General features: G+C 37.3%; 2 protein-coding genes, 1 long non-coding RNA gene and 1 other non-coding gene across 4 annotated transcripts; 3 read left to right on the forward strand and 1 right to left on the reverse strand.

Annotated features, from left to right (window-relative positions):
- The first annotated feature begins 123835 nt into the window (after positions 1–123835).
- Positions 123836–130702, forward strand: DPPA4 (developmental pluripotency associated 4). The gene is made up of 6 exons (XM_006215923.3): positions 123836–124136; positions 125227–125387; positions 125475–125525; positions 125752–126055; positions 127559–127754; positions 130567–130702. The coding sequence occupies exons 1-6, from the start codon at positions 123836–123838 to the stop codon at positions 130595–130597; spliced, it is 1044 nt and encodes a 347-aa protein (XP_006215985.1). The 3' UTR covers positions 130598–130702.
- Positions 130703–130866: 164 nt separating this feature from the next.
- DPPA2 (developmental pluripotency associated 2) lies at positions 130867–152659 on the forward strand. The gene is made up of 7 exons (XM_072968017.1): positions 130867–130953; positions 145660–145810; positions 147265–147410; positions 147507–147560; positions 148140–148398; positions 149953–150148; positions 152329–152659. Exons 2-7 carry the CDS (start codon positions 145747–145749, stop codon positions 152435–152437), a joined length of 828 nt encoding a protein of 275 aa, XP_072824118.1. The 5' UTR covers positions 130867–130953; positions 145660–145746; the 3' UTR covers positions 152438–152659.
- A 2330-nt stretch (positions 152660–154989) lies between these two features.
- LOC116277654 (uncharacterized) lies at positions 154990–243161 on the forward strand. Its single transcript, XR_004187123.2, has 3 exons — positions 154990–155079; positions 185500–185572; positions 242964–243161. It is a non-coding gene; the product is annotated as an uncharacterized lncRNA (long non-coding RNA).
- LOC116277699 (U6 spliceosomal RNA) lies at positions 206507–206610 on the reverse strand. The gene has a single exon (XR_004187178.1). It is a non-coding gene; the product is annotated as a U6 spliceosomal RNA (small nuclear RNA).
- Positions 243162–243793: the final 632 nt, after the last annotated feature.

Here is a 243793-nt window from a genome sequence, read left to right on the forward strand (position 1 = left end):
AGTACCTACATTAAAAACAAACAAACAAACAAACAAACAAATAAATACAAACCTAATTACTTCTCCCAAAAGATTTCAAAATTAAAATTTCAATAAATAAATTAAAAGGACTTCAAACCCAGAGTTCTTTACCCAACAAAAATATCCTTTGGGAATGAAGGAAAAAAAATATTCTCAGATGAAGAAAAATCAAGAGAATTTGTCATCAACAGAACTAGTCTAAAAGATTAGCTAAATGAATATCTCTGAGCAGAAAAGAATTGATAAAACAAGAAATCTTGGAACATCAGAAAGAAAGAAAGAACAGCAGAAAAAGGAAAATTATGGGTAAATATGACAGTTTTTTCTCATCCTCTTCAATTTTCTCAATTATGTTTGATAGTTGAAGCAAAAATTACAAAATTGATGTATTATAAGCATGTCTAAATGTACTAGAAAATAGGTAAGGCAATTATATTATACATAGTTAAGAGTAAAGGGTCAAAAAGAGAGGTAAGATTTCTATAGTTTACTTGAATACCAATAGACATCAGCAGACAGTGATAAATTATGTATATGTAACGTAATATATTGAGCAACCACTAAAAAAGTGCTATAAAGGAAATATAAGAAAAAATATATAGATAAATCAAAATGAACTTCTAAAATGTGTACAAATAACCTACATAAGGCGAGGAAAATAAAAATGGAGAAATGAGAAACAGAAAGAATAGAAATTAAAACAAAATGTCAGGCATAAGCCTTAATGTATTAATAATTACATTAAATGTAAATGATCTAAATGTACAAATCAAAAGACAGAGACTGGCATACCCAGCTACATGCTGTCTACAAGAAACTTCAAACAGAACAATATAAGTAGGTAAAAATTAAAAAAAAAGATATGCCATGCACACATGAATCAAAAGAAAGTAGGAATAGCTATATAAACATCATATAAAGTAGATTTCACAGAAAAGAAAATTACCAAGGACAGAGAAAGATCCTACATAATAATAAAAGGATAAATCCACAAAGAAGACAGAAATTCTAATTGTGTTTGCATCAGACAATGATCCTGAAAATACATGAATAAAAACTGATAGAACTGAAAGGAGAAATAGACAAATCCACAATTATGCTTGGAGATGCCAAACTCACTTCTTAGCAACTGACAGTATTTCTGGACAGAAAATTGGCAAGGGTGAAAAAGAACTCAACAAATTCATCAACCAACTTGTTGTAATCAAACACGCATAGAACAATCTACCCAACAACAGCAGAACACACAATTTTTTTTTCAAGTGACAACAGAACATATACCAAGATAAACCATATGCTGGGCCATAAAACAAACCTCAAAGAGTTTTAAAGAATTGAAATCATAGAGAATGTGTTTACCAGCAATAATGAAATCCAACCTAAAATTAATAACTAAAATATAGTAGGAAAATTACCAAACAATTGAAAACTAAACAACATGCTTCTCAGTAGCCCAAGAGTCAAAAGAGAAGTCTCAAAGAAAATTTAAAAATACATTGAATTGAATGAAAATGAAAATATAACATATTAAAATTTGTGTGAAACAACAAAAGCAATGCTGAGAAGGGAGAAATGTAGAACGTTAAATGATTACATTAGAAAAGAGGAAAGCTCTCAAGTCAGTAATATAATTTTCTACCTCAAGAAATTAAAAAAGAGGAGGAAAATAAACCCAAATCTAGCAGAAGGAATAAAATAATTAAGATAAAAGCAGAGATAAATAAAATTGAAAATAGAACAACAATTGAGGAAATCAGTGAACTGGTTCTTGGAAATGATCTTCAAAAATGACAATCTCTAGCAAAAGTGTCAAAGAAAAAAAAGAGAAAAGACACAATTAGCAATATCAGAAAGGAAACGTAGGAAATTACTACAGATATTGCAGACACCAAAAGAATAATACTATGAACAGCTATCCACATGTAAATTTGACAATTTTGATGAAATAGACCAATTCCTCAAAAACATAAGCTACCACAGTTCATGCAAAGTGAAGTCAATAACTTGAATATCCCCATAGCTGTTAAAGAAATTGAATTATTAATTTTAAAGTCTCAAAAAGGACACATCCAGTTCCAGATGGTTTCACTGCAGAATTCTACCAAATGTTGAAAGAAAAATTAATACTAATTCTACACATTTTTAAAAAAATAATAAGAAGGCAACATGCCCAAATTATTTTGTGGAGCCACTATTATCCTGATTCCAAAGACAATACAAAAAATGAAAACTACAGACCAATATTCCTCATTAAACAACCACACACACACACACACACACACACAACTTTAACAAAATGTTAGCAAATAGACTTTAGCAATATATTTTAAAAAATTATAAACCATGACCATATGGTATGTTTGTTCTAAGGAGGCAGAGCTAATTCAATATTAGAAAATCAATCAATGTAATCTACCATATTAACAGGGCAAAAAGAAAAATTACACAATCACATTAATTGCTGCAGAAAAAGTATTTGGCAATACTCATTACTCATTTAAACTAAAAACTCTCAGAAAACTAGACATAAATGGGAACTTTCTCAACTTAATTAAAATCATTTACAAAAAGCCTTCAGCTAACATCATATTTAATAGTGAAAGACTGAAAGCTTTCCCCTAAGATCGCAAGCCAAGGATGTCTCTTCTCATCAATTCTGTTCAGCATAGTTCTGAAGTTTCAGCTAGTGCATTAAAACAAGTAAAGAGAAGAAATGGCATGTAGATCAGAAAGAAAGAAGTAAGACTGTCCCGATTTGCCGATGACATGATCGTACATATAGGAAACTCAAAGAAATTCATTAAACAGCTAAGTGAGTTCAGCAAGGTCACAGAATATAAGATCAACATACAACAATCAGTTGTATTTTTATATACCAGCAATGAACACATGGATACCAACATTTAAAACACTGTATCTTTAATCATTAGAAAAAAGAAAAGAAATGCTTAGATGTACTTTTAACTGAACATATGCAGAATCTGTATGCTGATAATCACAAAATGCTCATGAAAGAAGACCTAAATAAATAGGGAGACATATTGTGTCATGGTTTCATGGACAAGAAGACAACATAGCAGAGATGCCCAAATTAATTGAGGTATATCACAATCACTATCAAAATCCCAGCAAAATCTTTTTGAATACATAGACAAGACTATTCTAAAATGTGTGGAATAGCAATGGACCTTGGGTATCTGAAATGATTTTAAAATATAATAGAATGGGAAGAATTGTTCTATTTAACTTCAGACTTAATTATATGGCCAAAATAATCAAGACTGTGTGGTACTGACGAATGGATAGACATGTAGATCAATGGAATGTCACAGAGAACTCAGAAATAGACCCACACAAGAACAGCCAATTGATTTTCTACAGAAATGCAAAAGAAATTCAGTGAAAGACATATAATATTTTTCATAAATGGTTCTGGAGCAATTGGAAACCCATAGGCAAAAGAATGAACTTTAATCTAAACCTTATACATTATACAAAAATCTGAATGACCATAGCTTTAAACATAAAACATAAAGCTATAAAAATATAGAAGATAACATAGGAGAAAATCTTTAGGACCTAAGGCTTAGTAAAGAGTCCTCATACATGACACTTAGAGTATGCACAAAAGGAAAATCTTCATAAACTGGGCTTCATCACAGTTCAAGAAAAAAAAGTTTTCTGTGTGAGAGATGCTGATAAGAGAAAAGGCAAGCTACAGAATAAGAGAAAATATTTGCAAACCATATATCTGACAAAAGACTTAAATCTAGAATATATAAAGAACCCTCAAAACTCATCAGTTAAAAAAAATCCAATTAAAAAATGGGCAAATGACATGAAGAGACATTCCACCAAAGAGAATCTACAAATGGCAAATATAATACTACTTTAATTAAACTCCTTTTTACAGGATAAGGGCAGACAAGTGAAATATAGGGTACTTACCACCAGTACCCAACTCACAAACTTTGGCCGTACTATTAAAATAGCAAGAATATAATTTACATGTACTTACATTCCTCAGTATACTTCTAACCCCTGCACACAGTCTAAAACTTGCAATCAGTTTTAATTAATCAACACATCAAACTCAGGAAAGTGAATTAAACATCTTAATGCCTACTACGAGTAAGACATACATAGTTCTACGTGCTTTCTCATTTATTATTCATTTAAACTTCCTAACAACCTTGTGAGACAGGTATCATTATCCTCCTACAAATGAGGAAATCAGAATTCTGGAAGTCTATGACAACTTGATAAGTGTATAAAGTTAGTTAAATTATGAATTCTGAATGTTTTATGCTGTACAAATAATTTATTTCATTTCTATTTGTAACAAGAGATGATGGTACAATCTAATTTTAAAACATACTGCTAGAGATTTCTACTTTGAGCCAAGATGAAGTAACAAGGGCTAGATGTATCCTCTCACCTGAAATAACTTAAAAAATTGTACACAGAATGTGAAACATTATGCACTTGAGATACTGGGTGTCAGTCAATGAAGAGGCCATGACACAAGAAGAGCAAACTCATTTAGAGCCAAGTAGTCTCCCTGAGGTGGAGGGATGGGGCTGGGAGGATAAGAGATCAAGGTAACCAGAGTTTGCAAGGGAAAGTGCTGGAGAAAAGAGCTGAACAAATTTTAACTGAAAATCTGCACGGTTAAGTACTAACTAGCACATGCTTGTGAAGAAACTACTCAAGCCTGCAGAAAGAGCACCCCGGGGGTTGGAGAAGGAATCAGCAAACCACAGCCAGTGGGCCAACCATCTCTTTTGGTAAATAGAATTTCACTGGAACACAGCCACACCTATCATTCACATGTTGTATATGACTACTTCATGCTACAATCGTGGCAGTGAGTAGATGCCACAGAACCTGTATGTCTCACAAACCTAAAGTATTTACTATATAGTCCTTAGAGAAAAAGTCTGCTGACCTCTGAATTAGAATGACTGATCCTATGTACCAGGACTGGGACTACTGTTAGGCAACCATGGTGCCCATCCAGGACACAAAATTTTAGGAGGTACTTGCTCTACCAGACTCTGCACTCAGATGAGCCTCAGAGAGAGTACCATCTTCAACCTTCCACCCTGATATCTTGCTCACCTCACCCTAGCTCCAGCTTTGCTGGGAGCTCATACAGGGCCAGGGAGGTACCAGTTCACACCAGCTATAGATCAAAAGCTCGTAATTCACAGGGCATTGAGTAGAGTAATCAGAGCAATTTGGCTGTAGTACTGGGAAAAAATTAGCCACAGACTAGAAACTTCTCTGGTTCCACCTAATAGGACTTAAAGGAAAGTCCAAAATGCATCGAACTGTTTGCAGGTAGCTTAACCAAATCCCAGAACAAAGCCCAAGAGTATTTAAAAGAGTATTAATGTATCAAGCCACCAACCAGGTAACATTTTAAATACCTGGTATCCTATAAAAAAAATTACCAGGCATGCAAAGAAGCATAAAAAACAGGACCCATGGTGAAGAGAGGAGTCAACTGAAACTGTCCCTGAAATGACACAGAAGAGAGAATTAGCAGACAAAGAATGTTAACTGTTATTTTAGTTATATTTTGTACATTTAAGAATCTAGAGGAAAGACTGAATATGTGAAGTGGAGGCATAGAAACCAAAAAAAAAAAAAAGGCACAAATTAAACTTCTAGAGGTGAAAAGGACAATGTCTGAGAGGAAAATTTCATTGGCTATGATTGTGGAAGATGAGACACTGCAGAAGAAAATGATCAGTGAGCTTGAATACACAGCAGTCAAAACTATCCATTATAACACTTTAAGAAAAAATGTACTAAAAATACATAGAGAATTGACAAGCTGTGGGGCAATTTCAAGCAATCTAAAATATATGTAATTAGAGTCCCAAGAGAAGTGAGGAGAAAGGAGGAACTAGAAACCCACAGATCCAAAAGCTCAAACTCAAAGCACAAGAAAAATGAGGAAAACGGTACGAACATACATCAAAATCAAATTCCTCTAAACTATTGATAAAAGAAAAATATTTAAAACAGCAAAAGAAAAAAGACATGTTATGTACAGAGGCACATACTTGGCATTGTACTTGGATGACAGCTTATTTCATATTGGAAACAATATAAACAAGACAGGGAAGCAACATCTTAAAAGCATGGAAAGAAAAAACAAAACATGTCAACTTACAATTCTTTATCCATGAAACTACTTCTTAAAAACAAAAGCAAAATAAAGATTATTTCAGGCACACAAAACCAAAAAGAACTTAGACATACATTACAAGAAATGTTAAAGGAAGTTTTTTAAGCAGAAGGAACAAGAAATCAGACAGAAATATGGGTCTAAATAAGGCATGAAACACATGGGAAGTGGTAACTACACTGGCAAATATAAGGATAATTTTATTATTCAAATCTCTTCAAAAGAAAATTAAAGCTGAAATGGCTATATTTTTTCAGACAAAATTGACTTTGTTATAAAGAATATTAACAGAGACGAAAATGGGATATTTCATAGTAATATAGGGGTCAATTCATCAAGTAGACATACGATACGAAACCCTAATATATTCATACAGCTAATGAGAGCTTCAAAATATATGAAATAAACACTGATAGAGCTGCAAAAAAATGAAATAGACAAATCCATAATTATAGTTAAATAACTTAAAAACCCCTCACTGCACAAGGAAGAGAATCATTGGGAATACAGGCTTCCCTCGGAAATACTGTGGGTTGGGTTGCAGAGCACCACAATAAAGGGAACATCGCAATAAAACTAGTCGCACGGATTTCTCGATTTCCTAGTGCATATAAAAGTTATGTTCATATACGCTGTAGGCTATTAGGTGTGCAATAGCATTATGTCTGAAAATTAGTGTACATATCTTCATTAAAACACTTTATTGCTAAAAAATGTGAACCATCATCTGACAAAGCAGTTTTCCAAAAATCTTCAGTTAGTGAAAGATGCAGTATCTGTGAAGCACAATAAATTGAAGTGCAATAAAACGAGGTCGGCCTGTGTACGAGACTTGAGCATTATCAATCTAGTCGACTAAGACACTTATAGAACATTCCACTCAACAACTGCAGAATACACATTCTTTTCAAGTTCCCTCAGGACACAACAACATTAACCATATTCTGGGTCATGAAACAAATCTCAATACATTTAAAATCAATCAAGTGTCACCACCATAGAATTGAATTTGAAACCAACAACATTAAGATATCTTTTTTAAAAATCCCCAAATATGTAAAAACAAAATAACACACTTATAAATAATTCATAAATCAAAGAAGAAATCAGAAGGGGAAATGGAAGGTATTTTAAACTGAATTAAAATAAAAACACAACATATCAAAGTTTTGGGGATGCAGTGAAAACTATAGTTACAAGAAAGATTATAGCGCTACTTGCTTTAACAGAAAAAAAAAAAAAGTCCCAAATCAACAACCACAACTTTTACCTTAGAAACTAGAAAAAGATGCACAAATGAAATCCAAATAAGCAGAAGGAAGGACAGAGCGGTAAAATACAAATCAGAAAACTATGTAATAAATCCATGAAAACAAACACTGGTTCTTTAATCAGATTGATAATATTGATAAATTTCTATCCAGAATGATCTGGGGAAAAAAAGAAAGTAAACACAAATTAACAATATCTGGCATAAGTAAGGTGACACTGTTACAGATTCTACTGACATTAAAACAAAATAATAAAAGGGTATTATGAAAACTTTATGCCAATAAAGTTGACAACATTGATAAAATGATCAAAAATTTTTGGAAGACAACAATTACCAAAACTCATTCAAGAAGAATTAGTTTTTCATGGCTTTATAGCATTTTTAGCATTGTAGCTAAAAATCTTCCTGCAAAGAAAACTAGTCCCACCTGGCTTCACTGGTGAATACTATAAAACACTTGGGCAAGGAATACTTCAACTTTTATTCACTAAAGCCAGAATTACTCTGATACCAAAACCAGAGGAATTAAAAAAGAGAATACAGACCTATGGACCTATATATTCCTTGTGAACATGAAGGCAAAAACTTAAAAATTAAGAATTTAGCAAATTGAATCCAACAATATAAAAAGGATAATGCATCATGACAAAGACAAGTCTATTTCAGGAATGCAAAATTGTCTTAACATTAAAAAATTATTCAGTGTAATTTATATATTTAAAAGACTAAGCAAAAGCTTTATGGTCATCTCAAAACAGAAACACTTGATAAAAATCTAACATCCAAGTCTTATAAAAACTTTCAGCAAATTAGGAATAAAAGAGGGCATTCTCAACCTTAAAAGGACATCTACGAAAAGCTTACTGGTAGGTAAAAGAGTGAATGGTATTTTTATAAGTTCAGAAAAATAAAGCAAAATAACTGCTCTACTTCTATTCAGTTTCAGTACCAGAGAGTAGGTTCTCATTGCAGAAAGAAATCAGAGTTGAGACACAGAAGTTAAGAAAGCGAAGCAAAGATTTATTAAGCGGTAGTATGCTCTCAAGGGGAGAGTGGGCAGACTCAGGTGAATAGTTGCTCTGGGCTTCTTTGGTAAGCTGGTTACATGGGGTGTAAAAAACAAATAGGCGAAATATTCATTGGAGAGGGAGGCTCTTGGGATCATATTCCCTGATTTTCATACCAATCCATCTTCTTGAGGGGAGTAGGAATTTTTGTCCTTATTTAGCCTTGATAAGAAGTGTCATGGCAGCACTGCATGATGGATACTTCTTGCCTGCAAGACTAATTTTGTTGTAATCAAGGCATAATGAGCAAAAGGCTACTTTTGAATGTTGGAGATTTCCACCTTTTCCCACCTTTCTTTGTCAGCCTATAGGATCCTTGTCACCCTAAAATGTGTGATTTCCTGCCATTTAGCCCGTACCCCCTTTCTCTGCTTATATCTATCTCTGCTAATAACTGTACTGTGACATTAATGTTGGGTAATGTCAGCAAGCCGGCAGAATTGGAAGTCCCCAGGCCTCACCCCTGATAGAAACACCAATTCAGCAACCATTCATGGATAAAAGTGCCTCTGTAGAAGCTCTGGGATCCAGATAAGAAGTTATGACAACTCTTTGGAGCCCAGAACTAAAAACAGCCACTTTAAGAAGGCAGGTCCGTGCCCCAACAGTAGATCCATCATCCATAGACTTGGTTGCAGAACCAAAAGCAGCCCTATCCCTTTGTGGCTTCACCCTACTGATCCCAATTGCATTTTTTTACATAAATTGAAAAAAAATTATAAAATTTATTTGGAATCACAAAAGATCCCAAACAGCCAAAGCAATTCAGAGCTAGAAGAACAAAGCTGGAAGTATAATGATCCTGATTTCAAAACATATTCCAAAGCTACAGTAATTAAAACAGTATGATACTGGCATACAAACAGTCATAAACCAATGCACCAGAATAGTGATCCTGGAAATAAATCTATTTGGATACAGTCAACTGATCTTTGACTAGGGTGCCAAAAATACACAATGAAGAAAAGAGAGTTTCTTTTTTTTTTTTAAGAGTGCTTGATTTCTTTTATTTCAGAAGCAATAATACATCCCTAAAGGAGAATTTTTTTTTTAGAGAGAGTTTCTTTAATAAATGGTATATGGCAAATGAGATATCCATATTCAAAAGAATGAAATTAGATCATTATTGCACACCATTTACCAAATCAACAAAACTGATTAAATACCTAAATGTAAAACCTGAAACAATAAAACTCTTAGAAGAAAACATAAGGAAAAAGCCTAAAGACATTGGACTGGACAATAATTTCTTGGATATGACACCAAAAGTATAGGCAACAGAAGCAAAAATAAACAAATGGGACTACATCAAACTAAAAAGCTTCTGTAGAGCAAAAGAAATAATCAACAATGTGAAAAGACAACCTACAGAATGGGAGAAAATATTTGCAGACTATATAGCTGATAAGGAGTTGATATTAAAAGTATATACAGAAAAAGAAAAATAATAAAATATATAAAGAACTCAAACAATTTAGTAGGAGAATAAAAAACACAAAGAAAACAATTAAAAATTGAGTAAAGCACCTGAACAAATATTTCTTCAAAGAATACATAGAATTTCCAACAGGTGTATGAAAATGTGCTCAACATCACTAATTATCAGGGAAATGCAAATCAAAATCACAATGAGAAGTCACCTTGCACCTGTTAGGATGGCTGTTAACAAAAAAACAAAAGGCAACAACTGCTGATCAGGATTTGGAGAAAAGGGAACACTTGAACACCACTGGAAGGAATGTAAATTGGTATAACCACTATGGCAAACAGTATGGAGGTTCCTTGAAAAATGAAAAATAGAACTACCATATGATTCAATAATCGCATTTCTGGGTATGTATCCAAAAGAATTGAAATCTGGATCTCAAAGAGATATTTCATTCCTATGTTCACTGCAGCATTATTCACAGTTATCAAGATATGAAAACAACCTAAATGTCCACCGATGGATGAACAGATAAAGGATGTACAATGGAATATTATTCAGCCTTAAAAAAGGCAATCCTGCCATTTGCAACAACATGGATGAACCTGGAGGACATTATGCTAAGTGAGGTAAGTCAGACACAGAAAGACAACTACTGAATTATTTCAGTTACATGTAGAAGCAGTTAGTAGTCTAGTGGTTGCCAGAGACTTGAGGGTGGGGGAAATGGGAAGGTGTTAGTCAAAGGGCATCAAGCTTTAGTTGCACAAAATAAATGTTTTGGAGTACAATTGTATAACATAGGTCCTATAATTAACAACACTGTAATGTACACTTTAAAATGTGCTAAGATGGTAGATATTATGTTAAGTGCTCTTATTCCAAAAGGGAAAAAACAACAAGTAGCTGGGAAGAAACATAGAGGTGATGGATTCATTTATGGCATTGATAGTAATGACAGGTAATATACTAAGCTCCAAACACATCAAGTTGTATACATTAAACATCTACAGCTTTTTCTATGTCAATCATATCTCAGTAAAGTGACTTTAAAATATTTTACAGGTTTTACGCAGTGCTGTAAATCAAGAAAAGTAAACGAGTAAATAACAGCCATATTAAAAAATAAGAAGTAAACCTGTCTGTGTACACAAACTACATACTGCCTTTGTAGAAAATCTGATGGAATCCACAAAAAAGCTACCAGAACTAATTAGTTATATAAGATGAATATACAAAAATCAGCTGTTTTGTATACACTAGTAAAAATCTGACTTTGAAATTTTAATGCAATTTAAAATAGCATCAAAAATATAAAATACTTAGGAACGTCTGACAAAATAGGTGTAAAATATGGACAATAAAACTTAAAATTATTGCTGAGGGAAATTAAAGACCTAAATGAACTGAGTGATACATCATATTCATGTATCAAAAGACTAAATATTGTTAAATGTTAATTACCCTCTAATTAATGTATAAATATAATGCAATCCAATCAAAATCACAGAAGCCTATATTTGTAAAAACTGACAAGCTGAATCATAAAAACATTTAGAAATACAAAAGACCTAGAAAAGCCAAAAGAACTTTGAAAAAGCAGAACAAAGTTGGAAAACTTACTTACAGGACATATTATAAAGCTACATTAATCAAGACAGTATGTTAATGGTATTAAAATAAACAAATTAATCTAATTTAATAGAATTTAGTCCAGAAAAGTCTCCCTTATATATAGTCAATTAATTTTGAAAAGAGTTGCAAAGAAAATTCAGCAGAGAAATCACAGTGTTTTCTAAAAACAATGCTGGATCAATTACATAGGCAAATACATATATATAAAATATACATACATATGCCAAAAATAAATTTTAATCATACCATATATAGCAATTAACTCAAAATTAATAATAGACCTAAATGTAAAATCTAGAATTATAAAAATTCTATTAGAAAACATAGGAGAAAATCTGTGTAACCTTGGATTAGGCAACAGTTTGCTAGGTACAATACCAAAAGCACAATCCATGAAAGAAAATATTGATAAAGTGGACTTCATAAAAATTAAGAACTTCTGCTCCATGGAAGGCACTAAGAAAATGAAAAGGTTAAGGGGAGGGTTTAGCTCAGTGGTAGAGCCTGTGCTTAGCATGCACAAGGTCCTGAGTTCAATCCCCAGCACCTCCATTAAAAATAAATACGTAAATAAGCCTAATTACCTCCTCCTTCCCCCCCAAAAAAGAAAAAGACAAAAATGGCAAGTCATGGACTAGGAAAAATATTTTCAAGTAATATATCTACTAAAGAACCCTCAAAACTCAATAAAAAATAATCCGCTTTAAAATGGGCAAAAGATTTGAACAGCACAAAAATATATATATGGATGTCATAAAAGCATATCACAGGGAAATGCACTTTAAATTATAATGAAATTCTACTATCTCCCTATTAGAATGTCTGAAATTAAAGCCTGACATTACCAAGTGTTTGTGAGCATGTGGAAGCAACTGGAAGTCCCATATACAGCTGGTGGAAATGGAAAATGATACACTCATTATGGCAGACAATATGGTAGTTTCCTCATAAAGTGAAACATATTTCTACAATATGAGACAAATATTTCACTCTTAGGTATTTATCCAAGAGAAATGGAAGCATATTTCCATAAAAGATCTGTACATAAACGTTCCTATTAGCTTTATTTGTAACAGCCACAACTAGAAACAACCCAAATATCTATCTATTAACAGGTGAATGGATAAACCAATTGTTGTACACACATATGACAGAATACTACTCAACAAAGGAGAAGAGTCAACTATTGGTACATTTCAATATGGATAAATTTCAAAACAATTATTCTGAATGAAGAAAGTCAGACCTTCTTATCAAAAACAAAATTAGTATATATGTATGTATGAAGAAAAGGAAATCTAATCTAGTGACAGAAAGCAGATCAGAACAGAGAGGGGCAGAAGGAAGAGATTAAAATGGACAGAAGTAAACTATTGGGGTGATGATCTGTTCACTACCTTTATTGTAGATGTGGTTTTACTAAGTATATTCAGGAGTCGACACCTATATAAATGCTAAATATGTGGTTTATTTTAGGTCAACTAAAACTTAATAAAGCTATTTAAAAGTATATAAATTTATATAAAATAGAGAAACAAGAACATACTGTATAGTACAGGGAACTATATTCAATATCTTGTAATAACATATAATAGAAATAATCTGAAAAAGTATATATATATTTTTAAGTACATAATTTTAGTACAAAATATAAATAGCATATAAGCTATAAAGTACAATAATAAAACAAACATCTCTGAACCTTATCCATGTTCCTCTTCTTGAGCCCAGACCTTCTCTTTCCCTCCCCAAAGAGGTAACTGCCATTATGTTTTTGATAAAAATAAACAATTTTTTCATTATGTTCCTAAGAAAATAATATGGGAATGTTTCAAGTCTAAATTAATGAAAATAGTTACATCTTTAAAAATATTTTTCAATGTACATGATCCACAAATGGTATAAAAAAAAAGAACTCATGTATCAACACCATTATTAAGTTACTTACTTAATATGAGAATTTTAACCATATTGTTAGATTATATTTGATCACTTACCAATAATTTCATTGGCAGCTATCTTGTCTACTGACTAGATTTGAAGTCCTTGAGTACAGTTATTCTTTGAGTTCTGCAGTGTACATATACCCCTACCCTCACCCAGCACTTATTATCTCATTTAATACAAACTAATTATGGTTTTTACCATGAGGACTTCTGAAATCTTGGAGATAAGTAATGCATTCTATGAATTAAATATTACAAACTCCAGAGAGAGTCACACATGCGAGTAAACCAAGAGCACACTTATAAAGTATCTGTTAAAGAGCAGACATTCAAAATTGCAAACAAGTTGCTTTGCTTCTAATCTTAGAAAGAGAGTATGGGAAATCATTATTATTTAGTAAGTGGATGCATGCACAACTTTTTTGTGTCTATAAAGAAAAGGGGAATGGTTAGTTTAATGGTTAATTTTTGCTTGTCAACATGACTGAGCAATGAGATGCCCAGACATTTGATCAAACATAATTGTTGGTGTTTCCCTGAGGATATTTTGAGATAAGATTAATACTTAAATTGGTAAATTGAGTAAAGCAGATTGCCCTTCTTAATTGGGCCTCATCCAATCAGTTAAAAGTTTGAATAGAACAAAATGGCTGACCATCCCCTAAGTAAGAGAAAATTCTCCTACCTGCCTGCTTTCAAATGAAGACATTGGCTTGTTCCTGCCTGTGGATTTGAACTGAAACACTGGCTCCTCCTAGGTCTTGAGCCTGCCAGGCTTCAGGTTGGAACTACACCAGAGGTTTTCCTAGTTCTCAGCCTTTTAGACTTGTATTGGAACAAAATCACTGGCGCTCCTGGGTCCTGAGCTTGCCAACTCATGCTGCAGATCTTGGGACTTTTCAGCCTCCGTAATTGCAGGAGCCAATTCTTTATAATAATTCTCTTTATATGTACAAATATAAATATATACCTTCCATTGGGTCTGTTTCTCTGGAGAACTCTGACTCATACAGTTAGCATGGAGCACAGAAATCGGTAGAACAAAGAGGCAAAAGGTGGCAAGTAGTCCCAGTACTACTGGGAGTGAAGAGGGAGCTCTTTCCTGATCCACAGACTCCACCTTCCTGAAAGCTATTCCAAGCATGACCTCGTTATGGAGACTTTTCAGCTATCACAGCTCAACACAATTTTACCTCAAACCATCTATGGATCTGTGTTCCAATTCCATACCCACCAAACAACCTCTGGTTTTAATTTAGCTTTCCATTTAAAACTTCTCAGCTGGGAAAATCCCCTCCTAAAGCTAAGTATATCAGACTGTGTGACAGACTGTATGGGCACCTGTTCTTTTTGTCTAGCTGGTATTCATTCAGGCTTCTTTTGCTGAGAGCATTTTTATTTCCCTTAAACCATGTTGTGAAAAGATGATTCAACTTCCAAACTTCCAGATACAGAAGTAGGAACATGACTGAAGCCTAGATAAATCCAAGTTTCTGTGATTGGTTTAGTGATGGGAAGTGACCAAAACAAGACCAATGAGAATCAGCCCTGGGACTTTTGCTAGAACCATTTGTAAATATTTGGAAAGAGACATTCTGCTAGAGTTGCTAGACTGCTAGAACATAGGCCTGGAGTTCTAAAGACAACTTTGCCATATTTACTTGCCTAAGAATAAAGTAAATGCAGAGGAAAACAATGGCAAGAGCTAGCTTAGTATCCATGCTACTTAATCTAAATATCTGAATCCAGTTGTCCCTGAAGACATCACTGTTCTTTCAATTATGGAAGCCAGCAATTTTTGTATTGTTTTATTCTATTTTGCATAAACAGGCTTGTGTTGTTTGGGCTTTTGCAACTTTCCGTAGAAAAAAGAACTGACTCACACAAATGTCAAATTAAAAAAGAAAAATTCTCTGCCTTATGCATTGTCTCTGTAAACCTGGTTAGTAAGCCCACTCTTGGTGTGCTGACAGACCGTATTTTTGAGTGTACAGAACAGGAAAAATTTACCAATTCAAATGCTGGTTCATGAATTTGTAGAGCGTAGGAGCTAAGAGTATACACTTTGCCATAATAAAGACTTGTGCTGCATTGCATCTTGCCCATTTACTCAGTGAGAGTTCTTGGGCAGGCAAGTTGTTTAACCTCTCTCAGTCTCAGTGTTCACATTTGTTAAGTGGAGCTAATAATATTTCATTTAATTAATATTCATAATACATACTGAGAGAATTCAATAAAAGTACACGTAACAGCAAGAGCCAACAGTTACTGATCACACTTCACGTATAAATCATTGCTTTAAGTCATATATGCATATGTATTTATATGTAATATGCATAACAAACAGGAACTCATGGATGAAAACTATGAATATGCCTGAGAAACTGAGACATCTTGGCAATAAGCTAAGAAGGTCTGTCTTATAGAGAATCCACTTCAATCTCAGAGTGTGGTAATTCAATAAATACTGTGTTTATTGGTTATTTGAATTTTTTTGGCTTTTGGTCAGAGTCAACAAGCTACAGGAGAGTATCTTTGTCCATGGTTTTTAGTTTTGGACCCTTCTATTCTTGTATTAAAAAAAAAGAAAAGAAAAATTCAATTCCTTCTATATGATTAGAGTTTGTCTAGAAATAGAAAAACTGAAAAGGAAAACAAAATACCAAAAAAACTATTTCATCCTATCATCTGGCTAATTTAAAGTTATAATTCACCTGATTTTCACCGGTCTGAGAAACTACATAATATTTTAAGCCTCCGAAACTCAGTAGCTAGTCATGAACAAAAAAGAGAGTCACAATCCTTTGGTGGCCTCCTTGAACTCATGGACTGTAATCACTTTTCCAGCTCTAGCCTTTTTTTGTGCAGTTGAGTTTGTAACAAAGGAGACAGCTTTCAGAAAGCAATGGTTCAATCACTAAACAGAATGTGGATCTAATGAGAATAGGGCTCTAGTTTCAACCAACTGGCTTCATGAAATGAAAAAATCCAATTCCATCAGCACTCCTATCTCAAACCAGCATTCTGTCAAATACTTGTCCTTCATTGCAGCAGCAACCTGGTAAGAGAAGGTGGGGGGTCTCAAAGTAACCCATCACAACTGTGAGAAGAAGCAGTCACAGCCCAGGATCTACAATTTACTTCATACCTGCTTTGCATCAATTTCCCCATTTAGGGACATGGACCATACTGAACACCTACTTGAAGCTGTAGGGATTTACATTCTGATGTGGAACATAAAACACTTGGGAAACAACTGCAGAACATTTTGGCAGATGAAAATGAAAAATTGGTCTTAATAGTCAGTTCATCTAAGAGTTTGCTGTGTAGCCATCTGTGTCTAAGAACTGGTCACTTAACTTGCAAGATGACACTGCGTTAAGGACTAAATAGATGAGGAAGTTGAAGCTCAAAGCACTTAAGAGATTTGACTGACATTCACACAGTTTAAAGATAGAAGGCAGGATCTGAGCCCGTTTTATGGAAGGTCAAAATCACTGCTCTTAACCACAGTGCTGTACTGCTTTCCTAATAGAGCAGTACAAACAATGCAGAGAAAGCCAAGCACCTAAGTCTTCTCCTGCAAATGAGACCTACTGAATGGAGCGGCAAAGTCAAGAAGCAGCCTTTCCTGCTTGAGGGATTATCTGTGTCTTCTGCATGTGACTGCTTCTGACCAGAGAATTACACAGTGGACTTCCATAAGATTGATCGGAACAGAGTGATCATTACTTTCCAGAACTGCCCATTGCTCCGTGGCAGGTATTTATGTTTTTTCTCAAGCAGGAGAATGCCCAGAATCACTGCCATGAATCTAAATGTGCAGGCCTTTTAGCAGAATTCTTAGGGGGCAACTTTACAAGTGCCTGAAATAATGACCAAAGCAATTTCTAAAATGCATTCAAATAACAGTTGTGAGCACAGTCAGATTGTTCCACCTAAGAAGCAAAAGAAAGGTAATTACCTGTAAAACGCATAGAATGTATATTGTTTACTCATCATTAACTCTGAACACCTTTATGCTAATGGATAGACTAAGACAAGCTTCCAGCTATAGGGTGAGGAAAACAGCCAGAGTAAGTCAGAGGAACACAAAGACCTTCCCAGCTGAGTGAACGACATCCCAATAACCTTGAAGAGTCCCTGTGACCAGCCACAGCCTTCAGTCACCAGTGGAAGCAGTAAATAATGGCAGAAAACCCAACAGGCCCCAGAGATCGCTTTACAGACAGGAGCTTGTTCTCATACAATCTCTACCAAGGTGACAGCAAACCACACGTTGGGCAAAGAAATAGAGAAACAAGAAAGAATATAAATGACAAGATCTGACAGAAAAGTCAAAGCCTCAATACTCAAATCCCAAGAATCTTTTTTCTTTTCAAATTTTTTTAATTGAAGCGTGGTTGATTTACAATGTTGCGTTGGTTTCTGGTGTACAGCCTAGTAGGAAGCCCACTCTTAGGGAACGTAAAAAAGTTAACTAATGTTTATTGAGTTCCTGCATTGTGCCAGGCAATTTATATACGTTATATAGAAAGATGCATGTTATCAATAAATCTTTTAGTGCTTTTCTTCTTTCATTATCTATCCCTCCCTCCTAGAAGCAGACATTATCCAAGGAGTCATTGCAAAAATATAACCAGAATAAGATGCGAGTACAAGCAACTCCTGATTCTGACGTTTTTCTTTTTTATGTGATAGCTTTGGTCGATTGTGAAAAGAATTTTGAGACTTAGAGTCTGTGATTTTTATCAGGCACTTTTACTTATGCTGACTTCAGTAATAAAGAACTAGGTTGCCAATAACAAAAATAATTTCATTTAAAAAATTTATGTCAGGTGGACATATAAATATGGATATAGGTAAATATAGATATATAGATTTAGACCCTCTTCTTTCTCTCTAAACGACCTGGCAAACATAATAGTGAGGCATAGGTTTCGTCTCGCAAAGTTACTAGTAGAAAGGTAAAACATAAAATTAAAATACATTTCTCTAGGAGAGAGATACAACCAGAAGACTTTCAAGTGTTCAGTGGAAATTCCAGTGAGAATGAACTTAATTCCCAATTTTTGAGCCGTAGCTAAGATGCGTCACATGTAGACTCAAAAACACCTCTTGCCAAATCAGCAAACTATCTTTGATTCTAGTAGCTGTATCTTTGGCTAATATGAGAGGCAATATACCGTACTGTTTATGAGCAGAAATTCTTGAATCAGTTGCCTGGGATTCAAGCCTTGGCTCTACCATTCAGGAGCTGAGTGATTTAGCACAAGTTACTTAACCTTTCCAACCTCGGCATCCTCATCTATAAAATGGGTGTAACAGAAACATCTGTTTCATGAGTTGTTGTAAGAATAAAATTAACCAAGAAAGAACCTTAGAACAGTGCCTGGTATATTCTATGCATTCAGTAGATGGCAGCTAATATGATTACCAAATTTCAAGGTATTGCAATTGTGGCAGGATAATTTGAAATATTAATCTGTGGTTTATTGCCTTTGTTCTCACTGATGCAGAAGATTCAAAAGACTTGGAGTGATTTTGTATGTTTTTCTCTTTCCTCCTTCAAGAAAACAATCAAGATTCTGAGTTCTAGCATTTAAGAATATCTCTTGCCCCAGGAGAGAATTAACTTCTGTTTTCTAAAACCTTTCATGAAGCAATTGGGCTGAATTTCATCTGAGGGGAGGAAGAAAGTTGAAGCAGAAGAGTGTGGCCTGGAAGATACAAGAGGGTGAGAGTCCCTCAGACTAGAGCTGGGTGTGGTTGGATTTTTGGCAAGTAGAGGAGACTCATGTCCCTGCTGCACACAGGGGCCCAGATGGGAGACAGAGGATATCTGAGGTCGGCCTCTAAAGGTCTAGACCTGCAGGGCAGCATTAAGGTCCTCTGTGGGCTAGCAGGAGGATCACTCCAATGGAGATCTCTGAGCAGGCCAGCACAGTCCTGCCAGGAAACGGACAGAAGACCAACCTGTGTAAAAGTATCATGCAACAGAATAACCAGTGATAATGATAAAGACACAGTGGGCTACAGACCAGGTCACCTGCTCATCTCCACGTGACCCAATTCAAGTCTTACAGATCCATAAGAAAGAGGAGCTCCCCAATCAAGATTTATATTGTATTTCTTACTACCCTGGTAATTGAAGACTAGATCCATAATTAATTTATTTTTAAAAAATGAAGTTCTTTAACTTAAGCAATGTAGAACAGAGAAGTTTGAGTTTTGGAGTTATGCTGACCTCACTTTAAACACTAGCTGGGTGTGTGTAACTATAAGTGAGTGATTCAAGATCACTAAACTTTAGTTGTCATATTTGTAAAACCATAATTAATAGCTTGAAGCATAGGTGTAAAAATTAATAATTCATGAATTGATGGGTGCATCATATGGCATACAGTGGGTAATCCATAAATGGAGCTGTTATTATTATTATTATATAAATGTGGTCCACTAGGCAGAAAAATAGCTGGCAAAAAGGTGACCCTGTGATCAAAAGGTCCCTGTCGAAGGTGCAGTGGTACACACACAACTCAGATCCCCTTCAGGACCAAGGCATTCCTGAGCTAGGCTACCTGAAACGTGGATCACATGCCACACGCAATAGCAGGATCTGGGAAAGCACATGTAGACCTGTAACTACAGGTGCTGGAACAAAGAAGGATGGAACATAAAGCTGGACATGGGAGAGTCTACCAATATGGGAACACTATCCTGTGATACAGGATTTAATACTCTGTAAGGACCTCAGGAGACAGTGCTAGCTACTCAGATGCCTTGGAAGCATAAACTGATGGCCTGCATTAGGTGAATTAGAAATGCCAGAAATTCTTCATTCATTGGTAGATTGGCTCCATACATGGATGCAAGCTGAAAATTGCCAGCTCCTGCATCTCACTCAGAGATAACCTTGAAATCAACAGAAAATGAACTTCCTCCCAACAGGCAGAGCTTCAGATGGTGCACCCAGCCATCTGCTTTGTGTGGGAAGTGGCCCAAATTTATGATACATATGGTTTCATGAGCAATGGCAAAGGTCTTGAGTGGCTGGAAGGGGCATGGAAGGAAAAAGACTGGGAGATCTGGGACAGAGAAGTCTGAGAAAGAGGCATGTGGTGAGACATAGAGGGATGGACACAATGTGTGTGGAAACCTTTGTGTTGCACATGACTGCTTGGAAGCCACTGTGTCATCTGGCACCCAGGTGATCCACTGGAGCCTGCCTTAGTACTGCCCTGTTCAGATACAAAGAACAGTCCAGCTCTCACATTTGCTCACAGATATTGTTGCTCAGAACACTTTCCTATCAATCTCCTGTGTACAGATCTTTCAGTCTGTCTCCCAAGGAACCCAATCCAAGAAAGTGCCAAAATAAATGTTTATAACCTAAAAGGAAAGACTAAAATTTTATATGACAGATAATTAATGCTTTCATTATAAAATGTATACTTTAAATCCTTGAATATGAACATTTTAAAGGAGACTGAGACAAGCGACTAAAACTGTCACCACCACAACCCACCCTACACCTGCCAACTACACAAGGACACAGACACACTCACAGACGTACTCACACATATAAATCACTCATTCTTTGGAATAAAAAAGAACAAAACAATGGAATTTCTTATAAAATCAAATTTTAGATTGGAGAAAATCAGAATAAAATCTAGAATGTGCATAACATACATATCAGGCAATAAATAATTAATTAAATACATTATGTGTAGCTATATGATGGAATACTATGTGGCAAATGAAAACTATCTCATTTAGGAATATTTCATATCATTTTATTACAAAGTTTGACAAATTACAAAGTGAACAAAATATATTATAAAACAAATATGGTACCACTTCATACCCATCAGAATGGCTATTAGCAAAAAACAAGAAAACAACAAGTGTTGGCAAGGATTGGAAGCACTGGAAACCCGTGCATTGCTGATGGGAAGATAAAACAGTGCAGCTGCAGTAGAAAGCAGTATGGTGTTTCCTAAAAACATTAAACAGTGATTTACAATATGAACAAGCAATTCCACTTACGAATGCACATACAAAGTAACGGAAAGCAGGATTATTCACAAAAGCCAAATGGTGGATACATCAAAAATTTCCACTTACGGATGAATAAACTGTATTATATACATACAATGGAATATTGTCATAAAAAAGGAATGAAATTCAGATACATGCTAGAACACGGATGAACCTTGAAGACATAATGCCAAATGAAATAAGCCATAAGCAAAAGAATAAAGATTTTGTGATTCCACTTATATGAGGTATGTAGAATAGTCAAATCCGTAGAGACAGAGAGAACAATGGTTATGAGACGTTGGTAGGAAGGTAGGAGTGGGAATTTATTATTTAATGGGTGCAGCATTAAACTATGGAGTGATGAAAAAGTTCTGGAGATGGACAGTGGTGATGGTAACACAACAAAGAGAATGAACTTAATGTAACTGAAATGTACACTTAAAAACAGTTAAAAGGGTCAGTTTTGTGTTATATATATTTTACCAGAATAGAAAAATTACCAAAAAGAAAACAAAACCAAGTAAAGTACACAATGGTACAATTTCTGTTTAAAAAAAAAACATACATAGGTTCTGGAGTGAGCATCTGAGAACACTCCCCCCGACCCCCTTTCCTTCTTCCCTTCCTTCAGCACACACAGCCTACTCATTGTCAGCCTAAATACTGCAAACACAAAGATTTCTAAGGCAGAAAAGACTCCATTAAAGTGTACACACGCCCATAATCCAATGCGAGAAAGGAGATACTGAAGAAAAAATACTACTGACTATGATTTTCCTGAGTGGGGTTGATATAATCAGATGAGGCCTTTAAAAGAACCTGGAAGCCTCAGAGAGCTCTTCTGCTGGATAGCAATGTCATGAGTTGCCTTTGGAGGGGCCTAGTACAGGAAAGTGGCCTCTAAGAACTGAGAGCAACCCCAGCCAACAGCTAGCAAGAAAAGTGGGGCCTCAATCATATTGAATCCATAAGGGACTGAATTCTGTTCATAGCCTAAATGAGTTGGGAAGAGCACCCCAAGCTGCAAATGAGACCTCAGCACTGGCCAACACCTTGATGGCAGCCTCATGAGACCTTGAGCAGAGTGTGTCATGCAGAAATTTCTGATCCACAAAAACCAGGAGGCAACTCAACGGTGTTTTAAGTTTGTGATTATTTGTTATGTAGCAATGGAAAAGGAACACAGGTCATTTTTTTTAAGTCCTTTGGGCTTTCATTTTCATGACAGGCAACGTAAGGTACAAAAGTGCACATAGTATATATTCATAATGATACTCACTGTGTTACAAAGAGTTTTCTCTGAGTATTTATAGCTTCAACAATGGAAAATACGGTAAGTTTTGAGATTTGAAATGTGTTCTTTCTGACATGCCTGCAAATATGGCCCCGCAGATGAGCTTTAGGCACAGTATTTGGCAAAGTGATCCGAGTCTTCATTTCACTTGCTGAGCTAAAAAGTAAAATGTTAGTTGTTTACGTTATAGTTTTGTCTGCCACAAAGAGCAATCTGTATTTCTATTAAATCCATTAAACCCTTTAAAAGTTATACTTTCTTAGCTCTGAATCAGTAGGTGCCTCCTGAATCATTAATACTCAAAAGAGATGGAGGAAACGCAGGAAATGTTTCCAAAAAAAGTTCTTCCTGCTGAATTAATGTACAAGAATTTTAGAATCTTTACCAAAAAATAATCAATTTTGGAAGAACCAGGACCCAGAAAAAGTATTTTGTCTCCTCCCTTAGTCCTCTCCTTCCTGGCCATGTGACCTTGGGGAAAGCTAGTCTGTATAAAAGATTGAATAAATACTAATAGAATTAATGAAAGCATTCCATGCAAATGATATATGGTAAGTGCTTTATAAGTTCTAAAGTGCTAAAATTAAAAATAAGATAACAGACTTGTTAAGAAGAGTTTTCCTTTTTTCTCCCCAAAATAGTAGGTTCCAGATACTAGCATGCTCAGAATGAGAACCTTTTAGGAATGATAAAGCATTGGGTGTAAATGATCTTTGAGTGCATTGTAAAGTGTGCTTTATTGGAATGTTGATATTGGAAAATAAATTACACTAATCAGCCTCTTGAATAAAATGTAACCTCATAAATTATAGTGTGTGTATACTTTGTAAAATTTATGTATAGGGACACATTTAAATTGTTTAGTTAATTAGAGGAATTATTAAGTTAATTGTTATTGGCCTAAGAGTCTTGAGTTATTGGTGTAATTAAGATTATTTGTATAAGAATAAATCTTGGTATGGGGGAATATCTTTTCCTCTTCTTCTTCTTTTTCTTTTTTTATATTTTAACTTCCTTTGACCAGAGCTTAATAGGATCCAAAATCATTTATATCCTGGCAGGTAGGGGTCAGCGAGTTTGAGATGATTTCAGGCACAGTGGTGACTCAAACTTCTCACTGCTCTTTGGTTATGAAAATGTAAAAAGAAGATTTCTCCATCTTCTGGGTAATATTCCTGAGGATGACTTCTTACTATATTTGTATTGTTCTAGAAAGTCTTTTTGTAGCATTTATTCAAAATGACTACTGTGCCCCATCATACATAATATTTTGTTATTGTTTGAATATATCTTAGGTAGGTACTTCAGGGGTACCTCTAGAAATTGCACTAGTCTCACCACTTCATGCTACACTTCAGAACTCCAGAATGAGACTTTCCCTGGACTCTCCTTGGATTCTACTTTTGTTTTCTGAGTGTTCTGGATGAAAGTCATTCCTCCACTACCAGGAATCCCACCTAGCCTATGATAGTTGTGAGTCCCTCCTCAGCAGTTTTGCTGAATAACAGAAAATACTCTATATCCCAAGAGACTACTAGTTAAGGCAGAAAGAAAAATTTTACTGCAATATCCACCTTGCTCTATTTTTAACAAAAGTCCATACAACTAGAAAATCCTTTAAACTAGAACTATTGAACAGGTCAGAACAACTCAGTGCCTCCAGCTCACCAAACATAGATACTAAAGTAAGAAGTAAATCCAGCCAATACAGCCTCTTTCCACAAAACAGCGACAGGAAAACATACAACAAAGAGCCATGAACTTCTAGAATTATGTAGGTTTTGTCCATTGAATCCTTGTAGTATTCTGAAAGTCTTGGTGAAGCCAGATTGCTGTCATGATTTGTAAGATGATGCAGAAATCAAATGGGTCAAATTCAGGGCTATTTACTACTACTTAAATTAGCTACATAGAGCACGCTGCACCCTTCTAAGTGGGGTTTGCACTGGAGAAACTAAAAGAAGGTCAGGATTTGAAGACAGATCTGCCTTTCATTAAAATTGAGTTACTGGTTCATTTGTGTATCCTTGGGCAAATCATTTCAGCAGTTAAAAAAAGATAATGCTCAAGGCTAAAAGATTAAATCCCCTAATTAAAAAATGAGCAAGGTAAAGGATAATACTATTACAACAAACATTGTCATTTATTGTTATTGCTTTTGGGTCTCGCTTTCTCTAAGCTCCTGTTACTGTTACTATTCATCATTTCTAATCGTGTACATTAGGCAAGGTGCAAAGAGCACATAGCCAGTGCTATGTTTCACTCAGAAATGGTTCCTTACTGTCTTAGTGCATCAGTGATACTCTCTTGACTCTGGGTCAGGAAGACCCAGTGGAATAATGTTTTAGAAACTAAAATAGGAAATCAGGGACCAGCTTAAATAGCACTCTTTCCAGAAACTCTGATAAAGCTAGGAGAGGACCCATCACTGTAGGTGTCAGATGCTGGTGCAAAGGATGGTGTGAATTAGTGCATCAGGCAAGGCCACAGCCTAATGAAATCTTTCACTCACCCACTGACAGATTGAGGCAGAGATCAGCTAGTTTATTCATTCATTCATTCACCTGCTATATGTATCACACTCTAATAAGCGTTGAGAAAGATGCAACAGAAATTAACCCTTAGAGAGTATACAGATGGTGCCCAACAAACATTCCTTCACCTCCAGAAGCTTACAAGATTTTAGAAAGAAAGAGATAAGTAGAAGTAAAAAGTAGGATATCGAGGCAGTGCTGCATGATAGAAAGACCATAGGCGTCTACCAAGACCGTAATGTATTATCTTATTTTTTATTATTCATTATTTAAAGTTTTAGGAATTAAAAGAGTGGGTTATTCATGTAAGACTATACAGATCAGTGGCACAAAACGGAGACCAATATCATAATTAATCATGTAAATGTAGACAAAAACAACAAAAAGATACCACTTTCACCAACCAGATTAAGTATTTGGCAACACCACCTGCTGGCAACTGTGGAGGGAAAAGGAAACTCACACAGAAAGTAGGACAAGTTAGAAAAGCCACTCTAGTAGAGCAATTTGGCAGTATTTAGATAAACCCACAAACACTCAAGCCCTCTGACCCAACAGTTCAACCTCTAAGTTTTTTTTCTACAGAAACTTTCACACAGTTTCTCACACAGAAACTCTGCCCAAAGAGACACATAAAAATATGCACAATGCATCATTTTTGTAAAAGCAAAGTATTGGAGGAAATGTAATGCGACTGATCAGAGAATGGAGTTATGACAAAGAGAGCTATAGATTCAGAATTTTAAATAAAACTTGGTCATTTCCTAAGAATGGCATTGCAGGAAGGAAGGAGGGAAATACTTAACATCCAGAGGTAGGCAAACACCATACGTCGATTCCTCAATATATCAAAATGACAGACTTTCTTTAGTACATGGCAAACTTCCTAAAAAAAAAGCCCTCCAAGGATTTTCTTGGGTTTTCAGAAGACTTCTGACATACAGGTAGATTTCATGATGCTTAGCAGAGAGGAGAGAGACCTCATCATCACATGTCAGCAATGTTCAAAAGGCTATTAAAAAGATATGCTTATAAGACATGTTTGAAAGGGAATTAGAGTGTCTTTCCAATAAAACACAAGTACTCTTCATTTTGTTAAAAATTCTGTAACTACTACTGGGTAATGTGTATTTAATGAAGAAGATTATTTTGCAACTGTGAACAAATAAAATGTGGTGTATTTATTCAATGTATTCATGTGAATGAAATTGATGTACAAGTACCAGCATGGGGACAGGTCTAAGTAAAGTGGTTACAGAATGATGTGTAACATGATATTTACATGCACTAAAAAACAGGAAGTCTAAGGTTTCATGCTACATACACATGTAAGAAAACTATGAACTAAAAGGATATATATTAAATTCTAGATAGAGCTTGCCTCTGAGGAGAGAAAGAAGAGGTTGAAAATGAAGAGGGCGAATTTAAATTTATCAATAATGGTTTACTTTTCACAAAAACCCTGAATAGTCAAAACCATCTGGAGAGGAAGAATGGAGCTGGAATACTGACGTTTCCTGACTTCAGATTATACCACAAAGCTACAATAATCAAAACAGTATAATACTGGCACAAAAACAGACATGTAGCTCAACAGAAAATAATAGAGAGCCTAGAAATAAACCCACAACGTTTTGGTCAATTAATCTATGACAAAGGAGGCGAGAATATACAAGTGGAGAAAAGACAGCCTCTACAACCAGTGATACTAGGAAAACTAGACAACTGCATGTAAAAAAAAAAAAAAAAAAGAGAGAGAGAGAGATTAAAACATTCTCTAATACCAGATACAAAATAAACTCAAAATGGATTAAAGACCAGAAACCATAAAACATAGGCAGAACATTCTTTGACATAAATCATAGCAATATTTAATATTTTCTGAATCTATCTTCTAAAGTAAACAAAATAAAAGCAAAAATAAACAAATGGGACCTAATTAAAATTTAAAACTTTTGCATAGCAAAGGAAGCCATAGACAAAACAAAATGGCATCCTACTGAATGGGAGAAAATATTTGCAAATGATATGACCAATAGTGGGTTAATATCCAACATACCTAAACAGCTCAAACAACTCAACATCAAAACAAACAAACAAAGAAACAAACAAAACTTGAATAAAAAATGGGCAGAAGAACTGAAGAAACGTTTTCCCAAAAAAGATATACAGGCATGTGAAAAGATGCTCAACATCACTAATCAGCAGGGAAATGCAAATCAAAACCACAATGAGTTATCACCTCACACCTGTCAGAATGACTGTCATTAAAAAGACCACAAATAACAAATATTGGCAAGGATGTGGAGAAAAGGGAACCCTCATACACTGTTGGTGGGAATATAAATTGGTGCAGCCACTGTGGAAAACAGTATGGAGTTTTCTGAAAAAACTAAAAAAGAGCTACTTTATGACCCAACAATCCCAGTCCTGGGAATATATCCAAAAACCCCCAAAAACACTAATTCAAAGAAACACATGCACCCCAATGTTCACAGTAGCACTATTTACAATAGCCAAGACATAGAAGCAATCTAAATGTCCATCAGTGGATGAATGGAAAAAGACAATGTGGTATATACATGTGTGTGTGTGTGTGTGTGTGTGTGTGTATATATACACACACACACACATACACATATACACAATGAAATACTATTCAGTCATAAAAATGAAGTGATGCCATTTGCAGCAACATGGATGGAACTAGATGTTATCATACTAAGTGAAGTAAGTCAGAAAGAGAAAGACAAATACTGTATTCTATTATTTACATGTGGAATCTAAAAAAATAACAAACTAGTGAATATAACAAAACAGCAGACTCACTGATACAGCAAACAAACTAGTAGTTACTAGTGAGGAGAGAGAAGGTGAAGGGGTGAAGTCAGGGTAGGGGAATTAAGGGGTATGAACTATTATGTATAAAATAAGCTACAAGGATATATTGTACAACATGAGGAATATAGTCAATAATTTATAATAACTACAAATGGATTATAGCCTTTAAAAATTCTGAATCACTATACTGTACACCTGTAACATATAATATTTGTACATCAACTGTATGTTAATAACAAATCTTTTTAAAGACTTAACATATTTAAAAAGTCTGACAAAATAAAAAAAGATTTTACATTTTATAATTATACTGATGTGTGTACACAGAATTACTGAATTGTTTATTTTATCTTTCAACTTTGTCTTTTGGCTTTATGTACTGGAGGCTCCGTTGGATACATGTACATTTATAATTGTTACATCTTCCTGATGTAGTAACTTTTTTAGCATTATAAAATGTCCCTCTTTGTCTCCAATATTTCTTACATTAAATTTTATTTTATCCAATATAAATACAATCATTCTATTTTTCTTATGCTTAATATTTACATTGTATAGATATGTATTTTTGTTATTAGTTTTTTTGTGGGTTTTTTGGTGGGGGGAGGTAATTAAGTTTACTTATTTATTCTTAGAGGAAGTACTGGAGATTGAACCCAGGACCTCGTGCATGCTAAGCATGCACTCTACCACTTGAGCTATATCTTCACCACCTAGATATGTATTTTTTTCATTGTTTTATTTTCAATATTTATATATCTTTTAATCAAAAATATCTCTCTTGCAGAAAGCATATAATCGAACTTTTCTTTGTCATCAGGTTTGATAATCTTTGCTTTCTGATAGAGTTTAGTCTACTTACTTTGGGCTCAATTATTGATATGGTTAAATTTATATCTATATTTTTGCATTTGTTTTCTGTATGATATGTGTCTGGATTTTTTCTCAGCTTCTCCTTTACTGACTAACATTAGGCAATATTATTGTGTTAATCGAAGTCCTCAAGAAGCAGGATTAAGTGAGTGAGGATTTTATTAGGGGAAATGTCTGTTAAAGAAAGTGGGGAAGGTTGGAAAAGCCAGACCATGAAGCAAGTTTTATCCTAAATGAAGGAGAAAGGAAGATTGGTTGTGTTGTAGCATTCTAAGTGCTACGGGAGTCGTCAAGCCAAGGTGCATCATGAAAGGAGTCCTGTATTTCCCAGTAACAGTCCTGTCTTGGTATTTTTGTACAGTTAGTCATTGGTTGGGAATAGCACATGGAAAAAGTGAGCTTGGAGTAACTGCGGAGATGGATTTCAGTGTGTAGAAACCAGAGCTCATGGTCAGTTATGCTCCCTTTTATTGGAGACCTGCAAGGTGCATTTTCATGGCTGCCACATCATCATCAACATTCATCTACATGGTTGCCAGTGTCTTTGCCCATTATTTCTTCTTGCATATAGGATTTTTTTCTGGGTTCACTTTTTTTCCAAAAGTTCACTTTTTAAAAGTCCCTTTCATGAGTCTCTGTGCTGGTAAATTCTCTTAGTTTTTGTTTGTTTAAAAAAAAAACTTCACCCTCATTCTTGAAAGTTAAATCTAATAAGGACAAAAAAGCAAGCTGAGAATTATTTTACCTCAGGATTTTTAGTTAGACAATGTTATTGTGCACTAGCTTCCATTGATTTAAAAAGAATCTGGTGTTAGTTTAATTATCATTCTTCAGCAGATAATCTTGCTTTTTCCCTCCACTGTGTTTGAGATGTACTTTGTCTGTGGTGTGCTGAAAAATGAATGCAACATTGTGGATGTGGATTTATTTTCATTAATCTTTCTTGGTATACTTTGAACTATCTGTATTTTGTGAATTAACTTCTTTGATTATTTCTAGAAAACTGTCAGCTATTGTCTCTTACATCTTCTCTCCTCTCTTTTCCTCAATTATGATAGACCTACTCATTGTATCTTTCGTATCTTTTAGTTTCTCTTTTATATTCTCTGTCTCTTTGTCTCTCTGTTTTATTGTGTGATTTCTTCAGGTGTATCCTTCATTCACTAATTTTTAATTCCTATGTGTGTGTTAGTTGCTATTTAATTCATCTTTTTAGCTGATAAGACCACTAGAAATTGTTATTTCTAAAGCCATTTGGCTTATTTTCAAGTCTGATTTAATTTTTTTACCTAACAAATAGTTTTATCGTAATGTGAAAACTACTCAGATTACCTAGACCTCCATACAAACAGGCAAAAATGCCAGATTTCAAAGGCTAAATAAGCTTAAATAATATTGAATTTAATTATACTTTCTAGTATGTTTCAGGAATATTCATTAGCACATTAATATTTATTCAAATCACTAAATAAATAATTATTTTATAATCTGCTCTTCAGATTTTTATTGTCCTCATTGTTTAATTGTTCCTTAATTCTTTATTTCTCGATTTTACTTGCCAAAAATGTCAGGATTTTGATATACATTAATAGAAAAAGTGCTGTCCATATTATCCAAGTATTGTGTATTTTAAAAATAAATCATATCTAAAATATTCAGCTGGAATTAATTCAAGTGTATCTCCAAGAAAGGCAAGCATTTTCAACACAGTTTTGAGGTAGTATCCTAAGAGATATGTTGAATTTGTGATTCAAAATAACATCTATTCAATGTAGGGGAAAAAAGACACTATTTTTCCTTTCAAGTACAATATTTATAAATGTTTATCTGTTCAGATTGCAGCCTTAGCATTGTGATGTATGTATCCAAACCCATCACAAAAACTGCTTTATAAAATTAAGTTATAAATTCAAATACATTAAATTTTGATAGATATAACTTCAACCTATAAATATTAAGCTACATGTCAATACATGTTTAAAGAATGTTGAGAAATAAATTTATTTAGGACTTCAAAATAATCACACAATGTATCATACTATATTTAAGAAGCTTAGATTATAGGATTAGAGTGTTACGTACAGCTTTATAAAATTTTTTACTTTTTAAAATAATGATTTAAGTATATACATAGATTCTCTAATAGTGTTCAAATGTAAGTGGGTTTCATTTTATGTAAACCTAATCTTCAGTAATATGGACATTTTAATAAATGACCACCAACTATTAGATTGATATCTTGATGTCTCAGATTTACATGTTTTTCTGTGCTATTTAAGTACTATATTAGCGTTAGATTCATATTATGTATTTAAGTGAAACAAATTTCAAGTTTGATGTTTTTGGATATACACTTGCATTTAAAGGTTCTATACATGATGGCTTCTGCTTCTGTATGAGAACTTGATGCTAAGAGTCGCTACAGTCATCTAAAGATCACGAGAGGAAGGCCATGAGGATCTCAGAGACCTGTGTTCGAGTCCTAATACTGTTGAGCCTGAACCATTCTGGAACAGCTTAACTCCAGACTTCTTGAAATGTGAGTTAATGTCTGCCTTTGTGACTTAGTTCACTTTTAATTGGATATTCTGTTATTTGCAGTCAAAAGCCTTCCTAAATGATACATAGCCATACAAGTTTTTCTTGGAATGTAAGAATTAGTCTGCTCAGTAACAAATAGGTTAAAAGAGAAAATACTGAAAATAACTGGTTGATAAAACTCAGTACACATTCTTAAAGAAAATTCTTGGCCAACTATAGAAAGAAGCTTCTTTAAAGTTAGCTTCTAGAAAACCATTCTTAATGAAAGATCAAAATCATTCTTGTTTCAGTCAAAAGAAAAGAGAAATATCCACTGTCACTAGTACTCGCTTCATTACTCTGGAGACCAGAGCCGCTGCAGTTATACCCATACACACAGAGACGCACCTAAGAAATGAAGTATAAATCGTAGAAATAAATAAACCAGACTCTCATTATTTGCAGGTGATTTCACAAAACCAAATACTTAGCAAATTATGGAATAACGGCTAAGACACTGCATAACCACAGGTCTTGCTAACTTCAATACTACACGCCTAGACACATGCTTTTTTTTTCAGTCCACAAATATTTAGTGACTGTCTACTATGTGTCAGTTACTGCGCTAGATCTTAGAGATTCAAGTCAAGCAACACAGCACATTCCCTGACACTTATGGAATTGTATCTACTATGAGAGAAACATTAATCAATATTTACAATAACACAGATCACAGAGTGTGCTAAGTCCTCTTAATGAAAGGTACAGTGATCTACAGGAAAACCTAGCTTAACTGCAGGGACTGACGAAAAATCATCAATGTGAGAGACACAAAGAATGATAAAAAGTTAATTAAATGAGGCAGAGGAAGGAGGAGGAATACATTTTGAGTTCCCCCTCAGGTCCCCCTCAAAATGTATAAATACAAAAAAAGATTAAGAGAAAAAAGGAAGGAAAGAAGTAAGGCAGGAAGGCTGGAAGGTGGGCCGGGATGAAGAAAGGAGGGAGGAGGAAAAAGAGAGAATGATATATAAGTGTGGCAGAATGTTAAGATTTGGGACATCTAAATAAACATTATATGAGACATCTTTATTTTTGAAACTTTTTGTAAATCTAAAATTATTCCAAAATAAAAACCTTACAAGAGAGATTACTTTGTTTACAATATGCGAAATGTTTTAGAGGGGGTTATATAGTAGGCAAGCAAGTAAGTTTAAATAACAAATTAATCTAATTCTCATGCAAATCAAGCACATTATCACCTGATTTAGTTGACCTTTAACTTCCCACCACATGATGTGTTGTAGTCATCTGTTTGCAGTTGACATTTTATTATTCAGATATTCTTAAGAATTTTTAGCAGTTTTATCCCCATCTCACATCTAAAAGGGATAAAGGTTTTCTGTGCTCTTTTCTCAATTTTCACTGGAGCATTTTCCTAAAATCTCTATTTCTGAAAATTTATTCCACTTTGTCATTTAAATTTTCCTCGACTTCTCCCTACGAAATCATGTTCTTTTATTTCACATTCATGATCTAGCCTGATTGCCATACTTAGAGACTCAGGAAAGTCTTGTCTACCTATCCACTGCTTTGGGAAGCTCTGAAATTAACCAACTTCATATCCTGTTAGCTTGCCCAGCATAGTCCCATCTGCAGGCTTAATGAGCAATCTCTCCATTCCATCACTGGGGATGATGCTAATAAATTACATGGTAGAGTATGAAGAATCAATCTCTCTCTCCCTCTCTCCCTGTTTCTCTCTCTCTCTCTCTCTCTCTCTCACACACACACACACACACACACAAATACACACAAATCGAGCTACGTACAGGCTAATTCTAAACTCTAGAAAGATTAAATGAGAACAGAGTCTTAATAACAGCCTCTCTGCTTCCTGAATGCCTTTGTGTTATTTGTGGTTATTCCACAGAACAAACAACAACAATTTCATGAATATATACATTTACAAGAATATATATTTATATGTATGGACTTAGCTCTCCTGGAGCTATGGGAGAGTCTCACTCACACATGATCAACAAAACATCGCCATGTGCAGTCTATTTGCTGCTAGACAGTATCATGTCAAAACCCAGGCCAGTTGTCTAAGTGTCAGAGGCAAAGAGAACTCAGCTGGCCTTTTTGGATCTCAGTGGAGGTTGCAGAGATGCTGGAGGGGCCTGAGCTTTCAGCTCACTTTCCTTATAACCTAGGAAACTTAAGACTGGAGAGCTTTTTCTTAGAAAGAAAAATTGAAGTTGACTCCCAGCTCCACCTTTGTTTTTTCTCCAATTTTAAAAGTGCTATCAAAAGCATATTTTACTGAAAGGAACCAAAAAAGAGGCTGTGAAGTCTGAAAGTCCAGGGTTCTGATTTCCTCCCCAGTCCCTGAGAATTCTTAATACATTGACAGGATACACTTGGCCTTAGGATGTTAGGAAAACCAAAGCAGAGAGGATCAGACAAAGGCCAAATGTATTTTCAGAAAGAAATCAGATAATAGTAGCATCTGCCATTTCAATCACAAAACCAGATCATGTTTTATTAGATGACAGTACAGCAGCAGTTATAAGTTATCAGTGAAACAAATGCTACAGAATTTGCAGCTGAGGGACGGAGGTGGAAAATGGCTCAGCAGAGTAAGTATAATTACCACGAGCATTACATTTAGGTCACTCCATGAACTACACAGATGTAGAGAGATAGAATGTGTGACATTTCATTGTGCCCTTCAACCCTACCATTTTCTGATTCTATGGAACGAGTAGCTTCTCAGAAACAAATGTGACTCGATGTATTAAAATTTGACCTCTAGCTACCATCCATCTCCTTTGTGTCAAGTCCACATTTAAGGGTAATACTCGAGAAAAGTTACTATAAGAGAGGCCAGGTGTCCACTGATATGTAAGTAATGACATCCATACCTCATCTTATTGTGCTTTGCTTTATTTTGCTTTGCAGATATTGAGTTTTTCACAAATTAAAGATTTGCAGCAACTATGCATCAATCAAGCAAGTCTATAGACACCATTTTTCCTACAATGTTTGCTCACTTTGTATCTCTATGTCATACTTAAGTAATTCTCATAATATTTCAAATACAGTACTTGTCATTATTATTATATTTGTTATGGTGACCTGTGATCAGTGATCTGTGATCAGTGATCTTTGATGTTACTACTGGAATTGTTTGGGGGGCACCACAAATGGTGCCCATATAAGATGGCAAACTTACTCAATAAACGTAGGTGTGTTCTCACTGCTCCACTGACCAGCTAGCTGTTCCTCCAGCTCTCTCCCTCTCCTTGGGGCTCCCTATTTCCTGAACCGCAATATTGAAATTAGGTTAATTAATAACCCTACAATGGTCTCTAAGTGTTCAAGTGAAAGGAAGAGTCGCATGTCTCTCACTTTAAATCAAAAGCTGGAAGTGATTAAGCTTAGTGAGGAAGTGATGTCAAAAGCTGAGGACAAAAGTTAGGCCTCTTGAACTAAACAGCCAAGTGGTGATTGCAAAGGAAAATTCCCTGAAGGAAATTAAAAGTGCTGCTTCAGTGAACACTCAAATTATAAGAAAAAGAATCTTATTGCTGGTATGGAGAAAGTTTCAGTGGCCTCAATAGAAGATCAAACTAGTCACAACATTTTCTTAATCCAAAGCCTAATCAGAACAAAGCCCTAACTCTCTTCAATTCTGTGAAGACTAAGAAAGGTGAGGAAGCTGCCGAAGAAAAGTTTGAAACTAGCAGAGGTTGTTTCATGAAGTTTAGGGAAAGAAGTTGTCTCCACAACATTAAAGTGACAGTGAAGCAGCAAGTGCTAATGTAGAAGCTGCAGCAAGTTGTCAGAAGATCTAGCTAAGATCATTCATGAAGGTGGCAACACTAAACAACAAATGTTCAGTGTAGATGAAACAATCTTATATTGGAAGAAAACGTCATCTAGGGCTTTCATAACTACAGAGGAAAAGTCAATGTCAGGCTTCAAACCTTCAAAGTACAAACCAACTCTCTTGTTAGGAGCTAATGCAGCTGGTGACTTTCAGTTGAAGCCAATGCATATTTACCATTCTGGAATTCCTAGGGCCTTTAAGAATTATGCTAAATCTACTTTGTTTGTGCTCTATAAATGAACTGACAAAGCCTGGATGAGAGCACATCAGTTCACAATATGGTTTACTGAATATTTTAGCTGATTTTGAGACTTACTGCTCAGAAAAAAAAGAATTCCTTTCAAAATATTACTGCTCATTGACAATGAACCTCATCACACAAAACCTCTCTTGAAGATGTACAGTAATATTCATATTATTTTCATGCCTGCTAACACAGCATCATTCTGCAGCCCATGGATCAAGGAGTCATTCCAACTTTCAAGTCTTAGTATTTAAGAAATACATTTTGTAAGGCTGTAGCTGCCATAGACAGTGACTCCTCTGCTGGATCTTGGCAAAGTCAATTGAAAATCTCTTGGAAAGGACTGACCATTTTAGATGCCAATAAGAACATTTATTATTCATGGGAGGAGATCAAAATATCAATATTAATAGGAGTTTGGAAAAAGTTGATACCAACCCTCATAGGTGACTTTGAGGGGTTCAAGACTTCTGTGGAGGAAGGAACTACAGAAGTGATGGAAATAGGAAGAGACCTAGAATTAGAAGTGGAGCCTGAGGAAGTGGCTGAATTGCTGCCGTTTCATAATAAAATTTGAGCAGATGAGTTGTTTCCTGTGGAGCAAAGAAAGTGGTTTCTTGAGATGGATTCTACTCCTGGTGAAGACGTTGTTGAAATTTATTGAAACAACAACAAAGGATTTAGACTATGACATAAACTTAGGTGACAGAGCAGTGGCAGGGTTTGAGAGGATTGACTCCAATTTTGAAAGAAGGTCTGCTGTGGGTAAAATGCTATCAAACAGCATTGCAACCTACAGAGAAATCGTTCTTGAAAGGAAGAGTCAATCAATGCGGCAAACTTCATTGTTGTCTTATTTGAATAAATTGTCACAGCTCCCCTCAACCTTCAGCACCACCACTCTGCTCAGTCAGCAGCATTCAACATCAAAGTAAACCCCTCCACCAGCAAAAAGATTATGGCTCACTGAAGGCACACATGATGGTTAGCATTTTTTAATTAAGGTGTATACATTTTTTAGATATAATGCTATTGCCCATTTAATAGACTACTGTATAGTGTAAACATAACTTTTATATGCACTAGGAAACCAGAGAATTTGTGTGACTCACTTTATTGCCATAATTGCCTTACTGTGGTGGTCTGGAGCTGAACCTGCAATATCTCAGAGGCTATACGGCTACGTATGTGACTTTACTGCTAATAGACTATTTATTTGTGGATAAAAAATTGTCAATACCTAACAGCTGTTGGGCACTCAGTAAGTAAATAAACAAGTAAATAAATGATTAAAAAAGAAAGCTTGTCTCAACCAAGAAGAGAGCATCTGAGTATTTCAGATCTACCTTGGCTAACTGGATATTTCAGCCAAGGGCATAACAAGACAGCAGGGAGAACTCCCGAAACAGGAAAACTGATAAAATCTTGTTTTCTGATTAAGATCCCAAAAAAGTAAAAATTATTCCATAAATCATCTTACTTTTGGACCTTCCTATTACCAGTGGTAAGGTAAGGGTGTTTTCTCCAAGCTGCTGAGCATTCCCACCCCTATTATCCCATGGACACCTCCTGGCCGTATGTAGAAGAATCACGTTCCAAGTTGTTGTCCTTATCCCTCCTAACATTGCATTAGCTACTGGCCCCTGGTTTTCTAGTCCTCTCTGACTGCATTAAGGGAAAATCTGAGCTTTAGGTATTGGACAGCCTGGATTTCAAAATGGCTATAATCTCTTCTTTGAATTCAGCACAGGCACTGATAGGCACAGTGAACATGGGAAAGTTGCACACAATCCCTGTCCTTAACTCATGTTCCCAGCTGTCAGTGCCTGGACACATCTGTATAGGAAACCCCATGGCTAGTACATGAGAAACAGGGGTTTCCTAGTCATACCTTCATTAAATCATTACCAGCCAATTTTTAAATTGCAGAACATTGATCTCTGTTCTTAAGAAAATTGCCTTCATCAAACAAGTTCTCTGTCTCTCTGTTTAGATCCTTTTTCATGTTGTTTTCATTTTCCCCTCCATTTGTTGCTTAAGTTTTTCCCACTTCCAGTCCTGGTTTAGTCAGATGTAGTGCCTCTAAGACAAGCTTCAGGCTCAAGCCACAGGCTGCTCTTCATTAGTGTTTATCTTGTTGCCCAAGGTTCTCCTCCCAGCCTCCCCCAGGCTCACCTTTCCACTTCCTGCTGACTTTCCACTGACTGGACCAGGTGTTCCACCTCAGAGGCAGGTATGGATTTGGGAGGCTTGATACCTTTATATGTGCACATTGAGAATACCATCAAATTCTTAAAGTCAGTTAGGGAAATTCTGCTGAGGACCATGCTAAGTGCTTTCCAACTATCTCTCATTTGGTTCCCCAAAAGGGGTAATGAATTAGGTGAAGATTATTATCTTGTTTTAAGATTAGGAAAAGTACAGTTCAAGAGACAGGAAGGGGGCAGGGCACAGCCATTCAAGGAATGCCACAGCAATTAACATCAAAATGGTGAAAGATTCAACCCCCAGTAGGCCCTTAGGCTCAAGATGGTGAGAGATTTAACTTCTAGTAGAACTTGAGCTTCATTATATGCTTACTGTAACATATTAACATGGTGAATAACATGCCCACAGGTGCCATGACAGTCCCAAGGCTAGGCACAAAAGGCCAAAGAGTGGGAAATGGCCAACTTCCTGGGAATCCCAGCCCTTTCCCTAGGCTAGTTAGACTGGCCATCCCCCTGTGAAGCTACCAAAGCCCATAAAAATGCACAACACTGCCCCTCACGACCTCTCTCGCTCAGTTCAACAGGTGCCTCGCCGCCATCTCTCTCTCTGTCTGTCTGTCTGCCCCCTGTTCAGAGATGGCCTGCATTCTGTCTGTCTATGAAATGTGTACCTACTTTTAATCAGAGCACCCAACCCCCACACCTCGTGGCCTTTCTCTTACCTTTCAATGTATCTCTCTGAATAAATCTACCTTTACTCAACTGTGGCTCGCTCTTGAATTCTTTCCTGCTTGAAGCCAAGGACCCATACTTGGCAGAGCATGTCCCAGGGGCTCAGCCAAAGCCTGGGACATGGCCCTCCTCATGCCCCACATCCGTTTTTCCTGCACCACTCAGAGAAGTTAAGTTTCTTCGCTCAAATCACATGGCTACGTAAGAGACAAATCTAGTTCCCAGATGCCAACCTGCATGCTTTTCTTACCTCATAAGTGGTCAGTTTGTTCTGTAGGATTGAGGCCATTTCCTTTCAAAAGTTGGACTACAAATTAAAAATAGTTTTCTGGAAGATTTTTCTGATTAACCAACAATCACCTACTGAATCTCATTTTCAGAGCAGTTCACTCCACACTATGCCTGCATTCATGAATTTGATCCTTCTCACTAAACTATAAATCCTTTCAGAACAAAGCTCTTATTTAAAATATTGCAACTTCTGTGGCCTTCAGAGTCCAGCTCAGGATAGCCATTGATTCAATAGATATCAAGAACTGACAGTACTTCAATTAAAAAAAAAAGAATGCCTTGTTCTCACTCTGGCTCTTCCATCATTAGATACAGCAATCATGTTTTCATGTTGATTTTCACTATAATTTCAAACGAAGTGTTCTCATTTTTAATTGCTCTGTAATTGGCAGTGGATTCCTAATTCTTTAATTTTCTCTGCCCTATTTTCTCTGACAAATAATTAATGATGTGTAAAATAGGCAGATGTACTTTTAGAGCTAGCTTTTAGAAGCAAGCCCTTGGCAAATCCATTCAGTAAACTAAAGATCACTTTTGAAACAAATCCTTCAACTTCTTTTTAGTGGGAAAATTTTCTTATATTGGTTTTCATAAACCAGGGCACTCCTGTGGTCTAGATAAACTTCAGTTCCCAGAAAGGATCACTTATCTTGTGAGCACAGAACCCAGCAGCGAATGAAAGAAAATACAAATCTGAATTTCTACAAAGCCTAAGAAAAACACTCAGAAAATTAAATTCTGTTTACCTGGTGTTTCCACTCACATGGGTTATGGTGCTAGGCAAGTATCATCACAAAATTATATCTACTTGATACGGTTGGTTTAGAACAAAGCAAGGTAAATAAGGAGGGAAATGCTATGACATACTGACAACAGCAAAGGCTATGTCATATGTGCCAGAAAAGTATGAGAGAAACATTATTATGATGGGAGGTAATAGTCAGAAAACGACTTTGCTTCATTTAAAGCTGTCAGAGGGGATGAAATGGGAAGAGATTTGGAGTTTGATCTCCTTTTTCCCTTCCTAAATGAAAAGCCAAAGCTGTTATAGAAAAAGCCTAATTTACTGAAGTGTGTTTTACTCTTATGCAACTTCCAGAAAATGGGAAAGGCATGCGTCACCCCCATTTCCTGCAGTGTACATTATTGAACTGTTTCTCTCTCTTTTGCTGTGCTGTAGCAAAAAGTCTTTAGATATAGACATTTGCATCTTGATTATGTCTGGTAGGCAGCTTTCTACTGATAGTTCAATTGGTTGCATTTTTTTTTCCAACTTCCAATATTATTAAACTTTGCGGCTGTGAGCCTGCTTCAAAAGAGAGTAGGTGTCAGTACATCTTTTGGATTTACGGTGTGTAAATTTAGTGGGGTGGGGAGGGGCTGAAGGAGAGATACTATGTGAAAATATTTAGTAAAGTTTCCTGCACTAATAACCGCTCAATAAATGGTGGCTCCTACTACCAGGAATTTGACTACTTTAGGGAGATAAACATCTCATTCCGGGAGGCTGAAAACAGGCCTGATGAAATCTGCCATGTTAGGGTTGAAGAGAAAGGGACAATTTTTCCAGCAGAAATCTACTCAAGTCCGTTAGAAAGAACAATCTGATTCAGTCTTTGAATTTAACCTCTAATTCTCAATGAATGGCAAAAATTGGGAGTAATATTTTCTGGGTAATAAAAAAAACTGGTTTTTACGTACAAATGATAAGAGTGGTGACTGAAATCTATAAAGAATCTAGATACTAATTATATATTTGCTACATACCATATCCTTGGGAGGCACTTAGCACTATTGAGTCACTACATGATAGTCTTTTAAGGAAAACACAATAGCTACTCAACCTCATGAAAGACATGATTGATTTTTCACTAATACCCAGAAAAAAACAGTTTCTATTTTGAAACTATTGGGTAAGTCTACTTAAATGTTAAAATAATAGGCTTGCTTGCTGTTCCATTCTTGACTAGTTGCTGTTATTAACAAATAGTATTATCCAAAAAATTTTGGAGGTAGATTTGTTATAAATTTAAAGTGTTCTTAAATCAGGGAAAATCCAAAGTCTTCAAAGGAGAAAATTAAGGACTATGTTGAAAATTGATCACAAATTTATTTATGTTTTTGTTCATAATTTTGAATCTGATGAAAAGCTAATATCAAAAGTTACTCATTTCCCTTAAAATTTTACTAAATGCATGCTATGTGGTAGGTTCGGTCAAAAAAATATGAAAAGACCCAGTCCCAAATCTTAAAAGCTTTATAATCTGATAGCATATTTAGCAGTAAATTTACATTTCACATAGTTACGTGATATTTTACAAATTTGCTTTTAAAAATTCGGGTAGTCAGTTTGTAAATATTTCTGGTTTTCCTGAATAGTAAAGTGCTGAAATATAAAACGTAGGTCCCTCTTATTGTATAACACTTGCCTACAATGTTCAGTGCATAACTCTTGATTTTAAAGTGACTCTCCAGAATTCCGTCTTAGACCCTGCATTAAATTCGAAACTGAAGAAAGACCAAACAATGAGATTCAGATGTGGAAGAGAAGCAAGAGGCAGGGGGCAGGTGGGCTTAAGAAGGAGCAGAGTTCAGATAACAATGACCAAGAGAATGTGTTCATGTCAGCTACCATCTCCCCACAAACGAAAGTCTAGCTCAACTTGTGAGATTTTTCCATCCACGAAGTACAGCATTGAAATATAGTTTATAAGGAAACCTGGTTGCTGGGTAATTTGCTCTTATATATGGCTTCCTAGAGGGATGCATTAAATACCAACATAAATATTGACCAATTTACAAACTGCTGCTAATTTAGTATAGATTCCAATGTCACTCGGTATATCCGAGAATTGGAGTATATTAATTGGTAAACTGCAGTGGGATTCATGTGAAAATATTTATATTCTCTCAATAAACACTACATTAGAATTAGCCCATCATCTCATAAAATTCCTCCCAGCTCTAATCAAGGCATATTAGATATGCATGAATTAACACTGGCATGATAAATGCCAAATAAATTAATAACTATCGACCACTAATACATGAAGAGAGCAGAAAAATTGAAAAAGATTAAAATGCAGTTTAGGAAGAGGCAGTTCCCACCTTGTTTTTTCAGCCATAGAGAGCTGGGTTGCTATTTTTCCTCATATTTTTGAGATTCACAAAAATTTATATCTCTCAAATGTTCAACAGCTCACTTTCAGTTATCTACCTTTACTTTCTTCTCTACTTGATTTTCCTTTATTCTTTTTTGAAATTTAAGCTTGAGACATACTGAAGTCTGAATATAAACCCTTCAAAACTGTTTTTTAATTGTATTTCTAGAACCATAAATAACTCCCCTTGCAGTGATTATTTATCAGTGTTAAAGTGTATTTGTCACTAGTGGTATTAAAAACAAAAACAAAAAAAATACATAAAAAGGCTGTCTTGATATTAGAAACAGTCCTGAGGGTGAGTGGAAGACATAAAGTGAACATCTGAATATCAAATAAGGTTTCATGACAGATAGTATATCTACATATATAATTTAGGCCTTGGAAAGCAATAAATATTGCACTTAAGATTCCCAACATAGGCTTTAAAGTCAATTTTGCTTTTGGCTGGATGCAGTCTCCAAACATCCTAAAAAAGGTTGATCCAAAGAATGACTTATATTTGTTTTCACATACTGAACTAAAAACTCTCACATGTTTTAAATTTTTACTAACTGCAAGAATATGACTGTGTTTAAGCACCCACACTGAGTATGACTTTATACTAGGAATTAGTTTAAATCTCAAGATCCATGAAAGAGATGTGTTTAAGCTCCAGTCTCTTCAGTTCTCTAATTGCATTCCTAACATAGTTGTTCCCATGCTTTTCAGTTGCAATTGCTGCTATGAGACCTATACTTATTGATTGATCTTGATAATTAAGGAGCAATAAACTACCTATAGGACACCTACAGAGTTGGCCTGGTTCACAGAGTTTTTTAAGTTGGTTATGCAGCAGGCAGCACAAAAGAAGACACCAGGTTCACAAATAGGTGCACCAAAAACAGGGCCACCGTCAGGGACTTAAAGAAATTAATTATCCCCACCCAGAGTACTATGCACAAATCTAGTCTCTCTTAGCACTATTAATAAAATATTAATTAATTTAAATACCTACTATGCTATTTCATTATAAATCAAATACTCTTTTTTTTCTTCTCAGATGTAGTACTTATGAACATGGTATAGAACTTTGAAAGAGCCAGCTGCCCATGGCTAACTACAAATTTTGGAATATAAAAGCACATTCTATCAAAAGTTTGTCCTTGGTGGGGAGGGTATAGCTCAAGTGGTAGAGCACATGCTTAGCATACACAAGGTCCTGGGTTCAATCCCCGGTAGCCCCTCTAAAAAAATAAATAAATAAACAAATAAGTAAACCTAATTACCTCCTCCTGCCAAAAAGTAAATTTTAAAAAAATTTTTAAAAAGAAGTTTGTCCTTGGAACAGACTCAATAGGATGTTCAATCTGTAAACTTCTGCTTGTTGTATAAATTACCAAAAAGGCGACACATAGTTAATGCTACATGCTGGCAGAAATTCTAAAAATTATTTTCAAAATATAAGTACGTAACTGGACAGAATTGCCTATAATTCTTCTAAAAAGTCATTAGCTTCCTGCCACTTTCAGTGTCACATTAATAAACTAATAGTTTCCATGTGATCACAGACGTTTGCAAGTTCATAGGCTGGAGGAAACTCATGCCAACCACAGAGAAGCTTGAAATGTAACTTCCTTTGAGAACAAACAAAAGATAGCCTTCTGTAGGAGTTCTACGTGATCACAGCATACTTCTCAGAACAGACACTCACTCACCCACTCACACACACACACAAACACACACACACACCTTTGTGAATGACTCTGATGGCAAAACATCCCTTCCTCCACCATAAGTGCTACTCATGGCTAAGCTGCAAATCCCATAGCCCCCTTCCCACATGAGACTTCATGCAGTACAGGCCTGAATGAAGCTGCACGATCATTTGGTTTAAGCAAGCTGGACATTTAGGTCACACTGCATGAGTTTAAGACGCTGCTACTTACTGGCTGCACAACCTTGGATATGTCATTTCATCTTCCTGAGCCTCAGTCTCCTCTCTCTACAAAAATATAATTTTAAATTCATAAGTATGAGAATTCCATAAGCTTAAACATGCAAAATTCTTGACACCGGGTAAATGATAAATAGTAATCATTACCTTTACTCTCCCTCTGTATGTATGTGCACATATATATGTATGTATGTTGCTAAAATATGTATGTTTATTTAAATATGAATCTATATATCTATTACCTTTATACATTGATATACAAAGACATATGCATATATGTGTATGTATATGTGTAGTGTATCAGTAATCAGCAAATTTTTCTGAAAAGAGCCAGATAGTAACTAGTTTAGTATCTGAGGGCTATGTAGTCTCTATTGCATCACCTCAACTCGGCTACTGCATGCAAAAACAACCACTGACAAAACATTAAGCACAGGAGCCTGTTTGTGTTTCAATGAAACTTTATTTACAAAAATAGGTGGAGATCAGGCTTGACTGGTAGTTTGCAAACCCAGCACAGATAACATGTATAGTGTGAATGCTACATATACTGTGCATGTATATGTGAGCATATATATAGCTTAAATATGCTTTTTTTCTAAAGTTTGATTTAGCATTTTTATGGACTTGTTAGATATTTGTATGTTTGTGTGAAAGGGTCTTGTGAATATTCGCCCAAATAAACCTTGGAGAAATGTATCTGAGTATTTTATTTATAATGGAGATTTCTTTCACAAAGCACAAGTTCTCCTACCACTGCTACATAATTTACCAAAGGCAAATACTTTTATAGTCCTCTGAAAATGCAAAAGTTCCCCACGTTGGTAATGATAATAAACTGTGAGTAATAATCATAGCCATAACTTTTTAGCACATACTATGTGTTAGGTGCTGAATTAAGACTTTGATGTATATTACCTAGATGCTAACACCTACTGTGCGACTAGCTACTGTCCCAATTTTACAACCAGAAATGATGATTTGCCTAACAGCTATTCAAACTAAGTAAGAATTGATGCAAGGAGCAGTTCTGTTTTCTGTTTACGCACAGGGTTTTAGAGCTCTAAATGATTTTCTGGATCCATATTTACTCTTTTCTCCCCTACTCCATTATTCCATGTTGCATATGAGGAAACTGCAGCCAAGAGCGGTAAAGGGATTAGTCCAAGATTCCTCAGCTAGTGAAAGGAAAAACTGGGACTTAAGTTCATGGCAAGTGTTAACATGGAATTGCAACAGATTGAGCTCTTAGTTGAATGTAATAAATAAAGATTCTTCATTCCATATCAAAACTACAAGGTCCAGTGCCTAGCTTAATTCACTATCCAAAGTTAGAGAAAGTTTATACTCTATAGCACAGGGAACTATATTCAATATCTTGTACTAACTTATGGTGAAAAAGAATATGAAAACGAATATATGTATGTTCATGTATGACTGAAGCATTGTGCTGTATACCAGAAATTGACACAAGACTGTAAACTGACTATACTTCAATAAAACATATATATATATATATATATATATATACACAAAAATAAAGTTATAGAAAGGTTAAAACCATACAAACAATATACAAAACATATAAGGAAAGAAATCAGTCTTTGTCAGATTTTAAGACCTCTTTGGAAGTCACAGTACCCATTTAAAGGAATAATCCCTTAAAAATCTTCTTTTAAATTCTCATTGTATTCCCTCCTCTTCCTTCAGTAACTGACCTCTCATGATTAGGGCCTTGTATGGAATTAATTCAGCCCCTTGGCCTGACCACAGACACTGGTCCCTCTCCTCTGGCCTGAGCACCTCTTTGAAGGCATCACTGTCCTCCCAGCACTGCTGCCCCCTGGGAGCAGCATGACCCCAGGCCTACTTACACCCCAGTCTCTGCTCTTTATGGAAGCAGCCCATGGCTGAAGAGTATTTCCCAACAATTAACATTCAGTCCCTTAATATTCTATCTTCAGAAAATACCGACAGAGAAAGAAAAAAAAAATCACTGTGTTGAGGAAATTGGAATATTGAATTTGTTGCCTCTTTCTCTATCTAGTGATTGAGAGTTATTCATTTCCTTGACACTCATTGTACTATTGTTAATTCAAGTATATCAAAAATAGTTTAATTAAAATTGTGAGAACCCATAGGATAAAATAAAGGGAACAATGGTAAGAAATAAATACTTCCATTATGAATTGAATTTCAGTATGTTTACCTATTAATTGTGCACTGCATGAATAAATATTCCAAAATATCACATAGTCTTTGAACTTTAAATTAATATTTTGAATTATATTTATGTTTTTATATGCTTTATGTGTCACATTTATTAAAGAATAAATTCAACTTTCCCTGTATTTATTTCTTGAAATAGCTTTATTTTTGTCAGGAGTTCAATTATTATTGCAACACAGTTACTGTTTTTGGTTTTATAAACTGAGCTTTTCAATCTGTACTACAACTCCAGTTTGGCCTTGCACCGTAATAAAATTTTTCCCTCCATATGAAATGATTTGTTTTTATTATATACCAGTAGCATCCAGCCCTCTACTTCCTTGAAGACAACTTCTAATATCCTAAACATATCACCCTTACTAAAATAATCAGGAGACCAAAACTAAGTAAATATATTTGTTATTCTTTCTCTATATTATTGAATCCTTAACATAAGCCTGAAAAAATCTTTGGTAAACATGCTTTTCTTGCAGTAATTGACAATTTTAGAGGAACAGAACTGTCCCCGGCCACAACCACCACCATCTCTTTTTATTAATAGAGGACTGTTGGTTTTGCTTTTGTTTCTTTTATTTGCTTATGTTATGTATTTGCTTTGTTTTGATTGCCTTATACACATTTTGAATATCGTTAGTCTTGGTTATATATTAGATTCTAACTTTCTCAAATTTTAATCAGAATGCTATTTGGGAGGTTATTTTAACTGTAAACAAATTCTTACTCCTTGTTTTGTTTTCCACCAAAGTGAAAGAGGTTGTAGCACTTAATATTTAATTAAAAAACACCATGAATTACATTGTACACCTTTAAACTGGTATCTCACATTTTGCTTGAACACTGCAGTTCTCAACTCACAAAAAAAGTCCTAGAAAGATGTTTTACCAGTTATCCAAATATTTCTTCTATATCTCATTTTTTTCAAAAACTATTTCTTGAATAATTATATGCAAGGTACCATGTTAAGCATTGGTTATTCTGTGAATAAAATAAATGTGGAATCCTCCTCTCAGAGTTTACAAACCAATGAGAAAGACAAAGAATAGTCAAGATAACTAATAGATAAGTATAAAGTTTCAAATTGTAAAAACTTCCATGCGGGAAACCGCAGTAACCGAAGTGGGACTTAGACAAATGAGAGTATTGGAAGATGGTGCCGATGAGATATCACTTGAATGGAAACTGAAAGGATGAAAGGAGTTAGTCCTGAAAACAGGAAGTAACAGAGCTTCAGAAAAAGACAGCATCTGTACAAATGATGTCCCCAGTGTGAAATACAGCTGGGCATCTCTGAAACACTAAAGATGTCTGGGATGATGGGGACGCAGTAGTCAAGGGATGGAGATAAGATTGAAGGGGTAAGCAGGGGTTTTGTAGTTTACTATAAAGGATTTAGATTGTTTTTTTCCCCTAAGTACAAAGTTAACCTTTGGAAAAAGTTTTAAGTTGGGAAGTGACAGAGCCCAATTCATATATCCAGATATACAGATGCAGACACATACACATACATAAATGTGTTAAATTTCTAATCACTAAAATTAACTGTTCTTTGGAGATGGACAATGATGGAAGTAGAGCAGCCTGTTGGGAGACTACTCTAGAAGTTCTGGTGAGAGGTCATGGTCACTTGGAGAAGGATGCTGGCAGTGGAGATGGGAAAAGTAGATCAAATTCAATAGATATTTTGGAGGCAAAAATTACAGGAATTTCTGAGAGACTGGATATGGAAGATGATGGAATGAAAAAAAAAAACCCAACAGATACTGCATCCTTCATACTTTTGGAACAGAAGAGACTGAGTGACTCTGAGGCTGAGATAGAAATTTAAAAGGACGTAGAGTTTGGAGTTGCAGGAGGAAAAGCAGCTGTTCTGTGGTAAAAGAAACGTTCTCCTGATGTCTGCATTAAATACAAGGTGAAAATCAGTAACAAGAGCCCTTGTAGTTTGAATTTACACCTTAGCAATGAAGTTCCCAGTTCCTTCAGCCAGTTCCTAGTTCTTTAATGATTTGAAGAACCTTTTCTCACTCTGATACATACACGCACATTGGCCATGCCTACTTGTAAGAAAGGCTATGAAAAATGGTCTCTTGACTGGACCCTTTGCCTCACTGAACAAAATTAGACTCTGGTTACTAAGGAAGAAGGGATGAATGGATTTAATTAGCTAACCAAAGTCTGTCCCATCAGTTGTTGCCGGTACAGCTTCACTGTTTTCCAAACCCATAAACTTTGAAGAATTAACTCTTTAAAAATCAGAAAATGAGACTGATATCATAGTCCCTGAAGGACATAAAAGAGACTACTTAAAAATCAGAATCTCCTCTTTCCAAAGTATTCTAATCCTTTATCCAAAATTCCCAATATAAATTATCTCCAGATTCACTATTGAATTTATTTTCTTTCTTTTCTACATAGTATAGCTCTCCAGATTCTCCATTCATTCAGCCAATATTTATTGAATGCCAGTCACTAGTCAGTAGCACAGTTTACATTCCAGTGGGAAAGACAGCAAATAAATAATTTGTCAAACCATAGAAAACTACCGTATCAGTAGATTTTAAAATTGTTGAATGGTGTCTATTTCATTTGTTTATTTTCATATAGCAGAAGGTGATAAGTGTAATGGAAAGAAATAAAGCAGAAGAGGGAGCTATTTAGAGACGGGGGTAGGGGAGAAGGCTTTCTGTAGAGTAGTCAGGTAGGACTTAACTGAAAAGAGAACAAAGGAAGTAAAGGAGACATCAACCAGATATTCTGGCTACTGTGTTGAAATAGACTGTAGGGAGTAAAGGAAACATGTTAGCTGGCTCACCAATTATGGTGAGAAATGACAGTAACTTGGTCCAAGATGGTGATAGTCAATGTAGCACAAAGTTTCTAGACTATTAGAAAAGTAAATAGTGTAGGATTTCCCAATGTAAAAGATAGGAAATGTGAGAAAAGAAGAAAAATCAAGGATGACCCCAACCTACTTGGCTTGAGCAACTGGAAGAATGAAGCTGTCACTAAGGTATGAAGAGCTGGAGGTGAAGAATAGGGAGGAAAGTTAAGGGTTAAGTTACAGCCATGTTAAGTTTGAGATGTCTATTGGATATCCAAGTGGTAAAATCAAATGTAATGTTAGATATACAAGTATGGAATTTGAAACACAAGAACTCTTTCCAGGAGTTTATCTATAAATCTGGGTGGGGGACTGGGGTCAAAAAGGATGTGTGTTATGTGTGTGTGTTTTAAAACAAATGACAGCATTTTTATGCTGATGGGAATGATGTAGTGGAGAGGGAGGTTTTCCATGAAAATGGTCCTTTTACCCTGTGAATTACTACTAACAAAATCTTGTAGCCTGTTTCCACATTGGTGAAATAAGAGGATCTGGAGATGATGTCTAAGATTCTAAGGTTTTCCTTTGATTCAAATAAAGTATTCTCCATTGCCCAAGTGGCCTATATTGGATCATTTAATTTGGAAATAGAGTCTCCTAGACCCTGGTGGATGGTACAGTATGTGAAGAGAACATATTGCCCCATCTTTTAATACATTTTAGTACCATTTAATAATTTTAATACCATTTCAGCTTTCCCTTCATTATCTTTATTTAATTCCCTGTTTCTTCCTTGGAATCAACCTCAAGGGACAATCAGTGTTATGTCCTGTGAAAGCAAATGGAAGTTACTTACAGTTTAGACATCCTTGATTATAGAGAGATTCTTGTTGCAGTTCCATGTGTGGTGAAGAGAGATGACCAGTTTCCTCAATGCTATCTCAGCATTTTTTGTATGCAGAGTTGTAACTTCTTCTGGGTAAGCATCCCTGATTTTCTTGATATCTACACCACTCTATTCTAAAGCCGAGAGCAACATATTACTACCATCAATGAACAAGAGCTTGATAACTATAATAATATAAATAATGGGAATACATTGATTAGAACATGTGAATATATAAAAACATGTAAGATTTTAATGCTAGAGAAGAGGAGACAGAGAGAGAACACTGGTTATCACTGATAGTAACTAGAACACCAGACACTTACTCTAAGGTGGAATTTAAGGGAAAAAAATTGAGAAATTATCCAGCTTTTCCTTTGTGAGCTATACTTTGGATAACCATAGAGTTTATAACTAAAGAATGAAACTTCTTCACTACAGAATTTTTACAAATTAAAATGTGGAAATGATAGAATTAGAAAAACATTTGCAAACATTAATAAAATAATTGATAAAAATAAATGAAATTTGATGGAGAATTTATATATGAAGAAAACAGACTATTACCATGTGAATTTCAAAGATGAATCACTAGAACACTGGAATTTGACACAACACTGTAAAATGATTATGAATCAATAAAAAATGTAAAAAAAAAAAAGATGAATCACTAAATTGGGGCAATCAGAAAATATATGCTTCCTGACATGAAATGTATGTATGAAGTATCCACTACCACTTATAAAGTTTCCTTTCCAAAAATATTGAGACGAAATCTAATCAAACCTTTAATGTTAACTTCCAGTTTACAGTAATACCAGGGATAGCATAATAATTTGTGTCAGACAAGACAAACTCAAAATGTGGGACATATACAGGACAACAGATCCAGTTTCTTCAATAAGTTCAATGGCAAAAGAAAAAAATGTTCTATAAGTTTCCAGTGTACAGCATTATAGTTCAATTTTGTGTTCACTACAGAGTGATCACCATCACAAGTCTAGTTACCATCCATCACCATACCCCCTTCACCCATTTTGCTCATCTCCAACTCCCCTCCTGGAAACCACTAATCTGTTCTCTAAACCCATGGGTTTGCTTTTGTTTTATATTATTTGATCATTGGTTTTGTGGGGGGCGTTTGTTTTGTTAATTTTTTGTTTTTTTTTTTATGTTCCACATATGAGTGAAATCATACAGTATTTATCTTTGACTTATTTTACTTAGCATAATGCCCTTAAGGTCCATCCATTTATCACAAATGGCTGGATATCATTCTTTTTTTATGACTGACTAGTATCCCATTGTATATAAATACCACATCTTTATCCATTCACTCATCAATGGACACTTAGGCTGTTTCCATAGCTTGGCTATTGTAAATGAACATAGAGTTGCATATATCTTTTCAAATTAGTTTTATTGTGTTCTTTGAATAAATATCCAGAGGTGGAATAGCTGGGTCATACAGTAGTTTTATTCTTAATTTTTTGAGGAATGCATACTGCTTTCCATAGTGGCTATACCAATTTACAATAATGGCAAAATAAATTTTAAAAAAATTAAAGACCAAAGAGCCAAATGCAGTAGGTAGACCTAATTTAAATATTCATGTGAGTAAATCAACTAGTTAAAAACTATTTGAGACAATCTGTGAAATCTGAATATGGGTTGGTTATTAGATGGTACCAAGGAAATATTATTAAACTTGTTCAATGTTATAACTATATTGTGCTTAAATTTTCAAAAATCTATATATTTAGAAATACATTCTGAATTATGTAAGAAAAATTACACAATGTCTGGCATTTTCTTTAAAACAATTTGATTAAAAAAAAGAGGAAGAGAAGAAAGGGGACTAGAAGGAAGTGTGGCAAGTTATTGATAATTGTAGACTCTAGGTGATGAAAATATAGAATTTCACTTAGTATTCTCTCTACTTTTGTTGTATGTTTAAAAGCTTTTGTAAGAAAAGACATTCTGTGCTCAGTCTATTCTTTCAATCCTATTTTCCTTTCTCCCAGAAAACTCTTCTAGTCGTTTGTTCCTTTTCATAAACCCTAATGCCAGGCACACAGGACAATTCTCTATTCTCTGCTCTTTGATATATTGTGCTTTCACATAATATTTCTCCTGCCAATACTTCCTACAGCTACCCCCAAAATTCCTAGAGGAATTCCCTTCAAAGGCCAGCTCAACCACTGGCCTTATTGTTTCCCAAACCTGCCAAATGGCTCCCATCTTAGGCTTTTGCACTTCCAGTCCCCTCTGCCTAGTATAATTTTCCTCTAGATATCCACCCCTACAAGAATTATAGCACACGTGTACTGGGGCCATGCACAAATTTATTCATAGTAGCATAGTTTGTAATAGCCAAAACTCTGAAAAATGCAAATTGCATCCACAGAAAAATGAGTAAATCAATAGTAGCACATTCAGACAATAAAATTATCAGTGAAATCAAATGAACTTCCACTATACACAGTAGCACAGACCGGTGGATCTCAGCTGGGGGTAGTTTGGCATGTCTGGAGGCATCTGTAATTGTCATGACTGGAGACCACGGGTAGAGACCAGGGATGATGCTTAACATCCTACCACAAACAAGGCAGCCCCTCATACAAATAATTATCCAGCCCTAAATGTTAATAGTGCCAAGGTTGAGGAACTCTGATGTAAATGAATGACAAAGACATACTAAGCAAAAAAAGGCAGGTCACAGAAAAAGGATATTTCCTAATATCTTTTACATCATATACTGTCATTTACATGAAGCTTTAATAAATAAGCAGAATTTAAAATATTGTGATAGTGATGTGGTCATATTATGAAGAAAAAGCAGGAGAATAATAAACTCCTTAATAATAATAAAATAAATAATAAAAAGAATGAGATTAGGGAGGAATATATAGGAGCATCAAAGATTGGCAACACTCTAGTTCTTCAGCTGGATGATAAGCACATGGGTGCATCTTTTATTATTCTTTGTTAAGAGTTTATTATAGACTATATTATTCTTTTGTATGTCTGGTTATTATATAGATTTTTAGAAGAGGATGCTATTAAGAGCAGGGCTCTAGAATAAACAAGATATAATTAAAGGCAAGAAACATTTCCAAGAGCTACTTCTGCAGGCTGTATCCATTTTTAGATACGTATTTATCCTGCAAAAGTAGAATGACATTTTATATGTTTCTATATAATGTTTTTTTTCTTAAAAACATTTCCTACTTATGCAAGATGAATTACATAAAAATTGTTTACCGTCTTGATAGATTCCCAGAAGGTCTCTGGTAGGTAACATTTCCTATAATCTTGTCTTACAGAAAAATAATAAACTGAGTGTAGCTCTAACAATCAACGCAGAGAAAATACACAGGATGAAAGAACATGTCAAGTGTGTTATACAATCAGCAAAATTTTGTAGAGAGCTGCCACCAGCTGCCTCCACAACTAATTTGCAAGGAAATAAGTGAATGAAGGAAGGAGAAAAAACCATAAAGAAGATGAAAAGAGGGATCCAGTGACTAAAAGAGATGAAACAGATCAACTAAAGCATGTCAACTTTATTTATTCAAATTATTTTTAAAAAGAAAAATACCATATGATATCACTTACATGTGGAATCTAAAAAAAATACACAAATGAACTTCTTTACAGAACAGTAACAGACTCACAGACATAGAGAACAAACATATGGTTACTAGGGGGAAAAGAGAGTCAGAAGGGATAAATTGGGAGTTCAAGTTATATATAAAATAGATAAACAAGTTTATACTGTATAGCACAGGGAACTATATTCAATATCTTATAGTAACCTATAATAAAAAGAATATGAGAAGTAATTTATATATTTATATGTATGACTAAAGCTTTATGCTATATACCAGAAATTGACACAACATTGTAAACTGACCATACATTAAAAAAAAAATGCTTAAAACTCAAAAAAAAAAAAGAGAGAGAGTCAATGGGGAAATTTTAAATGTTTTCTAGATAAATGATTAAGGAATTATTATCAATTGTTTATTAGTAATAATATTTTTATGAATAATTATCTTTATGAATGAAATTTTATCTGGGATTTGCTTTTAAATTACCTAGAATAAAACACAATTGTGTTCAACGCACTGTGCTGCAATTTATACAAATTGAAAAGATACATATATTAAAAGATGTTCCTAAAAATGTTAATTATATATGTGAATAACTCAAGTGTTACTTCAGTGAAAGCATGTGTTCACTGACAGCTGGTGTGTGGAATATACCGTGTGGTGGTCACATATATAAAAAATGTTTCTAAGGGTACTAATAAACAAATTTTTTAAATTATATATTTATCTAAAAGTACCTTTGCACTATCTTCCTACCCTCAACCAAAGAGAATGAAAGTGTTAGCTAATTTGACCTACAGGAAGAGACTAAAAGAATTAGTATCAACTTTGCCCAAATAAAAGTGAATGTTAATTTGATAGAGTATCTGGAATGTTTGTATAATAAACAAACTTTGTCTTCTTTCTCACTCCCCAAATAATTGAAAAGAAAACTTTTCTTCCTTGTTGAAATTGCTACAATATAATATAGTACAGAATAGAACAGGGTACCGTAGGGTAGGGTAGGGTAGGGTGGAATGGAATGGAATAGAATAGAATTGGGTAGGGTAGAGTAGAGTAGAATAAAATAGAAAAGAAAACAGAGCATGTAGTATGATAGACTATAACTTCTGTGTAGGATAAAAGTCCCGTCACTCAAGACTCAAGGCTTTCACAGCAACCTGTGTATAACATAATGTAAATGTTCAGAGTCTGCTTGACATAACATAGAGCTGATACCTGGGGAATCAGGAAAGGGAACAGGATGAAGTAGATGACGGTTAGCTCCTAAAATTTAGTCTTACGTTTCAGTTTTATTATTTATCTGTTTATATACTTCTGAAGGGAGTTGTTTAAGGGAATGCATGTTTTGTTACAGTGAATAAAAATAATATTTTTTAAAATAATTCTCTTTTTAAGCAATGTTTTATAGACAAGGCAAAGAATCCTACTTAGAGATTTACCCACGTTTAGCCACTCTCATCACTATCTACCAGCGGAAGGCCAGACTACCTAAATCTCGTGTGCACCCTGATAATGGTGATTGATAATGAATGAGAGCCTTTCACCCTGAGGCATCATTAACTTTATGATAAACTCTGGTGGCCCAAGCCATGCTGAGCCCTTCCAGAGCGATTAGATCACCTTTGTGAGCCTGGTAATAAAGAACGGTGCTCTGGGCTTTGAAAGCATTCTGTGATTGTAAGCCTTTTAAAGAAACACATAGAATTCTATATCCTAAGGGGTATATGATGAATGAATATTCGTTTTTTGAAACTAGTTACCATCCGCCCTTCTTCTGGTACAAAACAGCTCAATTTTCATTTGGCAAACTACCCTTGTTCACAATTAAATCCTTGAGGTTTGAGTAATGACGAACTTGATCCCCTCCCAGCTCAGGCAGCCCAAGTCTGACAGTTAGAGTCAGACTGACTGTGGACTAACTGTGGAAGGAGCATGAAATGTAAACCTTGACCAAGAGTCACCCCCAGGACTCTTGAGAACAGGGCACCGGTAGAATTTTAGCTTATGTTTGCTGGTGACAGTTTTTCCTCACTTTGTATGATGATCTTGCCTGACAAAGAGACACATACAAAGTGATATAAAGCCTAGGGAGAGAGTCCTGAACCTAATGTGCCCTTTCTTTTTTTAAGTTAGAGTTGATGTGGTTGGCATCATAAGGGCTCCCAAAGATGCCCACACCCTAATCCCTCTGGATATGTTGCCTTACACAGTAAAAGTGACTTTTCAGATGTGATTAAGTTAAGCGTCTTGACAGTGGGAGATTATCCTGGATTACACGTGTGGGCCCAATGTAATCACAAGGGTTTTTTTAAGAGGGAAGCAGGAGGGCCAGGATCAGAGAGAGGAGATACGACAACAGAAGCACAGGTAGGAGTGATGCAGGGCCACAAGCCAAGGAATGTGGCAGCCTTTAGAAGCCAGAAAAGACAACACAACCAATTCTCCCCTAGAGCATCCAAAAGGAACATAAACCTCCTGATGCCTTGATTTTAGCTCAAGATTCATTTTTGGACGTCTGACCTTCAGAACCGTAAGAAAATAAATGTGTGTTGCTTTAAGCCATTAAGTTTGTGATACTTTGCTACAGACACAAAGGGAAAGAAGAAAGCTGGCTTTCTGATACATGACTGAAAGCCTCCTAATCCTACGAACAATTCAACACCAGTTACGCAGTAAGGAGGTCAACCTCCTGGATAGACCCCTACACTCTAAAAAACAGCTTCCAGAGTAAAGTTGCTGAAAATGTGACTCCAGTTTCAAATTAGATTTTTAAATGGAATCAATATTGACTTTTGATGTTGTAGTTTTTAATATATATGACTACTGCAGAACAATTGTTCACCCGAACAAAACAAAGGCGTTCCTACTGGAACAAATATGGACTTCCCGTAGGTTTTGTTAAATATCTACATTGACAATCAAATCTTAATGGAAGGATAATTCTATAACTATTTTCAGCCTCTCCAATTTGGACAAGGCTGCCCTACCTGAAGCACATAATCTGTTGAAGGGAAAAAGCAAACATAAAAAGGACAATGGAGGAATAACAGATCAACTAACTTTCTCACACCACCTAGAAACAAAGAATCCGAAAGGAAAAAAACTCCAGAAATATTATTTAATTTGTTTGTTTACTAATGCCCACTGGATACTAGCCCAGATGCTGGGGACATGGGTTGGGGAAGGGTTGGGATTAGGTTGGACAGGTTACCCCTCCCTGTAGGAGCAGAGACCTGATCATTCTTATTCACTATGGCTTCTCCAGCACTGAGACAGAACAGATGCTCAATAAACCTGTGCTAAATGAAGAAGAAATACAGGAAAGTCAAGGGCTATCAATTCTTACAGAGAAAAGACAGCCAAAGAGTTGATAAAACACATGACCATAATCACATCAATGATACACGTAATGTTTACTTTGGGGTAAAAGGAGAGAATTCTGTTGTCCCACACCTGGAACAGAAGTATTTAGTAGCCATTCATCTACAGTGCATGTTAACCGAGCAGCTGCTCTTACTCTATTGGGAATATTGCTGATATGTAGTGTCTAGAACTGCACTGTCCAATACAGTAGCCATTAGTCACAGATGACTATTCAGATTTAAATTAATTAACAGTTAATTTAATTTAAAATCCTGTTATTCATTTGCATTAGTCACATTTCAAGTGCTCAAAAGCCATAGGAGTCTAGTGGCTACCGTCTCATAGAAAATTCTGTCGTACTATTGTATAGCTCTCTTCCATACCATGCTACATTAAAACATAGAAGTTACCAGAATTTTATAAATGAGAGAAATAAGACACAGTGAGTACACACACACACACACACACACATATACACACAGAGTTAAATCCTTCCATATCAACCCAGCGTCTAGTGGAGCCAAATCAACTTTGTTCCCAAAGTTCGTCCTGAATACAGTTGAGCCTTGAACTTGGAAAATTTTTTAAAGATTTGAGACAATTTGATAAAACTCACAAACTGCATAGCCTGAAAATATCAAAAAAAAAAAATAGGAAAAACGTACGTCACTAATGCATAAAATACATGAATATACTAATCTATTTTATCATTTGCCACCAGAATATATACACAATCTATTATTAACAAGTTAAAATTTATCAAAACTTACGCACACAAACACTTACAGATAATTCATTGATTAGTGAATGTGCTAGGCTACCATGAAGCCATTGTGTCAATTACTAAGTTACCATAAAATCCTATTGCTGCTTCTTCATTATCAATACATGAATCAGTACACTTGTAAGTAAATATGAATTTCATTTTTATATTATTTTTTCATTTTGATGTCTAGTGTTAGTAATATGTAGAACAACTACAGGGTTTTGTATCATTTAAGACAACATTGATGTAAGTACTAATAGATGATTCATCTTGAAAACGGAGGACATAAACTTATGGTATCAATAAATACAGTACAATAATGTAAATGTATTTTCTCTTCCTTATGATTTTCTTAATAACATTTTCTTTTCTCTAGCTTACTTTACTGTAAGAATACTGTATAAAATATATGTAACATACAAAATATGTGTTAACAGTTTATGTTACCAGTAACACTTCTACTCAACAACTAGCCATTAGTAGTTGTTATGGGGGAGTCAAAAGCTACATGCAGATTTTCAACTGCATGAGGGGTCAGCGCCCCTAACACTCACGATGTTCAAGGGCATAAATGCATTTTATTTATTAAGTTAGTAAAGATAATTTTGTACACAAAGATCTAACAGCCACCTGGAAATGCCAGCACCATGTAATATTATCTCTTATTTTTATCCAGACTTTCAAAACCCAATACCACCTTATCAAGCAGTATATGCCAAATCTTGACATTTGGGGGTTTGGATATCCGTTTCATGGGCACTGGCTAAAAACCCTGTAGCAAGTTAACAATTCACATTTAGAAATGGCTATGTGCTGGAGTTTAGTAACAGATTTGTCAAGCCACAATTACCAAGCCAAAGCTGCATTTTATTTCTACCATAGAAGCATTTTTAACCAAACTGGCAAGTCTCTGGTATGAAGTTATTCTTTCGATTCTGCACTTCATGAGGTTTCTTAATAGGCAGGGAATGATTCACCAACTAGATGAAATCTGGATTTTCCTTAATCAAAAAGCAAGCTGACTGAGGTTACTTACTTGGGAATCCCTTGGTAAATTATAAGAAGTGAGACATAAACAATGCAAACATCATTGCATAATGACTAATTACAAAAGTGAATGACTTCATGACAAAATTAGAGGTTAATTTGAAAACTCACTTGGAAATGAAAAAAAAAACAAAGCTTAAAGTAGAAGAAATATAATACACCAACTTGAATACATGTCTTTGAGTGTGTATATATATATATATTATATATATATATATATATATATGACTTAATAGCTTTTTTAATTGAAGTATAGTTGATTTACAATGTTGTGTTAGTTCCTGGTGTACAGCACAGTGATTTAGTTATACATACATATATATATATATTCTTTTTCATAATCTTTTCCATTATGGTTTATTACAAGATATTGAATATAGTTTCCTGTGCTATACAGTGGGACCTGTTGTTCAACTATTTTATATACAGTATTTTGTATCTGCTAATGCCAAACTCCTAATTTATGCCTCCCCTTCTCCCTTTCCCCTTTGGTAACAATAAGTTTGTTTTCTATGTCTATGATTCTGTTTCTGTCTCATAAATAAGTTAATTTGTGGCATATTTTAGATTCCATAAATAAGTGATATCATATGGTATCTTTCTCTTTCTGACTTACTTCACTTAGTATGATAATCTCTAGGTCCATCCATGTTGCTGTAAATGGCATTATTTCATCATTTTTAATGGCTGAATAGTACTCGTGTGTGTGTGTGTGTGTGTGTGTGTGTGTGTGTGTGTGTGTGTGTGTGTGTGTCTTCTTTATCCATTCATCTGTTGTTATATATTTAGGTTGCTTCTGTGTCTTGGCTATCATAAATAGTGCTTAATAGCTGTATTTGTTAAATACAAAAGAAAAAGAGAGTCAGGCTATGAGTAAATTTGGAAATACTCGCACATCCTCTTTGCCTTAGTTAACTCATTCTTACAATGGGTAGAAGTGCACTTCCTCTTCTTAATAAGGATTATATAAGACCATGGAAATAAACATGGAAATGAATATGTCCTCTGAAGAAAATAGCACTAAATTATTTACAAACTGCCCAAGTTAAAGAGTAGAATTATACAAAAGGTCAGTAGCTCTTTTGGGAACACAAACGTTAGAGGACTTCCACAGATATTAGCAAGTCCTGGACTGTTTAAACATTGTCCTGAAAACCTAAAACCCTCACTTTGTAGAGAGAACCCCAAGTGACTACTCTTAAGAAGGCACACGAGACTATATTTTCACATGGGCAACGTAATGCATCACAAGATAAAGGTTTTTCATGCCTTACTAATTTTGATGATAGTAGTCACATTTGATTACCCTGCTTAAATATCCATTGTCAAAAGCAGCTTAGGTAGAGAGAAACGTTCTCTCTTCCTGCCAAACTGTCACTTAGATTTATTTAGAATCTCATTCATGTTTAAAGTTCTCTCCTCAGGGTATAAATTAAAGGCCTTCCCTGAAATGCTTTAAATATTTGAAGGAGGTTCCAATATATAGTTATTGGAGGCAAAAAGCAATTTTAGTAATTTATTTTCTAAAATCTGACTTTGCATGTCTATCAAGAGGTGGAAGCAGGAACCTTCCCCCAAAGAGTTGTTGTTAAAATACAGAATATGAAACTTTCCTGGTACTGGACCCTCCTAGATAGCAGAGCAAAGAACTAGAACTCCCACCCTCCAATATCTGAGGTGACCTTAAATAGTTATCACTGGCATATAATGAAACAGTTTAGTGTTTCATGCTCAACTGCTGCAACAACTTAAAAAAAATAATAATTATCACTCATTGAGCAGTTAGTTTACGCCAGGCACTGGATTGAGTGCATTACAAATGGCTGTATTAGATAGTTATGATTCCAATGTTAAGATAAAAATATTAAGACTCAAAGAGTTTAAAACATATGACATGGTCAAATCATTAAGAATCAGCAGAGATGGGACTTATATAATACAGTCAAATCCTGACTCTAAAGTTTGGTTGTTTCTATATTGCTTCTTAAATTGTCCATATGATATGTTTACACAATTTTCTTATTTGGGAGGAAAACATATTTTTGTTCCCTAGCTTCTTCACTTTTAAAAAGTACTGGTTCTGTCTTCTTTGATTGATTCACATGTGGGATAAAACTAAAGCAGATATGTAAAAAACCTTCTTTGAAAATGTACTTCTTCCAAGTCCTTTGAATGTCTTCTGCCCATCTCAGTTCCCCTGCAGGAACTTGTAAGATTACTCACCTTCGGGAGGGAACCAGTTGGATGTTAGGAAAGAGTAGGAGGGAAGATTTTCATTACACGCCCTTTTACTCTTTTGAACCATGTAACTACGTTAATCAAAAAAATAAATAGAAGTTAATTAAAAATAATTTCGTCAAATGATTCAGGTGGTAATAGACTATAGTTTGAGACATCAGTATAAATTCATGTTTAGCTTAATATATGTACAGATGGTTACAAACAGAAATATTTATAGATATGTGTAAACTAGTAAACACACATATATTTTTTCACTCTGTCAACTTAGAAAACTTAAAAAGATACCCCTGTAGCAACAAACATACCTAGTACTCAGATCTTCATTTCTAAGATGATTTTCCAATAAAAAGAAATAGCTCCTTGGAGAAATGGATGATTCTAATACTGGGGCAAGAATTAGAGAAGACAAGCCTGGAGCATTTTGTAGTGTCAGAAAGTGAGGAAGTGCACAAAAAACCCAAAAAGCCACATAGACAGGGGTATGTCAAATGAGCACAGGAACCACGGAAAGAGCTCCCAATGGCCAAAGTCAAAACAATTTGAGCAAGAAGATAAGGTACTATTGGATTATAAACCAAAGAACAAAATAAATATCCATGAGTTCACACTAACATAAATAAATGATTGAATAAATTAATAAATGAGGACAAATCTTTCATGCAGAAAAATTCCAAATAATTTATGCAAATATTCTGCCCTCAAAGAGGGGAAATATACCTCCCCTTTTCTTAGATGAGGACTGCAAATAGTGGCTCCTTTTCAAAGAGTACAGTATGAAAAATGGGGGGAAAGAATAATACAGTAGAAAAACCTGACAAATGCCACTTCAGCCAGGTGATCAAGGTCAACATCAAGTCATAAATCATGGTGATAGTATGTACCCAATACTATCAAAATTCCTATAGCATTTTTTACATAAATAGAAAATTCTAAAATTCATATGAAATCACAAAGAACCCTGTATAGACAAAACAATCCTGCAAAAGAACAAAGCTGAAGGCATCACATTTCCTGATTTCAAACTATATTAAAAAGCTATAGCAATCAAACCACTATGGTACTGAAGTAAAAACAGACACACAGACCAACAGAACAGAATTAAGAGGAACCCCCCAAAAAAGCATGGATATGCAGTCAACTAATATTTGACAAGGGAGCCAAGACCACTCAATGGAGAAAGTCTCCTCAATAAATAGTGCTGGGAAAACTGGATAATCAGACACAAAAACTAAAATTGGATCCCTATCTTACACCACTCACAAAAAAATTAACTCAAAATGATTAAAAACATAAACATAAGACCTGAAACCATAAAACTCCTAGAAGAAAATACAAGGAAAAATTCCTTGACATTGGTCCTGGCAAAGATTTTTTCGATATGACACAAAGAGCAAAAGCAACAAGTTGGACGACATCAAACTAAAAAGCATCTGCACAGCAAAAGAAACAATCAGAAAAATGAAAAGACAACCTATGGGATGGGAGAGCATAGTTGCAAACCATCTATGTGATAAGAGGTCAATATCTAAAATACACAAGGAATTCATGTAACTCAATAGCAAAAACCAAACAATCTGATTTAAAACTGGGCAGGGTACCCAAAGAGACATTTTGCCAGAGAAGACATAGAGACAGTCAACAGGCACAAGAAAAGGAGCTCAGCATCACTCGTCATCAGGGAAATGCAAATCTTAACCACAGTTAGATGTCACTTCACATCTGTTAGAATGGCTACCAGCAACAGGACAAGAGATAACAAGTGTTGGCGAGGATGTGGAGAAAAGGGAAACTTGTGCACTCCTCCAACTGTACACTTTAAATATATGCAACTTACTATGTATCAAGTACACCTCAATAAAGCTGTAATGAAGTAATAATTAAAGATAAAAATACATTATAACTAATTCAATAAAATAAGAATCCATAAGTTCATACTGATATAAGTAGCTAAATACAAAGAGAAAGCTCTATCTTACAGTAGAATGCAAACTAATACCCGCAGAAGGACTGATAGAAAATAAATTCAGAAAGCACCATCATAATAAATGATTCAGGCAGGAGATAGCAATGGATGTGAAAAAAAATCACAGGGTAAAATTTTAACAAGAGAAATGATATGTATGCACATAGTATCAAAGTAAATCTCCCCCCCAAATCTACTGATTACATATTAATGAATTTTACAGTGGAGAAACAGCATAGATACCATTTTGGCCAAGTGATGAAAGTTAACATCCTTGGTAATGAGAAAAATTGAAATTGTGTGCCTCCCATTATGAGGCACTGAGAAAAAAAAGCATCATTTCTGTGTTATTCATTCCAAAAAGTATATCCTGAATCTAGTCACGAAGAAACATCAGAGAAACCCAAAGTGAAGGAAATTCTATAAAATAACTGACCTATACTCTTCAAAAATGTCAAAGTCATAGAAAACAAAGAAACACTAAGGAATAATAGATTGAAAAAAAGTAAACAGACATGACAACTAAATACAATGCATGATTCTAGACTGGATCTCAAACCAGAAAGGAAAGGAGAGAAAGGCAGTAAGTTTGTTACTATTATTCCTTTCTATAATCAACAGAAAATTGGAGAAATCTGAGTAGAGTTTGACAACTAGATAAAAGTGTAGCAATGTTAATATCCTGAATTCCACGAAGGCATTGAAGTTATGCGGGAGAGTGTCCTCGTTTCTAATAAATACAAACTGATGTATTTAGGGGTAATTTGGCACCATATCTGTGACTTAATCTCAAATGTTTCAGAAAGAAAATAATGTTATATGGAAGAAAATGAGAAGACAAATGTAAAGTGTTGATAAGTAGGAAACCTGGGTGAAGAGTGTAGAGCCCTTTGTATTATTATCTGTATTCTTCTTGCAAGTCTTTCTCAAGTTTGAAATTATTTCAACATAAAATGTTAAAAACTGAACAACATGAGTGACTTGGGGTACATGGTATATAAGAGTTCTTCTTATTGTTCTTGCGTCTTTTCTGTAGGCTTGAAATTATTTTTCCCCTAGAAAAATGCAGATAATAGAAATGTTGGGAAGATGAAAGAGAAATGCTTCTCTGGTGTGTGGTCTAACCCAGTTAGTTATCCATACTCAACACATATGTTTTGGATGCCTATCCTGTGCCAAGCACTGTCCTAGTTTCTGGGGGTGTAGACTTGAATGGAATGGGCATGACCTGGAGCCTATAAGAGTTAGGGAGTCCAAGGCAGCCAGTCACCCCTGTACTAAGTTCCTTAATGAAACCAAAGGGAAAGGAGAATCAGCAGTAGCAGTCATTCCACTTCTATCTCTGGATAGCAGCACTGTTATTGTTTGAAGCCTTTAAATACATACAGTTCTTTTCTGAAAATTACTTGTGTGGCATTTCGTCTAAAAGAGATTCATCATCATCCAATTCCACATCTCTTAAAATCCAGTGTCTAATCGTGTCACTCATAGAAGAAACTGCAACATTATCAACCAAACTTGTTCCCCGTGTGGACTAAATGTGTCCCCCTAAAACCCATAGGTTGAAACTCTAGCCCCCAGTGTGATGGTTTTGGAAGTGGGGCCTTTGGAAGGTAGGGTAACTAGGGTTAATTAGATCATGAGGGTAGAGCCCTCATGATGAGATTAGTGGCTTTATAAAATGAGGACGAGAGAGGAAAGGTCATATGAGGGAGGACAGGATGGGACATGGCAGCCATGTGTAAACCAAGACCAACAGCCAGACACTGGCACCCCCCCTGCTCTCTGACTTCCAGCATCCAGAACTGTGAGAAAATAAGTTTCTGTTGTTTAGGTCACACAGATGGTATTTTACTATGGCATCTCAAGCTGATTAAGACATTCAGTTTTCCTCCTTTCCTTTCCAGTCCAGGATCCAACCCAGGATCAAGTTTATTTAACTGTCATGTCTTTTGGAATAATCTCTTTTGCTCACCTTTATGAACAAACAAATGAACTAGAAGGAAAGTGGGTACAAGGGAAGCTTTACCAAAAAAAAAGATTTTTTCTTTCAACTACAAAAAGATAATAGTAACTAATAATAACAATAATGGCTCTTTTTAAAAGCACTTACTAGGTACCATTGTGTAACGTGCTTTAGAAGGTGTATCTAATTAAATTCTCCCAATAAAACGTACAGTGGTTTCTGCTATTACTTCCATTCCCTCATTTGTTAACAGCTTAAAGAAGTGAAGTTACCTTCTCAAAGTCACAGCAGTGTTTAAGTGGTAGAACTAAGGAGAATTCTCTAGAACAGTGCCTTTTAAATGCACATACAAGTCACTGAGGGAGCTTGTTAAAATGCAGATACTGATTCTGTACGTCTGGAGGACGACGACTCTGCATTCCTAATAAGCTCCCAGGTGGTGCTGATGCTGTTGATGCTGTGTCCTACCAAACACACTCTGAATAACAAGGCTCTAGAAGTGCATGACAGATAAGTGTGCCTGGCATATAAGTGCTCACTAGACATTTATTGAATTATTTAACAAAGGGAGAGATGAAATAAAGAGAGAAAGAAAAAGGTTTTAAAAATCTGTTGTTGACCTCATTCTTAATCAGCAAGTCTTGATTGTTACAGCTTTTCACCACAAGGTCGTTATAAAATCAAACATTTCATGGGAGATCCGGAAGATTTTCAGGCACAAGGCACTGCACGGTTAGAACACACTGCCAGAGAACTAAGAGCAGACCATCACCATGCAGGCAACACCTGACGTGTAGCTGTAACATGATTTCAGCAAGACTCTATTCCCTTCTCTTCCTTCTTTCCATTGACCTGGCTGGTGAGAATGCTAGGAGTTAAATGCCTACCTTCTAAATGGCATATGAGGCTACAAGGGCTGCAGAAATCCTGCCAGGAAGACGAGGTTCACTGGGAACAAAGCTGAAGGCCAATGCTAGCAAGCATTCCTACTTAGGGTACGTGGGTTAAAAAAAGTTTCACATCAAAGCAAGTCACTGCTATAGCAACTGCACATTATTGTCTTAGAGTATAAATTAAGTGTAAGTACAGGTTTATGTGTAACAAACTTCCAAAAGGAGATCAGTTTTGAGACTCTTAAATACTTCTGTTAATAGTTATAACTTTTAATTTAAAAAAACTGCTTGAGGTATAATTGACATACCATGAACTGTGCATCGTATATGTAAAGTATACAATTTAATAAGTTTTGACAAACGTATACACCCATCAGATCATCATCACAATCAAGATAATGAACAAACCCATCACTTATCCATGAAGAATTTCCCCGTGACCCTTGGTGACCCCAGCATACTCCCATTCCTAGGCAACCGATAGTGATAAAGTGCTTTCTTTCACTGTAGATGAATTTGGGTTTTCTGTGTACTTTTTTATCTGGTTCCCTTCATTGAGCATGATTATTCTGAGGTTCACTCACGCTGTTGCATGACTCTGTAGTTCACTACTTTTATAGCTAAGTAGTTTCCATGGTATGGCTATTCCACAGTTTGGTTCCCTATTCACCTGTTGATAGGCATGTGGATTCTTTTTCCCATTTTTTGGCTGTTAAAAATAAATCTGTCATGACATTGTTACTTTCATCTTTAAAAATTCACTTCAGGTCTTTTAAAAAAATCTATCTCTATTTTACTTTTTGAGCATCTGAAATACAACTGTTTTAATGTCTAACATATTGGTTCTTTGATTCAATTGATTTTTCTCAAGTCCTGGATAGTTTTGAATTTCTACAAATATTCTTGAACTTTGTTTGGGGAGGTATTTAAGTTACTGAGAAATGACTGGATCTTTTTCGGTCTTGCTTTTGAAGTCATTATTAGGAATGATCAGATCATATTTAGTCTAGGGTTAAGTGCTCCCTGCTACTGACACAAGTTCTTTCTGTAATATTGTCCCCAGTGTCCCATGAGTTATGAGCTTTTCCAATCTGGCTGGTTGGACCAGCAGTCTTTCTAGCCCTGCATATTACATTCTATTCCTGCCAATCCTTTCAGGTGGTTCTTTCCCCAGCTTTGGGGCATTTCCTCAGACACATGTGCTGATCATAGCCTCCAGAATACTTCAGGAAAACCATCTCCAGATCTCAAGAGTTCTCTCTGGGTGCAGCTCCTTCACTTCTGTCACTCTGTCCTGCTAACTCTAGCTGTCTCGGTCTCCCCAGACCCTTGCTTCTGCCTCCTCAACACAGTGAGTCTGCCAGGCTCTGTCTGGGTCCCCTCCCTGTGCCACAGCCTGGAATCTCTCTCAGGTCAGTACACTGGGTCGATCACAGGACTCATCTCATTTGTTTCCTATTTTTCCAGGATATTGTTCTTCAATGCTTGACATCCAGTGTCTTAAAAACTGGTTTCATATATTTGTCTGCTTTTCTGTTTTGTGGGTAAACCTGGTCTTTCATACTCCATTCTAACAGAAGTAGAAGTCTTTATCTGTATCTTAAACCTGTGCTGCGGCTTAGGTTTCCAAATTCAGAGACAAGCGCCAGACCAACTCCCCCATTTCCTGCAAGGTCAGAGAAGAATTCTTCAAGGATCCTTTCTGTAAGCTTTCAGTGGTTAGTAATTCTAAACTCTTCCCTCTGTTTCCCCATCCTTCAAAGTGTGTTATGGGATGAACTCTGTCCCCATGAAATTTGTATGTTGAAGTTCTAATCCCCACAACCTCAGAATGTGACTTATTTAAAGATAGGGTCTTTAAAGGGGTGATTAAGTTAAAATGAGGCCACTAGGGTGGGCCCTAACCCAACATGACTGGTGTCCTCATAAGAAAAGAAACGTGGATACAGACATGTACAGAGGGAAAATCATAGGAAGAGAGGGGAAAGGCAACCATCTACAAGCCAAGGGGAGATACTTGCTGACAGCTCGACCTCAGACTTCTGGTGTCCAGAAATGTGAAGAAGTAATTATCTGCTGATTAAGCCACCCCATCTGTGGTATTTTGTCACAGAAGCCCTAGCAACACTAACACAGAGTGGCGTAGCTCTTTGCCAGTTTCTACACTTGTGTTATCCTTGTGCGGTTTTTTTCCCACCCTTTTACATACCTGTTTACCTAGTTAACAACTTTTTCCTGAGCTAACAATTATATGTGTTAAATTCTCTCTGGTCCACTAACTGGTGTGGTGTCTGTGCCCTGACTGGACCCTGACTGATGCACGTGTACAGGAGCCATCAGCAGCCTGCACTGCCATCACCCACCTGCCCAGCAAAAAGAAATCAGAAAGAGTTCATTCAAGCCTGTGTTAATTTCTAGGCTCTAAGGTACTGAAATAAATGGTTAGTTCAAAAGTTTGGGGGAAAAAGGGGGGGATATCACTTCAATAATAGAGGAAATTTGGAAAAATAAATGAGTTCTACATGCAATTATATGCCAAATTAAAAAAAATAAAAGTTGAGAAATCATGTAGTATTTGTCTTCCTTTGTCTGACTTAGTATAATATCCTCAAGGTCCATCTATGCTGTCACAAAGGGCAAGATTGTATCTTTTTTATGGCTGAGTAGTCTTCCATTGTATATATACACCACAAATCTTTTTCCAGTCATTCGTTGATGGGGACTTTAGGTTGTTTCCCTATCTTGGTTATTGTAAATAATGCTGTGATGAACATAGGGATGCATATATCTTTTCAAATGAGTGTTTTCCTATTTTTTGCATTAATACTCAAAAATGAAATAGCTGGATCATATGATAGCTCTATTCTTAATTTGTTGAGGAATCTCCATATTGTTTTTTATAGTAATGGAACGAATTTACTTTCCCACCAAGAATGCATGAGTTCCCTTTCCTCCACATCCTCACAAACAGTTGTTATTTCTTCCCTTTTTAATAACAGCCATTCTAACAGGCACCAGGTGATATCTCATAGCTCAACTAATGGAACTGAGAGAATCAGAAAATAATTATAAAACTGGTAGTCCTAGACCCCAAGTCATAACTGACTCAAAGTCCTTACTTCCTGGTATACAAAATTTAAAAAAAAATGATTAGTATATGAGTTTTGATGATTATTTTCCAGGTTCCTTAGAACCTTGAAATTAGAATATAGAACCTAATATGCAGAAAACATTAGTAAGGAACATGTTGTTATTAGACTGTAACTATAACAAACAACAACCAAAAGAAGTATCCTTTCTGATTCCCAGAAATGCCCAACCTCTGAGAGCATCTAAACTATCAAAAAGTGACCCAGAGTGAAATACATGTCAGGAACTTGAAATCATATACTTTGTTTTTCATTTATAATTTAATTTAGGATTCTTAGGACTGTCCTCTGGTTTAAATAAAGCCATGTATGTATAAAAAGCCACTGTTAAAAAGAAAAAAAAAAAGATGTTTCAATTCAAAGGTTTAGTTGGAAACAAATAGCTATGTCTCCTGGAAAGAAAAGTCCTGATTGAAAATGCTTGAAAGGCTTCAAGTTGATGATTTTTCAATTATCTGGACAGGAAGTAAAGTCAAAATAGATAATGTTTGTCTTGGGTTTAGGAATTGAAGTACCCTTACTCAGTAGATTGGAAAAAAACAGAAGGTCATTCTGATTCTTTACCATTTATTACAAATCTTCAAAAGTTGAAAAAAAAAAGTGTGGAAGAGAACATTAAATAACTCCTAAAAAAGCTCTTACTTTTTAAGGAAACAAGGAAAGCTGGCTTGAGAAAGGTGACTAATTAATTTCATATCAACATTAAATTCACTATTGCCTTCAAATATTCTAAGTGCAGAAGATGACAACCACATTATATTACACAGCCCTGCTATGGCCTGAATTGTGTCTCCTCAAAATTCATATGCTAAAGTCCTAACCTCCAATGGATTATTTGGTGATGGGACCTTTGGAGATAATTAGGTTTATATGAGATGATGAGAGTGGCATCTTCATGATGAGATTAGTACGCTTATTAAAAAAGATCAGAGATCTATTTCTCTCTCTCCTCTCAATCTCTCTCTCACACACACACACATTCATGCACATAGGTACCAAATTACCTAAGAATTGTTTAGCTATAGCAGCTGGGAGTATGACCCCCATGAAGTTACACAGGTTGGCAAAGTTTGTCCCTAAAAGAGCTGTAATATACTACAGAAACCATTGTCACCCAGAAATGATGTTGAGGAAAACAAAAACAAAATGTGAAAATACCCATGGAACTGGCTTCTACAGAGCCAACGTAAGCAGGCTCTGGGAACTGTCCTTGGCAATGAGAGCTACCTTTGTCCTGACATTTGCCTTGGGGACTAGTGGAAAGAAAAAAGACGAGAGATGAATTATAATTCCCAAAAGAATTGAAACAGACCAATTATAACTCCTTAAGAAGAGGAGAAATCCACAGCCTCTTCCTTCCCTACCACGGCCACACTCAGAATTAAAGGGGGCCCCACAGACTTCTACTGGGCTTAGTATTAGGGGGAGAGGGTGGATGGGAAGCCAAGAGGGGCCACTGACAGTTGTGCACACACAGCCTCTCATGTAAGATGGTGACAAGGCTGTCTCTGGTTCTCAGGCACCCGCTTCTGCTCTTCTCTTAACAAAATAACAAAGACAAAGAAACACCAGAGCTCACATGCTTCATTTCTGGAAAAAAAGAAGCAAAGACACTAACAATATTTTCTCTCCCTTTTAAAAGTTCTACTTCTGCTAAGAACACACAGAAGCAGCAGCTCGAGGTTGCCCTGTTCACACGACAGTCGGACTGTCCACTGGAGTAGTTGATATGTTGGGGTGAATTGTGTCCCCCCAGAAATCATGTTCACGCAGACCCTCAGAATCTGATCTTATTTGTAAGTAAGTTTTATTCAGATATAGATAGTTAAAATGAGGTCCATATTGGAGGGTGGACCCTAAATCCTCATAAGAAGGCCATCGAAAGACATAGAGACACAGAGACCCCCAGGAAGCAGGCCATGTGAAGATGACAGAGATTGGAATGAGGCAGCGACAAGCTAAGGGACTCCAAGGGTTGCCCACAACCCTCAGAAGCGAGAAGAGAAGCATAGAACAGACTCTCCCACAAAGAGTCAAATGGAACCAACCCTGCCAACACCTTGATTTCAGACTTCTGGCTTCCAAAATTCTGAGACAGAATAAATTTTTGCTCTTTTAAACCTAAGTTTATGGTAATTTGTTACAGCAGCCCCGGGAAACTAATACAGGTAATAAATGGGAAAAGACATAAATAAATTTTTTAAAAAACAGATGTGCTTCTGTCAGGCGGCCAAGAAGCAAAATACTCTGAAAGACCACATAAAATGTTATATGCCACAATCATTTTCCTTGGCAGATCTGAACCTAAGGTCACCAGAGTCTACAGATAGAGCAGGGAAGCAAAAGTAATTTGTGTGTGCACCTTAGGGAGACTCCCAGATACTCTGGGATGTTCTTTTAATGTGATTTTCATCAAAGTATCTGTGTTGGGAGAAGAGATGAACTGATAGATGAGTAGAAACTACAGATTCCTCTGAATGCCACTTGGACATTGCCTGGAGTGAATGTTACTGCGGAAGGGCGGGGGGGGGGGTGGTTTCTAATGCTTGCCTCTCACTCCTCCATCCAGCATAAATCATGGGGGTAGGGTCTCACATCCCTCATCTATTAATTCCTGGGGAAAGGGAGATCAGTGGCACACTTAAGAAAGCAAATAATGACTTTCTATCAAAAAAAAAACAAAACAAAACTTACAAGGTTATAAGCCACAAGACTATCACTACAGGTACAGTATAAAAAGTTACTCCAACAGCTTCTTGTTTCACAAATTACAAAGCAAATCTGTGCCTATGCCTTCACTTCTTCCTAAACTACGTTGGGCCCCTGAAATTCTCTTTGCTAAATGCTCTTCAAGCTTCCTGATAACAGCTTTTGGTAAGTATTCACCACACAACACAATTCAGCATTCACAGTGAAAAATGAATCTAATAGCTCTCAGTTGTGGTAAATCCAATTTCAATTACCTAGTAACTCGATGGTCTAGTAAAACAGAACAGGAGAGAAAAAGGTTTAAGCCCATTTTCTAGGGACATTCAAATGATTCTCAAGTTTTGTATTTAAAATGATGCCAGTGAAGTTATACAATGAAGACCAAGATGTCCCACTTCCTTTCTCAGGAAAGGTCCGACGTAAAATCTAGTCTAGGAAATCAGTGCGGGGAAGAAAGGAGAATCAGTAATACTGACTTAACAGAATCAAGACTACCTAGGGGCCATTCACTCGAAACACATGTGAATCTAGTCTCTGCGTGTTTGGTGTTGGTGACCTCTGGGAAATAGATGGGGACACATGAAGGAAAAATTTAACTATTACTTCATATGTGGTGGAATATTTTTCAATCTTTAATGAGTTGATATGATACATTTCTAATTCTAAAAAATGTAATTCCATGTGGCAAGCAGTATTACGGGAAGAATAAAGGGTTAATGCCTGTGCCATACGTCTTTTCCAACACTAAAGTGGCAATAACACCCACTTTAGAAAGATGGTTGGTATAGGTGAATAGGAAAACAAGAAGAAACAGGTTAATAAAACATGCATAAGCATATTTTAAGCAGCTTTACTCATAACATCCCACAGCAGGAAACAATACAATGTCCTTCTACATTAGGATAGAAAAATAAATATTAGTTTCCTTTGGATGATTATATTTACTGAGGATAGACCTCATGTAGGAGACCTTCTCGGGCTGCTGGGAATACTCTAATTTTATCTGGGTTGTGGTTAAAGATTGTTTGTGTATGAAAAAACTCATGGAACACTTAAGGTTAATATATGTTACTATATATGTGATATAACTCAATAAAAGAGGAAAAACCAAAAAAGAAAAGAAAAAAAAGATGGTGATGTATTTTACCATATAAACACACTCTGGATTCTTGATTCTTTTGTTGTTGTTTTTTGTTTGGTTGGTTGGTTTTTGGGGGGGAGATAATCAGGCCTATTTATTTAACGGAGGTACTGGGGATTGAACCCAGTACCATGGGCATGCTAAGCACGTGCTCTACCACTGAGCTGTACCCACCCGACCTTCGGTTCTTTTATGTTGCTCAGTAAACTCTGAAGCCTGCCAACATGTAGCCAAAAGGGTGGTAGCAAGACAATCAGTGGCCACATCCCGGTCTTAATTCGGGGTATAATCAGAGGACCAGTTGCAGCCCAAACCCCCCTGCATGAATCCAAAGCTCAGCCTTCCCCTCCTGCCTGGCCACACCCTCCTGCTCTGCTAATCTGAGAGATTATCTTCCAGAGGAGCAAGCAGTACATACAACTGACCCTTGAGCTACGTGGGGCTAGGGGCACCCATCCATCCCCACACAATGGAAAATCTGCACACTGCTACCTCTGCCTCAAAAATAAAAGACTTGATACATGGCTCACCCAAGGGCAGGAAGCTAAAACAGTTTGGATACAATCAGCACTCAAAGCTTAATTCTTTTGATTCTATATAATGTGATCTGTAATCAAATACACTTTTCCCCACATTTATTTAAAGATCTATAAAATGAAACTAGAGTTACTATACCTACTGAAAAAAATCTGTGTATAAGTGGATAATCCATGTATAACAGTTCAAACCTGTACTGTTCGATGGTCAACTGTGCTACCAGCACTGATCCAGGTACAAATTCTTACCCAGAGAAAAAGGCTGTGAAGGATCCCAGAGAGTCTCCACGTATGTTGTACAACAGAGTAATCTCAACCACCTCCCAACTGTCTCTTCTCTAGGCCTGATAATGCCCCTCTCGCAGCGTATCTGACCCTAAAGCGGGGAGTGCAAGTAAGAAATGAGGAAGCATAGCCCTTCAGTGCTTCCACTTCATACTCCCTACGTTCCATCTGGTGAAGTTCACACCCCCTTACGAGCAGAACAGGGTGGTCCACCTGCAGCCCAGTCTCCCCAGTATTTGTTCCTGCTTTGTCTTAGGTTTTCCTAGTTTTTAAAAGATGTACTCTTTTCTCTGTTTCACAGCTCGTCTTCTTCTTTGGTGTCGGCCTGGAATTCCTCTCTCAGGACTGTGGTGAAGGAGAGGAGAAGAATGTGGAGATAAGGAAGCTAGAGCAGCCCCAGGAGATCACCAAAACACTGCCCAAGTCACAGCTTTAAAAGAGCACATTGTTGACCCATTAATTTGAAGTTTATGGGTCTGCTATTGTCAGAGAATAATTCAAAAAATATAATTTACAGGAGAAATGACAGCAGTAAATTCCTCAAGATGGGGATTAGAAACAAACCCGACCATCCTGCTTGTCCACTAACGTAATGTCCCACTGCGTCCTACCTCCACGAAGACTGACCGGAAATCACATCCTAATGTGGATGCCGCCTTTTGGCCTTTCAAACACACAGCAGCTAAGGACAAGCTCAAGAAGTCGGAGTGTGCTGTGTATTGCCGGCTTCTTTCCAGATGATCACCCTTCAACCTGGGCAAACACCAGCCTTCAAACACTTCAGTTACTATTCCATTACTTGCCCTCTCCTCAGATTTGCTCTTTACAATCACTGCCTTAGGCACAGCAACTGTTTACTTTTACTGCCTTTGGGTTCTCAAGGCCCAGCCTAGCTTTTTTATGTTGAGAGGCCTTAACATAAAACATATTTTTTGTTTTGGGGGGAGGGGGTAATTAGGTTTGTTTGTTCGTTATAATGGAGGTGCTGGGAATTGAACCCAGGACCTCGTGCGTGTTAAGCGCACACTCTACCACTGAGCTATATCCTCACCCAACAACAAAATATTTTATTCCTTGTTGAGGCCTCACTTGCCACCACAGTAGAAAAATCATGCAATTGAGATGAACTCCAGTTGCTGACTAGCCGGTTAGCTGGGGGAAAGCTATTTAACTTCTCTAAGCCTCAGTCAACTCATCTAAAAAGATGAGGAAAGATTAAGATTTATAGTAAGATTCAGATTTAGGACTATTATAATTTTTTATATTCATTCATTAGACCCTCGTCACAACCCTATGAAGCAGGTATTACCAGGTCCATCTTACAGACGAGGAGACAGAGGCCCTGAGAGGGTAAGTAACCTGCCCCAAGTCACACAGCTACAAAGTGGCAGCCTGGGATTTGAGGCATACGGCTGAGGTATACGGCTCCTGAGTATAGACTTGTCCTCTCTCTGCTCTACTGCCTCATATACTTGTTTAGCCAATACTATTTTTACTTCTTGGGAAATTAGGGTGTAGTCAGACTGTAACTGAAATGCTAAGCCAAAGATGGGCCTGATGTTTATGTAGAAAGGAAAGGCATGGAAGCCTCTGATTATCGTGGGAGAAATTCATTCACTGAGACATTCATTTAATAAATATCTGTTCCAGAAGATGAATATGTAGCTTCAGAGGAAACCAAATTTTATGGTTTTACCTCTGTACCCTTTCACATGCTGCTCCTTTTGCCGAGAATGTACACACACACCGTAGTCTGATCAGTCCTCATTTCCCCCTTAGCACAGTAACATGCGACTACTGCTCAGTCTATTCTAGATTCCTATCTTCCGCATACATCTGCGATTCCCTAATTAAACTCACAGGGGAACAAAAGAATAAAAGAACACAGGGGAACAAAAGGAAGAAAGAAAAGAAAAAGGATGCACTAGGGGAGGTGCCATAGAAAAGAAACCAAAACCAAAATTAGAGATAAAAAGATACTATTAAAGAGTGAAATAGATGAAACCACAAGGCAATTTAATAATATTTTTAGTACATGAAGGACTTTTATATGGAGAAAAGTAATAGGCTCTTCTCCTTAGGGAGTTGTAAGGGAGGAAATCGTTTTCAGTGGAAGTGGTAGAGACAGAGTCGGCTAACTTTTATTGGGCACTTAACGTAGGCACAGCATAATCACTACTATCAAGGGGCTTACAATTTAATGGGAAAGACAGCTGCACATAAAAAGATGACTAATAATCGATTTAATGGGACAGATTACAAGAGCAATGAATTCAAAGAAGGAAGAGATTTCTATGAATTCATGGGCTGAGATAGAGAGAAAACACTTCACTAAAGAGATAAAATGGTAGAAACTTATCAATGAAAGAAGAGATCCAGGCAAAGAGAAGAGCAGTAGCAAATGATGTAAAACATGATTGGAATGTCTGAAAAATGCATTTCTAGAGGCTCCTTGCCAAAGCCAGCTTCACTTCCCCACCAGAACCTGTGCCAGCTTCGGCAAAATCTCTTCTCTCCAATTTTTATTTTTCCTCTACTCTTTCCACTGGATAATTCCATCAACATGGTTTGTCTTTCTGTTGCCTAAAACACAAAACCAGAACGACTGCTGCCATAGTTATTGCTCCATTTCTCTCCTTTTTTTCTTTCCAGTTTTATTGCAATATAATTTTCATATAACACTGCATAAGCTTAAAGTGCACAGCATACTGATTTGACTTAGGCATATCACGAAATGATGGCCACAAGTTTAGTGAATTTCCATCATGTCATAGAGACAAAATTAAACAAAAATTTTTCCTTGTGACGAGAACACTTAGGATTCACTCTTCTAACAACTGTCACATGTAACATTTAGCAGAGTTAATTATACTTATCATGCTGTGTATCATATCCCTAGTACTTATTTATCTTATAACTGGAAGTTTGTATGGTATTTTTGACCACTTTCACCCAAGTCCCCCTCCCCCGACCGCCCACTTCTGGTAAACACAAACCTGGTCTCTTTTTCTACGAGCTTGTTTGTTTTTGAAGTATAATTGACCTACAACACGGTGATGGTTCCTGGTATACAACAGAGTGAGCCAATATTTGTATACATCTCAAAATGATCACCGTTAAGTCTAGACAACATCTATCACTGTATTAATACATTACATAGTTATTGGCTGTATCTCCCACAATGTCCACTTCATACCTGTGACTCATTTATTTTATAACTGAAAGTCTGTACCTTTTTATTCCCCTCACTTTATTTCTGTCCTCCCTTTTTCTTTATTTATGGGAACATTTTCTGAAATCACTATCTATACTCCAGTCTCCTAGTCCTCTCCTGGCATTCTCTCTACATCCCACTACAATCAGGCCAACCTCACACCAGACTGCTCCAATCAGGCCCCCTGGGACACACACATGGCTACACGCAGTGGTCAATTCTCAGTGCTCGTCTCACTTATTTGACTCACTTGACGCTTCTCTCCATGAAATGCTTTCTGATGTGGCTCTGAGGACACCAAGCTCCAATCCCTTGGTGATCTCATTCAGTCTCATGGTTTTAAATATCATCTATATGCTAATGACTCCCACATTAATACCTCCGCCTTCATTCCTCACTTGTGTATCCAACTGCCTGATACTTCTCTATAGATGTTCAAAGGCATCTCAAATTTAATGACAATTACACTTCTAACATTTCTCCTCCTCTTCCCTAATTCTACTCCTTTTATGATGCTTCTATTGTTATCCTTTGTAACAGGCAGCTCTTCTTCAGTTCTCAGGCCAAAAATTTTAGAGTCATCCTTGAACTCATCTTTTTCTCACCCTACATCCAGTTCAATAAATCATGATAGTGCACCCTTCAAATAGATCCGTAATTTGGAGTTCAACACCTGCTATACTATCTGATTTTAAGTCATCATCATCTCTCACCTGAATCATTACAAATGTGCTAACTGGTCCCTCTGTTTCCTCTCCTCCAGTCTGTTCTCAACACAGTAGCCAGAACATCCACATAAAATGTCAGTCAGATCGGGGCACATCCCCACACAGATGCCTCCAGTGCCTTCCCATCTCACTCACAGGGAAGGACCAAGGTCCCTTCTCTGACCTTCCACACTCACAGGGTCCGCTCTGCCTATTTCACTGCTCTAAATGACCCAGTCTGAGGCACTCAGATTTACTCACCCCTGGCCAACTCCTCTGGCCCCTTCTCACTCCTAGGACACACCAGGCATGTCTCTGCTCATGGGCCTTTGTGCCCGCTGTTTGCTCCCTCTGCTCAGAATGTGCCTCTCTCTTTCACATATCCACGTGGGTAGGTTCCTCGCTTTCTTCAGGGCTCTGCTCTTACGTCACTTTCTTAGAAGGAACTTTCTTGAACCTAAAATTTTGAACTCTTCCCCAAACTTCCTAACCTCCTTCCCTCTATTTTCCCTCCTAGCACTTATTAGTTATCATACAATAAAATTTACTTATTTATCTTATTATTTACCCTATTAGAATCTAAGCTCCTTGATGGCAGGGCCTTACTGCTGTGTCCCCAAGTGCTTTAACAGTAACAATAAATATTTCCTGAATGAATGAAAGTTGGCAAATATTCATTGTAGTATTTACTTATTAAACACAATTTCTATTCAGGAATAAACTGATTCATGTAGCCTATAAGCCACTTGAGACTGAAGTCTCTGTATTTTTGCCCATGTCACATCTTCAACTATAAAGACAAATCATAATGCATTTGGCAGACCATAAAAAGAATAACCTAGAGACAACTTCTTATTAATACATTCTCATTACTGCCTATCAAAAGTGATGAAATTTTGTGTCATGCATTGAAAAAAACAATGATATTATAATATTTATATTTCAATGGCTTTTGGTGATGTAAAACATACGTATATTAAACTAATTGCATGTAAAATTGGGAGATTTGTTTAAATTTCAAGAAAATAATCCAGTTAAAGGACTTTCTCTAGTCATCAAACCATAAGGAAAGTGAACAAAAAGAACAAAGAGAAAAAATTAAAAAAGACCCACAAAAGATTGCTTTGGCTGTTTGGGGTCTTCTGTGGTTCCTTGTGAATTTTGGAATTGTTTGTTCTAGCTCTGTGAGAAAAGTCGTAGGTATTTTGACAGGGGTTGCATTGGATCTGTGGATTGTTTTGGGAAGTGTGGCCATTTTGATAGTGTTAATTTTTCCAATCCAAGAGCACAAGAAATCTTTCCACTTCTTTGTATCATTTTGGTTTTCAGAGTATAGGTAACCTCCTTGGTTAGGTTTATTTCTGGGTATTTTGTTGTTTTTGGTGTAATGGAAATGTTTATGCCCATTATAAAATTCTGGTTTTTGAAGTGAAAAAAAAAAAGTGAATGAAGGACCCCAAATGGCAAAATATCCTACTTTCTTAGGGATAAGTTGTATTCCATTATATATATATATATATATACACATACACACACACATATATACATATATATATATATATATATATATACTGCATCTCCATAATCTATACAACTATTGATGTGCACTTAGGATGCTTCCATATCTTGGCAATTATAAATAATGTTGCCGTTAATAGCAGGGTGCATGTATCTTTTTGAATTAATTCTTATTTTGTGGTTGGCTTTATTCCTTTGATAGCTATGTAAGTTTAAAAGGCTAAAGTTCTAAATGTTCTTAGACACAATGAACAGTACATATATGTAAATTTAAAAATATATGTGCAGGAAAAAGAAAAGAAATGAGCTATCAAGCCATGAAAGACATGGAAGAAACTTAAAAGGACATATTACTAAATGAAAGAAGCCAGTTTGAAAAGGCTACAAACTATACAAATGACATTATGAAAAAGGCACAGCTACAGAAACAATAAAAAGATCGTGTTTTCCAGGGGTCTGGGGAGAGGGAGAGAGAGAGGAATGAATAGATGGAGCACAAGGGACTTTTAGGGCCATGAAATTATTCTGTATGATAGTATAGTGGTGGCTGCATGTCATTATGCATTTGTCAAAACCCATAGAATGTACAACATCAAGAGTGAACCCTAATGTAAACTGTGGACTTTGGGTGATAATAATGTGTCCATGTTGGTTCATCGATTGTACCAAATATGCCACACCAATGAGGGATGTTGAGGGTAGCAAAGTATATATATGTGTGGGTGGGGAGCGCTTTGTGCAAACTCCGTATTTTCTGCTCAATTCTGCTATGAACCTGAAATGCTCTAAAAAACTAAAGCCTATTAAAAAGTGTTACTCAGAGGGAAAAAAAATCCATAAAATAATCCACATACTCCCCAAAATAAGGAATGGTACTACATTTAATCTAAGGTGCCAGTATCAGTAGTATAGCTCACCATTTATTACCCATCCCAAAGGAAAAAAGAAAAAGAAAAAATACCATCAATTATGACAAAATGCTTTTCTATCACTTAGAATTATTATCTTATGCCTATTGAAAATGTTTTTCAGTTTGCTTAGACATAAATTTCTATCATATAGCATTTTTGTACTTATATAAAAAGGAAGATGTAAGTGAAATAAATCGGTCAAAATATTTCCAGTACTTCACATTCAGAGGCTGACTCATCTGAAACACTTCTCAACTCGGTGTCGTTGATGCCCATGTTTTTGCCACTAATCTCAGCCATTTTGCAATCAAAGCAAAAAAATACTCCACTGTGATCTCTGGGCACTTTCCTAATCTAACTATAATGTGTCAATGTATGGTTTCCAAACTACAAGTAGGACTTATACAGTCTTTCTCAAATGTTCCTGAAATGGCCTGTTGACTGAAACTTTGAGCCAAAGTTTTGTAGTCATGGCACCGGAAATAACCTAGGGCTCCCATGTCTCAGTAACAGTAACAAGGCCATGTTTGTCCGCCTGACTGACAGTTACTGTGAGATGCTCCAGGCTGAGAGACACACCTCAATTTCAAAAAGTTAAAATGCACACAAACGTGACACATGGCATATGGTGACTAACTTCACTTTTCTTTTATTAGGTATCAGTAGGAAAATGCCCAGTTGGTTTTGGTATGAGTGCACTGCAAGTCTCCCTGCTAAGCGCTGTAACACACAGAATCTCTCTTTTACTACTCAATAGCATGGCGTGATTTTATTTTAGGTAGTAAACTTTTAAACCCCAATGGCTGTTGCTATCAGAGGTTAATACAAAAAAAAGCTAAGGTCAATAGAACAGAGGCCCCTTTCAAGCTGAACCACATGCAGAAAAAATGTCATAAGTACAGTTAAGAAGAGATGTCGTGGGTCAGTTTGGTTTTGCTCTTGACTACTTGTAAATGTAAGATTCTGTGAATCTTCCAGATTTTTTCCCATGGGACTGCTATACAAGCAAATGGCTTAAAAAGAGAAATTTAAGAATTCACAATTTATGGGGGGTGGGAAGGGAGTGGGATTTCAAAATGTAGAACAGATAAACAAGATTGTACTGTATAGCACAGGGAAATATATACAGGATCTTGTGGTGGCTCACAGCAAAAGAGAATGTGACAATGAATGTATGTATGTTCATGTATAACTGAAAAATTGTGCTCTACACTGGAATTTGACACAACATTGTAAAATGACTGTAACTCAACAAAAAAAAGTTTTAAAAAAAAGAATTCACAATTTAATATGCTTATGTTAAAAAAGAAAAAAATCACATTAGATATCATTATTTAGCATTTTTTGAGTTCCTCAGGTCTTGTAACAGGTTATAAAATATAGTATTAAAGATAATCCTATAATCCTCGGGGGAAAAGGTTGGTTTTTTCAACCCTAGCATGAAAAGATGGGCTGCCTGTATTACAAGTCAATTCACACTCTTAGAAAACCCATTAAAATAGCTGGATATTATGCTCAAATCTCTTAAACTCCTTTGATACAAAATGGGGATTGGAAACCTGACTACAGAGAATGTTTTAGACCTGTGCATGGTTAAATTTACTCTTAAATTTGAGATTGCAAGCAGTCACCCTGAAGAAGAGAGCATTGCACTGTTTTTTTTTTCCTTCTAGCAGAATAATAATGCAATAATAAATATATCTATATTTAATTATTAACTAAATAATAAAAACAAGAAATCAAAGTCAAATAAACTTATCTGATAAATGTCTCTTTATACTCCAAGGGAAGGGAAGCTGAAGATAACTGTCAGCATTCTCCTGGGTTCTCGACAGGCATCATCTCATCCAGTTCTCACAGTATATTCATGGGGTGGAAGATTTTGATAACCAAGGCTTGGGAAACCTAGATCTCACGTCTGAGATCATGAGGCTAGTGAAGCAGGGCTGAGACTGGAACCCAGTCTGTTCAACCTCCTCAGTTTATGCTCTTTACAGCCTCACACCTGCTAACAGATGATCAACCTACCAAAAGTGATACTTTCTGCCTCCATATGATCCTAGATTTCTCTAAGAGAAAGAGCTAAGAAAGACACCAACCCATATGGAGACACAGGCAGAAATTCTATGTCTATTCCATCTGCTAATAAGCTTAACAGTCTAGTTACCAGTTTCTACCATGCTCTCTGGCTGTAGGTTACTTTGCCGACACTACTAATTAGGTCCTTTCCCAGGACCCAGTAAGGCTATTTGGGAACCTTCGACCTCCCCTCTTCACTCTACCAGTCCTCTCTTTGTCTGCCCCTCTGCCTTTTCCAACACTGGATAATTGGAAATGGAAAAACCTAATAGAGGAGAAAGTGCTCCTACCCCCTAGTTTTATAGCCTAGAGTCCTGGGGATTTAACAATCGGGTTTATTCCTGGAAAGATTAAACAGCTTCCTGCAGCTTCACCCATAATTATGAGGATTCTTGCAAATCCAACTAGAGTTCAGGGTGTTTTCACTACAGTATACTCTATCAGACCCTGCGGCAGCCACGCTTCAAATAGAACGAATCCCTGATTCTTTTCCAGATGTGATTTTTTTCCCCCTTCTCTCTTTAAAGACCTTCTCGTTCTACATATTGAGGCAGCAACAGGAAATCTCTTCGGCTTTCCTCCTCCTTCCCTGCTACTCTATTTATAGTTCCAAATGTTGCCATGTTGCCAGGTGTCAGCAACAAAATTAAAGAGGGACCATTAGAGTCTCTCCAAGATGTTGTGCTACTAAGGGCGCCTCTAATATTTTACATTAGAAAGTTGCGGTGCAGTTGCGATTATTCAAATATCCTGGACATTTTGAAGATGCTGAATGATTTACTCTTTTCTGAGCCCCAAACAAAGCCTCCCTCTGTGCTGGGCACATTTATGCTGCTAATATCAAAAGAATTGAGCCTGGGGGAGTCATGATTCAAGCTGAAACCCTCCATTGAAAGAGCCTGTGCTAGCTCGAGTGTACTCAACTTCACATGGTGATAACGCAGATGAAGTAGCTCTGCTTTAACACCAAAGAAATGGAGCAAGTGCTTATGATGGTAATTCCCATGCCTTTCAAAGCAGGCGCACACGTTCATCAACAAGTTCGACTCATTTATCTAGAAAATGAGAATGGTTTTAATTAAGACATTAAAAAAAAAGGCTGCTTTCTGTATTGCTCTTGCTTAATTATCTCTATCATGGAAGGAAACTCAGAGCCTACCAAATTTCATCACTGTGACAGGAAGTGTCTGCAGGTGGGTATGTAAAGGGACGTGGCTCTCCGAATAATCCATTATAATAAAGCTTATATTTTGGCCAGTGGGTTAGTTAGGAGATGAGACATATAACCAGGTGCTTCCATCTCCTCCCAATCCTGCCAGTGTAGGAAAAAAAAAAAAAAAACCAAACCACAAAAAGTAACTATGAGTTTTCCAAACTATAAATGATCATGAGGGCCTGATTATAATGCAGACATCTGATATTTGGAGCTTGAACTCACCAGACCTGATTTGAAAGTCAGCCTGGCATTTGTAAGACCGAATGAGGGGAATGGAAAGAGAGATGAGGAAACTAGATTTCTCTGCTACTGTTTGCTTTGAGCAAGTCTATGTGCTTTACAGTTAATTCTCACCAAAGCCTTTGGGAGATAAATATTTTTACACCAATTTAAAAGACGTTGAAAACAGTGTCCAGAGGCTCTGGTCACACACAAACATAAGGCTAACCAACCCCAAACCACATGCTAATCATTATATGCAGGTGGACAGTCAAACCCAAGTCGGTCTGGCCTCAAAGGCCCTGCTCTTTCCACTCTGCATGTTGAGTTTTGCTTTTTTTTGTCAAGAACTATTCTGAGAGGGAAAAAAAAACTTAGCCGGTATTAACAATGTTTTTAAATATGTGTAGTTATGCTTTAATGTGTTTCAGTTCTATAAATCGCAGAAGTACTAACAGCAAAGAAGACATGACTAGATATCCAGGAATGAAAGCAATTCAGAATCCTTCAGGATTGGAATTAAATGAGACTCCAGAGATCATTTTGTGGCCTTCCACAAAAAATTTTAGTTTATCAAATTATCAATTTCCTTTACAGCATTCCCAGAGAGAAATGTTACCAGTTACTTCTAAATTGTGCCTCAGGTTCCCACCACTGAACTAGGAACTTAATTATATAAAATCAAATATAATATCTCAGACACATTCCAGCCCCTACCCCCAATTCCCACTCCACAGTCCAAGTCCATTTGCACCAGCTGACTTTTGGCAGTTGAGGGTAAGGCTGTTTCCAAATCTCACTGTGTAAAAGTATTAGCATAAACATTAATCTATCCAGAATCTAGTGGTATTTTAATTGCTCCAGGCTTAGCTAGCCTGGGGTATTTACTCTCTGTACCTTTTTGGTGGTTGGTAGTCGTGATGCGTGTGGAGGGCTACTGACAAAAGCTGCTTCAAATGTAAAACTTTACGAAATTTCTGAAGACCTTTTTTCTCTGACAGAAAAAGCTGAGACAAAACACTTCGTTTTCAGAGTCCCAGGCTGTTAATACTTAAATTTTCTCATCTCCTTTACAACTAAAATCAGGGTGTAAATACTTTTATTAAAATGCAGACGATTTGTGCTGTTTGAGGCTTTTCAAGAGCTTAGAGAATAGTAGGTTTATTTGCAGCTACCTCTTATTGATTTTTCTGTCCTCTTTAGGATTAACTGATTTGCTTCAAATAAGATTTTTGTACTACCTGCACCAGAGAGAATTTCAAAACCTCAGTAGAGAACTTGAAGAAATAAAACATACATAGAAAGTATCAAAGCAAATAAATATTTATTTTTCTTTATTTCACTTTGCAAGTTATTCCAAAGAGATTTCTAAATGGTACGAATGAGTCTACGGCCATACCACCCTGAACGTGCCCGATCTCGTCTAAATGGTATGAATAAAACACATGGTTGTGGAAATAAAGCAAGACCAACCAAAGGAGAAAAGCCAAAGCTGCTCACTCAGAGCTTGCTATCAAAACGGTGCATTGGTGCAAAAACTCGGAAGCTTCCTGAGTGAACACTGTAACTGGCCCCCGAATACAGAGGACAGAGAGGCTGACGACAGAGGTAGCCACCCGAGATTGGTAGGCAGCAGGTTTAACACGCAACACAACTTACTTACGAAGCTTGGCCGCGGCAGCCACAAAACGAGTAAATCTCTGCACCCACCACAGAATCTTAAAAGTTTATACAGAGGCTGTACCTGGGTTCACTCACGTACACAATCGAGATGGTCTCAATCACACCTTGATGTCTCAAGGCTGCATCCTTGAAAATGGTTCCAGCTGTAGGAATGGTGGGCAGAACATACATCCCAAGGACAGGGGAGGAGAGAGGAAGTGTCTGATTCCTGGATCCAGCTCACAGGTCAACGAGCAGGCACGTCCTCTCTATGACCTCTCCCGCCCTCCACCCTCGTGACCGACTCCTACAATTTCACACGCCCTCCTCTTCCGCAGTGCGCCCAGAAAGGTCAGCAAGGGGCTTCGGCAGCATGTAGGTGGCTCAGGCTCTCCGCCTGCGCTGAAGGAAGATACCACAGCAGCAACAGAGGCACAAGCAGGAGAAAACACCTATTAGGATAACGATTCCCAAAGTAAGTAAAAATTTTTTTCCACCAAGAGTCCCCTGATCCAGATCACTGATTTATTAAATCTCCTGGGCTGAGGGTTAGATCACTTAGGAAATTTACTTGTGTCTCTATGTGACTTAATAAAGATGATACATTAGCAGATTCATCAGGTATGAATACACAACACTGTTTGGGTAATGGCACAGATGATTCCTTGTGAGGCAGTAATAATGTCCAAGGCCATGATACTCTCAGCATAATGTCCAAATACCAAGAGACATGTCAGTGTTTGGTAAGGACAGGCTTTGCTGGCTGCCATTAAGGTTTTCTGGGTGATTTAATAAAGGCTTCTGCGTGTGGAATAATGTCCTCCAGGCCAGAGGTGGACCAGGATGGCGGCCAGATGATTATACCAGCGGGAAACAGGATGTGATCATCTGGGCTCGAGGAGAGGGAGGTTAGCAATTTTTGTTACTGTGGGAGGATTCTCCCCTGTACCCAGGGGAACCCAGGGTCCCATGGCACAACCACCCAGGTAGAAGCCATGGCTACCTATTCGGGGCTACCCAACAAATACCTGAGAGGTACACCTGGGAGGTACGACCAACCAGTGCCCAACTAGTCACTATCCTTTAATCTGACAGAATGACTACACAGTTCCAATGATATTCACCCCATAGCCCTGATGTAACTGTGTTGGTTCTGTTTAGAGTGACTTTTCTGTCTCCAGCAGAGGGGTGCCTGGGTTCAAATGTGCATAACCCTGGGTGAACGATATGAACCCACCCCAAGTCTAAGTATAGCCACCCGTGGCTCTGATGGTGGTACTTTTAGGACCCTTCAGGTCAGCAGTTTGATGGGCTGCCTGTGTTGGTTCACAGAAAAAGAACACCTGCGCCCAGAGTTACTGATACTGTGAAACTCAGGCCAGGTTTCTGGATCAGTATTGGTGACACCAGGTGAATTAAGACTACTAGCCCTACCTTGTTCTTCCTCAGTGTGCTGCTGCAGGGCCTTCCAGTCTCCTCCCGGGAGGGCTGATACCCACCATCAAGTCCTGACGAGCTAGAGGGGCAGCTGCCCACGTACCCAATAGTTGGATGGATTGCTTTACCAGGCACACACGTGGGCCCACTGTAGACAAATATTTCCATAAGGTGCCCATCCCATGACCAGATGCCACAGGAGCAGCAGGAGTCCAAGATCAAAAAAACATATGTAGTAAGAACTGTATAGAATGGTCTTCTTTTTCTGTAAGAATTACACTTGTGGCCTGAGCCTCAGATGTAAATGTGGCTGCAGCTTTAGGAATGTTCCTGGTTGTGCATACACGTTGGCCAGAGAAGGCAGCGCTGTCCGGCCTGAGGAGATGGACTGGTAGGGGCAGGTGTGGCAGGTCTGAGGTCATGTTCAGGTTTTAAGGCTTCCCACAGGCCAACAACATAGCATTGGCTTGCTGGTCTGTCTTTTCACATGGACTTCTGGTAGCAATGACGTCAAACCACACTTGTTTCTGGGTTACTTTTGCCAAACCCTATATAGAGGATTGGGATAGCCTTTTGGCTTTTCAAGTTCCCTCTCCGTCTGCCTTTCCCATAGCTCATACCTGTTCCTGGGAATCGTCAGTTTCCCCCAGATCAGCAATGGATTGCCCAACACCATAAACGTCTTGTTCTATGACTGGGCTCAGCATGGATACCAGCATCTCGTAGCAGGTGCTGAGGATAGACTTGAAATATTTTCGCTTTCACTTCTGCAGTGAATGTGACTGGCTCAGGACCTTTAAAGACAGGAGCATAGATTGCCTGTCTCATTCCCAACTCCCTAAGAATTCGTTGTATCTCCTGCATAGGTTCCCAGGTTCCCACATGCCCAGGGAGGTTCCCCATCATTGGCCAAGCCTCTCTACAGGCTAGAACAAGCCAATCTACAAGGGGTGAGTTCCTTGAACCGCCTGAGCACCATGCAGGCCCTTCCAGAGGGCAGGGTGTGTGGGTGGTGATGTTGCTCATCTTCTCTGCCTCCTGCCCAGTCAGAGAACCGCCATCGCACCCGCGTCCCATCGTCGCACCAGCCTGGCGGGGGCTCTCTCTGGCCTTTCCCTGGAACTTGGTGGCTGTAACAGCAAGCTCAGGTGAGTCTATTCTCTCCTGAACATTTCCCGAGCTGGATGTTGCCCTGCTGCCTGGGACTACGGTTGCTGTGTTTGCCTTTCCTCTGCACTAGGGACCGGATTGTGGGGGGGGGGGGATTTTATCCATTTCATCGTCGATCACCGCAATATCCCCCTCTTCATTGTCCTCACTAGACCAGGGAGTTCACCTCCTAGTGTCCCAAATAGCTAGCCTCATTTCCCAGGAGGTGCTACTTTTTGTGAGATAAACGAAGCTCCAAGAAGCCTTCTCTCTGAATATGCTGAAACTCAGATGTCTTCAGTTTAAAGTAATCTTCATATCAACTCTGGAATTCCAAGTGTGTCCCCTCCATTTATAGCTGGCTGGCTTCCTGGGCTGTTTATTATAGATAAGGGAGTTGATTTCCTGCACAGGTTCCTGCAGGTTGGGAGCCAGAGTTCTATTTTTATATACGGTCCAGCCATTGTCCATTTGTATATTCAGTCTCTCACGGTCATGTGTGATACCATTTTGCAGGGAAGAAAGGACAGACCCTTTTTCTTCTCCTTTTCTTATATATATTATATATATTATATATATGTGTATATATATATATATATATATATACAGAGGGAGAGAGAGAGAGTCATGAATGTAGGCATATGTACCTGAGGTTTAAAGAAATTTAGAATAAATATGGAATATATTCAGCATAGTCAGCTTCTCTTTCTGTTTCCAATTTAACTTTGCTGCAATTAGACTGTATTTGAAGAACTGCATCCCTTCACCAATAGACACCAAGAGAATGTAATGAAGATGAATAAAGGGGAGAAAAATTTAAAGGTAAATGAAGACAGACTCGAGAAACGGTTGGTGCTTTCACTGGGAAGGACTCTTGCAGTGACTGAGCATCTGGCTTTAACCCAAGAAAAGAGTCACTGAGGATGCTTGGCAAGGTGGTAGAGAAAGACAGAGGCAGAGAGAAATAGAATAAATAGGAAAAGACAATGAGGCTCAATAATTCTAATTAGCACTTAATTTTCTTACTATCCAAAGTGGTTAGAATGATCTTCACCCGCACAGGCCAGTGTCTGTCTCTGTCTTTTCCTCTACCAGCTCTAAATTGGATTTTCTACCATTCTGAGACTAACCACAAGGTCTCATTCTCATTGAGAGTACAGAGGCTTACAGGACAAAATCAGTTGCCCAAGCAAAATAATAAATTGCAAGGAAAATAAAAAGTAGAAAGAAAACATTATTAATGGTATCAGGAGAAACAAGAAGTGCAGTGAAAATGTTGCCCTCTTTTTACATGCGATACTTCATAGCTGATCTCTCTAAATAGACTAGAAGTTCTCAAGCCTCAATCTTAACTTTTTAAACAAGTTACTGCAATTTCATACACGTAATATGCACCATCTATACCAAAAGAGAGTGGCAGACAAGTCAAGACTGACTTGTCTTGGGAAGAAAATGTTGAAATGTGTTTTAGATAGAGAAGGCTAATTGGCATCCAACTTAAAATACCCAAGAAATTAGCCCACACTGCCAAGCCATTAGCTCTAAGAAATACTGGAAGACAGGACATCTGTGCTATGTCTGAAAAGGGCAGAAGTTATGTTCATTTTTAAAGAAAACATGTCATAGCCCCATAAATCATAGACTATTCAGCTTCACTTGAAGTCCCAAAAAGATATTGGATTTAATCGTCATATAATTAATGCAAAAATATCAACAACGCCAGGTATGGAGGAATGCTCAGCCTGACTCTCTGAAGGAGAAATCCCATCAAACCCACTGGCTATTCGAAGACAGCTGACAGGTTATGTAGATAAGGTGAATACAATTGATGGAATGCTGTGGACTTTAGTAAGGTCTTAATTCTAAAATACCTGATTTTTTTCATCAACAAAAAAGGCTTAGAGTAATAGTATGGGGTTTGTAAAATTTAGGTGAAGACTTCAAAAGTTCAGGAACTTGGTGGGGAAGGTATAGCTCAGTGATATGAGTGTGGGCTTAGCATGCATGTGGTCCTGGGTTCAATCCCCAGTACCTCCATTAAATAAATAAATAAATAAATAAATAAATAAATAAACCTAATTTCCTCCCTCCTTCAAAAAAATTTTTTTTCCTCTAAGTAAAATGTCAGCCTTTCCAAAAAAAAGTTCAGGAACTCAATATTGCCAAAAGGACATTTCAAGGAGTGCCCCATTTAAAGGCAGATATTTTGGTCACCTCCTGAAGCCCCACCATGATTAGTCAGGAAAAGGCACCCTTCTCCCCAGCAGACTGACCCTGGTTCAGCCCCTACTTATGACTTGCCAAATAGCCTTAATGTAGGACAAACTGTATAAGCAGGTAGCCTGATTGAAACTCCCTTTCTCCACAGCATATAACAGCTTATAATATACTATATAAATTAACTTATCTTGTTTATTTTTGGTCTCACACTAGAATATACGCTCCATGATGGCAAAGATTTTTGTCTGTTTTGTTCACTGTCATGTCACCAGCATCTGGTGTGCCTGAATAATCATGGCAGTGCTTAACAAATGTTTGCTTAAGAAACGATAGAGGAAACAGATCAGATCAAATGAAAACAATGAAGGCAAATAAAGTAATTTTTGAAGGCAAAAAGGAAGAGGATATCTTCGTTATCCTCCGGCTTGTCAATAATGTCCTACCACAAAAGCCAAAACCAAGAGGTGATCCCTGGGGCCTCACTACCTTTGATCGAGACCTAAACACCAAGACACAGTGTTAAAGTCTTCCCTCTTCCTCTCAGCCCTCCTCTGGACTCTCCCTGAATTCACCAACAGCCATCCCGTTTCTAAGGCAATGTGACAGGTACGCCCTCTAGTGATTTGCCACTCTGCAAAAATCTGAAACCGGGATGAACCAGGGAGACGAGGTTCATCATTTCCCCTAGTTTAAAAGCCCCACCCATTTTGAAGGATTTCCAAGGAAATTTCCACTTGACAAAAGCTAGAATTAAATGCCACCATTTTAAAGGAGGTATAGGGGAGAGAGACGTGAAGGCTTGATTCAAAGACTAACAGAAAAGCTACCATTTATCCCAGTCATTCTAGAATGCCTCTTCTAAGAAAGGTGTGCAAAATAAATAACCTGCTTTTCACTTTAAAAACATTTTAAAAATCTTCCTTGAGCTTGTACCTCTACCAGCAGCCCCAGTCTCTCGCCTTCCTTTCACAATCACATTCCAGGATGAAATGGCTTGCGTCTCTGGTCTCCCCTTTCTTACCTCCGAATACCATACATGTCAACACACTTCCATCAGGCTCCTGTCCACACACACACTCTCCTGGCTCTCCTCTCTCCCAGGTGGCTCTTTCTCCTCCCCTCTGTAGGATGTTTGCTCAGCTCTTAGTGGTTGTCTCCTTGTAGCCCTCTGTCTATACACTATTCTTGGGCAATGACACTCACTCCTTGCAATCAGCCCATGACCCCAATCCAAACCTCTGTGCAGGTTAACATCTCACAACTAGTCATCTCCTCCTGGGTGGCCTTCAGTCACATCAAAATTAAAAGTACAAAACTGAAATCTTAAACTCTTAATATGACAATGCCTCATGTGTCATTGTTCTCTCTTCAAACTGCTCCTCCTCTTTTGAGTGCCCTTCTCTGTGAATACGTGGCATCACCATCTACTAAGTCAAGGCCAACAAGCTCAGAGTTGTCCTTGACTCCTCTCTCACCCTCGGCTCCCACATTCAAAATGCCCCAGTTGCAGACTGAGTACACCAGGAGGCAGACCCTAAGGTGGAGGTCAGTGGGCCAGAAGTTCATGAAGGAGTGACCCTGGGACCAACACCTGTAGAAGAAAGGGAAACCCACCAGGATTAAGCAGCAGAAGGTGTGAAGTCAAGCTCTACAGCAGCCCTAACAACTGCCTGAGCTGGCTCCATCAGGAGCTTGAAAGCTAGAGGGGACTTCTGAGAGTTGCCTTGAACGGGCTTAGACAGCAAGGCCTGTATCCACCATCATCAATACCAGCTACATGATCTGCAGGGTCCAGGGCAAACTGAAAATGCAAGGCTCTGTTTAAAAATTAAGATTTCCAAGAGGGCGACAGCAGAACATGAAGCCAAGCCCTAGCCCCTTCTGCGTGGCTGCACAGGGTGCACATTTACGACGCTGAGACTGCTCCTCGTCAGCTGCTGCATGTGGTCAAGGTCCCTCTGCTGCTGAGACTGTCCCTGGAGGGGCTGGCAGTTCACGGCTGTCTGCCAATGGCACTCCCAGCAACTGGAGCAAGGGAACATCACTCAGGAGGCATCCGGGCCTGCATCACAGTGTCCGCTGCCTTGCCTGTCCACTTCACCACCTTGAAATTTCTTCCATCAGCTCTCTCTTCTCAACTGACCCTTCTAATCAACAGAATTAAGGTTCTCATCACCTCTTGCCTTAACTACTGAAACCATCCCATGACTGTTATTTCTCTACTTTTAGTAGACAAATCCACTGCTGAAAAGGAGACTGTCATTCCCACTCTTAAAATACTAAATAGCTTCCCATTACCCATAAGGTTAAAATCTAAGCCAACATTTCCCAAACTGTCTTTCGTAAAACACTAGTCTTCAGAGTAAAAAAAAATACGTGATGCTTGCAAATTTTCTTCTGATTTATCTTTTAAAAACTTGTGTAATAAAAATACTAAACCATTTACACTGTTGTGGTTACTATTTCATGATAATCATTCCTAAAACTTGGCGAGTGACATCTCAGAACTCCAGAGGTAGCAGGAAAAATCTCCTAATCAAAGAGTTTTATTCAATCTGCACATTAATCTCTAAACAGCATTTACTAACTACTGCCTAGATGTACATCAACTTGTGGATAATCACTAAAATTTTGTATTTTCTACCTAGTTTTAATAATAACTGTGATATTATTCAATGTTTTTTATTTTAGGCATGGGTTTTATAAAATATTTTCCCCACTGGGTTTGTGGATTATAGAAGTCTCTCACTACTTTTTAGGATCCTTTTTCTTTTTTCTTTTTAACTAATAAACATTTAAATATACTTCCTGAAGCAGTACATGCAGCAAGATTCAGGCATCATAATTGTACAGCCTGATGAAATTACCGCAAGATAAACAGTCGTGTAACAACCACCAAAATCAAGAAATAAAATATTAACATCTAAGGGCCTCCCTTTGCCCTTACCATCACTACTCCTTTCCTCCTCCCCAAAGTTAACCACTAACCAGCCTCTAACAATTGGTGAGCTACATGAATCCAAGGTGGACTTACATGAGCTCCTGTTGATATTTCATTATGTGCCAACTAAGGATGCAGCTGGGATTCAAACTGGACTCTTATTTATAAAGCCTACGCTTTTGGAATGTCCCTAATGGTTGTTTCCATTCCCTACTGACACAGTAAAATTGCTTAGAAAAAGAAAACATTATTATTTCTTCAAATTACAGAGGTTTCCACACTGTACCTTGACAGGAGGGAAAAAAAAAAACCCCACAAAAAAACACCCTTTACACAGCCAAGTAAAGTATGTAAATAAAGATGGACGTTAAATCTAAATGTTTATTAAATAATGAAGCTACTAACCCTAACATCTTTGGATTGATATAAGAACTATATATGGACAATGAATATGTATATGTTCATGTATAACTGAAAAATTGTGCTCTACACTGGAATTTGACACAACATTGTAAAATGATTATAAATCAATAAAAAATGTTAAAAAAACTATATATGGGGGTATGTGTGTGTATGTGTGTATGCAAACACATGTGTATAGATATTACGGTCATATAATCCCCTACCTGCAATGCAATAAAATATATTTTCTAAATTTGGCACAAGTTCATTGGCAGTAAGACATGCCCTACACCTATATGAGGCTAAATATAGTCTTTATAATTTATTATGTAAATATAATATATAAATCTATTTTGCTGGTGCAATGTTAATGCATTTGGATAAGTTGTACCATCGCAGCCCCCTTGGGTGTGTCATATAGTGTGGCATAAATATTATGTTATCTGATTTCAGATCAGATGATTTCTGATTTTTAAAACATCTGGCCCCAAGTGAGTTCTCTTCCCCCACAACCAAAAAGAAAAAAAGAAAAGAAATCTGAGTAAGTCTGCGGTATAGTAGTGAATAGGTTTTTATGTTAAAAAAGCCCTAAAGGAAATTGAAGCTGGGTGATCAGTTATAGGCAAAAGAAAAGCAATGCAAACAATGCACTCTTCCACTAAAAAGGGACTGAAAAATAAAAATATGGCATTGGAAATCAGTAACCATGATAAATGGAAAAATCTATGAGATTTCATGGTATAACAAGCTGCCCTCTTTCATCATTTCTCCTTATCAAAGTAAACAGAAATGCCTTTTAAACATCATGGATACTTGCATTTAAGACTTTTTTCACATTTGATCATTTGTGAAACCCAAGTGTATCTTACAATTAATATGTATGCTTAGTGTATAAGGAAAAATAGCGATGAATAAATCAAGGATGAACGTTACAGTCACGGATAGCCAAGGAAATAAATTGTCTCATCATACCTAAAGCATTCACCTGTTTCTGCCAGTGAACCGTAATCCAGTAAAACTACAGAGCACCCATAGCCACTCTGTCAAAGACAGTTACAGAATTCCAAGTGATGTGTCTCCGGTTATGAGAACTGACTCATGCAGACCTATTCGCAATCCTTTCTCAATGCGTAAATTACTTTTCCGAGCAATTCCCTCAAGTTAGCAGATAAGAAAATACATTTATTCATTAAGTATACAGTTATACCATTGAGCTATAAATACTCAAAAGATTAAGTTAGAGTGTGGAAATAACACAATAAAAGCACATAATTCTTCATCATTAGATATTGAATATACACATGAAATTATATATATACATATGTATTTGCATACACGTATTTCTATGTAACATTATTATGTGTGTTTAGATGGACGATATCACAATGAACACATTGTTTTGTAACTTGCTTTTTAAAATTGCTGCATAGTATCCAAAGGGTGCCTATTCCACAGACATTTTGCATACTGAGGAATATTTTGATTTCTTACTTTTTGCTATTTCAAATGTGCTTCAGAATATCTCTAAAGGGCACATTAAAAAGTGGTATATCCTTGTTGCCTCTAAGAACAAATCATAGAATAGACATCTGAGTTTGAGAATGGCACACTTCTCCCTAAACATCCTTTTATATTATTTAACTTTTTCATATGTGAAAATGACAATTACAATTTTTATTAAAAGAAAGCTTTAAATACAGTATCAGTACTGTGTAGTCATTAAAATTGAAAAAACAAAGGCAAAGCTGCAATGAATCTGCTCTTTTCGGCATATTTTTTGGTTACAATCTATCAGGCACTGTAGTAAGAGTTGTACATATATCGCCTCATTTTGCCTCATTTAACCTTTATAATTACCTTATAAGAGAGGTATTATTGTCCCCACATTACAGATAAGGAAATTGAATGTGAACAAGTTAATTAATTTTCTTGAGTCACAGAAAGAGAAAGAGTGACAAAACCAAGATTTAAACCAAATGTTTCCAGTTCAAAAATCCTAGCTCCCAGCCACTGAGCTGGGATAATAGCTTCTTCTCCAGAGACTTCCAACCCCTATTTCATCCGGCTGTGTTGCAATTTTGGGAAGCATTTGCAGGATTCTAGTGAAGTTGGTTTTCCCATGTTCCTGGACATTCACACATTCTGTCCTTTGTTTACAGACCTCCCTTCTTGGTTAATTCCTAGCCAATCTTCAATGATCAACTCAAGTTTCATGTCCTCCTGCAATCTTTCCCTAAACTTCAGACTGAGAATGACTTTTGTCTGCCTTTTGCAGCATTCTGTGCTACCATTGTGTTTAAAAAAAAAAAAAGCTGTTAAGTCACCTAGGTGTCTCTTGGCCAACAAGTCACCAATGTCAGGATATCTAAATATTCCTCATATCACTAGTTCCAGTGCTAGAATATATGTTAGGCTCTCCATCACTGTAAACTGAATTCAAGCCAAGGCCTAATACATCCAAAGAACTATAGTATGTTGGAACTAATTCAGGATTCCCAACCCAGGCTGCACACAGCAACCTCAGGAACTTTTAAAATAGGGTATCTAGGCTTGCCCAAGAACTAGGGGCCTGGCTTAGTCTGGCGGGGGTTGAGGACTGTCACATAAATCTTACTTGAGCTAAGGACTATAAATACAGAACTAACTAGGCTTGTGTTTCTCAACCTACGATATTCTTGGGCCCATAGGTTCTGTATAAGACTTCTTTTAATTTTGCATTTTCATTTTGATGACAACCGTAAAGATGAACAGAAACATCTTCTAGATTTTTTTTTTAATGACTGAGTTCTACCCAAAGCTTCAAAAGCCCATGTCAAACACATGTGTTTCTTACTGAGTTGGCCACAAGCAGGACTGCTGTAACTGCCTCAGGCTAGTGTGAAGAGAACAGGGACTGACTTAACATGTCTGTGCTGCACTCCTGCCAAGAGATCAAATGCCCACCATGAACACCGCAAGAATGAAGGTTTCACGGTAGTTCACATGGGGGCAGCGGTGGGTGAACTGTGTCATCGCACGGCACCTGTGGAGCGGTCATGCTGACTCCATAGACCCCGGGCCCTGGGAGTCAGGTGCAGGCCCTGCGTAAATGGGACTTCAACAAAACAGCATCTACCTGACCAAGTTTGTAATGTGACCTGCTACCTGAAAAAGAATGCAGCAAACCTTTGCAAAAATAAATAACCTATACACCTCTGCAGATGTAGATGTAGAGATTTTCCCTTTGGGAAGGGGAATTGCAAGTCTGAGACAGTGGGGGGGGGATTATTTTTTATTATATACTTAGTAATGACATAATTTCTTTCTTTTTAGTTAATTTTGGGGGGGGAGAGTAATTAGATTTATTTGTTTGTTTGTTTATTTATTTAATGGAAGTACTGGGGATTGAACCCAGGACCTTGTGCATGCTAAGCAAGCACTCTACCACTGAGCTATACCCACCTCTCCTCTTTTTAGTTAGTTTTTATTTTGGATGTGATGTTGCATATGACCCGTCAACATAAGGAGTAACAATTTTATGTTTGTACTATTTTATATTGTCATAAAATAATTTAAATCAATAGTTGGACACAAGAAGATACATATTTTTCCCTTTAAAGTGATTATTACCTCACTCACCAGGCAAAGGGGTAGTGCAGGCATGTTGGGGGTGGGCATGTTGGGGGTGAGCGGGAGGAAGCAGCCCCGGGGGAGCTGAGAAGGCTCACAGGAGAGAAGGTCCCACAGGAAGAACTCCAGGTACCCTGAGCAAGGTTGGTGCAGAACCAGCCGGGGGCAGGCAAGGCAGACCAGTCCTGGTGGCAGGTCTGCAGGGAGGAATTTAGTCTTTTCCCTAAGAACAATGAGAAGCCCTGTTCTTTCCATCAGATTGAGCATTTAGAAATCAATTTTGGTTGTAGGCCTTTGTAATTCTAAAACCACTTAAACACAATTTGTTTCCCTCCAAATTTATCCAAAATATTAATGTTTTACAACATCCAAGGAAGCAAGGGATAGGATTATTTGAATAGAGTAAAAAAAAAATTGACAAGTTTATAGGCTAGTATGTGTAAGTCTGCTCTGTCCAATACAGTAACTACCAGCCATGTGTAGCTTGTAGGCACCTGAGTTGGGGCTAGTTCCAGTTGAGGTGTTCTGTAAGCATGAAATGTACACCAAGTTTCAAATAATTCATACCAATAAAGATTATAGATGATCACATTAAAATATGTCTACGTTGATTCCCTGTTGAAATATTATTTGGGATATATTCAGGTAAATAGAATATATTACTAAAAGCTTTTCGTTTGTTTTTTTTTAATGTGGCTACTAGAAAATTAAAATTACAAAAAAACAGAAAAAACAAAAACAAGAAAGAAAACAGTTAAAATTACATATGTGGATCACTTTATATTTCTATTTGGACAGCACTGATATAGAATCTTCATACTAGCATATGCATAATAATTTATTGATGCATTTAATCCTCATGTGAACCTGATAAGACAGACACTGTTATTATCCTATTTTGCAGATTAATAACCTGAAGCCCAGATGCTGCATAGGACATTTTTGTAAGGGTACACAAGATACTGACAACAGTGGTGGTGTCTTGAGGAGGAATTAGGGTTTGAGGTGTTAAAATAACTTCTAGGCCCAGGACGGAGCCACTCCTGCCTTAGGTGCCAAGTCAGCAAATTGAAACTTAGATAATATTCATGTAAATGCTCCACTTGACCAGAAACGCAGAATATCCAGTCAGTCAATCACCACAAGCCAGGCCAACTCTGAGTTATTTACTTCCTTGATTCTTATTCCTGGAAAAGCATCCTGCCTTGTACCCCATTTTGCAATTCTCTGGACTCTTGGGAACAGAGGCCCTTCATAAAGTGTTAAATTCAGTTTGTATCACCTAAATTGTCTTCTTTAATCATCTTCCACAAAGGTCAGAGATGAAAGGGTGATTGATTTTCATTGTTTATACTTTTGTTAAGATTGAATTTTGTTACAATGTGAATGTCATCTGTATGTGGGGACAATCTGCAAAACCACAGCATTTAGAGCACCAACTCAAGTACATTAAGTACAACTAGCACTTAATTAAGAGTAATTGGGGGGAAAAAGAAGAGTAATTAAGAGATTGGCTAGAAATCAAAGCATAAAACCACGGAAGAATTTGTACCTTCCAATCTAATTACAGGCATGTCTTCCTTGCTTATTACCTGTAATCTGCCAAAGTGACTGTTTGCTGAGTATTCAATTGGTCTAGATGCCAAAGCTTTCACATCAAGGAGCCAAGCTCAGTAATCACTTCCATGGATCGTGGTTTTCACCAAAACAAAAGGCCTGAAAAGAGCAAAGCCATCTTGTTTCAGTCTTTTTTTTTTTTTAAATAAACCAGGTAAAGTTCTTTCTTATTGTAAATGTGAATTCAAATTTTTTTCCCCTAAAAACATGGATTAGAAATCCTATGTGAGCCAAGGTCAGGCTCTCTGTGGCTATGAGTTGATAGATAATCCTGTTGTTTCAACAATACTGCTATTATATGAATCACCACCATCAGAGAAACCCAGATTGTTAAAATCTCTTAAATAAGCTTGTGTTTACTGAAAATCTACTCTCATTCAGTTAGGTAGTTAGATAAGTGGGAGCATCAGGCAGATAGGTGGAGGTGAGGGAGGATGGTCAGGAAGATGACATTATGCCCACCTCCAATATAAAGGGACTTTATTTCTTCTAAATGAGTGCCAGCAAGAAACTGGTTAAAACCCAACAGCCGACTGCAAGGTAGCAGAAAGAACTTAACCGGACACAACCCAATGCTCATTGTATGAAAATTAACATTGCAGTTTAGAAGCCCCCTGGGTTTTTCTGTGTACACCTCGGGTAAGGACATGCGCAGAGGGGCCAAACATGACTAAGCAGTCCAGGGACATGAGCTGTCAATCAATCAAGAGAACATCTCTAAGCGAGGGTGTAAGAGAAAGGGGAGACAAAAACAGCTGCTTTTCCTCCCTTGGATCAGCCTGCCTCCCATTCTTGGAGGTGCACTTCTCCTTTTTCTAAATAAATCTTTAAAAATCTTTCACTACACAACACACCATCTCCCAACTGTAAACTTCTCTTTTAGGTATGTCCAGAACCAGGGTCTTTACCTTCTGGGGTAACAATCTTTCTCCATTTCTCTCTCTTTCTCTCTCTCTCTCTATACATATATACACACATACAGACATGATATTCCCAACATTCTTTTTATTAAATTATTATTAATGGAGGTACTAGGGATTGAACCCAGGGCCTCCTGCAAGCTGAGCAAGGGCTCTACCAGAGCTATACCCACCCCTCTTCATTTTCATTTCGTGTGCGTTTATTCCTCTACGCGCCTGGCTCTTTTCTAGGAGCTGGGAGTGTACCAGAGGCCCAGACAGACAGCAGCTTTTCTCTCACGGCCAGTATTCTTGTGGAAGTGGAGAGGAAAGCAATAAGCAAACACTCAGGCAGGCCAATTTCAAAGTGGTCAGTGAATGTGGGGGAGAGAGTTATGAGATAGTGAGGTGGGAAGAGGTGGCTCATTTAGAACAGGGGATCAGGGAAAGGCTAAGGAGGTGACATCTGAGCTGAATACAGAGGGAGCGAGCAAGCCATGAGGCTGTAGAGGGGAAAGTATTCCAAGCAGGCGGCAGAGCAGGAATGAAGACCTTGAAGAGGGGAGAGGTCTGACGAGTGAGGCGCAGCCAGAGGAACTGTGCCCTGGAGCAGGGTGAGCCAGAGGACAGTGTGGAGAGAGTTCAGAGAGGCAGGCTGAAGTCTCCATAACATTAAAATATTTGTAAGCCATAGTCACGCATTTAGGTTTTACTCTAAATTTAATGGAATTTAAGATTTCTATTTTAAAAGGTCTAGCACCCCAACATTGAGCACTGCCTAAAGGGTAGGCAGCATGAAATCACTGCGCAGAACCAGCAGGTGTCCGGGGTTAACATTCCAGGGCTTGTGCTGCCCAGCTCCCGGCCCCCCTCCCCACACTGGTAACTCTGGGAGCTGCCCCGGAAATGCCTCGCTGCTGTCAGGCCCTGCCCCAGGCATAGTGGATAAGAACCTGCATTTTAATAAGCTCCTCAGGTGATTCATGAGGGCGTTAAAATTTGAGAAGTGTTTCCAAGCCAGGGGTCTCAACCTTGACTGCATTCTGGAATCACCTGAGCAGCTATAAAAATTACTGACACCAGCGTGTTTCCAGAGAGGCTGGTGTAATTGGTCTGGGGTGCAACCAGGGCATCAGGAGGTTTGGAAGCCACTCATCTTCCAAAGATTGAAAACCACTGCCCTAAAGTCGCAATAGGTGAAGCTGTTTTCACGCTCTGCCGATTAACTCTGCTCTGTTTTTCTTTACGTTTCCTCCCAAAGTCCCTCGGAGCTCACCTTGTTGTCCTTTTTCTGGTCACTAGCAAAAGTGCTTTTCTCCCTAGGGGTTTTCTTTTCTTTTCTTTTCTTTTCTTTTTTTTTTTTTTTGAGTAAAAGTAGATTTGTTAGGCAGTTTAGATAGAAATGAGCACTGGGCAGGGAGAGAGGAAGGGGAAAGGAACAACCCAGAAAATAACAGTAAGTCTGCATTCAGGAAAAGGATACTCCAGAAATCCTTACTTTCTCTAAACGAGGGCCAGCAAAAGCAGCCAGTTAAAATCAAAATGCTGCAGCTGTGCATAAGAGAAGGACCCGGCGTGACTTGACCCAATGAACCTGACCAAAAGGGAATGGGTGTGCCAGAACACAAGGAACCTGAGTTGTCAATCAACCTGGTCACTCAAAGAACCTGAACAACCAATCACAAAACCGCCCCTAAGCCAGGATATAAAACAGAAAAGCAGAGGCGCACACCAGTTTTCCTCTCTAGGATTGGCCCGCTCCCCGTTGTTGGGAGGGAACTATCTTTTACTACCTTTTTATTTACTAATAAAAATCTTGCTTATATCACACTTTCTGTCTCCCATTAAAAATTCTTTTTTTTAGGGTGATTAGGAACCAAGGTAATTCTTATTTCCCTTTTCCCGGTAACAAGTTTATTTAGAGAGATACACACTGCATAGAGTGTAGGCTGATTCCGAAGGCAAGAGGCCATGAGATGTGGGGTTGGATGCTCCGGTTAAAGCAGAAGTAGGTACACACTCCACAGACTGTGGGCCGTCTCTGAAGATTAGGGAGCAAGAGAGGCGGCCCTCCTTAGGGATTTTCAACTGCCCACCCTGAGTCTGGCGGGCCCTGAAGACAGACACGCTGGCTTTTCACGATAAGAATTAACTGCTTTCTCTACTAAACCACAGGCTTTCAAGTCGAACAACCCTAAACAAGTTAAAAAACCCACAGTGTTCTTACAGAAGTGACCCTGGGCCTAGAGTGCCTAATTACCTCCAAACGGAAGGCCTAGAATGCAGAGCGCCACTCTGTTGGTCCTCAGTCTTTGAAGAGTCCAAGCCGTCCGGCGTTCAGGAAAGGCTTCTTCAAACTGAATAGGGTCGGACCTCCCTCGGTATCCATGGGTTTCGCATCTGCAGATTCCACCAAGAGATTGGTGGATATGACCAATCCACCTACGGCTGCTTGAATCTGCGGATGTGAAACCGAAGGATACGCATAACTGACTATTCTACTACAACCTCTTATACAAGGGACTTGAGCATCAGAGGATTTTGGTATCCCAAGGGAGACTGTAACTTAGTATCTTGGAGCAGTTGGTTCCTCCCAAATCCCACCCAGCACAGGAATGAGCCCCTTAGGCATTTCCTGCCAGCCCTTTAAGTCACTTACATCGATGACTTCTGGAGCCAACAATTAGGGTCCTATGATCCCTAAGTTGTAGCAAAAGGTCTACCAACATCTCTCCCTTTAATAAAGTGATTTCTTTTCACATTAAACTTCTCATCTTGGGGCAAGATGAGTATAAAGGGAAAGGGACACTCCAAATTTTCACACATCGATTTAGCCTCAGGGCTTCAACGTAATACTGCAAAAGGTTTAGCTTAAATTGCCTTTCTATAGTGTCATTACTAATTTAAGAGGGAAACTACCAAGACAGCATCTCATTTTCTTTCGGTTTTCTAGACTTTGAGCCTCAACAAGTAGTAATCATTTTAAATCTAGCGCTTGACAACTTTTTAGCAAAAGCTTTGAAACTACCTATGAAAAATCAGAATGGGGTGGAGGGTGTAGAGCTCAGTGGCAGAGTGCATGGAGGATGTCCTGGATTCAATCCCCAGTACCTCCACTGTTAAATAAATAAATAAATAAACCTAATTACCACCCACACCAAAAAACAAAAAACAAAGAAAGAAAAAAATCAGAATAGAATGATAAATAACTTCATGAGTATGAAAACTTTATTCAAAACTAATCTAAAATAATTAGATTGGGAGGGGAATGGAAAGTTAGGACACATTTCCCTGACTAATGATAAATATGACTATTTACTGACCAATACTGTTACCTGAAACAGTAGGTTCACCTTTGGTGGGTGATGTGCTAAAAGACACAACCAAGTCAAAGATCAGGAGAAGGTGGTTTTACTACTTGCAGCAAGTAAGGGGAGCAGCAGAGATCTTTCTAAAGAAGTGTCTCCCCAACAGCAAACGTGGGGAAGTTTTAAGCTACGGGTACATGCATATTCACGAAGGGGCTAGAGCAGAGAGAATTTAGCACGGATTTGGGGCAAAGGTTGCCAGAGTCCAGGCTTCAGTTGGTTGAAGTCCTGAGGGTCAGAAAAGGCCAAAATCATCATCTCTCAGATTCTGACCAATCTGGGGTCTCAGCATGTTGTTACCATCCTCTACCTGGGTGGAGGCCTTAGGTCCTACAGAACTCAAAGAGATGTATCAGATTGTTATGTATATCCCTTGAGGAGGAACTAAGGCTCTGTTTTATTGATGAACTATTGTTTCTGGACTGTTTTTCCTTTGTCCCTGCATTCCCTCAATTACTGAGACCTGCTCAAGGGCAAACATTGTGGCCAGGCTTAGATCACAAAATGGCTTAAGCCAAAAATGATTTCTCTTCTGTTAAGAAAGGCATGCCTGGTTCTCTTTCTCCAGGGACCCCCTACCCTCTCTGCTTACAATATTGCAATGAGAAAAGATATTTTATGAAACATTCATGCAGTGCTTTTTCAGGAAAGCTTTAAAAAAAAGAGAGAGAAAGGAGTTGTTACAAGCTGTTGCCTTTTGCAGTGGTGACGTTATAGTCTGCCTACTTCCTAACGTTCAATCAGTGCAAAATTGTTCTACCCTTTGAGTCCATTTGGATGGCGTTCTTCTGTTGGCTTTGAGTCTAGGCCAAGAATAATTGGAATTAATTCAGGAATTAACTTCAGTCATTCTGTAACATCTGGGCCTTTGTCTGCTGGCCTTGGTTATTCTTGCAGTCACAGCAATGATCAGTACTACGCTTGGATACTTTGAATTTAATTGCCCTCCAAAGGACTGGTTTTTCTACTTTTAGTACTGTCCTCTTAAGGACCTGTAACACAATCAGTAACTTCATTACATATGCATTATATTTTCCATGCTTTGTCCCCATCAAGTTTATTCCTGCCCTAGGGCCTTAGCACAAGCTCTGGCCTCTGCCTAGAAGGTTCTTGCCTCAGCTCTTGATATAACTGGCTCCTTGTTATTTAATTCTATTTATATGTTGCTTCCTTGAAGAGCCTTTGCCTGACCACTCAATCTAAAGTAGTCCCCCAGACACCCTGTACCACACCCCTCTGTGCTATTTCCCCCAGCACTGGGCACTGTCTGAAATGGTTTGGCTTATTTTTCTCTCCTTTCCCTAAAATGAAGCTTCCTATGCTCAGGGTCCTTGTCCTTTTTACAGCTTTATTCCTAGTGAGATAGGAGGGAAGGGGGCAGGACACAACCATTAAAAGAATGACATAGCAATTAGCAACAAGATGGTGGAAGACTCAACTCCCAGTAGACCTTGAGCTTCAGCAGACACTCACTGAAATACAATAGCTGCTAACTGGTACTCCCACAGGTGCCAGGACAGTCTTAAGGCTGACCATTAAAGTTCAAAGGGTGAGTGATGGCCCAGTTCCTCGGAGTCCCATGCCCTGCCCCAAAGTAGCTAGAATAATCCTCCCACTTAGCATATGAAGTTACTGTGCCCATAAAAACTGGCAACACCGCTCCTCATGGCCGCTCTCCCTTCTGAGTGAGATGGCCCACACTCTGCCTATGGAGTGTGTATCTCTCTGAATAAATCTACCTTTACTCAACTGTGGCTCACTCTTGAATTCTTTCCTATCCAAAGCCAAGGACCCTCACTTGTCGAGACCTGGGACACTGCCAACCTCTCACCACACATTCCTTCCCTGGAATCACTAGCACCTAGAATTCTGAGACACAGTGAGCACCCAATAAATACTGCCAACTAACTTTCTGAAAAATGGTGCAGACTTGCTGTCACCATCTCATCCAGTTGTGGTAATTGGAATAAAACATTATGAATCTTTACTTTTAATGCATCAGTAAGACAACAGAAACTTTTTAATATATTAAGGCTCTTCAAAAGACTTAAATTACAGTTCCTCAATAATGAAACATCAAATGATGGAAGTAAAATTGCACAGCTGAGGAATTTTTTTTTCCCTCAAAGTCAGAGGATAACGAAATAGAGATTGGATATTTGATGCCATTTTAATTTCTGTCACTGTGACTAAAACTCAAATTGGATTCACTGTCTCAGAAAGACATCCCAGGCCACAGTAATATAAAATATAGAGAGGCTCAAGAAAAGAAATCTTGGCAAGAAGGGCATCTTAATAATATTGGTAACTCAGAGCATTTTACAAGTAAACCTATCTCAAAGAAAAGTTTTTTTTACAGTCATGGATCTGTAACGGGTGACCAATATATTTTTGTTTTGTTTCTGAAAAAAGAAATTGTGTATGCTTTGCCTTGTAAGCACTACTGATAATCCGATAAACTACTGCAATTTTAAGAGGAAGACAAATTTGCTGTTTTTTATACCACAATCCACTGCCAGGGTTAATACACCATTTAGGTTTTCTATAAACCTTCTTCTCATATTCCTGACTGCCTTAATTCTAACTGTATATTCCCATATGTTTAGAGGAGGATATTTTTCTTAACTTTATCTCTGGTTTTCACTTAAAACATTACTTAGTTTGGGTCTTCTGTTACTTAGAAAAATCAAGAGATCATCCACTACTGGGACTTTTGTTTAGCTTGTTAGGTATTTAACTTGACTCTGATGTGGCAGATGTTATCCAGTTGGCAAAGCAGTGCTTTCTTACCCATCTGTGTGCTCATCTCGCTACTTAATTCTCCAGCTGTATTGCTCTCTGCCTCTTTGTATAAATAACAGTATCGAAATGTTTCCCAAGAAACAAGCTTTTACTTCTTTGTCCGCAAAGAACTTAGGAGTCATCTGCACTCACCTCCCAGGACCCTCTGGATCTCCTCCCATGGTACTAAAAACATCACAATTGCAATACTGTCATCCTGTCTGTAAGGGCAGACAGTTCTGAAGCTGATTAAATCAACCAGAACTAACAGCTTACTTCCAAATTCATCTAGGCACTGTGAAGAGCTTTAGCAAAGATGTTTCCCTTTCCTGAAGAATGCACATAGATTATTTATGCAAACTAAGAGTAAGTTATGCTGCACTAGCATCAGTGAATGATGAAAGTATGTTTAAAATCATTTTCCCAAACCCCAGAAACCACTGAAAAATTTTAATGTCATTAACAAATGTCATACATTTAAATAATCTAAGCTTATCAGTCAACTATACCAGTAGAGATCATCACTTTAAAATTAATTATTTAATGGAAATCAAAACTACAATGAGGTTATTACCTCACCTCACACCAGTCAGAATGGCCAAGACTAAAAACTCCATAAACAATAAATGCTGGAGAGGGTGTGGAGAAAAAGGAACCCTCCTACACTGTTGGTGGGAATGTAGGTTGGTACAGCCATTGTGGAAAACACTACGGAGATTCCTTAGAAAACTAAAACTAAAGTTACCATATGACCCAGCAACCCCATGCCAGAGCATATAACCAGAAAAGACAAAAACTCTAATTTAAAAAGAGACGTGCACTCCAATGTTTGTAGCAGCACTATACACGATAGCCAAGACTTGGAAGCAACCTAAATGTCCATCAGCAGATGACTGGATAAAGAAGTTATGGTATATTTATAGAATGGAGTACTACCCAGCCTTAAAGAAAGAATAAGATGTCGTTTGCAGCAATGTGAATGGACCTGAAGATCATCATACTAAGTGAAGTAAGCCAGAAAGAGAAAGAAAAATACCATATATCACTTTAATGTGGAATCTGAAAAAAAGACACAAATGAACTTATTTACAAAACAGAAACAGACTCACAGACATAGAGAACAAACTTACGGTTACTAGGGGGAAAGGGGTAGGAAGGAACAAACTGGAAGTTCGAGATTTGCAGGCACTAATATGTATAAAATAAACAACAAGTTTATACTGTATAGCACAGGGAACTATATTCATCTTGTAGTAATCTATAATGAAAAAGAATATGAAAAGGAATACATGTATGTATATGTATGACTGAAACATTATGCTGTACACCAGAAATTGACACAACATTGTAAACTGACTATACTTCAATAAAATTTTTTAAAATTTTTAATTATTTAGACAATGTCCTTATTAGTTAATATCTCCTTTACAAATGCTCAAACTGAGAAGTAACTCCTGATTCACTAGAATAGGGAAGAAAAACAATTATTTATATAATAATAACTAATGTTAATTGAGTGGCTATGTATCAGACACTGTGTAAAGAGATTTATATGATCTTTTTAATCCTCAGAAGGATCCTGAGGTTGATAGTATTAATACTGCCATTTAACAGAAAAGTAACCTGATAATTACTTTGCCCAAGTTCACATGGTGGGTAAGCAATACAGACAAGATGCTAAATAGAATATCAGGACAATAAAAATTTACCTTGAATTTTTAAAGTTTCATAAATTAGGATTAAGAGAGGAAAAGCTATGGAGGCTGGGTGTCTTTTTCTATTTTTTATGATGATAACTTAAACACACACAAAGTGGAGAGAACGTTATAATGTATTTCCATAAAACAATTATCCAGATGTATATTACCAATTTTTGTCACATTCCTTCATCTATTTTCCCTCTGCAAGCCTATTTTAAGACAGATCCTAGATATCCTATTATTTCTAGATGTTTTAGCATGCATCTGTTTAAATTATGGCCATTTTCTTACTGCCTGAAATGTCATCATCAACCAAACAAAATTAGGAATAAATCTTTGATGTTGGCTAATACTTGGCTCATGTGTTTCTCTGTCTTAAAATTTTCTTTTGCATTTAGTTTGTTCAAACCAAGATCTAAACATGGCCCACATATCACATTTGCTTGTCTAATTCTTAAGTCTGAGTCTAAAGTAGATTACTCAAACTTTTCCCCCATGTCACTGAGTTATCCTGTAGAATATTCTGTATTCTGAATGTACCTATTTCTTTCCCTATGCAGTCACTTCATTTGTTTCTCTCTCCTATAGTTTTTGTAAATGGCAGTGTGCCCCAGAGTCTTGATTAGACTCAAGCTCACTATTTTGGGCAATAATACTTAGTGTGTGGTGTTATTCATGTTGCTTCACATCAAGCACCACAATGTCTGACTGTTGCTCTGTATTTATGTAGATTGATCAGTGGATTCGTGCAGGAACTGCTGAAATCCTCCATTGTAAAGATTACCATCAGCCTTTCACCTACTAGTTTGGTCCATTGATGATTGCTGCCTGAACATTAGGAGTTGCAAAATAATGACTTTCTAATTCTGTCATTCCTTCCATATTCTCTACCAGTCACTTTGGTAGAGGAGAACTTTACAACACTTCCTGGGGCTATTGCAAAACCTGACATATGGGACAGGGAAAGCTTAATTCTTTTTGTTTAATTATAAAATTTAGAATAAAAAGTTCATGTCTTAGCAGGTACCAATGCTATCCAATGAGTTGGAAGAAATGAGGTTGGTGGGGACTGAGAGAGGCTTGCTCTCTTTCTTTCCCTCTCATTAGTTCCCTTAGGAATTTACCACTGTCTATTAATAAATACACGTCTGCATCATCAGTTTCAATGGTGTTTACAGTTCTACTGTGGGCTGGATAAATGGTTGTCAAAATGTGTTTCCCTGGACCAGCACCATCAGCATTACCTGGGAACTTATTAGAAATGCAAATCCTCCACCTACACTCTAGACCTACTGAATCTGAAATTCTGTAGTTAAAGCCCAGCAAACTGTTCTAACAAGCCCTCAAGGCAGTTCTGATACCCACCAAAGTTTGAGAACCAGTGGGTTAAATCATATTTGAGTTAAACACTGATTTATTGTTGCTGTTATAACCTTGTGTCACACCTCCCAACCTCATCTGCTTCACTTAAGAATGACAAGCTTGTTTTATATCCTTTTCCAGTGAGGCTGTAATTGTGTAATGGCTTTTTTTTTTTTCTTTTTTGGCTTTACTGTTTTCTTACTGTCTATAATTTCAATGTGCTCATCTCAGAGTTTGGCAAACACAGTTTTAATTCTTTTATTTTCCTTGCATAATTTCTAAGTAGAAATGGTAAAATATTTATATGAATCATAAAAACAAATATCCATTTTTTTTAAATGGAGGTACTGGGGATTGAACCCAGGATGTCATATGCACTAAGCATGCACTCTGCCACTGAGCTATACCCTCCCCAACAATTATCCAATTTCCATGTAAAAAAAGTGATTTATTTATTTCTCAAATAGGAAGACAATAAGGTAGAAGGAAGGTAGAGTTCATTTATAATTTCTGCTTTGCTTAGCAGTGGGAAAAAAAAATGTATTGCTTCCCAGAGCAAAGTCAGTACCTTCAAAAACATGTACACTTAAGTCTGTCTTTTAAACCATATATTACTTGAGATCATCATTACATCCAAAGCAGATACTGGATCTATAGTAGAATCACTGAGAAAGACACTGGCTTTAAAATATTAAATATTACTGTTGGAACTCTGCTGAATCTCATGAACAATTATCAAAATGCTATTAAATTGAAAAAGAAAGTAAATATGTATCTTACAACTAGTAAAGACTCAATGTTAATTTTTATTCAGGTTGAAACATGCTCCCCATGAAAGAAAAGACTGTTGAGAAGATAAAAAAGAAAGTTGTTTTTTTTTTTTTGGTAAGGCAAATTTTATTATGCATTTCTTTGAAGTGATCCAATATAAGATGAACATGGGGCATCATACTGCCCTGAAAAGCAAGGTTAACAAAGACTTACTGGGCCTGCAAAAGGAGCTATAAGAGAATAGTGCAGGTGCCAGGGATGGAATACCTTGTACTCCAGGATCCGCTCTTTATATTTTGTATTCCAACATTTAGCACAGTTCCTGGTACATATTCCTTTTAGGTACAGGGATCTGAGAATTAGGAAAAGGAAAATCAAATTTTGATCAGAGTAATAGAAAGGGAAGTAGAAGGGCATTAAAAAGAAATGTACCCACTTAGATGTCTTCTATTCTGTTTTCCTTACACTCATCATCGTAATCCCCTCCCCTAACCTCACATCACATACCATTACTACCATCACCACCAAAGTCCTGACTTGTCACACATATCCAACATCAATATGGTCCAACTGGAGAAGAATCTGAGCCAGTGTCAGGATTCCTGTAGCCAGGTTTGCCTTGGCAACAATGAGAAGGATTAAACAAAGCACTATAAATTTGTTTGCTCATCCATTCAGTCACTTACTCATTACTTAGACAATATTTGTGTACTAGGCTCTTAGACAAAGACTAGCAATATAAAGTTAAATTAAGACACAGTCCTTTTAATCAAGAAAATCTTAACCTAGCAAATCATTATATTATAGAATAAGAGTTATGCAAGATCTGCAGAATTCAAGGAGGGAAGAATTAAATGGGGTGAAGCGGCTTGTCAAATAATTAACTAGGACATCTTACCAAGCTGGTTATACTTTGGACCACTAAATGGGCTCCAGAATTCGCAGTTCTAGGCTCTTTAACAAAGAAAGACATATTATGGTTCTATCCTCTATGCTGTCTTCTGAGTCTCAGTCGAAGCCTGATAGATACTTGATTACATACCTTTGGGTTTATTTTCTGCCAGGTTGGTCATGGAAGGAAGTAACACCTGTCAGTAGTTACTAAGTGCTACAATCCCTTCCACGTTCTCTTTGGTTCAAACGTGGTGTCAGTGATGACACCATGTTTCTGGAACTCACATTTAAACCTCACTTTTATAACAAATTTCAATCCCCTAATTTCTAATAAGTTCCTATAGGATTCCACCTCAGCAAAGCTTCCTGTAACCTTCCTTGCCTTTCCGGTCCCACGAACAACCACTTCATTCTGGTCTTTACAGTCCCTAGAAGAGAAGCCCCCAATAGCTCCTTACCAGAGTAATTTTCCTAAAACACAATTCCCATCATGCCTCTCTAAGAAACACAGCTGTGCTCATCATTAAACGCTCATCAGTACTGACCCATAAACAGTCAATGTTTGTTGGAACTGACCCTTGGCTCCTGCTAATGAACTTCCCAAGGTAAGCAGAGGGGATTTAATATTCACAGTATCTGCTTCACTATAGTATCAAGACAATGTTTATGTCCAATAGCTGGAGTTCTCTCTTCCTTTGGACAGTTGTAAATAAACTCAAACACTGACATATTCTTTTTCTCCACCCTACCTTTGGTTTACAACAGGGCACGAATCACACTGCCTCTCTGCATTTTTACCATTTTCAGCTCATTATAATTTTGAAGTTTACAGACTTAATTACATTTATTGCACTTCAGGTTGGCTAATTCCTAATGGTATAAAGGGTGAGCATCTTGTCAGAAAATTACTTTTGAATCACATCAAATGAATGATCATACCTGTATATTCTTGTATGCTTAAAAAAAAAAGATATATTCCATAAGGATTTTTAAGAACTTTTACTAAAGTCAAATCTAGATCAGCACTTGTGGGGTTCATCTTACTTGTGCATCAGAACAATTGTTCACTGTCTATATAGGTTCACCAATCTGTGTAAACACGCTACTCATCACGTTTGGTATTGTGTGGGCTAATATAAGGGTCACGTGGGTTGAATGCTCTCACCTACTCTTTTTAAAACTAACTCTACACACAGGTAACGTGGGAAGCTTCCTGGGTGTGTCCTACACAAGACTCCAATGTATTTCTACCACCATTCTACCATGATTATTGCTAACTGATTGCGTTAGTCATTCTCCTTAGAGCGGAGGGATAATCTAGAAAAGAACCATAGTCCAGGATACAAGGAAACAACAGCTGTGCCATCCAACATAGTAGCCACGAAGCATAGGTGGCTTTTTAATTTTAATTAAATTAAATTAAACTTAAAATGTGGTTTCTCAGTCACACTAGCTGCATTTCATATTCTCAATAGCCACATGTGGCTAGTAGCTACTTTATTAGACAATATATTGTATAAAATATTTCCATCATCCTAGAAAGTTCAATTGGACAACTCTCCTCTGCATTCACGTGCTATAAAACTACCCGCAGGACATTTAAAAAATACAGCTTTAAAAATAACCAAGTCCCAAAGTCTTTGTATCCAGTAGATCTGAGGTAGAGATGAAGAATTTGGATTTCTAAAAAGTTCCCAGTAGGTGTTGATGCTTCTGGCTAGGGTCCACATTTTGATAACCACTGGCTTAGGAGTTAACATCTCAGATTACTGAGACAGAAACATCGAGTTTGAATCTTAACCCCCGCCTCCTAGTAAATGTGTGATGCTGAGTAAATTTCTGGGCACAAGTTTTTTCTTATCTGTAAAACAGGAACAATAACAATGCTCATTAACACAACAGTGTAAATTTAATACTTATCACATATGTGCTCAATAAATGTTAATTGTTATAATTATCTATATCTACCTAGTTTTCCTAGTATCTGATTCTGGGACAAAACTGATTCTATTACCTAACTGATTCACAAATACAAGAAGTCAGTCAAGAAACAGAGAGCATTTGTGGATGTGTGGGAAGTGAATACTACAATCACTGTCGGGGTTCTGAGTGGTCCCTAAGAAGATTCTTGGCTCTTGGGTGCTGCTGCCTGTGTCACTGGGTAAGAACATCAGAGGATTTTTAAAGACAACAGGGGAGGACAGAAACACCGAACACAAACTGTACCAGCCTCATCACTTTCTAAGGATGGTCCTGACTCTTACGTGAAATTTAGAGTATCTCTGTTCCATTCAGAGATCTTGTCTGATGAATTAGGAAGGTGTGTTTTCCTTTCTTCTGCTTGTCCTGAATCCATGCTCTGAACTAAAGGGGGATGACCTTTAACCCCAACGCACAGTCATTAATTTTGTACGTAACACTTTAAATCTCTCATTAGTGTGGCTTGAATGTCACAGGCTTAAAATACTTTTGGGTAAAGAAATACTCTTTTAAAATATAATCTTGTAACATAAGAAACAGTGGTTAATTCACTTTAATGTTTTTTTAACTGATTACAAAAAAATTGCATGCTTGTTGCAGAAATTTCAAATATTGCAGAAATGTCTGACAGAGCAAAATGACAATGCCCATTCTCCATTCTCCATTCTCCACGTTATTACTGAACAAAAACAGTGTCAGCACACACAGTGCTCTGAAATGTGTTTTTTTTTTTTACTTAAAAACATACCTTAGCCTTCTTTACTATGTGAGAATACCTTGTCCTACTTCATTATTTCAGTGGCTGGAAAGCACTGCATTGCATGAATGCATCACGAATTTACCTATCCAGCTCTATCTATGGCTGGATATTTGGGATGTTTTAAGTTTTCCACTATTTCAAACAGCAAGTATTACATATTTTCTCAAGAACTTTCATATTTTGGAACATTTTTATATGTTGTAACACATTTTCTCTTTGTGAAGATTTGTTTCACTTTTTAAACGTATTCAGTCTTTGTGATGTACTGAAAAATACATTAATTTTCTTGGAAATATTCCGTACTTTAGACTCTTTATTCGACTGAACTGATTGCATCCAATAATTGTGATGAATGCATGTGAAGTGTGAAGGGACACCTATGAGAGGGAGGCGGCCGGGGGAGGACTGCGGGCCACCCTCTCCTGTCCCAGAAGTCTAGGGCCGTACACTCCAGCTTCCAAGCCTGGAATCGAAGTCCTTCAGCACTAAGCCAATTACTAAGCAACCTCACGGGAGACAGAGGCATAAGCCAGAATGATGCCCATTTACAAAGAGAAATGTAGCCCTCAAGAGGATCAGACAAACCCTTTGGGGTGATCATTCTCTCTTTCCAGCCTAATGTTCATAAGAAGCCACTTTAAACTCAGAATGTAATTTGGTGAATAAGAAAACACAGCCTGAAGTGTTGGAGGTTCTCCAAGGCTGCTGTCATCAGCCCCGCACAGGAGACAGCACCTATCTTTCCCTGCTGCTCAGACCCGACTGTGCTGGACAGTTGAACAGCAAAACACGTGGGAAACAGGAAATTGCACAGGTGTAATATTTGACTATATTTCCAAATGTGTCCATTATAAGGCACACAATACAGAAAATATAAAGTTTATATAAAACACGTAGCCCTACCCTTTTCTATCCCATGTGCTTCTCTCTTCTTGGCTTCTGGGTTTGTGTTCCTCCCTGAACCCTTTACTTTGTGCTGCTTTTCCCCCCTGTTTTGTGTCTTTGTGTTTCTCCCCTTGCTCTCTTTCCCTTCTTGTCCTCTCCTTTCCACTGATAACAATGTATTATCAAAATGTATTTTCTAAAAATGAATAAGCGCTCCACATCCATTTCCACCGTGGGGTGGGGGTGGGGGACAGTGTTGTCCACACCAACAAACTATTTTGACACTAACTGGATGTCCTACAGTTTAATCCAGTTCTGATGCTATTTTCCCAGAGATAGCATCAGATCCCACAGTCCCACAAGATGGCCCCTACCCCCCATTTCAAATGCCAGTCACAAGTCCAGGTTACCAACTGTACTTTTAACCAACTAGCGATAGACTGAAGGTTCCAACAACCCTCTCCTCGGGTTCCAAGAAACATTTTACTTACTAGATCACAGGTTTATTCTATAAGGATGTAACTCAGGAACAGCCAGATGGAAGAGATGCACTGAGCGAGGTACAGAGAAGGGGAGCAGAACGCCCAGGCCCTCTCCAGGGGTGGCACTCTCCCAGAACCTCTGCGAGTTCACCAACCCGGAAGCTCTCCAAGCCCCACCCTTTCAGAGTTTTTGTGGCAGCTTCATTAAGCACAGTTGATTAAGTCACTGGCCATTAGTGAAAGATCAACCTCCAGCCCTTTCCCCTTCCTGGAAGTCAGGTGGGGAGGGGAGGAGGTGTTCCAATCCTCTAATCTGGAATTTGGTTCCCCTGACAACAAGCCCCCATCCCTAAGGGCTTTTCAGAAGTCACCTCATTAACATAACAAAAGATGCATTTACTGCTCTGTCACTTGGGAAATTCCAAGGGTTTTAGAAGCTCTGCCAAAAAAAACTGGAATGAAAACTAAATAATATTTCTTATTATAAATCACAATATCACGAGAAAGGTCCAAGACACTGCCATTTTTTGAGATTCCATGTATATTGAAAGTAAAGAAATGACAACACAAATTTACAGAAAATGTATAATTGTAAAAAAGTATTTCTATCAGTTAAATTGCATGATTGATATATTTTTATTTTCATCCTGAGAGTATATCTCTGGCCATATGGATAACCTCATTTGGAGATCTCTGAACTGTCTAAATGTGAGGCTCTGAGAATGTGAAGGATGGATCTCTTGGTTTCCTTTGTGATATTGACCAAAAAAGTCAGTCGATCTAAGAAAGAGGTCAAAATTTTTACTAGAGCCAAATTTAAGATTGTAACCTGGGAACAGCCTCTCAGAAAGCTCCAAGAACTCTTCTACCCTAGAAGTCAAAGCCCAGTTACCTAAGTTTTTGAGACAGACAGCCGTACATTAAAGTGATATATTATTGACAGTTTGTATTAACCAGATCTACACGTACAAAGCGAATAGTAAGTCACTGCGGCCCTTTACAGTAGTAAGAAGGTAATCGAAGGAGTGGTGACCCTTGATGAGATAAGAAGAAATCTTGTCTCCTAGGGAAGCCTGGTTACTGCAGATGTACAATACACACTAAAGGGGTGGAAACCATAACAGGCAAAGAAAAATCTTACTTTTAAACTTTCTTGATCTTACCATAAGATATGAATTTTATTTCATCAATGGCAACACCTAATTTTATTTATCATGAAAATTTTAATTACCTTGGGAAGAAACTTATTGCTTACTTTTTGTTTGAATTATTTTTTTCTGAGTGATTAACATTTGAAAAATGTTCTTTTCCTATCTGAAGATTTAGAGGCTCTCTTATGTTTAACTTCTCCTACATCCAGAATCAAAAATACATGCACCTATAGACAGGTACTATATGAACATTTTAAAGCCACCAAAAAATACAAGATCAAAAACTCACAAAAGTGTGTAAAGAGGATCAGTATTTCCGGACATTTCTAGACCTACCAGCGACAGGCACAACACTTACAGTAGTACAATTCAGGGCTCTATTAGGCATAATTTCCATTTATACCACTGAGCACATCCTGTAAACCTTTTGCTTCAGCCGAGTGAATCAGGTAGTCCTCTGATGCATTTTTGAAGTGTTAGCACCATGATTAAACTGATTCTGGGGAGCAAAAAATGTTTTATCGTCATCTGCATGCATCTCTGTATTTTTCCACTGCAACTTTAGAACAGCTCAGAAAGATGTACATTCATCATTTATCATCATGTTTTCCTCCAATGATAGTAAATGCTTCAAAGCCACAAAGGCAGGTGATCTGTCAATGCTTTTGCACCTCGGGGTTGATGTCAGAGGGGAGGAAAAAAGAGAGAGAAACCTGTGTTCAAAATCAATACACATTGAATTCTAGAGACGGTTTAACTCAGTATTATATTTGAGAAGGGAAACACTCAGGAATAGGGAAATTGCACAGTTGTAATTTTCAGCCATAACACAGCATCAGCTACCTTTTGCCTTCCTTTGAGATACTCAGATGAAAGGCAGGCTTGTTTGAATGCAAATTGTTATTACCGATCTTCTCTTGGAGGTTGAAGTTATTTAGTAATCATTCTCATTTAAGTTACTCTTACTGTTCTATGCGTGGTTATGCTTTTAGCTCAGGAGGAAAGCAATTCTTATAAAAGCCGCCCTATTACAGAGCTGGGTAACATTTAAAGTCAAAGAAAGTGAATTATATTTAACAGCAGTTAAGACTTCCTAGCAAAAAAGCACACATGCCACAGAATTAAATTAAGGCTGCTTTTCCATAAAGTCTCACCCCTAAATTCCTTGAGATGGTCATCCATGTGAAAAAGCCCCATGTACTCCTGCTTTCTATTCTCTGTGTCATTGGGACACTAGAGCTGAAGGACTCCAAGGAATGCCATTCAGGTCGCACCTGTGTCCCCTGGACGAGGACAGCGTGGCCTTCTATAGCAGGTGCGCGGTGGAGGGTGGTTTGGAAGAGGGTGCTGAGTGAGGACAGGAACATGAGCAAGGAGGCTGTTACAGTGGTGCAGGCGGAGCAATGAAATCCTGAGCACAACAGCAGCTGTGAGGATGGAGGTGAGGAGTCAGGGCTGTGAAACGCCGCAGAGGTGGGCTGAATAGGACTTGGTGGGGAGTGAGGAGGAGGAGAAAGTAGGGATTCTGCCCACACCCAGGGAATTGAACGGTCTGTCACCACATCTTGTCCACATCTTTGTGTTCTCCTTCCTTCACCTTGAAGTGAGTCATGGTTTCTAAGCGAGTGTGTGTGATGAGAAAGACTAGTAAAGGGCCAGGTATCTCCCTGTTTCCAGTTGAAATCGCTTCATTAAGGCCTGCTGGCTCACAGCTGCCTCTCTTTCCCAGCAACGCACCAGCAAATGACTTGAAAACTCAGCACTAATCAATCTGTAGGCACTATGGCTTGGCTTGGTGAAGAACAACTTGAGAAACATCAAATATCCTCCGTGGCAGTGATGAATGTCCTGGAGTGTTGATGGACATAATTTATTTTGTCTTTAAAAAGCATTTGAAGATGTCCCCAGTAACGTATTTGAAATAAACCATGAACACAGAGCTGCCATGGTAATTGTACAGGTTGCGGCCTCCCTGCAGAAGTTCCAGAGAAAGGCCATGAATTGAGGCTGAAATAAAGCTCAGGGGTCTCTTGCCAAGCCCTGTGGCCTCCCTCAGAGCTGCATCAGCCTGGACAAGGTGGCAGCTTTTTGGTCCACTTGAGTGGATGCTTTTCTGCAATTTGTCAGCCCCAAAATGTTATCAGTTGCAGATGTATACTAAATTTTATATGTGCTGGTAATGGCGCTAGGACACACAATTATTTTGGCACTTTGCACATACAGCAAGATCAGAAGCTGGAAATCTATCAATCAAGTAATGATTCTCCTAGAGCAGTTATTAGGGAGGAGGGAGGGGAAGCCGAGAAGGGGAAGCAAAAGGAGAACTATGTTAGGTGACATTGTCAAGGGAAGCTATTGTTTTATGCAAAGATTTCAGTATTTATGTACAATTACTGGGGTAGAACTATAGGGCCTGAAGCTTCTGAACTTTAGAGTTCCCTCTTTAAGAAAAATAATATAAAATTATGAATGCAAAATTATGCTAGAGCTCTCACAGGAACTTGGAATGGGCCAGTGCAAGTCAAGTACCTGAAGCTTCACCTTCAAAAGCTTCATGGTAAATCTTTCCTGATTAGCATGCCCTGTTCTTTAAAGCAGATGCCAAAGGAAACTAGGCATGTAATTCATGCCACTATGTTTGCTCACATTTTGGGAACTTCTGCTGTGAGGAAATGAAGAGCCCAAACCACCTTTGTGTCACTAGTGCCTAACACATGAAAGGAGGAAGGGAGGAAGGGAAGAGGAGAGAAAGGAAGAAGAAAGTTTATACAGAAATAGGATTTTTTTTTCTTCTTCTTAAAATCAGCTCTACCAGGTACCTCTAACTTTTCCCTTTTTTTTTTTTCCATTTTTGTTTTTAAATGGAGAGACTAGGGATTGAACACAGAACCTCGTGCATGCTAAGCACACACTCTACCACTGAGCTATGCCCTCCATGCAACTTTCCCTTTTTTAACCAAAGTTATTAACAAACCTGATGTCCTGCTCTACTCTCTAGATTTACTTCTAAATGACTAAACTGTTTCTTAACATAATCCCATAAAGAAATATGGGAAACCCCATAATTTCCCACTATAAGAGATAGTATTTAAAAGGTAGATTGTCATAAATGAGATGTGTCAAGTTCTAGTGTACTTGTTAAAGTTGCAGTCTCTTGGATATGGGGAAAGAGGTGTTTTCACACATTTTCAAACTGGTAAAATCATTCTGGGTATGAACTGAATTATAAATTTCAAATAAACCTAACTTTAGACACAGCACTTCTAGGAATATATAGTACAGAGATTCAGACAAGTTCTCCAGCCAGCCTCCACAGTCACACCTCCCACAAAATCTCTCCATCCTACCAAATATTAAATGGTGGTTATGTATGATACAACCCTGTTTTGTCTTCTGCAAATGCAGATTAATGGCTTTTTAAGATTCACTGCCTCCAGGTAAACAACTATAGGCCTCATTAACTCAGCTCATTTTATTTCATCAAAACTTTTTGGGGAAGAGATAATACATACAAAAACAAAGAAAAAGGAAAAAGCTTGGGGGTGGGTATAGCTCAGTGGTAGAACACATGCTTGGTATGCACGAGGTTCTGTGTTCAATCCCCAGTGCCTCCATTTTTTTTTTAATTTAAAATTAAAAAAAAAAAATCAAGGACCACTCCCCCTCCCCCAATCAAAAAAGCTGGCAGAACTACTCCATGTCTCTCAAATCTTTCTTCCTCTCCAACACGCTAATAATAGAAATATACCTATCTAACCTGTGCCTGACACCATCTATTGAGCCCACCCCAATCCCTCACAACTCTTTGAGGAAAGACTATCATTTTCATCACTCCCATTTTACATGTGAAGAAAGGAAGAGACCTAGAGGTGTTAGATGAATTGGTCAAGGTCACACAGCTAGAAGAGGAGAATGAGGTTCAAATGCAATCTTGCTTTGAAGTCTGTGCTCGACCACAACTCTACATCACCGCTCCAGTCACAAGTTACCACAGACCTAAAACTGCTTCAGTAGCCTCCTAACTCACCTTCCAGTGTCTGCTGATCCATTTCCACTTCTTTCTCCTCTTTGCAGTTGAGAGATCTTTAAAAAATTCTCATCAGAATCCGCCTACCCTCACTGTCATCTTGAATTTTCAATAGCTTTCCATTGCCCTTAGCCTACAGATCAAAAGGCCAAACTCTCCAAACTCAGTTTACATTTTCCTCCTCCCGCTCAGAACTGAGCTGGGTTGATCCCTCCCCGCCTCCTCTATTCAGTTAGGTCAGCTCACCTGGTCCTACAGATCTGCTACTTTCTGGACTTGCTTGATGAAGCCTAAACTCCGGTTGCAGGCTGCCAAATGTAGGGAGTTTTCCTCCTTTTCAAGTGTCATAATCAGATAGTTTATGTTTGTTTGCATAATACATATAAATAAACATAAAAATTTTTAAATCATGTAAAAGAACATGTACTTATATTATTAGTTACTGATATTTTTTGCTTAATGTCTGTCCTCCCTAGCAACTATAAGCCTAGGAGGGCAAGGTCCTTATCTGCTTTTACGTATCAGTTATGTCCCATGCCAAGCACACAGTGGATGTTCAATACATTTTTGTTCAGTAAATGAGTGAGAGATCCAATTATGAATATTTTTGAACTTGAGCTACACATAGAACTTTAGGTATTGACATTTTAATACTATTTTAAAAATATTTTTTAAAAGCAATAGTTTTTCTTTTGACTACTAAATATTTGTACAAAATTTTACACAAATTTATTTGCATCAGTTATTTCACTAAAAAACAGAATAAACTTATAGTTATTTCTATTTTACATTTGAGAAATTAAAAAAAAACACAAATAAATCATTCTTTGCCTAAGATTGCGTATAAATTACCACAACTCCAATAAGCCTGATAAAAAGATATTTGGCTTTTGCTTCATTCAAGAACTCATAGTATTATTTTCAATTATGATCAAATGTTTTAACTTATATTGTACTTACTAATTCTCTTTATAGGTCATAAGTTAACCCATCTTTTTCTGGAATGGCTAGTGCAGTTCTTTTAGAATTGTGTTCCCTCAAATGGTGGTGGGCCTAAGAATTCCTAAATTATAATCTCAATGCACAATTATTATGAATAAATTATTATTAACACACAATTATAGATTGTACCTTGTCCAGGATTAGACGCCTTTTTTTTTCTCCTTTAACCTTTTTCTAGGGGGATGAGGTAACTAGGTTTCTATTTGTTTATTTTTAATGGAGGTACTGGGGATTGAACCTTGTGCATGCGAGGCACACACTCTGCTGCTGAGCTATACCCTGCTCGTCAGATAGGCTTTAATTTAGAACTCAATGATGTGAACTTCAGTTTCACTAGGAAAAGAAACATCCTTCAACAAGCACTTTATGTATAAACTTTAACTAGTAAGTGTTAACCAGTTGTCGTCTATGAGCCTGGTTAAAGAATTGATCAGACAAATCCCCGCTACAATCTCCCAAAGGATCTGGATTCTAAATACCAGCTCTCCTCTTTTGGTGCTATGGGGCTTTGCTCAGTCCACTGCTATACTTCCTTCTGTACTCCTGGGTCCCATTCATTTACTTCCTATGTCCACATACATCCTGTGAATAGATTATCACCTCCCTTTTGGGTAAGGATCATCTCTTCTTCATCATTTTAGCTAAGTAGCACAAAATGGATCTTCTGATTTGACAATAGAAGGTTTGAAACCCATAGACCCAGGTCCTTTCTTTCCTTGCAGAGTTAACAGGGATCGAACCCACAACCTTATACATTCAAGGAATGTGTTCTACTGCTTGAGCCACACCTCCTTGTTACCAGTATTAATGCAGGAAATCACTACACTTCCCATCTCTGATCCCAACAACTTGGCAGGGAGGAGTGATCTGAGAAGGCATTTTTCAAACTATTTTTTAAGAAAAGAATCTTGACCTTTAGTTAGGGGCTGGAGAGGCAGGATCAGGCCTAAACTTGATTTCTGGTTTTCACCTGCTGTGCCATTGAGCAAGTTACCAACACAATTTTATACATAGCTTTGGCATCTATGAAACAAAGAACGGTAAAATAATGGCTGTGAACTTTTAAACCCAGAATTTAGTACGAAATAGATACTCAGTGGACTTTTAAAACTATTATGTTTAGTTGCCGGCAGATGGGAAGTTGCCAGCTATTAGTACAGATGGAAAACTGAAGTTTTAATTGGTTGAGTAACTTGCTTGAGAAATGAAATGTGTATGTTACATGAAAACGGTTTTACTTTCTTCAAGCCACAGGTCTGGCCCAGAATTCTGTGGTTTCCTCAAGTTCCATCATTAAATCCCTTCACACATCCTATTCAGAAGGCTCTAGTAACTTTCCTTTGACTCTAATTTTTCTGAAGGAGTATTCAACTTCCCAGTGTCTCCGGAACCACATCATCAGTAATTATGCTTAAAAAAAAAACTCATAGAAAAGGGCCAGGAATGTTACTATGTACTCATTCATGCAAGAGTCACCTCATGAGTAAGTAAGTACAGAAGCTTAGCGTTCACAAGTTGCGGGGGAGGGACAGGAGGGGAGGAGCTAAAGGAAAGTGCCTGAGAGTGGCGGAAGTAGGAGGAGCCTTTTAAAAGAGCAGTCTTGGGCCGGGGTCATTTCGGAAGTAAGGAGAATCTTCGTTTTATCAACCTTGACTTCTTTTCTGAGTATGGAGAGCACAGACGACAAGGAGGTAAATACAATTTGAATGGGTTTATTTTTGTCTGTCTTTGTGAGTCTTCCTTTCTCTCTCCGTGGAGCACACTTAATCCCTCTTGTGGAGAAGAGAATGTCTTAGAATTTCCTTCTCTTTACTTGTTAAAAAGAAAAAAGAAAGAAAGGAAACGTAAAGTCCTGGATATGATTGCTCCCTGGTACATTGGACGTGATTCTTTAATTTACCTTCTAAAGACACAGGATTCAGCTTTTCCCCAGGGCCGTTAGGGCCGAGGAATAATCAGATATATTGACGAGCACTGCAGACAGCATTGAAGTTGGAGAGGCTGTGGGGCTTGTTCAGAAAAACTGAACTACTCTGCTAGGGAAGCCTGGGCGCTCCCTGGGTTCCTTTCTTAGAACCGGGTCGTTTTTGCCTTCCCAGTTTTAATTGATTTTTGTGAGGCCGCAAAGTGAGTACTCTGCATAAGGGTTATGCAAATGTAAGATCTGAATATGAATGTAAACCTGCTATAGAGATGTAAAAATGCGATACAAATGTTAATTTGTCCCCTATTCCCATCTTGGAGGTGATAGGATTTAGATTTAGTAGCAAATCTGGAATTTAGTCTCCATCTTAAATACTTACCTGTGTGCCCTTCCTTACATAACCTTCCTTACTGAACCTCAGCTTCTGCATCTGAAAAACGAAGTAATAAATTGTCACCAGGTTGCTGTGAGGGTTAAAAGAAAGAATAAAGAGTGTGTCGAACAAGACCTGATGGGAGATAGAGACTCAAAAAATGTTCGTTTCTTGATATCAAAGAGCCGCACTGTTGTTCTCTTGTTTCTCTGGATTTAATTAACCAATATTTATTGAGTACCTATAATGAAAGGAAAAGGAATTCTACCCTTGTGGAGTTTATAATTGGAGTAACAGGCATTGATCAAATCACACAATCAAATGTAAAACTGCAATTAAATGGCAGGAATGAAGCAGCACGTAGTAGATTGTATTGGTCTATAAAGACGCGAAAAGGTTGCCAGATGAACTCACACTTGAGGTGAGATTCTGAAAAGAGAAGTAAGGTCTAAGACTATGAATGTAAGGGAGGGTAGAGTGTGTGGAGCTGAGTGATATCCCTTCAGGCAAAGTAACTAGGTTGGAAAGGAAGGGAGTTTTGTGGCTGGACCTTGGGGCAATAGTGTGGAAAAGTTTTATCCAGAGGAGGTCAAGGAGGGTAAGAGGAAAGGGGGAAAAACCCTTCCAGGAGAGGGCTAATGGATGTAATGGGTGATGTACGTACTGGCTTTCTTCAAAGCAGAAGCTAGTTTCTTCTACTTCTTTTGTATATATATGTGTGTGTAAGACTATATGTAGAGAGACTATTCATACTTTCAAATTGGCCGTCCACTTCCCCATCACTGCTTACCTATGTTATAAATAGACTTGAGTATTAAGATGATATCCAGAAAAGAATCCACGTTGCCAGCGGAGTTCAGTGACTGTCTTGGCGCCTTAGATGTGAAATGTCTTAAGCTAGGTAGTGTATGTGGTGGGCGGAACACCAGAGGAATGACTGACCAGTCCCTCTATCCCCAGGGGAACTCCACACAGGAGTCAGAGGAAGAATATATGAGCAGCAAATTCAAATCTACGTCAGTAGAAGCGGAAGACGAACAGAGGGCTTCTGGTGAACCAAAGATACCAAAAAACTCAGCGAAGGGGACCAAAAGAAAAAGATCTGGGGAAAATGACGAAGGTAAGAGATCCATAAATCCTCAAATCCTATTTCCTTGGGTCTAAGAAGACTGAGGGATTTTTCTGAAAAAGTAGAAAAAATATGGGAGAAATCTCCATCCTGTATTCTGCAAATCCTACACTTCTTTGAAGCCTAGCTTAAATCTTACCTCCTGGTTCTGATCATTATTTTGCCTTCTCTAGCTGCAGGGAGGTAAGGATCTCAATGTGCAATGATCTGGGGACAGACAGCTATAAATTTGAAATCTCATCCTTGAAATTCCACTTCTTGTTCTAAAAACTAAGGGTAATAGCTACCGTGCTGAGTCAGGTTGAGGTCAGGGTGGATGGTCAGTTGTAATTTACACAGAATAATTAGGTAAACCACCTATACTCTATCTGACAGTAACGTGCACTCAGTAGACCAAGCAACTATTAGTGCCACTGTAGTTGTGTCTGTTGTGTGCTCCACAAGTCTTTTCCGAGTGGTGAGAATGTGTGAGGAGCAGCAGAAGGAGACCTGCCTGTAGTGAGACTGGAGTTCGCTCTGATGGGGGTGGGTTGCCAGAATTATGGGTATTAGTGATTGTGTAGCATTGCTGGATGGTTTATTTTGTTTTGTGGTGAGAGGGCAAGGCATCGCTGAGTATTTATGATCTCAGGTCTAAAGCTTCTATCATTCCCAGCATTGGAAGTGCAATCTCTAGGTCAACCTCCTTGGAGAAGTGGTTTAAATTTTTTTTTTTTGAGGGGGGTAGGTAATTAGGTTTATTTTTTAACAGAGGTACTGAGGGTTGAACCTCGTGCGTGCTAATCATACACTCTACCACTGAGCTTTACCCTCCCTTCCTCAGTCTGTGGTTTAAAACTCTCACAAAAGAGGAAGTGAGTGTGAGTGGTGGGGAGTTTTAGAAAGTAAAAACTGAGGAATTCAGTAATATTGCCAGTCATAGGTTTGAGGTTCTGTCCCTTGGAGTTCCTGTGGTTTTTGGCAAGTCATTTAACTGTACAGTGGGGAGTAGACTAAGTGAACTAAAAGTGATCGAAATTTTGACATTTTAAAAGGCTACACAAAAGTTAATTATTGCTGATTTTATCCCATTCTCCTTCAGTTTGCTGTCCACAAGAGATGCCACAATGTAGTGACAGCGTAAAATCTCAGAAGAGGATACCAATTCCTCCATTACCTTCTAAACTGCCGCCGGTCAACCTGATTCACCGAGATGTTTTGCGGGCTTGGTGCCAGCAATTGAAACTGAGCACCAAGGGTCAGGTGAGAGTCCTGAGCGGGAGACGATGCTCTTGGGAGGAAGAGTATGAACCTAACTTTGATTGTTAACTCATTTTTCTCTCGTCTTAGAAATTAGAGGGATATAAACGACTCTGCGAGTATGCTTACCCTCATCAAAAGGTGAGTAATTTGTAGGGAATTTGGCAGGGTGGGAGGTTTCATTCTCAATCCTAATTACCTAAAATAGCATCAAAAAGTGAGTAAGGATTTGTCTTACCCCCTACTCCCCCCTTCACTCCTAACAAGGGACAGCATCCCCCATCCTCAGTCTTCGCCAGCTCTGTGCACAGAGTAATCAGAGGCTGCACTTCTGATAGCACTTGAATCTTTCAAACTCTCTTTGCAGGACATTCCTGCCACAGCAAAGGAGGCCAGGATCCTATCGGCATCACGAAGGAAAGCAAAAATGGCCCAGTGGGAACTGCTGCTGGAAAGTTCTGATAAAAAGATGTCCTCTGATAGAACTGATTCTCCTAAAGTGGCTGCTTCCTCTGAGGAGGGGGCACCTGCCCTTGAAGGGCCTCCCGCTCTGCGAGAAGGAGATGATGTAACTTTATCAACTTCTGACCCAGAAGCTCTGTTTGCCTCCTGGAGCAGAACTGCAGCAGGGGCTGGGAAGGTGGAGTCAGTGGAGTCACAAGAGGCCTATGGTAAGCTCAATATTAAGAACTGGTTCTGTGATTCATCGGTTGTGCCAAATATGCCAAACTGATGAGGGATGTTGAGGGTAGGGGAGTATATGTGTGGGTGTGGAGGGCTACGTGTGAACTCTCTGTATTTTCTGCTCAATTCTGTTGTGAACCTGAAACTGCTCTAAAAGGATAAAGTCTATTAAGAAAAAGAAGAAGAAGACCTGGTTCTGGTTCCCATGGAAAATAAGTTTAATTGATATTAACCTCTGATTAATTTCTAGGTATTATCCAAATCATGTGAAAGCCTGGGGATTCCTGGGCTCCACCCACGTGTTTTTCTGATTCAGGTCTGGGTAGGGCCTGGGAACTTGCATTTCTAAAAAATTTCCCAGGCACTGCAGACGATGCTAATCTGGGGACCACACTTTGAGAACCTCTGCTCTAGATTACTGAGGTCCTCAGAAGGGGGTCACAAACTGGCTTGATCCTTTCTCCTCCTTTGAGGAATTAAAAGAAAACGTAGGCTCTAAAATCAACTGCCTGAGCTACAGCCCTGAATCCTCTAGCATCTGTTAAATAAGTGATCTTAATAGTTACTTAATCTAGTTCCCAGTTTCCTCACAGTAGAGTGGGTTAATTATAATAACTACCTCATAATGTTATTGTAAGAGGCACAGGGGACAAAATTAAGAAAGACCATAAACTGGCCAGCACATTATAGTGCCTGCTAAGAGTTGAGACCCCTGATTTTATGAAGGCCTTCCCAGACCACTCTGGTTTAGTCTTTCTATTGAAGAACCAGAATGTCACCCCGAAAATATGCCACTTTGATACAAAAATTATTTTGAGCTGAAGGCAATTAAAAAGCAGCAAACCCAGAAAAAGCTCCCCCTTTTCTTCCCCAAAGCAGGGTATCTACTCTCCTTTTGTTGGAGAGAGAGTTATCCACTGCTTTGGCACCAGAGCAACCTGCAAACAAGTCTTATCCAGTGGATCCATCCATGGTTTCCTCCCATGTATTTATATTTCTCTTCCCACTGTTTGCCACCCTTGGAACCCTAAAACTGCTTTCCTTTGTCCTGTCACTTCTTTACAAATGTATAAAGTTCTTTGTCGAAGGTGGAATTCTAAGCCGCCATTTTGAGATCGTTTTTTGTGTTTTCTCCTGCATGATGTGTGCTGCAGGAACTGATAAACTGTTTTTGTCTTGTTAATCTTTTTCTTAAGAGACCCAGGTGAAAACCTATGGTGGGCAGAGGTAAAGTTTTGCCTCCCCTGCCCTATCATCTGTTTACCCACCTGCTGCTATACTATTTCCAAATGTATTTTTGTTTCTTTTTAAAGATTTAACAGGAACTGTTTTTGCCTTGTTTTCTAAAGAAGAACAGGGTAGAATAGGTCAAGTTAGGTTTCCAGCGTTCATATCTGAGAGCTGGCAGTAGAGTCAAAGGTCACAGTGCAATCTCAAACATTAGAATTTGGCCTTGCTGTGTTCATACTTATCTGTCTTCTCTTCCCCAGGGGTCAGGTGGTGCGTGGTCCATGGCAGAAGTCTCCCTGCTAACACCGAGGGCTGGGTTCGTTTACAGTTTCATGCTGGACAGCCTTGGGTTCCTGAAAAACGAAGGACAGTGTCTGCACTCTTCCTGCTACCTGCCAGCAACGTCCCACCCCCACACCTGGAGGACAACATGCTGTGCCCCAAATGCGTTCGAAGGTAATGACCTGGTACTTGTCTACAAACTACAAGTGGGCACCTGGTTTTATTTATGGGAGAGGAAGAAAATACTTATTAATCTTAATTAGTCCTGTATTTCTAGCACAAGTTGTCAGTAAAGAGTTTCATAAAAATTATTACCTAAAATAAGTGTATCCCTAGATAAAAGACCATTTTCATGTCAGGGCTTACTGCTTCTATCTGGAAACCCATAATTTTGGAGCAGCAACATTGTGTAATTACTATATTCCAGGTGTATGCCCTACACAGAAATAATGGCTAGCGAAAAAAAAAAAAAAACCCTTCATTTAAGTGGCCTACAGCCTAATAACTGGAATGTAAACAGCTGTATTACCAAGTGATGACCAGCATCAAAGAAGAGGTTTCTTAAGAGAACTGACTAGATGGAAAGGAGGAGTAAGGTCATTTTTCAGTATAGGGACCAGTGTCAAGGCTGTGAAAGAACTTAGGACAAAGTAGAAATTGTAAATAGTTCTGTGTGACAGGATATGGTGGGAAAAAAAAAAATCTTGGTTTTCTCATTTATAAAATGGGTAGAGTCCTATCTAACAATAACATGAAAATTAAATGTTAGTGCATTTACAGTTCTGGGCACTGTCTCTTGCATGTCGCAAGTATAAAAAAAAGTGGGTATTGATCCAGCAAGTGGGGTTAGTTTGAACAAAGTCATGAAGATGGAAATACATGATATATGCAAAAAAAAAAATTGGCCCAAACTGAGCATTCTAGATTTTGAGTAATATCATTAGTTTGTGATCAAATTATAGTGAGTTTTAAATGTTGGAAAGTTTAGTTTACCTGGTAGCCAGTGGTGTTCTTTTGATAGGTTTTATTAGTTATGTGATATGATCAATGAAGTAGCTTTGTAGTCACCAAACAAGTTTTAGAAGCACAATTATGAAGAGAACAGAAGGAAGTCTACAAAAGGCTGTTCTCTGTAATTTTTATTTCAAGCCAAATTAAAACCAACATACTAAAGAAAATGGTGAGGAATACATCTGATGGAAGGGGCTGGATAAATTTGTTGTTCTCTAGTTTGTACGAGCTAATTAGTTAAGATTTCTCTTCCTAAATGTGCATAGGGAAAATTTTGATTAAAATAAGCCACTAAAACTGACAAACTTGGGTGGGGTGTGGGTAGGGTACAGTTTTGAAGTAGCAACAGCAGTGGTGGGTCAAGGAAGAGCAGTCCTGGACCGCAGTCCTGTTTCTAGCAGCAGTCATTTCAATAACGTGACACATGACACATGACACAACTTTTCTGGGCCTCGGTTTCCATATCTCTAAAATGAGGAGCCATTGGACCAGAAAGTATGCAAAAGCCACCTATAGTACTAAAATTAAGATGTTAAGAAGTTTATATGCCTGTAAAGGAACTTTTATTCCGAAAGGCCACTATGTTTATTGAGAACCTATTGGGGAAACTTATGTGAAGTTTTAAAGACAAACGTTCATGTGCAAAATTTTTTGAACACTTTCCAGTAGTCAGGAAGGGACAAGGAGTCTGAAGTCAGGCACATCATCCCTGGGTGATGGGCCACTGAAGCGTGTTAAGCAAGTAAATGGACTGAGGCTTACACTGCCTAGGAGGGAAGGGGATAAGGTCAATGAGAAAAATCTTGTGGGAAAGTTTAAAGGGCCTGGCACCTTGTGTGGGGCCAAAAAAGGACACCTGGCTTCTAGATAGGTATTTGGTAGTTAATAGTTAAACATTGATAAGGACAAGAGTTTCACTGGGCCTGAGGACAGAGCTTCAAGGAACAGCAATATTTTAGGGGCATGTTAAAGGAGACAGAAAAGAAACAAAGAGAAAAGCTGAAATATGAAGTCGATGGGGAGAATTTCCAAGGGGAAATTGTCTTAAGTAATATCAAATGAAGCTGAAGAAGGTACCGATAACATACTTGCTTGGAAAACGTAAGAGATTCAAAGCAGTAAAGAACGGAGATAATTTGGTGTTGGTTGAACAAGGGAGGGAGAGTAGAGGCTGTAAATGGAGGTGTTCTCTAAAAGGCACAAGTGGAGAGGAGGAACAGTAAGATGCTCAAAGGGAACTGTCAGCCCTAAAGAGGGCTGAGTGCTGCTGGGCTTACTTGGGGGAGGGACTAGGGGAGTAGGAGGATGGAAAAATCATCCCTCTGAACAGAGAGACTTGGTGCAGCCCAGACTTGGTTTCCAGGGATCCATCTGCTCCCCCGCAGTTGTCCAGGAACCACCCTAGGCTTCATCGTGAGCTCTCTGTTGGGCTGCTGGGGACCTACCTTTGGTGTCACGACGACTGAACACCAAGGTCTAGGACAGCTGGCTGAGGATAGAAGCCTGGAGTGAGTGGGCTTCTTAGGCTAGACTCCCCATCCACCAGCCTGCAGTGGCCACCCTCAGGCACTGTCATAATTACCACATCCTATAGGACCAAGTCTGTGAGTGTACACTCATTTTTTTCCCGTTTTGGCAGTCCTGCTTCTCACCACAATTCTATGCCGAGCAACTTGTAGAGAATTGAGGTCCCTTTGGATACCCCTTTAATGGGATATGTGGGCCACTGGGCAAATGTTAAAGTTCTATCTGGGGCCTCTCCTGCCCATGAGCTGCACAGGAAAGGAACATATTAGAGAGACATGATACATTGGATGATTGTCATTCCTTGATAATGTAGCCACGTGCTTCCCACTCAGGATCCTGAAGTTTAAGGGCAATTTTATTGGCATTCCAGGAATGGGTTTCTTGGTTATTTTCAAGAATGCAACTTGATATTTCATCTCAATCCTAAAACATTTCATTTGCTTTATAGGAATAAAGTATTAACGAAAAGTCTGCAATGAGATTACAATACCTGGAAATGGGATGCGGCTGTGATTATAATTAATGACAGAGAAATGACTACAGCCAACTCCATGGTGCCATTTGACAGCTGGACTCAGGCTGCTCCACACTCTCCATGTTTCCTGCCTGAGCAAAAGCCTGTGAACTGCCTGACAGGAAGCGAAAGAGGATGTGGCCATCCTGCCCAAGATCCCCAGCCCTAAAGGAGCAGAGGAGGAAGGAGATGGGGAAATTTAAAAAATACGAATTCACCGAATGGAGTAAATTTCTACATTGGGCATGATGAGGCCTATAGACAGAAACTGAAATTTGGTTACGTACACCTTAACCAAATAAGCAAACTCATCATTACCAGGTAATGATACAAACAGAAGTGTGTTTTGATGTGATACAAATAGGTCACTGATAATATTCTTGCCAGAAAGATTTAATATGAATCTATTCACAAGCAATCAGTCCTGGTTATCCCTGTTGTCTCGGCATAAGTGAGTGAGCTTACCTTGTTTTGGGGGACAGTTACTTAGGCGTATCCATGTGTAAATATTCACAGAGCTATGCACTTAAGATGTCTATGTTCTACCTGTGTGTAAGTTATATATAATTTTTTTAATGTCCTGATTGAAAGATAAATTATAGTTCCCCTAGTAAAAGGGGTGTTTGGGGAATAATTGGGGAAATTTTAATGTTGATTGGATATTGAGCAATACTGTAGCAATATTAAATGTCTTGGTTGTGATAACTGTGTTGTGGTTATACAGGATTATAGACACAGAGTACACAGAAAGAATATTGCATTAATCATTCACAGTTGGTCAGTGAGGTACAGAAAATACAGGTGTTATACCAACTTGTGTTTGAAAAAATTTCAATAAAAAGTTCTCATTTGTATATGTGAAATGATCCTTTTGGAATGTGAGTCAGATCATGACATTGCTCAAAACCCTCCCGTGGATCTCATTTACTCAGAGGAAAAACCAAAGTCCTTGTAATGCCCTCCAAGGCCTTACCTAAAAAGTGTCTTGTACAGCGTCCATGCCCCTTCATCTCTGGCCTCATCTCCGGCATCCTGCCTTTGCTGTTCTTGATTATGACCAATACACTCTCTCCTTAGGGCCTTGTTGCTTGGAAATGCACCCACATGTCAATATGGTAAATCTACTAAGTCTTTTTTTGAATTTTACTTTGTCGAAAAGGCATACTCTGAACCCCTATCAAAATCATAAGCTGTTTCTCCACCCCTGAGTCCCCCTTACCCTACTTTCTGTTTTTTCATCACACATCTCCTCTAACTTAATATGTTAATTTGTTATTTACTGTTTCTCTTTCTCTAATAGTATAAAAAAGGATTTCTGTCAGTTTTGTGCACTTAGGTATCACAACCTCCTAGAACAGCCTGTGACGCATAGTTGGTGCTCAGTAAACATTTCGTGAATGAGGAATGAAAAGGTTTGAAGTGAAGTATAAAAGGAGATGGATTGCAGGTTATTTAGGAATCAACATTAAAACATCAACTTCTGTCCTATCTAATTTATTACTAAATTCTATCTAATTTTACTCAATATTCTCCGGGAAAATTTCTGTGAGTTACCTCTTAGAAAGAAAAAGTTTCTCTGTTGGGTTAAGCACCCAGCATTCTATTTTCTATTTCCTCCTTAAGTGTCATGTTTAATTCCCTCCAAAATACTATTTTAGAAGTTCTCTAGTAAATTCTGTTTACATTGCTTAGCAGGAATTGTGTCCCCACCCCATGCCCCACCCTCCTGTTTTTTTGGTTTTTAATGGAGGTACCGAGGATTGAAGGCAGGTCCTCTTGTATGCTAAGCATGCCCTATTACTGAGCTCTACCCACCCACTTTCACCCTCCTGTTTTAGACCATGGAGGCCAAAGGTCATAAGAACAACAGTAATCGCACAACATTTCAGTCACCATTACCTGAAGGATATAGCTGTAAACCGGCAGTTTTTGAAAGATAAGAAGAGAAAGAACTTCCAGTAGTGAGGGGACAAAATGAAGAAAATGGGCCTTAGAAGAATTAGCTTGAAGTCATCTTTGTTCATGGCCCGGAATGCCTAGAATTGAATGGCCTGGAGGAAGTAAATCACTCCAGAAGGTGTTACTTCTCATTTCTGAGTCCATCACCTAAGGGATGGTTTTCTCTGAGAAAGAGTTTTGAGCTGACATCAGAATCTAGGGCAAGTAAGAGTTAAATTGAAAAAAAAAAAGGACATTCCAGCTGGTTGAAAGGGTCTGGGAGGCTCCTGAGATGGGTAACAAAACTAAAAGGCCAGTGTGTTGGGAGTTCAGAACCAGGGAACATAGATATTGGATGAGACTGGAAAGGAATGGAAGGCCAGACAAGAGAAAGCCTTTGTTTTCTCTTTATCTTAAAAAATACAGGGAAGCCATTTAGGAGTTCAAGGAGCTAGGCTGAAATATCAGATTTGCATTTTGCAAAGATTTTTTGCCTGCAGTGTGGAGAAAGGGTGAGAGGGAAGAGGGCGTGCGCTAGAGAAGACCGGTTAGGCAGGTATTTACGCCTAGCAAGAGAGGTTGGTGGGTTAGACTCTGGCGGGTGGTACATAAGCCTTAGTTACCTGACTGACAGGGAGCAGTATATTTTAATGAGGCTCCCACACATAGAAAATTTGGTTTTCTTCTGTTAATCTGTCTGATGTCAGTTTAATTATGAGACCAGCCAAAGTACATGGAAGAGTTTTCTGCTCCTACATTGTTCACCAGTTGAAGGATATTTGGTAATTTCTTGGTTTTGGTGATTATAAATAAGCCCTTTATAAACCTGCATATATAGTTTTTATTTGTGTGAACATTCAAGTTTCACTCATTTGGGGGTAAATATCCAAGGAAGAAGATTGCTGAATTAAATGCTAAGTATCCATTTAGCTTTTCAAGAAACTCCCACACTGTTTTCCAAAATGGTTGTGACACACTGTATTCTCACCAGAAATAAATGATATCCACTTGCTTTGTATCTTCATCAACACTTGATATGATCAGACTTTAAAATTTTAGCTATTCTAATAGGTGTATGGTGGTATCTTAATTGTATTAGTTTACTCTCCATACAGCTTCTTGATGAAGCAGCAAAGTATTTTTCTCTTTTTTGTTGTTAAATTGTTTGTTTTCTTATTAATTTAGATTCAGCTTGTCACTTTTTGCAACAAAAATCCTACAAGGATTTTGGTGAATTTTCTGGGCCAATGAGGAATGGGGAAAGCAGTATATTGCAGGGACAACAGGATGGAATAACTCCAAAAAATGGTATTTGTTATTGTGCTATATAACGTGTTGGGATAGCTATATTTTGAAAGAAGAATACATTTAAGTGTGTTCATCTGTGAGAAAGTATCTAGCCTTAAGTAGAATGCAGGAGTGTGTAAGGAGTTCTGACAAGTAGAAGGCAGTAACGGAATGCAGGTGATTTGTATGTAGTATGGAGGGTCTTGTAAAATGAAAATAGTGGTCAACTCTGTTAAATTCTAAGACTTCATTTCCCTAGATGGTTAACGTATCTCAACTACAATCTAATGTAATGATCTGACCTGTGGGTGGAGGCTATAAAAAAGAAAAAGATAGCACACATGCATGTTGGGTAAAGTGTTAATGACCTGCAAAGATTAAGGAAGTAAGAAGTCTACAATCTAGGTTTAAGACCAGCTCTGCTATTTTAGTTACTGATTGATATTCAGCATCTGTTACTTAAATAGCAATGATAATAATATTTAAGGACTAATGAGACACTATATATAATATACTTCATAAATTGAAGGTCTATGCAAATGCTATTTATGACTGTTTTATTAAATTCTGTCTTAGCTTCTGTTCTTCAATGTTAAGTTGCCCCAAATAGAATACTTCCCTTGCCGACCAGTCTGCCTCTTATAGATGGGCTAGCTTGAGACACTTTATGTAGAGGGTGCCAATAACATAATTTGAGTACTGATAGCAAGGTTAGTAAATTGGGAATTTGTGCTGCTCAGAATTTGTGCTGCATCCTTTTATTAACTTTTATTTCCCTCTTATTTTCTACAGAAACAAAAAGCAATTTATGAGAGACTGTGTAAACATGCATATTTTTAAAAAATCACTTATTAGGGAGGCAGTAATTGTATAAAGTCATAATTCTTACATTTAATCATTTTGCCTAATTTTGGTATGAAGCAAGGACAGAGAAAGCAGAGAGATAAAGAAGGGGAAGACATTATTCTTGGTCTCTATTTCCATATATCCCTCTCTCTATACTCCATTTTGAACTACTGAAATAACTAACATTCATTTTTTTTTTAAATGGTAGTGGTACCCTCACTTTTGGACACTGATCAAGAGACCTGTTTGCAGAATATACTCACCTCAGCAGAAATGGTCCATTGGAGAAGACAGCTGATATTATCTCAGTAAAACTGGAAGAAAAAAAAATATATGTATATGTATACCTCAACTAAAACCAAAAACTAAAAAAAAAAAAAAAAAAAAGAAAGAAAAGGAAAAAAGTGAGAGAGAGAAAGACCTGATTTTTAGCCAGTTCAGCAATGCCTCAGCGCAGACCTAAAAGAGAGGAGATGGGAGTGATCACCACCACCTGGACAAGGCTTAAAGTTGTGTGATAAGTAACTCAGACCAAGGGACTGTACAGCTATGCTACATTCAAGGAAAGGGTCCAGACCTGACAACCCCTGTGATAGCTAGCAGTCGCCCTAGCTACTGTTGCTGCCACGTGTGAGCCCTGGACCCAGAAAGTCTCTAGTAAGGCTGATAATAGTCAGCGCTGGTCAGGAAGAAGTAAGAAGCTCAGTTTTAACTAGCTGCAACTAGAAAGGAAGTAACTGAACAAGCCATTTACCATTTAACAGTCCATAGGTTGAAAATGGTTTTCTATAAATCATCTCTCCATTTGCCATAGCTAACTTTCTATTGGCAGATGTCAATGTTCATTCCTGAACTGATTTCTAAGCCAAGAGATTTGGCTCTGTTCTTTTCTCATGGAGTCTAATTATAATTTTAGAGGGAAGTATAAAGTGTTGATGTGCTCAGAAGAAGAGTGCCCCACCCCGAGTATATCCTATTTCTCTTCCCTTTCTTCAAGGCAGTCAATCAAAGGACGTATAGCATTACGGTGTGGTGATCACGCAGATATGCCTTTCAGCTCTGTACTGCAGAGAGAGTGATGGGTCAGTGGCCCCATCTTCAACTCCACTGCTATGAGGCTCATGTAACTCCCAGCCGCTATTCCTAGCCACTGAGTGTATCAGGGATTCTAAAGCAAGGTCATGCTTGTGGCTTAGACTCAAGGACTCCTTATCAGCCTTGCTGAAACTTTCTTAGAACTGCACTGCAGTTCAAGACTCTTCCTACTCAGACTCCCTTCCCAATCCTGCACAGGGGTCAGAGCTTCATCATGGTTTGACAGCTCTCCCAGCCTCCCAGCTCTCTTCTTATTTTCCTTCCCAATTGTTTTCTACAGCAAGTCTCTTGCACACCTAATCCCTGCTTGGCATCAGCTTCTTGGAAGACGTGAACAAATACATATTGTGCCAGGAGTAGTTAGGAGAAAACAGATGATAAGATGAGATTCGGGAACTGGCTCACTGAACTGCTGGTGAACACAAAAGGACCGCATTCCGAGTGCTATGTCGGAGATGGATAGTCCCTGGGATGTGATAGTGGTCCAACTGCTGAAGATTTCACTGGAGGTGACCTGGAAAAATGTCCCACTGGGGAATGCCCTTGCAAATGCAATAATTCAGACATTTGGAAAATATAGGTGTAAAGGGCCTATAAAGATAGTGGAGTTGGCTGGTTATTGGTAAGTCATATTAATGTCCATCAATGGGATAATGAGAAGCTGAAGGCCATTAACAAGTATTGGAAGACTAAATATGAGATGTATGTGCAAGCCAAAGGGCCCCTAGTAAATTACAGAGGCCCATTCCTCCTGATGTTAGATGAACAGACACAGCTGAACAGCAGACAAAAGCTCTAATAGCTAAAGCTGGAGAGCTACAGAGACTTACAATTTTAGCAAAGGCAGGTCTGTTATGCTAAAGTCAGCAGCCTGACTGGGAAAAATCTCAGACCCTGAAACATCAGGCAGAGATAGTGGAGTGGGTGTCCCTGGGAGTGTCAGTTCTGTAGAGCCCTATGAGTTCTCAGACTTTGCAGAGCTGGTCCTCAGTTCCCTAGTAAGAACAAACACAACTTGTATGCTGGAGGATGCTGCACAGGTCCCTCCCCATCAAAGGTAACAGTAACAGGTGCTCCCTTCAAAAATTCTCCAAACTCCTCTCCCAGCCAGTAGGCCAATAACTGAGAATTAAATTCTCAAAACCCAGCTAAGGGAGCGATGAGCCTGGCAAGGGAGGAATTTACAGACATTAGCCAATGTACTGGCAGGAGTTAGGGGAGTAATTCTTGGGTTACATTTTGAAAGCAACTGATCAAAAGGGCTGGAATACAACACTAGATAAGCAAGAATTTATAGTCTTGGGGGACAATTACTCCTTTTTCAGGATTTAAGATTCTAGCAAGGATCCTAGGAGATGGGACAAATTCACAGCTAGGATGCTTCTGAGAGGTCTGGGGAAAGTGACAGCCAGCACTGAGCAAAGTATAAATGCCCAAGCTGCCCTGGCAGAGGACAGAGGAAGGAGTAAAGAGGCCGATGAAAGTGGGCCTGCAAAGATGAACAAGTTATGTGACTCCGGACACCCACCTGAGGTATTCCCCAGCGTCCACCGAGGCCATCAGAAACATGCTGCAGAAGGGGTGCCAGGAATGCTGAGAAGGTCAGTGGTCCTCTGAAGACAAGGCTGATGGTAGGTGAGGCAGTCGTGGAACTGTGCTTATTAGTGTCATTCTGGGGATGATGGTCCTTGAAGTAAATGAGTCAGATGGTGGCACTTAACCAGCAGAAACCAGCAGGCTGCAAGGGCCAGGAGGGCTGGAGGGCAGCCAAGTGGGCTTTATTCACAGGGGGCTGTGGAGATGGCTAACAGAGCATGGCGTCCCTAGGGGTGAAGTAGATGGGCAGCCAGCAAGGGTGCTTCTATTCTTTTTTTTTTTTTTTCAATTTTGGAAAGTAAACACTTCTAATTTTTCCTAGTTTTACTGAGATAAAATTGACATATGACATTGTACAAGTTTAAAGTGTACAACATAATGATTTGATACATGTAACTATTGTGGAAAAGGATGCATCTTAACATCTACAATCAGAAATCAAGAATGAAGGAGCAGGAGGCTGAGAGCACTCTAGTAAGAAGTCACAATCTTTTGCTCAGCTCTCAGACCTGAGCTAATTTCCAGATCCAGTACCCACTAGGTAATGAGATGGCTGGCTTCTTGGCAAGAAGGACTCTGTAAACACCACAACAAGTATTTCTTATACTGATTCCCCCAGTCCTTCCTTCAAAGGGAAATAGCCAGTTAACCATGTGACTGTACACTGGAAAAGAGAAATGAGACATTTTGAGGACTATTGGACACAGGCTATGAATTGACTTTGATACTCAAATTGTCACCATGCTCCCCTTTTTGTTAGATTGGAGGCGTAAAGGAGTCCAATTATAACTGGAGACCTGGCTAAAGGAGGCCCACTGGTTTTATGAACAAACCCAGGGATGATTTTCCCAGTCTCTGAATGTACCATTGGAGTTGATACACTTGACAGTTGAAGTAACCCCACATTGGGTCCTTGGCCTGTGGGATAAGAGCTACCATAGTGGGAAGGCCACCCCTGGAACTGGTTCCTATCCCACCCTGCTGTGCATAGATCCTATGTTCCCCTAGTCATGACTCGGCTTGAGGTAGCATATAATCAGTATTTTGTAGCATCAAGAATGGATCGGCTCGGGGGTAATATGGTCAGTGAGAGATTTCAACAACTGATTAGAGATGCTCGAGACAATAAATAAGGCAAAGGCAGTAGAATCACAGGAGAGACAAAATCAAGCAAGTTGTGTACATGTTTGACCTGTAGGACTTTGACCTTTTGGAGTGTAAGGAGGAGTCTCGTAAGTAGTTGCTATGTTCCTGCCTTTAGATTACTCGATGGATAATAATACATCTCAAAAGAGAAGGAATACAGAAGGTGAAAGTTGATAGCAATGACCCTGAGTTTAGTTTTCTAATATGGCTGAAGTGTATGCAGGATACTCCAAAACTTGGGTCAATAATGCAGACAAAAAGATTGGGCTAGAAATACATATATGGGAGTCAGCATGTAGGTGGAAGCTGAATTTGGAAAAATGGGTGAGTCTGCTCTAGGAAAGCATGAAGCATGATCAAGGGTAGAGAAATGAACCCCATGGGACAGCAGTGTTTTAGGAGTCAGGTGGGGAAAAGAAGCCAGAAAAACCATGAGACCAGAATGGAAAGGAACTAGATAGAGTAAGAAGTTACGTTAAAAAATTTGAACAGTCAAAGAAGGGAGAGAGTAGTAGGTAAGTAAAATGATAGCGTCAAAAGAGACGTGTGTTTTGTTTTAAGTGGGACGAGCTAAAAATGTTTGTGTGCTAGTTAGGTAGAACTTGTAAAGAGTGAGAGGTAGAAAATTCAGAAAGTGAGTGACTTCTAGGGACTTAGGAGGGAGTGACTTCAGTTTGCTTTGCTTGGCCTGAGTCCCCATCCTGTGTCATTCACAGTCCTCATAGAGTGGCAATTGCTCAGGAGTCCAAAATTTCTTCGCACCAATTGGCAGCCACTTCAAGAGGACAATGTGAATCGAGCTTTCCAGCTCCAACATGTTTCACGTGCACTCCATCTGTCTCAAAGGAAACAGATCTTGAAAATGCAATATGGATTTAATATGGAAAGAGGAGGATGGGAAAAAACTTGGTTTGACTTGCCAAGGGTAATTGCTGGTGGCGTTAAACCTAAATTTGCAACTATTATTGGAGAATCTACAGCCAAATCAAATCCTTGTCCATTCATCAAAAGTTGTTCTCCCTGTCTTATTTCCCCAGACACTGTGCTCTGTCCTAATCACCTGCTCTGATTTATATAGAACAGAGGAGAGACCCTACTGATCTGGATTCTGAATTTAAGATTCTCCTAGTCATGACTGTTGCTTCATGATACAGGAGTTATTTTCTCAAAAGAAAAAAAGCAAAAATGCTCATTTATTCTCAATCAGAAGGTGAAGATCTGTAACCACTGCTTTAAAGTAGAAATGAATTTTCAATAGTTCTCGAAAGTGGGAATTTCTTGAAATGAAGGACATGGCAAACTTGAGAACATTTTTCAGAGTGCAACTTTCATTTTCTACTCAGAAAACTGAAGAACTCAGTAGCTGTTCCTTCCACTTGGTAAAGATGGTGAACCAGAATTTCTAAACTGTTCCTTAGAAAGTAAGGGTTCTGTGGGATGTCTTGTGGGCTTTTAATTTTCAATCAGAGTTGCTCCACTTTTATGTTTTGTATTAGTGCTCCACAAACATTTACTATTATAGAGCATGTTTCTCTCATTAAAAAAAAAAAGCTTTTGAAAAGCACTTATCTAAACAAGAAACACATGCATTTAAATATTTAATTTACAATATAGTAAATAAAATACATTTGGAATAGGTAATTCATTTTTATTTCAGAACCATTGTCTATTATTGGAATAAATATTAGGATGCTAATATTCATAAACAATTTTTTCTTTCTTTTTAAAATCTGTACCTTACAGTCTAGGTTATTTTTTATAGCTTAGCATCCATTAGTGGCTGCTTTTGAGTTTTGAGGTATATACTGAGCCTGAAACTGAAGTTGGTTCAACATGATTTAAAAGTCCTTTGTTGCACCTAATTAAGAGTCTTCTCTGCCCAGGCACTGAGCTGAGCATGGGGAGAATAAAGATGAGTCTGAGAACTTCAGAGTGTCACAGTCTGGTAGGAGAGTCAGGTCAGTCTGTTATCAGTGTTCACCTTATTCTTCAGAGCAGCAGCACAAAAGGGGATTGGTGTCATGACGGGGAAAAGTGGAAGCTGATGCAGTATGAATCACTAGCATTGATCTAGTCTCTGTTCTGAGCCAGACACAGTGCAATGCTCCAGGGAGACCACTGCTCTCTGGTGTCTGCTGTATGTTAGGGGAGATGAAGTTAAATAACCAAAATTGGAAATATATACAGATTTACACATTTAAATGAATTACATGAAGGAAACGTGTGAGAGTAACAAGAGCAAACTCTTTTAGGGTCCCTTCAGGAAATTGGCATTTAACCTTAAAGAGTAATAGGATGCTAATTATTGCTACAAAGGCAATAGTATTATGATATACAAATGAATCAAATAATATGTTGTATAGTTTAAATTTACACAATGTTACATGTCAAATGTACTTCAATTAAAAATAAGTTTAAAGGAGTCAGATGAATGAAGAGAAAGGAAAGTGTCCTTGTTAAAAAAACAACAACAACAGAATCAGTCCCTGAGCTGAATCTGGTCAAGCCCTTTTACAGTAAACACAGAGGACAAAAGAATACCCTAAAATGGAGGAATAAATGAACTTAGCAAAATCCAGATAGAAAACTACAGGAAATTCACATAAGTCCTTAAACAACAACAACAACAAAATTTGTGAGGAAAATAAAAAACAGAGGGAGAATATTCAGATTAAAGAAAATTTAAGGCATGTATCTAACAACAGTGTGTAGCCCTTATCTGGATCCTGATTCCAACAGATTGTTAAAACAAGAAAATGGGGGAAAGTATATGAGACAATTGCATATTTAAATACTGCTAGGTATTTAGATAGTCTGAATAGTTGGATAATATTAAATAACTATTTCAAATTATTTTTAGATATGAAAATGATATTGTGATTATAGTTAGAGAAAGACTTTTTCCCCCTGAATTTATAAGTGAAAAGTATGAGGTCTGGTACTGCCTTCAAAATAACCCAGGAGAGGTGTCTAGATGGTGATTTAGATGAAATCAGACTGGCAGGGAATCAATAGTTATTGAAGCTGGATGATGGATGGCTCCATGAGGGTTGGTGACATTACTGTCTACTTTTATGTTTGAACTTTCCTGTAATGTAATAACTTCAAAAAGCAGGAGGAAAAACCCAAGAAAATAAATAAAATAATTATATTATAATAAATGCTTTAAAAAGAAACTAACAAATGGTCTTCCCACTTACATTCTATCCTAACCTAAAGCACTGGAATCAGTTCAGGCTACCAGGTCAACTCCTCTCTAAATCATCCAGAAAAAAACTTGTCAGGTGGGGCCACACCCAAGTTGGGAGAGGAGTGCTTTCTGGGTTGAATCTCCACTGCAGACTCAGTTTCTTTCCTGGAAGGGAGGAGCCAGGATTCCAGCCATAGTCTGCCTAATCCAAAACCATTTGGTCACACCCTGATCTAGACAATGTTGATAGATTTTAGATGCAGAAGAACTACCCTGAGGGCTTGTTGAAGCACAGATTCCTGGGTCCTGCCCTCAAGGATCTGATTCTGAAGGTCTGCGGTGGAGTATTATAGTTTATTTTTCCAATCAACTCTTCAGTTAACTCCCTGGCACTTTGAATATGATATAGTACTAAATTAAACTCACCCAGGCTCTCTGGGTCCTGAGACTGATGGACCAGGTTATTCTCCTAGTGGCAGAGAAAGGCCACTATGAGACCAGTGGATTCCAGTGCTGCCATGTTGTTTGTGAATATTTTCCTTTAGTAATTCTGGCTCCTAGAGTGGCCAATGAAAACATCTGTGACTTCTCCAGCATCATGCCTTGTCATATCCTGCCTCCAACATTATCTTCAAGCAGTCCCCAAGTTCTTGCAGTTTCTTCTCCTGCATTCATTAGTGTATCACTTGCCTTAGTGTTTTGGCTCTTGCTGTTCTTATTCTGAACAGCCAATCCCTTCCATTCTACTCAGCTCACCATTATTGCAAGCTTAAATTTTGTTTTTAGAACTAGATCTAGGAGAGATCATGTTATCCAGCCCTTACAATCTAAATCTAATCTCCCAGTGAGTGACACACCCATGGGTATAAATCAACTATAAAATACCTCTAAATCTCCTGTTCCTGCTACAAAACATCATTAAATTCATCACCAATATTGTTTACAAATATTGTTTATTCATTTGTAACTTGTCAGCAACTGTTTGTCATTTTCAGTTTTCTTGTCTCGCCTTAAAGGAGTAAAGACCAAAATTTTTTTAAAAATTAAGAATGATATTAATTCCCCAATAATTTAACTCTCACCTAATAGACAAGATTAGATAAAAAACTGATGATATTATCAGACTGTCAGATTAAGAGGCAGGAGAAAAAGAGGAAGATGGAAACAGCTCTTCTGGGAAACAGGAAGTAGAAGGAGACATTTGCTTATAAAAGGAGGGCTAGAAACCCTCAGGTTAAAAACGACTGAACTGCAGATATCCTTAACGTTGCTGGCTTTGCTTTTCTCTGAGTTCCTCTAAATGGACTGCTCAGATTACGAGAAGGTAAGTTTAGTTTGAATATAAATAATTTTGCCAGATTCACCTTTTTTTCTTTTTTTTTGAGGAGACAGGGGAGAGATAATTAGGTTTACTTATTTACTTGATAATTTTTTTACTTATTTACTTTTAGAGGAGGTACTGGGGATTGAACCCAGGACCTTGTGTATGCTAAGTATGTGCTTTACCCCTTGAGCTATACCCTCCCCTCAGGTTCACTTTTTAAAGCCTTTCCAGAGCTCACTTATAGTTCCCTCTTTCTTTCTTTCTTTCTTTTTTTTTTTTAACGGAGGTACTGGAGATTGAACCCAGCACTGCTAAGCATGCGCTCTACCACTGAGCTATTCCCAACCCCCGTATTTCCCTCTTGTCATGAGTCTTTCTGAATGTAAGAAATCTCCAACTGGGAACCTCCTCTTTGCAAGTGGATTATTACTTTTCTTTTTTTTTCCAATGTAATAATTTTTTGGGGGGTAAAAACTTTTTAATTGAATTGTAGTTGATTTTATAAATGTTAATTTCTGGTGTACAGCTAAGTGATTCAGTTATACATATACATATATATGTATATTTTTTTCAGGTTCTTTTCCATTATAGCTCATTACAGGAAATTGAACATAGTTCCCTGTGCTATACAGTAGGTCCTTGTTGTTTATCTGTTTTATATATGGTAATGTGTAATTGTTAATCCCAAACTTCTATTTTAGCCCCCCTCCCCCTTTCCCCTTTAGTAACCATAGTTTGTTTTCTATGTCCTGAGTCTATTTCTGGTTTGTAAATAAAATTTGTATCTTTTTTTAGATTCCACATGTAAGTGATATTATATGATATTTGTTTTTCTAACTTAATACGATAATCTCTAGTTCCATCCATATTGCTGCAAGTGGCATTATTTCAATTCCTTTTTGTGGCTGAGGATTATTACTTTTCTTTCACACGATTGTGGCTTTGTATATACTTGTGTGAAAGTGAAAAGGAGAAACTAAATATTTTTGCTCCAAAGTAAGAGTCATTTTGTCGAAAGTCGTGTTGTAGCTGGGCAAGATAAAACGGTAAAGAAATGGAGAGCTACAGGAAAAAGAAAGTGAGGTAGGGTAATGTGGATAAGGTCCGAAAGTGAAGTGACTAGTTGGTTTCTTTCCTCTGCGTGTATGAAGTAACTAACTTTCCAATGGCCTTGGTACCAAATGGGTTCCTGGCTAGGGTTGGGTAGTCCTGGACTAGAGGAGAAAATAAATTGAATAAATTTCATAGGTATTTACAAGGACCTCTATTCCAGGCTAGAGGACTAAATTGGTCAATATTTAGTATATGATTATGGGCAAGTCATCTAGCTGCTTTGAGTCCCCACTTACCTCTAATCCCCCCATAATGTCAATTTTTTTAAAGCTGACCAGTGAAGAATGTACAGGAGTGCTTTGAAAAAGTGCCATGCAAATGCAAAATCGCTGAAAGCATAAGAGCGAGGGGAAGTCATTGAAGAGATTAGGCAGGGGGAAGGACGTGGCCCATCAGCTCTTAGCCATTCTGAGAGGAGTATTACAACAAGGCTGGAATGGACTTGAGAGGAAGCTAAGAAACTTAAGCGTATGTGACTACGGCATTGGTCCTTTAATTTCTGACAGTCAGCTGACTAATTTGTAAAGTAGGAAAGCTAACAAATTACTACAAGTATGTTATAGGATTAAATGAGAGAGACACAGAAAGCTCCTACCACAGTGTATGTGTACTGTACAAAACCAGTGAAGTCAGTCTCTACTTATCCACATTGTCTCTTATTCATTAAATCATTAAAAGAACGTTAAATGTCCATTCTGCTGGGCACTGTGTGAGCCCTGTGATTGCAATGGAGAGTAAAACATATATTTGCTCCCCTCATGTCATGAGGCTGAAATAAGGTTGGTATGGCTGAAGCTCAGAAAGTTCAGGGATCTTAAACTGGAAAGGTAGGCAGGGGCTGACTGTTCAAGAATTTGCAGGTTACATGAGGGAGTTTTATCTTTAACTTGAATAGCAATGATAAGCCACTGAAATATTTTAAACAAACAGGAGAGCTGTCTGCAGAGAGGAGTTAGAATGGGTTTGGGAATAACAGGAGATTATTACACCTGCCAGTGAAAGTTGATGACAGCTTGGAACACATGAAAGAAGATGGCAAGGCAGAAACACCTTCCATACAGATTTAGGAGCTAAAATGAAGGTATTTGGAGTTTTAGCTGTTGGAGAGGAAGGCCATGTAGGAAACGGTTTCCCCAAACCAAGCGCTGGCCTTTAATTTCCGCTTATCACCCATATGTAAATCTGCTTTTGCCCACTTCCTCATTGCTTCCCTTATCTAATAGAGGGTTCACTAATCAAAATCAAATTCAAGAAACCTCAATCGTCTTTCTATCTTACTATTGGCTTCTCAGTTTTTTCACTTCTTTTTGTTAGAATGGAGGTACTGGAGATCGAACCCAGGACCTCATGCAAGCTAAGCTGCGCTCTAAACCACTTACCTATACCCCCTCCACCGCTGCCCCTGCCGCTTCTCAGTTTATTCATCATGAAAGTAAACATTTTAGTTGCACAGCATCCAATGAGAATCAATGATTGACCCTTTCTTTTCCAGAATTTCTTTGAGGAGGGATTAGATGAAGAAGAAAGTGTGGTCCTTACATTAGTTCCAGTTAATGAAGAAATTGTTGAAGAGTATCAAATGGAACCAGGTATTTCTTCAACTTCAGAAGCCAACCTGGAGCCACTGAATACAAACGATCAAGGTATGAGGACAACAGAGTTATCTCAGTTTGCTGCTCCGCCAGCTCTGGGAAGCCCGGGAAAAGTAAGGTTTTTCTTCCTCTATCCTTTGACTATACAACACCTGGCTTAAATCTCACCTTGATTATCTGTGGTAAGAGATTTCTCAGACGCTCATACTTTTCATTTGCTAAGCATCATGTACTGTCTAGCTTGTAAGAAGATACAAAAAATAGGTCCGTGGAGTGCTTCGATCAGAGCAGGATCTTACGGGGCAGCTAGGTATAAGCTCACATTCTTAAGCCATGAAGCTCAGTCTTCTCTCCATTTTAGTGAACACATTTTTTACACACCTCTTATGAAGACCAAGTAGTTTCTCCTAGCTTTTTGAGGTATAATTGGCACATAACCTTATGTAATTGTGTAATTTTAAGGTGTACAATGTGATGATTGATATACGTATATATTGCAAAGTGATTACCAAAAGAAAGTTAATTAACACATTCATCACCTCACACAGTTAGCTCTTTTCCCTCCTTGTGGTAAGAACACTTAAGATTTATTCTTATCAACTTTAAAGAATATAATATAGTATTGTTAACTATAGTCACTATGCTATATATTAGATCTCCAGAACTTATTCATCTTATAACTGAAAATTTGTACCCTTTGATCCAAATCTCTTCATTTCTTCCACCCCCAAGTTCCTTGTAATCACTAATAAACTCTCCATTTCTGAGTTCGGCTTTTTTTAGATTCCACATATAAGCAAGAGCATATGGTATTTGGTCTAAATTTGGTCTAAATATTGGGAGACTAAATAATTTTGAAAAACATCTAGTCTTTTGCTTGGTAAATAATTACTGATCAAATACCATGACCCTTATTCTCAGGGCTTTCTATAAAGGCATTGAATATGTATTTTCAAAATAATTTTATTTTGGGGCCCAGTAACGGGGACCTCAACATGAAGTAGATAGTGACAAGTTAGAGCTCAGCAAAGTGATGTGAGACAGGGTATATTTTCTCTGTAGAGAAAAATGAGGCAGGATGACAGAATGGAGGACCATGTTGGTTGGGGTGGTTTTAATTATTTATGTAGGGACAGCTAATATTTTGTGGTCCAACATCTAGATATTTTGGAGGAGCAATTCAACATAATGTTCTATCCAGTTGGTTGTTGATGGCTGCAGAAAACAGGTTTCTGTATGTAGCATGAAAAACATGGAATTGAGAATTTTAAAGCATGGATCTGAGTCCTAGGTCTGCCATTTTAATGGTGCTGTTATCTCAGGCAACCTTTAATTCCTGAATCTATTACCTTATTTGTAAGATGAGGAAAAATATTTGATATGCATATGTGCAAATTAGGTGGTGAGAAATAAGTAAGAACTCTGTAAAATTATAAAAGATTTTAAAAATATTTAATGATTACTACTTTGGTTCTCTCTTTTTTTATCGGTTCATCTTCCTCAAGTGAATGAACAGTTCAAAGCATGCCCCAAATCTAGCTGTAGTAAACCCATCTTTCCCTTGCCAACCACTTTGCCTCCAGTTAACAAAGTGAGTCGGGACACTTTGCGGAACTGGTGCCAACAACTTAATTTAAGTACAGATGGAAAGGTGAGTGCATGGGTGGGACTCTCTGGTGCTTGCAACAAGCATGGGAAGGAAGCTCTGCCAGCTTTTAATTTTTATTTCCCTTCTTAATTCTCCTAGAAAGTAGAGGTTTATCTGAGACTTCAGAAACATGCTTATCCTGGAAAAAATCAGGTGAGTGAGGAGTGTGGTGACGTTAAGTTCTGATTGTGAATTTTTCCTCCTCTCCCACCTCCACCTCCATAAATGTTGTACCATGAAGACAAGGTTTTTCAACCAAAACAATTGAACATTTTGGGCCAAATAATTTCTTTTTGTTTTTTGGGGGGTGGGGGTGCTTCCCTCTGATTTCTTTTTTTTTTTTTTGTAGGGGGCATGGGGGAAGGTAATTACCTTCATGTACTTACATATTTTTTTTGGATGGAGGTACTGGGGATTGAACCCAAGACCTCGTGCATGCTAGGCATGTATTCTACCACTGAACTATACCCTTCCCCCTGCTCTGTTTTTCAGGATGTTTAGCAGCCTAAATATCCCTGGCATCTACCCACTGAGAGTCAACCCCCTCTCCCTACACAGAGTTTTAGCAATCAAAAATTCCCCCTCATTTAGAACTGCTGCTCTAAGGGAACTAACATTCCTAAACCTTTCCCGCACTAACATTCATGGGTCATGTATAAAGAATGATAAAATCGATAAAATCTTTAGGGCCATAGTACTTCCCTGAATGCTCATCGTGAATTCCATTTGCAGTATGTTCCTCAGTCATCACAGGAGGCCAGATTGCAGTCATGTTCAAGGAAACACAAGATGGTGACCAAGAGCGCGAGCACTGGGAAAAGTAAGAGGAGTGAGAGGGAGGAAGGGACCAACGTGGTTGAAGTGATAACTTCAGCTCAGGAAGCTATGTTGGCAGCATGGGCAAGGATCGCCGCACGAGCTGTTCAGTCTAAGGCTGTGAATTCACGCCCGGTTCCTTCTTCTGTGGAGACCTTTCTGCCACAAGCCGCTGGTAAGATCAGCCTTATGAAGTGAGCATGATGCTGGAGAAAGAAGGTGCACTTTTATTAGTCCAACACTGATGGTAGTGAAAGGGAAAGAGTTAGTTAAAATATCTGCAGACTGGATATTAGGTTCACCGAGGGCTTATGTTGTGACTGACAGCCGAGGTTTGCCTGAATGGTTCTCTGTGTCAGGTAACTGAGTGGCACCCTTCCTCACCGCTAAGCACAAGTCCAAGGTGGGAAGAAAGCATAATGTGGTCAGCCACAGCCTAAGGTCTTCCCTTTTTCGTTCCCTTCCTCAGGGCTTTCGTGACACAGTAAGATGGTGTTAGAATTAAACAGCTTTGGATCAAATCCTTGTCTTATGCCACTTCCTAAGTATGTGACGTTGACAGCTTACTCAGCGTAAGCTACTTACTCAGCGCTGGTACCCCGACTGATGAAATGATCTCAACCACCCTCCTTCACAGAACGATCGTGAGGCTTATGGGATACAGCTTGGCATATTAAAACTAGGCAACATACTTCAAATATTTGGGTCCCCTGTCCTCTTAAGGAACCTGGAGAATAACTTAGTCTCATCTTTTTCCATTTCCTGTTCCTTTCTCTTGGATATTTTTGTTTTCATCTCCAGCAGACCCTACCTCAGGCCAGCACAAAGTCATTGTTTTACACGACTTGAATTCTTTTCCTCTCTCCACTCCATTTCCAGAAGTGTCTTGGATCCTCTTTTATTTGGGACTGACTTGTGTGGTAAAGCACACTGTTCATTACGCAGAGAAGCCAGCTAAAAAGAAGACAGAGCCGAAACTGGCCTGTTGATAGCACCTCAGGTTTACTCATCCTTTTAGCTGCTCTTCATTCAGCAGTTACTAAGCACCTGCGGGGGGCCAGGAGTATGCCTGGCCACGGGGCAAACTGTGCTAAGCGCACATAATCTCTACTCTTGTTGTACAGCCCGACTGGGAAGATTTTATAGATGTTAAGCCCACAGTGACTGCTCCTTTCTCTCAATTTCAGACACTTGATATCTATAAGACTTACTCTGTTGTCTCTCAAATATCCCATCTCCCCAGTCAGATTTTTCCTTAGACTTTAAAACAAAGATCCTTTTGCGTGTTTCCTATACTTGAGGCAGTACAAGGTAGTGATTAGGCAAATGGACTGTGAGCCAGAGTACCTAGATCCATGTCTTGGTTCTGGGAAAATTATGATATTTTAATAATATAAGCTTCACTTACCTTACTTGTAAATTAAAGGAAATAGAAGGTAAATATTACTAACGTTCTTAAGAATATATGTCTGAATGCATGTAAACCACTTAGCAAAATCCTGAACAGAAAGCAGATTTTCCCAAAACTTAATTATTATTATCCCTTGTGCTGTGTAGTTTGTGAAGTTAGATTATAGTGTGTTTTGTTCTGCATTCTTCATGCTTCTCATTCAGATGATTCATCAACAGAATATAAGAGCAAAATCAAGAGTGACTTGCTGAGGGGTTGGATTGGGGTGCTGGTACCTGACCTTAGCAGTTTATAGTTGCTTCTCTTTCCCCGGCCCAGGTGTCAGGTGGTGCGTGGTCCACGGCAGGCCTCTCCTGGCAGACACAGAAGGTTGGGTTCGCCTGCAGTTCCATGCAGGTCAGGCCTGGGTACCGAACACTCCCAGGAGGATGATCTCTCTCTTCCTGCTACCTGCCTGCACTTTCCCATCCCCACACCTGGAAGATAATATGTTATGCCCTGAATGTGCTAAGAGGTAACCCTTAAGTGTCTTTCTAAGTATGATACACAGAAAAGTAGATGTCTAGGTGGGTCTCTGAATAATTTAGTAGGAGAAGGCAGAGGGCAAACATACTGTTTTCTTAATTTTGCCATATAGATCAGGCAAAGTGGTAGTGGATTAGAACTCAGATAAATGTGACTTCTTAACAATCTTAACGAAGTATTTGATAGGTTAGGACCTTAACAGCCTCAATTCTAGACAGATCTGTTTTAAGAAAGAAAAAAATTAAGATTTCTTACTCTGTGTCGGATACTTAGGAGGGGATAAAAAAAATCGTGAGACAAAACCCATGCAGTATGCTGGAATGAAAATGAGTAAGAGATGCTATGAAATTTTTGGGTAGTACCTATATTGGAGTAGTTCAGGGACACTTCAGAAGGAATTACATGCATTGAGGAAGAGCTTACCCGTTACTAGGTAACAATTAGGGCATTTTGGTAGTGGAAACCATCCATAACAATACATGGAAATGGAAGAATATGACATACTTAGAGATTGCAAATAAGTCGACATGATTGAATCTTATATTGACAAATAAGCCTGGGAAGAGAAGGAGCAGACTATTGAAGGGTTCATATCTATATTAAGGCCTTATATGTTAGCCTGTGGGTCATAATTTCTCAGTCCCCTTTGGGACATAGACTCTTTTGGGAAAATAATGATAATTACATCCCCTCCATCCAGGAAAATGCACATTGGACACACACATAAACAGTGCTTTGGAATTTCTATAGGCATAGAACTCCTAATTGTTATCCATGAGTGCAGAATTTAGCTTTTGATGGTAGAATTGGGTGGAGGTGATGTGAGATGGATGTGAAGGGAAATTAAGGGTCTATTTTTAGGAAGTAGATTGAAATCTTGCAATGGAGACTAGAAACAGGGTGAGATTAATAATTCTGGAAAGATATAATTTATGATTAAATTGGCAAAGAATTTAGAGAGGAATGGGCCAAATTTAAGAGTTGTAGGAGTATAGAGGACAGGACGCCATCTTATTAGAGGAAAGGTAGAAGTTCAGTTCAACAGCAAAAAATATGTCATGTGGGACATGCTTTATGTGGGTCTAACTTTCAGAGAGAAGTATGGGTTAGAGAGAAACATCTTCGGGAGTCATTAACATACAAATTAAACATAAGAATATGTAGGAATTAGAAGGGACAGAGGAAAGAAACCTTAAAGAGAATCAGCATATTGGTGGCAGGTAAGCAACAGAGACTGAAAAAGTGCATTTAGAGGTGGGGAGATGAGAAAAGAAAGCACCGGATAGAGTGGTTCAGAAGGAAGTGGTTGGCAGTGAGAAGGCCTGGTAAGATTATGATTGAGTGCTGTTGGGAATGTCAATTTGGGATGCCATTGGTAGGCTTTATGCGAGTAGGTTGAGAGGGTCAGGTGATAGTGATAAGTCCGAGTAGAGCATGTGAAGGACTTGGAACCGGTCATATTGATGATCTCTACTACCTGAGCAGAGCATAGGAGATAGCAGATAGTTGAGGCAGTAATATCAAGGGAGCTTGTCTCCTTCCCTCCCTCCCACCCTTCCTTCCTCCCTCCCTTCCTTCTTTCCTTCCTCCTTCCCTTCCTCCTTCCTTCCTTCTTTCCTTCTTTCCTTCTTTTCTTCTTTTCTTCCCTCCCTTCCTTCTTTCCTCCCTCCCTCCCTTCCTCCTTCCTTCCTTCTTTCCTTCTTTTCTTCCTTCTTTCCTTCCTCCCTCCCTCCCTTCCTTCTTTCCTTCTTTTCTTTCTTCTTTCCTTCCTCCCTCCCTCCCTTCCTTCTTTCCTTCCTCCCTCCCTCCCTTCTTCCTCCCTTCCTCTCTTTTTCTTCTTTTCAATTTTTAATGGAAAAGCCATGAGTGTGTGTGAATAGAGAGGGGATATCAGGGAAGCTGTGGGAAGGAAAGGGTGGGTATAAGGATAAAGGAAGTAGAACCAATGATAGTATACAGAATATGAGCCCTGATACTAAATGGAAAATCTTGTTCCTTTGTTTACTACATAAAATCTTTTTACCCACCATCCTTAAATGGTGGGGCAAACTACTCAAAGCCCAGAATTTTGTGTATTTCTTATTTTATTGGTCACTTTTAAGGGGTGGTATGGAATGGTCTATCTTATTCTAACAGTTTTTCGAAATTCTTTTCTAACTTGCTTTACAGGAATAAAAAAATAATGAAAAGATTAAGTGCATTGGGGGAGAAGAAGAAACGCAGTTTGAACACATCAACATCATTCCTCTTAGATGGGCCATGTCCTAATAAAAAATAAATGACTACCAGAGGGGAAGGGATAGATGGGTGGGCAAAATGGGTGAAGTGGGGGTAACTGTATGGTAATGATGGTGACAGACTTACCATGGTCTATACTTGTAGTGTATACGAATATCAAATTTACTATATGTACATCTGCAACTAATATAATGTTATATGCCAATTCTACTTCAATTAGAAAAAATGTAGAAATCTATTGAAAACAACAACAAAAACTACTATTGCTATTAATACCACAAATAAAATAAAATAAAGCAAAATTTTAAAAACCCCAAATGTTTGTTAGAATTCACCTGTGAAGTCATCTGGCTTTTGTTTGTTGGGAAGTGTTTTGATTACTGATTCAATCTCCTTATTAGTAATCAGGGGAGGAAACAAAAAGGAATATGGAGATCCCACAGCTAAAGTGACCTGCATCCCAATGTTTGCCGTGCTCTGTCCTAGCCATCCTCAGTGTTGCCTGATGCCTTGAGTACAGATGGGAATGTCTGGATTCTGTGCTAAGGTTTACCAAAGAGTGACTGCTACTGCTTCAAGTATTAGCTATATAGAATATAATCTGGTTTTGTTTTAATAAATAGATTTTTAAAGCAGTTCTAGGCTTTCAGAAAACAGAGCTCTCAAACACTACCTCCTCCTCCATTTCCCCATGCCCTCTACTATCAACATCCTGCACCCGAGTGGTACGGTTGTTGAACCTACATTGACCCATCATTATCACTCAAAGCCCACAGTTTACATTAGGTCTCATTCTTTGTGTCATTCATCCTGGGGGTTTTGATCAGTGTATAATGACATATACCCACCATACAAAATAGTTTCACTGCCCTATACAAATGCCCTGTGCTCCACCTATTTAACACTTCTTCCCCTTCAACCCCTGACCACTGATCCTCTTACTGTCTCCATAGCTTTGCCTTTTTACAGAATGTCATACAGTTGGAATCATACAATAGCCTTTTCAGATTGACTTCTTTCACAGCAATGTGTATTTAAGGTTCTTCCATGTTTTTTTCATGCTTGGAGAGCTCACTTCTTTTTAATGCTGAATATTATATTGTCTGGATGTACCATAATTTATTCATCCACATATTGAAGGCACCTTGGTTGCTTCCAAGTTTTGGCAATTATGAGAAAAGCTGCTATAAACATTTGTGTTCAGGTTTTTGTGTGAACATACATTTTCAACTCATTTGGGTAAATACCAAGGAGCATGATTTCTGAATTACACGAGTGTGTTTAGTTTTGTAAGAAACTGCCAAACTGTTTTCCAAGGTGGCTATGCTATTTTACATTCCCACCAGCAATGAATGAGAGTTCCTTCTGCTCCATATCCTCACCAGCATTTGGGGTTGTCAGTGCTTTGGATTTTGACCATTCTAAAAGGTGTGTAGTAGTAACTCCTTTTAATTTGCAATTCCCTAGTGACATATGATGCGGAGCATCTTTCCATAGGGTTATTTGCCATCTTTATATTTTGGTGAGGTGTCTGTTCAGGTCTTTTGCTCATTAAAAAAAAAATCTGGTTATTATTGAGTATTAAGATTTCTTTTTTTTATTTTGGATATAGTTTTGCAAATATTTTCCCCAGATCTGTGGGTATTCTATCATTCTCTGGATTAGTCATTTAACAAATTGGTGTTTCAAGTGATTGATATAGATGGATTAAGATCTATATTTGTTTTTTTGCCCTAGTTTCTTATTTTTTCATCTTCCCCTCTTTCCCTTTTTACCTCAGTTGAACATTTTGATTCCATTTTCCCCCTCTTTGCATATCAGTTATGCTTTCACTACTTTTTATTAGTGCTTGCCCTTGAGTTTGCAATAAATAATTACAAATAATCCATGTTCTCTTTCAAATAACAACATATCACTTCATGAGTATTACAAGTGCCTTGTAATACAGTATTCCCAATTCTTACTTCTTCCTTATAATACTGCTGTCATTCATTTTACTTATGTATTTATTTATTTTGAACAAACTGTTATGTGCTAGATCAATTAAGAATAAGAAAAAAATATTTTATTTTATCTTTATTTCTTCTCTAAAACTTCCTTCCTTTAGAGCTGATTTTCTGACCTATATTGTATTTTCTGAAGTTTTTTCTTTTTTTTAAGAATCCAGCTTTATTAAGCCAGACGTTAATCGCAAAAGATTTGTAAAACAATGCCAGTCTTCTGGCTAAATTCATTTTAGGAAAATATAGTTATTCTTTAAAAGACATTTATAATATCAACAAGTAGTGGGTTTATTGTTATTTTTAATAAATAATTATATTCTGGGTTAGGGACCTTTGCAGAGTCTCTCCCAAGGCTCCAAGCATCCAAGCGGAGCCAGCATTCTATGTGAATCGTTGCTGTTTTCGAGCATCCTCAAAAGATCCCTGGCTGGTTGGGGTTCACAACTGCGATGTATCGGTGGGCGGAGCTCGGGCGAGAGTGAGCAGTAACTCTCTCGCCCTTCCGTCCAGAGTGGGGCGCAGCACCTCTCCGGAACCTGCACGGCTCCCGCTTTGGTTCCGGTCGGAGCGACCTAGGGGCGCACGCCCGCCGGGCTGCGCTGGTGGTGAGGTGTTCGGCGTGCAGGAGCCTGCGGCCTTCGCAACGGTCCCGAGGGGACGGCGACGACACAAGTAAGGGGTAAGGTCCAGTGACGGCAGCATCCGGCTGCCGCCCTTCGGGAAACTTCTCCAGCCCTTCCACTTCCCGCACCCTCCTCTGAAAAATTTCTTTTAACATTTTTTGACAGACAGGTCTACTGGTGACCAATTGCCTCAGTTTTTGTCTGAGAAGGCATTTCTCCACTTTTGAAGGATAATTTTGCTAAACACAAAATTCTAGATTTTTTTTCCCCTTTAGATACTTTAAATATTACTTCACTCTTTGCTTGTTTGCATATTTGCTGAAGGGAGGTCATAAATTTCCCCTTTTGCCTCCAACCTTCATTTTGAAAACATTAAAACACAGAAGAACTATAAACAGTATGATGAATACCTGTATCCTCTCCACCTAAATTTAGTGTGCTAATATTTTTCTATATTTGCTATATATTATTATAGCATATATACATTTTTTACTAAATCATTTAAAAGTTGTAGAGATCATGAAATATCACCAAAAACTGTCTGCATGTATTTCCTAAGGAAAAAAAATCTTTGCATAAACATAGTACCACTGTCACTCTTATGAAAATAATATATCCTTAATATCTAATAACCAGAGTTTTTCAAATGTTCACAATTGTGCCAAATGTTTCTAAACAAAATCCAGTCAATGCTCACACATTGTATTTAGTTATTACAACTTTTTCAGGATCAATTCCCCATTTTTTTCATTACAGTTTTTTTTTGAGGAGTCTAAGCTAATTGTTTAGCAGAAGGTCCTACCTTCAGAATGAGAGGAAATTCCTCCCTTTGTCTTACTCTTTTTATTTCTATTATAAAATGAATACATGCTCATTATAGTAAAAAGAAGTGTGGAAAGTGAAAACCATGTTTTTAAAATTTCCAAGAGACAGTAAGTAAGTATACATTAACAGAAGGGTCAGTTTGTCAAGAAGATGTAACAAAGGTATATGTACCAAATACAGTCCAGAATCACATGATGCAAAGAAAACTGAAGGGATAAATAGACAGTTCCACAGTAGTTGGAAATTTCAATACCCCACTTTTAATAATGCATAGAAGACAAAATTTCAGTAAGGTAATAGAAAATTTAAATAATACTGTAAACCAACTAGACCTAACAAACATCTATAGAATCCCCAACTACAGTAGAATGCATATTCTTCTCAAGTACACCTGAAACATTGTCCAGGATAGACAATATGTTAGGCCACAAAACATGCCTCAATAAGTTTTAAAAAATTTGAATGATGCAAAATATTTCCTCTGACCAAAATGGAATGAAGAAATCAGTAGAATCCATAATAGAAGGAAATGAATAGAAGACGTAACAGAAGGAAAACTAGAAAACTCACATCTGTGCGGAAATTACACAGCACACTTCAAAATAACCTATGGATCAAGGAATAAATCACAAAGGAAATTAGAAAATACTTAGAGATTTGAAAATGCAACATACCAAAACTTACGGATGTAGTGAAAACAGTGCTCATTATGGAAATTTTTGTAGTAAATGCCTACCTTTAAAAAGGAGAAAGATCTCAGATTAATAACCTAATTGTATACCTTAACACATCTGTAAAGGAACCTTTCTAACCTAAAGTTAGAAGATAGAGGAAATAATGAGTATTAGAGCAAATATAAATGAAATAAATAATATAAAAACAGTAGAATCAGTGAAACCATAAATTCTTTGAAAATATCAACAAAATTGACAGATCTTTATCTATATGAAAAAAACCAGATTGCTAAAATTAGAAAGAAAGGGGAACAGTATCAATTTTACATAAATAAAAAGAATTATTGAGAAAATATTGTGAACAGCTTACCAACAAATTTTGTAAGCCGGATAAAATGGAAATATTCATAGAAACCTATAAACTACCAAAACTGACTCAAGAAAGACAGAAAATCTGAAAAGTTAGGCAAGAAAAAGAAATAAACATAATCTAACTTGGAAAGGCAGAAATAAAGTTATGTCTATACACACGTAATGTATTACATATAGAAAGCTCAAAATCATCCATCAAAAAACTGTTAGAGCTAATTAACAAATACAGGAAATTTGCAGAACATAAAAATCAACACGCAAAAAATCAGTTTTTTTTTTTTTTTACCAGCAGTGATGATCAGAAAAGGAAATTAAGAAAATGATTTCATTTACGATAGCATCAGAAACAGCATAAAATACTAAGGAATAAACTTTACTAAGAAGGTACAAAAGACTTGTACACCAAAAACTGTAAAACATAACTGAAAGAAATTACCTTTCCCTCTTAGTTCATTAGTGTGGTAAAAAAAAAATTGATCAATTTCAAATGTAGAAACACACTTGTATTTTTTATACTGCTAGCTTATCATGATTCATTTTATTACTATATTTTATATATTTTATTTGAAAATTTTTGCACCAAAGAAATGTTGAACGAATAAAAATAATTTACCATTTGTTAACATTTGGGCCATATTTAATAAACTTCTTTTTCCATTTGTTTTTGATTGGTTGGTTACCCTGCCAGATAGAGTAAGCAGACACATTCTTCTCCCCTAAATACTTGCACCTTCTAAGTATAAGGGTATTCTTAATAATCACAATATCATTAACAATCACAATATCATTATAAAACCTAAGAAATAAACAGCCATTCCATAATAGCATCTAATGTCTAGTTCATATTCAAATATGCTTAATTGTCCCCAAAATATGTTTTGTAGTTTTCTTTTAAAAATCCTGGATTTAATAGTCAGACATTCCATTTGATTGTAGTGTCTTTCTAGTTCCTTTTAATGAAGAAAGATCTGTTTTTTTTTAATCTTTAATGATATTGACCTTTTGAGAGAAAAGGTCAGTTTTCTTGTATACTACATTCTGGATTGTTTTTTTACCTCATGGTGTTCTTTGACTAATTTTCTATATTTCCTGTAAACTCGAAATTAAGACTGAAGGTTGATTAGATTCAGATAAAACATTTTTGGCAAGACTACTTCATGGAGGAGATGAGGGCTTTATATTTCATTGCATGAGAAGGTGTACAATTCAGATCATCTCATCATTATATTAAAAATGTTATCACTTTATTAAAGTGATGACCACCAGATTTCTCCAAGGTCTAGATGCAGTTTTCACTTGGAAATTTGTACAACTCTTAAGGGTGATACTTTTACACCATGTGACTATCTCTCCCCTTCCCAACAAATCTTCACCTAATGAATTTTAGCATCCAATGGTCATCCATTTTCTGAATCAATTATTACACTGATGGTTGTAAAATCTTATCAATCTTTATTCATTTTTTTAGTTGGCATTCTGTTATAAAGAAGAACTTTCCCTACCCTCTTTCCTTTTTGAGTACCATTATGGCCTCATGGTTTTAAAATGTTTTTTAATTTATTTTTTAATTAAAAATTGTTTTTGTATTTAACTTTTGTTTATGTGTTATAATCAATTAATATTATCATAATGCATTAAAAGACTCTTGGATTCAGTTAGCTCATATTTTATTCAAAATTGTGTTAAACAAGTGATTAGCTTTATCATATTTTTTATGTACCGACTTACTGTTTCTATGATATAGACTATACCAGTATTATTAACAGAGTTTGGAAATGTTAATCTCTTTCTATTTTTTGGAACAAGTTGTATAATAAGGAAATTATTTAGTACTTGAAAGTTTGTGGTATTCACATGTAAAAACATCTAGGCAGGATTTATATTGAGGGATATATGTGATGATCATTTCAATTTCTTTAATCAGTTTTGGTTTATACAAGTTTTCTGTTTATTTTTATGCTACTTATTCCATCTTATATTTTTGCAGAACTTTTGTTTCTTGCAAGTTTTCAAAGTTATCATGATTTTTTTTTGTCTACACTGTCAGTAGTTAATTTCTCTTTTAGATTCTATATTTTGTTTATTTGATTTTTCTCTTGTTTTCATACTCAGTCTTTTTAGAAATTTATTCATGTTATTAAACTTTCCAAGGAATAATGCCCAGGTAGGGTTCTTCAGGAAGCAGACTCTGAGACAGAGGATAGGGTACAGGATATTGGGGAGTATCTTTGGAACCAACAGCTATGGAAGAGAAGGGAAGAAAGTAGGATTGGGGAGAGGGAGAAATCAGAAGGTGATGCAAGCAGGAATCAAAGGCTTGGCCAATCTCTAGGGGGCAGTTTTGGAGCTAAACTGTCAGGGTTGGCCTACCTTAGGTCAAATGTTTCTGCCGTATATCCTAGCCAAGGGAGTCACTAGTTGTGGGCTGCTCAGGGAAGATCATGACCTTGGGCAGAGGCATCTGTCTGCAACTAAGAGGCTGTTCCAGGGACTGATAGCTGGAGGCTATCTCCTGACTACAGTCTCTTTCACTGCAGGGGAATCTGGGCAACTCATGTCCAAGTCCACGACAGCTGATTTCTGGTTTTGATCATTTTCTGCCTTGCTGTTTTATTTTCTGGTTCCTTAATTTCTGTTATTATCTTTCTTTTTCCTTCTTCTATGTGTTTTTGAACTTATTCAGTGGTTCTTTTTCTAGCTGGGGTTGTAATTTTCCTTGAATTAAATTATTGGCTCATTTATAGTCAGTCCTTCTGTATTTTGATCAGTATTTTTAAAGCTAGAATTTTCCTCATTAAGAACTGCTTTCTTTAATTACAGGAAATTCTCATTTTTTCAAAACACTTTTTTCTTTGTATTTTTTCTCTCTTCTAGGGCTCTGATTAAATATTGTTAACTTTAATCCTTAATAGCTCTTACTTTTATTTCATAATTTTATCTTGGGTTTATATCTGAAAGATCAGGATTAGTAAGGCATTTGCCAGATGGAAGGAGTTTTGAACAAGGAGTTCCTAGAATCTTTCTTCTCTTAGGTCTGACAGGACATGTAAATGCCCAGAGTAAATTTATGCTACCATGAAAGGCAGTAACTCTGCTCCTCAGCAAGCCAGCAGGATTTCTACCACCTCCAGGATGCCACAAAGTGGGAGAAAAATGAGCATGTCACTGTTAGCTCTGTCTCAGCCAGTCTCCAAATTATTTTGCTCTTCTTTTCTATTTAGTGTTTGTATCTAATCTTCCAACCACACAAATGGCTTCTAGTTATTATACTCTCTCCAGATGCTTTTATTTCATACCTGTGTTTTTGAACCTAGCTGCCCATAATTTGTCCTCTGCTCTGTGGGGATAGAAGGAGGGCAGAGAAGGGAGAGTCTGTGGTCCCAAATGAGCACTTACTCTCATCTTTTATATTTTTATTGCTTTCACTTAGAACTCTGCAGGCTTGAGAATATGAGTGTTTGTGACCTGCAGTATATTTTGTAGGACTAAGGTGAGACTAACCTGAACTCAGGTTATTGATGGCTAATGGCACAATTGTGCAATCGTCAGTCTATTTTAGAGGGAGCCCAAAACAGTAGGGAGATTAGAAGAGAAAGATCAAATGCCACTTGGAATCCTTCTCGGTAGAGTGCTTTGTTGGACTCTCAGGGCAAAATAGACTTAGGGTAAATTTCTATGAGATTTGTCTTCTAAAAGTGTCATAGATGAATTGTCTGCTAGTGTAAGAATTTCTTGCCTAAAGACTCTGGCCTAGAGACCAGCACAGGATTAAAAAACATGATATCATCAGTCTTTGAAATAACCAAGGAGTCTAATTCAATAACCCAAAGAAAATCAAGTCTGGCTATATGTTATTTATTGTCTACCATTTCAGTTTGTCATTCTTTCTTCATTTAAAGTTCTATTCATTCTATTTTTTTCTTATTGTAGTGTGTAAAGAGTCTATCTTTCTTGACTTCAAAATCAATGTGTATAGCTAGAAGCTGCTCTTGATTTGTATTTACAATTTCAGATTTGCCTCTAGGTACTAGAGAAAGAGCAATGTACTCTCAGGCCATGTAACCTAATATGAAGGAATAGAAGAGATCATTTGAATTAATATTTGTGACCTAAAAAACAGAACCATAATGATTAGGACACCATAGTGAAGATGGTTGCCAGAGTGACACAATGAGAATGTGTCCAAAAAGAACCTTTTTAAGGGCCTGAAAATCCACTAAAATAAAGTCGTTGCAACCAGTCACGTTTGTTCATTCAGTGTGTGTTAATGATCTTTCAAGGAACCAGGCTTTGCTCGTTTCTGATGGCGTTATCCAATTGGAAACACTGCCCATGCTGACATTGCAGTTGAGAATACAGACAAATGAAAGACAACATTACAGATGGGACAAATGAGGATGAGTGCCTGACTCAAGCAAGGAAGGGACAGAATAAATGGGTCTATTCAAGCTTAATCATGGAAACCAGGGTAAAAAGAATAAAAATGGTTTATATCTATTTGTGAACTCTATGTGTCAGGGGCTATGTTAGGAGCTAAGTGAACCCTGGTGAAAAAAATAGAGATGGTCCCTGCCTTTATATAGTTCAGAGTATGGTAGGGAAGACTTGTACATTACATCATATGCAAAAGGAGATCCACCTTTTATGAAGAAAGAAAACAGGGCCAACAAGAGTCAGTACTTGAAGGGATCTTCTATCATGTGGTTTTAAGTAAGTCACATCTGGACCAAAAGAAGGAAGAGGATACTTTCAGAAACCTGAGACTCAAGGAGGCTAATAATTTGCCTATGGAACTAGAACTAACATGTTTAGGATCCAGAACTTAAATCAAGTTGGCTTCAAAATTGTAACTATAATTTAATGACCCAGAGGTTTCCCAGAGAGTAAACTTCTCTAGGGCAGGGGCTGTATTTTTATTATCCTATTTTTATCCTATTATCTTAAATCTAATACATGGTGGGCACTTAATGAGTTGTTATCAAATAAATGCATTTGAAATATTGAGCTTCTATAGGGAAAAGAGTAGAGCACTAAAGGCATTATAGAAATCATGTTACAGAAGGAAGGGGAAGCTTGCATTAGAATCTGACAAACATACTAGACAATTTGGGTTAGAAAGAAAATAAATAAATGAGAGCCTTGGTGAAAGAGAATTAGGGATAAATATTAACATCATTATAGTTATGTTTGGAGAGAACATATTACATAAAATAAAGACAAACAGTGAAGGAAGATCAAAATAAAAGATGAGAAATTTTTGTAATCAACTGCTTTTTTGAATATTTCTTTTTATTATTATTGAAGTATAGTTGATGTACAATACTATATGTTACAGGTGTGCAATATACTGATTCACAGTTTTTAAAGGTCGTACTCCATTTATAGTTATTATAAAATACTGGCTAAAGTCCCCATGTTGCCATATTCTACAATATATCTTTGTAGCTTTTTTTTCCTTGTAGTTTATTTTATACCTAATAGTTTGTACCTCTTAATTCCCTATCCCTGTATTGCCCAGCTCACTTCCCTCTCCCCGCTGGTGACCACTAGTTTGATCAACTGCTTCTCTTAAGGAGAGTGTGTGTGTGTGTGTGTGTGTGTGTGTGTGCGCGCGCGCGCGCGCGCGCGCGCGCGCGCGCGCGCGCGTGTGTTTTACATAATTGTAGCTGAATATTCATCAGTTGCTGAGAAAGGGTATTTGGTCTCCCTGTCTTTCCTTCCTACAGAATGTAAGGTTTTTTTTGTGTGTATTAAATGAATATTCAGATAAACTTATTTCTAGTATTTCATTCTTACAAAAATGCTGCAGTAAACAATTTTGTGTATGTTATTTTGTACTACTGTCTGGTTTTTTTTTTGTCAGTTATTTTTTCATTGAAGTATAGTTGATGTACAATATTATGTTACAGGTGTATAATATAGTGATTCATAATTTTAAGGGTTTTACTCCATTTATAGTTATTATACAGTATTGGCTATATTCCCCATGTTGTGGAGTATATCCTTGTAGCTTATTTTATGCATAAGTTTGTACCTTTTACTCTTCTACGCTTGTTTTGCCTCTCTGCTCTCTTCTCTCCCCACTGGTAACCACCAGTTTGTTCTCTGTTTCTTTGAGTCTGCTTCTTTTTGTATATTCACTAGTTGTATTTTTTTTAGATCCCACATATAAGTGATATCATACAGTATTTATCTTTCTCTGTCTGACTTATTCCACTTAGCATAATACCCTCCAACTCCATTTGCTGCAAATGGCAAAATTCCATGAGTCTTTCTTAATATTATTATTTCAATTGTTAGTATCTCTACTTTTACTTAGCAGAGATATTAATAATTGAAAATGTATTGCCAGATTGTTCTCCATAGAGGAGAAGAAATGTATACTTTTACTCATTCGTAATGTATAAGAAGGCCTGTTTTTTTACACTCTCACCAACTGAGTGTAAAATCAAATTTTAAGCATTGCCAATCTGATAACTGAGAATGCCATATCTGTATAGAATTTTTTAATTTAAAATAAACTTTTAAAATTATAGTTCTAGATTTACATAAAAGTTGTTTAGAGTATCCATTACCCATGCCTGAATTCCCTTATTTTTAACATCTTACATTAGTATGGCACATTTATTACAATTAATGAAGCAGTACTGATATATTATTATTAACTAAATTCCATACTTTATTCAGATATCCCTAGTTTTATTAAAGTCCTTTTTCTGTTCCTGGATTCCACCCAAGATACCACTTTACATTTATAATTAAGAAATTATCATATCTCCTTAGACCTCTGTTGGCTATGACAGTTTTTCAGACTTTCCTTGTTTTTGATGATCTTGATAGCTTTGAGGAACACTAGTTAGGTATTTTATAGAATGTCCCTCTATTCAAATTTGTCTGATATTTTTCTCATGACTAGACTGGGCTTGAATTTTGGGGAGGAGGAGCACAGAGGTAAATTGCCATTCTCGTCACATCATATCAAAAGTACATACAGTCAACATGATATTACTGCTAAGGTAGACCTTGATCACCGAACTGAAATAGTGTTTTTAAGGGCTCTCCACCATAACTTTAGTTTTCCCTACCTCCTTTATAAGCTGTAATCTTTGGGAGAAGTCACTGAGATAGTCTGTCCTTAAGGAATGGGGAATTATGCTCCACCTCCTTGAGTAACAAAATACATTATTTGGAATTTTCTTCATGAGAGATTGTCTGTATAGTTTTAATTTGTTGATTAATGCTAAGATTGAACATTTTTTCATAAATTTAAAAAGTCATTTTTTATTTCCTTTCTTAAACAATTTATTCAGATTTGCTGTCCATTTTTCCCATTGGGTTATTTGGGCTTTTTGTTTGCCATGCTAAACCTTTTTGTTTTTATGTAGTTCAATTTATCAATCTTTACTTTCTTAGTAATTTCTGGATTTTGTGTCATACTTAGAAAAATTTTCCTCATTCCTAGATTTTATATATACGCACAAATATACAAATATTTGTGGCTTATTTTAGTTACTTTCAGAGTTCCATTTTAAATATTTAAGTCTTTTATCAACTTGGAACTGTGTCTAGTATAAGGTGTGAGCTGTGGACTCAATTGTTTTTTAAATTCTAACATGACTTCCTACTTGTACCAATACAATTTAGAATAATCCGCTCTGAATTGAAATACTACTGTTATCATATCCTAAATGCATTTCTGTGTTTGGGTCTATATCTGGTCCTTCTATTTTGTTCTGTTGATTTGTGTGGATATTCTTATGTTAGCATTTAAAAAAATTTTGGGGGGGGTAATTAGGTTTGTTTGTTTGTTTGTTGTTTGTTTATTAACAGAAGTACTGGGGATTGAATCCAGGATCTCGTGCATGCCAAGCATACACTCTACCACTGAGCTATACCCTCCCCTAGGGTAGCATTTTAAAGTGTAGATTTGTAATTTGTTTTAATATTGTAGGAGAGGAAAAAAATTTCCCTATACTGAGTTTTTGGCTAGACTCCTATAATAAAAAAATAGATTAAAAAGATAAAAACAAACACATTTATTAATTAATACACCTCATATATACATGGGAGATACCCAGGGAAAAATGAGTAACTCAAAGAAGTGGTTTAGAATTTAGGCTTAAATATCATCTTATTAGGGAAAGGGGAGAGGAGATTTAAGCCTCTGAGGGGAGAGTAAATGATTTTTAGGAAAGATGAATAGGCCCTTGGAAGAACAGATGGGAGGTGTGATAGTTTATAATAGAGTTTGGGTGTGGTGTGACTTCTAATCTCCTCTCCTGTGATGAGTCAGTCTTCCCTGTTTGATGAAATTCCTGGCGAGGGCATTTATGACAAATGAGCTTCTTTTGTCTTTAAGCAGATATTAGGAGTACAAAGCCTCTGTCTTCATTTATTGTTTTTCAACAATAATGAAAAAGCTTAAAATAATCAATATACTAAAACAGCATATTTTGTGGTAGCATATTCTGCTATCCTTAATTAAAAAAATTTTTGTCCAAGCTATCACTTATTTTATTTTTATATATAAACTTTAAAATTACTTAGCTCCCAGAAGAAAAAGGTCTCTTAGTGTTCTTATTGGAACAGCATCAAATTTATAGATAAATTGAAAGATACTTGATATTTTTAGGTCTTAGGCTCTCCCAAGAATATGTTATACCTTTCCATTTTTTCAAATCTTCATTTATGATTCTCAGGAGTATTCTATTAATTTATTCATAAAATTGTTCACATTTTCAATGAAGTTTATTTTTCTGTATTTTATAGATATGTATATGTATTTATGAAAGTATTTATGCACACATATATAATTATTTTTATTATATTTTACAACTAGTTATTTTATCATGTTTTTGAATAAATCCATTTGAAAATAAACAGTGGTTAATATATTTGTAATAAAAATGTCTTTTCATGGAAAATTTGTAACAACTAATTTAGTGAAAATTATAAACATAATATACCAATTGATAAATATATTGATTAGGATACATGGGGTAAGATAATAAAATAAATCAGAAAATCAATGATATAAATTTTAAAGAAAGATGATGTGTGTAAAAATCAAGTTTATTATACCGTGTAATGATTTGTTTTCCAATCCCAACATTAGTTTTGTCACTTCTTAGGCACACTACTATAGCCACCGTTTCTACTTGCCCTTAGAATTGACTGAATATAGTCGTCGATGTAAATATTATTTCTCTTCAGGGAATGCTAATAAAATGGCTTTAGATATTCATTGATAGGAATTCATGGGTATGGTGAGGGAGAATTATTATTACTTTTTTTAAGCTGAGATCATCTTATTCAATTACAGAAATTTGTCTGGAAAACAAAGAAGCAAATCCTCAGATGCCCTCCCTTCAATGCACATCTACCCTAATCCAATATCCAGATTCCTAAAGTCTTATTAGTCCTCATCCCCACCCCACCCCTTGCTAAAATCCAGCTTCAATGTTTTTCCATAGTTCTTAGCCAATGGAACTCCTTTACAAGGGAGGCAGGGTCTTCCTCTTCATATATCTTCGGTATCTCACATTCTTTCTCCCTTGTTCTCTAGCATTCAGCTAATCTTATATTCTTTTCATTCCTTTATACTTACCAACCTTTTCATCACCTCCAGCGGCTGAATACTCTTCCTGAATTTCCACCTAGTTAAAATTGCTTATAGTTCAAATCTTAAATCACTCATAGTTTTCTCAGAGGAATGGCCACAGTCTACCACTTTTCTTAACGAATCCATTCTTCTTGTTACTCCTACCTCCTCCAAGAGGGTCAATAGGGCTAAGATAGATTGTTTTTAATTAGGCATAAGTAGTCAAGAAAGATTATTTAATTAAATTGTTAATCAGTTTAGTGGCTACTTAGTTTAGGTATAAAGTGAGTAACCAACATGGTCAGGACTTCAGCCACACTCAGCTTTGGAGAGAAATTCTTTCAGGAAAAGTTTCCTTACTTACTCTAAACTCAGTACTCTACTAGAATGTAGGATACAAAGATTAGTTGCACCAGTTTCTTTTTATTTTATTGAAGTATAGTTAACTTATAATATGTTAATTTTGGGTGTACAACATAGTGATTCAGTATTTTTATACATTACAAAATGATCACAAGACTAGTTACCATTTGTCACCATACAAAATTATTACAATATTATTGACTATATTCCCTGTGCTGTACATTATCAGGTGCACTAGTTTCTTTGTGCTACTCTAATTAATTACTATAAATTTGGCAGCTTAAAATAAATTACCTTACAGTTCTAGAGTTCAAAAGTCCTAAAATCAAGGTGTCAACAGGGCTGCATTTCTTCCTTCTTGAGGCTCTAAGGGAGTATCTGTTTCCTGGCCTTCTTAAGCTTCTAGACACTGCATTCCTTGGCATGTCACCCCTTTCTTTCATTATTCCAACCTCTGCTTCCATTGTCACATCTCCTTTTCTGAGTCTGAGCCACCTCTTTTTCTCATACAAGGACTATGTGATTTCATTGGGCCCACTAGGTTAATCCAGGATAACTCTCACATCTCGGGATCTTCAACTTAATCACTTTTGCAAAGTCTTTTTTGCCATTTAAGGTAATATATTCACAGGTTCCAGGGAATAGGGCATTTTGGGGAGTATTATTCTATCTTTCACACTAGGATAAAATCCTTGTTTTTAAGCAATTGACAATCTTAGAGGACAGAATACATATATATTCATATATAATATACATAATGAGAGCCATAGGTGCTATGAGAATTCATAGACATACCTGACTGTACTTTAGGCACCAGAGTAAGAAAGGAAATCTCTCAGAGGGAAGTTTCAAATCAAGTAGTGTTTTGAATGGAAAGAGAAGTAGAGGATATTTTGATACAGGGAACAGTGCACACAAGGCATGAATGTGAGAAGAATGTGATTTTGTTTTAGCAACTCTAATAAGACTAAAACCTGGTATATAGTGGTAGTGGAGGAGCTAAGAAGATCATAAGTTTTGTCCCATGGGCCAGTTTTTAAATTATTTCTAGGACCTCAGCTCCTGATAATCTGATGAAATATATAAACCTTCTTGCCAGAAACATCCAAATACACAGTCTTGTATAAAATTTCAGCTTCTAAATAACTTCCATGCATCCCTGGTTATGCCAGTCAGTTACAGGTGCTGAAAGGTTAGGTGATTGCAGGGAAGTGAGCTGATCTGACTTGCATCCTGGAGAAAGACTAGAAGAGGATAAAAGAAAATAGATTAGGAGAAGTTGATTATTGAGGGATTAGTCAGAAATGTGAGAAATAATTTAGGGCCAAATCTGAAGAAATGGTAGAGCGGACAAATACGTGACAAACTCAAGAGAACTTTGGAAGGTAGAAAGAATCACTGGACTTTTGAAATACTGAGTGTGTAGTTGAGAAAAGAGATGGTCTCATTCTAGGCTTTCTGACTTAAGTGATACAGGTGGTTGGTGTTACAACCTGAGATGGGAAATGGAGACAGAAAATTAGATTTGGTGAGAAAAGCACTGAATTCAAATTGAGATCTTTTTGAGGTAATTTGGTCTGGAACTCAGGAGAAAAGTTTCTGCTAGAGAGCCTTCTGGGAGACACAAGCAAGTACTGGTAGCTAACAATGGTGTAAAGAATGTGGTTGCTTAGAATGCAGAGAGAGAAGATTTTCTCTTGAGGAAAAAGTCCTAAAGATCCCTGTATTTTAGAAGCAGGTGAGCAAGGGAGAGTGAAAATAGTGAGCTAGAGACAAGATGAAAACTTGTCATTCTGAACAGTTGGGAATAGGTTTGTCTTAGTCAGTTTGGTCTGCTGTAACAAAGTACCAGAGACTAGGTGGCTAAGAAACAAACAGAAATTTTTATTTCTCACAGTTTTGGATGCTAGAAGTCTGAGATCAGGGTGCCAGCATGATCAGGTTCTGGTGAGGACTCTCTTCCAGTTTGTAGACAACTGACTTCTACCTGTATTCTCATGTGATGGAAAGAAAGCTAGCAAGCTCTCTGGTCTCCTAGAAAGGCATTAATCATTCATAAGGGCTCCACCCTCATGACATAATTATTTCCCAAAGGCCCCACCCCCAAATACCATTATAGCAGGGGTATTATTTCAACATATGAATGTGGCGGGGGGGTACAGAAATACTCAGTCCATAACAGTTGATGAAAATGTAGGAAAGGGCATCATCTCTAGCATGGTATGACATGAGAGGCCCAGTGAAGAATAAGAGAAAAATTCTTTTTTTATTACATTCATCTCCTTCCCCACCAACCACTCGCAGGTGTTGCTGCAACTGCTCAATGCTCTTAGAATTGTTTTCTTTATTCAGCTGGCCACTTTCAAGAAAGAGGCCTATATAAAATGGTGTCTCTAACTACTCTTCTTTAGCAAAGTCACATTATTTGCCCCATAGACTTCTGAAGTTAATAAAAAGCTCCCTGTCAGCACAGATGAACAAGAGAGGGAATTGTTATGAACAGCCAAGAGCATTTCCTGGCATGGGACCCTTGACTAAATAAGCTCCAGCTCTGTTGACCACAATTTGGTTCCTAAAAAGGCTGCATCTTTGTCTTCACAATGCTTTCCTCCCTTGTGTCTCCATTGTGAAGAGACCAGAGGAAAAAAGAAGTGATCTGTTTAGGATCCACTGGACTTCAGGATCCACTCAGAGTGATTGCACCTTTGTCAGCTGGTTTATAGAGGAATTTTTTTCAAAGAAAATGGTGCAAAATGCTTGCTTCCTTTCCGTGCCAGTTAAAAAAGATGTGACTCTTGGGTTTACATGCCTGAAGTGAAAATAAGTCAGCAATCCTTCAAAATGGAATTTTCTTGCACTCTCGAGGGAGAGTCACAAGGGAGCAAATAGAAGCTTCCTTCTGTGCTGCTTCATTTCTTTTCTCCCTAGAAGACAGATGTCCTTAGATGTCCCTTCTAAAGTGATAACATGGCCTCATGACTACAAAGCTGAATTTCAAGAAGTAATTTGTTAAAAGAGGGAAAAAAAATCTAAAAAAATCCATATTTACATATTCTCTGGCACCATCTGAAGCTGCAATATTTTAGCTATTTCTCAGTGGCCAAGAAATGGGATTTTAAAAAATCATTTATTATTTTTTATTATTCTTACTTGTTTTTTAATTGAGATGTGGTTGACTTACAATATTAGTTTCCGGTATACACCATAGTGATTCAATATTTTTATAGATTATACTCCATTTGAAATTATTACAAAATGATGGCTATATTTCCTTGTACTGTACAGTACATCTTTGTTGCTCAATTATTTTATTCATATTTAATCCCATACCTCTATCTTGCTCCATCCCCTCCCCCTCCCCACTGATAACTACCAGTTTGTTCTTATTGTCTGTGAGTTTGCTTCTATTTTGTTATATACATTCATTTGTTTTATTTTTTAGAGTCTACATATAACTGATAACAGAATATTTGTCTTTTCTCTGACTTATTTCACGAAGCATAATACTCTCTAGGTCCATCCGCATTGTTGCAAATGGCAGAATTTCATTTTTTATGGCTGAATAATATTCTATTACATATATATATATATATATATATATATATATATATATATCATATCTTATTTATCTATTCATTTATTGATGGACACTTAGGTTGCTTCGATATCTTGGCTGTTTTTGAATAGCGCTATAATGAACATTGGGGTGCATGTACCTTTTCATAATAGTGTTTTCATTTTCTTTGGATATATACCCAGCAGTGGAATTGCTGGATCATATGGTAGTTCTATTTTTAGTTTTTGAAGAACCTCTATACTGTTTTACAGTGTCCCAATTTACATTCCCATTACAGTGTTCAAGGGTTCCCTTTTCTCTACACTCTTGCCAACATTTGTTATTTGTAGACTTTTTGATAATGCCCATTTTGACAGGTGTGAAGTGATATGTCATTGTGGTTTTGATTTGCATTTCTTTGATGATTAGTGATATTGAGCATTTTTTCATGTGCTTGTTGGTCATCTGTATTTCTTCTTTGGAAGAATGTCTATTCAGGTCTTCTGCCCCAAATGGGCCTTTTAAAAACAAGCAGCTACATTTTATTTAAATGGACTTCATGTACGATTCTGTTTGAAGAGAATCTCTGCTACTTACTAGTTTGAAAAATTCTAACCTAAATAAAATAAAATGCATTTATAAGTATTTGGCTTTATTTTAATTAAATATAAAATTAAGAATTAAAATACCTAATTTTAAGACATAATATTTAAATTTCATACAAATAAATTTGATATATCTTTGTAATATAAAGCAAGAGTGGGATTAAAAAATAAAATTTTCTGATCCTTTCAACACAGAGGTGATCAACTTAAAAATTCTGCTCCAAAGCTGAAAAACGGCACATCCTCAGCTGAAGAAATAGTGACATGCAGATGAATCATCAGATCTTGTCTTTCTTGCTTAACAAATGAGGAAACAAACTGATAGCATTGGCGTGGGTAAATTTCTCATGGGAAAATACCTGTCTTAAGTTCTATAACTATCATAAGGCACAATAGCTAGAATTTGGCTATTTGACGGAATCCTGAGTCTTAAAGTTAAATCATGAATGTATGCCTATTTCAGGAAAGATGGAGAGCAACTTTGGGGTAAAATGCATAATAAATAGTATAATGTAGAGATCTAAAAGGAAATAAATCTTAATAAATAAACTTAAGAGGTAGAGGCTTTGCTGAGAGGTGTGGGGAATATGTTGCTTCGAAATGTGATCCAGAAATTTAGACAGTTGATCCTACTGGAGAGCTGGCAGTGAGCTAATCCTTGTTGGTGCCCCATTATTATCCTGGAAAGAATTTAATTTGGATTGTTGTTGTTAAGGTGAATTTTATACAGTATCATACATCAAATAATAAATGTTAAATCATGTTACCGTGGAATATAATGGAGCTATTAAAAAGAATGAGATAATTATGCTGGCATGGAGCTATCTGACATATATTAAGTAAAAGAGAAACTTAAATAAAAGACTCAAGCTATGAGGGAGAGTATAGCTCAAGTGGTAGAGCGCATGCTTAGCATGCACAAGGTCCTGGGTTCAATTCCCAGTACCTCCTCTAAACATAAAAAAGTAAACTTAACTACCTCCCCCCACAAAAAAAAGACTCAAGCTATGAAAATCATGAATAAAAGAAGGGCCATTAAAATGAACTTTTCAGAAATAAAAAAAGATTGTAACAGAAAAAAGAAAGCAATCCCACTTACAATAGCATCCAAAAAAACAATAAAATATTTAGAAATAAATTTAATCAGGGAGGTGAAAGACCTGCACACTGGTACATATAAGACGATGATGAAAGAGACTGAAGAAGACACAAGTAATGGAAAGGAAAAAAGGGAGACACAAATAAATGGAAAGATATTCCATGTTCTTGGATGGGAAGAATCAATATTGTAAAATTGTCCATTCTGCCCAAAGGAATCTAGAGATTCAATGCAGTCCCTATCAAAATTCTAATAATTTTTCATGTATATAGGAAAAACTATCCTGAAATGTAAATGGAACCACGAAAGACCCAAATAACCAAAGCAATCCTAGGAAAGAAGAACAAATTTGGAGGCTTCAGACCTCCTGATTTCACACTATATTACAGAGCTATAGTAATCAAAATATTATGGTACTGGCATAAAAACAGATACAGAGACCAGTGGTACAGAATAGAGAGCAAATTACATGATCATCTATGTGGTTTTTAAATAAATATTCTTTATCAAGTTGAGGAAGTTCCCCTCTATTCCTATTTACTGGAGGCTTTTATTATGAGTAGGTTTGGGATTTTATTAAATGTTTTTTCTGCATCTAAAAAAAATAGTTAAAATTTACTTAACTGTATTTTCTAATTGAATCTATATATTGTAGACTTTATCAATTAGCTTTTGCTGCTTGAGAAACCAACCCCCAAAATGTAGTCATTGAAAACAATCCCTGGGTGGTTCTTTGATCTGGGGTGTTTAGGCTTAGCTGGGTAGGCAAGGATGCCTCACTCACACTGTGGAGATTGTAGACTACTTGGTCTAGCGGGACTTCCAGTCATAAATATGGAAGTTGGCTCCATGTCAGCTGGTCACTGACCACATAAGTTTCATCATCTAGCATGCTGGCCCAAGCTCCTTCCCATGGTGGCCAAAGGGTTCACTGCAGCAAGAGAATGCAAATCTCACTGCACAAGCTCTTGTTAACCCTTTGCCTAAGTCACATTTTCCATTTTCCAATAGACCAAAGCTAGTTACATATCCAAGCACAGCATCAGAGAGGGAAGGGACTTTCCAAGGGAGGAACATAGAGAGATGTGTACTAATTAGGGCCATTATCATTATCGTCTACCACAAAGAATTCATGTGCATTAATACTTAGTACAAAGTTGAAAATACTCACTTCTTTGCTTCCATTGGTTAAAGTTTGAGAAAAGAAATTTTTTTTTGAGAAATTGCATTTTTGTGAACTACAATTCTTTTGTATAATTAAAATGAGACTCTGAATCTAGGCAAAGAAAGTTTAGGGCTACTGTGGTCCAAAGTCAAAAACTATTTTAGCAGTTCAGTCTGGAAGTGAGAATATGTACAACACATGTAATTTATTAATCTTCATTTTTATTTTGTGAATAAAGAATTCATTCACATAGTTCAAAATTAAGATACCAGAGGGTGAAAAGTCTCTGTCCTCCATCCACTGGGTTCTCTTTCCAGAGAGAATGTTGGCGTCTCTTAAATGGCCTTCTAAAGATGTTTTGTGCATATTCATGAGAATATTTATGTGCATTTCCTTTCAGTATGATTTAGAACCTTCTCAGTCTAGTTCCCAGTTAGGCTCTCAGTAAGCCAGGAGAAAGAAGGCAAAACACCATGTGGTCTGTCTTTTGAAAAGTGTTACAAGTGAATTAACAAGTAATTGAAAATGAGTGTGGCATCAGGAGATTAAGAACTTAATGCAAATACACCTGACCTTCTGCTATTTATCATCTACTGTATGAAGGCAAATTAGTGGATATATGACCGAAATTATAAATTATCTAACATTACTTTAAAGTGATTTTAGATTTAAAAAACAGGGACTTTCTAAAAAACCACACTTTCCAATTAGCAAAGGGTACTTTCTGAAATTCTAAATATAAGCAGTAAATGTTACATAGGGTTAAGGTTTATTCTTGTTTTAAAAATTGAACTTGCCCTTCAAGTTAGACAGTTGTATAAGAGGTGACAAAACATACTGTTGCCTATTTGTTGCATGTAAATAAATGTGTGTTATTGCAATAGCTCAAGAACCTTTTCCATCTTTGCTATTGGATTATGATCTCCCATGCCTAGTAGATAGGAGATATTCAATAACTGTGTCTTTAATGTGTGAAGAAATAGCTTATATGTAAAAAAAAAAAAGTGATACTAGATTTCTCAACCTTCACTTTTTCCCCACCAGATATGACTAACAGTAAAAGAAGGAGGTATCTTGAAGATGTTTAACCACGGAATGTAATCATTCACAAAATTTCCACAGGTTATTAAATTTCAGAAAGACAGTTATCCCTAGTTTTCTTCAGCTTTCCTGAATTTTAAAGGCATAGTGAAAAGAATATCGATGCTTAAGTTGAACAGAGCAGTGGTCAAATTCTGGTTTCACCATTTAACAGCTGTGAGAAAGCAGCATGATCCTTACCCTTCTTCATCAGCAAAAGGACAGTGATTTTTTTTTTTTTTTTACCAGGCTGGGTTTTGCTTTGTGAGACAATGTCTGTAAAACTCCTTGCAGAAAATAGATCCTTAATTGTAAATGGTACTATTATTGGTGTTCTTAGTAGACAGGAGAAAGTATGGAAAAGGAAGGAATGCCTACACCAATATCAGGCAAGAACCTTGGAAAATTATGAGGGGTTTATAGGAGGAACTGAGATAGTACTTTGTTACCTCCAGTAGCAATTTTCTCCAAAATGTTTTGACTGTCAAATTAATAATGTAGAGCTTTTTTTTTTTAATTCAACTCTCCTGCTTGAAATCTCTTTGTCTCGCTCTGCCATTGTTTTAATAGGAAGTTCATGTCTGTTCATAATCTGCTGTTTTATATATTTTTTCAAATTTCCCAGTGCAAAACCTCTGCTCTTGCTGCCTGGCACTGAAGGTATTTTTTTCCTCATCCACTTCTAGGCTTTAGTTCCAGCTGTCCCCCCACCTTCTCTGTCATCTCCACTCACCTTTCCATGCCCCCCTCCCTAATAAAAAGACCAAACAGCAATGCCCTCTTACATAAGAGTTGAGAGCCACTTTTCTTGTTTTATGAATTCTTATTATATACTGCCTTTTGCTGTAATTTAAATTTGCACTAGGAATATCACTTGTCTTTTCGGTAAGAGTGTTTCCTCAAGGTGGTGATTGTTATATTTCTTTGTGTCCAACAAAGATGCTAACATCTTTAATTTATGTTTCTTAGAGAATTCTACAAAAGGAGTCTGTGGGTCCAATTACTCCTTCACTGATAATTTTGATAATACATCTAAGGAATTAGGACTTTTTTATACAAAAGCCGCATGGGTCTGAGGTTCCCTCAGCTCTTTCTGCCTAAAGTACTATTTTCTCCAAGTGATTATTCCACTGTAAATCATTCTATTTCTGGAGCGCCTTCTATTGGGCAAGTGGCTGCTAGATGACAAATGCTACCTGAAATTTAGGGATAGCCTAATTTCTCTGTAGCAAAGTTTCAAAACTACAAGCAAATACAGCATGTTTAAAGCGATGATGAAGCCCCTGTGTAAATTTGTAGTGTTTTTTTTTTCCCCTCCTAATCCCACCATGCCCCGATGGCTCTTGACGACTTTTAAATAGAATGCTATTCAAATAACGTTTTTGAAACACATGGATTCCTATCCTTGTTTAATTTTCTTGATTTCAAAAGTTGACTCAAGTAAAGCCATGATTCCATTCTTATATTGAATTTTTAGTCCCTTAGGACTATGTAGTCAATTAAGCTATCCTTCTAAGAGTGCTAAATATTCACTAACATTATTAATCATTTAAAAAGTACCAGGATCTGACTTCCTCTGGGAGATGCTGTGTACTGGTTTTGAGTGTGTCTCATTTCAGGTCTACTGCAAGGATAGGGCCATATCCTTCAGCTCCGTTGGCAAATGTACCAAAGCTAAAACTTCCTTGTTGATGGAATGATGACTTTGGGTTTTAGGTACAGTTTCATGGCTTCGTTAATTATTTAAGATCCGACATCTGGATATTATTCCCTTTTAAACAAAATTATTTTTATCAAAACTGAGCATAAAAAATGTTCAGTGACTATAATTAGATTAAATCAGAAAATAAGATCATATGATTGCTCATAGCAGCAAATACTCATATTGTCCTTCACATCGACCCCATTTTACTGATAAGAAATTGAAGTTCAGAGAAGTTAAGTAATTTACCTTAGGTCACTCAACTATAAATGGTAGAGCCACAATTCAGACCCAAAGGCACTGTGGACCTAGAGTTATTTCTCTAAAACTATTCTGGAAAAAAGCATATTTTTTTGTGAGATAAGTTACTGAAGTTAAGATACCTCTGCAATTAGTGTGTATTATATGAAGGTAACATTGAGGCTGCCAGCATCACCTCATCTTTTGAGCAGAAACCTGAAGTGGTTACCCCTCTAATGCAACTGACTTAATTAAAAAATCTCTTTTGTTCATGGCCGTGTCCATGAAATTTCACAAATAAACACATTTGTATATGCTGTTTGACCATGCTAGGTGTTAAGTTTCTAGCACATACACTTAACTATAGGTGAGGTTGAAGAATTATATGACTCCCCCTTCTCTTCTGCACTCAGTGACAGATTAGGACAAGTCTTCCCAGTTCTGACTGTAATGCTCTTATGCAGATCTTAGGGCATACAGAGTTTTGTAGGTAATTTGTTTTTTGATGCATCTAATTTCTATATTTATTCTATTAATTTAGGAGATTGTGGTAACTATAGTAACTTTTAATTATTATTATTATTTTGTTATTAATTGTTCCTTGTGTAAGATGGATGCATAAAAAATTGCATTGCACTTTTATATTATAATAATATGCAGCCACTAAAAAGATTGAGGTAAATAGATATACCCCCTACCACCACACTAATGCCAGCACTACCACCTCCACCTCCATACTGTTGTTCCTAATAGCAAGTATTTGCATGGCATTTGGTTTGAGTTAGGCAATGTTCTAAGCTCTTCATATATATTAACTCATTTAATCTATAATCTGTAGGTTATCTCTGAAAGGCTATTCAAAGAATTGGTCATTGTGGTTCCTTAAGGGAGTCTGGAGCAACTAGAGTCTGGCTGAGAGATTTAGTTTTCACTGAATCCATTTTTTCTGGTTTGAAATTAAGATACACATTTTATCAAATTAATAAAATACTTTTAATGTAATAACTTCATTAATATTAAAATAATGTAGAAGTAAAAATAGAACATAGATAAGCAGAAAAACAGCAAGCAGCATATATGCACTATGTCTGCAAATGAGGTCTTGTTTTTTGTATTATGGCCAACACTAAAAGGCACAGCTCAAATCTTCCTTCCAAAAAAAAACTCACTGCCCTCCTGTAGGGAGAGAAGTTAGCTGATAGCCTCCAACTAAAGTATTCAAGCTGAGGTCATTCTCTTTTTCCAAGCCCCCTGTTAATGACTAAGTGAGGTGGTAGAACAAGGGCCAGGCCCAATGTCAGACTCCTCTAATCTTTGCTCCAGAACTCCCCACTGGACTGTTCTGCATGGCATTGTCAGGTCTGCATGGCAGTCTCCCAGCTCCCACTGAGTACTCCTGTGTCCTCCACTCTTCTTTCATGGGTTTTCCTCCCAATTACCATTTGCATTCCTAACTCACTCTCAGCTCCTGCTTCCTAAAGAGCTGAACCAGCACACAAATCCATGAGGACGTATAGGAGGAAAAATTCTTTTCCACCCTCTTAGGATGTCTGGCAGCACCTAACATTTTAACTGATGTAAGGGGAAAGATTAATGAGAAAAAAACATACAAGTTTTATTAAACTTTTACATGTATGTGGGGGTCTTCATCAGAGAATGAAGACCTGAAGTGACCAGAGAAGAAAGCTTTTATATTTTTTCGGCAAGGAAATGATAAATTTGTGAGGAAATGACAAGAGAAAAGAGTTCGGGATAGGGGCAGCAAACTGTGAGGAAGTAAGTTGGAGACACATTGGGGCTGGGGTGGGCTGTGCAAACTACTAGTTTGTACAGATGCATTTCAGCGTTGATTCCCAGTTTCTGGAGATAAGAATGCTCTTCTCTTCCTGGTTCTGGGAGGGCACCTATACCCTCGTGGGCAATTGTATGGCGTGTTTTTAGGTAGAAAAGGATAGGTCAGAGAGCTCTTCCTGCATCTACTATTTATCATGTGCTTTCAGCTCAAAATAATCAATATATTAAAGTGGTGTATTTTGGAGTGGCATGTCCTGAACTCCTTCAAGGACAAGGATAGGACTGAAAGAAATTTAGGTGATTGTTCCCTTCTCTTAAAAAATTTGTTACCTCATCTTTTCTTCTTTTACATTTTTAATTTTAATCCTGCATCTGTGTAGATTAAAGACACTCATATAGTTTAAATGCATATATATAAAGAATCAGCTAATTCAAAAAGACTTGCTAAGGTCAACAGAAGTCTCTAGTTTTTCTATTTTATTTTCCTTTCCCCAAAGGAATACACTTTTAATACTTTAAATTGACTCTCAATTTTAGCCTCTATATTGCTAATTAATATGCTAGTTTTGCTGCTTTTTTTTTTGAAGGGGGAGACAATTAGTTATGTATGTATGTGTGTATATATTTTAACAGTACTGGGGATCAAACCTACGACCTCTTGCATGCTAAGCATGCACTCTACCACTGAGCTATCCCCTCCCCACTGTATTGCTGCTCTTTGATTTTTCCTTTTAGACTTTATTGATTCTCTACTATAAAATATAAGGATTTAGCTTTCCTCTTTCTTTCTGTCTCCACTGTGTATGAGCATCTTTCAAATTTCCCAATATTTTAAATATCATTGTATCATAATATTGATTAGATCAATATTTAATATACACATTATTATGACTATGAAAATGCTATTCACAGCACAACCACATAGAAAACTATAATTACTTTTCCTTCTTAGCATTTTCTGGTTTTCCTGAAGTTGATTTTCCTTGTTTTTTCTTAATTGGTGCCATTTCTGTGCCCTTGGAAAATCAATATGGAATAAGGGTTATGAAAAGTCTTTGAAGTCAGCTTGCATGGATTTCAGCCCCAGTGTTCCTTCTTAAAACCTCTGTGACCTTAAGCCAGCTAGTTAATCATCTTTGCCTTCTTTTTCTTATCTGTAAAATAGAGGCGTTACATTCCTCCATTGCATAAGTTTCACATGCAAAATGCTTAGAAGAGTATCTGCCCACATAGAAAGTGTCCCATAAATGTTACCTATTATTAATCATTAATTCAACTCCAAACATTCTGTCAGTTTGTCTGAATCTCTTAATATGCTCACTCACAATAGTGAGTCTGTCAGTTTCATCTTTGTGGAAGTGTCTCCCTAATTCTTCCAGCCTGCCCCACACAGGACTGTTTGCCTACTCCACCTGGGATGGACATGAAAATTCTTATTCAGGATTTCGTTTGGTGAAATAAAATTCACATTTTATTGCAAGACAAGAAAAATGTAAACATTAAATTTTTCTTTGCTCATTTGAGCCTCTTTCCTCCTCTTTATTGTGTACTGTGGATCTGCATTAACCAGACCTCCTTAGAAGCTAACTTTCCTCCTTAATCTTGGAAGGGCCACAGTGACCCATCACCCACTATTTGCTTTATACACATAAATATGGATTGTGTAAACTGTCAATAATGTGTCATTTAATATATAGCCCTCTGTCTCAAAAACTTATATAACTGTGCTTGGACCTCTGGAACAGTTCTTGGAGCTTTCTGAGAGGCTGTTCCTGGGTTATAATCTTCCATTTGCCTTGAGTAAAAATTTCCACTTCTTTCTTAGATCGACTGATTAATTTTTCATCCACACCTTTTATCTTCATCTTCCCTTGTTTTAGGTTTTGGTCCCTTGTCTTCTGTTTTCCATGTCTTCCTCTTTGTTGATCTACACCTGTATTTTAATGAAGCATATATTACAGCTTCCGGAGAAATAGTTTTTTGGGAAGTATTTTTTTTAAAAGAAATTACATGTCTGAAAATGTCTGTATCCTATCCTTATATTAATTATTAGATTTGTTGGATATAGAATTCTAAAGTGAAAGTAATTTGTCTTAAGGATTGTGGAGGCATTCTTTCATTGTCTTGTTTCTAGTATTGCTGGTGAGTGGTCTAAAGCTATTTCCCTTTTCCCTTGAAGGAACCTTTTGAAGTCATTTGCTTAATTAGTTATGGTCACTTAACAAGGCACACTTAAACTGCAGAAATTTTCAATAAACTGAGAGTGCTGCCTCTAATCTCATGGACTATCTGGCATAGTGAGTGTAGGAGAATTATAAGGACTGTGCATATGCTGGAAAATAGATGGTGAGATAGTCCTAGGGGCTGGGAAAAATCTGCTATGCAGTTCCATGATTAAATGCTCAGGAGCTATATACATGGCATAGTCCCAGAAAATAAACATTTCCTGAATGAGCAGGACTGTAGGACTGATACACAAGTAGCAAAAATTCAGGGAAAAATCTCTGTTAACCTCGAAATGGACTCACAAAAGGATTAATCATCAGTGATAAATGTTCATGGTTCCCAAAGAGCTGAATGTGTTGTGCTATTCTGAGCAAATTCCATCTATCACTGTTGACCCGTAATAGCTATCCATCTATTACACTGACTAGTGAGGCTCTGCATCCAATGAGGTCAGCTTTATGACTTGCTTAGCTCCAAATTACTACAGTGGCTGTTTCACCATCACTATTGCCAAAGCATCCTCTTTTTCATAATTGCTGATACACAAACACGCACACTCACCTCTTCTTCATTCCAAAGCAAAAGAAGATAAATATGGGGACATGATTTTCTTTCCAGGTATGCCTGCCAAATTTAACTGAGCAATTAAAATATAGGCTTTCAAGCCTAATAAATTATTGAACATTGATTGAGTACTCTTTGTTAGGCCTCTGGGGGAATATGAAGATTCATTAATACCTGGTTCTCACCTTCACAGAGCTTACATTCTAGTTATTTTGCTAATACATAACTTCTTGAAAATTTCACTATGAGCAGTTGACATTTCTTCACATTTGTGTTTCCCCTCCTAGGAAAAGTGACTGGTAAATAATAGGTGACCAAAATAATACTGAAGAATGGTAATTAAATGATGAAATTAAGCAACAGTTTTAGGCAACAGTGAAGTACTCTTACAGGACATGATACAACTAATTTTAAAATGGACTGTGTACACAATGATACAGGAACAATGCTTCTCAAACTGAGTCCACAAGTTTGCTTCGAGAGTATTTTTTATTTTGTAGATGTTTGAAGGATATACACTTGAGGAACTTATATCCAGTTTCATATTTGTATGTATTTAACTGATAATGTAATTTAAATGATTTAAAGTAATATTAAGGATCCTCAGAAATACTATCCTTTTAATAGAATATTATTCAGTGCCATGTATGGATCTTATTTGAATTGTCTTTCTTTTACATTCAGAATTTTTATTTCAAAACAAAGAACCACGGTAACAATAATAGAAATTATTCACAATCTGGTCACTGAGAAATGGAAAAACTTCCACACTGTGGTACTATTTGAATTCTCTTTCAAACAAACTGCAAAATATTAAAAAAACATGATAGAATAAGGGAAATTAAATAATTACTGAATAGTTGATGATCCTAAGATATTATTGTTACTATTTTTAGGTGTTCTTTTTAAAAAGAAGTTACCTTTTAAAAATAAATACTGAAATAGCAATGAATGAGATGATATGATGTCTGGGATTTTCTCTGAAATAATCTAGGAGGTGGTCAAAAAATATCCCTGTGGCACCTTATTTCTAGATTAAGAAACTTGTGTTGTTGTTGTTGTTTTTAATAAATGGATTTTTGTGTTTGGCTTTTGTCCCATCCTAGTCTCTGTAGAAAATGAATAGGCATATAAGAATCACAGCAATTCTTTTCAGTTGATAATAATTACTATCAATCTTTATGGCCTGATTAGCTCTATCTTAAGGCATAAAGCTATCTGTTATTTTTATCATGTCAGATATATTCCAGTTTGAGGTGAAATGAAAAAGATTCATGATGCAAAAGTTTTATGATACATCATCCCAAGAATGCTGGCTGCTTGCCATTATAGAAAGTATTAGAGATGAGAAGTGACTGGCCTAAAATTATGGCTAATGAAATTATAATCTAGATTTATCAGCATCCAATATTTATAGACATGTTTATTCATTTATTTACATCAAATTCTGTAGTTTTAGAAATATCTTTGAAATTTCTTTCCCCCTTACTTTTATGATTTATCCAATTATCCATTCCATTATTTCTTTCAGAGTAAATATGTTGAAATTCTAATTTAATTCATGTATAAAGACTGATCCTGAGTATAAATTGACATATCCTCTGACATGAGGACAAATTATGCCACATAGTGACCGAAAATAGAACTAACCCAGAAAGTGATTTTGACGTAAGACCTCATTTTTTCCCCCCAGTGATTATTTCAGTCCCAGACTTTGGGGATGAGTCAAAACAGCCCAGAATGAGAGGGATTGGGGGATCAATTTTATACATAGTAAATTCAACAGTATGCAGGCAGATCAGTTGTTAGTAGGAACTTCTGAAAAATTGGATCATGTTTATCAATCAACATATATTTCATGAGCATTTCCTTTTTTGCCTGACACTGTTGCAGATACTGTGGGAAAATATAAAAATACCTGTGAGACAAATAGAAGACCTACAATCATGCTGAAGAAACAATACAATTGTTAAGAACAATTAAATGATAACTTTGTAGTAATACACAAATATAGGTTGATATTTCTGTGGATTGGAATAATTGATAAGGTTTTACCAAAGAAAACGGGGAATCAACTGTATGCTTATTAATCTTGGTTCTATTCTGGGTGGGATGACCATAAAGCAAAACAAACAACCCTAGAATCAGATTTGTGGGTAAAAATGACTTACAGTGATCCAAGCAGGATTGGTTTAAGCCTTCCAGCAGTAGACTGACAAAGTTACAAGATAAATTTCAAAAAGATGATTTCTATCTCCTTGAGATAAAAGAGAAGAAGTGTTCAACAGATTAAATTCTAGGCTCTGCTAAGCTATTATGTTAGTTTGGTAGTGCTGCATAACAAATCACCACAGTGTAGCAGCTTAAGCCAGCACATATTTATTAGCTCACAGTTCTCTGGATCAGGAGAAGCTATGGGCATAGCTCAACTGGGACCTCTGCTCAAGATTTCAAAAGGCTGCAGTCAAGATGTTGACCAGGCTACATTCTCAACTGGAGGCCCACATAGGGAAAAATCTCCTTTCAAAATCATTTAGGTTATTGGCAGAATTCTGATTCTTGTGGCTATAGGACTGCAGACCCGAGTTTGTTCTGGCTGTTAGCTAGCAGCTGCCTTTTGGTTCTAGAGGACAACCATAATTTCCTACTACATGAACCTTTCCATAAGCAGTTACAGTGTGTCAGTTTGCTTTGTCCAGACCAGCAGGTCTTAGAATTGGTCTGCTAAGAGTCATATGTATATATGATCTTAGGTGGTATAGTCACCTGTCTGTTTAATCTATATATATGTAGAGGTCTCCTAAGGTATAGATAGAAGATAGAGAGGTAGGTAGGTAGGTAGATACATAGATAGATAGAAGAATCTAATCATGGGAGTGACATCCTATCACCTTTGGTAATTCTTTTGGTTAAAATCAAGTTGCAGGTTCTTCCTGCATTCAGGGAGAGGAGGTTAACTCATTAGATGCCCAGTTAACTATCAGATATTTAATAATATATTTCTACCATATTTTACTGTATTAATGAACAACTCAGCATTTTAGTTGGTGATCTAAATAATCTCTTTATTCTTACTAAATCTCATTGTTAGGAGACAATTTTCTATGTGTCTTTTACATTCCTGCACATCTTGAGAGCAAGAGGCATTAACTTTTTGCTCAGATGTTTGTATAGCTAATGTCTCCCTCTAGGGCAGATGGCAGATCTGTTTCCTGACCAAGGTGATAGAGATAATTTTTCCTTCCTGGAAAACGTTAGGAAGGTTTGCTAGCATCTTTCTTGTACAATTGAGGGTTTCCTAAACACAAAATTTCTCAGCTGTGACACAGATCCACTGCATGTCCAGCATCCACCTGGGCTCATATCCTTATCAGCCCCATGGGACTTGGGGAGCAATGGGAATGGATTTGAACATGAAGCTCATGTTGCCTGCTGCGCCCTGCACGGTAAAGTCCTTTGTCTCTGACCCAGGCGTCTTATGTCTTCTGCCAGCATATATGAAACTGTGAACATGTTAAGGCTGGGCAACTTGGATCCTTCACAATTCCTGACACTCAGTTTTCCTCTAAGTGAGATTATTTCTAAGACTCCTTTCATGTTTCATCATTGATATTTTAATACTATCACTGGCTCTGTCATTTTTGTCATTGGCATAGAAGAACTCAACTATGTTTGTACTTGACTTCTTTTAAGGTTGTTTAAACACTCCTCAATAGTCTAGAGATAGTAAAGATTATTTAAAACCAGCTTTTGCAAATAAAGAAACTAAATTTATTTTAATTTGCTGGAACTGCTAATATGAGGCATTGGTTATTTGGGAAACAAATCTATTAGGACATTGCTTTGACTGGGAGTCAGGTGCTCATCCTTTAGCTCATGTTTTTGTTGTAGTTTTCTTTGGTTTATGGCAACATTATGAAATTCCATTCTTTGCATTTCTTTGAGTCGTGTTTAAACGTCAGTCTGTAATATTCCACATCCCATGTTTTCTTTAAACTTTCCTCTCTCACATTTTCAGACATTGTTGTTAATTAGCATTTCTTAATTTATATTTTCTGTTTATTATGAAAAAGTAGAATGCTTTGGCAGGAAATAGAATTGCGGTGAAGCATAAACAGTGTTGGGAGCCTTCAAGGGCATCCTGAAAAAAACTTGTACAGACAGGCAAAGCACACATGTGACAATTAGCTTTTCCATAGTCAGCAAAGGATCCACAACTGCAAGTGAGACTAGCCTGGTTTTGCTATTTTGTTATTTTCTTTAGCTATAATTGAAAGTAATAAACTAAAAGGTTAATTTTTACTGCATATGCAAAATTTATAGAGACTTCAGAAATAGCTAATCCATATTTTTCATAGAAAATTATATTTGGCTTAATATCTTAAAATAAAAACCTCAACATAAATTTAAAAAGTCTAACATTCTGACATGAATTTGTACACATGAGCAACCTATAAGTATATGTGAGAGCATGTATGTCCATGTGCATGGATGTGTGTTTGTGTGGTAGGTCAAACTAAAGTGACAATGTACCCTTACTTCCACCTAAGGGGCTAGGTTTTAGGCAAAATGACATTTCATTGAAGCCATCCTTTTTCCTCCTCCCTTAGCCTCAAATGATGATGATGATGACAACCATGATGAAGATACAGGTGATGAAGGCAACAATAGCTACAACAACAGGTAACATTTATCAGAGTCTCTAATGTGTATCAGGCATTATCCTATATGCTTTACTACTGTTTCATTTAATCCTTGAAACAGCTTTTGGATTGGGTATTATTAATAAACCAATTTCCATGAAACTGTAGCAAAAACAGCTTATGTAACTTTTTCAAATTCAAATAATTTTTAAGTAGTGTCAGAACTTTATGCTAAAGATTACTTCTCAGCAGACGGGGGATTTTTTGTTTCCCAGTTAAGAGCCATGAAAGAGACGAGGGAAAAAAAAACCCAAAAAATAGTTGAAGGTTGAATTAGTAAAAATGAACCTAATTTAGATACTGAGAAATCTATTAAATGTTCCACTTATTAATTTGGAACAATGATCAAAATAAGAAAAAATTACCAAAGAAATTTAGATAAGGTTGAACAGAGAGTATTGTTGTTGTTTTTGCTTCTTAGCATAGTAAACGTTTTAATGGAATAACTTTGGCTCAGGCAAAGGCGGTTCCTAGGTATCTCAGGGTGTGTGTGAACCCCAAGAAGCTGGGGCGTTCTCTGAGCCCCTGGGATCCATTTTCCAGAACGAAAGGGCTGGCGCAGGGTGTCCACCCAGCCTCCAGTGGCAAGGCCTCTCAAATGCAGAAGGTTCTTGGCCTCCTCCTCAGGACTCAGGACTGCTGCTCACAGGGACATCTCCTAGAGGTGATTCGTGGAGAAGGGTTGTTCTGGGCGGGGATAAGGGCCCAAGCAGCAAGGGCAGGGGAGGCCAGCCCAGAAATCCTTTTACCTAGGGGACAACCCCTAATCCGGCTGGGCAGTGGGTGGGACATCACACAGGGGATTCAGTGGTGGCTGTCACTGTCTCAGGGTGCCTGTCTTTGTGGGAGGGAGAGGAGGTGGGGAGGTTCGAACGGAAAGGGAGGAAGCCCAGCGACACTCTCCAGCGCAGTGCAAGGCCATGGCCAGGTGCCTTGATCTCCTGTGGCATCCCCTGCAACCCCTCCAGCGTGGTCTGTCTCAGGCCGGGTCAGGGCAGTGCGTGGTCCTGGCCAGGTCGCATACCCTTCTCTGCGAGGAGTGGGGACGGCTCCCAAAAGGCCCTTGGTTCTAGACCAAAAGCTAGAAGGTTCTTTGAGGGCTTTCCCGTTCCTGTGTCTCCGTCTGTCTGGCTCTGTCAGATTAGTTTCAGCAGCATTCAGCGTGCCACAGTTCCTTTTGTAATTTAAAGCCCTCTCTAAATTGCACACTTCTCTCCTAATACCTCCCAATTTCTCTGCTTATCTTGTCAGAAAAAATCCCCCTAAAGAGCTGCCTATGCTTACTATCTCTACTTCCTTGATTTCTCCCTTCACGTCTCTCCAGTCAGGTTTCCTACCCAGCGTTCCACAGAAACTGCCTTTGCCAAAGTTATCAGTGATGTCTTTGCTGTCATCTTCAAGAGATATTTCTGGTTCTTATCTTACTGTACCTCTCAATGTAATCCAACAAAGTTGATTCTTATTTTCTTCGTGGAACAACTCCCTTTCTTTGTAACGTCATCCTTGACTGACCTCCTTTCTCACTGGTCTCTTTCTCAGTCTCTTTTCCTGGCTTCTCCTGCATAAACAAAGTCAAATCAAGCTTTTTCTTTTCATCTTTGTGCCTATCCCAGTACCAAGCTCTTGAGAGCACACAATCAGTATTTGCTGGATGTGTGAATGAAGAAGTGAACGGATAGATAAATGGATAATTTAATAAATGGAATGTTATGGATGTGTGTAGGTAAGAAAGCTTAATTTTGCTTGAAGCAGTCAGAAAAGTTTTTCTGAAGAAGGTGAAAATTGACCTGTGTTGAGAGAGTGTCAGACCTGTCTAGTGAACAAATAAAGCATTTATTTCCAGAAATGAGTGTTGCTATAAAATTGACATAGTGTACCATTCCTTTGGAAGCTTTGGGAGAATGTTTTATTCCAGAAGGAGAAAATAAACCAAGAAAGAGAAAAATGTAAGATCCAGGAGATCCAACACAAGTGAGAGGAAAAGGAAATCCCTTGGAAGATGGGTGAGGGAGAAGCTATGATGATGGGTGAGGGAGAAGCTATGATGATGGCTGAACATCAGGCCCAGAAATGAACAGTCCAGATTGGATTAGGAGGGCAGACCCCTGCAAGAGGAGTCTGATGGAATGTACTTCTGCCAAGGAAATTGAATCTGATAGGTACATAGAAATCCAGGTTAATTAAAAAGGGAGAGTTATTAAATATAGGTAAAATCAAAAGTTACGAAAAAGAAGAGCATAATGGCTCACATGTAGGTAGTGTTTATACAGTCATAATAATGCAAATCCTGTTTATTCATTTAATTAAAGTTATGTTTTACTTCTATTGGAAGGAGTAAAGAAAGGGAAAAATCTGTGCTTTGGGGAGGGATATGCATGAAAGGGAGCTAAATTCTCACGTTCTGCATGGGAAATTCATTAAAAATGGCTAAAACTGAAAAATTATTAAGTAGCCTTATAAATATATTATTTAGATATAAGGAGTTAAATGCTAAAAGAAAAAGCCAAAATAGTTGGAAATGGTTGCCCTCTGGAAAATAATGGAGGGGTAAAGTGATTACTTTTTTTTTTGCATAATCCATGTAGAAATATTTGACATTAGAATATACATTAAAAAGAATAAAATAAGGCAGAAGAGAAGTTAAACATTTATTTTCCTGTCCCATCCCAGTTCAGAAGGCCATTTAACAATGGCTCTTGAACCCACTGGCCCATTTCCTCAGAACCAAGCTTTTTGGCTCATTGGAACTTATTTTTTCTCAATATCATGCATAATGGAATAGAGTTGTTGTGTTCCTTTTAAGGAGATTTATTCTAAATTCCCACTCTGCTGAACAGGAAAAAAGCATACAGACCAAAGCTGGAGGAAAGGGTATATTTCTATGCACACTAAGTTTCTCCAATCTATTGTATGGGTCACTATGTAACCATTGACATTTCCTGGCTTCTGGTATTATTCAACAAGCTGAGTCATTATCTTAACTTTCCAAAATGGATCAGCAAACAACTGATTTTCCAAATGTGATATTGTCAGTTCAGGGTAAAGCTAGTTTCTCCGGCTTCTTGGTGTATGTTTAAGAAAAATTCAGGAAATTTGAGAATCTTAACATGAAGACTTTTATTTGTAACACTGAAAATTATTTTACTAATGGACTATGGAAAAATTCTAACATAATTGTAAAAGCTGAAAAATGTCACAGATTATTGGTAGACATATTTTCCTTCACATATGTGGATTCTTGCCCTTGGATTCTATTATTCTTTAATAATTATATTTCCGGTGTTTCTAGACAATAGTTATGAGCCTTTTGAGTCCTCCTAAGGCAGAAATTTATTTACGTAAAAGACAAAATAAGAACAAGTTTCATTATATTTCTCTCATAAGTGATGCACTTCTTAGGGATGCAATAGCACCATGAAAGTTTATCAAAATCATTGTAAAATGTAATATCAAATTATGTTTTGAAAAACACTGACCACAGTATTTAGCAAAAATGTCATGTACAATTGCTCCCTGATTCTCTTTTCTGAATGTGTGCTGTAGATTTCCTTATAAAATACTATTCAGTATGTATTTTGGGGTGAAAGGAAATATTGGTTAAACTAGTTCCCCCAAACTGGAGCCTGTAAATGAGAAGTGTTTCTGTAACTGTCTGAGCTGAGCATCTAGTTTCAAAATGCCTAGATTCAAATGTCACTGCAAATATTTATCAACTATGTGACCTCAGGCAAGTTTCTTAACCTCTCTGTGTCTCAGTTTTATCATTGTAAAACAGTGCAGTTAAAAGTATTGATGTCATTATGTTGTTATAATGACAAAACTTGGATCAACTGGCACACTGAAAGTGTCATATAGCCTTATGAATTTAGTCATTATTGTTGGAAATGTTCTTGACTTCTCCAAGTCTCAGCGATTGCAGGGAAGCAAAAACTATCTCCTATGCTTCCTCTGGTAAGGTGCCAATTTCTGCCTCAGGATATGCTCAGAGCTCTCTGGAATGGAATTTTCCATACAGTCCTCTGAAGATAAATTTAAGGAAATGTACGTGGAGAATGGGAAATAGGAATCATGTCAATCAGCTAGCTGATGTCCAACATTGAATGAGTCCAAGCTCATGACTCTTGCCTTCAAAGTTGGAGACATAAGATTTAGACATATATCATTTAGGAAGGAATGTTTTCAGTTGTTAAGTATTAGAACACACACTGGCTCAGTCAATCATCATCTTTTGTTATCTTATATAACTGGCAACCTGGAGATAGATAATTTCTAGTTAGGGGAAAGCAGTGGGAAAGCAGCCATCTGGAAATCCATACCAGAAATCAAACTGGCCAACAGAATTGTGAGAAAATAAATTTCTGTAGTTTAAGCCACCCAGTCTGTGGAGTTTGTTATGGCAGTCCAAGCTGACTATTACAGGAGGAAAATTTTTCCTAGAAACCTCTTGGTAAATTTTGCTTTACATTTAGTTACTGGAAAAAAGTCACATAGCCATGGATAGCTCCATGGAAAGTTGGGAAACTATGTGACAACATGCAGTGAGACGAGCACAATTGGCTTCTATCAGTCATAGCTGATCATGTGTGGCTGGATACATCATCATCCCTAACAAAGCAGATGTTCCATTCACAGGGGAGGAAGGCAATAGCTCTCAGATGGGCAAATGACATTTTTGCCACAGAGCCTGGAACAGTTAGAGAACTATACACACAAATTACATCCAAGTAGATATTCAGTTTATAAAATTGGGAGTGACCTCTAAGTATCTTAGGAATTAGAGAGGCAAACAGATCATTTGGAATCACATAGAAGATAACATGGAGCAGATAAGACATGTGCTAGAGGATCTTGTCCAGCCTCAAAAGTACCTGTGAATTGCAACCATATGTATTTGGTTTATCCTGCATTCTTATTGCTGCATCTATCCACTCAGTAGAGTGAGGCAGAATCCCAAGTTCATCCTTGGCCTCTCCTTCATATGCCACACCCAATCAGTCACCAATATGATGATTGTATTCCAATATCCCTTATATATTCCTTTTCATTCCCCCTAACTACTCATAACACATTTAATAAGGGCTTTCCTTATATTTTGCCTAGACTATTGACTTCCTGATGTCCAGTGTTTTCCTCTTCCACACATTCTCTAAGCTGTAGCCAGCGTACAACATGATGGTACAATTTACCATCTTTTCATCATTCATCAGGATCGTCTAGATAAGGTCCAGTGCTGCTTATGTTCCTACCCTAGTGTATTTTCCCTGTCTCAGCTCCTATTCTATCACTCTACTTGTCCAGGCGTGCAAATCTACTAGCAGCTGCCCCAGTGAATCCAGTGCTCTCACATTCCATCCATAGTTTATGCTATTTTCTCTCTACACTGATTATAGCCACCCACATTCTTTACTTGATAAACTCCTATTTATTCTTCAAGATTTGTCTCATGTGTCATCTGATACTTTAGATTGAGTTAGGCCTCTATCCTTTATTTCCCCGTTTCTTGCCGTAACTCTTGGTAAAGTCCTTTATTACCAGAAAGCAGAATTTTGTCTCAAAAATAGACATTATTGGGTACTTTTGCAGACAATCTCATTTAATCCACACAACACTGTACTGTGAGAATTATCATAGACAAATCCCATTTAGCACAAGATGATTCCATTTGACATGGAAAGGATAACTGAATCTGGACTATTTGGGATCTGTACAGCAAAGGGCCATAGGAATGTCTTTCCCTATCTAGTCCGCCATTTGCTTCTTTTCAATTCAGAAGTTGTGACATAACTCCAGGCATAATTTCTGCAGACTATGATACAAACAATTGTCGGTAATTTGTCCCATTGTTGTTTACATTGACCTTCATATGTCATAGGGCTTCCACCAATCCCTGATTGACTCCTAAACTTTACCGTTAGTTAGTTACTTCCATCAGTTTTATTGAAGGTGCTTGCTTATGATAAAATGTGCATTTTAACATCTGTTGTGAAACTCTGCCGTAACACCTTGCAGCACCCCCAACACTATTTGTTTGCCATTCATCAGCCATTAAGAGTTCACACTGCTCAACACAACATGAAAAAATAGCAGAAAGAAACATCATGTCAAAGTATGCAAATAAATTGACTGGAAGCATATGATACTGGTTACTCTGTGTGTTGGTTGATGGGTCATGAGAAAAATAAATATTAATTTTACTGCTCAGTGGTGTAATAAATACATTCTTCTCTCAAAAAATATAAAACTATTTCTGAGACAAACAGCTTATAACAAACAGACACCATACAGGGCAGAACTAAAAGAGAAATGTTGTGCTTACAGGAGAGATATCTGAGTCAGAGAGACTGGGAACTGGCCCCAGGCTACCTTTCTTGGGTCGGAGCCAAGATTTGAGCCCAAGTCTGCCTTGCTCTGCAGCAGATGTTCTTTTCACTGTACCACCCTCTTTCTCTATAGCACTTGACACATGCTGTTGTAATCATCATCATCATTATTTTTAACTGTTTCCTTTTAACTGTCTCAACTTCAGTTGATTGAGGAGGAGAATGTTGTGACCGGTTTGATTTTCTATCCAGAGCACTAAAACTTTCTCACACCGGCAATGAGACTGTTTCTCTTTCTTATTATTCGTGTATTCATTGGAGTAGCACTTTTAATATTCTTCAAGAACTTTTCCTTTGCATTCACAACTTGGTTAACTGGTGCAAGAGGCCTAAATTTCAGTTTATCTCAGCTTTTGACATAACCTTTCTCGCCAACCTTAATTACTTCTAGCTTTTGATTTAAAGTGAAAGACGTGTGACTGTTCCTTGCAGTTGAATACTTAAGGCTGTTGTAGGGTTATTAATTGGCCTAATTTCAATATTGTTGTGTCTCAGGGAATAGGGAGGCCCAAAGAAAGGGAGAGAGATGGGGAATGGCCAGTTGGTAGAGCAGTCAGAATCCATACAACATTTATCAATTATCGATTAAGTTTGCCATTTTATATGGTTGCAGTTTGTGGTGCCTGAAAACAACTCTAATAGTAATATCAAAGATTCCTGATCATGGATCACTACTATATCAAATATAATAATAATAATGAAAACGCTTGAAATATTGTGAGAGTTGCCAAAGTGATACAGAGACATGTAGTGAGCAAATGCTGTTGGAAAAATGGCACCAAAAGACTTGCTAGATGAAGGGTTGCCACAAACCTTCAATTTGTAAAAAACACAAAAAAATCTGTGATGTGCAATAAAATGAGGCATGCCTGTAATGTACAGCATGTGGCTATAGTTAATAATACTGTATGTAGACTTGAAATTTGCTAAGATAATGCTCCCTAAGTGTTCTCATCCAAAATAAAAACAAACAAAAAAAGAAACGGTAGCAATGAGAGGTGATGTATGTATGTATTAACAGTGACTGTGGTAATCACTTCACAATGTATACATGTATCAAATCATTATGTTGTGCATTTTAAATATATTACAATTTTATATGTCAATTATGCCTCAAGAAGGCTGGAAAAGTAAAATATAATGTATATAAAATGAAAAAGAAAAAAGAATATTTCTCTAAAGCCAGGAAAAGACAAAAAAGAAAAGATTAAAAAAAAACAACCCATCTTTCTCCCAGCCCTAGGAAAGCACTAATCTACTCTTTATCTTTATGAATTTGCCTATTTGGAACATTTCATATAAATGGAATTACACGATATTTGTCCTTCTGTGTCTGGTTTCTGTCTCTTAGTATAATGTTTTCAGTATTCATCTATCTTGTAGCATGTATCAATATTTCATTCCTTTTTATTACTGAGTAATATTTTATTGTATGGACATACTGCCTCTGTTTATATATTTTTCCATTGATGGACATGAGGATTGTTTTCACTTTTTAGCTATTATGAGTGATACTGCTATATACATTTCTGTGCAAGTTTTTCTATGGACTCAAGTTTCATTTCCCTTGTGTATATACCTGCGAGAATTGCTGATTCTTATGGTGACTCCATGTTTAACATTTTGTAGAATGACAATCTGTTTATCAACGTGGCTGCACCTTTTTATAATTCTGCTAGCAGTGTATGCCCAGTTTTCCACATCTTTGTCAGCATTTGCCATCATCTTTGGTGCTGGTATCACCACCTAGATTCAAAAACGCTTGACATTTTGCCAAATATTTTTCTTTTCTGTCCATTTGAAAGTAAGATATAAACATCATTGCACTTCGCTCTTGAAGAATTCTGCATGCCTCTCCTAAAAGTAAAGATGTTTTCTTACATTACTCCAATACAATGACCAAATCTAAAATATCTAAGTTCCAATGTAAATTTTGATCTATCTTCACATTGTGCAATTATTACCAAAGTGACTTTATTCTGAATTAGAACCAAATCAAGTTCTATGCATTAATTGTCTTATATATCTTTTTTATGCTTTTTAATCGGAGAATAGTCTTGTCTCTTCTTGTTTTTCTCTTTTGTGTGACTTTTTTGAGGAAACTATAGCAGTTGTCTTGAAAAATAGCCTCATACCCCGTATTTAACTGACTGTTTACTTCTGGTGTCATTTATCAATGTGACCCTCTGTTTCATGAATTTACTATAAACTTGAAGTTAGTTCTAAAGGTGCCATGTGATTTTGGGTAAATATTCTGGGCAAGAGTAGTTCATAGGTGATGCTGAGTACTCCGTATTTCAAATCCTCAGGTTGAGGAGGGGGAGGTTAGATAATACTAGGTTTCATCACTTGATTAGAATGGCGATGTTAAGATCTCTCCATTTATAAAGGTGAATTTTTTAAACTTGCAATGAGAAAATAATAAGCAAATAATCTCCAGAATACTGTTAACCAAAATAATTTTACCTGAAGATTTTACCATCTGTTAATATTATTTCCTACATCAATTATTTTATGGTATGTTACAGATGAAAGATTTTATATTTTTATCATTTTTATGTATTTATTAGCTGGCATTCTTCTGTAAGAAGACTTTTTCTTGCTTCTAAAATGTCAGGGCAGATATTTAAACTAATTTTCAGAATAAAGAGTTGGTTTAGTAATCATCCCCAGTGTTGGTAAATTAGCTTTTCTCTACTATCTCTTTCATTTTCTTTCTACAGTTAATTTCACCTGTTATTTTTTACAATAATTATAGGTTCAAAATTTCCCAAATTTACTGTAAAAGCATTTCTCAAGCTAAATACTTTTTTAAAATTCTTTTTTTTTTTGAAGTATAGTCAGTTTACAATGTTTTGTCAGTTTCTGGTGTACAGCATAATACTTCAGTCATCCATGAATATGCATATATTTGTTTTCATATTCTTTTGCACCGTAAGCCAGCTATATACTTTTGATGTGACCCCACTGATATTTGAATCCTCCTTTACCTCTGGCATAAGATATCCCAGATTGACTTTACATGCTTTCTGTTCCAGAATTGAAACCTGTCAATTTTCAAGGAGTCTGAGATTATGAGGAATGATTTATAGAAACTAATATTTGAACATTAGTTGTATTAGTTTTCTGAAGATATCATTGTTTCTTGGCTTTTTCCTATGTGAATGAGTATGTGTGTGTGTACATATATTATATATGTAATATGTATTTAAATATATAATTTTTTCATAGCCCAAGCTTCAGCCTTATTACTTAATACATGCTCAATCTTTGAAACACTAAAATTGATTTTTCCATATTTAATTAAAAGTACAGTTTAAAAATATTTAATGTCACCTATAGGTTTTTTTAAGATTGGAAAAAGTGTACAGTGCATACAATAAAATCCAATTAGTTTTAAATATCATTATATCTCTAGTTGACAAAGTCAGTCTTTTTAGTTGCTTCAAAATCTTCTGTTAACTATTCATATTTTTGTCAATAATGGAAGAAGGAATAGAAATCTCCATTATCTTTTCAACTCCGTATATGCCACAGCATCCTCTGGAGTTGCTGTACTGTTCTTCAAGATTATTGGTCTCTTGTTCAGCAAGATGCATCTTTCTGTAGTAGGGGTCTAGGAGATAGATGACATTGAGAGGAGGCCTAGTGCTCAGATGCTTTGGATTTCCTGGAGCTCCCTGACCAATTTAGTGGCTTTATCAAATTTCCTTTGGAATACAAGCATTTTCAGTCAAAACTTTCACCTGCAGTTCTATACCTCACTGCACAGGAGCCTGTTTTGATGACTTGAGTCAAAACAACCTAGATTCATTTCTGTAAACTCCATGTCTTTTCCGATGTCAAATGTCTCATTCTGGCCTTCATCTTTAGGTGATGGTGTCTCCAATCCTTGGGAAGTACTAAACTGCCTCATGTTAGAACATCCACTAAGTTATCTGTATAACATATTAGTAGTCTTGGCCACACGTCATGGATACTGAGATCACATGGAAGATGAGTCTCCTGCAAAAATCAAATAGGTTCCATCAAAATAATTCCCGCCAATATTTGCAAATATTCTGTTATAGTGTGCTCCAAGAAACTGAATACATGATTAGAGTATCACTTCGTTCTTTTCATCTTCTTGAAAGTTATTCACTCTAGACTGAAATCTTCCAGTTATCATTCCCAGTCTTAAGAGCAGTAGTTCGGTTCTCCTATTACAGGATTTGTGAAATGGAAAAATCCCGTTGTCTTTACTCTGTCTGGTTCTTTTTCTTCAAACTCTGATTGTTAGAAAGTTTTCTGGGCAATTTTCCTTCAGATTCTTAACAGTATTCAATCTACTGCTATTCTCTAAATTATTGCTTATAAACTTATATTATAAATTTGTATGCAGTGTTATAAAGCATATCTTTGTCCCTTTTAACTTAATTTGATTTAACTTTGTTTTCCTTACTGCAACTTTTGAAAACTCTGGCATCAGTATCTTCATTATCTCTTGTCCTCCCTAGTCTGCTGGACCTTCCTTTATGTATCTGCTTTTGAATTCTTTGCAAGTTTGCCATGCATCCATGGTCTGCTTCAGGTTCTATGTTCTTTGACTAAGAACTTTTATTTTCATCTGCAGTAGCATCTTGCAGCTTTATAGTAAATGGTCTCTGGTTTGTTGTGAGCCAAGCATAAGTACAACACTAATTTGAAAGCGTCTTTAAATTTAAAAAAAGAAGGTTCTTCTATGGTCATTGTTCTTGATCTTTTCTTATGTAATACTAAGATCCAGCGGGTATTAATGATCATGGAGTAATTGAGAGCAATAAAATCAGTCACAGGAAGTGAACAGAAAGTAGGGTCCCTAATTTTCACTACACTCATCAGTTGATTCAAAGCTCCTAGAAGGGGTTGTGTTTTCACTGCCCTGCTAAGGTGCTTTCGTGAGGTTTCTCTGGAAAGCATCTACTCTCATAGGAGCCTGACACAGAAGGTCTTTTTCTGCCTGTTTTTCTGCCTTTTTCTCCCTTCTTTTTGTGCTTCTGTGCTTTTCTCCACCCCATCTTCTACCATCTACCCTCCTCTTCCCGTGGAACCTCTTTTCTTTTTCTTTTCCCTTTATCTGTCCAAGTGTGTGTCATGATTATATATATATATATATATATATATATATATATATTTGTCCTCAAAGAGGCTTGAAGCATATCCTGTGCTACCAAATGTCTTTTTCTCAATCTTTCAGAAACTCTCTCACCCTTATGATCCAAGACAGAGGGGCATATATTTCAGTCATGAACTAATGGTAATATTTCCTATTCAAATTTAATAATACATGCCTTTTCTTAATTCCTTTGATTTTATTGTTGTATCTCCTTTCTCTTATACTGTAAATCTTTCTAACTACATGAAATAAATTTTATCATTTGCTTTATCCTACAATACATAGAAAATTGTTTCAAAATTGCAATACTAATATTCCTACTAATAAGCCTGCTGCATGAAGTATAAAGTTTATTTAGCTCTTTGTCTTTAGGCCATATCCCACTTGGAATGAAAAGACAGATTACTTTCTTTCCAAAATGACTTGAAATAATTATTTCTCTGCATGGTTATTTGGCCAACTTAATATACAGTTAGGTTCATTCATTTTACTTTTGTGTGTGTGTGTGTGTGTGTGTGTTTTAACATTTTTTTACTGAGTTATAGTCATTTTACAATGTGTCAAATTCCAGTGTAGAGCACAATTTTTCAGTTATACATGAACATACTTATATCCATTGTCACATTTTTTTTTCACTGTGATTTTACTTTGTTTTTAATGTAGAGTTTGCTTTTTAACTCTAATGGATTTGGGGAATATATAAAATCTTTACGTAATTCAAAACTCAGAAATATGTTAAAGGGTATCCTCAGTAAGGTCTTGCTTCCAGTCTTATCTCCAGTATGCTGTTTTGCCCATTCTTATGGGAAGAAAACAGTTAAAACTTTTGTTTATTTCTCTTGTATTTGTTCTCTTTCCAGTCAAAATTAGGCAAGTCATATATATTCTTATTTCCCCACTTTTCTTACATCAAATATATGGTACTATACACATTGATTTGCACTTTTAGCAAAAATTTAAAGCTTACTCTTTTTTTCTTGAATTTCATTTTGAAAAAATTTGATATTATGTAGAAGTAAAATTGTTTCATGATCTGAAATTTGCTTTTTCTCTCAGCATCAACCATTATCAATCAATTGTCAATCTTGTTTTCCCTGTCTCCTCATCCCATGTACTCTTTTGAAGCAAGCCCCATGTGTATGATTTCATTTATAAATATTTTAGCATACTTCTCTAAAAGTGAAGGCTTCCTTTTAAAAACATATAATCACAATATCATTATTGTACCTAAAAATTATTGATTTCTTAATATGATCAAATAGTCAGTCAGTATTTAAATTTCTAGTTATAGAGTGACTACTGTGAGTACTTTGGAGTCCCCATCACAAGGGTTCTCTCACTTGTAGTCCTTGATATGGAAAAATGCATCTCCACTTCACTGGTGAATTAACTCTTCCTCCAGCAACATGGAAGCTGGTAATGCCTCCTTCTCTTTGCTGAGATTTGTTAGTTCCTCCAAAGACCCTCATAGACAGATTCTAAGTTCTTTCCCACTGGCTCTGTTGCACATGGCCTATGTCAGGTCTACTGGAAACACCCCTGGATGTTTTGCCCTGAAAATTCTGGGATTTTAGGCTATCCAATGACATATTCTCTCCCTAGGCTGTTCCACTAGCCTCTAGTCAGTGCCTCTCTCCTCACTTGGATTTTTCAGATGAGAGTCTGGCACTAGTTGGGTGCCCCAAACTACGGGGACAGATAATAGGCTCTCCAAGTAGCTCCTTGGAGCCCTCCCACCAGAGTAGCAGTGTTTACCTTCTATGTAAGTGAGAAGGTTTAGGAATATATACACAGATTTTATTCCAAATTCTAGAGGCTGGCTTGTTTCACAACTGTCTTTGTTATCTGATGTCTCCTGTCTTAAGTCTCAGCAGAAATTTTTATCTTAACATCCTCATATACTCAACTACCCAATTGGGCAATTCAAAGCTTGAGTTAAATAAAATGATATTTTTACTTTTCGCTTCTATACATTGAAGTAGCCAAATCTGAAAAAAAAAAAGATACATTTTACATTCCCTTAAATTTTATTTTCTTCAATATATGGTGTGTGAATTCTATGAATTTGCAAATAGAACACTCAGCATACATCAAAGCCCCTGTTAGGTAGTTTTACACTTGATTTTGCTGTTCATGCAGACGTCGCCTTCAGGTGAGCTCAGAGCCTGGCTGCAGTTTGCTCAGACGCATGGGAACTTTAGTTGTCCAATCATTCCCCTTATTCTTACACATTGAGTTTCTGACCTCAGTTTGATAAAGTATTCTGTTTGGGGAAGAGGGGACCTTCATATTATATTTTCTTTCAGCTAGAATTAAATATTTTATTTGTATAAGATTGTGATTACTTTGTATAAAAATCGCTCACAAAGGCATTGGTAACTATGAGTGCTAGTTAATTGTGAGGCCTCCATATTGACAGGCTAACTCACTGGTTGTTTCAGTTTTACTTGCTTATGGTAGAAAGTTTACAGTTTCCACAGTGTGTTATCACAAGTGCTTATTAGCAGTAATAGAAGCTTTCTTTTCCATTCATAGAAACACTCTAATATTTGCATTTTCTGCCCTGAGAATTAGTGTTGCTTAGAAGAGGTTTTGCCTTTGAGCAAAAGCTTTTAACAGATTACCCATAGGCAAGAGATAACTGCATAGAAAAAGAACTAGACCAAGGCTCCAGAGACCTGGATTAAAGCTAAAGAATGCTTGAAGGAAACTAGGAAACTATGTTATTATCCTAATTCTTAATGTTATTTTTAATTGTTTTAAAATCTTTTTTTCTGCATAAGTATATTCTCCTTCAGAGTACCTCAAAAGAATGTCTAATATTATTTGACAATCATACAAATAGATAATCTCACAATTTATTAAGGCATTACAGTTTTCAAAGAATGTTCATAAATATAAAAACCTAGAAATGTCAATTTTTTGGATAGATACAGTGTTTACAAAGCACATCAACTTAGTTGAACACATTTTTATTTAGGAAAAAATCTAGCATGGCAAATATTAACATAAAAGAAACTATCTGTAGCCATCATTTATAGTTTGGTGAGCATTTCCCTGATACTTAATTTTCTAAACATTTACTTGTTCTGATTTATTTTTCCTTCTTAAACAAAGAAAGAACTATATTATCCCTGCTGTTTTTTCTTGTATCAATAGATCTTGAATAACCTCCTGTGTTTACATTATGTTGAATCTATTTCATCTTTTAAATTGCTGCACAGTATTCTTTATTCAATCACTTATTCATAGACATTTTAAATTGTTCCCAGTGTTTCTCTACTACAGTCAAAATTGTATATTCTCGAACACATGTCTTTGAAACTTCTGCAAGTACATCTGAAGGATACATTTCTGTTTAGAATTGCTTTGTCAAAGAATAATAACATTTGCAAATTTAAAAAGCATTCCCAAACTGTCTTCCCAAAAAAGGTACATCAATTTCCACTCCTATCAACAATGCATAATCAAAGTTTAACAAACTATTTTTTTAATCCTCCTTTCCATATGTGTAAAATGAGTGGACTGGAGCATATGCATTTATATTGTAATTGTCTCCCTCCATTGATGGCAAATTCCTAAGGCCAGGCAATATGACGTGTAAAACTTTAATTCCTTTAGTGGATAGCACGTTGCCTAGCACATAGGACATCATCAGTAAATATCTGTTAAATGAATACATCTGTGGATTCCCCCCAGATCCCTTATTTTATGGCTTGATGGTGATGATTTTGATGACATATCTTAGTGTGCTTCCATGGATAGCTAAATTTGAAATACCATGAGCCGCTAGCAATAGGTAATTAGGATGTGTGAGGTAATAGAGTCTCTCTCTCTCTATATATATATGTTTACCTGCCTTTTGTTCTGGTAAAGTAACTCTTGTGTGTTCCTGGATGGGGGCTGGTCACCATAAAGATCAAGCCATGATTAGAAACTTGGAATTTTCTTTTCTTTCTTTCTTTCTTTCTTTCTTTCTTTTTTTTTTAATGGAGGTACTGGGGATTGAACTCAACTCAGGACCTTGTGCATGCTAAGCACATGCCCTACCACTGAGCTATAGCCACCCCTGAAAAAACTTGGAATTTTCAACCCTACTCTCCATTCTCCAGAGGAGGGAGAGGAGCTGGAAATGGAGTTAATGATCCATCATGCCTATATAATGATGCTTACATAAAAATCCCTAAGTGTGAATTTGAAGAGCTTCTGGGTTGGCGAATACGTGGAGGTTCTGGTAGAGTGGTGGTCTGGGAGAGGGCATGGAAGCTCTGCCTGTGCTCCTTCCTGCCTACCTTGCCGTACATATCTCTTTCATTTAAATGTTCATCTGTATCCTTTTTCGTATCCTTTTATAATAAACCGATAAACAGCAAGTACACTGTTTTCCTTAGTTCTGTGAGCCACTCTAGCAAATTAATTGAACCTAAGGTGAGGGTTTTGGGAACCTCTGATTTATAGCTGATAGGTCAGAAACCCAGCTGAGAACCTGGACTTGCTATTAGAATTGGGGTGGGGGAGGCAGTCTTGTGGGACTAAGCCCTTAAACTATGGATCTGTTAATATTTCTAGGTAGATAGTGTCAGAATTGGGTTAAATTGTGGGACACCCAGTTGATATCACACAATTGCTTATTGTGGGAAAACCCCCCACACGTTTGGTGACCATTAGCATCAGAAGTGAAGTATTCTGTGTGAGCAGTAAAGGGGAGACACATAAGAAAGTGAATTTTTCCTACTCAGTGTGGCTGTTAAATTCCCACAGCTCTTACATAGTCTTTTTCAATTGAAGACTATAGTAGGTTGAAAATAAAGCTGTCCCCTAATTCTTTTATAAAAGTAGGCAAAAGATCAAGAAAATTCTGTTGTATCACGTTGTGAGGAGAGGTAAGTAAGCTCCGTATGTTTAGACTGCTGCCTCCCCCTCTGATTACAGTTGAGATTATTTGGTCAATTAAAGGAAATGTTTCCAGATACTTATTACACTTATTATAAAGGTCTTAATAGAGCTTCCTTTCTTCTCAGTGACAGTTTTATATTTTCATACCTACTCTGCTCTGCGATAACTGTAGTATCTTGAGTTTTCATGAGAATTTCTAAGAGATACGAAATATAAGCCAGCAATTACTATATATTCTTTTAGCTGAGTATGGTGAGAATTGTAAGAAGGGGCTGGTGTATTGGAATTGCTAAATGAGATAAGTAATACTGAAAATTTTGTGACATGGTGAGACATACAGAGTATTTTTCATGACTTTCAGAGGCAATACAAAATGTATGACACTGGAATCAGGTAGACTTGGCCCTGCCAGTTATTATCTCTGAGTCAGGGTACATCCATTTCCTCAGATATAAAATGAGAATAATTATGTTACCTACTTAGGACTATTATTACAGATTTTTATGAAAGTCAAGCATTATTCATCTCTGAGGTCTCAGTGTGGTTATCATCTCCTCTGAGAAGCTGCTTTTCCACTAGATAAGGTAAAATTCCTTGTCTCTGGACACTTCCCCTCCTCTTTATTCCCACTATACATCAGGACCCTCTTCTATCACTGCATTTCTTGTCGTATCGCAGTTGCATCTACGTATACCTGTCACTGCTACCAGACTGTGATATCTTTATAACCTTTATGTCTTCAACACTTAGTAGAGTACCTGCTTATCAAAGAGTATGAGCTCAGTAAATGTTTGTTGACTTGAGTTAATGACATATTTCAAGTGCTTGCCCAGTACTTAAAAACATTGGAGACATTCAGTAGTTTGTGACTTCTTTTGTAAATTTGTGCCTCCAAATTTTCATCAAGGAAAAGATTTATCTTTTGCTTATGATACTTTAAGTACTCAAATGCAGGATTAGGACTGTTTTTGGATCCATTCTAGGTAATTAGATACACTGTGAAAAGTATGGTTCGTAGAAGGATAAGATTATCAAACTAGATAGATAACAGGATGAAAAGTGTTTGAGAGCTCTAGTCACAGTCTATGAACATACATCCAGGAAAAAATGAATTATTTGACCCTTTGTTCATTTTTTTTTATAAATATATAACCTGGCAGTGTCAGTTTAGCTCATCAAAGCAATACATTGGAGACCTTTCTGCATTTGCCTCGGCTGCCTTATTTCACTGCATTACAAATGATGTTAATTCTGTGCTCAATAATACTTAACATAATATATATGGAAACCAGTGTTTATCAGTTGGACATCATAAAAATGCCATTATTTCTTTCCATCTTCCTTCTGCTTATCATTTGTTGATTTTTGAAAGCAGCTGGAGTTGTTCCATGTGAATGGAAACATTTACAAGGCTGTACAAAAATGCTTTCTCTCTAGAAACCATCATATCAACTGTGGTCTTTGGTTTTTAAAGATTTGGTGCACGTTCTTATGCAAGCTTTTAACCTGATCTATGCTATCCTTTCAGATCAGAAGAAATTTCTTAGATTAAGGAAAAGTTCACATTTGAATTTTCCAAAAGCATGCATATTTCATCCATTGAAACAAGAACTTCCATCCCTCAGAATTGACTATTATAGTCTGTTGGTATGTGTTGATTCATGTTTACATAAAAGACCATCTTAATATAATGACTGGGTATTTGTGGCTTAGGTTCTCATATTTTCAACTATTAAACATGACTTACAAGTTGGAAAATGAGTAGCTTTTGGATAGTATTTATTTTAAAAAGATCCTTTCAGTTAACATTTCCATTGGGGATGACTTCATTTAAAAAATGGTCTTTTAAATTTTTTTCAGTGGAAGGTCAAATCTGCAATTACAGCATAAATGTAGTTATTGAAAACCATTGTAGTTTATGTGATTTTTCCCCAAAATTCTAAGATTAAATTTCATGAAAAATATTTTTGGTGGCTATCAATACTTATTAAAAATTAACATTGTTTCTGCCAGTAGTTTTATACATAAAACTTAGGTTATTGTAAAACGTGAGTTATGCTTTAATAATATAGCCATGCTTATTAAGTAACTATTCTCTGTCAAATGCTTCACATAAATTATCTGATTTATTCCTCAGAACAATTCCTTTCAAAGATGAAGACCAGAAAGTTAAGGATTTTGTTCAAATTTAGTAATTGGAAGGTACGGGATCAGAGGTTATGTTGGACTATGGTAAATCCTTGCTCTGTATCTGTTGATATCGCTCAGCCATCCTGCCACCAGGGGACCCAGGCAGTAGAGCCAAATGAAAGCTCCAACTAAGGGCCCACTCTATTCTGAACATTACTGACACCCTAATAAATCCTTGCTTCCTTTCCTTCTCAGTAAACTTAACACAACCAAGAAGGAATTTTTTTTGGCTTACTTTACTTCTTCCTTATAAATCTCTCTTTTTGTTCTAGCAAAGTCTACATGCTAGAGAGTTTCCTTCTTTAATGTAAATTGCTCAAGGTGGTAACAGCAATTAAGTGTCACAATTCCTTCCTTTTTCCTTCTCTCTTCCCTTTTGATCCTGTCTCTTTGCCAGCACAGACTGCCTGGCATGTAGTAAGTTCTCAAGAAATGGCAGCTGTTATTACTTTCCAGGTTCTGGGGCTCCTCCCTGAAGTGTGCTAGCATTTATAGCACACTGTGTACCAGAATCTCTTTCAATCCTTTTAAATGCATGTGTTTTGTTATTATGCCTATCTATATAAAGCAAGGAAAAGGTGAGTCTCAGAGGGCGCATTACCTGTCTTAAGATAACACCGATAACTTGTTGGCTGTGATAGTTTTGGGGCTCAAGTTTTCTGACTTCTAGTCCTTTATTGACTTATGTGGTAGCTGTAGAAACGTGCTGCTCAAATCTTCTTTAAGAGATTCTGCTGTGAGGAGCACAGGTGATGCCAGACTCCAGCTGCCAACCCCTTTAAAGCCACCATGGTGTTAATACCAAAATCATACTTTCTTCCCCTGGGCTGCCCCCTAGACAGTGACTGAACATGGTGGGGATAATAGTACTGGCTTATTCCAGAAATGGAAAAATAATTCAACATCAGCAACTCTTTTAGCATAATTCACCTGGAGGAGGACGAATAAGAGAAATGATATAATCATACCAATCAAGTATTGTGAAAAACCTCAATAAACTAGGCACTGTATGGCCACATTTTAAACTAATAGTTACCATCTAAAAGCCAGCATCATGTTTAATGAAAACACAGTGAGAAAATCCCCATAATGTCAAGAACAAAGTCAGAGTGTGTGCTGTTACTATTTTTTCTTTTTTTTTTTTTAATTGAAGTATAGTTGATACAGAGTAATATGGTAATTCCAGGTATACTACATAGTGATTTGACATTTGTGTACATTATGAAATGATCATCATGAGAAATCTAGTAACCATCTGTCCTCATACAAAGTTATTATGATATTATTGACCATATTCTTTATGTTGTATAGTACATCCTCCTGGCTTATTTTATAATCCCTTCACCTATTTTGCCTCCCACCTCCCAGTAACCACCAGTTTGTTCTCTGAGTCTTTTTACATTTTGTTTTGTTTGTTTTGTTTTATAGACTCCACACACAAGTGAAATCATTCAGTGTTTGTCCTTCTCTGTCTTACTTATTTCACTTAGCATACTACTTTTTAGATCCATTATGTTGTCACAAATGGCAAATTTCATTCTTTTTATGGCTGAGTAGTATTCCATTGTATATATGTAACAAATCTTTATCCATTAATCTATTGATGGCTACTTCCATATCTTGGCAATTGTAAATAATGCTACGCTGAACACTAGGGTGCATATAGCTTTTCAAATTAGTATTTTTGGTTTCTTTGGATAAAGACCAAGAAGTGAAATTGCTGGATCATATGACAGTTCTGTTTGTAATTTTTTGAGGAAACTTCATACTGTTTTCCGTAGTGACTACCCCAGTTTACAATCCCACAAACAAGGGTTCCTTTTCACCTCATCCTTATCAACACCTGTTTCTTGTCTTTTTGATAATTGCTGTTCTGACAGGTGTGATGTGGTAGCTCACTATGGTTTTGATTTGCATTTCCCTGATGATTAGTGATATTGAGCATCGTTTCACATGTTTATTGGCCATCTGTAGAAAAATGTGTATTCAGACATTTTTTTTTTAAATGAAGGTACTGGGGTTGAACCCGGGACCTCATGTGTGCTAAACACACACTCTACCACTGAGCTATACCCACCCCCCAACTCAGACATTTTCTTAATCAGGTTGCTTGTTTTTTTGATATTAAGTTGTATGAATTCTTACTATATTTTAGATATCAACCCCTTATTGGATATAGTTGATACTTAAATATCTTCTCTCATTCAATAGGCTGCCCTTTCATTTTGTTGATGGTTTCCTTTGCTGTGCAAAAGCTTAGTTTGATGTAGTCCCTTTTGTTTATTTTTATTTTTGTTTCCCATGCCTGAGGAGAAAACATACGGAATATATCACAAATTTCTGTGTCATCCTTGTTCAGGGGCCATGCTAATCTCTGTATCAATCAAGTTTTAGTATTTGTGTTGCTCAAGTGAGCACTCGTTACTACTTTTTTAAAATACGGTTTGGAAGGTACTTGCCACTACAATTAAAGAGGAGAGAATGAGGCATATACATTTGAAAAGGGATGTAAAATTTTTGTTATTTATAAATTTTATACTTGTTTACATGAATATACAAAAGAATTAACTAAAAATTGTAACAATCAGTAAAGGGATTTATAAATGGTTGAGTACAACAATCAACAGCAAACAGCTTTCGTAAGTACAGACAATAACCAATAGGAAGATATAATGGAAGAAAAGATCACATTTACAATATCAAAAAATTTTTATAGAAATAAATTTAACAAGAAATATGCAAACTCTGTACAAACAAGGAAAAAATACATTTCCTTAAACAAAAAATTCAATATTATAAAGATGTCACCTCTTACTAATGTAAGTAATAAACTTAATTCTATATAATAAATACATTAAGACTGTTATTTCTTTGTTCATTTGCTTTTTGAACTGGAAAGATTGATATACATGGAAAATAGGAAAAAATACTCAAGAAAATTCTGAGCAAAGAAAAGTAACAAGTTACAATCCCTTCCATATTTTAAAATATAGAATTATAGTAATTGCTTTAGTTAATAATAATGCATGAATAGACGTGCAGATAAATGGAATAGACGAGAAAGTCTGTAAGTAAACCCAAATACATGTTGGGTATTAGTGTATGGCGAGGATGGCATAGCAAATCAGTGGGTAAGTGATTACTTATTTAATAAATGGTATTGGGACAACTGGGTAGTAATCTGGAAAGTAAAATTATTTTTGAATTCTTATCTCATTTCTTACCCCCAAATTCCAAATGTTTCAAGTATTTAAATAGAAAAATAAAAATACAAGTATATTACATAAATATTATATATGTATACACACAGCTGTGCATGTGTATGTGTATGTGTAAAATTTCAAGATTGGGAAGACATTTCTAGGGTTAATCCAAAACTCAGAAGTCTTTTTTTTTTTTCTCAAAACTCAGAAGTCTTAAATGAAAAGATAGACTAATTTGACCACGTAAAATTGAAATAAAATTATCTTGTCACTTAAATATTGTAAACAAAGGAAAAAACACAAATGAAAAGCCATGGAAAAATATTTTATCTACAACTCATGATATAGACCAAGGATGTATTTCTCAGCATATGTAAACAAATATGTGAGAAAAAGACCAATAATTGTACAAGAAATGGACAGAAGATAAAAAACAGTTGATATCGAAGGAAATATAAATGGGTCTTAACATATGAAAAGGTATTCACTTAATACATATTAGGAAAAAATTAATCTTAAAATTAAAACTAAAGTGAAGTGCTATTTCCCCTTGTTAGTTTGGCAAAGATAAAAAAATTTTCACAGCATACTGTATAGAAAGGGGTGTGAGAAAGTAGGTATCCAATACACTGCTATTAGGTATATAATTTGGTGTAACTCTGTAAAGGCTAATTAGCAATATCTCATCATAATTACAAATGCACATATTCTTTAATCCTGCAATACTACTCTGGGAATTTATCCACAGATACACATTCCATGTCTTAAATGACCAACATACAAGGATATACATCATAGCACTGTTTGAAACAGCAAAAGGATTGGAAGCAGCATAAATATCTATATTAGGACACTGGTTAAATAAATTATGTACATGTATGACATGGGATTCTATGCAGCCTTTTAAAGAATGAATCTGTTCTATATGTATTGATTTTGGACAATTTCCAATATATGATGAGTAAAATGACAAATACGGTGTACAGTACCTGTTTTTTTTGTTGTTATTTGTTTTACATATGTATGCTTTTATATGCATTGAATACCTGTAAAATGATGAAGTTACCTCCAGGGAATGAAACTAGGAAACCAAAGGAAAGAAGAAATGAAATAGGCTAAATTTTTAGTATACAAATTTTCATTTGAATTTTTTACTGCATAAGGTATTACATGTATGTAATACTCAGTGACAACACTAAGCACACTATTCAATTCACTTGACCTTTTCTTGGTACCAAGACTTTCTAGATGGTGAATGGAATGTTTATTTAAATATGAAACAAGCTTCTTATCTTGTCAAAGATTGGTAAGTTTGCTGACAGACTCCTGCTCTGGGCTGTTTTGAAACAGGGAATGTATGCCAGTACTTACAGGGACTCTAGTGACTTGACCTGTGTTGATGACAGGGATGAAAACTAGAGAATAATAGGAGAATGAGACTAGGAACTGCAGTGGGTGGGGTGGACGGACTTGGGATAAGGAGGTGAAACCTGCAAGCAACTTTCACCCCTATTATAAAGATATTTATCTTGGATGAATATCTACTTTGTAATCTGAAAAAGTAGAAAATCATGCCATGAAGTCAACCAAAGCCTGTAGTTCTCTCTAGGGAAGCAAAATGGCTAAGAAAGCACAGCAGTAATTTAATGTTTATAAAGAATGAACTGAAATAACTACAGTATATCAAAAGCAAATAACTGCTGAGGAAATTGGCATATTTTAATTTGGTTCAGACTATATTTTACATGTTCTGGCTGTGCTGTAATGTACGAGTTTGTATATAGAGCTTTAATGTATAATTAATATAGCTTTGAAGCTAGTTCTAGCCATATGATTAAAATTTATCATGGAATTAGCTTTCAAATAGACACTTTTTTAACATGTTATAGTCAATGCTATAAACTAGATCTTCTCTGATGAGCTCTGAAAAACGGACTATAATTTATCTCAATGGTATTTTATTAGAGACATTTTAATTGCTGTGGCAGGTGAAAAGCACCATCCGGTATCTTAGCTAAACAATTTAGTTAATAAAATCATTTGTCCTCCTAGGACTTTTGGTTTAAGGCATATTCTGTTTTATGGAAGATGAACTACAAGTCTTTATTTTGTATGCACGATTCAGCCTAACGTTGAATATTAGGCACATCTACTTCGTGGGAAGTTTGCTCCGTAAAGGGATCTTTTAACATTAGTGAAGGAAATAATATAATATTTCTTGTAAGTGGAGGTCAAAAGGAAGAAATTCAGATTTCCCATCCAGTGATCTGAAAGTAATGATCTGAGAATTGATTGCTGGTGCATAGATTATGGGGGTGGCATTTTTTATTGCTTTCCGATTATTTGCATTTTCCCTTATCATATAATGTTTTTTTAAAAATAAAAATGATAGAAATACATACTTTAAAAAATTTCCAATAATCATTTCTCTAAGAGATAACTAATGTTGATAGTTTGGTATACATTCTTCTGGAAAATTTCCACACAAAGAATTTTTTTTTTCTCCTTAAAACTCTGTATCTGTTGCCAACAACGTCTGAATTCTTCCTGCTCTGCCTGCTGTATTTTATCAAATTTGCCCACCTCATGCAGTTTCAGTCACTTTGTTGGAATGATATATTATGTAACTATAGCCAGAATTCCCACTTTCTGGGCTTACAGACAGATTTTATGCCAATGCATCTGTGCCTAAGAGCAGATTTTAGATTGTGTGCCTGTGCCTAAGTAGAGACTGAGTGCCAGCTTGTTCAAAGCTTAGCTGACTACAGATCCCCACATGGAGTGAGGTTGCTTATGGTGGCTCCATTTCGTCAGTCCCAGACACAAGTATTTGGTGGAGCACAGTGCTGAAGGGCCGTGTCTTTATCACAGTTCCTCACATTTTGTTCTGTGGATTAAGCAAGCTCTCTTACTTCAATTTCGCCCTTGTCAAAATGATTACCAAGTTTATTCCATCTTGGGTTGTATGCTTCCTAGCTTCTAATAGATGATTTTAATGGTTTAATATTTGACCACTAATTCAGTAGACACTAGTGAGAAAAATGCCTTAGAAAACAATTTTTATTCAATATGATAGGTTATTTGGAGCAAATATCCACCATTTAGAGAGGGACTGAAATTAACAGTCTAAATGCTGTGCTGCATTTAGTGTGTGATTGAATTTTATCATATCAAATAGATTTACTAAAGCCTAATACGAGATTCTATGGATTCTAGAATATTAATTCTGAGGAACCCTGGGTCAGAATACATCAGAAGCTGTTAAATGTCTTATTGAATTTTGTCAACTTACCCACCCTCCTTAATATGCCATCTTCATCAGAATAGCAAAACAGAAAGTGTGAACACTTAGGAAGGCCAAATCTGTGCTTTTAAGTTATTTTTTAAAACTGTCTGTGATGTTTCTTCTTCAGACAGAACTGGGCTAAAAGATTTAAAACACCGCATTTTCGCATTTTTATGTTTGAAATATCTCCTGTGTCTTAGACCATGTGAATTTGGTGTATATATCAATATATATAGAAAATTTATATATACTACCATTTATTGAATACTTACTTTGCAGTAGACGCTTTATTAAGTGTTCTTTTGGATCGTAGTACAAACTGTAAACACCTTGATCTCATCAGTTTTTATAAAGTACTGGTGAATTTCATATTGAGATCAAACACTCCCACTTTCTTTTTTTACCCTCATTTTCATATAAAGTAGATAATGAAATATCACTCAGTTTTCCAAACAGGATGAAGACAGGAAGATGACTTTGCTGTACTGAATTCCTGGTAATCCGTCTACAGCACTTTAAGGACAACACTTGTTAGGAAGCTTCTAAAAGCAGCATCCAGCCTTGTGGCTAAAGCTCATCTGTCATTTAAAAATTTGTCTGTTAAGACTTTCAGGGGTCTTGAAATTTATAGCTTGAGTGAACTTGTATATGACTGTCCTCATTTTATTGATTAGGAAACAGAAGACCAGCGTCACTTGCTTATTCATTTGTTCATCCATTCCATTGTCATTTACTACCAGCAGTCCACAGGCTTGACTTTACTGGGTCCCATGATCAAAAGTAAACAAGTCATGGCTCAGTTGTTTCTGTTGTCATAGGATTGGCGGAGCCTTCAGTTAATTTATGGGTAGAATCCATAATTCATCATTAATTTTTTGATTCTTTGCTATGTGTCAGACTTAGGAAAATCCAGAGAAAAGAAAACAGACAAGTCAGCTGCTCTTAGTCAGTTTATAGTCTAATTGAGGTAGTTAAAGAGGAAGCAAACAAACAAATAAAAAATTATAAATTGTGGTAACAAACAGGGTGAAGTGGTAGAAAACTAGAGAGCAGATTCTAATTATATGATTTCTCTGAGAGGATGTCAGTGAAGAATGTTGAGACCAAATGGTGGGAAGGATCAAGCTAGGGCTGAAATGTGATCTGGTGTCCGGGTGTGGTTGTAAAAAGTATAGTGACCAGAGCAAGCAGGGCCCTAAAAGCCATGGCACGGAGTTGAAATTACAATTGAAGAATAATGAGAAATCATTGAGGGAGTAATATTTTGTATTTTTAAAAGGACATTCTGCCTGTTGAGTGGAGAATGTATTAGGTGGGAGCAAGCATGGAGTGGAACATGCAGTAAGGAGGTTCCTCGCATTAGTCCAGGCGAGTAGATGACGGTGGCAGTGGTGGAGAACAGAGCATGTGTTGAGGTATTTTGGGAGCCATATACCAATACTTGCTCCTGGATTTTATGTGGTAAGTGAGGGAAGTTACCGAGGATGAAATTCAGGTTTCTAACTTTGAAACCAAATGAATGACAGTGCTGATGCGTTTGCTGAAATGTGGAAAACCGGGCATGGGTGAGGGCAGATTAGGAGGATTAGAGGTCCCATGCAGTAAAAATACTGGATTGCCTCTTTTCTTTAAACATAATACAAAATACAAACAATGCTGTTATAACATAAATGAGAAGATGTCTAATCAAATCCCAACCCTGATGACTACCTATATAGTTTTATTTTAAAATATTAAATATTAAATTTATTTCTTAAAAATCTGGGGGCAGGGGTTCCCCCTGTTTTTTGAGGGTTCTATTTGCAAGCTTAGTCTTCTCATTCAATTACCAAGCCCTGGGAAAAAAAATCAAGAGTTATTTTGGTAAATTAAGATAACATGTAAAATTGCTAAGAGATATCAAGTGGGTAGCTGGATATACAATCATGGGGGCTCAGAGGGTAAAAAAGATACATAAATTTGTGAGTTGTCAGCATAGATGGTTTTAAAATATACATAAATAGATGAGATCACCCAAAGAAAATGTGTAGGGAGAAAAGAGATCCTGGTGGATTTCTAGCATTCAGATGAGGAGCAGGCAAAGGAGACTAAAATAGAGTGGCCAGACTAGAAAATGATGTCAGGGAAGCTAAGAGGAGAGTAATTCAGTAATGAGACAGTATACAGTGGTGTCATTGCTTCTGCATGGTCAAATAAGATGATGTCAGAGAAGTGGATGTTATTGGTAACCTTAGCATGTAGGATTTTCAGGTTATTGTTGAGACTGACATAGAGTGAGAAGCTGATAGAAGGTGAAGAAGTAGAAACAATGTGTGTAGAAAGTTTTTGTAATGTTTTACCCTAAGGGAGAAAAGACAATTTGTACAATAACTGGAGAGGATTGTAAGGTCAGGGGATATTCTATTTGGCTTTGCTTTTGTTACCTACCCTCCCAAGTCGATCTCCAGCAAGGGTCCTTCTGCCCAACGTCATTTGTGCCAATAGAATGAGACTGAGTTTGGTTTAGAAGCAAAGAAAAGCTTTATTCTTTTATCAGAGACTGGAGAGGTGTGAGCTTGCACTCTATAGCACATGCTCTCTGCAAAGCCCATGGGCGTGCTGCTTAATAGGGATCTTGGCAGTGGGGAAGGGGCGGAGCTCTCACAGGGCAGACGCAGCTGTGCTGCTCGTGCTCCTGGTCGCGTGTCTAATTCTTCCTTTGTGTAGATTGGGGAGTAATTGGATGAATCTGGCCTTCAAGGTATGTGGGGTAGTTGCCAAATTACTGCTTCTAGGGGTGCCATATTGGCAGTTGTGTCCCCGCCTTGTTGTTTCTCTTTATTACCTCAGCATTCCCATTTTAGTGACATCTGCAATAATTAATGCCACCTTTTTTTGGAAGCTGTATTGCGTCTAAGAGTTTCAATATGCTTAAACCATGTTTCACCTGTTTATTCTCTGCAGTAAGCTTACCTTTTTCCTTTCAAATAATAGCCTGTGTGTATGTAAGACGGCATACGCATACCAGGAATCCATGTAAACATTTCAGATCTTCCCTGTCCCCTGCTCTAAGGCTCAGGTGAGGGCTGTCAGTTCTGCCTTTTGGGCAGAAGTCCCTGGGGGTAGGTTTTGTGCTCCCGTGACTTGGGTCTGGGAGGTCACTGCTTATCCTGCCAGCCTTTTTCTCTCTCTTGTAAGACTGATTCCATTTGTCAACCATTCTTCTTTGACATTTGGGAGAGGCTCACTTCCTAGGTTGGGGCAACTGGAATAGATCATGTCTATGGTTTCTGTAGTTATGCTCCAGGGGCCCTGTGGGTAGCAGGATGGCAGGATCTAGCATATGACAGGTTTTTATGGTAGCCACTGGGTTGTCAAAAAGCATAGACTGAACTTGAATCAATCTTCTGGGGGTTAGCCATTCTGTTCCCTTATAACTTACTAAAGCCTGAACATGGTGTGGAGTACTTATAGTGATTGACTGGTCAAACATTAAATTTTCAGCCTCCTGTAGCAGAGTTGTAGTAGCTGCTACTACCTGTAGGCAAGGAGGCCATCCCTTAGCAGTTTCACCGAATTGTTTACAGAAATAAGCAACCACTGGAGTAAGGAGTCCTAGTTTTTGAGCTAATACCCTAAGGGAAGTTCCCTTTTGTGAATGTTGAAGTCAAAGTGTTTAGCTAAATCTGGGAGGGCCAGGGCCTGAAGTAATTGCTTTTTCAATTCTTGAAAGACCCCTTCACATTCTGAATCCCATTCAAAAGGATCATCATCCTTTCTTTTCAATTTTTCATGTAGAGGTCTAGCTATTAGACCATAGTTAGGGATCCAGATGGGACTAAACCCAGCCACCTTCAGGAAACTCCTAAGCTGTCTTCTAGTTTTAGGAGGTGTGAAGCCGCAAATGACTTCTTTCCTTTCCTGGAGTAGACTTCTTTGACTTTTTATGAGAATGAAGCCTAGGCAGGTCACCTTAGTTTATGATATTCAAGCTTCTTTCTTGGACACCTTATATCCTTTATGGGCTAGTTTAAGGTGGTTACAATATTTTTGTTAGAGGCCTCATTGGTAGGGCTGGCAAATAGAATGTTGTTTATATATGGGCGGAGGGTTCCCTCCTCCAGAGGTATATCTTTTGTGTCTTTAGCTTAAGTTTCCCCAAAGATGGTGGGGGAATTTTTGAACCCTTGGGACAGGACTGTCCAGCAGTGTCGTTTTTTTTTGTTTCATGTTTGTATCCTGCCACTCAAAAGAAAAAATTCTTGTGACTCTGGGGCTAATGGAATATAGAAGAAGGCATCTTTTAAATCTAATACAGATTACCAGGTCCTAGTGGATGGTAGAGTGGCCAGCAGGGTGTAAGGATTAGGGACTACTCGATATATATCCCAGGTGGCTTCACTAAGGTCCTATTCTATTTAGTATTCCCTATTGGGTTTCTTTACAGGGAGAAAGAGGGGATTACTGGCTGGTTGGTATGGTCTAATAAGGTCCTGGCCAGTTAGGCCTGTATAACAGGGGCAATACCCTACAAGGCCTCCCGAGGGAGAGGATATTGTTTTCTGTTGGGCCATTACGTCCAGGTTTTAGATGGACCATCCCAGGATTGGCTCCTACAACTTGTCCCCCTTGTCCCTGATTTCCTCAAGATTTACTCCAGGGAGAACAACCTGCTCTGTCCAGGGAGGTTTTTCCTCAGCCATTAACATTATCACCTTGGGCCCTTTGTCTAAGGGGATGCCAGTCTTCAATTTGTTTCCCATTAGGTGGATAGTAGCCCCCAATTTATGCAAGATATCTCTTTCTAGTAGAGATATAGGACATTTGGGGACATAAGGAAGGAATGGGAGAGTGTATGTTCACTCAGTTTACATTCTGATGGCTCTATGAATGCCTGTTCTTGGCCCTTCCCTGATAGCCCCATAATTTTACACTTTTTGTGACTGGTCTGGTGTTCAGAACCAAGTAAGTGACACTGGTGTCAATTAAGAATTTGACAGTCTTTTCCCCTATGTCCAATGTCAGCTGGGGCTCCTCAGGGGTCAATTGGAGTGCCAGCTTAGGAGCTCCCCGGCCCCATCATTCTTCATCTATTTGGATCATCTGCCTTTGAGGGTAGTGACCAGAATCCTCCATTTTCAAGGCATTCTCCCTTTCAGTGTCCCTCTTATTTACATATGGCACAATGATTGGGTCATAGTTTCCTTGGTTTGCTATCCCTTGTTGGGGTTCAGGGATCACTCACCAGAGTGGAGACTCTCTGTGGGCAATTAGTCCAAATTCCTGTGCTGAATGGTCAATACTGGAGGGCAATACAGGAGGTGGGTTTGCCTTCGGGCCTTTTTATACTCTGACTTTTCCTCTTACATATTTCACTTATTAAATGCCCGGTAGGCAACCTTGACCAGGTGAGGGGTAGGGGCATCTGGTTCTATTTCCGTTTTCTGATGTTCACACCTAGTATTGGGGGCACTTTGGGAAATGAAATGCTACCTCCAGATTGCATTCCCTTCCAATGACTCAGGGTCAGTGGTGGTAGATACGGAGGCATTCCCTGAGGTGCTCTAATGCTAAGGATTTTCTGTTGGCTTCTGACTGATTTCCTGTATCTTATTCCAGTTGGCAGATTTCTGTCTTGCTGTCTGGATTCTCTTTAGGATCATACTTTTATAACGGGTCAGCCTCTGTCTTTCACCCCCTTCTCCATTGTCTCACTGGTCCCAGTTGGGTTTGTTATCTAGGACTGCTTGATTCCCCAGTCTGAAAATAGCATAACCTGCATTGTTTCTGTTCTCTTTGTTTGCTTTTTCTTGGGACTTTGAAAATTGTGGCCTTTTCTTCCCCTGTTAGGAGTACTTTGAGGAGGCTCTGGATGTCAGCCCAGGTGGGTTCCTGAGTCTAAAAGATTCCCCTAATCAGATTCAGGTACCCCTCTGGATCTTCCCTCAGTCCCTTACTATGAGCCTTCCAGTTATACAGGTCAAAAGTGGTAAATAGGATGTGTATCTAGATGTGCCCTTCTCTACTGGGGACCTGCTTCAAAGGGAGTACTTTTCCTGGTGGGTTGTTGCACCCTGGCTGGTAATTAGTCATGTAAATACTAGAAGATTTGACCCAAATAAGATTTCTGGCTCAGGAAATTTGGAACCAGCACCAAACTGATAGACCAAAGACCAAAATGGAAGGCATCCAAATGGTATGGACTTGGATGTACCAGGGCCCCCCTTAAGTTTGTAGTCAGTCCTTCCTCAGTAAGAATATCCCACAGGAGTTTAGATGGGACTACCTCCCATCCAGAGCAGCTTAACCATGTTATTTCCTGGCTAACTTGGTCCCTTAGGGAGTGGCACAGCTGTCTGAGGCGGTGGTCTTCTCTTTCATTCTTTCTGGAGAAAAGGAGGAGTTTTTAGACTTCCTGCCAGGTGAGAGCTGAAAACACATGGGATTCCCACAGGGTACTCACCAGAACACTGGGACAGCTGGTATCTGTGCTGATACAGGGAGGCGAGCCCGTGGAACCTCGGTCGATAAACAGCCACCCAAGATTCACCTCACAAGCAGAGAGGGGAGGAGAGGTCAGACAGTGAGTGTTTCCTGTTCTTGCCAGCAGCTCATAGGACTTCCCAATAATGAGGTTTCTGGTCTTTTGAGCAGCTCACAGAACTCTCCATCCCACCTCAGAGACACTAGCACTGACCAGAAGAGGTCATGTACCTACCTTGGGACACTTCTACACTTAGGCATCACAGTGCCTTTCTTTAAACTCAGATTGAGCAGCATCATTCCATTTTGCCAGGTGCTCCTTATTAAATGGGCCTTTTCCTGGTCTCGCCTCTTGGCACACAGGGCTGGCCACTTTCCTTTACCAAACCAAAAGTGACTATAGAGCAGGTTATTGTTGACCCCTGGAGGTCTGCAAGCCCAGAGCCTGGTGGATAGGTGTAGGTAGAAAGTCCATAGTCTGTACCTTCATGGTCGCCAAAACTTTGTTACTGGCCCTCCTGAGTAGGTACCCAACAAGGGTTCTTCTGCCTGGTCTCATTTGAGTCAATGAAACAAAATGGAGTTCAGTTTAGAAGCAAAGGGAAGCTTCATCCTTTGATCAAAGAATGGAGTGCTGTGAGTTCACACTCTAGGGTTACATGGTCTCCCCGCAAGGCCAAGGGTGGGGCTGCTTTGTAGGGTTCTTGCTGGCAGGCAGAGGAAGGAGCCAGAGTCCTGGGGGGCGGGTGCAGCCGTGCTGCTCGTCGTGCTCCAGACTGAAGTGCCACGTGCGGCGTCTCTGCACACGGCCCATATGTGGAAGTGCTGGTTGCAGCCGTTTTGCACTGGGAACTCTGGCCTGAAATGATGCCCCATGAGCAAGTGAAACTCGTAAGACTAAGACAAAAGGGGAAAAAAAAGGTTAGGCTTTATTTTATTACCCAGATTCTATTTTTAATTTCCTGGGAATGGTTAATGGGCTTTTCCAGTGACACTTTTAAGGATGAATGATCATAACACATCTTTGTGTAAGAAGAATGATCCAGCGGGGAGGAAAGGTTGGTTGATTGCAGAAGAGAGAAGGGATAACTGAAGGAGCAAAATTCTTGAGAGAATATGAGAGACTTCCTATTTGATGCTTAAGAATAAGGAGAAAATACCTTAAAATATTCATCTTTGTGTTCCTTGGCCAACATTCTTGTCTGAAATCTTGCACATGTAACTTTGTGTTTTTTTCTCTTAAAGAGAGATCTTAAATTTTATAAGGCTGAAGTCCCTAAAAACCTGGCTCTCACCCTAAGGGGAGATAGTATTGCCATCCCACAATGGAGAGGTAGATGGTTTTGAGCCTGCATGTATTAAGTTCAAGGAATTATTCTTTTGTTTGTTTGTTTTTAATGTTAGGCTAGAATTTCTCTCAGTGTCTCTGGGATCCTTTAGAAGGTGGATAATCCAGCGTTATATGCACCTAGCTGGGAGGCCTGTGGAGTGTGTCATTGCTTATGAAAATGAATTCCAATTTTCTGTAAGGGTGAGTACAGCAGTGTCAGCACAAGCAGACCTTCATTTTAAATGTGCTTTTCTATTCATGTTTATTTGCTGCTGCCTAAAGAAAGAAAGAATGGGCATATTGGCCAAACAGATATATGCCATAAAAACCTTACTTTTCTAACTAGATTTGCATCTGTAGTATCTCCCAAATTAAAGTTAAAATGTTTGGATTTTGAGGATATCTCAGTACCCAATGAAGGCAATGACAAGCCAGGAGGAAAACTTTTTAAGACATCAGCGTTTTTTCTTCTTCTGTGAATAGGAAATATGTTACGTTCAGAGAGACAACAAAGAAGAATAAAAATGATCCACACACTTTCCAGAAGCATTCTAGGTAGATTGTAAGGTATGAAATTAAACATACATGAGAATACTAAAGAGTTGTCTATCAGTACCATTATATCCAAATCCCAGAGCCTTAGGCATGAGTCAGGATGGTGGTATGAAAGAAACCTGACAAAGTATAATTCCATGGACTATGGCAGTCTGAGTAATAGTGCACTGAAATAAACACGTATCCTGTCCCCGGAGTTTGAACCACTTTGTACGGTGTACCAGGGAGACAATGGACTTGAAGAGTAAGAATGATCAAATACTCATGGCTAAATAGGACCAAGACAAAAATCTACTTCATCTGCCCTGTGTGTGAAATGAGGGTGAAGTTTCAATTTGAAAGGGTGCCCAAAAATGTTTCCAGGGCCTCTGCCAGTTTTCAGTGTTTAATGGAGAAGGTAACTGGGGAGACATAAATTACCTAGAGGCATTTATCTATTTAAATGACAAAATCATTTTTGGCAGGATTCTGGAAAAGCCAGAGCAAAGACTTCTTGAAGTTAGGAAGGGCAAGGCTTTTGATGTTCCCTGATAAGTATTAATGCTGACTAACCTTTATGAATTATGATGGGCAAGTAAAGACACAGCACAAAGTGCACTGTTCCTGAGAAAAATAACGATAGTCAAATTAAATACTTTGAGGTTAGTGATGACCAGAGGACACTGTGAAGAGTATTCCCTAATTGCTAAGCCACTAACAATTTGACAGATTACCTCATCAAGAGAGGTTAAAGGCAAGGAAGGCTGCAGGGCACACAGCATGGGGCAATATGGCCATGTGTCTTCTCTTAACTTTTCAGGGATTACTGGTTGAAAGCCTGTGACCAGGCAGTCATGGAAACCCATTCTGGCTACTTACCTGGAGGAGATCCAAAGAAGGAAGACATTGAAATCAGTGTGCATGGATTTTTCTTACCTTGGACCTTGATGCTTGTAATCTGATCCAGCTTTTTTTTTTTCTAGGCTATCTTACTTGGTAACAGATATTATAAATATAAGTGGGTTTTTTTTTTTACATTTTTAATTGAATGTTCTGTCAGTTTCTGTGTACAGCACAATGCTTCAGTCATACATGAATATACATATATTTGTTTTCATGTTCTTTTTCACAAGATATCAAATATAGTTCCCTATAATATACAATATGAATGTTTAAAGTCCAGGAGTTTCGACTTCCCTTCTTAAAAACTAACTCACTTATTTTCTAGACTCTAGGCAAGGTGAGATCTACAACACTTGTTTGGAAAGAAAGAGGAAGGACAAATTTACTTTGGGTAGTGAAAGAATGAAGGAAGGAAGGGAGGGAGGGAGGGAGGAAGGGAGGAAGGAAGGAAGAAAGGGTAATGAGATACAAAAGATATATACACACACACATACACACATATATATAAATTTTCCAATTTTTCCTAAATCAGTTTTTACAGTGTGGCTTTATTTTCTGATTTCAAAAACTGTTACTTCCTGAAAAGTTAGCTTCACAAATGTAAATTAATAATTCTCAAGCCAAATGAAAATGACTTTTATTATCTATACTCCTATTCATGTCTAATAGCTCCAATAATCAGAATGAAAGCAGGCTCAGATTCTCTGGCTACAGAAAATAAGGCTAAGGAAAATGCAGCATGTCAATTAAGGTCTCGTGGTAAATCAGTAATAAAGCTCGGAATAAAACACCGACATTCTAACTTCCAGTGATAAGATCACTAATTTACACTATTCTGCTTCTAATGAGCACTGATTATTTTAAAGATATAAAAGTTCAGCTCTCTCACAATGCTGAGCATGCTGCTGGCTGTGTTGTATTCATGGTATCACTGGAGGTAGAAATGAAAAAGTCCGATTAGGTCATCTTGTCCACTTCCTGGAGACACGACTATCTCCATCAACTGCAGTGGCTCATCTGATGAAAATTTCATTGTAGGCTGAGAATTGATTGCAGAATTTGGCTGGCAGTAGGAATAAGGCTGAATGGGATGATGGAATGGGCTTATTAAAAAAAAAAAAAAAGAAAAAAGGAGGCAGAAGCCAATTGGGGAAACATCAGAGGGGGTAGATCTCTTGTAGGACCACACACTGTGAGTGACTGTTAGAGGTCATAATTCATCTGTGTACAAGGGTATTGAGTTTATTCTAAATAAAAATAAAAAATATTACATCTTTCTTAGGAAGACCATTCAACAGGGCTGGATTCCTAGTAGTCCCTGAAGTCAGTTCTCTTTTGTTCTATTCTCATAGCTCAAATTAGAATGGAAATAAAAAGATCTGGTAGGAAATGGATGTTTCTTTAACACATAAGAAAATTTAGCTCCCTGATGTTTGTGCAGCTTTCCATAATACCTCATCCTTTTCTTTTATAACCTAGTAAACCATCAGAAAAGACACTTTATTAGTCGCTTTATCAGGCCAAGGGAAACCCTTCAGGCTTCACCTCCCATCTTTACCTCAGCACACTGCCTATTTTGTTACCTCTTTGACTTTAATTTCTGGAGGTTAAGTGATTTTTCATAACATCAGGAGACATAGTTACCAGGGGAACTTGATTAGAATCTGCCTCCTGATCTGTTTCTCCTACTGCATCCCTGCTCTAGCTAATGCTATGACCATCCACCAAGATGGAATCATGAATTCCATCCTCCTTATGCATTGGGAGGGCAAGTTTTTAATTCTACCTCAGAAATGTCTTGTGGACTGGTCACATATTTTCCATCCTTATTGCTTCTACCTTCCCCTACCCTTTTTCATCTTTCACCTATAGTCTTAGCAAGTTTTCTAAATGACTTTCTTGCCACAAATTTCTCCCCTCTCTAATCCACTTTATACAGTTTACAAAGAAACAATGATGATCATGTCCCTTTTGTATGGAAAGACACGCAAATCCCTTCTAATGGCAAAACCTAATCAATCTGCTTCCAGAATACCTATCTTTATTTTCACCATATCCTTTATCCACCCTTGCCAACCATTATGTCATTTTTTTAAAACACAACCTACCCCTTTTAGTTTCTAAGTCATTAGGATTAAATTTGAATTTATGGGACAGGAAACAAGTGTTATAAGTGGTTCATACAAGGTGTAAATTTAAATTTCTCTCACATAAAATAAGTCAAGAGATAGGTAGTCCAAGGATGGTGTGGCAACCCCACAGTTATCTCAGCCCCAGACTCCTATCTTTCTGTCTTACCATTGTCAGCACACACTTCCATACTTCTTAAATGCACTCATAACCCACGGTGGCTTCTAGAGCTCTAACCATCGCATTTGAGTTCCAGGCTGACAAGAAGAAGAAGAGAAATATTCATTTCTTTCCCTTTAAGGAAACTTCTTGGAAGTCTCACATCATATACTTACATGTCATTGTATAGAACTTTGTCACATGGCTGTGCAGTATAGCTTGAGAAGCTGCAAAATGTACATTTTGAATTGAGTTTGTTTACAACCCCCCATAAATGTAAGATTTCTGAAAAGCAAAGTCTAACCCACAGCTTTAAAAACCAACTAAAATGCCTTTATTTTTACCCTAACTTACACTTGCAGAAGAGATTCTTCGTCCCATGCTTTCAAACATTTGTTATATATCTCAAATATGTGAGAGATGTATTTATATGATATATACACATACACATATATGTGTATATATCTTTTAATTAAATTTTATGTATATATATTTAACTTCTATTTCCCTTACCATAAGGAAGCCTTTATAGGTAGAGATCATGCCTCACTCAATGTTTTATCTTTGCCTCTAGCACAGAGTAAGTCCTTGATAGTTGTTTGTAGAATTGGTGCATGCATGCATAATTAAACCATGGTTACTGAGGTCCTTGAGTGAATGGCAGTTTATGCCAATGGTAAAATTTGGGCCCTATTTTTGTGTTGGTGATAAAGTTAAGCTGGCTAGACCCCACAGGCGGGGTCTCTGGTTGGTCACTGCATTAGCACAACCAAAGGAATGACTGAGGTCTGAAATCCAGGCCTTGCTCCTCCTGACCCCCATCACGTGCCCAGGAGAGGGGCTTCATCAGCCTGGAAGGGGTACTTTTTCTATTTGCTCGGAGTCACTATATGAGTTTACCCATGGTGGCATCTAAGAGGGTCTGGAGGCCCTTAATCAGAGAGTGGTGTCCACCTGGCCGTTTGTGTGTTACAGAGCTGCAGAAGAGCACAAGGAAGGGATGGCACATTGACCCTCAGGAGCAGGAGACTGAGTATCTCATTTCACCTCTTTCTCTCTTTTCATCTGGCCCTCACTTGAACACCCGTTTATTTAAATTTCAGCTTCTGGAACAGGTACTCCCACCACTAAAAAACTGGGGATTATAACCTCCATTTGGGGAGCCAGAAATTTAAATCAAAGGGAAAGCATCTGAAGACACATGGAGTAACTGGACTGAGGCTGCAAATGGTTCCTTGCTGAACCCGTTTTAACTCAGCAGCATGGCGGGCAGCTGGAGAACCTGAAGACTGAGAGGCAAATACAGGAGGATGGGGGATCCCACACAGTGTGCTAGTGTCCAGCCTGCAGCCCTGCGTTCTCTGGGTCTGCTTCACTGGCATTCACAATGCCACCGTGAGCCACTGATTGTATTAGTGGGGTTGTGGAGACTTGTGGGCTCCTGGCCCCCAGAAAGCTGCCTTCTCCAGCAAGGTTGCCATATATGTCCTATGAACTGTGATGCTTTGGATTGTTCCCCTCAGCTCCTGAAGCAGATATTCCTGGGTTCCTCCCTGGACACTGTAGATTGTAAAATGTGAGGATCAGAGTTATTTATTACCGGCAACTTCCTCTCCAGGCGGCGGACCAATTTCCTCTTCTCCAGATGGCTCTCACAGGCCAGCCAAAGAAGGGACTGCTGGCCATCTGCTTCCTGTTGCCTTTTCAAGCTGGCTAGCCACTCAGCAAGGCTGGCAAAGCCCAGTGCACCAGCTGTCAGTCTAGGCTGCCCCTGCTGGCCTTGCACCCTGCCACACTAGGTGTGATAATGCAGGGGCCATGCTGAAATCAGTGTTTGACACTCATGAGGCGGGAAAACTTCCTTCCAAACTCGGTCAGCCAGCTTCCTGATGGCAAACATACAAAGATGCCTGTCCTGGAACTTCCTCTGACAGTGGTATTCCACTGACTTAATATGGGACTAACAGAGATGACTTTGGGTAGAAGAAAGCCAGTGTTTGTGGTCAATAGACAGGACAAATTGTAACATAATTTTGAATCCCGTATTAGTAACATAATTCAATCATAATTACCAGTTTCCCTTCCCTTTTTTGTTTTCTGTTCTTTCTGATTAGACGTTTATTTATTTACAATGACAAAATAGCATCTACTCATTGCAGAAAATCTATAAAGTAGAGCTGGAGATTTAAAAAATCACCTATAATCCCATGAACCACAGAGATAACTACTATTTATTTTGTTGTTTAACTATTGTTTTTTTCTTAGCATATTTGAGCTCCCATTCTATATGCAATTTTTTTTTGCTTTGGTTTTGTGGCTTAATGTTAAATATAAAAATTTTTAAATTTAATGAATGAAAATAATAAATCTTTATAAAATTTTTTAATGACTGGTATTATAATGCATGGTAATATCTTAATTTACTTAACCACTCCCTAATCTCTGGACATTAAGATTTTTTCAACTTTTTACTATTTTAAACAATTCTATAATGAACATCTTTGTGCATGAAACTTACTTTTGTACTTTAGATTATTTCTTAAGGATCATTTCCTTGAGATAGAATGACTGTGCCAATTTTAAGGAAAATTTATTATACTGCCAAACTGCTTTAAAAAAATATATATATATATAGATCAAGAGTGTTGGTTTCATAGTTTCTTCAACAATAGATATTTTCTTCCTTTTTGAAATTTCAGCTGATTTGATGCATTTTCCCATCTCAAAACCATAAGTCTTAATAATAGATAGGTCTGGATAGAGACACTAAACCTATTACACTGCACCAGACCTTCATTATGCCAAGTTCCATTCAATGGATCTAGGATTTTAACTTCTGACTCAGGTAGGGATGTATTATGAATCACTGTGCCTGAAAGGGGTCTGCTGTTCTCAGAGCCACAGGGTGATGCTCCTCTTTGAATACTGCTTTCTTATTGGCTCACCTCCATTAGCTGGCTCTATGGCAGTCATTGATTGCCCTGGGTCCTTCTTTAATGGCACCTTCCCAAGGCCAGGTGGCCCCTCCTACAGGGACCAGCAAGGGTGCTCTGCAGAGTGGTGAGGCTCTTAGTGCCAAGTCAAGCATGATAGCTGGCTCTCAGAGGAGAGGTTCAGCAGGAAAGCTGGAGTCCTGCTAGGAGGCCAGGCTGCTTCAGAGGCCCTGTGGTGAGAGGCCGGCACACCTGGCCTTCTCTGGACTTATGTCCATGAACTGAAGAACCCAGTAGGTGGTGATGTATCCTATTGTTATGCCGTCTGTCACAGCCCCAGTTGTTTCTTTAGTTCCATCTTTGCTGAGCCTTTTAAGTCTCTAATTAGTACAGATTTTCCACTACTGGCCCTGTTGAAATTTGTGCCTTGTCTTCTTCTCTCCAATAAACCAAATCTTGTCTATCTTCCCAGGCAGCACTAATTCCATCCCTCAAGTAATACATTCTAGTATTTCTGGACTCACTTATCTCTCCCTTTTCTGTATCTCCATAGTTTTGAAAAATTATTATTAGATACCAAACATTTTGGTATTTGATCAACTATAATTTTTATTTTCTCCTAATTTGTCTGTATTGTCTAGTCTTGTGGTCGCAACAATATCAGTTTTTAGAAGAGAGATTTGAGTATATCCTCAGTCTATACATTTCCATTGAGCTAGACCTCATATGGCAGACTGTCTACTTGATATCACTCCATGAACATTACACAACCTATCATACCCAAAGTTGGGCTTATTCTAGTATTCCCTGGACTGACATGTTTATTACCTCTCTACTCTCACCCAATCACCAATCCAAAATTTATACAAATGAAAAATAAATTTTTATATTTCATATAAGTGCACTTTGGCCCACCTTCACTGCAAATCTAACTGGTCTCCTCACATACAACCTGGAACTCATCCAATCCTTCCTTCTTCTATATTACAACCAAAGTGATCTTTGCAAAACCTAAATTTGATCACACCATGCTCCACACCCCAACACAGACTGTTTTAAAACTTTTAATGGCTTCCCTGCCTCTTTTTTTCCCTGAAATTTGTTATCATGGTAATTATATATATATAAAAACATAAAATTTGCTGTTTTGACCAATTTAAATGTGCAATTCTGTGAAATTAAGTACATATGCACTGTGCAGCCATCACCACTATCTACTTCTAAAACTTTTTCATCATCCCAAACAGAAACTCTATAATCATTAAGCAATAACTTCTCATTTCCCCTACCTTCAGTGACTGGTAACATTTAATTTACTTTCTTTCTCTATGAATTTATCTATTCTAGATGTTTCATATGAATAGACTTGTACAGTATTTGTCCTTTTTTGTCTGGCTTTTTCCATAATATTTCCAAGGTTTATCCAGGATGTGGTATGTATCAGAATTTCATTCCTTTTTATGGCTGAATGATATTCCATTGTAGGGATATATCACAAATTGTTGACTCATTCATCCATTGATGAACACTTGTTTCCACGTATTGACTATTGTGAATAATGCTGCAGTGAACATTTACATACAAGTATCTGTCTGAGTCCTTGCTTTCAATTCTTTTGCTTCCTCTCTTATTTAGTATTAAAAAATAAATGTCTTAACCTGGCATATAAGGCTCTGCATGGTCTGGTCCCTCTGTGTCTCATCCCCAGCATCTTCTGCTCTTTGAGCTCTCTCTTTTCTTTATAGAGTCCTCACACCTGCATGGCTCCTTCCTGTATCAGGTGGAGAACAATTGAGTTATTTTCACTTTTTGGCTATTATGAAAAACTCTGCTGTAAACACATTTATGTACAAGTTTTTGTGGGGACATGTATTTTCATTTTGGAGGGTATATACCTAGTAATGGAATTGCTAAGGCATATGGTAACTTAATGTTTAACCCCTTCAGGAACCCACATTCTATTTTTTAATTGCTGTATACTTGATGTACAGTATTATATAAGTTATAGATGTACAATATAGTGATCACAATTTTTAAAGATTATACTCCAGTTATAGGTTATTATAAAATATTGGTTACATTCTGTGTGCTATACAATATATCCTTGCATCTTATTTTATAGCTAATAGTTTGTATCTCTTGATTTTACCCCTATAATGCCTCTTCTCTCTTTCCTTTCCCCATTGGCAACCACTAGTTTGTTCTCTATATCTGTGAGTCTGCTTCTTTTTTGCTGTGATCAAAAGTTTGTTTTCTTTTTTATATAAGTGATATACAGTGTTTGTCTTTCTTTGTCTGACTTATTTCACTTAGCCTAATGCCCTCCAAGTCCATCTGTGTTGCTGCAAATGGCAAAATTTCATTGTGTTTTGTAGATGAGTAGTATTCCATCGTATATATGTATATATATGCCCCATCTTTTTTATCCATTCTTCTGTTGGTGAACACTTAGGTTGCTTCCTTATCTTAACAATTGTAGATAATGCTACTGTGAACATGGGGGTTTATGTATCTTTTCAAATTAATGTTTTTATTTCTTTTAGATGTATACCCAGGAGTAGAATTCCTGAGTGGTATGATAGTTCTAGTTTCAGCTTTTTCAGAAACCTCCATACTGTTTTCCATAGTGGCTGCACCAATTTATATTACCACCAACAGTGTACAAGAGTTCCCTTTTCTCCACATTCTCACCAACATTTGTTATTTGTATTCTTTTTGATGATAGCCATTCTGACAGGTGTGAGGTGATATCTCTTTGTGGTTTTGATTTGCATTTCTCTGATAATTAGTGATGCTGAGTATCTTTTCATGTGCCTGTTGGCCATCTGCATTTTTCCTTTGGAAAAAATGTCTACTCAGTTCTTCTGCCCATTTTTTAATTGTGTGTTTTTTTTTATGTTGAGTTGTATGAGCTGCTTATGTATGTTAGATATTAACCCCTTATCAATCCTATCATTTGCAAATATTTTCTCCCATTCAATACGTTGCCTTTTTGTTTTGTCAATGGTTTCCTTTGCTGTACAAATGCTTTTAAATTTAATTAGGCCCCATTTGTTTATTTTTTTGTATTTCCTTTGCTTTAAAAGACAGATCCAAAAAAGTTTTGCTACAATTTATGTCAAAGAATATTCTGCCTATGTTTTCCTCTAGTATCCATTCTTACATTTAGGTCTTTAAATCTGTTTTGAGTCTGTTTTTATATATGATGTTAGAGCATGTTCTAATTTCATTATTTTACATGCAGCTGCCCAGTTTCCCCAGCACCACTTACTGAAGAGACTGCCTTTTCTCCATTTTATATTCTTGCCTCCTGTGTCATAGATTAATTGACCATAAGTGTGTGAGTTTATTTCTGAGCTCTCTGTTCTGTTCCCTTGATCCATATGTCTGTTTTTGTGCCAGAACCATACTATTTTGATTACTATAACTTTGTAGTATAGTGTGAAGGCTGGGAGTGTGATTCATCTAGCTCTGTTCTTTCTCAAGATTGTTTTGGCGATTCAGGGTCTTTTGTGTTTCCATGTAAATTTTAAAATTATTTCTTCTAGTTCTGTAAAAAATACCATTGGTATTTTGATAGGGATTGAATCTGTAGATTGCCTTGGGTAGTATGGTTATTTTCACAGTATTAATTCTTCTAACCCAGAAACATTGTGTATTTTTCCATTTGTGTTGTCTTCAATTTCTTTCATTGATATCTTATAGTTTTCCAAGTACAGGTCTTTTACCTCCTTAGATAGGTTTATTCCTAGGTATTTTATTCTCTTTGATGCTATGGTAAATGAGATTGTTTCCTTAATTTCTCCTTCTGATATTTTATTGTTAGTATGTAAAAATGCAATCAATTTCTGTATATTACTTTTGTATCCTGCAACTTTACCAAGTTTATTGATGAGATCTAGTAGATTTCTGGTGATCTCTTTAGGATTTTTGTTTATAATGTCAGGTCATCTACAAACAGAATCCTTAGGATTTTCCATCTAGGTGATCTACTCATTTGGTATAAGTGGGGTGCTAAAGTCCCTTACTATTATTGTGTTACTGCCAATTTCTCCTTTTATGTTCATTAATAATTGCCTTATATATTTAGGCCCTCCTATGCTGGGTGCATATATATTTACCACTGTTACATCTTCTTCTTGGATTGATCCCTTGATCAAATCAAAAGACATAGAATAGCTGAATGGATACAAAAATAAGACTCATATATTTGCTGCCTACAAGAGACTCACTTCAGATCTGGAGACATACAGACTGAAAGTGAGGGGATGGAAAAGGTATTCCATGCAAATGGAAACCAAAAGAAAGCTGGAGTAGCAATACTTATATCACACAAAATAGAGTTTAAAATAAAGACTGTTATAAGAAACAAAGAAGGGCATTACATAATGATCAAGGGATCAAGATATATTTGTTGAACAGGGCTAACAGTGTGCTGAGATGAAATTAAAGGTAAATTATAAAATATAGTCTTTTCATATGTAGTACATCTTCAAGAGACCCATTTTTTTTTTAGATTTTTCTAAAAAATATCAGGTTTTATACTATGCTGAAACTGCACAAGAAAAACTTTTGGAGCTTTGCTACTTGTTGGTCTGCTTTCAATCTGAAGAAATCTTAATTACTTTATCCTCTGTGTATGGGATCTCACTACTACAAGCCTACATTCACTTAAAAAAAAAAAAAAACTGTGGTAAGGAGACCTAACATGAGATCTATCCTCTGTAGTTTTTAAGTATACAATACTGTATTGTTATGATAGGGACAATGTTATACAGAAGATCTCTAGAATTTATTCATCTTCCATAACTGAAATTTTATGCCCACTGATCAGCAACTCTCCATTTTGCCCTTCCTCCCAGCTCCTGGAAAACACCATTCTACTTTCTGATTCTATGAGTTTGACTATTTTAGATACCTCATATATGTGAAATCATGCAGTATTTGTCCTCCTATGACTGACTTATTTCATTTAGCATGCCCTCCATATTCATCTGTGTTGTCACATACTGCAGGATTTCCTTCTTTTTAAAGTATGAATAATATGTTTTTTAATGTATACTACATTTTCTTATCTGTTCATCCATTGATGGACATTTAGGTTGTTACCATATCTTGACTATGTTGAATAGTACTGCAGTGAACATTTGAATGCTTATATCTCTTCAAGATCCTGATTTCAATTCTTTTGGATAAATACCCACAGAGGGATTGCTGAATTATATAGTAGTTCTATTTTTACTTTTCTTGAGGAATCTCCGTACTGTTTCCCATAGTGGTTGCACTATTTTACATCCCCACCAACAGTGTGTGAGGGTTCCAGTTTCTCCACATTCTCACCAATGTTTGTTTGTTTGTTTGTTTTTATAATAGCCATCTAACAGGTATGAGATGATATCTCATTATGGTTTTGATTTGAATTTCCCTGACAACTAGTGATGTTGAGTATCATTTCATATATCAGAGAAATGTCTATTAAAGTCTTTAGCCCATTTTAAAATTGTGTTATTAATTTTTTTGCTATTGTGTTTTAGGAATTTGTTATACATTTTAGAAACTAAGGAGTATCTGGTATATGGTTTGCAAATACTTTCTCCCATTTTGTAGATTGCCTTTCACTTCATTGCTTATTACCCATGCTGTGCAAAGCTTTGTAGTTTGATAAAGTCCCATGTGTCTATTTTTACTTTTGTTGTTTGGTGTTATATACATAAAATCATTGCCAAGACCCAATGTCATGAAGATTTTCCCCTATGTTTTCTTCTTGAGTTTTACAACTTAAAGTTCTGCATTTAAGTCTTTATTTTGTGTTGACTTTTTGTATGATTCAAGATAAGGGTCCAATTCCATTCTTTTGCAGGCAGATATCTAATTTTTCTAGCACCAGTTGTTGAAGATACTATCCTTTCTCCATTATGTATTCTTGGAAGCCTTGTTGAAGATCAATTAACCATATATGCATGGGTTGATTTTGAGTTTTCTAACCTGTTCCATTGGTCTGTATGTCTTTCTTTATGCCAGAACCATACGGTTTTAATTACTATAACTTTGTAATATTTTTGAAATGAGAGAGTATGTTATCTCCAGCTTTATTCTTTCTCAAGATTGATTTTTGTAATGAGTAAGTTCCTAGAAACATACAACATAGTAAGACTGAATTATGATGAAACAGAAAATCTGAACAGATCAATAATGAGTAAGGAGATTAAGTCAGTTATCAAAAATCTCCCAACAAAGAAAGCCCAGGTCCAGTTGACTTTACTGGTGAATTCTGCCAAATATTTAAATTAGAATTAGTGCCAGGCCTTCTCACAGTCTTCCAAAAATTGAAGAGGAGGGAACACCCAAACTTATTTTATGAGGTCAGCATTACCTTGATACCAAACCCAGATAAATATAACACAAGAAAGAAAACTACAGGCCAATATCCCTGGTGAATATAGATGAAAAAGCCTTCAACAAAATACTATCAAATCAATCCAATCTAACATTTCATTAAAAAATTCTAGGTCACATTAAAAGGATCACACACCATGACCAACTAGGATTTATCACTGGGATGCAAGGATGGTTCAACATATGCAAATCAATTAATATAATACGCCACATTAACAGAATAAAGGAGAAAAATCTTACAGTTGTTTCAATAGATGCAGAAAGTTCTCAGTAAATTAGGAATAGAAGGAAAGTACATCAACATAATAAAGGCCATTATGAAAAGATCACAGCTGGTATCATACTCAACAGTGAAAAACTGTTTTATGTAAGTGATGAGAGATGTTTAGATTCTGGGTATATTTTGATTTAACAGAATTTGCTGATGAGATTGGATGTGTAATCTGTAAAAAACTGGAGTCAAGAATGACTGAAACAGGAAAAAAACAAACAAACTACCAAACTGTCTTCTAAAGTGACTGTATCATTTTGCATGTGCATCAGCAATGTATGAGTGATCCAGTTTCTCCACATCTTTGTCAGCATTTGGTGTTATCACTATTTTTCATATTAGCCATCCTGATAATGTGTAGTAGTATCTCATGATTTTAATTTGCATTTCTCAAAAACTCCTAACAAAAACAAAAAAGAATCATTGAAATGGAATTAGATAGTGGCGATGATTGCATAACTTCATGAACATACTAACAACCGTTGAATCGTATACTTAAAAAGAGTGAATTTTATGGCATGTGAATTATATCTCAAATAAAAAATAATGGTTACTGAATTGTTTTTGTCTTGAACAACTAGAAGAATCTATTGGCAAATACTAACATAGGAAAGATGTGGTCAAGGGAGCAGGGCTTTTTTGGAGCGGAGGAAGAAAACAGAAGTTTAGATATATAAATTTGAGGTGCCCATTAGACATCCACATGTAAATGTTTACTATATTGTTGGATATATGAATCTGAAATTCCAGGGAAAGTTTCAATTTGGAGGTAGATATTAGGCATTGATTGTCAGAATGTAGAAGGTATTTAAAGCCACAAGACAGGATGAAGTCCCCTAGAAGGAGACTGTAAATAGAGAAGAGAAATACTTATCCAGGGACACTCCAACATTTAGAGATCAGAGAGATGTGAAAAATCAGCCAAAAAGACTGAAAAAGAGGAGTTGGTGAGGTAGGGAGAGAACTAGATGTCTGAAATATCAGATAAGGAACATGCCTTCTGAAGCAGAAGTAATCAGTTCCATCAAATGCTGCTAATAGGCCAAATAAAATAAAAATTGAGAATTTATTATCATACTTACAAATTGGTGATTATGACAAGATTTCTTTTGATGGTATTGGGGAACAAAACCCCACCAGGGTCTTGGTGAGTGGGTGAGAGGTAAGTGGGAGGAGAGGAATGGGCATTAATGGGAATAGAGAAATTGGAGAGGGAGAGGAAGGAAAATGTGGAACCAAGAAAGGTTTTTTTCTTTTCTTTTGAAATGGGATAAATAAGGCATGTTTATAGGCTAATGGGGAAGAACCATGGAGTCAGTGAAAATTGATGATGAAGGAGAGAGAAAAGAGAATGGTTATAATGATATACTTCAATGCAAATGAAGAGGATGGGGCCAGTGACAAGTGGAAGATTGTCTTTAGATAGGAGTCCAGACAGTTTATATGTTGTGTAACAGGAGGAATGTGAGTGTATAGAGGCACAGGTTCTAGTAGGCTGGTAGATGAGGTTGTTTGTGTGTAGTTTTCTTACTGATTCTGTTGTCTTCCAGAAATAGAAACCAAAGCCCTTGGCCAAGAGTGAGGATGGAAGAGATGCTGGAGATTTGTCAAAAGGGAGGGTATTAAATGCCTATCTAGAAGAGTGAGAGGGGAAAAGAATTAGGGAAATGTAGTTGACCTTCTAGGTAGTGTCAGGGGCCCATGTGAGAGAATACTGGTCATGAATTTAAAGTGAGACGTGTCAGCACAGTTTGTGTGTGTGTTTTTCCCAACCACAACAAAGGTACAGGTGTGGAGTAAGCTAAGTTGGATTAATCAGAATTGGAGATTTTTTTTGAGATGAATAGACTAGGAAAACATGTAAAGAGTTGTGGGTGTACACAAAAAAGTGTTACAGTGATGAACCATGACCTCTAAGCCCAGTAAAGAAGAAAGGACCTGAGGGGAGGAAAGGGCAGTGAATAATGGTAGACATAACAACTCTGCTGCATCCCTGGACATCTAAATCCAGCAGCACAAATGACCTAGTAAAAACTCAAGGCAAAACAAAACAAAACAAAAAAAACCTCAAGGCTCACTGAAATATTCTTCATGTGAACTCAACTGATGATATTCCAAGTTGTGAATAAAAATCTCTTAACACATTTTTTTCTTGTAGGGAACAACAATTGAATTGTGTTATCGTTGCTTAGAGGCAAGAAAAGAGCAGTAGTCTGTTCATGACTTAATGTGTCAGTGCTTAAAAATATTCTGAGTCAATATTTAATTAACAAATTGCCATGCTCATTTTACAGATAGCACAATATGAGAGAATTAGCTACAGAATGAAGAATTAATGAATCACTGTCAGGAAAACATGGGAGATACACACACACACACACACACACACACACACACACACACACACATATATATAATATAACATATATAAACTATAAAATAATATATATAATATATAAAAATATATATATATAATCATGTGATTATGAAACTGTAGACAGAGGAAATTTAAAAGATTAAAGAGCAGTCAGTGGAAATATCCTTGCATCAGAATATCTAAAGAAAGCAGCTTACGTAGAATGAAGACTTCCCTTCTGTGGTCTCAGTCTTGATTACAGTAAAATGTTTTCTACTCAGTAGGTATAAAACTAATACTTGTTCAATGAATTGACTGAAAAAATAAATGGTGATGATGAGTCATTTCTCCAACAAGACCTGTGTATGTAACAAAATCTTTTTCATTTCACCCACTCCGTATAGGTTCAATTTCTGATTGGTAATTGGTGATGGTAGAATGGCTTTTGGCTGTTCAAGCACCAGTATTTCCCAACCAGGCTATGCTTGCAATGTGTTAGATTGATGATCTTCTTTTACACCCTGTGCCTTTACAAATACGATTCTCTCAGTCTGAAAATCGCTTGTCACCAACCCTGTATTGTCATCCCTATGACTCTCACCTCTAGCTTGTCCACCCTGGAAATTCCTTTTATCTTTCCAGAGACATTTCAAGCATCACCTACCTCCACTGGGAAGCCAAAAGTCTTGAAACAACTTTGCCTTAATCTGTTTTGGCCCCTATTTTTGCACCTCTCCAGATACACTGGGACTCATCTACTTTGTCAACCTTGGTCACTTGCTTAGAGGAGAGCCCCTCCTGTACCATTCCCACAACTCCCAAGGCGCCATCTTTGTCAGCCTTTCCCAGGTGAAGACCGGCTCTGGTTTGGCTCCATCATATCCACCGAGATGGCACTGCAGAGACCCTGGTTCCTGAGCCTGACACACTGTGCTCCCTGAGTTTCACCTACCCTGACCATTTCAGAGTCAGATGAAGCATCTTGCAGTGGGGTCTGGGTCTGGTTTAGGGGCCATGTCATATAATCCAGAAATGTAAGGAAGGGGATTCCTTTTACAATATGAACTTTAACCAGTGAGAGACAGGCACATCCTTAGCTTCTCCTCCCTGTGTCCTAACCCCATTCAGAATGTTCTAAAGCACAGAGATTTCCATACAACTCTCTGGAGAAGTCTAGTGTGATCAAGATTTCAGCTGTGTTTATTAAAGCCTTTGTTTTTTCTCCTCACCTTCTTGCTCCTCAATAAAATGCTAACACAGGAGCTTTGGCCTAGGTTCTGATTTCTATGGAAGGGTCTGTCCTCCAAAATCCTATGGCAGCCAGAGCATACCTTTATCCTAACTGTTAATAACCTGTGTTGTAATTATTAGTTTACTTTTAGAGAGATTCTTAAGGAAAGAAACTCTCAGAAGTCTTATTACATAGCACCATGTTTGAGACATGGTATGTGATTTAATAAACAACTGCTAATTAATAAATGACCTTTTAACTTTAAGCTATTATATAATACATTTGAAGATTCCTTAGACATTTTTGTTTTAACCCTTTACTATATAGAGGAGCAAACCCAAGGCCAAGAGAAATCAAAGGACTTTCCCAAAGTTATGCAGCTATTGAGTAGCGTGACTAGGCCAGCACATTGGTTTTATGACTACACAACACTGTTCTCTTATTTGAGAACAATTACTTCCATTTCTGTGAGAGGAAACACCACCAGACCAATCTGACAAACTTGCATTTCTCCAGGCCAATCAAAATACAAAATTGGTTAACACTAACAATAGGAAGAATGTTTCTTTGACTCAAACTCCACCCTCCGGTAAAGTTCCTGCTGCCTTTTTTTCTGAATGGCTCCAGGTGATATCTTACATGTGATTGCAAACACAGTTCTGCCAAATCCCATGTGGCACCTGCATTGTATTCCTTTTCTATTTTAATTTCTAGCATGAGGTCCACAGCCATAGCTTCCCAAGTGCACATATGCAGGCTTGGCACAACTGCAGAGCCTCAGGTATCTCTTCATTTCATCTGAGAGGTTCTTGTATGCTGGTCAGCTCATTGTTAAGAGCCACTGTGTGGTATCCATGTTTCCATATTTATCTTAAATGGAGATATGGGAGAATCTCCTGTGCCTCCTCAACTCTAGCACCCTGTTCTGGACTTTGGAGGATGGGACATTGCTTCCTACGTCTCCAGTAAAGCAGAATTATCCATTTATTTAGTCTTAATCACAGCTCAATGTCTCAGATATGATTCTCCAGGATTGGTGAAAGGCACCTGGTTGATATGACCAAGCATCGTAATTGTGGAAGAAGGAGGAGGTAAGGTGGCAGGGAGGCACACATAAGCCCCAGGCCATCACATCATGTTCCACCAGTGCCCAGTGTCCTAGTGCAAGCCCTTGTGTTTGATCAGTGAGTTAAGAATGATTTTAACACTTTTAAAATGTTATAAACACAAAAAACAAAGGAGAATATGCTATGCAGACTCATGTGACACACAAAGCCTGAAATATTTACTGCCTATCCCTTTACAGAAAGAGTTTGTGTACTCTTGTCCTAGGGGGAAAACAAAATGCAACAATCAGAAGTGGGAAATAGAGCGATATACAAGATGAACTCTGTAATTGTAAACCGTAAATCAGTTCCATTTGTTCTGCAATCTTATTAAAATCTTTCCTCATGATAGGAACTAAAAGCATAGAGAAGTGAGTTTCATCTGGTAATTTGTCACTGGCACAGCAGATGATGGCTCTGTTTCCAGCCATCGTGACCTTGTGCTACCTCTGGTGGTTGTGCCTGGCTTGGCATTGGAGAGAGATGCCATCCTCTCACATCCTGTCCCACTATTCTTCAACCCAAAGGGAGCACTTTGCCTGGGTCTTCTCTTAGGGCGAGGAACCCCCTCCTCCCAGAATAGGGGTCCTCAGGCTTGTTTGTGGACAGGCTCTCAGGAGTCTTAGACCACAGGTTCTTCAGTTCTACCAAGAGAGGGGTGAATCTGAGGACAGACACAGCTTAGATTCAGACTGAGGCTCCTGCTACACATGAAAATAGATTTGATTTCTGTTTAATTTTATCTCAATTTGGTTTTGAATAGACTACGAGTATAAATATTTGCTTCCTCTTTGCTGCAAATTTCCTTCAAGGCTTGACCTAAATGTAAAATTTAGTAAAAACTTCTTGGAAATGGGTGGATGATTATTTTTCATTTATATTTTCTCTGCCTTTGAAATTTTAATTTCTGTGCCCTTTCTGGCTGGTTGTTTGCTAGCTCATCATTGGTAGATAAAGGTTCCATATGCAAAGAAATATCCTAGGGGGCTAAAACACAAGAAAATTAAAAACCTTGTCATGTACTACTGATTTATTTATTCACTTGAGCTTTATCATTTCATTTCCATTTTCCAAGTGTCTATTAAAAATAACAACAAAGTAAAGTCTTCTTTTGGCTTAGGAGAAAAAGAGGCTTCAACATTAATTCTATAAATACCTCTTAGTCTTGTTAGATTAAAACAATAAGAATTGTGACACCAGTGTTAGAAATGTGATTAACTTTATCCATGTGTTTATCTTCCCTTTGCTTTTTATTTGTGGAGTGAGAAGAGGAGTTTCCATAAAAAGTAGCACCGGACTGTTGTCAGTCAACTCCCGTCACCTTTGTGGTGTGGTCTCTAATTAGCCAATTTCCTCTCTGCATCTCTGTTTCTTTTCTTGTAAAACACAGCATCAATTTATCATTTATCTATTCCTTTTGGAAGACATTTGGAGATAGAATGAGATTCTGTTATATGTTTCTTGGAAGAGAGGTCCTTTGTAGCATTTTAAGGACAGTTTTTCTTGAAGAACATGAGGATTCATCAGAGGTAGGACTGGAACTGCCATTGAGAACACAGACTGGGAAAATGAACCTGCCTGGATAGCTGATGATCAGAAACAACTCAAAGCCTTCTATTACTTGCTTTTCAGCTCAAACATCTCTTTAGATGTTCTTCAACCATGATCCCATTTTAAATGCTAGATGAAAGAGGAGATTTGATTTGACAGAACTTTGATGCCACGTATTTGGAATAAATACATCTCACAACAGTATCTGGATCTTCCTTTCAGCTTTCCAGAAGCCTACTTTCAAGTCTTCTCCATTTTGTCCTGTTATGGAGCTACTCTTATTTAAGCATGATAGAAACTAAATAAATCAGACAAAAAGGAATCAAGTTGAGAGAGTGTTTTCAAAAACAAGAAACTATGGTAGATGTTTTCTTAGAGGATTCTCTATTAACTGATGCTTGTGTTTATTGTGTAAAATATCCCAACAGATGCCCACAGCCTGCTACATACTCACCATTCTCTACTATGCTGGTATCTCCCTACATTTGCATTGTATATATACCAAGATTTTGTCATGTTTACAGGGAAGCTGGATTGGGCAAGTGTATTTGTTACTGCAGTGATCTAATTTGATCACATTTTGCCAATACTTATTAAAATACAATTTTGAATGAAAATTATTTTCTCAGTAAAAACTAAGAATTTTCAGGAAAAGAATATAAAAATGAATCTCAAAAATAATTACTGTTGGATTAGTTGTGGACAGATGGGAAAATCTGGGATAATTTTGCACTCAAATTTTTTGAAGAACATATTCAAGTTCTTGCTCCGTTAAAAAAAAAAAACCTAAAACTGGACATTGTAGAGTGAAACATAGGTATGTTTTATGAAATAAAAATAATATGGAACTCCAGTTAATCAAACCATGATTAAAGGAATTACCAATAAAGGAATGGAATATAAATCATTAGATATAAACATAATAACGTTGTTGGATCTTAAAAACATAGTGCTGAATGAAAAAGCAAGAATTAAATAAAAACTATAACACAGTACCATATGTATAAGTTTAAATCATACACATGAAACAAAAATACATATTTCTAAGAATTCAAATGAAGAAAAACATGTACATTAAACTTACAAGGTATCACTGCCTTTGAAGAAGAAAAGAGATGGGAGTAGGAAAAGGAAGGAAGAGAATAAATATACATATAAAAGCATACAAGAGAAGACCCTTGTATTGGAAAATAATGTTGATTTGTCATGAACTGAGGAGATGTTCCTCCCCCTCGCTCTCTCAAATATCATGAACCTAGAAGACAAGAGAGGAGATGAGAGCATTCGAGGGAGGACAAGAGAATCTTACAGTTGGGACAGCAATGGATCAGTGTGGTAATTGTCTTCACAGACCAGAGGAAATGGAAACCTCAGTGCTTGCTGTGGGAGAAACTCAGAGGCAAGCTGATTCTTGCTATAGAAGTCCAACAGTCTCAGCAGCAGGAGACAGCAAGTATGTCTGGAGGCAGGAGTGCAAGTACAATTGGGAATGGGATTGATTGAAATTCTGCTCAAGGAACAGTTAATATCTTGGGTCCCTTCCTTCATTGTAAACAGTCAGGCAGCTTCCCCTCCTCCCTGCCAAGAAAGTTAAGAAGTTAACTTTCTAGAGCTGAGGATGATCACAGTTAAGTTGGAGTGGGAAGGAGTGCATCTGAAAATTGGTGAATAAGAAAAAACTAGTCTGTATTGAATGGTGCCTCTCTTCAGCAACTCTTTCCCTCTTGCATCCCAGAACCTAGCAACTAAGTTTATAACCTCACCTACCTCCGCATTTAGGACACTGGAGAATCTGATACAACAAGCTGAATAGTGACAACGGAAGATCTGTCAATGAAATGGTTCAAGGTCCTTCTCTACCACCACCAAGTGAACAAGCCAACTTGATTCATAAACATGGAACTTTCAATAAGGTTCTTAGCATTTTACTCTTGTGACCACCTCGTGGGGAGTCAAGGATCATCAGAAACCAGAAATCAGTTTTAAATAGTAATTTTGCATTTTAAAAGTGCTTTCTGGATTATTTGCTATTTTAAATTATCCTTGCCTTTTGTCCTCTTTCCCTTGTTTAAGATTTTGCCTGGGATTCTTAAATTAAACGAGGACCTATGTAAATCTTCACCACATTCCCTGACTTAAGTCAGACTGAAAAGAGAGAAAATTGCTTTTGGTTTAGACACATATTGACTGGGATCTAGGTTGGAGTATTTTGTCATCTGCTGTTTTGAGTGTGCATGCATGTGTGCATGTGTATGCATATGTGTGCCTATGTACCTATGCATACACACATACTCATGTTCCACTGCAAACCAGAGAGTGCTAGTTAAGCTTTTTGAAAGGAAATGCACCAGACTTCTGGTACACTTGGGCTTTTCTTCCTGAGAAATCAGGATTTGGCAAAGCAGTCAGAACCCTAGAGGAGAGGCCCTGTCTGCTGAACTCAGAGCCATCCATGTGACCATCCAACAGAGGCCTACCAGTTTTGTTATCAGTGAACATCTTGGCTGATGAATTAAAATCTGTGTATAATCTCTAGAGAATATATCTAGCTTTAATATAGGAAAAGAGAGAGGGAGAGAGAAATATCTGAGGAAGGACTTTCTTATCAGTAGCTTTGGCTTTCCCATTAATCTTCCCTTGTGCCCATGATGCCCTTGTACACTGTTATCTTTAAAATGTAAGCTGGAGGTACTCCTACAGGATGATTGATTTGTTCAAATTTCCCTCTCTTAGCCTCCTATGAAAAGTACAAAGACAAATGTTCCTGTGGTAGACCAATACAAAAACACTCCTAAGCTTCTCAGGAAATGTGCTAACCATGTCTTTTATTTTCCACCCATGAAGATACTGTTCAAATGTAAACCCGTTCTCACACCTTGAGCTACTATCCAGCAGCCTAATCACCCTAGGGCTAGGTTTCAGACAACCAGGGGTGGCCCTCTTTGCCCCAGAGCCCACTGAAGTTACTTAACCTAAGCCTCTTACCCTGTCTCTCTCTTTTCTTCCCATGGAAACCAGAATAAGGACACTGGCCCATGTTTTTCCCTACTCACTTTGCCTCCTGCTGACTCTGGTGCTTCTCTGTGTGGCCCTCTGTGATATGGTATGCCCCCTCTTCGTGGGAACTATGAGTAACAAACTGTCATTTCAGTGGCAATCATCTCCTGATCTTTTGGTCTTACCATGCATAAGTAATAACAAAACCAATTTAAGCAGGGAGAGCAAACTATACTGAGTGGCAAATCATAAGAGACCATCCCTTGAGGTGTAATTCTTCCATGAGACTTTCCCTCACTTTATTAACTTACAATGAACTTTTCCTCCTGTGAACATCCAACATTATTGCCTGTGACCCTCATTTGACATTTAAACATGTTACTTCATGATACCATATATCTGTTGTTTAAATTTCTTGTGTATGATTGTGTTCTTCCAATTGAAATATAAATTTCCTCAGGGTATAATTTTCAGTATCTTCACTATGAACTGGTGAATGAATGAATGAACAGATGTAACTCACTAAATTTGATCCAAAACTGACAAAGATCTTACTTTTCCTTTCTGAACTTTCTCTTTGCAGATAACTTTTTATGATTGTTATGAACCCCCAGATTGCAAAACTTCAAACAAATAAATTCATAAGCCTAATAAATACCAAATTATTTCCCTGAACTTATAATCTCATATAATTGTCTTAAGCATCCATAACTTGTTTGCTGTCTGTAGGAAGAGGAAAGCAATATTGGGTGCTAGTTAAGAGCACTGTTTTGGATTCAGACAGACCTGGTTTAAATCCTAGCTCTACTACTTGTTTGTTGTGTCTTTGGGCAAGTTACCTGACCTTTTTGATCCTCAGTTTCTTCACCTGTAAATTGGGGATAACAATGCCTATCTGAGTGAGATTTTATAAAGATTATATGCCTAAAGTTGTTAGCATGGTACTGGCATATGAAGGATGCTCAGTAAATAGTGTGATTGTACATCTTGCTTTGCCTGGGACACTGTTTACTCCTGTTGTTGCAACATAATTATTAATAGCACCCATTTTTTTTACCCAAGGTTCCACATTTGGACAATAAATTTCCTATCAGTGAATGTGTTTTTTTTAACTTCTTATGCTGATGATTACTTAAATATATGTGAGATGAATATATATTTATAAATTAATATATGATTATATTGGGGCTTTGCTATAATCCTTTCCAATAAAGTCCACCTCATCCCTTTGTCTCCATTGTTGAGAAGCAGAGTTTGGTACAGTGGCCAGGAGCACCAACCCAGGAGCCAAACGGCCTGGTCTTGAATCCCAGCTGAGCATGTTCTACCTGTGTAGCCTTAGACAGTCCATTTACTTAGTATGTCTCAGTTTTCTCATCAGTAAAAAGGGAACAATATAGGCAGTACTTTTATCATATGGTGTCATGAGGCCAAAAATATGTAAGTATATGTAAAAATGCTTACAACACTATCTAGCACATAGCAAACTCTCTGGGGGCAGGTATTGTTGCCTCTATGTCAATGGCAACCAATCTGAAATCAGCTTGATTCTGTTTCCTGTGAATTGCTACTGGTGTGGAAGGTTGCCCTAATACTGCCTTGAGTTCAGCTATAAAGTCTGCGTGAATGTCTTAGATGATAAAGCTCTTAGATGATAAAGATAGAGGAATTGTGTACAGTAATGTGTGATTCTCTAGGATATAAATGTGTTTTGATAGTGTTATGGACTGAATTATGCACTGCCCCCATTCATATGTTGAAGCCCTAACCCCTACCAATGTGACTGTAGTAGGAGATAGCACTGTTAAGGAGGTAACTAAAGTAAATGAGGTTATGAAGGTGGGATTCTAATTTGATAGAACTGGTGTCCTTATAGGAAGAGAAAGAGACACTAGAGATCTCTCTCTCTGTGTGCCCACGCAGGGAAGAGACCTAACAAAGTGAGAAGGTGACTGCAAGTCAAGAAGAGAAGTCTCACCAGAAACCAACCCTGGAAGCACCTCAGTCTTGGACTTCTAGCTTCCAGAAATGTGAGAAAATTATGTGAAGCCACTCAGTCTGTGGTATTTCATTATTGTAGCCCACGCAGGCCAATATAGATAGAAGAGTGTGGTCAAAAGATTAAATGTGAAAAGAAAAATTGTGTATCATTTAGGAATTGGACTAAGAACATTGGAGGAGTCCTTTATTTAGGGGGGGAATTACTAGGTCAAGGATGCAAATGGAAAGTTGGTATTGGAAATGTATGAATCTGTTCAAGGATGATACAAAAGGAAATAGTGAGGGCTGTGATCAAATCAGACAGTGCATGTCCTGTTTTAAGGCACTGAAATTCTAGTTCTCTAAAGCCCCCATACAGGTTAAACGGAATACATCAATAAGGCACTGGTCCTTTGGCCCTGCTCTAGTGAACGTCTTTGGAAACACAGGTGAGTTGGATTGTACTCTGGACAGCACTGAGATGGGGTTTCATGGGTGAATAGAATCTAAACAAGCAGAGCAATAAGGAGAGAGCGTTCCAGAGAGGAAGAATGATAGCAGAACTGACTGCTAGCATTGTTATGTGACACAGGTAGATGTTTTTTCTGGGTTCTTTTAAGGTAGTTAATTTTGGAATAGAGGCACCATATAAAGAAGACTGGAAAATAAGAATGGAAAAGTTTAGATTGTGTTTGGCTACAAATTCTGGAACAATACATGTGGACATTAGGTGATTCATTTGAGCGAGAGAAGGCTATCATTAAAACCATATT

The sequence above is a fragment of the Vicugna pacos genome, chromosome 1 (genome assembly GCF_048564905.1).
Source record: "Vicugna pacos chromosome 1, VicPac4, whole genome shotgun sequence".
Lineage (NCBI taxonomy): Eukaryota > Metazoa > Chordata > Mammalia > Artiodactyla > Camelidae > Vicugna > Vicugna pacos.

Excerpts from the sequence above, each read along its gene's own strand:
- DPPA4 (XM_006215923.3), top strand. The coding sequence starts at position 123,836 with ATGATATCCAGAAAAGAATCCACGTTGCCAGCGGAGTTCAGTGACTGT. Across the intron at positions 124,137-125,226 it reads ATCTGGGGAAAATGACGAAG|TTTGCTGTCCACAAGAGATG; the intron begins GTAAGAGATCCA and ends ATTCTCCTTCAG. Across the intron at positions 127,755-130,566 it reads TGCCCCAAATGCGTTCGAAG|GAATAAAGTATTAACGAAAA; the intron begins GTAATGACCTGG and ends TTTGCTTTATAG.
- DPPA2 (XM_072968017.1), top strand. The coding sequence starts at position 145,747 with ATGGAACCAGGTATTTCTTCAACTTCAGAAGCCAACCTGGAGCCACTG. Across the intron at positions 145,811-147,264 it reads ACTGAATACAAACGATCAAG|TGAATGAACAGTTCAAAGCA; the intron begins GTATGAGGACAA and ends ATCTTCCTCAAG. Across the intron at positions 147,411-147,506 it reads ATTTAAGTACAGATGGAAAG|AAAGTAGAGGTTTATCTGAG; the intron begins GTGAGTGCATGG and ends TAATTCTCCTAG.